This window comes from Jaculus jaculus, chromosome 7 (genome assembly GCF_020740685.1).
Source record: "Jaculus jaculus isolate mJacJac1 chromosome 7, mJacJac1.mat.Y.cur, whole genome shotgun sequence".
NCBI classification, from domain to species: domain Eukaryota; kingdom Metazoa; phylum Chordata; class Mammalia; order Rodentia; family Dipodidae; genus Jaculus; species Jaculus jaculus.
The window spans coordinates 27460116-27748473 of NC_059108.1; the positions used below are offsets into that span (position 1 = coordinate 27460116).

At 40.2% G+C, this 288358-nt stretch overlaps 2 protein-coding genes and 1 pseudogene across 6 annotated transcripts; 2 read left to right on the top strand and 1 right to left on the bottom strand.

Annotated features, from left to right (window-relative positions):
- The first annotated feature begins 24510 nt into the window (after positions 1 to 24510).
- On the top strand, positions 24511 to 110858 carry Sacs (sacsin molecular chaperone). 5 transcript variants are annotated; one of them, XM_045154589.1, is made up of 11 exons: positions 24511 to 24639; positions 35787 to 36267; positions 57812 to 57962; positions 62583 to 62670; positions 65439 to 65524; positions 68544 to 68655; positions 72785 to 72931; positions 75523 to 77014; positions 77870 to 77961; positions 94018 to 94044; positions 98034 to 110858. In XM_045154589.1, the coding sequence occupies exons 2-11, from the start codon at positions 36248 to 36250 to the stop codon at positions 109598 to 109600; spliced, it is 13782 nt and encodes a 4593-aa protein (XP_045010524.1). In that variant the 5' UTR covers positions 24511 to 24639; positions 35787 to 36247; the 3' UTR covers positions 109601 to 110858. The 5 variants fall into 5 exon arrangements, with proteins under 5 accessions (XP_045010524.1, XP_045010527.1, XP_045010525.1 ...); XM_045154592.1 differs by having other exon boundaries at positions 94023 to 94044; positions 98034 to 98222; XM_045154590.1 differs by lacking the exon at positions 94018 to 94044.
- A 4663-nt stretch (positions 110859 to 115521) lies between these two features.
- Sgcg (sarcoglycan gamma) lies at positions 115522 to 178780 on the bottom strand. Its single transcript, XM_004670540.2, has 8 exons — positions 178662 to 178780; positions 163869 to 164063; positions 148768 to 148869; positions 146513 to 146600; positions 133239 to 133358; positions 125998 to 126070; positions 118998 to 119121; positions 115522 to 116336 (listed from the first exon to the last, which is right to left on the bottom strand). The coding sequence occupies exons 2-8, from the start codon at positions 164061 to 164063 to the stop codon at positions 116163 to 116165; spliced, it is 876 nt and encodes a 291-aa protein (XP_004670597.2). The 5' UTR covers positions 178662 to 178780; the 3' UTR covers positions 115522 to 116162.
- Positions 178781 to 201063: 22283 nt separating this feature from the next.
- Positions 201064 to 238018, top strand: LOC101607985 (annotated as a pseudogene).
- The last annotated feature ends 50340 nt before the right edge of the window (positions 238019 to 288358 follow it).

Sequence of the window (288358 nt, forward strand, 5' to 3'; positions counted from 1 at the left end):
CTTGGCATGTTTTCCAGTTCCCGAGCTCTATGCTTAGAGCACACCATGTGTTTGCTTTCTGGGTCCCGAGCTAGCTTGAGAAGATGACTAGGTGCTGCGGTTTGGAATAAGTAATGACGTGAGCATTGGACATGAGCATAAGCTGTGACAGCAGGCCACAGAGGAAGTTAACTTCACAACCAGTGAACACAGCTCAGCCAGAGGGCGGGAAGGCTGGAGCGCAGCATCCATAGGGCCCGCAGAGCACAGGCCAATCCATCTTTTCTCTAGGGGAGAAAGACAGCAAGCTTTTAGAGACCAGCTACAAGGTGAGCTAGGAGCTTTACACACTTTAAAAACCTCTGTAATTAGCATCTTTATTTTCATGTAGTCACCAGAAAAGTGCATCTTGGAGAGATAAAGTAGGTGGTCTCAGGCCACACACTCAGTGCTAGAGTCATATTAAAAGCTACATCTGGGGCTGGAGAGATGGCTTAGCGGTTAAGCGCTTGCCTGTGAAGCCTAAGGACCCTGGTTCGAGGCTCGGTTCCCCAGGTCCCACGTTAGCCAGATGCACAAGGGGGCGCACGCGTCTGGAGTTCGTTTGCAGAGGCTGGAAGCCCTGGCGCACCCATTCTCTCTCTCTCCCTCTATCTGTCTTTCTCTCTGTGTCTGTCGCTCTCAAATAAATAAATAAATAAATAATTTTTTAAAAAAAGCTACATCTGCCCTCTATCACCACATCTATGGTCTCTTTATTTATATCATCTTGATCAATTTTTTTTGGTAAATGATATCTCATTAAGATTTAAGAAATATATTTTTCAAATCTCCAAATGTCGTGTCTGCTATGATCTAATCATCATGCTGTGGGTTGGTGATGAAGAATCAGTGGAAAAACGAGAGGGTGCTGGGGTTACCCACACAATCCTAAGGCTTGACTGTGAGCATGTTCCTTCACCTCCATATTCACCAACATCTTCTCCTTAAAATGGGGATGTACACAAAGTATTACACACACACACACACACACACACACACACACACACGTACCATAATGAGATCCATATTAACTAAAAACAATTAGAGTAGTATACAAGTTAAAATAAGCATTTTAGGATGTTACGCTGGACATAGCTAAATATTTGTTTCTTATTCCAAGGAAAATCTCAGTAGCCAAAATCACAACAAAGAATAGGAAACCTTTAGGTAGCCTTAGTAACCTGATAGTTCTCAATTTAGACTATACCTTGCCCCAAAAGTTATGAAAAATGTAAGGAAATACACAGAGCTCCAGGTGGGATTATTTTCATTAACTTCGTGGCTATGGGTGATAACTTAGAATGTAAGTATCGCAATCATTGCAATAAATATAATAGTACAAATTTGGGGTTATGCTTGCCTCCCAGAGTTAACACTTAAGATAGGGTCTTGCAAATAGGAAGTACCCAACAAAAGTTAGCTGTCACTAATACTTGATCTGATCTGTGAACACTGATTGTCTTGTAACTTGTAATGCTGCTCACCAGAAGATCATGGAAGTTTGCCAAAGCCATATCCTACTCAAAGCTCCAGAGGGATTTGAATGGGTATGAGGGTTCCTCTCTCCACGGAAATACATCTCTAGGTATGCTTATGAGGGGATTTCCAGAAAGGTTTAGCCCATCCTGAAGGTAGATGGCACTATGCCTGGACTGAATAAAAACGAGCAAAGCAAAAAGGAGAGCTGAACACCAGCATTCATCTTTTTCTTCCTGACTGGGGGTGTGACCTGCTGCCTCATGCTCCCCTGACCAGGACTTCCCGCCATGATGGAGTGTGCCCCAAGCTGTGAGATGGTCAAACCACTGAGTACCTTCATGGAAAAAAAAGGCCATAAGTTTTGCAAATTGAAAAAAAAATATTGTGGGGATCAGACCCAGAGCCTTGTGAATGCTACACCAATATTCTCTCATGGAGCTACATTTCCAGCCCTTCTCCTGAAGGTCTCACTGTGTAGCTCAGGTTGGCCTTTAACTGGAGTTCCTCTTATTTCAGCTTCCTGAATTCTGGGATTACAGTTATGTTATCGTATCCAGCTACATGTTTGATTTTGTGATTATGATTAACAGCAATAACAACCAAAATGACCTTAGAAAAAGCATAGTGAAAACTAGATATCAAGGCAAAGAAGTGACAGTGGGTGTTACTAGAAATTCATCATTATTTCCTCGCCATCCTCTGGAAGAGGCTTCCTCTCTCATCTGGTCAGAAAACATCACTACTGATAGTTTCACATGACTCATCTTATCCTTAGAGATGCAGCTAGTCTTTTCCATCAGAGAAAGTGCACTACTCTGTATCATTCTGACCTGAAATAGACCAAATTTTATGGGAAATAGAAAATAATGACCTGACTGGGTCAAAGCCAAAGCCTGGTCAGAGAATGAGATACTGTATGGAAATCACAGAAACAAGGGACTTGTATGGAGAATATATAAGGAGCTGTTATAGCTCAATAATTAGCAGACAAGTTTAAAGGGAGCAAGGGATCTAAGAAGAAATTTTATCAGTGAAGCTCTTCAGTCAGCAAACACATGAAAAGAGCTCAACATTATTACTTAGTGGAGAAATAGAATTTAAGAAATGAAGCAGCAAAAAAAAAAAAAAAAAGAAAAGAAAAAGAAAAAGAAAGAAATGAAGCAGTACTATACCAACCATATATGTAGTTAGCAAGTACTATCATGGACCCTTGTTCACTGCCCAGAGCGAGCAATGGTGCAGTTACACTGGCAAGCAGTTTGGCAGCTCTTCAACATGTTCAGTATAAATTATCAAATTACCGAACATTTCCATTCCTAAGTGTATACACAACACGAAATGAAGACTCTTGTGTGCAAGAAAGTGGATAGCAGCATTGTTCAAACAACCTAAAGGAGGAAAGAATCGAAATGTCCACTGGCTGGCAAAACAACCCACACTGAGGAATGTTCTTTACAGAATGTTCTTTAAAGCGCAATGAAGTTGGGAACCCCCAAAACAGTGTTGCTTGAACACACCACAGTGACTAATAAAATTAAATTCAAAAGTAATGAAGTCCTACATACAACACCATAGATGAACTTTAAACATAGCGTAAATGCTACATTAAAGAAGCTAGTTACAACACACACACACACACACACAGAGTGTGAGTTTATACTGTCCCGAATATCTTGAAATTCCCATTCGTACCTTCCTATCAGCTTTTCTTTCTTTCCTTCTCTCTTTTTTTCTTTCTTTCCTTCATTCATACCTTCCTTTCAGCTTATCTTTCTCTTTGTTGGACTGTATTAGATCTGCCACCTGGTCTTCTAGTTTAGATATTCTGTTCTCTCCTTTATCCATTCTACTGGTGAGACTTTCCACAGAGTTTTTTATTTTTATTTGTTGACTGTGTTTTTCAGTGCTAGAATTTCTGCCTGGTTTTTCTTCAGTATTTCTATTTTCCTACTCATGTCTTGTAATGACCTCTTTAGTTCATTAAGCTGGTTTCCTGTGTTCTCCTGGAATTCCTTCAGGAGTTTGTTTTCTTCTTTAATTCCTTTGTTTTCTTCTTTGATTCCTTGGTGCATAGATAAAATCATTTCTTGAAATCTTTGTCAGACATTTCATCTAAAACAGTCTTATTGGGGGTCATTTCTGATGAATTTATAATTTTTGCTGGGGTTGTATTGTCTTGATTCTTTGTGTTTCTTATATTATAATGTAGTGATTACTGCATTCTGAGTTTATTTGATCCTTGGGTTCTCTATTTATCTGTGGTGCTCTTAGACTTGGAAATCTAACTTTATGTACCTTCAGAGTAGGAATTTAAGGTGCTCAGGGTAGCTCTTATACTCAAATCCAACCAGAAGTAATATTAAGTGATGAGTTTGCCTGCTATTCAAGTATCTTAGTGGGCTGGGTGGAGTAATTTACTGGCAAAATTCTAAAATTCAACTGAGCAATATATATATTCAATAAAATCCAGCACAGAGTATGCAAATGTGGGGATTGAAACAGATAACCTTATAAAGCCAGAATCCCTAAGGGTGTGTGTTGCTCTACACCCTTAATCCTGTCTGCTGGGAGGTTGAAATTTCTATTCTGAAATGGGTTCCAGGTCAGCCTGGGTCTGAATCAGGACCCTGCCCCTAATAATGATGAAAGCAAAAGACAAAGGCTCTCTGAATCTGAAAGCATCAAAGGCAACAGCAGTCAACACCCAAATACAGCTTCATTGAAAATGGTAAAGCCAACCACAAATATGTAACCCATAACCTGCCCTGACATGGAAAGAGAGATTAGCACTTCCAGTGCAGGCCTATGTACCTGCTTTTATTTTTGTCAGTCGGCCTTGTTACTTTTTGGGATGGCTTCCCATCTCACCAGTGCTGAGTGCCCACCTCAGTGTTGTGCTGTGGGGCTGGTGTTCTGAGCAGCTGTGCTGGATGCCCTGCCTCTGGGGGCTGAATGTGTTCTCCAGAGGTTTGCAGGTTGACAGTTGGGAGCTGTACGGGAACTGCTCAGCTGGTCCCACCAGCATCCCTTTCAGCAGCCCCTTAGCTGATCTCCGCTGTCTCCCCTTCAGGTTTGATGAGGTTGGGAAATCCCCTGTTTAGTCTTTGCTCCTGCAGCTGGGCGCCAGGTGGACACTGTGGTGGGATTTCGGCCGGTTTCCTCCTTTCTTGTATATCTTGGGCTTTCCTTCTTCTCTGCTGTGGCCAATAAAAACCTATACACCTTCACTTTTTGGAAGAAAAGTGCATTTTACTGTGGTTTTGCTCAGATCCCTTTCTAAAAGCTGGTTTGGCATGACTCCTATGCAGCCATCTTATCTGGAAGTCTGTGTGAATTCATAGCCATGAAGAGAGAGCAAAACAGAGAACTCTACACAGAAAGTAGATTAGTGTTTTCTTACTTCCTGGAGTATTGGGAAATAAGGAATAATGTCTAAAGTATATGGAGATTTGTTTAAGGTGAGGGAGTAGTCTAAAATTGTGGCAATCATTGTGCATATCATTGGATATAATAAAAATTCAGGGCTGGGGAGGTGGCTCAGCAGTCAGAAGTGCTGCTTGCCTGCAAGCTTGCCAGCCCAAGTTGGAAGGCTAAGCCAGGAGAGTCTGGAAACTGGCAAGCTGCAGCAACAAGCAATAAGAGAGACTCTGTCTCTCAAAAGGAAAGTAGGAGAAATACCCTGAGGTTGTCCTCTAAACTCCACATGCATTCTGTGGCATGTACATACATGCAAATCATTATACATGCATACGTAAACATCTGTGTGTGTATTACATACACATAAACATATGTGCATACATAATGTAAATAATAAAAATTGAATAATGGTACAATTTAGTAGTTGCATATCTTAGGTAGAGAAATTATACAATATGAGAATTATTCTCAATAAAATTTCTTAAAAGAATGTATACCAGACGTGGTGCCATGTGCCTATAGTACTAGCTACTGGTGAGGGTGAGTTAGGAGACCCGCTTGAGTCTCAGAGTTCAATGCTAGACTGGGGACATAGTGACATGCTTTTGTCAAAACCAAAACTAAACAAACCAAAAAAAACCAAAACCAAAAACAAAGAAACAGCAGTAGCAGCAAGTACTTGATAAATTATAAAATATTATAATCTCATTTTGACCACCTACTTTCCAATTCCACATACTCTGAGGGATAAATGAATGACAAAGGATATATAAAATCCTCATAGACTACTCCATTACCATAAAAGTTTATAAATTTATCTGCTATTTTGAATATCCACAAGACCCAATATTGCAGCAGGATATTTCAAAATATCCAAGGAACTTATAAAGTGTCAATATAAAGTACATTTAGAAATATAGTCTGGCCTTCCAATGATCTAACTTTGCATTAAATGATTTTCAGAAAAATCTCAGACATGTCTTCCCTCAGGAAAAAAAAAATGCAAGAGGTGGAGCAAGCAAGACCTTTCAGCAGTTGTGTCCCAACAGAAATATGAATTCATGCAAGAAATGATAACTAGTAACAAGTGTTGGCATGAAAAGATGAATTGAAGCCAGGAAGGAAACAGTTACCGTTACCCAACACCAAGCAGTACAGAATGGAGATGTTCTTCACATGAGTGGGTCAGAGAGAATTACACTGTAATTCATAGACTTGGTGAAGTTAATAGAGCAATAAAGAACATCTGATGTCTCTCCCTCTGCATGCATGTTGACAGGACACACGGATCTCTTTATACATGTGTATACACGACACCACACATGCTACACAGACACATAGACACACACACACACACACACACACACACACACACACACATACACACACACCCCAAAAGTAAAGATAAGATGAGAGTATGGGTATACAAAGAGAGTGTCAGAGACAGAGAATGACAAGCAACAGCATAATACGGTAACTATCACTACATAGCATGTTCAAGGCCCCTGGTTCAATCCCTAGCACTGCAAAATAAATAAATATATATTTTTTGTTTTTTTGAGGTAGGGTCTCCCTCTAGTCCAGGCTGACCTGGAATTCACCATGTAGTCTCAGGGTGGCCTCGAACTCTTGGTGATCCTCCTACCTCTGCCTCCCGAGTGCTGGGATTAAAGGCGTGTGCCACCACACCAGGCTAATAAATAAACATTAAAAGTAAAAAAAAAATCCTTCTTTATACCCTGCCTAGAGAAGATAAAAATGATGTCTCTTTGATCATCAGAGTGTGTAGAAAATAGTATTTTATAAATCCATGAGGAAGTGTTAAAATAATTGTCATTTGCTTAGTAGCAGGTAGGATATGGATTGTAAAATTATTATATAATTATAAATATAGATATAATTATAAAATTTATAATTTTTTCATTAAAATGGAATACAGGATGCTAGGATGCTAGCCCAGTGTGTAAAGTGCTTGCCTATCCCCGGAACCTATGTGGTTAAGCACACCTGTGGCAGAGTGTTGGAGCAGGTGGATTCCTGGGTTCCTAGCTAGTAAGTCTAACCTATTTGGTGAGTTCTGGGACTGTGAGAGACCCTGTCTAAAATATAGTGAGTCAAATACAGGATATGAGAAATACATATAAATACTAAATTAAAAGCAGAATAGGGCTGGAGAGATGGCGTAGCAGTTAAGCGCTTGCTTGTGAAGCCTAAGGACCCCGGTTCGAGGCTCAATTCCCCAGGACCCACGTTAGCCAGATGCACAAGGGGGTGCACACGTCTGGAGTTCGTCTGCAGTGGCTGGAAGCCCTGGCGCGCCCATTCTCTCTCTCACTCTCTATCTGCCTCTTTCTCTCTCTGTCACTCTCAAATAAAAATAAATAAAAAATTTTTTAAAAAAAGTTGAAAAAAAAAGTCAGCAGAATAGAAAGTTGACTGGGAAAAGCTGCCTACTATGTTCCAGAACTGAACAGTAAACTGGACTTTAAACACTCCATATGGTTATGATACATAAGTTCAAACTATAACATTAAGCTTCCTAATTATCAAAGCTTCATAATCAAGATAATTTATCAATTGCATTCATAAGTTTTAATCAGATTCATAGGAGCTTTTAAAAAGTAATGAAGGGGCTGGAGAGATGGTTTAGCAGTTAAGGCTGCAAAGCCTAAGGACCCAGGTTTGATTCCCCAGTAACTACATAAAGCCAGATGCACAAGGTGGCGCATGTATCTGGAGTTCATTTGCAGTGGCTAGAGGCCTGGACACGCCCATTCTCTCTGTCTCTGTCTGTCTGTCTGCCCCTTTCTCTTAAATAAATACAATATTTTTTAAAGTAACAAATAAAGTTTTGTTTATCAAATTATAGCACTTCCAATGATAGTTGAATTTTCATTTATTTATGAGAGAGAGAGGAAGAGGCAGATAGAGAGAAGGGGCATGTCAGGACCTCTAACCATAGCAAATGAACTCAACACATATGCCACCTTGTGCATCAGGTTTATGTGCGTTCTGGGGAGTCGAACCTGGATCCTTGGCTTTTGCAGGCAAGGCCTTAACTGCTAAGCCGTCTCTCTAGTCTGATAGTTGAATTTTTATATTTGTAGATTTGAACTGTTTATCATCATCTACTTTGTAAACATTTCCTTAGTCGAGCTGGCTGAAATTGACTAGACTCATATAGTTCATTTTATAAAACAATAACATTTGTAAATTAAATTATAATTAAGGGAAAATTAGATTTCATATCTTGTAGCAATGAAATGAATATTAATTTTGAAAATGAAAATAATCTTTGAGTATTATTCTGGTGCATGAATGCCACTCTTAGTGTATTCAACAACCTTTCATTGTCACTGGACTCCCACAGGCAGAGTTTTTTTATGCCTCTGTGCCTTGTCCTCAGCACTTGGATGACACATCCAATTGTACACAGCGAGAGCTGACGCAGAGGGGTTGCTGAAGGGAGGCAAGGTTTGGCCTCCGCTGGCTGACCTGTCCTCTCCCATGGCTTCTCCTTCAAGCTTCACATGATTCTGCAGCTGCTGTGTGTCCTAGCACCAGCTCATGTTTTTGTTAGTGGCTCTTCTCCACATTCCAGGCACTCATTTACCATGAGGTTATGCCAACAGTAACCCAGTTGCCATTTGTGGAGGGATTCACTAATTATGTCACCCTGTGACCTGATACAGCTGCTCCTGGGCCATCAGAAGTCACCATCTCAGTGAAGCCATAACTTTTTTTTTTTTTAGTTTCAGAGGGAGTATTTTGGTCCATTTTCTATCCCTATAACCCATGAATGGAATAATATGTAGAAAATAAAGACATAGGGGCCCAGCGAGATGGCTCAGTTGTAAAAGTTATTTACATACAAGCATGAGAAGCCTCAAGTAGAATCGGTCACTAGGCGGAGGAAAATAAAAAAAAGATAGCATGTAATGCTCATAGTGTCCTTGTTTGTATTAGTTGCTGTTTTGGGCTAAACTTGAAGGCATTCCTGAGTTGGGAGACTATTTGCGGTTATTGCGGTGTGTTCAGCAAAATTATAATAGGCTTGGGAAGAAAGAAAGAGCCAGAGTCAGTGAGCAACTGAGGGTTCCTAGTCCTGCCAAATCCAGGATGATCCTAGTTCCTGACAGTGCATATAGAGTTGCAGTTGACAATGCATTCTATCATGAATGCTATTATCATGACTAATAGTGTGTGTGTGTGTGTGTGTGTGTGTGTGTGTGTGTGTGTTCACCCATACATGTGTGAGCACGTATGAATGTGTCTGTTTGTGAATGTGCACATGGAGGTGAGAGGGTGACCTTGGGTGTTGTTCCTCAGGCATTACACACCTGGTATCTTGGCTCTCAGGACTTTGGACTTATCAGATTGATCAACACCAACTTTCTTCTTTCTCCAGGTTGCCAGACAGATGATGGTGGGATTTCTTGGCTTCCAAAGTTGCATAAGCTCATTTCCCTAATTAATTTTTTCTCATTGTTTCTGTTTCCTGGAAAAATTCATCTAATATAGTAATCAAACAAAACATCTGGCTAATACTAAAATACCTTTTACATATGCTAGAACAGGAATATGTAGTTTAATTTTTATTTATTTATTTATTTATTTGAGAGCGACAGACACAGAGAGAAAGACAGATAGAGGGAGAGAGAGAGAATGGGCACGCCAGGGCTTCCAGCCTCTGCAAATGAACTCCAGACATGTGCGCCCCCTTGTGCATCTGGCTAACATGGGACCTGGGGAACTGAGCCTCGAACCGGGGTCCTTAGGCTTCACAGGCAAGCGCTTAACCGCTAAGCCATCTTTCCAGCCCAGGAATATGTAGTTTAGACAAACATTAAAAACCCCTGATGTAACCTGAAATACACCAAAGCTGACTCACGACCCTGCTATCCTTGGAAACTTAGGGGATGTTAGCATATAATGACTTCTAATTTACAGATAATGATTCAACTTAAGTCTCTGGCCATGTGGACTTCAGGTAAATGATTAATGTGGGTTTCAGGTAAGGGATTGAGGAACACAAGAGATACACCATTCTGTGATGGTGCACGCCTTTAATCCCAGAACTCAGGAGGCAGAGGTAGGAAGATTTCTGTGAGTTCAAGATCAACTTGGGCTAGAGTAAAATCATGCCTCAAATAAAGGAAAAGAATTTATAATACCATATGAGTCTTTCATTTCAATTTAAGAGTAGTGTTTTTGAGACAGTGAGGTTTGCTGCTCTGAATAATTTCTAATTCACTTCTGTGCTCAAAAAGCAGAGTATATACCTGTCAATTTTAGCATGCTTGGAGAAATTTTTTTTAAAAAAGGAAAACATAGATATCAAAGTGAAAAGTAATGACATAAAGATGAAACACCCTAAATTTCAGTGCCAAGGGTGGGATACTATGCAGTGAATTGCTGGTAAGGGAGGCCCCTGATGTCACCCCCAAATTACAAGCTATAGCCAAGGATCTTGGTTACCCACCAGAACCAGATGGCAAGACACTGCTGCTGAAAACACCACAGATTGGGCTGCAGGTCACCAAGAAATCAAGCTGGAGCTGAGTTAGTAGTCTCCTTTTTGTTGACTAGATGTTGTGATGTTAGAAAGAACTGTTCAGTCTGTTGTTGGATAAAAGTCATCAACAGACTTAACTAGCAGTGGACCCTGAAAGCTTTATTGCCAATACCCAGCCAAATATGCCAACTGGTGTGATGGTGGCACATCTGTTATGGGAGGAACCAACTGCCCTCGGATTGAACTTGAAGCCTACTCTAAGGGAGAGAAAACCCAATCAAAAGCTGGTGGGGGGCTGGAGAGATGGCTTAGTGGTTAAGCGTTTGCCTGTGAAGCCTAAGGACCCAGGTTCGAGGCTCGGTTCCCCAGGACCCACGTTAGCCAGATGCACAAGGGGGCGCACGCGTCTGGAGTTCGTTTTCAGAGGCTGGAAGCCCTGGCACGCCCATTCTCTCTCTCTCCCTCTATCTGTCTTTCCCTCTGTGTCTGTTGCTCTCAAATATATAAATAAAAAATTTAAAAAAAAAAGCTGGTGAGGTCATAAGCTTTAGAGGGGAAACCACTATTTTTGTCTGGATAAATGGATATATAGTGCCCACCAAACTGTTCTCTAAACACTTATATGTATGCCCATGTATCAATCCAAAACTCTCACTTTTGGTTACAGAGGCTTCTCTTTAGATAGCACGGACCTCTGGGGAGACTCAAAATTTATCAAAGTGCTGAGAAAAAATAATAGTCATGTGTGCAGCACCAAGTGAGACATCTCTTATCACACTCTCCAAGGTTCAGGGAGCACTGCTGAAGAGATGTCAGAAAGAATGTTAAGAGCCAAAAGAAGGGGAGGAGTGCTTTGCAATACTACCTTCTAGACACAAAGTAGCCATGGCATTCTCATGATCTCACAGTGGCTTACACTACCTACTCAAGACCTGTATATGAGGGAAAAGCGATGACTTCAAAATAGAAGAGAGACTACTTGTAAAGAAGAATGGATTCAGTGGAGGAAGGATTCTGGAGCAGGAGAAAGGGAGGGTGATGGGAGGAGATTATGATCATGGTATATTTTCTATCTGTATGGAGGTTATCAATAGAAAGTTGAAAAAAAAGAGAAATACCAAGTTCTATCTCTAGCACAGACATTGCTCCTCTTTTCTCCCTTGTTCCTCACCCTCTGCCTCCTCCCCACACCTCACAGCCGCTCATCTTTTCCCCAGCTTCACAGCTCCTCATCTTCCTCCAAAATTTCACAAAATGGCCAAGATTTGGCATTTACAAAGAAAGGAGTTTTCTTCAGCTCACAGTTTTGGAGGTTTGAAATCCAAGATTTGTTGGCAGTGTCTGATGAAGGCCTTGTGCTATATCAGATGTATAAAATGCCACCCCGTGGTGTGTGTCTGTCCCAGCAGTGAGCAGCTGGAGTGGAAGAGGAAGAGAGAGACAGGGTGGAGTCAGGGTTTTACAATGAGCTATTCCTGTAGGAATTAACCACCTGCTCATCAGCTAACCTGAGACCAGCGTTACTCCTTCCTAAGGATGGTTATGACCCAATCACATCCTTAAGGGCCCCACTACCTTTCAATGCCATCCATATTGGGGGCCAAGTCTCCAGCATGTTCACCTTTAAGAAACAAACAACATCCCAAACATGAAAGCCTGAAGATTGATTAATCAGGTTGATGAGACAGTTATATATTGAATGCTAGGCTATTAGACAATGCATAAACTTTTAATTAGGTCCATGGTGTGATGATACAGTTCTATCGTCACAAAATAACAAGTTGACAACAATTAAAATATTATCATTCTTAATATCTGACTACAGATGTTTTAACATAAATAGAATAAAAATGAATGTTTACTAGTTGAAATAAAAAAACCTCTAAACCAAACATAGTCCAGAAAAAAATAAAAGCAAAATTATCAAATATGTAAATAGTAATGATTAAAACACTATGAGTTGAGAGTGAATTCATTAAAGTTGTGCCCAGAGGTGCATGTGTCACCTTGTGTTCATTTTAACATTAAGAAATAAAAATGTGGGCTGGGGAGATGGATCAGTGGCTAAATGTGCTTGCTTGCAAAGCCTGCCAGTATGGCTGAATTCACCAGAACCCACATAAATCTGGGTGCAATATGTCTGTTGTTCTGCTGTGCCTCACAATGAGAGGAGAAGCCAGGAGAATCCAAAGCTCATTTGTTTGCAGTGGGATGAATACCCGACTCAAAGAAAGTGGAGCACAGATTCCTTGCGGTTGTCCTCTGGCCACATGCATGCTGTGACATGTGTGTGCACTTGTGCATGCATGCACACACACGTGCACGCACACACACACACACACACATATACACATACACACAAATAAAAACTAAAAATATAACTGAGTAAAGCACTTAGCTCAAAAAGGAAAAAGAAAAAGGGAAGCCAAGAAAAATAAAAGATAGTCACAGATATAATGTATAACATAGAAAAGAGATTCAATGAATAAAACAGCAAGGTTTTGAGAAGTGATGCAGATAAACTCCAATGAGCTAGAGCAGGAAAGCATCAATAATACAACTGTAAATAAGCCAAAGGAATAAATGACACTGGAAGATTAAAACTCTCTGTGACAAGAAGGCTCTGCCTCTTAATGGTTCCACAACATTCTAAAGTAGTGCCAGCATCTGAGGACCAACTTTTCAAACTATGAGCTTGTGGGGGACATCTCATGTTCAAACCCCTACGACAAAATGCGGTCCCTGCTCATTACAATGGATGAATTGGCCACAACCCTGTGATACAGTCACCTTCACATAGCCCATTTGGTCATTTGAGGTGAATTTCCAGAGATTTTGTATGTGATTATATATTCTGTTTCAATTCTAAGTACTGTATACTTAATGTAGCCTACTTCTCACTTAGTTTTTAAATATTTGTTTATTTGACAGAGAAAGAGGGAGAGCGAGAGAGAAAAAGAGAGAATGGGCATGCCAGAGCCTCCAGCCACTGCAACCGAACTCCAGATGTGTGTGCCTCCTTGTACATCTGAATAATGTGAGTCCTGGGGAATAGAACATGGGTCCTTTGGTTTTGCAGGCAAATGCCTTAATTGCTAAGCCATCCCTCCAGCACTCTACTTATCATTAATTAATTATGTTCTCATTTGTTTATTATGTTTTTGTGTTCTTTATTTGTTTCCTGTCAGGCTGCCTTAATGAAGTCATGGAGGATCCCATGCTCATTGGCTTAATGCTCTGCTGGCACATCTTGAAATTCTTAGTAATCTTGAACAAGGTGCTCAATGTTTTCATTTGACAATGGAGCCAGAAAATTGTGTAGCTCTGTCTGCTTTCCATTTTTATTTTGCTTATAATTTTATGACTATGTTATTCATCACTTATTCTATGTTTAGACATTTAAGTTGTATTAAGTATAGGTAACGTTGCAAGTATATGTCCATATAATGCTGGGTATGGTGTTGTCTCCCTGTAACCCTAGCACTTAGGTGGCTAGGGCAGGAAGATTGCCATATGCTCAAGAGAGCCTGGGCTACAGAGGGAATATCCTATGTGAAACACCCTGTCTAAAACTGAAAGAGGAAAAGGAGGGAAGAAAGGGATGAAGGAAGGGAGGGAAGGAAGTAAGCAGGAAGGCAGGGAAAAGATATTCTTGGAAAGCCTATACTTACTTCTTAGAAAACGTTCAGGGACCAGAAGCAGGTGTGTAACATAGTGAGATATTATGAAGTGGGCCGAGTCTTCTTCAGTGAGTCTTGGCAATACATTTTCTAGGTGTCCACCTGGGCCTAGAAGCTACTCTGTAGCCCAGACCTGGTCAGCTTTGAACTCATCAGACACCCTTGTATGTCCTAAATGCAGGGATTGTAGATGTGAATCACAACCTCCCAGCCCAATTCATTGTAGGATCTGTTCTTTCTAGAATGACATACGTCAAGACCAAATATACATCAAGATATTAAGAGATCTCAAATGAAAAATCTAACAATCCACCTCAATGCTTTACAAAAAGTAGCAAGAGGCCAAATAGATGGAAAAAAAATCAGGGCAGAAATTAAGAAACAGACATTAAAGAACAATATATACAATTAAACAAAAAGTTGGTTCTTTGAGAAAAATGATTTGCATTGATAAATCCTTAGCCAAACTAACAACTCCAAGAGGACATGATCAAATGCAGGAATAAATTCCAAGAGGCAATAAGAAAGTCAAACCAAGAAATGAAAATGGAACTCAATAATGAGGTGAAAATGCTAAAGAAAAACAGATTGGAAAACAAAAAATGAAATAAGTCATTCAAAAGGTTCCCAAGAAAACCTGACCAAAAGAATAGATCATGTACAGAACAGACTGTCAGGGTTCGATCAAGGATGAGACACACAAGCCGGGCATGGTGGCGCATGCCTTTAATCCCAGCACTCGGGAGGCAGAGGTAGGAGGATCGCCGTGAATTCAAGGCCACCCTGAGACTCCATAGTGAATTCCAGGTCAGCCTGGGCTAGAATGAGAACCTACCTCAAAAAACTAAGAAAAAAAAAAAAAAAAGATGAGACACACAAAATAGATCGGGAGAACAAAATCAATGACTAAACACATAAAATAAAGGGAGATTATTAAAACCTACAAGAGAGAAACAGCTTGTCACTCACACATGTAGGCCCATGAAAATTACATCTTATGTTTTCAGTGGAAACTCTAAAAGCCACAAGGTCTTGGAACAGAGTATTTAAAATTTAAAAAGATCATGGCTGCCAACCCAAACTACTATACACTATGGTGTTTTCAATGTAACCGTCCCCCATAGCAGTAGGTTTTTTGGCTGAATTTCCTACTTAGTGTTCAGCAGGCAGAGCCCTGCTAGAGGAGGCATGTCACTGGATCTTGAGTTCAGACCTTAGGTGTTCAGAGTCAGCTTGTGCTTGTTGGTACTGGCTGTTGTCTCTCTGCTGTACGCATGATGGATATATGATTAAGTGAGCCAGCTGCTTATGCCATGACAAAGCTTCCCCTGGAATCTATAAGCCTAAATTGGTAAGCCATTTCCTCCCACAGGCTGCTTCTGTTCAGGTGTTTGTCCCAGCAATGAAGAAAGTAACTGTAACAGAAAATTGCTACCAGAGGAGTGAGGTTGTTAATATAGAAACCCAGCTGTGTGGTTTTGGGTCTATTAAAACTAATTTGCAGTGGCAATGTGGAAGGAATTAAAACCTTGGCCTAAGAGATGCATTTCAGTGCTGTAAGGAGAGTTTGATGGACTATTCTGGTCAGAGTGGAAAGACATAAATTCAATAAGAAATATGGACTGCACAGGCTTGGCTTTTGAGGGGGGAGAAAGAGCATTGTCTGGACTGGGCTTAAAGCAATATGTGTCACAGGCTTGCCACATTCTGCCTGTGTCCTGATGACTTGTGCAGTGTTGTATTGCATGGAAATGGACTGGTGTAAGCAGAAGGATGTGATACAAATATAAAGTTTCAGGCTGGAGATGATGTCCATCCTGCTGCAATGGTTTGAAAAGTTACACAGTGTTATTGGACCAGCTGTCTTGCATTGGGATAGCAGGCAGAATGCTAATTCTTTTGAAAGTAGGAGGCTTGAATACTGAAGGAGTGTCCTGCTGGTCAAAGTTGGCATTATTTCCCCCCTGGCTTAACAAGGTTGTAGTTTACCCAGTACTATGTGAGGACACAAATGCAGCAAAGAGAAGGCCACTGGATTTGTAGTGTGGTTTTGCTTTATGGAAATGTCCATGGGCAATGTGAGGCAGGGTTGTTGGAAGTTCGTGTGTGGAGACTTGATGAAACCATGGTATGGATGAACCATGGGTTTCAGTGGAGACCCCAGGAGGTATCAGGACTGTAGGAAGGCTGCCAAAAAGAGCTTCCAGTTTGGGGTGGAGTTTTACCTAGGCCATGAGCATTTCAGCTGGACAGGTGGAATTGGAACTCCAGAGACCTTGTAAATGGTTACAGATGTTTCACTTGGAGCTACCGGATATGTTTTCCCTGATTATCTTATTTTTAAAAATTATTTATTTATTTATTTTGTGAAAAGAGAGAGAGAGAGAGAGACAAAGTATGGGTGTACCAGGGCCTGTTGCTACAGCAGATGAACTCCAGATACATGTGCTACTTTGTGCATCTGGCTTCATTTGGGTGTTGGGGAATTAAACTTGGATGAGCAGGCCTTGCAAGAAAGTACCTTTAATCTCTAACTCATCTCTCCAGCCTATGCCATGTTTATTTTAAATTTATTTATTTATTTATTTGAGAGCGACAGACACAGAGAGAAAGTCAGATAGAGGGAGAGAGAGAGAATGGGCGCGCCAGGGCTTCCAGCCTCTGAAAACGAACTCCAGACGCGTGCGCCCCCTTGTGCATCTGGCTAACGTGGGACCTGGGGAACTGAGCCTCGAACAGGGGTCCTTAGGCTTCACAGGCAAGCGCTTAACCGCTAAGCCATCTCTCCAGCCCCCATGTTTATTTTAGATCTTGCATTGGTTTTACCTTTTCTTGCAATGCCATCTTTTGTAGTGTGAATGCTTATGTGTTTACATTTATGTGTTTTTGATTTCACAGGCTCACAGTTAATACCTTGGACTATGAGGATGTTTGAACAATATTGGGGTTGGTAAAAATTATGGGGACTTAAAGTTGGGCTAAATGCATTGTATTTTGCATCATCAGTTTATGGGGGCCAGGGTGGAGTATGGTGGTTTGAATTAGGTGTCCCTCATAAACTCAGGTGTTCTGAATGATTGGTCCCCAGCTGGTGGAAATTTGGTAGAGGGACCCTTGCCTGGTGAAGGTATGTTGCTGGGCATAGGGTTAAGGACTTTATAGTCAGCTCTAATTAGCTAGCACTGAGCTCACTCTCCTGCTGCTGTTTATACCTGCTGTAGCAGCGGTAATATCCAGCCACTACTCATTCTGTATTTTCTCCTGACATCATGGAGTTTCCCCTTGAAACTATAAGCCAAAATAAAAAACTTTCCTTCCATCAGTGGCTTTTGGTTGGGTGCTTTGTCCTAGTGATGTGAAGGTAACTACAACATATACCCAGCAAAATTATCTCTTGTAATAGAAGATGAAAGAAAAACTTACTACAATAAAAGCTAGCTTCATGAATATATGAATATATAAACACTGTCAGCCCTACAATGATTATTTCACACTGAAGAGAAGAATAAACATACTCAAGAACCTACACAATAGAAAAAAAAAAACAAGAAACTATGTGAAAATAAATGAAGATCAAGAAAACACTAGCACCACCAAGTCTTCAGCTTGGCAGAAATTCATTCACACATTTCAATTATAATTCTGAATATCAATGGGCTCAACTCCAAGTCAAAAGAGACAAGTTAAAAGGCTGGATCAAAATACTAGATCTGTCCATTTGCTGTCTTCAAGAAAACCACCTTGCCATTAAAGATAGACATCCACTTTAGGTGAAAGAATTTACAAAGATATTCCAAGCAAAGAAAATAGGAAACAAGTAGACGAGGTTATACTATATGCAAAAATGGACTTTAAACCAAAAGCAATAAATAGAGATAAAGAAGGCCACTTTCATTCATCAATGAAACAATTCAACAAGAGAATTTTACAATCATAAACATATATATACCAAATGCAGAAGCACATTGCACATTAAATAAGAAATAAATCACAACACAAGAATAGTGGGTGACTTTAATACCCCACTATCACTGATAGACAGATCATCTAAGCAGAAAATAAGAGAGTTAAACAATACCATAGATCAAATAGACTTAATAGTCATATATACAACATTCCACCTAAACACTACAGGACAGCAGATCTTGGACACTTTTCTAAAATTGATCATATATTAGGACATAAAGCAAGTCTTCACAAATTTAGGCAAATTGGCATGGCTACTTGTATTACATTTGATCCCAACTCATTTAATAAATCTACAAATCAAAACTAGGAGAAGCAACAGAAAATAAACCAACTCTTTTAGCTTTAACAACATAGAATGAATGGGTTGTTGAATAAATCAAGAAGGAAATAAAAATATTCCCAGAACTGAGTGAGAATAAGAATACCATATACTAAAATTTATGGAACACAAAGAAAGCAGTCCCAAGAGGGAACTTTAGAGCTCTACATGCCTACATTATAAAAATAGAAAGATCTCAAATAAATAACTTAATGACCTATCTGAAGGCACTGGAAAGATAAGAAAATTTCAAACCCCAAAGTTTCAGATGGAGATAATGAAGATCAGGGCAGAAATCAATAAATTAGATAGGAAAAAATTTAACAATTAATAAAACAAAGAGCAGGCTCTTTGGTCCTTTAAAAAATAAATAAGATTAATAAATTGACCAAATTGTATTAAAAAGAGAGAGAAGATTGTAATCAACAAGATTAGAAATGTAAAAGGAGATATTACACAGATAGCAATGAAACTGGGAGAATCATAAGGACCTACTTCAAAAACTTACTTTCCACAAGATTGAAAAAATTTGGGATAAATTGATAAATTTCTTAACTCATACAGCCTAGCAAAACCTAACCCATAAGAGAGAAGTTACTTGAATTGAACTATGTGATTTAACATGAGTGAAGGAGAAATTAACAGTCTCCCAACCCAAAAATTTTAGGCCATATGGATTCATTGCCTGATTTTCAAACCTTTGTTTTATACAAGAACTAAAACCACTGCTTTTTTTTTTTTTTTTTTTTTTTTAAGGTAGGGTTTCACTCTAGTCTAGGCTGACCTGGAATTCACTATGTAGTCTCAGGGTGGCCTTGAACTCACAGTGATCCTCCTACCTCTGCCTCCCAAATTCTGGGATTAAAGGCATGTGCCACCATGCCCAGCAAACCACTGCTTTTTTATTTCACAATATTTTAAAGGAGCAAATGCTCCCTGACTCATTCTATGAAGCCAGCATTATACTAATTCTAAAACCAACAGAGATACAAGAAAATTGTACACCAACATCCCTGATGAACTTAGATGCAAAATTTCTCAATAAAATTCTTTCAAATAAGATCCAAGAGCACATAAAAAGTATCATGGACTTTGATCAAGTTGGTTTTAGCCCAGGGAATGCCAAGATGGCTCAACATAGGAAATTGATAAATATAATACATCACATAGATAGAGTTAAGGACAGAAATCAAATGATCATTTCAATAGATGCAGATAAGCCTTTGACAAAAGATAACATCCTATCATCATTAAAACACTGTGGAGACTAGAGATGGAGAGATCATATCTCAACATAATGAGGGCTATGTATAACAGACATAAGGCCTATATCATAGAAAATGGGGAAGAGCTTACAGCCTACTCACCAAGGTCTGAAAGAAGACAGCGGTATACACTCTCCCACTGCTATATAATATAGTACTTGTCATCTTAGCTCAAGCAATGAGACAAGAGAAAGAAATAAAAGGGATACAAACTGAAAAGGGAGCAGTCAAACTAACCTTATTCACAGATGCTATGATTCTATACTTTAGTGATGCCAAAGATTCCACTGAAAATCTCTTAAGCACACAAAAATCAGTAGCCTTCATATATACAAATTACAAACATATAGAGAAAGAAATATGAAAGCAGTCACATTTACAACAGACAAAAAGATTTAACTGTCTTGGAATACCCCTAACAAAGGAAGTGAAAGACCTCTATAATGAAAGCATTGAGGCACTGGAGAAAGCAACCGAGGAAGACACAAGACGATGGAAAGACCTCCCATGCTCATGGATCAGAAGAATTCACGTTATGAAAATGGCTCCTGCTACAGGGGTGTGTCACTGGAGGCGGATCTGAATTCCAGCCCAAAGGCATGCAGAAAGGTTTGAGCTGGGGTGGGGGTGGGGGAGAAGTCCCTGAATGCTCCTTTTTGGTGTTTCCGGGCTGCTGGTGGTTTTTCTGCTTGGATTTATGAATGGGAGCCAAATTCTTTTCCCATTAATGAAACTTACCTTGGACCTTAAACCTGAAATAAATCCCTTCCTCCCATAAAACTGTGTTTAGCTGGATGTTTTTCCCAGCATTGTCTACTGTCTACTATACCTCCCACCCCACTCTACAGAAACTGACTGGTGCACACGTGACCCCACAATGATTACTGGTAACCACACTGAGAAGGGCCTTCCATGGAATGGGGGCAGGGCAGAGGGGACATAAGAATAACCTGATAGGAATATGACCAATTTACATTATGTTCATATATTAAAGCTCATATATTAAAGTTCAATAAGTGAAAATTGAGAAAAAAATAGAATATAGGTGGAGGTCTCCGAATACCCAATCTCAAGTTATACTATTAAGGCAATAGTGATAAAGACAGCATGAAACTGGTATCAAAACAGATATATAGACCATTGGAACAGAACAGAGGAACCAAAAGTAAAGCCACATGCTTTGGCCACCTAATCTTTGACAAACAAGCCAAAAATATTCAGCGGAAAAAAAGACAGTTTATTTAACAAATGGTACTGGTGTAACTGGGTAGATACCTTTAGAAGAATAAAATTAGGCTCATATCTCTCTCCCTGTACAAATATCAATTCAAAGCAGATCAAATACCTCAGACTTGAACCTGAAACACAGCAAGTTCTAGAGGAAAAAAATAGGGAACAATTCCAAGAATATGGGCATATGCAAAAATCTTTCTGAACAGGACTCCAATAGCACAGGAAATAGCCCAGGAATCAACAAATGGGACTACATGAAATTAAGTTTCCATACAGTAAAGGAAACCATCAACCAAAGAATGGAGAGAATCTTTGCCACCTATACTTCAGAGAGGATACTAATAACCAGAGTTCAAAAAGAGTGATAAAAGTTAAACACCAGAGATGGGGAGATGGCTTAGTGGTTAAGGTGCTTGCCTGTGAAGCCTAGGTCCCAGTTTTGATTCCCCAGTACCCATGTAAGCCAGATGCACAAGGTGGTGCATGCATCTGGAATTCGTTTGCAGTGGCTAGAGGCCCTGGTACATCTATTCTCTCTATCTGTCTCTTTCTCAAATAAATAAATAAATAAAATATTAAAAAGTTAAACACCAAAAAATTAAATCTTCCAATCACCAAAATGGGCTAGTGAAATGAATGGACAGCTCACAAAAGAACAAACACTAATGGCCAATAAATACTTTAAAAAAAAGTTCGGGGCTGGAGAGATGGTTTAAATTGCCTGCCTGTGAAGCCTAAGGACTCATGTTCTACTCTCCAGGTCCCATGTAAACCAGACACACGATGATGCAAGAGTGCAAGGTTACACATGTGCACAAGGGGGCACATGTGTCTGGAGTACAATTGTAGTGGCTGAAGGCACTGGTGTACCAATTCTCTCTCTCCCTCTTGCTGGGCTGGGAAGATGGCTCAATGGCTGAAGGGACTTGCTTGCAAATCCTGCCCAAGTAGTTCCAATTCCCAAGCTACCCATGTAAGCCAGACATAAAAAGAGGCCCAAGCATCTGGGGTTCATTTGCAGCAGCAATAGACCTTGGTGCACCTACATGCGCATACACATATGTACAAATAAAGCTTTTTTTTTTTTTTTTTTTTTAAAAGCATGCTCAAATGAGAGTGCCAACTGTGGGGTCTCTGTATAACAGGCAGCACTTGTGAGGGTGGGCCCCGGTTGGCTAAGCCTTACACCCCTTCCTGTCTGCCCATAGAGGACAGTGGGAAGACACTTCTGATTGATTCAAGACAGCAAAGAGGCGGCTAGGCATGGGATAGGAGGAGCTGTCCCTAAACGAACTGTGCTAGTACAGGGTAAAGGACATCCAGGGACACCCTTTGGGGTAGGGCTCTTAAACCGTCCATGGCATATTCCACACATTCACCATGGAATAGTTAGTCTCTGGAACGTGCTTTGGTTTGAATATGTTCCCATGAAAGTCCATGTGAGTCTTAATTCCTCAATCCAGAGGCTTGGAAGGCAGGGCCCAGTGGGAGACAGTGAGTGTATCTGGGTGTGGGGCCCTCACGACTGTTCAGTCATTCTCTCTGTCCCAAATGGGCTCTCCTCTCCTAGAAGTAGAGCTAATGGGTGGGTACCTCAGGAGCCACCTCTAGTGCATTGGCCACTCTGCATGACTTCACATGAGCTGAGGCAGTGAAGAGCCCTCATTACTTGCTGCTACTACATGCCATTCTTCACAGCAAACATGATTCAAGTAAATCTTATTTTTTTACTATTCCTTTGTGCTGGGTATTCTGTTATAGAAAACTAAGACATAATTTCAATATACTCAGCTGTGTCACATTCAGAAAGATCCCAAACTCAACTTCAAATGTTTAAAGGAGAAATGGTCATTTTTTGCTAGTGATTTTCTCATATTTAGGGCACTGAAGATATCAGCCCTTGGCAGAACTTTCCATATCTAGTTCATAAAAGTCACTCAACACAGCAACATTTCAGCTTTTCTTTCCCTCTTTCATTCTTCTCCAATCTTTCACAGCCCTGCCATCTGTCTGGCATCCCTTAACATACCACATCCCAGCCCTCCTTCCTGGAACAAAACAAATGACTTTTGGGACTTACCCTCCTGGGAAGGCTGTGGAAGCAAGGAATCACATGTACTTAGAATCTCTGACTCACATGGCTTCTTGGACTTTTGGCAGAGATCAAGTATAGTATCTGACTCAATAGTTGCACATCTGATTGATGATAAATGAAATGGTACCATTAGTAGTGAAGCAGCCTGAGAGGAAGTGCCCAACACAGGTCCAAGATCCCATGGGCCACAGCACGGGTATCCTCATAGCACTTGGGCGAAAATCCTAGGAGGGTTCTTTCAGACACCATTTCTCTCTGGTAGAAACTTGTCCCTTCAATCTCAGGAAACAATATGTAGGTAGCTTCTCCTACCTATAGGTTTCACATCTGGGATTTCAACAGACTTGGGATTTCAACAAACCGAAATGTACAGGTTTATTATTTTTTCCCTTGTCCCCTAAACAGCCATTTATATAGCATTCACATGGCATTATATGTTATTACAAGTAATCCAGAGATGATTTAAGGTATACACGAAGTGGTACAATGGTTCTATATAATTCTTCCTACCTCTTTTTAGATAAGGGACTTGATCATTCGTGGATTCTCATCATCTCAAGGCTCCTGGAAACAACCTCCATGAATGAGGATTGACAGATGAGTCTCCAGGAATGAATTCATGATGTGAAAAAAAATTTTTTTTCATTGATTTGAATCTTCAGAGGCACCCTGGGCAGGGCCAGACTGCAGAGGCGGGAGAGCCTGTCCCCTAGGAGCTTGTTGAGTTGAAATACTGCTTTCCCCAACAGCAGGAGCTTCCAGTCTTCAGTAGCTCGGGATAAGCCAACATTCTGAACTCCTCGGAGATAGCAGGTCATTCCACTGGACACCACGGGGGAACAGTGTAGGCAGGGGCTTGGGGCAGACCTGTGCATAAAACCAGGCACTACTGAGAGTCTGCGCCTTCATTCCCAAGAAGCAGAATTCCAACAGATTTGCTGTTAGTGGAGACATTTCATTATTATATTGACATGAGCCATTAACACTTGGAACAAGTTAGAAGGCATTTTGTGAGCTGTAGCAAGCAGTGCGAACACAATGCTAATTTATTTTATCAAAATGCATGCTGATGTGTTATTTGAAGGGGCCAAAGGGGAGGCGAGTTGATGCGCGATTTTATGTAGTAGCCCAAACTGGCCTTGAACTCCTGATCCTCCACATCCCAAGTGCCACTTCACCTGGCTTATTAATTATTATTATTATTATTATTATTATCATCATCATCATCATCATCACAGTATAGGATATACAGATTTGACATTGGTCAGAATGCTTCATTTCCCATGAGATCAAGGACACCCATATTTGAGTCCAAAGCTCCCAGCCATTAACGCCAATCTTTTGCAGCAGTTCTATTTTAAACATGCCCTCCAAAAAAAAAGTTAATCGTGGCAAAACTAAGGGGGAAAAGGACTCCACTGTGACTTTTCATCACACTGAGCCACAAGACTGCGGCAGTATTACTGACACCTAAGGTAGATGATGGTCCTATCTCTTTAAGAGAGGGGGGCGCTGTTAGGTAGGGGAGCTGTGACTGCGGCATTCTCTCCGGGCCCAGCTCTGGCTGCGGTGGCCCCTCGCGCTGGGACCTGCTGATGGCTCCAGAGGCAGACAAAGGCTCACGACCGCGAGGCTGACCGCCACCCGTGAGTATCCCAGGGCCCGGAGGGATGGCAGACACGAGGGTAACCGGGGGGGGGGGTACACGGACAGAAGGAACTCGTGGCCCCCTCGGAGAGCCCGAGGTCGGTCCCTGCAGCTGCAGGCAGGAACCGTGGGCCTCTTTCCGCGGATGACGGCGGATGGAGCATCCCTGCGTGGGGGCCGCGGAGGTGCCCCAAGGAGGTGGTCCCCTGGGCGCACTGCTGCGGGTGGGGCGCGGGCCAGACCCAGCGCGTGGGACTGGAGGTTTTGTCATTTTAATTTCCACCTCGCATGCAGTGGGTGGTTGCCAAGGGTCCCAGGCTGTAATTCACAGTGGGGACCTGACTCAAACAAAGAAAAATTCTCTAAGCAGTTTATTGCTTAATCCGTAGCAGTTCTTATTTCAATCGCATGTCCTTAAATTAGCCCGTATCTTAGTAATATAATATTATAGTGTTTGAAAATCTTTTTGTTGAAAAACATTTTTTTTTCTGATTTTCTTATTAAATGATTATTAAATTCTTAGAAAGAGTATTCTAATTTTAACAAGAAATTTTTCCCTCTTTCCTTTTTATCTTTCTTAAACAAGGTTAATATTTCAGCGTGTTGCTTTTATTTTCAATGTATCAATGATCCGAGCTCTCATTTTGTAAGTTTGATGCTGCGTTTGAGTAAAAGATGCGATGATTGCCCGTTGGTTTCCACGGCTTTTCCAGGCATAAGCTGTCCTGATCACGCACTGATGGGGCTCTTTATTTCTGAACCAACCCAGGCAAAAGTGACTCAACTCACACTAGAGCTCACTTGGCCTCATGAAAAGCAAACCTTATATGGATTTTAAGCCACTCACATAACTAGATACGGACTGGGTTAACATAGGGTTTATGTCCTGAGTTTTTCTGAGGAACCCAGGTTAGCTTTTGTAATCTTGTGAGAAATCTCACTCTGGGAAGCTGTTTTCCTTTAGTTCTCTTTGGCCATCCCTTATCCCTTTATCCTTTCTTTACCTCCCTTAGCTTTTTGGCTGGCCATGTTTTCTCCTCTGCATACATTCATCCACACCAGATTTCTCTTTCTTTCTTTTTCCTTCCTTCCTCCTTCCTTCCTTTCTTTCTTCTTTCCTTGCTTTTTCAAGGTAGATTTTCACTCTAGCCCATGTTGACCTGGAATTCGCTATGTAGTCTCAGGATGGCCTTGAACTCATGGTGATCCTCCTATCTCTGCCTCCCAAGTGCTGGGATTAAAGGCATGCTCCACCATGCCTGGCTTTAAAAATACTTATATTTGAGAGAAAGAAAGAGGGAGGGAGGGAGAGAGAGAGAAAGAGAGAGTGAGAGAGGGAGGGAGAGAATGGGCATGATAGGGCCTCCAGGCACTGCAGAGGAACTCCAGACACATGTACCATTTTGTGCATCTGGCTTACATGGGTCCTGGGGAATCAAACCTAGGTCCTCTGGCTTTGCAGACAAGCACCTTAACCACTTAAGCATCTCTCCAGCCCTCATTTTCTTTTTTTAATTAAATAGAATCTTTGTATGGGTATATCATGTGTTGGTACCATCATTTCCCTCTTCCCTTCCCCACTCCACTGAAGGCCCTCCTTAGTGGAGTTGCTGGTATTCACCATGGAGTTGTGGGTTATCAGTTGTGAGAGCGGCAGACAGTTATGAGGGGTGGGCAAAGTCTCTGGATATTCCCTCTCATCCTGTGGCTCTTACATTCTTTCTGCCCCCCACCCCACAGAATTCCCTGAGCCCTGGTGGGAATGCTTTAAGTCTACTTTAGTGATGAGCTCTCAGCAGGTTCTGAATTTCTGCTTTGATGCATTTTGAGTATTCTCAGTGTCTGTCTCCATTACCCTGGTGCAGGTTGTCAGGCTCACCATGGAAGCAGCACTCTTGCTCATCTTGCCAATTCCTTGGTGGTTTCACCTGGGCCCTAACTGCTCTGCTAAATGTGGTTCATCTGCCAGTGACTCAGCTATCTTTTCTTGTCTTGTTGATAGATTTCAGTTGTCCCCAGTTCTCACTGCTTTCTGAAAAAAACAAAACAAAACAAAACAAAACAGATTCTCCAACAGAGAGTGAGATCAGGATAGGCTAAAAGGGATAATAATTTAGAGAGGTTTTGATGAATGTAGCCTCACTTTTGGCCAAAGATTAGTGGGGCTTCTCATTGAAGTCCATAATCTTGGTCTCCATAGGATTCTGACTCCATTCCCAGTTCCAGCTATGGGTTCCTTTCCACTGAGTGGACCTCTTAGCCACTGTTTAGCCACCTAGGCTGGGTGCCATGATTGCACAGGTGTGTACATCTTTCAGGCTTTCTGCTTTCATATGCACAACATTGCTGGCCATTTCCCCAAGAAGCTCATGTAGCAATTTTCAGCACTACATGCCAAACCAGGTTTTTAGTGTTCTCATCTTCCCCTCCTATTTGTTTCTTATGCTTGTGGTATTTCTTCACATAAGAAGAAAAACCCATGGCAGCTTTGTAAGAGCAAAGACAGTTTACATCAGGAGCACCTTGCTTGCTGCTGGATTTGTCCTCTGCAGCCTTGGGTTCCAGTGCCAGCTATGCTGAATCCTCAAGCTATAGCCATCAAGACGTCACTTACCTTCGGTGCCTTACTTTCTTTCCCAGGCAGTGGTATCCATTGACACATAATTGTGGTAGGGATGAGACTAGATGTGTGTCAAGGCATCAAGCATGAAACTTGGCACAGTGTAGCTGTTTAGTAAGCCTTTGACATGTTGCCATCATCCACTCATCTCTACCCATCTCCACGATAAGAAAAATAGTTTCACATACTAGTTCCCCAAAAGAATGAATTTTGAAATGAACTTTTGGCTGAATACATTGTCAGTACTATACAGATCCTTCCATCCATCTACGAACACACTCATATATGTATATACACACAGTTCTTGCTGTGAGCTAAATACTACCCATTCTTCTACCAATCTGTCCTCACACCTTTGGCTTACAAAAGCAGTGCTATAATTTCCTTGTTGCCACACTGTTATTCTCTGGAGAGTAGGAAGGACAACCCTCTATTGCACACCTCTCCATAAACACATCGGGTTGGCAGCAGCAATGACAGTATTGGCTGTGCCTGCCGTGAGTCCAAACGTGGACTGCTGAATGTGAGTGATGCACAGGTGGTGCCCCACTGCAGGTGAGCAGGGCTTTCTGTTCTGACCTTGGTAGCCAGGGCAGCAGTACACTCTTTAAAGATACTGTCAATCCTGTGACCATTTTAATTTGTGTTTTCTTTTCTCCTCACTCTTTCCTTAAGCTCTATGCTTCGTGTGCATTGTGTCAGACTTCAATGTCTAGGAGGCAGTCACAATGAAGCTGGAAAAAAACACTGGAGTGAAGACCAGGACTTGTGGCTTTCGCTCTGCTAGACTGAGAAAAAAGTCATTTAATTTCATTGCTAAGAAGTCTGTGAGAGAGAATCTTTAAATTTCCTTTGTGTTCTGTGCATGTGGTTCAGCGGTCTCTCTTGGGCTTATCCTCATTTCATGAGTTTGATATAAGTAAAATACTTTCACCTGTGTGTTCTCTTCTGATTCTCATAATAGGCTTATGAAACAGGCAGCCTCATTTTGTGGATTATAAAATGTAAGATGAAGAGAGAACAAAAGACCAACTAGTTATTTTAGGCTGAGTAGATGTAGCATTTCTTGCTAAAGAGCATTGAGTTCTCAAACTGCAGATGCTGAGCTCTGGTCCCTGTGCTTCCTGGTGCCTTTTCTCTTGTCACTTAGGACTTAGGGGAATAGGAAGCCCAAGAGGCCATTGTGATCACCAAGAACTATCTTTAGTTTACTTATAGCAGTGTACAGACATTTGTTTTAAATACTCTGGATTGTATCATGAGTCTGTTACCCGAGCCAGAAAATGAGGGCTTTATAGTGCCTGTGTTCCAAAATGGTAACATTTTAAAGTAAGTCAGGTATCTTAATATCATTATAGATGATCATTTAAATTCCATAAACATCTTTGTTTAATTAAAGTACTGAGACTGAGCAGTAGAAAGGAGCATATATTTGAATCTAATAGATATCCAGAATTTGTGCACATTTTTACATAGTAGGCTTAGCATTTCTCCTTGTTTTAACATGCTAATGCATTTAACCATTAAAAATTCTAATGAAAACTGGAGAGATGGCTCAAGGGTTAAAGGCACTTGCTTGTAAAGCCTAATGGCCCAGGTTTGATTCCCTAGTACCCATGTAAAGGCAGATGCATAAAGTAGTGAATGCATCTGGAATTCGTTAGCAGTTGCAAGAGGCCCAGATGCATTCATTCTCATTCTCATTTTCTCTCTCTCTGTCTCTCTTTCACTCTCCTTGCAAATAAATACATAAAAATATTTTTTAAAAAATCTAATGTGATTACAAGATAAAATACAGGAAATATTGCATGACATACACAAATATTAATATATCTATTGTTTGAAATTGAAACAACTAGATAGGTGTATTTATATTTGTAAATTTAATTGCTAAATCTAGTGATAGTGTATAAGGGGGTACTTAATGATGTATTAAACAATAGTTACTTTGCATTTAAAGTTATTAACTTGTCAGATCTTGAAGCTTAACACAAATCTCCACTAGTTTTATTTATTTTAACACTTTCTAGAATGGGGGATTGAACTCAGAGGCTTACACATGCTTGGCAAGTGCTCTACCACTGAGCTATATGTACACACCAGTTTTATGTACTAATGTTTTGTTTATCAAATGTTTATGCTGAGTGACCATCCTAGGAAAATTCTTATCTCAAAGAACATCATTGTGTTTGGCTTACGTTTATATTGCCCAGAGACCTTGCTAAGAATGAAAAAAAATATCCTCCAGATATAATGAATTTATTTGGAGTCAGACTCAGTTTTGAAAGCAGGCTCTTCCTCACAGTAATTCTGACAGTTAACCTCTGGGAACCTTAGTTTCCTCCTCTTGAAATGAAATTGAGAATTGATTGACAATTCCATCCTAGGGATCAAGTGTCAGGCACACCAGCCTCTGGCATAATGGGATGTGATAGGTCCCTCCAAAAAAAGTTAACTTTTATTTTTTTTTAAATATTTTTTATTTTTTTTATTTGAGAGCAACAGACACAGAGAGAAAGACAGATAGAGGGAGAGAGAGAGAATGGGCGCGCCAGGGCTTCCAGCCACTGCAAACGAACTCCAGATGCGTGCGCCCCCTTGTGCATCTGGCTAACGTGGGACCTGGGGAACCAAGCCTTGAACCGGGGTCCTTAGGCTTCACAGGCAAGTGCTTAACTGCTAAGCCATCTCTCCAGCCAAAGTTAACTTTTAAACAGATGGTGGAATATCTTTGTGCATTCAGAAAGATAGATTGTACCAGTCAGCGCCTGGCAAGCAGGGTGGATTTTAATCTATATTAATGTGATTTTTATCAGTTTTTCTGAGATGGGAGTCACATGCCATAGTTTGTGTACTATTACGCTTATGAACATTCTCATTTGAGAGAAAGGGTTGGGGTTCTCTGTCAGTGCAAGCTCCACTCTGACTCACACAGTTAGCTCTGCTGTTGGCTGAAAAGCTGACACAGGACCACGTTGATTCTGGATCTCCCATACACTCAGATGTGTTCATGACCTGAGCATTAAGTTTCATGCACATTTGGGCCATGTGTACATAAAGGGACTAAACTACTCACTGTTTATTGAATGCCTTCTGTACCCATGGTCCAAAACCTGACAGGAAGCATCAAAGAAGAAAAAGGCAGGCATGAGGAACTGCCAACACCAAAGGGATTTACAACACCAGAGGCTTCATGTAAATGTTTTCTAACTTGGAAAAGTCTTCATTGCCCTACTTGCTCCTTGAAAGGCTAAGTGCACAGACTCTGGGAATACCACTCACCTTTCAGCATCTCCTTGTGGGGCTGTGTAAATGTATTTTATATGAGCAGTCAATTATAGAGGTGTACATAGGAGGCCTCGTGGTGACCGTGACCTTTCCTATACCACACCTAGGTACCCAGCGCCATCCTTACCACATCTGCACTGCCCGTTCTGTCTTAGATTTTGGCCTGTTGTCTTATAGGGTGAATGCGTCTGACTTTTCAACATTGTAAAAATTCCACTTTAAGCCAATTTGGTCTTTGCTGACTCACGTTTCACTCTGACCTGAGAGGATGGGGGATTCCAGTGGAGACTTCCTGAGGGTTGGAAGTTTGTCTACATTTGGCTTCTTGTTTTCCGTGTTGAGGACTTTGCAGGATAAGTTTTTACCATGCACAGAGGATTCAGCTGTGTCTATTTGTCAGCAATGTAGGTTTTCAGTTTTCATCCACAGAATGAATGTGCACCTGCTCTCAGGAGACCGCCAGGCGCCAGCCTGCTCCGCCTGCTATAAATGGTTGACTGTTTCTAGGGCCATTGACGCTATTCTGATAGGCGAGCTGCAGAGGCTGCTCTGCCCTCAAACACTGCAGTACTGAGAAGGCCATAGGGAGCTTTGTTTGCCTCCCTCCCCATTCCACACCACCCGGGATGGGGGCTATGGTTAGTTTGTAGTCTCCAAATAAGGTGAAACTGAACAGTCACCTTACACTGACAGAAAGGACATCATACTGAAGAGGGTAAAGTAGTAGGGTGGTCCTGATTATAATGTTTCCCCATCCTCATGGAAAGGCTTTTCGTGTCATTTCCTTTGGTGACCGCCAGGGGTCCGCGGTTTAGTTCTTAGGAAGTTGGCTTTGCCCTCCTGCTTCAGCTCACTTTAGAACCCCTTCATCTTTGCCCACAGCCCCCTGCTTACCTTACTAAAGAACGACTTTGGGTTAAAGGAACACGATCAGTTGTTTTTCAGGATCGTAACTTGGGCTTGGATTCTCCTGGGTATTTGTCTCAAGCTGTGTCCCTCAAAGTCATGTCACATCAGTTAGTAAGCGGAGCTGGCATGTTTGTTGTCCTACTCCTCATGAGAGAACATACGCAGTGCCAAATCCTACTGTGGGTGAAGCCCGGGTTGCCAACATGGGACATTTTGCTGTGAAGAATAAGGTGTTACCACATGGGTGCCAGTAAGCCATAGACAACAGCTCCAGGTTTCAGGGCCAAATGAACAATTGATCACAGATGGTGATGAGGGTGTCAGCCCTGTCCCCTCCCAGCCATTGCATGGTATCCATTGTTTGAGCTTGAAGGGAGTAGGCACAAATGATCATGAACAAATTTCACATCATTTCACAGGTTACAAGACATTACATGAGTAAAAACAGTGACATACAATATTTGTAAACACCTCCACTTAATGAGGTATTTTAGATAGTATTTAATTTGGTCTTTATGCTGTTTGTGGATAGCACATAATCTTGTTTTATATATGTGGAAAGTTGGCATGAAGAGATGTGGGATTATCAAGGTGTGGCAACTGGAAGGTTCTAAGGTTACAATATATGACAGGTTGCAGAGCAGCAGCTTTGTTTTCCTCTGGGGAAAGTAGGGAGGACAGGAAATGGCATTTGAATACCTGTACCATGTCCCTTGGTATCTTCAGGGGCTGGCTTATAGTAGTCTCTTTAATTTTCAATTTCTGATGCATGTTACTTTTTATTCCCAACATTTTTTTCTAACCTCTGCTTTACCATGACCAGTTTTTTTTTTTTTTTTTTTTTTTGTCCAGCTTGTTATTTGTTTATTTTGGTTTTTCATGGTAGGGTCTTGCTCTAGACCAGGCTGACCTGGAATTCACTGTGTAGGCTGGCCTTGAACTCACATCGATCCTCCTACCTAGGCCTCTTGAATGCTGGGATTAAAGGTATGTGCAAACCACACCTGGAAGAGAAAGAGAGAGAGAGAACAAGAGGTGGGGGGGGGGAGGGAAGGAGAGAAAGAGAGATAATAGCGGAGATACTGGACAAGGTCACCACCATGTTTCAGCCTAGGTTTGTTAGAGCTCACTGTGTCATGGTGATTACCCCACCCTTATCATTCCGGAAGGTCATTTAACTGGGCAGATCAGGGTGATCAGGAGAGAGACTGAATCATGGTTTTAGTAGTACATGGGGCACAATCATCTTGTACAGTTACAGATGACACAAACAGGTGAGTTACTTGAGTTACTCAAAAGTTCATTTTTGGTAATGAACATGTCACTGCCCACAAAAAGGACAGTTTCAGTCCTCTGCCACAGGGCTCTGTACTGTTCTGCGACATTACCAAAACTACTATTGACTTCAAGCTCATCAGTATTTCAGATTATAGAATGTAATTTTTTGATGAACTAGAACGAGTGATTCAGCAAAAGTACATACTGCACGGATATGCGGAACTGCATGAAGCAGTGCTGTTTTCACTTACTGCAGAAGTTCCTGCAGAGGCAGAGCACCACTGTGAGGTCACCTGTGCAGGCCAGGGACGTGTGGGAAGGAGGTGGGGAGGGGGGCTGCTTCCAATGTAGTCCATTCCTGACTTCTCCTCAATCACATCTTCTACCATAGAGATTCCTTCAAGACCTTCGTCTATTGCCCTGCAATCCACACCTATTTTATGGTCATAGTTCACATGAGATTTATTTAACAAAAATGTTTTTACTTTAAATGTTATTTTAAATACATATTTGGGGCTTGCTGTAAGCTCAGTGGTAGTCTATAAATTTAGAATGCATGAGGGCATGGGTTAGATCCTTAATATACAGAGGAATAAGAGGAGATGGAGAAGCAGGAAGAGGAGACAAAGACATATTAGTTTGCTTGGTTAGTTTTGTTTTATGAGTTTTGGTTTTGCTATGTATTTCAGATTGGCTTCAAACTTACCATCTTCCTGTCTCAACCTCTTAGTGCTGGAATTATAGGAGTGTACTGTTATGTCCAGCCTGAGAAGACATGCTTGGATGGATTCCTATTCTCAGAATCATTGATAGGATTTACAACAAATATACTTGTCTGCAACGGAATTTTAGATATGTTAACAACAGAATTCCTATTCTGGTTCTCTTGATTTAGAGAGAAAGGAATTGATCCTAGTTCTCAACTTCATAATACTTGACCTCATTTACTCTAAAGATGCCAAATGGAAGAGTCTAATTTTAGAAAATCTATTATTATAAGCAAGGCTTCTATCCTCATGCAAGTGTAAACCCTTAACTTAAATTTCTAATTTTAAACTTGAATACAGACTTTCCCTAGTTCTTGACATGTAACAATTCAAGTGTCATGGTATTAGATTCTGTGAAAAATAATAGAATTTGGGATTTATTTGCTTAAATTAAATCTCAGAATGCCCAACTAATTTTTTAATTATAATCAATTTGCTGGAAAGTGTTTTCAGGGAAGAGTTTACTGTGAGTTTTGAGTTCTTTTCCTTGTTTTTACTAATCATCCAAGAATCTAAAATGACTTAATACAATTTAAATTATGAACCCTAATGTAGCCTAATGGTAGATCCACCTGTCTAGCATGCACAAGACCCTGATTTCTAGCCCCAGAACCAACAAAATGAGTAAATAAATAAGCCATTGGGTAGTAAAAACAGAAGATTAATTGTTTACAGCTCAGTCCATCATTTCCTTCTTGGTGACTTTAAACATTTACTTTCTTTTTAATTATTTATTTTTAAAATCTTGTTTATTTATTTATTTGAGAGCAATAGTCAGGGAGAGAAAGATATATATATATATAGAAACAATGTGCATACCAGGGCCTCCAGCCACTGCAAACGAACTCCAGATACATGTGCCACCTTATGCATCTGGTTTATGTGGGTACTGGGGAATCGAGCCTTAACCCAGGGTCCTTAGGCTTCATAGGCAAGCACTTAACCGCTAAGCCATCTGTCCAGCCCCAAGCATTTACTTTCTTTAAAAATTCTTTTTTGTATTTATTTATTTATTTATTTGAGAGAGAGAGAGAGAGAGAGAGAGAGAGAGAGAGAGAGAGAGAGAGAGAGGGAACAAGCGAGCAAGCGAGAGAGCAAGAGGGAGAGAGTGGTTGTGCTAGGGTCTCTATCCACTGCAAGTGAACTACAGATGCATGGGTCACTTTGTGTATCTGGCTTTATGTGGGTAGTGGACAATCAATCTGGATGTCAGGCTTTGCAAGCAAGTGCCTTTAACCACTGAGCAATATATCCACCCTCAACAAAGTTACTTTCCAATTTTCTTCAACATAGTATCAATTCTCTCTCTCTCTCTCTCTCTCTCTCTCTCTCTCTCTCTCTCTGTGTGTGTGTGTGTGTGTGTGTGAATGTGTATGTCTGTCTGTGTGAGCGTACATGTTCATTTGTATGCAGGTCCCTTTGTGGGCATACTTATGTACCTGGGTGTGCATATGGAGGCCAGAAGACAAGCTTGGGTATCATTCCTTAGGCACCATACCCCATTTTTAGGACAGGGCCTCTCATTGGCCTGGAACCTTCCAAGTATGCTATACTAGCTGGCTAGCAGGCCCCTTTCTCCACCTTCCCAGCATAGGGATTACTATATCTGGCTATTTTAAATTTGGGTTCTGGTGATCAAACTTGGGTTCTCAGGTTTACAAGGCAAGTAGTTTACCAACTAAGCTATCTCCCCAGCATTATATTAGTAATTTTACCTCTTTTCAAACAATAATTAAATGTATAAATGTCTAAGAAGCCTTGGAAATTATCAAGTATTTTATGATCGTGACATTTGCATGACCAAAAACCACACAACTCTCAGTGTCCTGCATCCCTCTGGTGTATCGCTTCTGAGAAAGCTTGCCACTTCTGCATCCTACTTCTCAAAAAGCTAGGCCTTTTACAGCTCTCTAACATGAGATATTACATGTGGAAAAGTGAATTTAAGTGTGTTTTTTCCTTAAACAACATGCACACTCATTGTGTGTGAGAGGAAACAGTATTTCCAGTTGGAAGAAGCCAGGGAAACAAAGCTCATGAGCTAAGCTGATAAGCAGATATGTTTATTTTTTCAAAGGCAGCCACGTCTAGTTACACACGTATGTGTTTGTTGGTGTGTTCCTCATCGGGGGAGGGGGGAGGGGCAGGCTAATTTGCAGGGCAACAGTTCAGCCGATGCTTTATAATTAGAAGGTCACTGACGCTGAGAACCTGGCTGCCTTTCTGGGCTTGAACTTGGAGTGCTGTCACTCTTTTCTTTACCCTTCCTTGTTCTTTCTTTCAGGAACCCCAAGGTAAAGCCAGGATGCCTACAGCTCCAGAGCTGGGAGAAGGTTCTCACCAACCAGCATTTTCCACCTGCTGAGATGAGGGTGGGAGACACCCAGTCCAAGTACCTCTACAGCATCTCCCTGCACCTCCAAAAAACACAAAAGATTCTTAGATGAAAATGAGTTAATTTTGCCTTAGGAAAAAGCCAAAAACTATTAAGCCATCAATATTGTTCCACTTTAAGACTTGTGTGGGTTGCTGGGTGAGAGCTTCATACTTATGGAACACAGACACAACACAATGCTTTCTGACATCAGATGATGAGTGGATATCGGGCGGAAGCTGGCTTTTCAAGGGCCAGGAAGAGCTGCTCTCAGAGTGCATGTTGAGAGGAAGCCTAAGCAGGAGACTGGAGCCGAAGGAAGAGAAAGACTTTCATGGTTTTCACGGACAAATATTCCAGAAGAAGTGATTATGGAGACCAAGGAGAATAGGTAAATTAGTTAACAACTTAAATGTTTTGTGTTGAGATTTTAAGAGTTGGGTTTTCCAAATTTGAAAAATCTTTTTTATCTGTTTCAATCATTAGGTTATAAGATGTGAAACCTTCCTTGGTCTTGATAGCACGAACATTTCAATTTTTGAATATGCTATTTGAATATGCCAGTCAAAATAGTATTTTGCTATATGCTGAGGACAAAAATAGCACATACAAATTTAATTAGTAATCAATACATAATTTTTCATGGCAATACTTTTATTATGTATTTCCTGATTTTTCAAATTTGGCTTTTCAAACTTGAAATACTGAAGAAAGAAAAAGACCATTTCTGTGCTACCTTTTGAAACACTATGCATTAGCTAGAAGAACTGTTACTTTCTCATGAGAAGATGCCTCTAGAATTATCAGAAGTAATTTTGGAACTGACATTTTTCCCCCCTCCTTCTCCTCCTCTCTCTCTCTTTTTCTCTGTCTCTGCTTCTAGACAGGGTCTTACTATACAGTCCATACTGGCCTCAAACTTCTGATTCTTCCATACAACCTTCCCAGGTGCTTTTAAGTAGATTAATGCATAAACATACTGAGACTGCCTTACAGTTCTGATTTTTATTAACAATCGACATATTTGATTATATTCTGTGCTTCCTAGTACTATGAGAAGTCATATGAAATTAATTAATTTTCTTATCTTTCCTGATGCTGAAGCATTAAACATAAGAGGAGTGTGCTTCCCATCATTGGTGTTGATTTGTAGTATTTCTGCAGAGTTGTTTTTACACCCTCACATACTTCTACAGAAGCACTTACTCTGCTTTCAGAAGTGTACATTTTTCAAGTGACATGTATTAAAACATTAAGGTGTGCTCATTTTAATTTACATACCAATTGGCTGATTTATTGTAATTTCATTCACACATTTGAGAGAAGTAATTATATATAATCATTGGTCCTGATACTAACTATAAATTACCAGTGATCAAGATTGAAGAAAAAAAAATCTAACAGATTCTGTTGTCTTTGTAGTCAATATCATAGGCAATAAAATCTATTTATAGCTAAAAGGGAAGTATGAATTAACCTTGAGTGTACATTTTTTTCTTTTTGCAGAGAATGCTATTACATAGGCTGTGAGGGTATTTTAGAATTCCCAGTTTACATAAAACTAAAATATCAGTGCTTGGATATAGCAACACACACATAAGAATGCTAGTGTGTGTGTACGTCAACATGTACACAACTATTTGCAATAGAGCAGAGAGATGGGCTTGACTTTGAATACTGACAGGGACAACAGGAGCAGATGTATAGCCAGTAAGCTGAGTAAGGGGTGAGTGGATGGAAAAGTGCTAAGAGGAAATATAAGAGGTAGGAAGAGTCTTGCTAAATGAAATTGACAGAATGATTAAAATAAGACATCAAGGGTAGATTTTCCCCCCTTGAATTTCATAGGATGTTTGCTAAAGTTGGCCTGGCAGACCAAAGACTGTAGTGTGGTTAATGAGAGTCTTTTAATCCCTCTGGAGTATCTTGCAGAGGGAGACAAATAACACATAAACAAACATACAAAGAAAAGAGACCTCATAGTTTTTATTTTAAAACCTTATACACATGAAGTAAACAAAACAATATAAAACTTACTGGAGGCTTATATAAAACAGGTGGCTCTTGTGTTTTCCTCACTTTTAATTTTTATTTGAATTGTTTTTGTCACAATAAGTTGGGTTATACCTGCTTACCAGAAAGGCCAACACTTTCCCACTGATATTTATGAATAACATTTTAACAATGAAATTTTCCCTGGTACCCAATGGCTTTGGAGGTAACTGAGTCCTTTGAGAGCCCCTGTTCAATTTCCAAAATTCAAATAGCTATTGGGAGTTGAGGGGCTTGTGTGGATGGAAGGTTCCCACTGGCTATACCTAGGGACCATGGAGGTAGGTGTTTGAATCAGAGGATTGGAAGGAGCTGAAGAAAAGTCCAAGGCAAGTGGTAAAAGGAGGATGATGGGGGCCACAGCTGGTCTAAGGAAGAAGTCTTAGAGGAGCCAGTCTGGTGATGTCATAGAATTCCTACATTATCCTTAGTAAACTCATGCTGCAAGAAAGAAATTTCAGTCAGTGCAGTAGTAGTGGAGCACATAGCCAGCATGGTGAAGGGGTGGGAGAGAATTCAGTCCACCAGGAAGTTCCTATATTCTTAAATGACAGTGCCTTGCATGCACAGAAGCCCAGGACACTAACCTAGCCTCTGTCTTATGCACTTAACCAGCCACTGTGTGCCTGGAACTCGAGGCCTTGTGTGGAACAGAATACCTCCATGCCCTTTATCTGTGGAGACCACTAGTTCAAGGGTTGGTTATGGCCCCACAGTGATTCTCTCATCAGTCAGCTAGGAAAGAAAGCAAAAGCTTCAAATTATGTGCATCTGGGATCCTGGGTGAGGGCTCTAGGAATCCAATGGGAATCCATGGTCTTAACAAGCCATGATTAAAGACATTTAAAGAGCACATTGTTTCTGACCCACGTCAAGTGGGTGATGAAGACTTTAGGATTGGGGTGACAGATATCCGAACTATGACAGTGGTGGGCGGGGCATAGAGTAAGCTCAACTCCCAACATGGTAAAGACACCTGGGCAGTTCTGGCTAGTGGCAAGGGTGAGGAGTCAGTGGATAGAAATCACTAAGGGAAAATAGAGTGCAGAGGGACTTTGTCTTGTTAAAGGACTTGCTAAAGGACTTACCTTGATTCCTGAGGCAGGCAGTCAGGGTGGTGGGTATCCAGTTCAAGCATTCTCCAAAAACTGATTGGGCAATTTCTGCCACAGTTGGCATAGACAGGATAAAAGAGGGCTTGCAAAGATGAAGCTCACTAGAAGAGGGGTCACAGAGGAGCTGTCTAGGTTTTGTCAAAAAGACAGAGTTTGTCTGGTTCAAGCAGAGTCATTCTCTGCAGCCGCTTCTACCTTCCTGAAGGCCTGCCCTATGACTCTGACTGTACATCTGACCGGGGGTCCCAGCAAGCTTGTTCTGCTAGGATTCTCTAAACAAACTCTGTCTTTGGAATCGTACCAATCAGCCAACATGAAATAAGCATTTGTTATGTGTTAGGGACTTGAAGAATATCCAGGAATGAAATTGACACAGATCCCAACCTTTGTGAATTCTGCATGTTAGCAGGGCAAGACAAGAATCAAGCAATAAATCTGACAATTAACTTATATGGCATGTGTGGTGATGGAGCATAAGGAAAAGTAGGCAAAGAGGAGGTGGGAGGCGTCCAGTGAGTCTCTGTGGAGCCCTGTGCCGCAGTTCTAAATAGAAGTCAGGGTAGGTTGCTGATTGGAGGAGGTGAAACCCAAGCAAATGGTGAAGGCAATGAGGGACTTTATCATCAGCTGTTAGGAGAAGAATGTTCCAGACAAAGACCCTCAGTGAGAGCTGACTGGCATGTTCTGATAACTAGGAGGCCAGCCTGGTAGAGGGAAGTGAATGAGGGCCATGATGTGGCTGAAGGGGTGGACAGGCCCTAGGTCTCTGTGATAGAGAGGGACCTGCTGCTGGTATTGAAGAGTACCGTGATCTGACTTACATTGTTAAGGTGCCCCTGTAGCTGAGTTGTTGGGGCAGAGACAGAAGTGGAGGAACCCATCATGGGATGTCACAACAATCTAGGCAGAGGTGGCAGTGGCTCTGGCTAGGCAGGTAGTAAGATGTGCTTACCTGAAAGCTCTGTGTTGGAACATGTGTCAGCCTCTCCAAAAAGAATGCGTTTTTTTCCCCTCTGGCAGCATCAGAATGTTGAATACATCTAAAATGAATGTCAACAACCTGGTTATTGTAGATATTCTAGTGCTTTTCCAGAAGCAACCACCCCAATTCTCCAATGCCAGCTGGGTGTCCTACACTTCCATTCAGTTCTGACACTACCCAGCATTATCACAAACCCCAGACATTAAGAGATGTATCCCATGAGGCTGCTTGTACTTCAGATGTCTCCTACAAATAGGCGGGGCCCCAAGACTAACTACACTTCTGCCTGACCAACTACCAATTGAACATGTCTAAGATTCTTCTCTAACTCCAAGTTCTCATCATTTGCTAGCATGACTCAGTCTTCAGGAAAACACTTTTCTTAGGATAAGAGTTTATTATAAAAATTGTGTTCAGGCACAGTGATCCAGAGGAAATGCACAGGATAAGGCATGGTGAGGTATGCCAGCACAGACCTTTGCTGCTCATCTGAGAAGCCACGCTCCCAAGCCCCTTGAGGCACTCTCCAACCTGCAAGTTCCTTAGCTTTATTGCCCACAGTTTCTGTGAAGTCTCATGATTACATAGACATGACAGATTAAGTCATTGGACATCAATGATTGGATTCAAACTTCAACTCTTCTCCTCTCCCTGAAGTTTGAGGGGGACCCTCAATCACATGGTTTGTTCCCAGAGTCATCTCTCAAGATGAACTCAGGCAAGGTCAAAGAGGCTCCTTCTTACAAATGGTATTCCTATTACTCAGGAAATTTTAATGACTTTAGGTGCTCGGGAGCAGAACCAAAGAAAAACACCAAATACACACACATAAACACCCCCCACATATTTATGATGAAAGTAACACAAATTCAGATGAAAGAGAAGCCTGTCTTAGGAGAACAGACAGACCCAGACTCCAAGGGTATGAAAGCAAATCTAGACAGAGAAGAGCAGGTGGGCAGTAGAGGGCCAAGAAAACTATCCAACCCAGCATGCCCAATGAAGCCCAGGCATAGAAACCATTCAGGCTGGAAGCCTGATTGAGTGGCAGTGCCCAGAAATAGAGGCAACAGGCCAAGTCAGGGCCGGCATCTTAGCTGACATCCTATACCTCCTTGGTTTCAGGAGTTTGTGAATATAAACTAGGACGATTAGTATTACATGCATGTGCTCTCCATAGCTCCAAACCTCTTGGGTGACAAGCCCCCAAACCTCATGTTTCATTCCTTTGTTTCATCTCTCTCTACCCCCACTTGTTTCTCTTATTTGTTTTAATTCTCCCTTGGCTATTTCTAGGTATGTCTGGGATAGGGACAGTTCACAGGGCTCGGGAACAAGTTTGCTCATGTTCTTTCCACTTGAGCCCCTTGATCAGGAAGCTGTGTCATACCTCTGCAGCTGGTGTCCTGGGCAAGATGTCATTCCCAGGACCCACTGGAGTCCTTAAGCCCAAAGCCACTATACTCTGTGTGTGGGGCAGTGGCTGGGGGCTTGGATGAAGTCAGTCCTACCCGCTATGCATATCATGTAACTTGATCATATCCACCTTGCTCCAGTATTCTCTCTTGTCCCCTTCCCATTGGTCCCCTTTTCCAGAACAGACCCCTTTATACTTTCATAGCTTTCACTTATATATTTTTAAATTCTACATCCCACAAATGAGAGAAAGTATGCAATATTTGTCTTTCAGGGTCTCTACCTTTATTTCCTGAACACCGTAGTTTCACATTTTGTTTTCCTAGGCTCAGAACCAGTCTGTTGCAGGTGGCCAGGAGAGAGGAATGTGGAACTTGTCCTGTCCCTGTGTCTTCTCTAGCGCTGTTCTTTTCTTTAGATATTATCATATCCACACAGAGAAAAACAAACTACCAATAAATATCTTTCTACTTCTTGTAAGAGAAAACACATTGTGTCATGGAAACAGCATAACCAAGCTAAATCTACTTGTTTTGAATTTCAGCTTAGCTATTTGCAGTGCTGTGGCTTTGAAACTGTGAACTTTTCCATATCATGAGAAAAAAATACCTACGATTATATTGGATGAGAGATCTTGAATAGAAATTTCTTAACATGTGATACCACACAAGATAAGTGCCAGAGATCCTACCCAGGGCAAGTGCCTAGTATCCTACCCAGGCTCAGTGCCTGATATCAGACATAGTATGAGTACCTAAGAAAAGGCAACTATAATAACTTGCCTCTATCCTCCAGACAACAGCATAGAGCTCAGCCACCAAAGGTACAGTGCTGCCTAATGGTGAGAGACTCTCACACTCAAAGCACTTGTTCATGTGCATGCTGTTAATGTGCACAAACACAAACAAGCAAGCAAACAAAAATAGCTTTTGCTGGGCGTGGTGGCACACACCTTTAATTCCAGCACTCAAGAGGCTGAGGTAAGAGTACCCCATGAGTTTGAGGCCACCCTGAAACTGTATAGTGAATTTCAGGTCAGCCTAAACTAAAACTAGAGTGAGACCCCACCTAGAGAAACCAAAACCAAACAAACAAAACAAAACAAAACAAAACAAAACAAAAAACAGCTCTCACTTCAGAGGTACTTATTCTGAAGCCAGATGTGAATGATCATGGCCCAGGAATGCAGATCTAGGTTATGCAAAATTCTATGTTACCATGTGGTAACAGCTTCAAGCAGTTTTTAGTCATAAATCAAAACACTTGTAGTATGTAGGCAGAAGCATTAGGCAAGCAGGTTAGCACTGCTGTAGGCCTCAGGCTATCTGATAACATTCTTAGTTTGGGGGTTGGTGGAAACCAGGGGCTCTGTTCATTCATCCCAAAGGGTTTACCCAACAGTCACAAGATGTTAGGTAACACATAGCAGTGGATAGTAAATGACTAATAAAGGATCTATGATAGCCCAGATACTTTGGCTCTTGACCTGCAACACTTCATCCTCTGTAACTCTCATCTGTTTTATTTGTTAGTTCCTTTCTATCTTAGCACTATTATTAGTAGTATTGCTGTTACATTTATTTACAAAATTTAGGAAACACTTTTTAACCAGTTCACGTGTGTACACATGCCCAGTGTGCAGAGGCCAGAGGAGAATTATGGGTGCCCTGCTGTATTGTTTATTCACGTTTTGGTCAGCAAACCATGGTGATTCTCCTGTCTTTGCCCTCAATAACTGGGGTTATACCCAACATTTTACACGGGTGTTGGGTAATCAAATTCAGGCAGTCTTGAGCACTCTGGCCCTTATACTTAAGCAGCAAGCACTCTTAACTGCTGAGCCATCTCCTTAGCTTGGAAACACTTTAAAATAAAAAGATAATTATATTTCAAACAAAACCCCATGGAGTTGTAACTGAAACACAGAAAACATGTATACTGTATCCTAAATAATATTAATTAATGTGGGAAAAACCTATTAAGAGTCCTGTGTTGTCTTAACACATTTAAATTAACTATGTGTTAAAGATTTAAACCTTACTATAACAGACACTTGGAATCTCTCTTTGCTTAAAAATAAAGAGATCTTTTTATTTTGGTCTACAAGATAATCAAAAGAAGAATTACAGCCTGAAGATTCTTTTCCCTAGTTTTAAGCCTCATTTTTACCTTTGTGGTAAGCATGCTAATCACTGAACAAGTATTTTACTTAAAATGCTTTTTCTTTTTTTATAGCTAAAAGTACAGAGATGAGCTATTGTCCCAAATACATTGTAAAAGAGAAATTATAGTTATAATGTCACAAAACACATTAGAGTCATTTAAAAACCTGTCATTTCCTGTTTTAAAAGATGTTCCTAAAATTCAATTAATTTTTTAAATAAACTAGATTCTCTAGAACTTCTACATTAGCATGAAAAAACCAGGTTAGAGACAATATTAAATGTTTGCCATCAAGGGAATTATAAAGCCATGTTGTCTTTAGTTAGATTTTCCCCTCCTATTCCCCCCTCCCCAATATTTATAAGTTAAATTTCACAATTACAAAACATAAAATCAACTAGAGTACCAAATGACAGTTTTCCTTCCAATATCTCACCTTTTCTTGAATTAGCTTTTGGGGGAATGCTAGAAGAAGGAGGCTGATTGCCAGCAAATTGCCAAATCAAGCAGTCAGAAACCCCCCCAAAACTAAATGATCAGAAACTAAAATGCTTTAAAGATCTGAAATCAAACAAAAATCAATTGTATGGTCAGAAACCAAAGTGATTTCAAAGCAGACAAATAAAATGGATATCATACCAAATGCTTTGAGAGCAAGCCCAAAAGGGTATCTAACAAATAGGATCTAAAACTAGCTCAGAATAAACCAATGGATTATTAACCAAATCAAGGGGAATCTGAGCTCCAGAAAAAGCTCACTAACATGTACCAGAGGAGACATCACCAAACAGATGGTCAGGCACAAGGAGCCCAGGCTGGTACCTGGCTCTGATCAAGATGAATACTCAGTGAAGGTGGCTTATCTATCCTCTTGGTATCACATTCAGGTACTATAACTGATAGTGGAAAAAAAAAAAAAAACCAAAACATTGCTGTCACTGCAAAGGGATTGTTTGTTTTGGAGCCAAGTATGATGACATGGCCCAGGAACACAAATATAATTACACCAAATTCTACATTCCACCAGGACAGTTTCATCGAGTTTTTATAGTCACAGATCAAAGAAAAATTATAAATCATAAATCAAAACAGTTTCCAAGTACATTGGTGGCAGCACCATGCAGGCAGGTTAGAGCAAAACAGAGGTGGGCAATAAATGACTATTAGAGTCTAAGATGTTCCAAGATACTTTGGCTCTTGACCTGCAACATTCCAACCTCCCCACAACCATTGAGGTTATAATCATTCAGCTTTGTGAAGCTTCTTTCTGGGAACTTTAGTTCACAGGTAATAATGGAAAGGTGCTGCCTGGCTAGATCCCAACAGAATGAACAGCTGGTACAAACTGTTTTACTTCCTCCCTCTTGGCAGGCTTTAAGCATCTTGAGCCATACTATAGGAAATGCACAATGGAAAGAGAAGGCCTGAATGGAACCCTGATGAATACCATTCATTATCTCCAGATAAAGAATCACCCAAAGGCAAAGGCTCAGGATGACTATGACTGTGGCTGGTTCTCAACAAATGCTAATGGAAATGAGTACCTGGCTGAGTGGGATCCCTCCAGCATCCCAGCCATGGGCTCCTGCATCCATGCTCCAGGTTCTAGCATCTCTTCCTTGGACTCCAGTTCCCTCCTTGCCCTTTCCTGTGCTCTGGCTCCCTGCAAATTCCTGCTCAGAGACAACATCCTTGGCATAGTATTTTCCTCTGGGTAGATAATAGAGACCTTCCCTACAAGTTGCATCATTGATTCAAACCATCATTCAACTTAGATGGACAGGACCCTCACAGAGAGACAGCTGTATATCAGCCAGAAGGAAATGATTAGGATGTCAGAGGGTCCCAGTCTCATGTTCTAAATGGCTGTTTATTTGTGTTTTTTTTTAATGTAAACTACTTATATTTATAACAATTACAGAGATGGCAAACAATCATATTTCTTTAGAGTTCTGTGTGAGTGGACTCTGAATAAGATACATGTCGGAACATGTGTTTGCATCCCCTATTTAAAAGCTTTGCCCTTGATGCTGTAAAGACTTTCATTTTAATCATCAGTGAGTAAATGGACATCCGTTTTCAGCTCATATCTAGCTATTATCATCAGTGAGATCTGTGCAGAGAAAAGCAACATAGCTTTGGGAGTGAGCAGCAATAGAGTTTTAGAGAATGAAGCTTCTACTCGATGGCAGTGATCATGAACAATCCAGTAACTTCAATTTTATGGAGTCATTCCCAATTTTCCTAAAAACCTCCAGTGACCTGTTTCTAATTGGCATTTTCTTTGTGTCTCACTAGTGAACTCCTGCCAACTGCTGTAGTTGTTCTGCAAGACAGAAATGCATGTAGCCATCCAATCTCCAGGAAGAGAGTACATGCACACTCTTAATAAAAGGCAGAGAAAAGAATTCTTCTTAAGTCCAAATGATTTGGTAGACATGGTTTCCATAATCTTTCCAAGTTACTGTGGTATTGGCTCTACACAAAAATAAAGTAATCCATAACCTCTTCCTTAAAAATTCCACTACAAATCCAGACAATTTGGATATGGCATAAATAATGCCTTTTTATTTTAACACGTCTGTAGCTAGAACTATAGGGGTGTTGTTCAGTGGTAGGGTGCTTGCCTACCATATGTGAGGCCCTAGGCAAAATAAGCACCTTATACACTAAAAAACCCACATAGTGTGTGTAAGCAGGAAATTTAACATAACAAAAATGTGCTCCTTTAGTATTTCATAAACAAACATACTTCCCAATGATTTCTGGAAGAAGTATGAAGTAAAAAATAAAAAAGTGGTCTGGGCTGGAGAGATTGCTTAGCAGTTTAAGGTGTTTGCCTGAGAAGCCTAAAGACCCAGGTTCATTTCCCCAGGACCCACATAAGCTAGAAGCACAAGGGGCAAATGCATCTGGAGTTCATTTGCATTGGTTGGAGGCCTTGGCCTACCTATTCTTTATCTGCCTCTCTCAATCTCATTCCCCCCTCAAATAAATAAGTAACAGTATTAAAACAAAATTATAGTCTGGGATCCTCCCTGCTACACTATTTCAAAACTCAGTAGAAAGAAATGCATTTTTAGATAAGTAGCTGAGCAAATATCTCCATTTTAATTCCTATTTTAGCTTATATATCTGATATATTTAGTGTGGTAGTTTTAATGGATGGCCCCCAATATATTAGGATGTTATTACAGTTTGTAATTTAGATCTGCAGCCACCTGGCTGGAGGAGGTATCAGTGTGGGCAGATCCTAGGGTCCAGAGCTAAGGTCTGGGGGTGGATTGGAATTCCAGTCTAAAGACATACAGAGTGCTTGAGTTCTGCCTGGAGTTCCTGAAATGTGCCTGCTTGTGCTGGTGATGGTGTTGGTTTCTCTCTCTGCCTGGACCTGTGAAGGCAGACCAGCTTCTTCTGCCATTAGGGAACTTACTCTGGGTTTGTAAACTTCAAATAAATTTCTTTCTTCTCATAACTGTGTCTGGTTTGTAGGTACATCCCAGAAACCTAAGGCTATCTGCTACATTTAATATAGGTTGATGAGTCTTTTTAAACAAAAAGTTTAAAATTTTAAATGAAATGTTCAAAAATCTATTTTTTTTTCAGTACTGAGACTGGGACCCTAGACTTTCAATTTGCTGGGCTCTGCCACTGAGTTATATCCCAGCCCCCAAAATATTTATGAGCACCCACATTATTCCACAAATCAGAAGTTCCTCAGCTTACATCATGTTATAGTTCACAGCCAAAGGAAGGGGTGCTAAAAATAGTGTATGAAATCACCTTTCAGCTATAAGATGTATCTACAACATAGATGAATTTAATTCTTAGTCTTGATTCTCATCCAAAAGTAATTCATTATGTATTTATATGCTTATACCCCAAAATCCGAGAAACACCAAATCTCAAACACTTCTGTTCCAAGCCCATGTAAGTTCGACACACTCAGTTTTTAGAAGTCTTTAGAAGTGTTTCCCAATATTTTCTCTAGGGCTTAACATTACCTCTGTCTAACCAGTCTAAGTATCACATTCTTTTTTTTTTTTTTTTTTTGGTTTTTCGAGGTAGGGTCTCACTCTGGTCCAGGCTGACCTGGAATTAACTCTGTCATCTCAGGGTGGCCTTGGACTCATGGCAATCCTCCTACCTCTGCCTCCCGAGTGCTGGGATTAAAGGCGTGCGCCACCACGCCCGGCAGTATCACATTCTTGAGCATGTACAACACTGCTATCCCTGAAGAGCATCCTAAGCAGAGTGTGATTCCAGTCTCATCTTTTTTCAAGAAAGACTTCTCCAGTTATGGGTCCAAACCAAGCCATATGAGAATAGATACCTTAATTAAAAACCCAGGCATTCAGGGAAGTTATATATTTAAAAAAAATTTTTTTTGTTACTTTTTATTTATTTGTTTGAGAGTGACAGACAGAGAAAGAGGCAGATAGAGAAAGAGAGGATGGGCGCATCATGGCCTCCAGCCACTGCAAACGAACTCCAGATGCGTGCGCCCCATTGTGCATCTGGCTAACGTGGGTCCTGGGGAATCGAGCCTTGAACCGGGGTCCTTAGGCTTCACAGGCAAGCGCTTAACCGCTAAGCCATCTCTCCAGCCCAGGGAACGGTTATATCTTATCCTGTATATGGTTTCAGGAGTTACAAGCTTTATGAATTACTCTCTGATCAGATATAAAATAGGAATAAAAATGTCCCATAGGATTTTAGTGGTTTGATAAGATTGTGCTTATGGAGTATGTAAAAGCAAATAAGATATTTTGGTGCATTCTAAGTGTTCAAGTTACCAGGTATTGTTATATTATTTTTGTTTTCATTGGGTCTTAATTTCAGTTCCTTGCCAACTCAACTGTCACTTAAAATAAACTGCAGTGTATGATTTCAGAGGCATTTAGACAAATAACCTTTCCACAATATGAACATCCTACACAGTAGTAGAATTAAAAGCCCCTGTTAAAACATACATATTCCTGAGAGAGGAGTCATCTGATGCCTTCTGTGTGCAGAAGTAAGCGTCAATTGAAGGACCTTGTCATGGTCACTGAGAGTGGCCAGTGCTGCTGGAAGTTCTCTGGTCTGACCATCCTGCCTCACAGTCCAAAGAAGTTGGAAGAAATGTCAGTTCTTATTATAAATGTGCATGTACACACACACACAGGAAAACATGAAAAAAATATTAGGGACACTTTTTAGAAGTATACATTGACTTTGAGTAGTGGTTATTGAGGAACTGAAGCATGGTGTAGAATGTAACATAGAAAGCTGACCTTTGCAGTGTGCTATGCCAAAAAAAAAAAAAATAGTGTCAAATGTTTCATTCCATGCACAAAGCAACCTGGATGACAGCTGCTATACTGAAATGCTATACATCCCTGGTGATGGCCCAGGCAGACATGTTTGAGCGGCACACCCAGCAGCTGTAATGACTTACCTAGGTTTGTTTATATCAGCACTTGTGTTTGTATAGAAACTCTATTTATAATTGCCTATTGTTTCATTCTCTGAGCACCTCACACACACAGGTCATGCTAGGATCACATTATTTTAGATTTCCAGTACCTGACAGAAAGCCAGCCCATGCAATATGCACTTTTCATGTTTAGTGAACTCTACAGAACTGGGGAGCAAGTGGAGGGAAGCACATAAGGAGGGGGAAAGTTGAGATGAAGAGAAATAAGATAATAAGCCCACTCTGCCTATTTGGACATTAGCCTTGACTGTTCAGATGACCAAGAAAAAAGGAAGGGGAAGGAAGAAACAAAGAGTGAGGAGAGAACACAGAGTCTGACATTTGGTAATTTTTGCGGTTTGTTGTCCTCAATGTAACAATGTGATCCTGAGCATACCGTGGTCCTTTGTCACAATACCAGTCAGTGACTCATGTTTGTATTCTGTGAATATGTGACTACCTTCCACATCAGTAATGGCCTCATTCTTCCTTACAATAACCTTGGCAGGAGAGCTACCAGCAAGTAGTCCTACACTTGAAAAGGTGAGCCTGGAAGTGTCCTGTCCATGCCTTCCTAGCTGCAGGCATGAAGGAGTCACACCCTCATTCACTATCATGCCAAAGAAATGCAGGAAGGGGAAAGGGAACAAGCCAAGAGGGATAATCAGGAGGCTAGAGGACAAGCAGGAGGAGAATTGATTAGGAGCACAGCAATATCTAGAAGACAAAGAGAAGACAAGCATCCATCATGGCGTCCTTTGTTCACACTCTCCTTTTGTGTTCAATGTCATCAGTTTGATGAGAGATTGTCTTAGAGGTTTAAGTCATGGTATCCCATATTGCACTCTGGGGGACTATCTTATGGCACACTAATTGTTGGCATACAATAGATTACTCCATTTCTGTATTTCCTACAACAACTGCAAAAGAAGATGTTTAGTCAGAATTCATCATAAATATAAGGATTCAGAAACATCACGTGGGCTGAATATTCCCCAAATGGCAGTACAGCTCAAGATGTGTCACTCCACCATATCTGAGGTCCTGAGTCACCATTTTCCTTTCTAATATAGCAAAGTCCCCTTAGATCATTCACTGTGCATATGCATGAATAGCCACAAGGCCCCTGGCTAGTTGGTTTGATTTTGGCAAAGCTGTTTCTGAATAACTTGGAATTTGGCATCTAAATAGCCATCTATCATTAAGATGGACATTAGAGCCAAAAGTCTTTGCAGTTCTGTTTTATGATGATGTTTATAGCACTCAGGGGAATTCAAAATGCCCTCTTTGGAAGTAGAAAAGGCAGGAATGCTAACTCAGAAGCATGACATCATTTCCTAAGGCCTAATGACACTAAAAATAAATGTGAACTGATGGTATCTACATGAACACAAAGACAAAGGAAGTTCAGTCTCTTGTCTGGCTTATTGGGGATAGACTGTGGCAACATGGGTGGGGAGGCAAAGTGAGGCTTGCTGCATGATGCCTCCTGAAGCATCATGTCTCCCCAGGAATTGAATTAGAAATTCAAAATGTGTGATTTTTTTGCATTGAATGCAATGAATCAGAAAGAGACACTGAGGGTTGTATGTGCAAAGTCCAGGTGAGAGAGCTGGAGGAGTTAGATGTTCTGGAGCACAGCATGGACAGGGAAGGAGAGAAAGACACTGAGGGAGCCAGGACATGAGAGTGAAAAGAACACAGATGTGAGAAGATGCCTTGGGGAGCAAGGACTATTCAGGCAGTAGACCAAGAGAATTGAAAGACAGCTAAGGAAGAACCACTGGGCTCCAGAAAAACCAGTGCAGCCACATTTGAATGTTTGGACCAAGAGGCATCCTCCATGGACAGCCTTTGCTTCCACCGCAGCTATGATTTTATTCAGTTTTTCAAATGTTTTTTTAATGTGTCATTTTAAAAGTGCAGAGTTTTAGAATATTGACAATATTGTGAAACTGTTATAGGCACAGTTCAAAGTCCAGATGACAGCTGCCAAGATTTCCAGGTTCTTGGGTCCCAGAACAAAGGTGTGCACCAGGGACGCATGGTGACGTAACAGAGGCAGGAACAGATTCTCCAGTGCATTGGGTTTACTGGTGTAGGACATGAGCAGCAGTCAGCCATGCTGACTGGGCACCTATGGTGCTATCAACTGACAGTATCTCTTTAAATTTCATGTATTGAGCCTTAACATTCTATGTGTGATCATATTAGGAGGTAAGGCGATTGGGATTGCTAGGTAAGGTTAGATGAGTCCACAGGGTGAGGCCCCATGATGGGAAACTGAAGAAAGCTTCCTTCACTGGGTTTCAGCCTTAGCACTTGCCTGTGTCTCTTCAGGACTATAAGGGATATGGGTAGTTGAAGTCATTGTCTATTAGTAGACAGAGGCAAGGTGGCATGTCAGGCTTTGTCCCAGAGTTGGGGAAGGAATAGACTTAAACGTGTCCACTTTTCTTTTGGGGAATACACAGCATCCTTATAGTTAGACTGTGAACAAAGAAACAAGCTAATGCATATGGTAGAGAGGATAATGCAATTTAAAAGAAATCTGGAAATAAGTGGGATTGCACTGAGGGTGTGACTTTTGTTTTTAGGGTGGTCAATAAGATATCCCAACTTTTATTTAAAAGGTGACACTTGGGGCTGGAGAGATGGCTTAGCGGTTAAGTGCTTGCCTGTGAAGCCTAAGGACCCCGGTTCGAGGCTTGGTTCCCCAGGTCCCACGTTAGCCAGATGCACAAGGGGGCGCACGCGTCTGGAGTTCGTTTGTAGTGGCTGGAAGCCCTGGCGCGCCCATTCTCTCTCTCTCCCTCTATCTATCTTTCTCTCTATGTCTGCCGCTCTCAAATAAATAAATAAAAAATGAACAAAAAAATTAAAAAGAAAAAAAAAGGTGGGCTGGAGAGATGGCTTAGCGGTTAAGCGCTTGCCTGTGAAGCCTAAGGACCCCGGTTCGAGGCTCGGTTCCCCAGGTCCGACGTTAGCCAGATGCACAAGGGGGCGCACGTGTCTGGAGTTCGTTTGCAGAGGCTGGAAGCCGTGGCGCGCCCATTCTCTCTCTCTCCCTCTACCTGTCTTTCTCTCTGTGTCTGTCACTCTCAGATAAATAAATAAAAAAATGAACGAAAAATATTAAAAAAAAAGGTGACACTTGGAGCCAGGCATGGTGGTGCATGCCTTTAATCCTAACACATGGGAGGCTGACGCAGGATTTCTGTAAGGTCGAGGCCATGCTGAGACTACATATTGAACTGGTACCAGTGTGAAACCCTACCTCAAAATCTCTCCCATCAAAAAAATGACACGTGGGTTCAGATCACAAGGAGGCAAGGGGCTGAGAAATACTGACTGGAAGAAAACCAAGCTAAGGAGGAAGAGAAAGTGCAAAGGTCCTGTGGTAGGGACGTGGTGTTTGTGTGCAAGCACTGCAGGTGCCAAGGCTGGTGTCTGCTGTAGACTGAGACAGGGGGATGGGGCAGAGGGTGCTGGAGTATACCCAGCCCGGGAAGGGGAGACCTTAGTTGAAGAGAGGATTGACCACTAAGATATGCAGGGTTGGGATACTGACTGGTACCCCGTGATGTTATCTCTAACATCACCTTACTCAAGACCCCAGCTGTCACCACCTGAAATTTCAGCATGCTTTTGCAAACACATTGGATTGCAAAATTATTTCACATGGAAACATGTGAAGAACTCAAAATTGTCAAAATGGCATTTATACCTGAATATTCATTCCAGAAAGTCCCGCAGAGAGAAGGGACATGTGATTGTTGCATGGGTGAAGCAGCTGAGGAGTGGGAGGCTGGGAGGCTGCAGAAGGCAGGCATTGGGAATGCCACAGGAATGCCAGTATAGAAAGAAACCTGGTGCAGAACCAGCCAGCCTGAGAGGAGAATGTCTTTGTGGCTCTTTCAAGGTCCGGTGACTGATGGAGAGCTGTCATAGGTTGCTCAGTAGACAAGCTAGAATGCCAGCGGAGATAGTGCATGGCTTTACACTAGCTGAGGTGAGATATTACTACTGGCACCCTACAGCACCTTGACCTGCCCTGATGTCATATGTCTGGGGTGCTGATGCTGTCTATGGCAGGGATTAGTGGGAACACAGGATCTCTATAAAATCTTAGGCTCCCACTGGAGAGAAAATGTGCTGTTTTTCTGACACTGAATTAATTTGCTTATGATTATCTCCAGCAGTGTCCATTTTCCAACTAAGGGCTTAACTTCATTATTCTTAATCCTTCTAGTTTTCTTTTCCCTTTCCTCACTTTCCCTTACCTCACTTTTCCATCCCCTTTCCTTCCCTCTCACCCCACTTGTCCTCATATTAAGTATCACTTTTCTCTCCCTTCCCATCTTCCTTTTCCCTCTTCCATTTCCCTCCCCTCTTTTCCTATCTCCATCCCTTGCTTCCCTCCCTTATTTAAACTTTCTCTTCCTACTTCTCCCCTCCCTTGGCTTCACTTTGTCCTTCTCACTTTTGTCCTGTTTTCCACCCTTCATCCTTTCCCTTTCACCATCCCTCCCTTTTTCCTCTTTCCTTCCCCCTCCCTTCCTTTCCCCTCCCTCCCTCTCCTTCCCCCTTTCTCCTCTGTTCTTCTCTCCCTGCCTTTCCCCTCCTTTTCTTTTCATTCTTTTCCCTCCCTCCTTCCACCTTCCTCTCTCTCTTTCCCACTCCCTCCCTTTCCTTTTTTCTCCTGTCTACTTTTTCTCCTCTTTCCTTCCCCTTTTCTGCCTTCTCAGTCACTCTCCTCATATTCCTACCCAGGTTTTCCCTCCTTCCAATTTCCTCCCCCTTTCCTCCCATTATCCTCGTTCCCTTTTGCTTCCTGTCCCCTCTCCTTCATGTCTTTCCAATTTTGTCTGTTTTCCTTCATTTTCTCTTCAGATCTTTCTTTTCCCCTCATTTTCCCTGCTTCTCTCCCTCTGACCTCCTTCATGTATTTTTCTTTCCTTCTCATGTCACTCTCTCCTTTTTCTTTTCCCTCCATTCCCTCCTTTCCTCACTTCCCCTACTTCTGTTTCCTCCATCCCCTTTCCTTCCCTCTATTCTCAATTTTTCCTACTTCATAATTTCCTTTTCCCCCCTTCCTCCCAATTTCACTTTCCTTCCTACCTTCCCTTCCTCTCTTATTTCCTTCCTTCTCATTTCCCCCATCCCTTTTCTGTTCTGTCATTTTTCTACTTTCCTCTGCCATTTACTTCCCTCTCTTCTTTCTCCCTCCCTCTCTCCCTGATTTCCCCCTCCTTCCCATTGTCATTCTCTTTCCTTCCTTTTCCCTCTCACCATTACTCCCTTACTTAATCCTTCTCACTTTCCCTTAATCCTCTTTCCATCCCTTTTTCTGTTCCTGCTTTTCTTAACTTTTCCTCCATCCTTGCCTCTTTCCCTTGTGTCTTCATGTTATTTCTTCTATTTTTCCTGTCAATCTCCTGCCTATCTCCTTCCCCTTTCATTCTCTGTCTCCTTCCTTTCCTTTCCTTTCCCTCCCAATTTCTCACTTCTTTACCTTCCTCCCCTCCCTCCAGATATCTTTTGCCACTTCCCTCCCTACTTTGCCCTCCCATTTCACTCCCTCCATCACTTTTCCTTTCTTATCATTTTCCATTTTCTCCCTTTCCCTCTTTTTCTGCCCTTCACTTGGTCCCTCATTCCCACTTTCTAGCCTGCAGCTTTCTTTCACATTGTATGTTATCTTCCTCTTACAATTTTCTCTCCTTCCCGTTCCCTCCCTTTCTCCTCCCTCCTTTCTTCTATCCCCTTCTCTCCTTCCCACTTTAACTCCCTCCTTTTCCCCTTGCTTTGCTAATTTTTCCTCCCACAATTTTCTTTTCATCCCACTTCCTTCCATCATTCCCTTTCCCTCCCTTCCTATTCCTTCCCCTTCCCTTCCTTTCTTTTGCTCCCACCTTCCCTCCATTCCTCCGTTTCCTTTTCCTCCTTTCTCTTCTTGCTCCCTTTCCCCTCTCCTTACCTTTTCCCCATACCATCCCTTCCCCTCCCTTCTCCTCTCCTTTCTTCTTCCTCGTTCATTTTCCGTCTCATTTCCTTTTCCCTCCCATTTCTCTTCCTCCCTTACTATTCTCTCCTTACTTTTTTCCTTTCTCCTTTCCCTCCCACATTCCTCCTCTCCAATTTTCTCTCCTTCTCACTTTCCTTCCCTCCCTCTTTCCCCCTCCTCTCTCACTTCTCCCTCCTTCCCATTTTACCTTCCTTTTCCCCCTTACTGTTCCTTCTCTTTCATCCTCTCTCCTTCAGTTTCTCCCCATTTACTCTGCCAATTTTTCCCATCCCTCTTTCCTCCCTTTCCTTTATCCATCTTTTGCTCCTTCATCCCTTATTTCTCCTAGCTAGCTCTGCCATCTCTCCAGAGTGCGAATTTCCCATGCTAATACTCTGAGATGCTTGGAAAGCTACTCTGTGCTCCAGAAGTTCAAGGCTGCTTCTGGCCAGCCTCCTTCCCAGCCAAATCTGCTTCTCTTGTGAGGCTTCTGTCTCAGGTCTTCCACTTCACCCCTGGATTCCATTGTCAACACATCCTGTTTGTCTGGTGTCTAAAGAGTAAAAGGAAGCCAGTAGCATCAAGGGCGTACTCTGAAGCATGAAGTCTTTGCAGAACATCAGAGGATTTCTCCTGGAGTCTGTGGGTGCTGACACTGTTGCAGAGGCTGGTGACTGAGCAGCATGCTTGGACCAGAGAAGGGATCACTTGATGGCCAAGAGCTCACTTTTTTTTTTTTTTTCAACTGGTTGATGTCCTAATGCACTTGTATAGATTTATCTAAATAGACAATCAAGTATTTGTCCATTGGGGTTTTCTGGCTTTATATAGGCTTACTCTTCCAAAAGGAAAGGGCAGGCTTGACATATCACTTTCCCCTTGACAGCAAGAAAGAGGGCTGGACAGCTGTCAGAGTATACTGTTGAGTTCTGATTGTATTTTGGGGAGAGGGGCAGAGAGGGAGAAGTGGTTATTTAACAAATACTAATTTCAGAATTAATCCTCAGTTTATTTGGTCACAATGTAGTTTTTAAATTGCTTTAATAGATATTGTATTTCTTTTCTCTCCCCTCCCTCTTTTTTTTCCTTTCTCTTTCCCCTCCCTGTTTCTACTCCTCTTCCCTTTCTTTTCTTTTTCTTTCCATTGTGTCCATGACTTGTGAGAAATAAGCTCAAGGCAGGGCCAGTTACTCACTAGCAATTCACTTTCCAACATCAAAGTAACTTGCTGGTGTGGTTTCATTGGCCAGTGTTCCTGTGTCCCAGGAGTTTGCAGTTGTGTAGGACTCCTGCCACTGACAGTGGCATAATGTACACGCTCTGTTAACAGGTCGCAGGATCCGTTTGTGTGTACTCTCATGTATTTACTGTTGCTACTGTCTTTCCTCCAGTAAACCGAATGGCTGAATTACTGCTGGAGAGATCGTTTGTTGGAGTCAGGATCTCTCACATGGTAGCCTAGGCTGACCTCAAACTCGTGGCAATCCCCCTGCTTCAGTTTCTCGAGTGCTGGGCGTGAGCGATCACATAAGGCTCATTGATCCTGCTTTTGGTCTTGAAAACGAAGCAGGAAACACCACCATGCAAGACGCTTGTGTTCTGAAACCTCCGTGTTTCCCTCTGATGCCTGAGGCCACAGTGTCTATTGGGCCGACGTTCCTGGAAGACTTAAGAGTTGGAGGAGGCATAGGCCTTAAATCAAATGTTTTGACGCACGCTGCCACTTCCAGCGTCTGAAAACCCCGGGCCTCGCCGGAGGGCGGTGCGGGAGGCCCAGCCCTCAGGGTTGGGGCTGATGGGCGGGCGCCCGAGCTCGGCGGGGAAGCGTCGCCGAAGGCAGGCGGCTCACGGTTCGGGTTGGGCTAGGCGTGGCCGGGCAGCGCCTCCGCGGTCACGTTCGTCGAGGCCTGGGAGGGGCGTGTCCCGGCGGGAGGAGGCAAGGCTCTTAGCTAGCCTGCGAGACTGGAGTAGTCGCAGTGCGAGGGGCGTGGCCTTGTCGGCGGGGGCGGCTTCCTCACCACCGGACGCGTTAGACTCCGAGCCGGGCTGAGGCGGGGCTGACCGCTCTTCAGAAGTCCGTCGGTCTCCTTCAGGCGGTACTCTGTTTGGAGAGGCGTTTCCTCGGCGACGGGGGCGGGGCGGATCCTTAGCCACCCTATAGGACGAGAGCCGGGCTGAGGCGGGGCTGACGTCCGTCGTACGCTGTTCTGAGGGGCGTTGCCGTGGCGACGGGGGCGGGGCGGATTCTTAGACATCCTATAGGACGAGAGCCGGGCTGAGGCGGGGCGGACGCCCGTCCTACGCTACTCGGAGGGGCGTGGCCTTTGCTCCGAACGGCTCTCCAGTTAACGGTCCCTGCGGCCGGCGCGTGCACGCAGGGTAGTGCCTGACCGGCCGAGTGGTCCAGGAGCGCGCGCCCGCCCGCCCGCCCGCCCGTCCGCGAGCCCCCGGCGTTTTGCTCCTCCTCCCAGGCGGCCGCTTCCTCCGGCTAGTCCACCTTGGCCCGGCTCGGCTCGGGCGGTGGCGCGGGCCTGCGCCATGCGGATCCCGCCCACCGGGCCCGCGCCGGGCCTCTGCGTGCGGCGAGGCTGGCCGTGAGCACGCGCGGGATCGAGTCCCGCGGCCCCGAGCCCTCGCCATGGGGGACAGGTACCCCGGGCCGGCCATGGGGCGCCGGCGGGAGGGCGCCGGGCGGGTGCGGGGCCTCGAGCCGCGCTGACGGTCGCTTTCCCCGTCTCGCAGGTGGGTCTGCGTGACCGTGCTCCCCGGCTGCGTGGGCTGCAGGACGGTGGCGGTGCCGGCATCCGCGACCGCGCGCGACCTCAAGGAGCGCATCTTCGCGGAGACCGGCTTCCCCGTGGAGGAGCAGCGGCTGTGGCGCGGCGACCGCGAGGTAGGCGGGGGCGCGCAGGGCGCGGGAGCGCGCGGACATCGCCGGCCTGCCCCGGGGACAGGTGCGCGCGGCAGGCCCCACGCCTGGACGCTCACCCAAAGCTTCCTTTGGAATGAGCGCCTGGCCGAGAGCGCGGGCAGTGTGGGCCGCAGCGCATGCATGCCTGCCCTCTGGTAAGCTTGCTTTATTCACAGTGCCTGTCAGCCTCACCGACACCTAGGCTCGCATCTTCACTTCCTGAAATGAACATAAGTTCTTTTGATGGACTTTATAACCTAAGGTTTTTTTTTTTATTTAGAGAAGTCATCATTGATATGATTTAATCATTACTCATATCTTTCTACTCATAAATAGAACTGGAATACTATCAAAATGTTTGATGCTGGGATTTTTACCCCCTTCCCCTCTGTGGTGTTGGCATCAAAACCAAGGGCTTTGCGCATGCTAGGCAAGTACTCCCCCGCTGCTCCATTATGAATCACAGAAATTTAGGGCTGCAAAGTTTTTTTTTTTTTAAAGACATAATTTAATCTCTATAAAGTGTTATTTTGAGGAGGAAACTTGAAACTTTTGAAGTGCTAATGCATGACTTGGTAGAACAAAGCTTTGGAAAATAGGAATACTTCACATTTTCAAGAAAACTAGAATTTTTACCCATCATTTATGGGTATATATGAAAACAGGAATACTTCACATTTTCATATAACCCGTAAGTGATGGGTAAAAATTGTAGTTTTCTTGAAGGAGAAGTTTCATTGAAGATACTTGATGAAAATTAATTTATTCTTTTGTGCCATAAAGAAAATCTTTTCTAACTTAAAAGAGCCAAATGGAATTAAATCAGAAGCCTTTGAGCAATGCACAATGGCATCTGTAGGGGTTTTCTCTACTGCCCTGTTCAGAACCCTTCAGTTTGTCCCAACTGTCTGTGTGCTGTCTGCTTTCCTGCTTGCTTAGGCTTATATGTTTAGTGAAGCTCCTCTTACATTCCCTTACAGATGGGCCAGTCATTATCAGTTTCCCCAAAGTGTTTGCTGGCATACAGACATCAACCTGCCTGGGGATTTGAGACAAAACTGAAAATGAGCGCACTCCATCATTGCTGTCTATCTGTGCCTACCTTGGTCCCTTAACCATTCCTTCCCCACAGGTCTGCCTTTCTTGTCCGTACTCACTTCTTTGGTTACTAACTCTAGTTCTGTTTTGTCTTTGTGTCTCCAAGATATACATACCTAAAAGTTCAGTTGTGGGTCTTGTTGAGAAGTGTTTTGCAGTTATCTGTGCAAAGCTTGGGTTTATGTTGGTGGAAGTGTAAGTAGTCTTAGAATTTGGGGTGGGAGGGACCCAGATCAGGCACTGTTCCTGATATGAGGTCCTGAGCACTTTAGGCTGTGAAAATGATAATGAAAGGACATATAGGACACTGTAAAAGACAGTGTTATGGCAGTTGGGTGCCAGATGGCTCTGAGGGCTGGAGGGTGGTTATAGAATAAGGCAAAAGGCCTTGTGAAGGATGTTCACAATCCTGGAGTGAGACCAGGAGAATAAGTTTCCTTGGCAGAGGCAAGTGAGGACAGAGGAACAATTTATGCTGGGAGAAATGTCATCAGTTTGCTTTTCTGTGTGGTTCTGCTAGTGGTAAGACACAGAAGCCGATAGGAAAATGCACAAAGCAGAGAAGTGGGTGACCTAGATCCTGCTTGCTGTCCTGCCCATGTGTATGTAACTGTGGCCTGATTGATGTGTTAGGCTTTGCTTTCCCTGTTGTAATATGAATGTGGTAAAACTACGTGTAGCTAACTCTAAGGTTAACAATGTTAAGAAAATTGAGTGCCTGATTGCAGATCTGAGAGTGAAGCTCAGAGAGGTCAGAGATGGAGATAGAGTTTTGGGAAGTAACTGCTGCTTGCCATCTTTCTCTTGTATTTGGCAAAATATCTGGGAATATTATTAGTGTTTATTGAGCTGGTATGTTTCAGACATTTTTCTAGGAGCTTTTCACCTAACATCTCATTTAATCCTTAGAAGAACCTTGTAAGTTTTTCCTCCTCTGTTTTGCAGATTAGTACAGCCAGGGTTCAGAACCATGAAGCATCAGATTGGGATTTGAACCTGCACTTTACTATTCTATACTATAGAGAGACTCACTGTCTACTGTGGAAAAAAGTTAGGTGCAAAGCTGTGTAAACAAAGAGGAAGGCCTTAAAAAAGCACATTTCAAAATCCAGGGTGAAGGTCGGGTAGAAAGGTAGTGGGCCCTGCTATGATTGGAAGAGGATACTTGTACTATCTCTGTGGAAGCCATCTTTCTAGAGTCTTCCTCCCCAATCCCATGATGTACAGAACTTTCCAGATTTGAGTTGTTGAGAATTATGAATATTTCAGGGTAGATGGGAAATGGAAGCCTTTGATAACTCCTGGTCACTTACAGGTTTTGGTTGGTATTGGACTTAGCAATAGGCACTTACGTAGCCCCCACTTGCTCACCTACTATCTCTCCCCTTTTTATGTCTCTGTCTTACTCTTTCTAGCCTAAAAGTTTGAAACTTATGTTTCCTTTTACCTCCCATTTCAAAAAACCGAACCTGTACATTATAGCTGTGCCACTTCCTGGCCTTTTGTTCTTTCCTAAATGTGTCCAGGCTTCCAGCTAGGACTGCTTAGCTCTTCTGACTTTTACCTTAGCACGCAAGCTGCTCAGGCTTCTGACTCAGCATCACTTGTGATGCTGATACTGAAGAAGGAAGAAGTGTTGGGAGATCACTGAGCAGTTACTATTATACTGTTTGCTTAAAAATTTGATTAGATGGGGAGGCAGAGGTAGGAATGACCACCTAAGATGACAGCATGCAAGGGAGAGCCTAGGCACAACAGGGTTCATATTTACTTTCATGCTGATTCGAGCATGTACTGTCCTTCTCCATCATTTTGTGTCTGATGTATTACCTTTTTTTGTTTGTGTACATGAACATGTGTACAACCGAAATAATACTCTGTTTAACTTCAGTTATTTATGAACTGATAAGATGTTTATTGTTTTGTATGTAATAAACTGAAGGTGCTTTTCACTCAGTATTTTATTAATATACATTTAAATTGTGTGTAGCTTAGCTAGTTAAGTTTTTATTGATGTATAATATTCTGCTATACAACTACGGTATTTGGGTTAGGTCTTTTTTTTTCCCCACTAGTGTCCCGCCATCAGGATTTTTATCCATCTTGCTTTAAGCACCTGTGTAAGTGATGGTCTAGTTTTCACAGGTTGATTCTAAGATTCAGCAGGCATGTGACATAAAGGTACTTTGTAACCAAGGATACTTAGACTATGGAGAGCAGAACAAGCATGGTATGTAGAGAGTAAGGACATCAGATAGGAGATGGATACAAAACCACTTTTGCCATTGGGAGTGGAGAACAGGTTAGATTGGAGAGATGGGGATGGGCATACTTGGTCCTAATAGTTAGCTACAGATGAGGTGTGGAGAGAGATGTTCTCCCTGTCTTACCACTGAGGTTGGCTATGTTGATAGTCACACTTAGTTGTGATGTGAGAGAAAGATGAGACGAAGCTAGAAGAAAACTGGTGGGCTTACCTTTTCCCAAGATATCATTGTGATAATGGCGATAGTTGGGGTGTGTAACAGTTTATATAATGAACAATGTCCTGCCCACCCATCCATGAAGGGTATGCTAGAAAGGTGGTCCTGTGAGTGAGCTTTGGAATCACGTTTGCAGACTATTGACCTTTACAAGGCCACTGCAGACACACCATATAGATAGCTAGAGGCACAGGGCCAACTGGCTTTTGCATCTTCACTTTGTTTCTCAGAAAGCTCTCTTATGTGGATTGTGGTCATCCATCTTGTCCCTGTCTTTACTAGAAACCAGAAGGCAAATATTGAGGCTTTTTTGATATAGCTTTATACCACATCTTTTTTTTTGGGGGGGGGTCAATATCTGTGGCAGCGTTTCACAGAGTATGACTAGGAACACTATCTTATAGGATAGCACTGAAAATAGATGAAAAAGTATGATGCTAAACTTTGGAAAGTGATATGAGTAATCCTTTCTGAGAAAGTTATCATATATTTTACATGTTAAGTACCCTAAGACACAAAATATTCCAACTAATTTAAAATCAGAATTTCTTTTGGCCTGTAATCTGTTTCATGGAGCTACCGTGAACAACAAATACACTTTGACAGTGTTGAGCAAAAGAGTGATTTTATTTATGTTAACTGTTTTGATTCATGCTGAAAATCTGAATTTGGATTGGGAGTTGTAGTTTAGTAGTAGAGTACTTGCTTAGCATGTATGAAGTTGGGCTCTGTCTTCATCACTGCAAAAAAAGAAAGTGAATTATGATACAGCAAAAATATATGTATTTTTATTTGCAGTTAAGGAAAAATCCTTAAGTCTTTTAAGTTTAAAGTTTTAAAAATTTTAAATAAAGGTTTTGACTAGCTTTCCATTCTCTGGAATAAATTCCTATCAGTGCATCATATTTCTTGATAGGAATGGTTAAAAAACATTACTTGAGCAACAAATACTTGGAGTAAAATTTTGACTTTGCAATATTAGAGATTATATTTCTTACTCATTTTCTGTTTTTCTTTTCAGTTATCTGACTGGATCAAGATTGGAGATCTGACTTCCAAAAATCATCATCTTTTTGTAAATCTTCAATCAAAAGGCTTAAAAGGGGGAGGTATAACATTGACTTTACTAGGAACATAGGCTGTGTTTTAGTTTAGGCCTGAAAAATTTATTTGAATGTATAAGCAAGAGGAGGAGGATAGTAGTTAGGAGCTGGGAGTCAGGAGAAATGAAGAAATAATAGTCTAAGAGTATACATTTTCTGTTACACAAAACAGATGAGATCTGGATATAGGATGTATGGTGTAGGGGCTTGCCAAGTGTGGGGAGTAGTGGTGCATTCCTGTAATCACAGCACTTGGGAAGTTGAGGCCAGCCTGGGATAACTACAAGACCATCTCTCAAAAAAAAAAAAAAAATTGTTAAGGTAGATTTTAAATGCTCTTCCACAAAAGAAAGAAATTAAAAAAAAAAAGCTGAAGGAGTATAGGAAAACTTTGGGAGATGATGGGTCAGTTAGTTATGGTAATGATGGTTTCACCTTTAAGTTCAGTGAGTGTAAAGTATCTGTAACTTTTTTTTTTTCATATCTGTATGTATATCCTTGTATGTGTGTGTGTGCGCATGTGGAGGCAAGAAGTCAACATTAGGTTTATTTATTGCTCTCAACTCTCAATTTTGAGACTGGGTTTCTCATTGAATCTGGTGCTCACTGATTCTGCTAGCCAGCATCTCCTGTGCTGGGATTAACAGGTGTGAGCCACTGCCACCCCAGTTTTTTACATAGTGTTGGGGATTTGAACTCATGCTTATGCAGCAAGCACCTTACTTGACTGAGCCATCTCCTTAGCCCTTATATTCTTTTGTGTGTTGGTTGTACTTCAGTGAAGTGGCTTTAAAAACGAAATGAAATGAAATGTGAGCATATAATGGGGAGTCAGAGGGAAGCAAGATGGGATGGAGCTAGTTGAGTGATGAGTGGCTGAGAAGTCTGGGGTCATGTTCAGGCTTTGTTTTGGTAAATAATTATAGCAAAATGATGCACATTTATATAGGTTGAACATACCTGATGCAGAGATCCAAAATATGCTATTGGCTTCTAGCATGATGCCCAAAATGGAAATGTCATGTGACAGACATGAAGATAAAACATTCACTAAAACTGAAATATAGAATTTACTTAAAGATATGTATGCAAGAAATATGAAAGATAAATGGATTTCATTTTTAGATGTGGATATCATACCTAAGATAACTTTGTTAAGTATATTTCAAAGTCTTTTCAGTTTTACACCCTTCTGGTTCCAGCAGTACTTCTGCCCCCTTGTTTCACTGGAATGGCATACTCAATATGTGGCAATGATTTTTTTTTTTTAAGTACAGACTACTTTTTATTTACATTGTAATGCTTGTAAAATTATCTGTCTCCGATGAATTCTTTCCTGCACTCCATTCTTACCCTTCTGTTACCTATTTGAATGTGACCTAGTGAATTGATGTAGAATAGGATAGGGAAGACTTGAAAGTATTTAATCTAGGGCTGAAGGAATGGCTTAGCAGTTAAGGCGTTTGCCTGCAAAACCAAAGGACCCAGTTCCATTCCCCAGGACCCACATTAGCCAGATGCACAAGGGGGCACACACGTCTGGAGTTCATTTGCAGTGGCTGGAGGCCCTGGCACGCCTATTCTCCCTCCCTCCCTCTCTCTCTCTTCATCTCCTCCCCACTTTCTCTGTCAAATAAATAAGTAAGTAAAAATAAACAAGACAAAACAAAAGTACTTAATCTAGATAGCCATTTAGACAGAGGACTGCTGAATTTCAAAGCATAAGGCTATTGATTATGTTTGAAAGTTTTAAGAATGCCACTATATCCCTGGCTTATTTATCAGCAAAACATCAGTTATTTAATTTCCTTTGGAAAATAGCAGTACTTTTTTTAAATAAAGTTTTCTTAGCCAAAGTGTTTATCTTTAAATAACCTTTTATAATAGTATGCATATATATTATTTTGTATATGTTTGTGTGTATGTTTATATGTGTGTGGGTGCCTGTGTATGTGTGTGGGCCTGCATGTGTGTGGTGTTCAGAAGTCAATCTTGGGTGTCTTCATTTGTGTTCCACCTTTTTTGAGACAGTCTCTCTCTCTCTAAACCCAGAGTTCATGAATTTAGCTAGACTAGCTAGCCAACAAATCCTAGGGATCCTCCTGTTTCTGTTTCCCCAGTGCTGGGATTACAGGGGTGTGTTACTATGCTTGGCTTCTATATGGGTGCTTACGGTCAATCTCAAGTCCTCATGTTGGTGTGCTAAGCACTTTATCATCTGATCATCTCCCCAGCCTTGTGATCCTGTATTTTTGAGAATTTCCTTGAAACCTAATTTGTAGTGAGTTAATTTTTTTTGAGTTTTGTAAAATTGAATCTGCTTTACTTTGTGCATGTCTCAGTGTGTGCACACACATATGTGCACACACGTGGTGACTAGAGATGATGTGGGTGTCTTCCCCAATTGTTCTCTACTTTAGTTTTTGAGACACAGTCTCTCCTTGAACCTGGAGTTCACTGCTCACCAGTTTGACTAGGTGACTTAACCAGTAAGCCCTAGGGATCCCATTTCCAACTTCCTAGTGCTAGGCTACATTCGTGTGTGTGTGTGTATGTAAGTATATATTTATGTTGCCTATATAAAATAGATCTGAACTCAGGTCTTCATGCTTGAGCCATCTCCTTAGTCCCCATACTTTGCAATAAGTTGTTTAACCAAGTATATTTTTATACCTGATTTTGTACCCCAGTTATAAAGTGAGACATATGGAACCAGATCACATATGAGTGAGGTAATTTTTTCTGTATCACTTAAAATGTATTCTGTGTTTTAGGTCGATTTGGTCAAACAACACCACCACTTGTGGATTTTCTCAAGGACATTTTACGACGATATCCAGAAGGAGGACAAATTCTTAAGGTTAGGGTATTTATGTTTATGTATGATGCACTTTTCATAAAAGACTAAAATGACTTAGTGTTTACAGTTTGTGTAGATTTTAATATATTTACATTTGTGTCAACACTGTGTATTTGAATGGAATAGATTTGAGAATACAGTTCATGTGAGTGGAGGTTGTTTTAGGACAGAGGAATGCACCAGCTGCTGTGTACTGTCCTTAGTGTTCTCCACTATGTGAGTGGTCACAAGAGATTTATTTTTGTGAGAAGGTTTATTTGGTAGGACAATTGCATATATCATATATGTGATAGGCACATTTTTTTTGAGACAGAGTATCACTGTATAATCCGGGGAGGCCTAGCTAGCTAGCATCATATTCCTGTCTTAGCCTCTGTGTCCTGGGTTATAATACCTTCTCTTAGTTTGAATATATTCATTAAGGACAAAACAAAAACTCATTAACCATAAAAGGAGGGGACAGAAATGATTTTTTACCAACATTAGGTTTTCTGTTTAAATAAGAAAGCTCCTCTGTGGTATAAAAGTACATCAATGCATGTTCTTTCTCATGAACTTTTAAAACAAATACATTATTTTCAGTATCTTAGCCCTCACTTTCTAATTTAGATAGTGAATTTTTAAAGATAATGTCAGGGTCTATTAACTCGGGTAGTAGTATATCCATGGTCAGATAGGTGTTGAATAATGGTTGTGTCTTTAATGACTGTCATACAAAGAGATATTGGAGCAGTTTCAGAATGACTTTCAGAATGGGAGGTAGTGGTTCACAAAAGGTTAAATAGAAAATTATTTTTATATTGATAAATTAGGAAATGGAGATGTAGAAAGTATGATTATGGGACTGTCATGGGAGTTGGCAGATGTGATCAGTGCAAATTTAGAATGAAGATTCCATTGTTTAGTATAGGAGTTGGTTCTCATGATTCAGAAGAGAGTGAGTAGATTTTTACTGGGAAAGGAGTCCCAGGTTCTTCAAAGGTCTATCAGATAGCTGATGATTGGTCCTATTAGTTTGTGTGGATTTTGCCTTGTTAGCTAGCTCAGTAGAATATTTGTTCCTTGGTTATTTTACTGCTTAGGTTTAGTGGGAAATTTAAGATTTGCCTTCACCTTGGCCTCCACTTTCTATGATGTTTGTTGAAACAGGTTCATATGTTTTAGTGACTTGCACAAGAGTAAGTACAAGTCTTAGGTTGTTGTTTCCCAGAATATATTTGCAAGTGATCCACTGCATATCCTATTTTTTGTACAACTTATGGTGATTGGTAGTTGAAATCTGGAACTTAATATTTTTTGTTTATTTTTCTAGTTTTCTCAACTCTTCTGCCTAAAATACACATAAGCAGCTATTTGAAGATAAACTCTAAACTCTAAAGTGCTGTCACTTTTTGCAAGTTACCTGCTTATCTACTTACTCCTTGTGTCTGTCCTTTATATTAATAGCCTAATATAAATAAGCATGTTTAAAACCCTGTGAGAAATGAGCACTTGTGTAAACCGGAGGAATTAGTAGGCGATAAGGAGACAGTTTCAGGTTATGGTTCACAAGTCCATGTTTGGGGTTGGATGAGTAGCTACTAGGCTACGACACTCCAGCTCTCTTTCACTTTTTAGTGCTAGGGCTTTCACATGCCAGACACGCACCATATTCATGAGCTATATACACCACCAGTGCCCATGCCAGGCCTTAGGATATATATATATGATGAACTGCAGCCTGGTCTCAGCCTAGCTTTTCAGTTCTTACTGTCACATTTCATGTGGATGTTGTATTAATTTGCTACTTTTCTGGAGGCTTTCCTGTTGGCATTGCTATAGTGTCAGTATAAGTTGTTTTTTTTTTTTAATGTAGTGATCCCATGGTTTTAGGGAGGTAAAAAGGTGCCTCTCCCTAAAAGCAGAGGTTCGTGAGTTTGGTAATACAGGGTGATTTATTGTATTTCTAACCACTTTGTTTTGGTCTAGGTCTGCTCATTCGGGAATTGATCATTTCTTGATTTTTCCATATTTTATTATTTTTTTTGTTTATTTTTACTTATTTGAGAGCAACAGAGAGAGCGAGAAAGAGGCAGAGAGAGAGAATGGGCGCGCTAGGGCCTCCAGCCACTGCAAACCGAACTCCAGACACGTGCGCCCCCTTGTGCATCTGGCTAACATGGGTTCTGGAGAATCGAGCCTCGAACCAGGGTCCCCAGGCTTTACAGGCAAGCGCTTAACCGCTAAGCCATCTCTCCAGCCCGATTTTTCCATATTTTAGATAAGATCTGGAGAATAAGTTTAGGGGTACTAACTCCAGGTTCTCTTGACGTTTTGATGATCATGGGTGTGACTTGAGGAGTTGAATTTTATTTCAGCTGGAGTTGACCAGCATATTTTGAGAAATGTCCAGAAATATTTGATGTAGTTAGGATTGGAAATTTTGTTGAGGTCTTTGCTCTTTTCTTTCTATATCACAGGTGTCTGGCCACCCAACCCCTTACTCAGCATCCACCAAATAAGCAACATTGCTCACTTTCTGAATGTACTGAGTCTCTCCTGACTACTATGACACTTTCTGCCTAAGGCAGAGGAAGGACATGTTCATATGTTAGCTTCTCAAGAATATAGCCTATTAAGGGTACATAGAGACTATTTGGTTTCAGTTCTAACAGCAGGTAAGTTTGGTAAGCAATGAGAATTGAAGATCTCTTTCAGAAGGTGCTGGTGCATATAATATTGTCATGGAAAACAGTATGTGAGGACCATGGAATTACAATTTTCTTTTGAACAAAAGCTTAGTTGTAAGTAGTTAAAGGGTTTTTACTTAGAGACTAAAGGATAGCAACATAAAGGATTAATTTCAGGTAGATGTTATTGGAGAAGGACTTTCTAACTTCTATATAACAGTTGCCAGAGCTTAAAGGTAATGATTTAAAATCATGGGCTTTCTTCACTTTTTTTCAGATGCTGAATGTATCAAAGATGGAAAGTAGATTACTATAGTAATACAATTATTTTTGGTATATTTCTTATTTAGGAATTAATTCAGAATGCAGAAGATGCTGGGGCCACAGAAGTTAAATTTTTATATGATGAAACTCAATATGGAACAGAGACACTTTGGTCAAAAGATATGGCACAATATCAGGGTAAGATTATATAAGAGCAAGTTATATGTTTGTCATTGATTTATAGTATATTTTACTTAATGAACAGTCTATCATTTGTATTTCTTTGCATGTTGGATTCAGATATTTTTCTTTGCTTTTGCTGATAAGATGTCTGGTATACTTAGAGAACGAAAAAGTCTCAGAAAAAATAACTAGCAATTTTGGGCTGGAGAGATGGCTTAGCGGTTCAGCGCTTGCCTGTGAAGCCTAAGGACCCTGGTTTGAGGCTCGATTCCCCAGGACCCACGTTAGCCAGATGCACAAGGGGGTGCACATGTCTGGAGTTCGTTTGCAGTGGCTGGAGGCCCTGGTGTGCTCATTCTCTCTCTCTCTCTCTCTGCCTCTTTCTCTCTCTGTCTGTCGCTCTCAAATAAATAAATAAAAATAACAACACAAAAACATTAAAAAAAACTAGCAATTTTATTATATGACCTCTTCTAGCTAATGAACTTGTATTCTACATTATTAAGAAGAGGAAGTATGCCCTTTCCCCATAAGTAACTTTTTTTTTTTTTCATTTGGAATGAAGTTGTAAGCGACTGTACTTTTGTTTATTACTTTTTGCTTAAAGGCTGCTCTTAGGCCAGGGGTGGGAACACAGTTAAATGGAAGATGGAACAAGAAAAAGCAAAGGAAATAAGAACCATAGCCAGCCGACTCTTGCCAGCTGCCTTGCTGTATGAGCCATATGTTGAAAAGAATGTATGTAAACAGTAGTGTGCAGCTCTGAAGTGGGTGGTATGATTGTGAATGGCAATATATGATGGACTCTACTGAGAAAAAGAAGTCTTAGCTAATTTTCCTAGATCAGTTTTCAGAGTTATTTAAGTTATATGGTTTTATTTTTAAAAAGTGTTTTGTGAGGGTAATCATTGTTATTGCTAATTAAACATAGCATTTATTATGACAGTTACAGGTGTTTTTAGACCAAATGTGTGATTTGAAAGTTACTCTTTGTTGTTTGAAAAGAGATGTGTACCATCTCATTGATAAGGCATTTATGCTTCTGTGTGGGGGCTTTCTGAAATTCATAGTGGCATATGTGACATAAAGATGGAAATTAAAGAACCTATCAGCATTTTGCCAGATGCCCTGAATTCTTGCTTTCAGTCTTCACTAAAAACACACTGAAGCAGGAATATTTAGCTTAGTTTTTGCATATTTAGAAATAGGCTCTTTATTTATTTATTTTTTTAAAATTTATTTATTTATTTATTTGAGAGCGACAGACACAGAGAGAAAGACAGACAGAGGAAGAGAGAGAGAATGGGCGCGCCAGGGCTTCCAGCCTCTGCAAACGAACTCCAGACGCGTGCGCCCCCTTGTGCATCTGGCTAACGTGGGACCTGGGGAACCGAGCCTCGAACCGGGGTCCTTAGGCTTCACAGGCAAGCGCTTAACCGCTAAGCCATCTCTCCAGCCTGAAATAGGCTCTTTAAAAGTGATTCCTAATCAGCCAATTTAAAATACAAGTGGGTGCATATAAACAGTGGTCAGTGGGCTGGGATGCTGCTCAGTGGGGAGAGTACTCATCTGCATGTACAGAGCCCTGGATTTGGTCCCAGTCCTTCATAAACTACGGTAGTACACATCTGAAATTCCAGCCCTCAGAGGGTGGAGGCAGGAGGCTCAGAAGTTCAAGGTCATCCTTGACTACATAGTAAGATCAAGGTCAATGTAGACTACATGAAGCCTCCTCTTTTAAAGTAAAATAGATGATAGTGATCTTTATCTGTGTTTAACAACACTTTTTGGGGCCATCTGTGCATTTGCATTTTGAGAGTACCTTTCTTTTTTTTATTGTCAAAGTACATGTGTTTACACTTAACTATTTAAAGGATATACATTTATTTATTTATTTATTTATTTATTTGTGAGAAGGGGGGAGGGAAAATATGGGTGTGCCAAGGCCTCTAGCCACTGCAAATGAGTTCCAGAGCATGTGCTACCATGTGCATCTGGCTTATATAGGGTCTGGGGAATCAAACCTGGGTCCTTAGGCTTCCAAGTCAAAGTGCCTTAACCTCTAAGTCATCTTTCCAGTCCTACATTTATTTTTTTATTTATTTGTTTTTTTGAGGTAGGGTCTCACTCTAGCCCAGGCTGACCTAGAATTCACTGTGGAGTCTCAAGGTGGCTTCGAACTCAGGGTGATCCTCCTACCTCTGCCTCCCGAGTGCTGGGATTAAAGGCATGCGCCACCACGCCCGGCTCAGTTCTACATTTATTATATGTAAAGAATGATGAGTTAATATAGTTGAGTATGCTTAAACCATGTTAGGGATTTTGAAGATAGGTTTCAAAATAGAGTCCAAAATACTTTTAAAATTTATTCATATGATTAATTATATTTATAATTTATATTTTTGAAGAAAGAAGCTATTTTGGGGCTGGAGAGATGGCTAGTGGTTAAAAATACTGTTTTGGAAACAGCAGTGTAAATTCTAGATCATTTGTTAAACATATGCTACTTTAATGACTTTAAAAAAATTATCTGAGCTGGAGAGATTGCTTAGTGGTTAAGCGCTTGCCTGTGAAGCCTAGGGACCCTGGTTCGAGGCTCAATTCCCCAGGACCCACATTAGCCAGATGCACTAGGGGGTGCACGCGTCTGGAGTACGTTTGCAGTGGCTGGAAGCCCAGGCATGCCCATTCTCTCTCTCTCTCGCTCTCCCCCCTCTTTCTCTGTCTGTCACTCTCAAATAAATAAATAATAAACAAAAAATAAAAAAATAATTAATTTCTAACAGGTAGGGTTGGGAAAGAGAGAGAGAGAGAGAGAGAGTGAGAACGAGCATACCAGGGTTTCTAGCCACTGCAAATGAATTCCAGATGCATGTGTCACTTTGCACGTCTGGCTTTATGTATGTATTGGGGGAATCAAATCCAGGTCGTTAGACTTTGTAGGTAAGGGCCTTAATTGCTGAGCCATCTCCCCAGCTTGACTTTTAAAAAATATTTTATTTATGTGAGGGAGAGCAAGAGAAACAGATAGATAGATAGATAGATAGATAGATAGATAGATAGGGGGAGAATGGGCATGCCAGGGCCTCTAGCCACTGCAAACAAACTCCAGATGCATGTGCCACCCTGTGCATCTGGCTAATGTGGGTACTGGGGATAATCAAACCTGGGCACTTAGGCTTCTCAAGCAAGCACCTTAACTGCTAAGCCATTTCTCCAGCCTCTGACTTCTTATATTATAAACTCAGTGCCTTGTATAAAAAACAAAATGAGGGCTAGAGAGATGGCTTAGCAGTTAAGGCGCTTGCCTGTGAAGCCTAAGGATCCAGGTTCAATTCTCCAGAACCCATGCTTCTGGAGTTCATTTGCAGTGGCAGGAGGTCCTGGTGCTCCCATTCTGTCCCTCTTCTCTATCTGCCTCTTTTTCTCTCTCTCAAATAAATAACAAACAAAATTAAAAAACAACAAAAAAAGTAACCAAAAAATGTAGCTCAACAAGTTGCTTATTAACATCATTAAAATATTCTTTCTCACTTTATAACATAATTTAGTAACAAAATTTCTGTAGATAATTGCCAGTTTCTTTAATACATTTTCATGTAATTCTGTGTATAAAGAGTGATTTAAGGCTTAGAAAGATTGCTTAATAGTTAAGGTGCTAAGGACCCATGTTCAACCCCCTAGGACCTATGTACACCAGATGGACAGGGTGGCACATGCATCTGGAGTTTGTTTGCAGTGGCTAGAGGCCCTGGTGCACCCATTCTCTCTCTCTCTGATAAGTAAATAAAAATAAAATATTTATAAAAGGTCACTTAAATATTCTGTCTAGAACAGTTTTCACAGAGCTTAGTGTGCTGTGAGTAATTTCCTTGTTTGCCCTGTGTTTTGGTGTTTAAGTCCCACATGCCCTTAATTTCTACTTTCTGGATTTTTGGCCAACAATATATATATTTCTTTGGCTTTTAGCTGTTACTATCAGTCTGTGTTTTATTTTCATTATGAAAAGAATGAGACTATAATGTACAATTACTGACTGCCTTTACTTCTTTCCATTTTCTCATCAAATAAGTGATTTTTGACATAGACTCAGTATTGTGGTAGACCTCTTGCTGACTATCTGCTGGTTCATTTTAACATCCAGGGTCAGCTCTGTATGTGTACAATAATGCGGTTTTCACCCCAGAAGACTGGCATGGCATTCAAGAAATAGCAAGAAGCAGGAAAAAGGATGACCCTTTGAAGGTTGGAAGATTTGGAATTGGTTTTAATTCTGTTTACCACATAACAGGTACAGTGTTGGTCTTTTCAATCTTGATAATAAAAAAATTGTTAGCTAGTATTCTGTAATTTGTTTGATTTGTCTCAGAAATGACACTATTTTAAGGCTATTTTCTCTCTATCCTTTTGTCTGTTGGAAGAAGTATGTCAACGAAATGTCATTGTTTTGTGAATTTTACATAATTGTCATGGTAAAGTCATGTTAAGTCATTTTAAAACACACTATACTTTTTAGTAAACTTACTCCTTTAGATTTTTTTTTGATGTGTTAGTATTAGAAGGTTGCAGATGAAAGTATATTTTATGGTAGTGCATAACTGAGAGAATGAAGATCTATGGAATGATTTTGGTTATCTCTGCATTTTTCTTTCTCATAAGCATATTGTTATGGACTTACTACTGTTTTAAAGATTGCTGTGAAATCATGATTTGAATATAGAAATAATAAATAGCTTCTTGTTCATAGACAAGAACTACTTGAATTTCTTAGTGTTGACATCTCTAGAAATAATATGACTCTTCTTTCAGAATCACATCCCTGAGTGCTTACTTTCAGTTATATGATAACTATTCTTTATAGATTTGGTCTTATGCTTGATGCCGTGTCTTGCAGAGAGAGAGAGAGGGATCGAGAAGGCAGGACCCTGGCTATAGTTAAGGCAAGCCACATAGTTCTCCTTGAACTGGGACATATGTCTAAGCTCAAAAGGGTGATGTCGTTCATATACACTTGAGTTGGGACTGCTCTGGGCAAGTAGAGAATAAAGTCAGCCTGATTATAGCTAAATTTTAGTAACCTACTGTATAAATGTTACTACTGATATATTATTTAATATTGAGCATGCTAAATAGTAAACTTAAATTATATACCAAATGTAACTGTTATACATAAATCTTAATATTCATGTATTTACCTATCTGAAGTTCATCTTCAGGGCTGCACACTCTGGTTTGTAAACATTGAGGTACAGTTGGAATTGTACAAGTGTGGATACTGTTATGCAGGAATGAACAGTGAAGCTAGAACAGATGGATTGCTCCACATCTGTATCTCACTGTGGTTTTGTTTCCTACTCAACAATGAACACATTGATGTGGGCCCAGTAACTGGAGAACTGTTCTCTAATCTGAGGATTTGAGAAGGTCGTAGATCATGCTGTCACAATATTAGAGTCTCTCTGACCTGATTTCAGTTACGAGTGTGTGATACTATATAATGGGAGTAGGGACAAATGTGCCCTAGATTGTCCTGCTAATGGATTTATCCAAGGTTTAGTGGACTAAAATTTTGCTCCTTAAAATACCCAAGAGTTTAGGACTTTTGACAGTTGAAACTGTAGTAGACAGCCACTGGTACTAAGGAGATGGATGATTTCCTGGGGTTACATTATATATGAAGAAGACTAGGGACTGTAGTCACTATGTAAGGCATAATATATTACATTACTCTTGGGAAGACCTCTGAGAGGCACTGGATTTACTTTCCTTGTTTCTATGAGCAAATACCTGAGAAGAAGCAATTTAAGGTAAGGAAGGTTGTCTTTGGTTTACAGTTTGAGGGGATGCAGTCCTCATAGTGGGGAAGAAAAGGTGGCAAAAACATGAAGCAGTTGGTCATATTCAATCCAGTCAGAAAGCAGAGAGAATGAGATGAATACTGGTGCTCAGCTGGCTTTCTCATTTTTATTCAGTCTAGGATCCTAGTCCTTGGACTGCTTGCTGTCATCTCCTGCAGTTAGGGGTGTACTTTCCCACTTCCATGAACTCAATCTAGAAACTTCCCAGACATATCCAGAGATTTGTCTCCTAGATCCCATCAAGTTGACAGTAAAAATGAACCATTACAGGATAAGGATTTCTTTTGATATGATTAAGTCTGACACATCTAGTTTTTCTACCAGTGTTGAAGTATCACTTTGATCTTTGGTTGAGAACAGGGAAAGCAATGGGTATCAGTTTAGGGACCATGCTGTACAATGAGGATCTTGAAGGACTGTAGTTAGGCTCAGTGTGGCTTACACTGGAGAGCTTGCTGAGTGATTTGATGGCTAGAATTACTTGCATTATATTTCTCTCCCCATAGTTTTTTTTATAGTTGACAATTTAAGTTGTGAGCCAAGGGTATACCTACCTGTCTGTTTAATTGGACTCTTGTGACATGGGTATCAACATCTTCTGTTGAATGATTTTTTTTTTTTTTTTTTTTTCCAGGTAGGGTCTTACTCTAGCCCAGGCTGACCTGGAATTCACTGAGTTCCAGGAATTCAGGATGGCCTTGAACTCATGGTGTTCCTCCTACCTCTGCCTCCCAAGTGCTGGGATTAAAGGCATGTACCACCATGCCCAGTTTGTTTAATGAATACTTGAAGACAGGTTTCATAAAAATCATGGAAGTTTCTATGCCTGGCACTTAACTAGATTGAATGAAAAGATAAATCATTATTTCTCACGTTCAAAGTATTAGGTTTGTTTTTTGAATTATGTGATGATTCATATTTTTCCTGTATTGTATTTTGATGGTAATTGTAGTTTTGTTAAAGCTGTAATTATAAGTTTGCATTAAACTTTTGAGTGGATCATAATTCATTTTTTTCTTTATAGATGTTCCTTGTATCTTTAGTGGTGATCAGATTGGAATGTTAGATCCACATCAAGCACTTTTTGGTCCTCATGAGTCAGGCCAATGTTGGAATCTCAAAGATGACAGCAAAGAAATCAGTGAGCTTTCTGACCAATTTGCACCCTTTATTGGTGTTTTTGGAAGCACCAAGGAGACATTTACAAATGGAAGTTTTCCAGGGACATTTTTCCGTTTTCCTCTTCGCTTGCAGCCTTCTCAGCTTAGTAGCAATCTCTACACCAAACAGAAGGTTCTTGAGTTGTTTGACTCTTTCAGGGCTGATGCAGACACTGTGCTGCTTTTCCTGAAGAGTGTGCAGGATGTCTCTTTACATATCCGAGAAGCAGATGGGACAGAGAAGTTGGTATTTAGAGTGACTGCGAGTGAGAATCAAGCCCTGAAACATGAACGGCCAAATTCTGTCAAGATTCTGGAAACAGCTATAAGTAACTATTGTGAGAAGATCCCAAGCAATAGCATCACCTGTGTAACATACAACATAAACATAGTTTTAGAGGATGACAGCACTAAGGATGCCCAGAAGACATCATGGTTGGTGTGTAACAGTGTGGGTGGGCGAGGAATTAGTAGTAAACTAGATTGTTTAGCTGATGAACTAAAATTTGTCCCTATCATTGGAATAGCCATGCCTTTATCAGGAAAAGATGAAGAAAAAGGAGCAATACCTGATTTCTCAGGAAAAGCATTTTGTTTTCTTCCTTTACCTCCTGGTGAGGAAAGCAGAACGGGTCTCCCAGTTCATATCAGTGGGTTCTTTGGCCTGACTGACAACCGCAGGAGCATAAAATGGAGGGAGCTGGACCAGTGGAGAGATCCTGCAGCCTTATGGAATGAGTTTCTTATAGTGAATGTTGTCCCCAAGGCTTATGCTACTCTGATTCTAGATTCAATAAAACGCCTGGAGACAGAAAAGAGCTCCGATTTCCCTTTGTCAGTTGATGTCATCTATAATCTCTGGCCAGAGGCCAGCAAAGTAAAGGTGCACTGGCAGCCAGTGTTGGGGCCTTTGTTTAATGAACTATTCCAGAATGCTGTGATTTACTCAATTAGCAGTGAGTGGGTCAAGCTGGAGCAGGTATACTTCTCAGAACTTAATGAAAGTTTGGAATACACAAAATCAGTGCTCAACTACCTCCAGAGCTCAGGGAAGCAGATTGCCAAGGTACCAGGAAATCTAGCTGCTGCTGTTCAGTTCAGTGTCACCACCACCTCCAGTGTGACACCTGTGAGGAAGGTGACACCTACCCTGGTGCGGCAGGTGCTGAGAAAGTGCGCACACCTGGGCAGTGCTGAAGAAAAGCTACACCTTCTAGAATTTGTGCTTTCCGACCAAGCCTACAGTGAACTTCTTGGGCTGGAGCTGCTGCCTTTACAAAATGGGAATTTCATCCCCTTCTCCTCATCTGTGTCAGATCAAGACGTTGTTTATATCACCTCAGAAGAGTACCCAAGGTAGAGCTCTTGCCTCAGTTGCTGGTTTACTTAGTGGTCCCTACCTTGCACACATTGAAAGTCTTCTTACTTCAAAATTCATCAGGTGTCTGTGTGGATGGTATGATTAGGAAAGCTTTTCATGAAATACTTCATTAAAAATATTAAAGAATACAGTTCATAGTTTAAAATGAAAAGACATTCTAGCATTATCATTTAAGAAATTGCCTACAAGCTGGGTATACTTCTATACTCCTGCATTCCTAGCTACGTGGAATGTCAAGTTGGAGGACTGTTTGAGCACAGGAATTCCAGGGCAGCATAGTAAGACCTGCTTCAAAAACACCAAAATAAAACAGAAAACTTGACTTACTCAGGTAGTTATTTTTCCATAACAGAATGCTAAAAATAGTGATTATAAAGTGCTAATATTAAATAGGTAAGATTAATCAATAATAAATTGATGAAATGTAAAATACTAAGTAACTCTTTTTCTTTTGTACTTTTGAATAGGGCATCACTGTATAGCTCAGGCTTCTGTGCAACTGTCAATCCTGCCACTTTAGCCTCTGGTAGTGGCCAACAAGAGTGCACTACCACAATGGGTTTTACTAAGCAACTTTTCAAGACTAAGAGTGTCTAGTGACATTTTGGAGTGTAAGATTGAGATGTTGTGAATATTGTTGAATTTATGTGATACAAGATGCTCTCTTATTTTAAAGCAAAGTCTAGACAATGTAGTTTGGTTTGATGCATACATTATAATTTATGAAAATAAAACTGCTAGTTTAGCAGGTTCAAAATTGTATGATGGATTTTTTTTTAATCCTTAGAATTGGGAGAAGATTATAACTGCTGTATACCTTTCACTTTTAGGTCCCTTTTCCCTGCTCTTGAAGCAAGATTTCTTTTGGAGAACTTAAAGCCTCATCTTCTAGCTGCTTTAAAAGAAGCTGCCCAAACCCGAGGTAGTATGGTTACTTAGTATTTAAAAAAAAAATCTCTCTGCAAAGATATAAACAGTTTTTAAAAGACTTCTACTAATAATTATCTGTTTTAGACCTATAAATCAACTTTTTTATGTAGTTCAATCTAATAGAATTATATAATATTTCAGTACTAGGTCTAGCATCTAAAAGAATTCAAAAATAGTGTTGTAATTAAGAACTTTTCCTGTCATGGTCTGATGGTAGCTATGTATAGAAGGCTTATCTTAACCTGCATAGTGCTTTATATTTTTCTAGTGCTCTATATTTCTTTTCTAATCTTCCTATCTTTGACTTAATCTTCCTGTTTTAGACTTGTAGTTTTTGTGATCGTATTAGAAAAATGTGATCAACTTCCAAGGAATGTGGACTGATAAATCAAATCCCAAGTGTTGTTAGGAAAGGGCATTCAGGGGACCAAAGAAAGTCACAGATGACATATTAGGAATTATTTTGGGAAACAATAATTTTGGGGGGAAAATCACCATAGTTCTGGTGTGATATTATCTTTGAACTTTTGTAACTATCTCTTCCTTTATAAAATCTGTTGTCTGGACCTTTGCAGAATTAAATATTCACAAATTTCTGGCTTATTTTCACTGGTGAGCATATTCATTCTGATGTGTCTTGTGTGGCATATGCTCTTTTCAGGAAAAGCTGTTAGTCATTATGCATTTCAATTCATTATACTATATATGAAAGGATTTGGAACTTGGCAGGCAAATGAAATTGGAGTTAAAATGAGACTAAAAGAAAATGAGTCTGTATGTATTGTTTGCCACAAACATGTTTGGCTGTAAGAGAGTCATGGCGAGACTGGTTTCCAGTATGTAGATACCCCATTTATTGTGAATTGTCTTCTTCAAACAATCTTTTCTGGTGGTCTGATCTTTGATTCATACCTCTGGCTCATTCCTCCCTTCTGTTTTCCTTTTCATAATTGTATTATATTTTTGCGTTTTTATTAAATAAAAAATCCTTAATTAAAAATCGTATATAATCCCCTCCCCTATCTATGATCTCTATCTTCCTCCAGTGAACCCCAAGTTTTTTTTTTATCATTTTCTCTTTTAAAAAAAATATTTGCTATCTATTAGAGAGAGGGGAGGAGGGAGGGAGGGAGGAAGAGAGAGAAAATAGGCACACCAGGGCCTCTACTGCAAACGAACTCAGATGCATGCATGACCTTATGCATCTGGCTTACATGGGTATTGCGGGAATAGAACCTGGGTCCTCAGGTTTCTCAGGCAAGTGCTTTAACCACTAAGACATCTTTCCAGCCCCTGATCGCACTTCTGTATGATTTTTATTTTTTGCTAACTCTCCATCATACATGACAGCCCACTGGTAGGCCCAATGTTATGAAGGCCTTGTGCAGATAGCCACTGTGAGGTCTTGAATACAATGACCACTTTATGTCTTAGAGGTACCATTCTAAAGCATCTCTCCCATGCTTAGGCTCTTTCATTCTTTCCACCTTCTTTTCTGCTATAGTCCCTTAGCCATTGAAGGTTGTGATAGACCTGTGATGTTAAGTGCTGAACACTCAACTGTCACTTCTCAGCACTTTGAGTCTCCTTAGCAGTTACTGTCACTTGAAAAGAGAGATTTCCTTAACCAAAAGTAAGAGTAGCACTAATATACATATATAAATATGAGCATTTAGAGGACAGTTTGGTGGGCATAACATATACATAGAGTCAAGCAGTAGTAACAACTACCCCCCCATTGGAGTCAACTTCACATTGTTGGCAGAGGACACCCAATCAAGAGCGACTTGTTGGAGGAAAGAGTTTATTTTGGCTTACCGATTCAAAGGGAAGCTCCATGATGGCAGGGGAAAATGTTGGCATGAGCAGAGGATGGGTATCACTTCCTGGCATCAGATGGACAACAGCAACAGGAGAGTGTGCCAAATATTGGCCAAGGGGAAGCTAGCTCTAACACCCATAAGCCTGCCCCCAACAATACATCACCTCCAGGATGCTCCAATTCCCAGATTGCCACCAGCTGGGGACCTAGCATTCAGAACACATAAGTTTATGGGAGACACCTGAATCAAACCACCACATTCTGACTCTGGTCCCTATAAACTGATAACCATCTATGATGTAAAATGCAGCGCATTCAGTCCAGCTTTAAAAGTCCCCATAGTTTTTATCAATCCCAATGATGTTCAAACATTCCCATAGTCTATAACTGAGCCATAATACTGAAAAAAGACCCATAGTGGCACAGAATAAACATTCACACTGCAAGGGATGGCACTGGACATAGCAAAGAAATACTCAGCCAATACAAGATTGAAAACAAACAGGGAAAACTCTGTAGCTCCAAGTCTCACAACTCTAGTGAGTGACAAGTTTACAAGTCCTATAAGTCTCACCAGTAATGAGTCTCTCATTGCTTTATGGGGGACATCCGAATTAAACCACTACACCCTGCTTCTAGGGTTTTTGATTTTCCCAGCCATAGGCTTTTGCTTAGATTTTCAGTATCAGACATGAAGTCCTTCCAGTGGAGCAGGTCTCAGATTGGATTAGCAACCGTTCCTCCCATAATAGAAATGCCACTGTTGCACTAGTGGGTGCATCGTGCCTGGGTGGCCACTTGTATAGCTTGCAGAGTCAGTTGCTTGTTAAGGTCGCTCATAACTTCTCCAGCAGGCTGCATAGCACTTTCTAAGACTATGGCAGCTAGTCAGTGGGTCAGCTAGTCAGCTTCCATATCATTTCTAGCTTTATTTCTTAGTGTCCTGCAATAAGTATGTGATATCTTCAGCACTAGGATCTTACCATCTAATTCTAGTGGGCATCCAAGAACCTTGGTAATTGTCTGTATTATTTTAGGGATCTCAGAGGCCTCGCTGAGTAATACCTCAATGGGAGGCATCCTAATCCTGGCAGTAAAATTTTTACGATAGCCTATGGCTTCTGGACATAGGATTCATACCCCATTAGGTTACTTCTGCCCAAATTACCACTTTTTAAAAACTTAAAAAATTTTTTTTTTTGAGGTAGGATCTCACTCTAGCTCAGGCTGATCTGGAATTCACTCTGTAGTCTCAGGGTGGCCTTGAACTCACTATAATCCTCCTACCTCTGCTTCCCTAGTGCTGGGATTAAAGGTGTGCACCATCATACCTGGCTCAAAAACTTAAGTATTTTTTTTTTTTTTTTGTTCACTTTATTTGAGAGTGACAGAGAGAGAAAGAGGCAGAGAGAGAGAATGGGGGCACCAGGGCTTCTAGCCACTGCAAACGAACTCCAGACACATGCACCCCTTTACGCTTCTAGGCATCAAATCGAGCCTTGAACTGGGGTCCTTAGGCTTCACAGGCAAGCGCTTAACCACTAAGCCATCTCCAGCCCTTAAGTATTTTTTAATTAACCAAGAAATAGGTTTCCACAGGGTTATTTATAACCTATTTAGTTTTGATTAACTCACTTACCACTTCCTCTTCCCCTCCATTCACCCCCTGATCCCCTTTAAACCATTCCACCCCTCGTAGTCCTCTCTTCTGTATAACATATCTACTGTATCTTCCCCTTAAGTCCTTCCCTCTCCTCCCTCCCTCATGTGTCCTTCCTACCTTCCTGGCTTCTACTATCGACTCTTCTCCAACTCACACACAAATCTAAAACTTTTTTTTTTTTTTTTCCTGGTTTTTCGAGGTAGGGTCTCACTCTGGCTCAGGCTGACCTGGAATTCACTATGTAGTCTCAGGGTGGCCTCGAACTCTAGGCGATCCTCCTACCTCTGCCTCCCGAGTGCTGGGATTAAAGGCGTGTGCCACCACGCCCGGCTAAAACTTTGACTCTAGGATCTACATATGAGGGAGAGTGTATGGCATTTGACTTTCTGAGCCTAGGTTACCTTACTTAATATAATCTTTTTCAGATCTATTTGTTTTCCTGAAAATTCGTAATTTCAGTTTTTAAAAATATTTTTTAATTTCATTTTTATTTATTTATTTGAGAGCGACAGAGAGAGAAAGAGGCAGATCGAGAGAGAGAATGGGTGCGCCAGGGCTACCAGCCACTGCAAACGAACTCCAGACCTGTGTGCCCCCTTGTGCATCTGGCTAACGTGGGTCCTGGGGAACTGAGCCTTGAACCTGGGTCCTTGGGCTTCTCAGGCAGCTCTTAACTGCTAAGTCATCTCCCCAGCCTATAATTTCAATTTTCTGTATTGGTGAATAAAACTCCATTGTGCATATGTACATCTTCATTCTGATAGATATCTAGGCTGGTTCCTTTCCATGGCTTTTGTGAAAAGAGCAACAGTAAATGTTGATGAGTACTTATCTCTGTGGCCAGGAATGGTATAGTGGAGTCATATGGTAGGTCTATTTTTAGCTGTCTCAAAAACCTCCACATTTCTTTCCATAATGGCTGTATCAGTTTATGTTCCCACCAACAATGCAGAAGGGTTCCGCTTTCCCCATACCCTCAAAAGCATGTGTTGTCATTTGACACCTTTTTTTTTAGTTTTTTTTTTTTTTTTCTCCCCCAGAGGCTGGATCTCACTCTAGCCCAGGCTGACTTGGAACACACTCTGTAGCTCCAGGATGGCCTCAAATTCACATTGATCTTCCTTCCTCAGGGTCTGAGTATTGGGATTGAGGCATGTGCTACCATGCTGGGCTTCATCTGACTTTTTGATATAGCCATTCTGACTGGAGAGAGATAGAAACTCAAAGTAGTTTTAATTTGCATTTAACTTGGCCATTTGTATCTCTTCTTTTGTGAATCTTTATTTAGTTCTATAGCCCATTTTAATTTGATTTTATTATTTAGTTGAGTTCTTTGTGTATTCTAAATATTAATCTTCTGTTAGATATATAGCTGGCAAAGATTTTCTCCCATTCTGTAGGTTGCCTTTTTGCTTGATTAACAGTATTCTTTGCTGTACAAATGTTTTTTTTGTTAGTGTTGTTTTGTTTTTAATTTCATGTGGTCCCATTGAATGATTAGTGGCCTTATTTCCAGAATGACTGGAGTTTTGTACAGAAAGTCCTAGCCTACTTTTCCCTCTGGCAGCCTCAGAGATTGAGGTCTACAATTAAGGTCTGTGATGCATTTGGAGTCAATTCTCATGCACGAAGAGAGATAAGAATCTAGTTTATTCCTCTCCAGATAGATATCTAGTTTGCCCAGTACCATTTATTTTTTTTTTAATTTTGAAATTTTTATTTATTTATTTGAGAACGACAGACAGAGAAAGGCAGATAGATAGAGAGAATGGGCGTGCCAGGGCCTCCAGCCACTGCAAATGAACTGCAGATGTGTGCACCCCCTTGTGCATCTTGCTAACATGGGTCCTGGGGAATCAAGCCTTGAACCCTGGTCCTTAGGCTTCACAGGCAAGTGCTTAACTGCTAAGCCATCTCTCCAGCCCCCAGTACCATTTCTTACAGGGACTGTTCTTTCCTAGTGAATATTTTTGGCATATTTATCAAAAATCAAATGGTTGTAGCTGTCTGGGTTTATGTCTGGATCTTCAATTCTCTTCCATTGATCTACATGTTTCATGTCAGTACCATGCTGTTTTGTTAATCTGGCATTACTCCAGCCTTATTTTTGTTGCACAGGGTTTCTTTGGCTATCTGAGTTTTTGTGTGCTTCTAAATAATTGTAGGATTGTTTGTTCTGTTTCAGTGAATAATGGCATTGGAATTTTGATAGGGATTGCATTAAATCTGTAAATTGCTTTTGGCAATGAAGGAGGAGAAGTAACTTTTTATAAACAGGCTCAGAGGCCCACAGAGAAAAAGGAGATGCCACCCAGCATGCCCCGGTAGGAGTAGGATCCACATCTGATCCAGTGTCAACTAACGTAGCTGCAAGCAACACTCCTCAGCTCGAACTTCCTGCTTCTTCCTCAGCTCAGCCAAGGACTGGCCCCTCCCAATCAGGTAGTTCCTTCTAAGTTAGCCCTTTGAGTCCACAAACCATTCATGTCTCTCCTTGCACACCTGAATCTGATATGACTCACTCTAATTGGATGTATGATCTATATAAGGGAGCATATAAGGGTAAGCTTTCTTTTCTTCCTGTGATTTTGTATGAACACCAGTGTGTCTAAGTCTGTTTCTCCCCCTCCCAGCCTGGTTGGAAAGTGGGGAGCACGTCTTTTCACCTGGGTATTTTCCTGATTGCCTTCTACATGTGTCTTGTTTTGGAGTGCTTTCTCACTTTGTTTCATGTATGATCTTTGTTTGATTTCTTTCACTATTTATTAATCCCATCTGCTGTTTTATGTGAAGGTGACATTTTGGGTCTTCTGTTTTGCCTTCCATGTGTGGGTGTGGGTGACTCCTCCAGAGCCCTCCTACCCCAAAGATTTCTCTGTGATGGAGTGTCTCTCCATCTCCCCTCTCCCTTTCCATCCAGGCATGGAGGAGAATTGTCCTCTGGCTTGAGTCTTTCAGCTAGACTCCTCCTTAGATCTAATTCCCTATATAGTAAATCTCATATTTCATAATTTCTCCCTAAAAAAACTTAATTATTCATAATTTACCATTCTTAGAGTTCACAGATCTGGAAGGGTGGGGAACTTGCCCAAGTCTCCAAATCCACATCAGTATGGTAGTTATTTTTTTTTTACAATATTTATTCTTCCAACCCATAAACATGGGTGTCTTTCATTTTCCTTTCTGTCTTGAGTGTTTTTTTTTTTTTTTGTTATTGACAACTTCCATAATTGTACACAATATCCCATGGTAGTTCCCTCCCTCCCCCCATTTTCCCCTTTGAAACTTCACTCTCCATCATATCCCCTCTCCCTCTCAATCAGTTTCTCTTTTATTTTTATGTCATGATCTTTTCTTCCTATTATGATGATCTTGTGTAGGTAGTGTCAGGCACTGTGAGGTCATGAATATCCAGTCCATTTTTTGTCTCAAGGAGCACATTGTAAGGAGTCCTACTCTTCCTTTAGCTCTTACATTCTTTCTGCCACCTCTTCCGCAATGGACTGTGAGTCATGGAAGGTGTGATTGAGATATTTCAGTGTTGAGCACTCCTCTATTACTTCTTCTTAGCACCAAGGTGCCTTCTGAGTCATCCCAAGGTCATTGCCATCTGAAAAGAGAAGGTTCTCTAACCAAAAGTGAGAGTAGCATTAATATATGGTTATGAACCTTAAGAGAAGTACTTACTGGGCAGTTTGGTGAGCATAGTGTATATATTTAGCCAGACAGCAGCAGATGTTACATGCCTAGGGCTCATGACTACTCCTGTTGTAGGTTTTCAGTATCAGGGATGTGTTCCCTTCCATGGAGCAAGCCTCTAGTCAAATTAGAGGGTGGTTGGTTGCCCCCATAACAGACTTGCCACTATTGCACCTGCTGGCTCATTTGGCCTGGCTGGCAAAATATAAGGTTTGCAGTGTCCACTGTTGGGTTTCTTCACTGGTGACCTCTCACTTCCATTGAACTGCATGCTGTGTGGCTTTTTCCAACTTTTTGTCAGCTGATCTACGTGAAGGAGGTTTTCAGCTCCAGCAGGATTTCTTAGGGGACCTTGTAGCCCAAGTATTATGAATCTTCAGCAATAGGGTCTTACCTTCTATTCCTGGTGAGAAACCAAAGGCCTTGGCAATGGCCTGCAATGTTTTGGAGGCATCAGGGACTTCCCTGGCCAACAACTCACTGGACAGCATCCCATCCCTGGCACTGAAAATTTTCTAGTAACAATCTATGGTTCCTGTGTGTTCCATTGTCTAAACAAGTAGGTTTCCATGTGACTTTTTTTTCCCTTTGTCTTTTCAAGGTAGGGTCTCACGCTAGCCCAGGCTGACCTGGAATTCACTATGGAGCCTCAGGGTAGCCTTGAACTCATGGTGATCCTCCTACCTCTGCCTCCTGAGTGCTGGGATTAAAGGCATGCACCACCATGCCCAGCCCATATGACTTACTTTTATCCTCTTAGATTTTGATTAGCCCTCCCTCTACCTTTCCTTTACTCAGTCTCTTCCCCTGACCTCACTTAGGTCTGTTTATCCCCATTACTCTGTTCTTCTACTTACATATATACAATATACAATATACAATATACAATAACATCCTATTAAGCCCCCCCTTTCTTTCCTATTCCCTTTATATATCCTTTCTAGCTTACTGGCCTCTGCTACTGAGTTTTCTTCCTACTCACACAGAAGTCCAATCATTTGTAGCTAGGATCCACATATGAGGGAGAACATGTGGCGCTTGGCTTTCTGGGCCTGGGTTACCTCACTTGGTATAATCCTTTCCAGATCCATCCATTTTCCTGCAAATTTTATAACTTCGTTTTTCTTTACCGCTGAGTAGAACGTCATTGTGTAAATGTGCCACATCTTCATTATCCACTCATTAGTTGAGGGACATCTAGGCTGGTTCTGTCTTGAGTGTTTTAACATTTTCATTTTAGAGGTCTTTCATTTCTTTAGTTATTTCACTTATTTTTGAGGAGATATATAAGTGGGTTTGTTTCCCTGGTTTCATCCTCAGCATGTTATCTTTGGTATGAAGAAAGGCCACTGATTTTTATGTGTTAATTTTGTGTCCTGCTACTTTGCTGAAAGGGTTTGTCAATTCTGTTTTCTGGTAGTGCTGGCTGTGGTGGCTCATTGCTTTAAACCCAGCAGTAGGGAGGCTGAGTAGGAAGATCACCATGAGTTTGAAGCCAGCCTGGGCAAGTGTGAGATCTTGCCTCAAAAACCAAACCAAACCAAACAACAACAAAAAGTTAAGTGTTTTTTGGTGTAGTTGTTATGTAATTATATAATATGTCATGGGCAAATAAAGATTATGTGACTCCTTTTTTCTTTTTTAAAAATATTTTATTTATTTATTTGACAGAGAAAGAGGGAGAGAGAGAGAATGGGTGCTGCAGGGCCTCTAGCCAGTGTAAATGAATTCTAGACATGTGCACCCCCTTGTGCATCTGGCTGATGTGGGTCTTAGGGAATTGAACCTGGGTCCTTTGGCTTTGCAGGCAAGTACCTTAGTCACTAAGCCATCTCTCCAGCCCCTTCTTTTCTTATTTATATCCCTTTTCTTTGTATCTTAATGTTGAAGCTAAGACTATGTTAAATAAGAATGGAGAAATTGTCTTGTTCCAGATTTTAGAGGCAATACTTCAAGTTTTCCCCTCTTCACTATAATGTTGGCTGTAGATTTGTCATATATAGCCTGTATTTTGTTAAGATATATTTTTTTTCACTTCTCATTATCTTAAGGACATTGATCTTTAAGGAATATTGAATTTGTCAAATACCTTTTCTGCATCTATTGAGATTACAATATGGATTTGTCCTTGAATCTACTAACATGGTATATTACATTACTGATTTGTGTATGTTGAACCATCCCTACATCTTTGGAATAAAATTCATGTGGTCAGAGTGAGTGATCTTTCTGATGTGTTCTTATTTTCTTTTTGCCAGTATTTTCTTAAGAAAGTTTACATCTATGCTCATGATGGAGATTGGTCTATAATTCTTTTTTTGTTGTGTCTTTTCCTGATCTTGGTATTAGGGTGATATTGGTTTCATACATGGAGTTTGTTAGTGTTCCTTCCTTTTCTCTTTTATGGAAAATCTTACAAAGTTTTGACGTTAGTTCTTTGAAGGTCTAGTAAAATTCATTAGTGTGTCTATCTGGTCCTGAAGAGTTTTTAATTGGGAGATTTTTTCTTATGATTTCTTTGATTTTACTTGTTATAGGTATGTTTAAATGGTTTATCTCATCTTGAAGTAATTTTGGTAGGTCAAATCTGTCATCCATCCATACACTTAAGAAACCAAAAAAATATACTGATAAAAGACCTAAATTTGCATGCCATTCCTACCAATATTTGGATTTTTTTGGTACATATATGTAATATGTGGTATGTGTGTGTGGTGTTTGCATGTATGTGTGCAAATGTGCATGTAGATGCATGTCCCTGTGCACACATGCAGAAGCTGGGGGATGTTCAATGTCCTCCTCTGTCTATCTCTCTACTTTTTTTTAAATTGATTTATTTGAGAATGATAGACACAGAGAAGGCAGATAGGGAGAGAGAGAGAATGGGCACGCCAGGGCCTCCAGCCACTGCAAACGAACTCCAGTTGTGTGTGCCCCCTTGTGCATCTGGCTAACGTTGTGGGTCCTGGGGAATCAAGCCTCGAACCAGGGTTCTTAGGCTTCACAGGCAAGTGCTTAATCACTAAGCCCTCTCTCCAGCCCATATTACTATTTTTTTTTTTTTTTTCGAGGTAAGGTCTCACTCTAGCCCAGGCTGACCTGGAATTCACTATGGAGTCTCAGGGTGGCCTTGAACTCACGGCGATCCTCCTACCTCTGCCTCCCGAGTGCTGGGATTAAAGGCGTGAGCCACCACGCCCGGCTCATACTACTATTTTTAACAAAGAACTGATAAAACGGACTTGGGAAGGATAAATTATGAATTTTTGAGTTTATTTGGTGAGAAATCATAATTTGTGAGTATTATTTAAGGGAAATTGATAGCTAGAGAAAGGGTTGAGCAGTTTTGCACTTGTGGAATATGGGGTGTAGAAGCCCTTTCAAATAACAGACCAGAGGATTAAGAAGTGAAGGACTCAGAGATCAAAGATAAATCTTACATATAATCAGAGTGACATAAATAGAAGGCATGAAGAAAAGTACCCAAGTCAAAGGATACATACTGTCTTCTTCCCAGCCAGGCTGATCCCAGCCAAGCTGGGAAAGAGAGACTGACTCAAGTGGATGCTCAGGCTAAGTCACAGGACAAAAGAAAGAGAAAGGGCCATTGGGTGACCTCCTTTGTATGGTTCACACATCGCCAAGATCTGATTGGTTTGTGGATTCAAGAGGTCTGAGCTGAAGAAGCAGGGAAGTTCCTGCTGGGCATGTCACTGGCAGCCATCTTGGAGAGACAGGATTAGACCCAAGTTTCAGTTTTACCAAGGTGGACAGAATGGCATCTCTTTGTGCCCTCTTTGGGCTTCTGTCTCTTAACTTCCTGAAGGAAGCTAGCTTTCTCCTATTTCTCCTTCACTAGGGCTGAATTTGTGTAGCTACTGTTACCAGTGAATTATATCTTCCCATGTTTTCTTATGAATCTTTCTTTTAGTTCTAAGAACTACTGTAAGACAGGTTTGGTGGAAATACATCCTTGTAGCCTTTTAGTTTATATCTTTTTCTTTTAAATTTTTTAAAAAATTATTTGCACATACACACACGCAGAATTTCTTTGTCTTTATTTCTAAGGGATAGCTTTATACTGTGTACAGTATTCATTTTTGGTAGTAACCCCTCTCATCACCTGGTACTATGAAAATTTCATGCCACTTTCAAGCTTGTAAGGTTTTTGCTAAGAAGCCTGCTATGAAGCAAATTTTAACTGCTTATACCTTGATTCTTCTGTCTTGCTTTTGGAGAGTCTTCTCAGAGCTTGATTATAGTATGTCTTAAGGTAGACTTAATTGAGTGAAATGTGACTGACCTTCCACTGCCTGAATATTTGTAAACTTCAGTGGGCTTAGAAAGCTAGTGTATTATCCCTTTAAATGAATTTTCTTTTGCTTTGTCATTCTCAAGAGAACCTTGGAAACGTGAATGTTTGCTTTTTTACTGCTGTCTCAAAGCTCCCTAAGAGTTCTTTAGTTCTTTGTTTTTTCTTCTTCCTTTTCTTTAATCCTACAGCTGTGTTTTCAGATAGCTTGTTTTCTGTCTGATTTTTTTCTGCTATTGATGCTTTTGTCTGGTTTTTAATTTTGCTTAATGTATTTTTCCGTTCAAATGAATAGCTTTAAGTTTGGGAAACCCTTCCTGAATAAATAGCTCTCATTTCTGTGTTAAGTTTCTCTGATTAATTTTTTTCTATTTTCTTGACGTCTGCCTCATTTTCACCATTAGGTGAGGTCATGGTCCTCAAAAGTTCTTTTAAATCTTTCCTTTTCTTTTTTTTCTCTGTAATTTTCTTCCTTGCTTCCTTCTTTGTTCCCTCTCCTCTCTTCTCCTCTCCCTTCTCTTCTCTTCCCTCCCTCCTTCTCCTCTTCTCTCCCTTCTCTCTTCCCTCCTTTGTTTTTCTTAATTTTTTTTAACTTATTTGTATGCAAAGATAGAGAAAATAGGTAGAGACAGATAGAATGGCCATGACAGGGTCTCTGGCTGCTGTAGATGAACTCCAGATGCATGCACCATTTTGTGCATCTGGCTTTATGTGGATATTGGGGAATCAAGCCCAGGTTGTTAGGCTTTACAAGCAAGTACCTTAACCATTGAGCCCTCTCTCCAGCTCTTGTTTCTTTTTCTTTCTTCCTCCCTTGTTTTTTCCCTCCTCTCCCCTTTTATCTCCCCTCTTATTGAAGATTAAGCCTATGGTCTCACGCATGATAGCCCCCACCTTTTTCTTTTTAAGACAGGGTTTTGTAAGTTGCCAAGGCTGCCCTTAAACTCTGTGGCTAAGGTAGGATTTGAACTTGCAGTCCCTCAGCCTTCTAAGTAGCTGTGATTGCAGTGTGTATTTCCATGCCTAGATGTAGAATGTTTTCGATGGTTTTTGGCACATGACCATCTGATCATTTAAGGATTAAGTACTTATTCCAGTCTTTGTAAAACAGCTTTGTCAGTATCTGCCTTTTAATAAACTCTAAGCAGGTTATTTCTTTGAACCTGTTGTTGCTTCACTGTTTCTGCATCAGATGGTATCCAAAGTCTGGGGTTCTTACTCGTCTGCTGTTGGTTTGGTGTCACTGTTTCAGACCTTTGTGGCAGTTCAAGTTGAGTTTTGCTTTAGGTCCACAGTTCAGAGTAAACGGAGGGAATACTTAGACTGGGTAGATAGTCCATTCTTACAAGCCTGCTGAGGTCAAGGTAGGCACAAATGTCTCATCTGTAGTCCCTGACCTGTGTTCAGGCCCTCTGGGATTCTACTTGTCGCTAAGCAGACACACCATGGAGAGCCCAGACTCTTATGCCATGCCTGCAGCCACTCATACTCCCACTCTGTGTCACATTGCAGGTCTGTAGTCCTAGAAACCTGTGCAACACTGTGGGAGGATGAAGGTCCACACTGGTAATAGGTTGCCTTTTGGCAAGGCAGCCTCATACCCCACTATTGCTTCTTTTGACATCTCTCTGTACCTTACTCCTGCCTTAAAAAGTCCAAGGTAAATGCCTTTCTTTTGTTCTTGGATCTAAGTATATAGTCCATTCAATTCATTCTATCATCATTATTATTTTTAATCCATTATATTATGCTGCCATACTCTTGCTATGCTAGACTATGAAGTCTTAGTGAGCAGTACAATCATTATTTTTGTATTCCTGGAATCTGAGCAAGTGCCTGGTTGACACATTTGCTTGGAATATTAGGGACAGGGCTAAAACGGTAAAAGGCATATCCTGTCTTTTGCCTGTGATTTAGGATCTCTTTTTTTCAAGGAGTTTCTCCTATTATGATGCTTGTTCTCCACATATGTGAGAAAGTAGATCCTATGTTGCATCTTTAATTGAGAAGCTCAAGGAAATTGAAGGGGTTAGATGACTTGCCTGAGTTGCAGGTTATAGAGGTGGAGCCACAGTTGTGCTCTTCTTTACGTAACCACCACTACTACCACCACCACCACCATTATTATCATTACCTTTGGTATTTCAAGGTAGGATCTTGTTCTAGTCCATGCTGACCTGGAATTTGCTATGTAGTCTCAGCTGGCCTTGAACTCACAGTGTTTCGCCTACCTCTGCCTCCCAAGTGCTGGGATTAAAGGTGTGTACCACCATGCCTGACTTACCTAATTATTTTGTTTACAGGTTTACTTTATTTGTCATTTAAGTTACATGAGTAAATAGTTGAATGTCAGAAACTCAGGGAGAGTAGACTAGCTAGAAAAGCATGTAAATGGGTATTGGTTGAAACAAATAGACAAAAAAAAAATTCAGTTAAATAAGATAAATACCTATTAGATGGATTGGCACCAAGATCCCATGTATATGTATCTTAATTTTCAGATTTATTTCTTAGACACAATCTATTTCATAACCCAGGAGTTTTCTATAAACATGTATTTCTGTTTATGTATATCCCAACATCACACTAAATGAAATTAATGCAGTGATGAATAAAACTGGAGAATGTCACAGCTTATTAAGGTCTTCCCCATAAACTTATGTGCTCTGAATGCTAGGTCCCCAGTTTTGGAATTGGAGTCTCCTAAAGGTGATATTTTTGGGTGCAGGCTTATGGGTCTTATAGACAGCTTCCTCTTGCCAGTGTTTGGTGCACGCTCCTGCTGCTGATGTTGGCCAGGAGGTGATATTCACCCTTTGCTCTTGCCATCATTTTCTCTTGCCATTATGGAGCTTCCCCTCAAGTGTATAGGACAAAATGAACCCTTTCCTTGCACAAGCTGCTCTCGAACTGTGCCAGCAGTGCAAAGCTGACCCAAGTAAATCAATAATGTCATTCATGTGATGGGCACTTTGACAAGTGCTGAGAATTGGAATGGGCCCTTGGTGGTGGGTGACAAGTCAAGGAGCGTGTGCTAGTCTCACACATATAGGGGGAGACTCCAGCCTTCCTGTGTAGAGGGCTATCATATTTTCAGTGTTTACTTTGACTCGCTTATCCCATTGTACACTGCTTATTGCAGAGGTGATGATATCTCATGTATGTGTATATACATCTTCAGAAAATGTAGCATTTTTAGATACTGCCTCAGGTATCTAGATAGCTATATTCCCCAAGACTTGTGCTGTGAAAATGTTGGGGTTGCCATACCCACAGCTACATGTTGGAGGAAGAGAGCTGTCTTTGGCGAATATCTTCCTTCCAAGCCTACTGTCAACCACATTCAGGCCACTGTCATCAGTCCTTGAAACACAGGCATAACCTGTAGTGTCACCTTATGTCCATTCTTGTTTACTTGTTAACATAACATTACGAAGATTCGTCTTTCTAAATCATTCTACCATCTTTTAACTGAAAATCTTTGAAGGCTTCCCCTTTTTCTTACATAAAGCCAAAATCCTTAACATTGGCCATGAAGTTTTTTATTACCTGTCCATGGTCTTTTCCTGGGTATTATAAACATTCTGGTACATGGAAAGGTAAAATAAATACTTGCTGTTGTCCATTTATTTCCTTCATTTAATGTTTCCCTATCTTTCTCATATTTAGAGAACATACTGTCTTCTTGTCTGCTTTCTTCATTTCACTCATGGTACTCATTCACGCAGTCCATGCATGCTTCTATAGTACTGAGATCAGCACAGCATCACACCTGTGTGCTGTGTAATTACTTGTAATCCTTTATCTAGTTCTGGCCTTCCCCATAGATCATACAAGGTCTGAGACCACACCCAGGCATTCATTTCTAGTACTTTGGCACTTAGTATTGACTGACCGCTAAGTGCTTCCTCATGAGGTAAATCTGATGGCAGTACCTGTCTTTGCTGTCAGGTAGAGCATAAGGCACCGAATGCACAAACATCCCATATAGGTGTAACAGTATATTTGAGTTACCTTGGGCAGAGGAGAGTTAGTTAGTTGTCCATGGGGGACAGTCTTAGAAATTTTTGATTATTGATGGTTACAATAAGCAAACAGTATGATTATTTGATAAATTCTACCTTTTTCTATCAAAAACTCAGAATTAATTGTACATTTACTTTGCATAGATAATCAAAAGTTTATGAAATTATATTTCTTCGCTTTCTCCATTATTACTTGGACTCTCTGAATATTATGGGATGACAGTGTGTGTAAAAGGCTTACCAAATGGCTTTGTGGACAAAATGTAATTAATGCATATAAGGATGCATCATCCTGCTTTGCTTTCATTCTGAGCAAAATGTTATTTAATTTAGATTTAGTTTGCATTAGAATACAACATTAAACCTTAAATATACATTCTGCTATGTTTGGAGTTTAGTTTTTGGCTTTTACATAATGATCTGTAAAGAGTTTGCAACAACACTAAGATGCAGAATGATTTCTGTAGCGAGGATGTGAATTTTTGAAAATTCTGGACTTTCTAAGAATGAATTTAATTATATTCTAGCACAGCAACTTCTCTGGGGATATTCAGGTAGGATTACTGACTGCTGTGTTCATTTGAAGCCTGATTTTTCTGTTATTTGTTTGTTGAATCCTGTTCTTCTTTTTTTTTTTTTAACCTAAGTAGCTAGAAATTATGTCAGTTTTTGTTTCTGGTGGTAATAACTATTAAAGGAGAGAGGAAACTACTAATGTAACCCTTTGCTACTATAAATACTAAAACTATTTAAATGACTTGAAAGCCTTTATTTCATGTAACATTTAATCTCAAACAAAAGAAACATGCAGAGTTGCATTTTATGTTGTGGTTAAACCGGAAAGCATGACAGTGCACCTCTGTCCACAAATAACCTGATGAGAAAGGAAGGAAAGGAGTGAATTATGGTTTTGGTGAGTAGGGTTAAAGGCTTTATGGTGATTAGGAGTGAGTTTGAAGCCAGTTTGGGTAACTTAGCAAGAACCCCTCCTAACACAAAAAGTTTAAAGAGGACTGGAATATAGCTCAGTGATGAATGCTTGCTTAGTGTATTTAAGAGATGCTGGGCTCAAGGCTAGTGCCACAGGAAACAAACAAACCAGCCCCCAAAGACCAGAAGTCATTATGGTCAGTCCACAGTGAGTCAAGGTGGTATACAGGGAAGCAGTTGGGTCTCTAGGCTTGTTCTTGGGCCATGGCATTTTAGAGTGGGATGCTTCCAAAGGCCCCAGGGCCTGCAGTACCCACTGCTAGACTCCAGTGCTGGCTCAAGTATTTGCTGCCATGCAATAGACTGCCTTGTCTACTGTTTTATTTCTATTGCTTTTTCCTTTTTCTCTACTGTTGTTTCCTATAGTGCATCATTTAAGTGGACTACTACTATTTCACATATATTTATTACAAAGATTTGAATTGCTGTGTACATTAGAATATTATTAAAATTCACCATAGATCAGAGCTACCTTTGCCACTATATGTACCCCAGAAGCATAAAGATCTGCCATTGTAGTTGGAGCCTTAAATCAGCATTGTGCCCACTAGGGTGAGACACTGGTAAAATGTAGTGAACTCCCAGTTAATTAAAACTTTCAGGTGAATAAGAATATGGCTCATCATGTAAAGCACTTGCTCCTCAAGGCTGCGGACCTGAGTTTGAACCTCAGATCGCACACAGGAAGCTGTAAAGCTATTGTGGGCTTCTGTAATCCCAGCACGCTTGGAGTGAATGGGAGGCATACAGGAGAATTTTCAAGAGGCGTAGAAAACTTACAGACTAGCTAGCCTGGTTAGTTAATGCAGCAGTGATAATAGCAAAAGCAAAAACAGGAGGAGGGAACAGGGGAGGGAGCAAGGGAAAGAGGAACATCCTGTTTCAGATGAGGTGGAAGGGGAGTACCAGTACTTGAAAGTTGTTCTCTGACTTCCACACATGTGCTGTGGCATGGGTGTGTGCCTTCCCCTCTATATACACATCACACATATACACAGTTTAGGAATGAGACTTCTTAACTAAGTAAAACTTTAAGTAAACTGGTATTTCCTACCATGCTGTATTTATTCTCAAGGTTAGCACTGAACATAAACATAAAAATAACCCAAAACAATTAAAAAAGCACAGTCTCTAAACAGAGATTCATTGTCTTAAGTTTGTTTTCACCATAAAAGGGGATCCTTCCAAGTTATAATATGATTATACCTGGTAATAGTTTAGATAACATTTTTTCTGTTCCTAGGAATAATTTCACCATGATAGTTAACCTCTTGACATTAATGATAATTTATAAGGCCACAAACCCACAAGTCATTTATTAAAATGCCTAAAAATTATTTTGCTCATCCAAATAGAGGTACTTCAGTTGCTTGCTAACACAGGCCATGGAGTCTTTCTTATGTTAACATTTATTCTGTAGGGTTAAAAGCTAAACGTCTTTAACATAAAGTAGATAGAACTGGGGACTTCAAATTGAATCAGGTTAATGTATATTTTCTCTCTCCTTTACTTTCTGTTATGTGTTCTTTTTATTTGAGCATGACTGGTGTTAGTTGCATGCTACATGTGTGTGTATGTGTGTTGGCATTTTATTAATAATCAGATAATTTTCCTTAAGGTGAGTGTGTTTTAAAAAAAATTGTCAAATTCAATGCAAGGATGTTGGGCAGCGTTACCTAAGAAGGCATGTCATTTGGCAATTGACATAGAACATAGAATGATTACATACTTAATTTTTAGTTTTCTGAGTGTTCTGTATTTTAATTTCTAACTTGTTTGTTTGTCTCTTTTGCATTGGATCCTTGCTTTGCTTATAACTTGGATATTATGTTCATTAAGTTAATCCATTATTTTAAAAAAATAGTGTTATTTATTTGCAAGGGATGAGAGAATGGGCACTCCAGGACTCCCTTCCACTGCAAACCAACTCCAGATGCATGCACCACTTTGTGCATCTGACTGTGTGTAGGTACTGGGGAATTGAACCTGGGCTGGCAAGCTTTACAAACAAGCACCTATAGCCTCTGAACCATTTTCCCAGCCCTCATTAAATATTTTTAAGGGTAGTATTATATAATTATATCTTAATTGGGTCAATAACCCAAAGAAATTGAATTTATCATTCTGACAAAAATCTTTAAATTTTTGAAATATTACTACTTGAATTATATTGTCACATGATGTAGAAGTTATCTTCTGATGTGTAAGCCTTTGAAGGGATATTCTTCCTTGGGTAAAAATAATGATATATACAAGTTCCAAGGGCCTGAGATATGCTCCTTGTAACCTTGTTTTCCAGAGTTGCTTTTAGGGATCTAGAAGCCATATGACCATAAGGAAATAAAATAAATTGTTAGTTTCTACAGAATTGATTTTGAGATCCTTTTCCCTATATGTGCAAATACATACCTATTATAAATATTACACATATTCTAAGACACAAAATGAACTTAGAAAGAAATGTTAATTAATAAGTCCATGATAAAAATAAGTAATCTGTTCCTTCTAAATATATATATTATGAATACACACCCACACACACACACACACATACATGCACACACATACATACGTCTCTTAGCTTACAAACATCTAGAAGTAGAATTGTTCTGGTGGGAGAAAACTGCTGCCTTTATGCAATATCCTATATACTCACAATGCCCATACAGCATTTCTATAAAATCAAAGGACTCTGCCAAGCATATTTTAATAAACAGTAAGTAGATGGAATAATAATAAGTAGCTGCTACTGTATTTTGTGCATAAAATGTCTACACTTAGAATGTCAATTCCATTTCTTTTTCTAGATGAGTTCAAGTCCCACAAAGATTAATTATTACCCAATTACAACATCTGAATAGAGGTTAAAAGGAAACTATGTGAGATCCTTCATTTCAGAGAGCTTCTGAGAAGACTCAGCTTCTATGCTTTAACTTTGTATCCTCTGTCCTTCCCACTTAGCCCCACAGGTCTTGGAAACACAAAATAATCACAGAAGATATTTGAGTTTGCTTATCAGTATTTACCCTTAAATGAAAAATAATTTACGTGCCGGGCGTGGTGGCGCATGCCTTTAATCCCAGCACTCGGGAGGCAGAGGTAGGAGGATTGCCATGAGTTCAAGGCCACCCTGAGATGACAGAGTTAATTCCAGGTCAGCCTGGACCAGAGTGAGACCCTACCTCGAAAAACCAAAAAAAAAAAAAAAAAAAAAAAAATAATAATAATTTACGTAAACCTGTCTGTATTTTTTTGGTACTTTTATTTTTTGACAAATGAACTAGACATTGTTTTTCATGTTGAATATATTTGTAGAACACTGTAAGATACTTTTGAATATACTTTTAAAGCATTTTATATATTTGCTTCAAATAAGCACTTTGCAAAGAGAAGAATGGATTTTTGTATAGATTATCATTATTTAAAATTTAGTCCAGTTATGCTAAATTTTTTCATTTATCTAAAGCTACTTTCTATACCAATCTTATCTGTGAAAATAGAAGCCTTTTTTAGTAGAATTTGTATTGATAACATTTCTATGTGTAATTTACAGGAAGACCATGTACTCAGCTGCAGCTTCTAAATCCAGAGCGATTTGCACGCCTTATTAAAGAAGTAATGAATATATTCTGGCCTGGCAGAGAGTTGGTTGTTCAGTGGTATCCATTCAGTGAAGACAGACATCACCCATCTGTTGCATGGCTTAAAATGGTTTGGAAGAATCTCTATATACATTTTTCAGAGGATTTGACTTTATTTGACGAGATGCCACTTATCCCAAGAACGGTACTAGATGAAGGTCAAACATGTGTTGAACTCATTAGACTCAGGACCCCATCAGTAGTCATTTTAGATGATGAAACTGAAGCACAGCTTCCAGAATTTTTATCAGATGTTGTACAAAAACTTGGGGGCATTGTCCTGAAAAAATTAGATACCTCTATACAACATCCACTTACTAAAAAATATATTCATTCACCACTACCAAGTGCTGTTTTGCAGATAATGGAGAAGATACCACTGCAGAAATTGTGTAACCAGATAGCTTCATTACTTCCGACACACAAAGATGCATTGAGAAAGTTCTTGGCTAGTTTAACTGATATCAGTGAAAAAGAGAAAAGAATAATTCAAGAATTACCAATATTCAAAAGAATTAACCACTCATCCGAGCAAGGGATTTCCTCTTATACAAAACTGAAAGGCTGTAAGGTCTTGGATCATACTGCTAAGCTACCAAAAGATCTACGACTGTCTATTGCAGTAATAGATAGTAATGATGAAGCTACCATTCGCTTGGCAAACATGTTGAAAATTGAGAAATTAAAGACCACTAACTGTTTAAAGCTTATTTTAAATGATACTGAAAATGCATTTTATACACATGAGGAGATAAAACACCTTATGTTATGGATCCTTGAGAACCTATCCTCTCTTAAAAATGAGAATCCAAATGTACTTGATTGGTTAATGCCATTAAAATTCATTCAGATTTCACAGGAACAAGTAGTTTCAGCCAGTGAACTCTTTGATCCTGATGTAGAAGTGCTAAAGGATCTCTTTTATGATGAAGAAATCTGTTTCCCACCTGCTGTTTTTACCTCACCAGATATCCTTCATGCTTTGAGACAGATTGGTTTAAAAAATGAAGCCAGCCTCAAAGAGAAAGATGTTGTGCAAGTTGCAAAAAAAATTGAAGCTTTACAGCAGGTCAGTTCTTGTCCAGATCAGGATGTTCTGAAGAAAGCCAAAACCCTCTTAATGGTTTTGAATAAAAATCAGACACTCTTGCAGTCTTCTGAGGGAAAGATGACATTGAAGAAAATAAAATGGGTTCCAGCCTGCAAGGAAAGGCCTCCAAATTATCCAGGTTCCTTGGTCTGGAAAGGGGATCTCTGTAATTTTTGTGCACCTCCAGATATGTGTGATGCGGCCCATGCAATTCTAGTGGGCTCATCACTTCCTCTTGTTGAAAGTGTTAATGTAAACTTGGAGAAGGTTCTAGGTATCTTCACAAAGCCTAGCATTAGTGCTGTCTTAAAGCACTTTAAAACGGTTGTTGACTGGTACACTTCAAAAACCTTTAGTGATGAAGACTATTATCAGTTCCAACATATTTTGCTTGAAATTTATGGGTTCATGCATGATCACTTGAATGAAGGGAAAGATTCTTTTAAGGCCTTGAAATTCCCATGGGTTTGGACTGGCAGGAAATTTTGTCCTCTTGCCCAGGCTGTGATAAAACCAATTCATGATCTGGACCTTCAGCCTTATTTACATAATGTGCCTAAAACCATGGCAAAATTTCACCAGCTGTTTAAGGTCTGTGGTTCTATAGAGGAGTTGACTTCAGAACATATTTCCATGGTAATTCAGAAGATCTATCTCAAAAGTGACCAAGATCTTAGTGAACAAGAAAGCAAACAAAACCTTCATCTTATGTTGAATATTATCAGATGGCTGTATAGCAATCAAATTCCAGCAAGCCTCAATACACCAGTTCCTATACATCATAGCAAAAATCCTTCCAAACTTGTAATGAAGCCAATTCATGAATGCTGTTATTGTGACATCAAAGTTGATGACCTCAATGACTTACTTGAAGATTCTGTGGAACCAATCATTTTGGTGCATGAGGACATACCAATGAAAACTGCTGAGTGGCTGAAAGTTCCATGCCTTAGCACAAGACTAATTAATCCTGAAAACATGGGGTTTGAGCAGTCAGGACAAAGAGAACCACTTACTGTAAGGATTAAAAACATTTTGGAAGAATATCCTTCTGTGTCAGATATTTTTAAAGAGTTACTTCAGAATGCTGATGATGCAAATGCGACAGAATGCAGTTTCATGATTGATATGAGAAGAAATATGGACATAAGAGAGAATCTCCTAGATCCGGGGATGGCAGCTTGCCATGGGCCTGCTTTGTGGTCATTCAACAATTCTGAATTTTCTGACTCAGATTTTGTAAACATAACCAGGTTAGGAGAATCTTTAAAGAGGGGAGAGGTTGACAAAGTTGGAAAATTTGGTCTTGGATTTAATTCAGTGTACCATATCACCGACATTCCCATCATTATGAGCCGAGAATTCATGATAATGTTTGATCCAAACATAAACCATATCAGCAAACACATTAAAGACAAATCTAATCCTGGGATCAAAATTAATTGGAGTAAACAGCAGAAAAGACTTAGGAAATTTCCAAATCAATTCAAACCATTTATAGATGTATTTGGCTGTCAGTTACCTTTGTCTGTAGAAGCCCCTTATAGCTATAATGGAACGCTCTTCCGCCTGTCCTTTAGAACTCAACAGGAAGCTAAAGTAAGTGAAATCAGCAATACCTGTTACAACACTGCAGATATCTACTCCCTTGTGGATGAATTTAGTCTCTGTGGACACAGGCTTATCCTTTTCACTCAGAGTGTAAACTCAATGTTTTTGAAGTACTTAAAAATTGAGGAAAACAATCCTAGCTTAGCACAAGATACAATAATAATTAAGAAAAACTCCTGCTCCTCCAAGGCATTGAGTGCACCTGTTGTGAGTGTTTTAAAAGAAGCTGCTAAGCTCATGAAGACTTGTGGCGGCAGCAGCAGTGGCGGCACTAAGAAGCTTCCCACTGATGCACCAAAGTCATCATGCATTCTTCAGATCACAGTTGAAGAATTTCACCATGTGTTCAGGAGGATTGCTGATTTACAGTCACCACTCTTCAGAGGCCCAGATGATGACCCAGCTGCTCTCTTTGAAATGGCTAAGGCAAAGAAGCCGTCTGATGAGTTGCCACAAAAAACTGTAGATTGTACCACATGGCTTTTATGTACCTGCATGGATACAGGAGAGGCTCTCAAGTTTTCCTTGAATGAAAGTGGAAGAAGACTTGGGCTGGTTCCTTGTGGGGCAGTAGGGGTTCTACTGCATGAGACCCAGGACCAGAAGTGGACTGTAAAGCCACATATTGGAGAGGTGTTTTGCTACTTACCTCTACGAATAAAAACAGGGTTGCCAGTTCACATCAATGGCTGCTTTGCTGTTACTTCAAATAGAAAAGAGATCTGGAAGACAGATACAAAAGGACGGTGGAATACCACATTCATGAGGCATGTTATTGTGAAAGCTTACTTACAAGCACTTGGTGTCTTACGGGATCTAGCCACTGGTGGGGAGCTAACTGATTATACTTACTGTGCCATATGGCCCGATCCTGATTTAGTTCACGATGACTTCTCTGTGATTTGTCAAGGGTTTTATGAAGACATAGCTCATGGAAAGGGGAAGGACTTGACTAGAGTCTTCTCTGATGGATCTACTTGGGTTTCCATGAAGAATGTGAGATTCCTAGATGACTCTATACTTAAAAGGAGAGATGTGGGACCAGCAGCCTTCCAAATATTTCTAAAGTACCTCAAGAAGACTGGCTCCAAAAACCTTTGTGCTGTTGAACTTCCTTCTTCAGTAAAACTAGGATTTGAAGAAGCTGGTTGCAAACAGATACTGCTTGAAAATACATTTTCAGAGAAGCAATTTTTTTCAGAAGTGTTTTTTCCTAATATTCAAGAAATTGAAGCAGAACTTAGAGATCCTTTAATGAATTTTGTTCTGAATGAAAAAATTGATGAATTTTCGGGAATCCTTCGGGTCACTCCGTGCATCCCCTGTTCCTTGGAGGGGCATCCTTTGGTTTTACCATCAAGATTGATCCATCCAGAAGGACGAGTTGCAAAGTTATTTGATACTAAAGATGGGCGATTCCCTTATGGTTCTACTCATGATTACCTCAATCCCATTATTTTGATTAAACTAGTTCAGTTGGGCATGGCAAAAGATGATATTTTATGGGATGACATGCTAGAACGTGCAGAGTCAGTAGCTGAGATTAATAAAAGTGATCATGTTGCTGCTTGTCTAAGAAGTAGTATCCTATTAAGTCTTATTGATGAGAAACTGAAAATCAGGGATCCTAGAGCAAAGGATTTTGCTGCAAAATATCAGACAATTCCTTTCCTTCCATTTCTAACAAAGCCAGCAGGTTTTTCTTTGGATTGGAAAGGAAACAGTTTTAAGCCTGAAACCATGTTTGCAGCAACTGACCTCTATACAGCTGAACATCAAGATATAGTCTGTCTTTTGCAACCAATTCTCAATGAAAATTCCCATTCTTTCAGAGGCTGTGGTTCAGTGTCATTGGCTGTTAAAGAGTTTTTGGGATTACTAAAGAAGCCAACAGTTGATTTGGTTATTAACCAGCTGAAACAAGTTGCAAAATCAGTTGATGATGGGATTACGTTATACCAGGAAAATATTACCAATGCTTGCTACAAATACCTCCATGAAGCAATGACACAAAATGAAACGGTTAAGACAATAATTACTGAAAAGCTAAAACCTTTCAGCTTCATTCTAGTTGAGAATGCTTATGTTGCTTCAGAAAAAGTGTCTTTTCATTTGAATTTTGAAGCAGCACCATACCTTTATCAGTTACCTAACAAATATAAAAATAATTTCCGTGAACTTTTTGAAAGTGTGGGTGTGAGGCAGTCATTTACAGTAGAAGATTTTGCTCTTGTTTTGGAATGTATTGATCAAGAAAGAGGAAAAAAACAAGTAACAGAAGAGAATTTTCAGCTTTGTAGACGAATCATCAGTGAAGGAATATGGAGTCTCATTAGAGAAAAGAGACAAGAATTTTGTGAGAAAAATTATGGCAAAATATTACTGCCAGATACTAACCTTGTGCTTCTTCCTGCTAAATCATTGTGCTACAATGATTGTCCCTGGATAAAAGTAAAAGACACCACTGTCAAGTATTGCCATGCTGACATACCCCGGGAAGTGGCTGTCAAACTAGGGGCAATTCCAAAGAGACATAAAGCCTTAGAAAGGTATGCATCTAACATCTGTTTTACAACACTTGGCACAGAATTTGGACAGAAAGAAAAATTGACCAGCAGAATTAAGAGCATCCTTAATGCCTACCCTTCAGAAAAGGAAATGCTGAAAGAGCTTCTTCAAAATGCTGATGATGCTAAGGCCACAGAAATCTGTTTTGTTTTTGATCCTAGACAGCATCCAGTAGATAGAATATTTGATGACAAGTGGGCCCCATTGCAAGGCCCAGCACTGTGTGTGTACAATAACCAGCCTTTTACAGAAGATGATGTTAGAGGAATTCAGAATCTTGGAAAAGGTACCAAAGAAGGAAATCCTTGTAAAACTGGACAGTATGGAATAGGATTCAACTCTGTGTATCATATAACAGATTGCCCTTCTTTCATTTCTGGCAACGACATCCTGTGCATTTTTGATCCTCATGCCAGATATGCACCAGGAGCTACTTCAGTTAGTCCTGGACGCATGTTTAGAGATTTGGATGCTGATTTTAGGACCCAGTTCTCAGATGTTCTTGATCTTTACTTAGGAAGCCACTTTAAACTGGACAATTGTACCATGTTTAGATTTCCTCTTCGTGATGCAGAAATGGCGAAAGTTTCAGAAATTTCCTCAGTTCCATCATCAGACAGAATGGTTCAGAATCTTTTGGACAAATTGCGTTCAGATGGGGCAGAACTTTTAATGTTTCTCAATCACATGGAAAAAATTTCAATTTGTGAAATTGATAAGGCTACAGGAGCTCTAAATGTGCTATATTCAGTTAAGGGAAAGATTACAGATGGAGATAGATTGAAAAGGAAGCAGTTCCATGCATCTGTAATTGACAGTGTTACCAAAAAGAGACAGCTCAAAGACATACCGGTTCAGCAGATAACCTATACTATGGATACTGAGGATTCGGAAGGAAATCTGACTACATGGCTAATTTGCAATAGATCAGGATTTTCAAGTATGGACAAAGTGTCCAAGAGTGTGATATCAGCTCACAAGAACCAAGACATTACTCTCTTCCCACGTGGTGGTGTAGCTGCCTGTATTACTCACAACTATAAGAAACCCCACAGGGCCTTTTGTTTTCTGCCTCTCTCTCTGGAAACAGGGTTGCCATTTCATGTGAATGGCCACTTTGCACTAGATTCAGCCAGAAGAAACTTGTGGCGTGATGATAATGGAGTTGGTGTTCGAAGTGACTGGAATAATAGTTTAATGACAGCATTAATAGCTCCTGCATATGTTGAATTACTAATCCAGTTAAAGAAGCGGTATTTCCCTGGTTCTGACCCAACATTATCAGTTTTACAGAACACACCTATTCACATTGTAAAGGACACTTTAAAGAAGTTTCTGTCTTTTTTTCCAGTTAACAGGCTCGATCTACAGCCAGATTTATATTGCTTAGTAAAAGCACTTTACAGTTGCATTCATGAAGACATGAAACGTCTTTTACCTGTTGTTCGGTCTCCAAATATTGATGGCTCTGATTTGCACTCTGCAGTCATAATTACTTGGATCAATATGTCTACTTCAGATAAAACTAGACCATTTTTTGACAATTTGCTCCAGGATGAACTACAACACCTTAAAAATGCGGATTATAATATCACAACCAGAAAAACAGTTGCAGAGAATGTCTACAGACTGAAACACCTGCTTTTAGAAATTGGTTTCAACTTGGTTTATAACTGTGATGAAACTGCCAATCTTTACCATTGTCTTATAGATGCAGATATTCCTGTTAGCTATGTGACTCCTGCTGATGTTAGGTTGTTTCTAATGACTTTCTCCTCTCCTGATACTAATTGCCATATTGGGAAGCTGCCTTGTCGTCTTCAGCAGACAAACCTAAAACTTTTTCATAGTTTAAAGCTTTTAGTTGATTACTGTTTTAAAGATGCTGAAGAAAGTGAGATTGAAGTTGAGGGACTGCCCCTTCTCATTACACTAGATAGTGTTTTGCAGACTTTTGATGCAAAACGACCCAAGTTTCTGACAACATACCATGAATTAATTCCATCCCGAAAAGACATGTTTATGAATACTTTATACTTGAAATATAGTAATATTTTATTGAACTGTAAGGTTGCCAAAGTGTTTGACATTTCCAGTTTTGCTGACTTGCTTTCCTCTGTGTTGCCTCGTGAATATAAGACCAAAAACTGTACAAAGTGGAAAGACAATTTTGCAAGTGAATCTTGGCTTAAGAATGCATGGCATTTTATCAGTGAATCTGTAAGTGTGAAAGAAGATCAAGATGATCCAAAGCCATCATTTTCTGTAATTGTTGATACCCTCAAAGACTGGGCATTGCTTCCAGGAACAAAATTCACAGTCTCAGCCAGTCAGCTTGTGGTTCCTGAAGGGGATGTGCTGCTTCCCCTGAGCCTTATGCACATTGCAGTTTTCCCAAATGCCCAGACTGATAAAGTATTTCATGCTCTTATGAAAGCTGGCTGTATTCAGCTTGCTTTGAACAAAATCTGCTCTAAAGACAGTACATTTGTCCCCCTGTTGTCATGTCATACAGCAAACATTGAGAGCCCTACAAGCATTTTGAAGGCTGTACATTATATGGTCCAAACCTCAACATTTAGAACGGAAAAACTAGTAGAAAGTGACTTTGAAGCACTTTTAATGTATTTCAACTGCAACTTGAGTCATTTAATGTCCCAAGATGACATAAAAATTTTAAAGTCTCTTCCATGCTACAAATCTATCAGCGGTCGCTACATGAGCATTGTGAAATTTGGAACATGCTATGTACTTACCAAAAGTATCCCTTCAGCCGAAGTGGAAAAGTGGACCCAATCATCATCATCTGCATTTCTTGAAGAAAAAGTCCATTTGAAAGAACTGTATGAAGTGCTTGGCTGTGTGCCTGTAGATGATCTTGAAGTATATTTGAAACACCTCCTACCTAAAGTTGAAAATCTCTCTTATGATGCAAAATTAGAGCATTTGATATACCTGAAGAATAGATTGTCAAGTATTGAGGAGTCATCAGAGATTAAGGAACAACTTTTTGAAAAACTAGAAAGTTTATTGATTATTCATGATGCCAACAGCCGTCTAAAGCAAGCCAAACATTTCTACGATAGAACTGTTAGAGTTTTTGAAGTTATGCTTCCAGAAAAATTGTTTATTCCTAAGGATTTCTTTAGAAAGCTGGAACAACTAATAAAACCTAAAAATCAAGTTGCATTTATGACATCCTGGGTAGAGTTCTTGAGAAATATTGGCCTAAAGTACGTACTTTCCCAGCAGCAGCTCTTACAGTTTGCAAAGGAAATTAGTGTGAGAGCTAATACAGAAAAGTGGTCTAAAGAAACACTGCAAAATACAGTTGATATCCTTCTCCACCACATATTCCAAGAGCGAACAGATCTGTTATCTGGAAATTTTTTGAAGGAGCTGTCCTTAATACCATTCTTGTGTCCTGAGAGGGCTCCTGCTGAATACATCCGGTTTCATCCTCAGTACCAGGAGGTGAATGGAACACTTCCTCTTATAAAGTTCAATGGGGCACAGGTGAATCCAAAGTTCAAGCAGTGTGATGTGCTCCAACTGCTGTGGACATCCTGCCCTATTCTTCCAGAGAAAGCTACACCTTTGAGTATCAAAGAACAAGAAGGCAGTGAACTTGGTTCACAAGAACAACTTGAGCAAGTGTTAAGTATGCTTGGTGTTAACCTGGACCCCCCTCTTGATAAGGTCATTAACAATTGCAGAAACATATGTAACATAACAACTTTGGATGAAGAAATGGTAAAAACTAGAGCAAAGGTCTTAAGGAGCATATATGAATTTCTCAGTGCAGAAAAACGTGAGTTCCGTTTTCAGCTGCGAGGTGTTGCTTTTGTGATGGTAGAAGATGGTTGGAAACTTCTAAAGCCTGAGGAAGTAGTGATAAACTTGGAATATGAATCTGATTTTAAGCCTTATTTGTACAAGCTGCCTTTAGAGCTTGGCACATTTCATCAGTTGTTTAAACACTTGGGAACCGAAGATATTATTTCAACTAAGCAGTATGTTGAAGTGTTGAGCCGCATATTCAAAAATTCTGATGGAAAGCAGTTGGATCCTAATGAAATGCGCACAGTCAAGAGGGTAGTTTCTGGTCTGTTCAAAAGTCTACAAAATGACTCAGTCAAGGTGAGGAGCGATCTTGAGAATGCAAGGGACCTTGTACTCTACCTTCCGAGCCAGGATGGTAGGTTGGTAAAATCAAGTATCTTAGTGTTTGATGATGCTCCACACTATAAAAGCAGAATCCAGGGCAATATTGGTGTGCAAATGCTAGTTGACCTTAGCCAGTGCTACTTAGGGAAAGACCACGGGTTTCACACTAAATTGATCATGCTCTTTCCTCAAAAACTTCGCCCTCGTCTACTGAGCAGTATACTGGAAGAGCAACTTGATGAAGAGACCCCCAAAGTGTGTCAGTTTGGAGCATTGTGCTCTCTTCAGGGAAGACTGCAGCTTCTCCTGTCTTCAGAGCAGTTCATCACAGGGCTCATTAGGATCATGAAACATGAAAATGACAATGCATTCCTGGCCAATGAAGAAAAGGCTGTAAGACTTTGCAAAGCCCTCAGAGAAGGGTTGAAAGTGTCTTGTTTTGAAAAGCTTCAGACAACATTAAGAGTTAAGGGTTTTAATCCCATTCCTCACAGCAGAAGTGAAACTTTTGCTTTTCTAAAGCGATTTGGCAATGCAGTCATCCTGCTCTACATCCAGCATTCAGACAGTAAAGACATTAACTTCCTGCTAGCCTTAGCAATGACACTTAAATCAGCAACTGACAATTTGATTTCTGATACTTCGTATTTAATTGCTATGTTAGGATGTAATGATATTTACAGGATCAGTGAGAAACTTGACAGTTTAGGGGTAAAATATGACTCCTCAGAGCCCTCAAAACTGGAACTTCCAATGCCTGGCACACCAATACCTGCTGAGATTCATTATACTCTGCTTATGGATCCAATGAATGTTTTTTATCCTGGAGAATACGTTGGATACCTTGTGGATGCTGAAGGTGGTGATATCTATGGGTCATACCAGCCAACATACACGTATGCAATTATTGTTCAAGAAGTTGAAAGAGAAGATGCTGATAGCACTAATTTTCTAGGAAAAATATATCAGATTGATATTGGTTATAGTGAATATAAGATAGTTAGTTCTCTTGATCTGTATAAGTTTTCAAGGCCCGATGAAAGCTCCCAAAGCAGAGATAGTGCTCCTTCTACACCAACCAGCCCCACAGAACTCCTTACGCCTGGTCTGAGAAGTATTCCTCCTCTTTTCTCTGGCAGAGAGAACCACAAGACTTCCTCCTCCAAACATCATTCCCCCAAAAAGCTTAAGGTCAATTCATTACCGGAAATCTTAAAAGAAGTGACGTCAGTGGTAGAGCAAGCTTGGAAGCTTCCAGAATCAGAACGAAAAAAGATTATTAGACGATTATACTTGAAATGGCATCCAGATAAAAATCCAGAGAATCATGACATTGCTAATGAAGTTTTCAAACATTTGCAGAATGAAATCAACAGATTGGAGAAACAGGCTTTTCTAGATCAAAATGCAGACAGAGCCTCAAGGCGAACCTTTTCCACCTCAGCATCTCGCTTCCAGTCAGACAAGTACTCATTTCAGAGATTTTATACTTCATGGAATCAGGAAGCCACAAGCCACAAATCGGAAAGGCAGCAGCAGAGTAAAGAGAAATGCCCACCTTCTGCTGGACAAACCTACTCCCAGAGGTTCTTTGTTCCTCCTACCTTCAAGTCTGTGGGCAACCCAGTGGAGGCCCGGAGGTGGTTAAGACAAGCCAGAGCAAACTTCTCAGCTGCCAGGAATGACCTTCACAAAAATGCCAATGAATGGGTATGCTTTAAGTGCTACCTTTCCACCAAGTTAGCTTTGATTGCAGCTGACTATGCTGTCAGGGGAAAGTCTGATAAAGATGTGAAGCCAACTGCACTTGCACAAAAGATAGAGGAGTATAGTCATCACCTGGAAGGACTGACAAATGATGTTCATACATTGGAAGCTTATGGCGTAGACAGCTTGAAAACAAGATACCCTGATTTGCTTCCTTTCCCACAGGTCCCCAATGACAGGTTTACTTCTGAGGTTGCTATGAGGGTGATGGAATGTACTGCTTGTATCATAATAAAACTTGAAAATTTTATACAACAAAAATGTGAAAGTATTTAAAGAAAAGAGTGATCTTAAATGTGTTATAGCACAAATAAGATTTGCTGTCCTCCATTAAGCTTCATTGCCTGTTACCTGGAAATTGTGAAGCACATACAAACTGTTCTGGAAGCAGTTTAGAGTTGTGTGAAAGCTAAGGAAAACAACTGAATTGAAAAAATTATTTTGTAAATAGTTGTAAGCTGCAAGATTGTTAGGTGTGTTTGAACAATTTGGATGGCACATTATTGAACTGCACTTTATATAACCAAAGCTTAGCAATTTGTTAGATAAATCTGTACATGTCTGTGGTTAGGAGGAAGTTAATTTTATGTTTGTAAACATATTTTTGAAGGACCTAATGAAACACTGGACATACTGGTTTGAACATAAAAAGGGAATCAGATTTGGGAGTTATTTTTTTTTAAGTGGCTACTTTTGGATGCATTGTTATCAGCTGGATCTGATTATGAATTTGTTGCAATTTCACTTCTTGAATAGTGCATTTAAAATGGTACAGTATTTTAATCCTGATTATTACTTGACTGAGAGTATAAAGATAATTAGAGTGCACTGGGTGCACTTTACATCATTATTTTAATTTTTTACACCTTCAGTTTACAGCCTTCTTGTTTTATGAGAAGATTTAACTTATGAAAAACTCAAAAATAGTAGCAGGTCCCATGATCAGATGTTAATATTATTTTAGACAACTGCTTACCAACAATGGCATTTATCAGTAGAACATTGCCTTTGCTTGAGTGTACATATTTTTCACAAATGTCATTTGTATGGTATGGCTGAACAAGATGTAATCTTTTGTTGTTTAAAGGTGCTATAATTATAAAAAAAACTTTTTCAATATAGCACTTAGTGGGGATTTTAAAACATTTGACTTTGAAAACAGTAAAAGTTACTGAAATCATTGGTGATATCGAGTAGCTTATAAAAGAGGAATTTTGAAGTTGTATTTTCCCTGTGAGAGGTTTAGAACTGACATTTTTCATTATGGTCGAGAGTCCAACCATACTTATGTAACATATTTCTTTTGCATAATGTCAAAGAAAGGAAATGTTTATATAAGTGTATTGGCTGTAAATGATGCTAAATATATTTTATGCAATTAAGGGCTTACGTACAGAACATATTAAAACTTTTTTACTTTTATTGGTAATAAGGAATGTTTGCACCTCTGCAGTTGTTTTGCTTCTGGATGTGAAACCATGTAATTATTTCTGCTGTTACATTAAGTGCCATAATTTTAATAAAATAAAATGTATATATGCAGACATTTTAACTAGTATTTCTTGAGAAACCATAGTTCATTGAAAACGTACCTTATCTGCCATAGGATTTTGCCTTTCATACTAGTTTCAAGCTCAGCAATAATTATTCAATTTAACAAAATCATGCATATATCACTATTACTTATTACATCTTTAATTGCATTCATTATATCTTCTGCTTTTTTTAGGTGGCATATAAAGATTTGCATTTTACTCATTTTATTGATTCTTGTCTCATAATCTTAATTTTTCCTTTTTTAAAAAATCTTGTGTGTATATATATGTGTGTGTGTGTGTGTGTGTGTGTGTGTGTGTGTGTGTGTGTGTTATGCATATGTGTGTATGCATGTTTGAAGGTTAGAGGTCTCTGTCCAGGGGTCTTTCTTTAATCTCTTTTTAGTCTTTTTTTTTGGTGTATATATGTACAGTGTGTATGGATGTGTTCATGTTTATGAGTGCAGGTGTGTGTATGCCATGGTGTACATGTGGAGGTCAGAGTACAACTTTTGCATGTCCGTCTTCTCCTTCCACTTCATTTGAGGCAGAGTCTCTTGTTCACTACTTCATTTGCCAAGTAGCTTCTGGCAGATTCTCTGTCTTCCTTCTTACCATAGGCATGCAGGAATTACAGATAATTGCCACAGTGCTTGCTTTTATGTGGGTTCTAGTATCTGAACTCAAGGACTCACATTTGTGCAGTGAGTGTTTTATCCACTGAGCCATCTTCTTAGCTCACAGGAAGTTTTGATGTGTGTGCATATGTACATTTCCTGGAAGACTTGCCTTGGAGGTTTTGATGCTACAATCTCAAGTTTATCTTTCCTGGTTAATGGAATCTAAAGTGCATGGTGTATAGAGGTTTCTTAGGTGCTCATTTATTCAGCTAGTTAACAGATCTGTTGTATGTGTCTTCTTAAGTCTTTGTATCACCACTGGCATCCGTACTTTGCCCGTGACCTCTCTTTACTAAAGCCTTACAGTGCACATGCATTATGAGAACAGAGGCAATCTGTAAATGTCCAGTGATCTGTGTTATGCCACCTGGACTTTCAGACATTTGTTAGCATGGGCAGAAGGGTAAATAATGACCAAATAGCTGAATGAATACAGCTGGACAATAGGCATGTGATATATTAAGAAATCACATATTTTTAAAATCCAGATTTCGCAGTCATCCCTGTGAAAAAGAGGCCGTATACATAAGAGTTGAGTTTGCCTTCAACTGCTTAGGAAGCATTGTGTTTTCATTTTGCAATTTCATATTTTTTTGTATCCTAGCATCTTAGAAACTAGGGAGCTACTTTGTCAAATGAGCACCTTATCTAATTGTCTTTAGAAGTTTGCTTTTCCTCTTCCTCCTGAATCAGAGGGTGAACTCCCCATCTAGTACGAAGAGTTCTATATAGAAAGTTGCGGAGTGGCTGGTTTCATCCTTTCTTGAGGTATTCAGGATTCATAGAAAAAATAAGCAACTTGACATCACTTTTTATGACAGAATGTTTCTAAGTAGTGATTGGCCTCCACAGAAAGCTAGGGGTATGTCCCATTTCATGTTTATCATCTTACATAATTCATTAAGATCAAGTTGGCTTTATTCCAGAGAGATGGAAATAATTCAGCATACACAAAGCAGCAGATGTGATACATCCCACAAATATGCTCAAGAACAGAAAGTATATTATCATTTTGATTGATGAAAAAAGGCTTTTAAAAACATCATACACAATTTATAACATTGAGTAAGGAATTGTTTAGAAAATGGAAAAGTAGTTGCCTTTTGTTTTCTCTAGTTGCACTTTACTACTGATAAACTAGAGCCCCAAGATTAATTCAAACTTGTTGTTGTGTTTGTCATATTAAAGCTCAGGTTTGAATCTAGTTGTAAATACTCAGAAAGGTATTGGACAAAGTCTGATATCCCTTCATAGTAAAAGTCTTAAAGAAACTAGGAAGAGAACATATCTGAACATAATAAAAATTTATTTAATAAGCCTATGACCAACTTTATAATGAATGGGGGGCAAAAACCTTAGTATTTCCACTAAAATTAAGAGTAAGACTATCCACTTCCTCCATTCCTATTCTATGTGGTGCTAGAAGTCTTAGCAAGAGTGATAACACAGGAAAAGTAAATGTAAGGTATACAAATAAGAAGCCATAGTGTATTTATTTTCAGGTGATATTATATATAGTAGATCCTAAAAACACTAGAAAATTCTTAGAACTGATAAATGCTTTGAGCAAAGTGGCAGGGTACAAAATTAACATAAAGCAATCTGTAACCTTCCTATATACCAGTAACATATGCTGAGGGAGAAATTGGAAATAATTGCAGTCTCATGTAAATCATTGGAATAAATGTAGCCAAGGGAAGTCAAATACTTATATTATAAAAACTTTAGTAAATACTCAAAAGAGAAATTGAAGAAGACGGTAGAAGATGGAAAGACATCCCATGTTCATGGATTTGGAAGATCAGTATTGTGAAAGCAGCTATCTTACCAAAAGTAATCTACAGATTCAATGCAAGTCTCATCAAAATTCTGATGCCATGCATCACTGAAATAGAAAAAAAAAATCTCAAAATTGATAAACACCAAAAAATCTAAGCTAACAAAAACACTCCTGAAAGGAGTTTCAATGATAGGAATTTTCATCATGCCTGGTGTTTTAAGTTTTACTTAAAAAGTCACAGTGACAAAACATAATACAGGCACAAAAAGACAGGGGTCAATGAAACAAAATAAAAGATCTAGACATATACCCTTTATAGCCACCTGATGTCACAAACATGCCAAAAATACTGGAAAAAAAAAAGCCTCTAACCAGTTGCGCTGGGAAAACTGGATACCCACATGCAGAAGGATAGATCTTCATCTCTCTCGCACAAAAATCAACTCCAAACAGATCAAAGATTGTAACATAAGACCTGAAACTCCAAAACTGCTAGAAGAAAATGTAGGAAAATAACATTTTAAGATAATAGGCATAGGCAAAGACTTTCTGAATAAGATTCTAGTACCTCAGAAAACAAGGTTAAGATGGCCTCATGAGCCCCAAAAAAACTGTACAGGAAAGGAGTTAACTGAGTAAAAAAGTACTTTAGGAAATGAAAGTCCTTGCTAGCTATACATCCAACAGAAGATTGATGTCTAGAATATAAAAAGAACTCAAAACAACCCAATCAAATCTCAAAAGATGAACTACAAATTGCCAAAAAATGTTTTTAAAAAGTGTTCAACATCATTAGCCTTCAGGGGAATGCAAATTAAAACTGCGATTCCATTTCCCTCCAGTCAGAGTGGCAGTCACTAAGAAAACAAATGACAACAAATACTAGTGAGGGCATGGGGCTTTTCTTGTTTCCCTAATTGACTGTTGGTGGGAGGATAAATTGGTGTAACCACTATGGAAATCAGTGTGGAGGGCCCTCAGAAAACTTAAAATAGAATTACCATATGAGCCAGCTGTCCACTCTTGGGCATATACCCAAAGGATCCTATACCCATGCAGAGATACTTGTACATCCTTGTTCATTGCTGCTTTGCACACAATTACTAGGAAATGGAATCAGCCAAGATATTCAACAATAGATGAATGGCTAATGAAAATGTAGTTCAAATACACAATGAAATGCTAGTTAGGCATAAAGAAAAATGAAATTGGGAAATTTGCAGGGAAATGTACAGAACTGTAAAGTAAAATTGAAGTAACCCAGGCTCAGAAACACCAATACTACATGATCTCCCATGCATATCACAGTGTTGAAGCTTTGTATGTGTGTGTTTATGTGAGAGTGAGTGTGTGTAGACAAACTAGGCCAGTGGGAGAAGGAACAAAAAATCCAGAGAGAAGGATAGGGCAACTAACCAGTCCCATGTGATATGAAAGTGAAAGAGAATACTGGGTGTGGTAGGGTGTAAATGGGGCACAGGGGCATGGAGATGGGGGAGAATAGGAAGTAGTTCAACCAAAACTAAGTACTTGTAAAGAAAAATGTTGCTCTCATTTCTATCAGCTTCTGCAATTACCTGACACTGCACCTTGCACTCACTGATTCTGGCACATGTAGCTGCCAGCCTGTTGTCTGAAGCATGGAAGGAAATGTGGCCCACAGGCAGGAATCCCATTATTTCTTGGCCAGTGACAAAGTTTGTGGGCTTCAGTTTCTCCATTTGTCAAATCAGCATCATCCATTGACACAGTGGGCATAAAAGCACACCAGTTTTTCTAAGTGAAAATGACTATACAGATATAGGGTTATAGTTTAGGTTCATTTCCATAGTTACTTGGAACCTTGTGTTTTGCAACTGGCTGGTCTAAATCCTTGTCACAAATAATTTGAGAAAAAAATACCTACCCCAAGGGATTATTAAAAGGATTAAAGTGGGCTGGAGAGATGGTTTAGCACTTAAGCACTTGCCTGTGAAGCCTAAGGACCCTGGTTCGAGGCTTGATTCCCCAGGACCCACATTAGCCAGATGCACAAGGGGGCACATGCATCTGGAGTTCGTTTGCAGTGGCTGGAGGCCCTGGCATACCAATTCTCTCTCTCTCTCTCTCTCCCTGCTTCTTTCTCTGTCTTGTCACTTTCAAATAAATAAATAAAAATAAACAATTTTTTTAAAGGATTAAAGAAAGACTGAAACTCTGAAGTCTGACAAAAAGGATGGTAGATTTTTATTGCTCATTGACTATGTTACATAGAAAGCATGACTGATCTTGTGTAATTTCTTCCCTTGACTACACAGTGACAATCAGATCAGTCTCAAATGCCCGTAAAAACCTGAAGATTTTCTAGTGACACACGACACACTGCATTCAACTGAAGAGGGCACTTGAGTTTCATGTAAAGAAAGCATGATACAGACTTTGGGGATATTTTAGGGTTGACCAACTCTCCTCTTGTGAGGAGATAGATGTCTGCTGTTGAATATTATAAATTGCTTCTATACAGCAGTTCAAGGGTCCTCATTGACTTTGTGAGAGATGGGAAGCAAGGCTAAGAAGAGAAGAGTTTTAGCTGTTCTGATGAAAATGCAGTGGAATAGATATATTATTTTGACATTTCTTTGATTTTTCCTTCTGACATCCACTTATCATTTTGAGATCAGGTAGCTTGGGCCATTTTCATTAGCATGTTGTCCTTGCTGAGACCTTGGGAAGTGCATTTTCTTCCCCATCCACCAGGTATCCTCTCACTGTTGCAGAGTGTCCATTTGACCCTCTGTGTGAAGGCTGAGGCCATACCTCTTGGCTCACAGAGACGAGGCAGCTGTTCTGCAAAGGAGCGGTGGTCAGAGACAGATGTGGCTATGTTCCTGGCATGTGGTGTCCTCACCAGCCACAGACAGGTACAGCTTTCCATCAGGACACACACAGATTTCATAGAGTCCCTGAGAACTGCCAGAGGGGTCCCAGGTCCCCTGCTCCAACTTGGGCAAACGCACGGTTCCAGCATCAAGCACAAGCTGTTTGGAAGGAAGTAAGAGACATGAGATGTCAAAGAAACAGCCTAACCAACAGGAAACTCCTATCTTTAAAATGTTCCAGGGAAAGTAGTTTCTTCACCAAGACAATGAGCTAGACACCTGACTGTTCTTAAGTCCTGTTAAGATGGCTCATCTTAAAATTGAGTCCCATTTGGCATGGAGGCAGGGGCTGTGACCCCTCCTTCAGCTCGGAGAGGGAGCACTTTCTTTTCCTTGTGCCAGTAGTCCAGCTAGGAAAATGGACCCATTGTTCTTTATGGATTCAGTCAGTTGGACGGCTTCTCAGTTCTGTGATGCTTCACCCCCAAAAATGCCTTTTGTAATTTATTTGACAAAACTAATTAAAATCTTTAACCACTCACACTAATATTGTAATCCACAGTGACTTTATTTTATATTGTCTCTTGTGGAGACATTCAATCCACAGAAATATATTCATCTTCATAATTTAAACTGTGAATATTGAAATATCTGTTTATCTAGGAGAGGTAATTAACTCCATCTTATTAGCTGTCTACCTTTCCTGAACTTTTTAAAATTGTTTGAAACCCTACTATCTAGTAGATGTTGAAAGCAGTAGACACAAACAAAAGCCAATTCACAAGCAATGAAATCGACGGATTTTCCAGACAATTATAATCAGTCAAACTTGAATGTAAGCAAATAGCCATTGGTGGAGGCATGGAAACCTTTTCACTGAGGAAGTAAGAGTCGACACCCTGAGCAGGGTATCCTTCCCATACTGAGTGCCCACTTGTTAGATGTAGTATTGTGGCAAGCATAATTTTTTCCTTGACAAGCAAATCACATCTCCCTTCAATTCCTGTACTGTCCACCCATGACTTCCCCACTACTAATGAATGGGTGTCTGCTCCCTGCCACATGCAACAGGGGAGAGGCAGATACAGTACTGGCTACAAGATGGAAGGGGCCTGTCCTGGGGGGACCTAGCATATAGTCAGAGGAGAGGAAATTGAGTAGGGACTGTCCTGGGTCTGGGTTCTTTGGGTACTTGCTTTTCCCTGGAGGGCTATTAAATCGTTTGCTTCTGCCAGCTTCTTTCCTGTGTTTTCAGTTGTTGCTTTTCCTGTCCCTGGCAGCTCACACCGCTGCCCTGCTCAGCTTCACTTGCCTTCATGGAACTATATTCAGCCAGAGTCCAGACAGCTACCTCTTTCAGCCAGCTCCTAGTCAGGAGGAATGGCAACTGGAATAACTGATCCCACTGTGTACAGTTTGCAACATTCTGTGTAAGCATTAATGAAATACAATTATTTTATACTTAAGATCAGTTGAAGGGTTTTTTTTTTTTTTTCAGTGTGTGGCGACAAATTGAATTGGTAGTGAGATTCCAAAATTCTTGATTTTCACCTCTGCCTTTATCTGCTTATGACATTATAGCATTGTAAGCTCATAATTTACAGCTGGTAGAAGACTTTGATGTCCCACCTGCAGGCTGTCTTTGAGTGAGACTCTGTCCACACACCTTGGGGTGGCCTCTAATAACCTTCTACAGGTCATTACCATGCATCTCAACTACACTACATTTTCCTATTCATGTTAAACAAATTCATTTCAAAATATTACATCAGTGTCTTAAGACCTCATGGCATAGTTAATCAAATATTTTCACTGTTTGTCCAATAAGGAGATACGCCTAGAGGGTTAATGAACTTTCCAGAATCCATATAGGAAACCAGAGGACTGACCTCACACTGGGGAACCAGGCTTCCGGATTGACAGCCCCTGCACTGTGCTTTAGGAGCAGGGTCTGGACACTGTCCCCAGGATGGGAAGGCAGGAAGAATGTCAACAATGCATTTCACTTCAGTGGCTTACACTGACCGAATGCTCCCAGGCAATGGGGGCATAAAGGAATACAGCACACGCCATACACTGCAAATTGATGGAGCTGTTTAAAAGAGAAGTTGTGGGCCGGTACCTTATTTGAACAAATGACGGGTATGAAAATGCCTCAGATAGGCTAGAGAAGGCAGAGTTGTGGTCTGTGTACTGTGGTGCTCTATGCTTATGCTCAACCCTTCCCTTGTGGAACTTTTGGAACATTATTGACACACCTGCTTTCCCAACTGACCACAGCTGAGCTTTCTCCTGTTTTAAACAAACTAGGTTCCAACAATGGGCATGGTGTAGCTGCCTTACTGGACTGCAGTCCCAGAATGTGAGGCTCACTGTTGACCTTTAAAAATTGTTCTATTTTCTCTTTATTTTCATTTACACTTAAGTCCATGCAAGCGAGCCCGTTGCTTTGGGCAATAAAGAGGACAGTTGTCCCTTACAGGTGACTCCGGTGGTAGCCATGCTGAGAGAACCTGAGTCACTAGGAAATGGCAAAATTGATATTCTCTGCAAGCTGTGGAAGTTGGCACTTTTTTCACAGCTGAACTCAGCAAGTGAGCTGGTGACACAAACATCAGTCTGAGAAAACTGTCTCCATCGACCACAGAGTGATTCAAACCTTCTCAGCCTTCCTTCGATGCTACATATATTTCTGCTCTACGCCTTTAATTGTGTCTCATTATGGACCACCAGAAATCAGTGATTGAGCCTGTCATGGACGCAGTACTTGGAGCAGCACTGGGACACACAGTGGAAGCTTGACTGATAGATGGAACTCACCATTCCGTCACTGCTCTGCAAGAGAATGTCCATTTGAGAAAGTCCTTCGATTTTCCCAGCCTGAGCTTTAATGTGAACCCCTCTTGGGGCATCCATACTTAGACTTCGTGTAGGGGATTCTAACCTGAAATGAGAAAAAACTATTACTAACAAGTCACCCTTGAACAGGCATCGTGGCACTTTCCTGCAGCCCCAGCTGTTTGGGAGGCCAAAGAGGCAGGATAGTTCTAGTTGAGTTCTATGTCAGCCTAGGCAACCAATGAGGGGAAAAAAAAGTCAATGGCTTAGCATGTAAGATGTATTAACAAGGGATGTAGAATCTTCAAGAATCTTGAAGTCACTCACAAGTGCTAACATATTTTGAATTATTGACCAATAAAACAGAAACAAAAGGTAAAGAAGTAAGTATCCTTCCAATGATAATCTTTGAAATTAGTATCCTCTGAAAACAGGTAAACTCAATAGATGGCAGTGCTCCTTGCAGAGTACACAGATGGCATGGATGAGCACCCAGCATGTCATGCCACAGGGAACATGCCATTTGTGAACAACTAAAGTTATTACAGTAGTTAATGCACAGACTTACTTAGGAAAAAGAAAGCTATAAGGACAAATACTTGGCCTAGGTTTTACTTTCTTTCAAAAATCTTTTTGTTTTTGTTTTTGTTTTTTTTTCAGTAAGGGTCTCACTCTAGCCCAGGCTGACCTGGAATTCACTATGTAGTCTCAGGGTGGCCACAAACTCATGGCGATCCTCCTACCTCTGCCTCCTGAGTGGCTGGATTAAAGGCATGCGCCACCACACCCATCTCAAAAATCTTTTTTTTTTTTTTTAAATATTTTGGCTTATTTTTATTTATTTGAGAGTGACAGAGAAACAGGCAGAGAGAGAGAGTGGGCACGCCAGGGTTTCCAGCCACTGCAGATGAATTCCAGACGCATGTGCCCCCTTGTGCATCTGGCTAATGTGGGTCCTGGGGAATCGAGCCTTGAACCAGGGTCCTTAGGTTTCACATGCAAGCGCTTAACCACTAAGCCATCTCTCCAGCCCTCAAAAATCTTTTTAAATTTAGAAAGGTCCCAGTGCTGGGTGGGGGGCATATTTCTTTTGGGAACACTGTTTCAGTTACCTTCTCTTTGCTGGCATAAAACATCTGACCAAAGCAGCTGATGGGAGGAAAGTTTTTGATTTTGGCTTATAGTCTTGAGGGGAAGCTCAGTGATGGCAGAGAAAGCATGGCATGAGCAGAAATTAGACATCACCTCTGCCTCAGCAGGTGGAAACATTCCCAGGGGAATGAGCTGAGCTAATGGGCAAGCTAGGGCCAATAAACTCTCAAGATCCACCTCTAACAACACACCTCCTCTGGAAAGGCTCTGCCTCCCAAGTTGCCATCAGCTGGTGAGCAAGCTTTAACATACAAGTTTATGGGGGACACCTGATTAAAATCACCTCCAACACCGAACTGACAGGGTCATCAGACAGAATGGATATTGAGAAGGCCTTGCCTGATCAGAGTTTTCTGTGGTTGCACCAAATGCAGGAAAAGAACCAGGAATACATGGGCCATAAAGAAATTTCTTTATGTGCTTCTTCTTGGAAAAGGATGAATTCTACCAGATGGCACAGTGCAATCACCTGCAAGTGTTTTCAGCTGTTCAGCTTGAAAAGTTAATTTTACTGAAATGTCTACAGATCCATCAGAGAGAAGTGAGTAAAAGATGTGCAACTCAGGAATCTCTCCTGCTACAGGGTAGCATGGATAGGTGCAGAATTAGAGAGTATGGCAGGGTGTGGTGGTGCATGTCTTTAATCCCAGCACTTGGGAGGCAGAGGTAGGAGGATCTCCATGAGTTCGAGGCCACCCTGAGACTACACAGTGAATTCCATGTCAGCCTGGGCTAGATTGAGACCCTACCTTGAAAAACCAAAACAAACAAACAAACAACAACAACAATAACAACAACAGAATTAGGGAGTATAGGTGGCTTAAGAAGCAGCAAATTTGCATTTTAGATTGATATTTACTTGTTGGTCTCTTTTTTTTTTTCAGTGCCAGGAATCAAACCCAGGACATCATGAATGCTAAGCAAACTCTTTACAACTGAGCTACACTGTGACCTTTGGTAGTCTCTGCTGTGTGATGCAGTTCTCTGAGAAAAACCAGCCATTGCCATCTTTATCAGAAGAGTTGGCACTGCTCATGAAAGAGTTGATATTGGAGTTGACGTTGCTTTGCATAGAAGAAGGGTGCGTAGGGTCATCAGGCCCTCATCCTGAGGTCTCTGTGCCTGTTGTATGCTATGATGCATGAGGCCTTGTGGCTTCAAGGGGAGATGACGTATATAGAGAGGGTGGAAGACTAAGAGAGGGAGAGGGCAATCAAAGCAGCTCTGGGGAGGTTGTCATACATGCTAGGAGGAGACATATTGATGCTATGACTGCTCTGTGGTATCCATGCTCCTGTAACTAATGCTTTCCTGTGTTCCACAAGAAAGCCCGGTAAACTCATCAAGTTAAACTCTGGTGGAATCCAACCATCATCTGTGATGGAGGCCCTGCCTGGGCAAACAAGAACCTTCTCCCCAGAATGAAGTTCACAGTACAGACTTTATTTCCCAGTGGATGGTATGTTTAAAATTTATTATTTATTTACAAATATAGAAAGTGAAGAGAAAGAAGGAGAGAGAGAGAATTGGCATTCTAGGCCCTCTTGCTACTGAAAACAAATTTGAGATTCATGTGCTACTTTGTCTGTTTTGTTTTGTTTTTGTTTTTCGAGGTAGGGTCTCCCTGTAATTCACCATGTAGCCTCAGGGTGGCCTTGAACTAACAGCAATCCTCTTACCTCTACCTCTGCCTCCCAAGTGCTGGGATTAAAGGTGTGCACCATCATGCCTGGCTTGTGAGTCTGGTTTTATGTGGGTACTAAGGAATTGAACCTGGGTCATTAGGCTTTGCAAGCAAGCCTTTAATAGTTAAGCCATCTCTCTAGCCTGATGAGTATGTTTAATGGGTAATATTTTTTTTCTAGGTTTATTCTCAATACTTTATTATTGTATCTTAATTGTACAAAACAACAAATTTCATGATGACATTTATGTGAATATATGATATTTGGACATAATCACCTCTCATTACCCTTTTTTACCTCTTCAATTAATATTTGTGATATAAGACAAAGTTTCATTTTAATACATATACCTGAGCATGAACAATTTGACTGCTACACATTTTAAAATCTTGCCTTGAATATGATAAAACACTTCAAAGAAATTTATGAAGTGTCTCGATTAGATCAGGTCTGGCTTTGTTTCTGGGGAACACTTTGGTGAGTCCACTTATGCTTGTGCCAGCTGTCCATCCTCCCAGCTGATAGTAGGTAGTGTGAGCTCTGCTATGATCTGTGTTGGTCCTGCCTGATGTGTGATCTGGAAAGTCACAGCAAGGATGAATTTGTTTATAAGATCAGTTACTAAATGCAGGTAACCCCCAAATACTAAACTAATTATGATAAAGAGAAAAAGTTTGCCAAAGCACCAGACAAGGGAAACCCTGAACAGACAGCAGTGGATGGGAGTTGGAGTGTTGGAGTGCAAGGATGTACAGGACTTAGAGCTGTATGTAGTTCAGGCTCTGTAGGAGTTGTGGCCAAGCTTGAAATACAGTCTGGAATGGCATGGCCCTCTGGGGAAGTCCATGCACTTAATGCTTTAAACACGGAACACAATTTCAACAGACATTACAAATTTTCAAATGTATTTTTGGAATGTGAGATGGAGGCCAGGGAGATGGCACAGTAGATAGAGCACACAAGCTACAGCATTGCAGTTCTGATCTTTGGCACTCATATAAATGCCAGGCGACACTAGGAATTTTACAGAGGAAATGGAGGAATGAGTAGGATTGCTGTTCTCACTGCTGGCCAGACAATCTTCTCCAGGGAGATGGCAGCAGGCACAGGGGACACTCAAAACTCATCAAAGCAGCAAACAAGAGGCGGTTAAAAGCTCAACCATCAAAGGAAATTTCTATCACACCTTCCAAGGTTCAGGGAACATTGCAAAATAGCGGTGGAAAGAATCTAAGATGGCTGGAGAGATAGCTTAGCAGTTAAGGTGCTTGCCTGTGAAGCCTAAGAACCCATGTCCGATTTGCTAGATCCCATGTAAGCCAGATGCACCAAGGCGAGGCAAGCCCAAGGTCACATATGCTCACCAGGTGGCGCAAGCTTCTGGATTTTGAGTTTAGTGACTGAGGCCCTGGAACACCAATTCTCTCTCTCCACCTATCTCTCTCTCTAAAATAAAAAAATAAAAATAGAAAAAGAGTGTAAGAGTAATAGGGTGGAGTAGGCATACTTTGGGGCACTGTCTACCCAACATGAAGTGACTGGTGCATTTGTGACCCCACTGCTGTCACTTACACTCCCCACAAGACCTGAACTATCCTGGTCCTCCAACAGTTCAACATAAAGAGCAGAGGAGGACAAAAGGAAGGAGACAACAAAACAGAGGAAGTACTGTTTTGGAAGAGGAGGGTCCTCAGTGGATGAAGTTTAGGGAAGAGGGGACAAGAAAAGGATATAGGTATGGAGCATGATCAAATTACTATGTGTTCCGATATTAAAGGTCTTAGTTAGGGGCTGGAGAGATGGCTTAGTGGTTTAAGGCCCTTGCCTGCAAAGCCAAAGGACTCAGGCTTGATTCCCCAGGACCTATGTAAGCCAAATGCACAAGGTGGTGCATGCATCTGGAGTTTGTTTGCAGTGGCTGGAGGCCCTGGCACACTCATTCTCTCTCTTTCTCTGCCTCTTTCCTCTCTCTCTCCCTCCCTCTCTCAAATAAACAAATATAAAAATACATACTACTAAAAATGAGTGGCAGTAAAAAACGTTGCAAATATTTCAACAGTCCTTGCTATTTTCTTTTACTTTATTTAGAGGCTACTCAATGAATTTAATTTTATATGTTTTTGCTTTTATTTATTCATTAGAGACAGAGCACCGAGAGAGGAGAAGAGAGAGAAGGAGAAGGAGAGAGAGGGGCTGCAAGCTAACTCCAGACACATGTAGCACCATGTGCATCTGGCTTACATTGGAACTGGAGAATTGAACCTGGGTCCTTAGGCTTTGCTGCCAAGTACCTTACCTGCTAATCCATCTTTCCAGCCTGAATTTAGTTTTCAAACCATGATTATTGTTTAGGTGTTTTTTCTAGTTAAATCTAAACCTAATTGATTTTTACTGGTGATATCTGATGGAACTGATCTTATCAGCTCCAGCCCTAGAGTTAGCCATCTCCCAAGAAGTCTGGCTTCCTTTTGTTAGAGAATGATAATGAAAACCTAGTTCTGGATAACACTTATTTTAATTACTTGATGTCTCATTTCTGTTAATTTTCATTTTATTATTTTCAAAATTTGGCATATGCTACATATCTTGAGCAATTTACTTGTGTTTTTTTTTTATATTGTTTTGTGGTTTTCAGAGACTTTGATGCCATTTTAAATGTTAATTTTCCAGCTTGTTGCTTATGTAGCATGAAGTATGGGTTTTGTACTTCTGTGTTGTCCAGGCAAATGTTTATAGCTCATAAATTCTTGTGGGTGGCTTTTTCAACTCTTGACCTCTGATAGCAATCTTGTCCATAATATGTCTGAAGTGCTTGCTTTTGTGAAAGGAAGGACTTGGGAGATATTTCTGTGTGACTGTGAGGTTCCTCATTATTACAGGAACCTTACAAACTCTTAAGTTAATTCCAGCATTTGCTAGTGTTTGCAGCATAAGTAAATGTTTCCATATCTGCCAGTTTTACTTACCTAACGAAGACATGCATATTGCTGAATGCATGATAAATGTTATTTTCACCAACTTATAAAATGACATCACATTCCTGTGTGCTTGCAGAGGACTACAATTTCTCTTCTTTGTGATATCTCCTAAGCTTATTTGGGATATCTTATGTTCATTCTTTTATGCCTCAGTTAAAAGCCATGCTTTCATCAGATCCATTAATTATATTGATCTCATTGGTGTATTTCTTTTCTGAATAAGGTCAAAAACCATGCATTTTATAACATGTAACTAGCACTTATAAATTCTGATGAAAAACTTCACTGTTTTTGCTGATTTTTTTTTTTTTTTTTTTTTTTTTTTTTCCGAGGTAGGGTCTCACTCTGGCCCAGGATGACCTGGAATTCACTATGCAGTCTCAGGGTGGCCTCGAACTCATGCCGATACTCCTACTTCTGCCTTCCAAGTGCTGGGATTAAAGGCGTGCGCTACCATGACCAGCTTGAATTTTTTTTTTTTTTTTGAGGTTGCGTACAGGTTTCATTCTAAAGTATCAGAACCAATAGTGCTGAGTGATAAATTAATCTGCCTTTTGTAACCGAATACTCAAGCTTTTCATTACAATGTTTCAGTATAATTTCCTGGAAGACAACATCCAGGATTTCAGAGGTAATCTCTTCTAGACAAGGAGGCACGCCAAGGTGATCAGCTTCTACTCAAGCACAATACTGGTGGTCACACTACTGTTGCTCAGCCTTGTCCAGATTATTGAGTATTTACCACATCATCAATTTTCATGCAGTTTTATGTTTTATGTAAATTTTATGTAGTTTGGATCCCATTAGCTTCTCTTGCCCCTCTTCTGCTCACTGAATTTCTTCCCACCTAGTCCTACATCTGCCTTGGTGTGTGTGTGTGTGTGTATGTTTGGTAACCCACTGTGCTTAATTAGGAATGTTTGCATCAGCATGGGTGAGGGGCTGCTTACCAGGCCATGGATAACTTACCAATGGCCTTGACACTGAAGGAAATGTCCCTACCCCTGCAACTATTAGCTTGCCAGTAGCTCCTTGAGGTGGGTGGCGCTTCATTGGCCTCTGCCCCACCCATGATTGAGTGTTGATGACCCAGCCTTGTGAGTTCATGAGTGTCATGGCCATGTCATCTTCAAGACATAATAAATAGCATGCGACAAAAATTCTTACCTAAGGTCTTGAAATGGATCTGCTCTGACAAGAGGTGTCTCCACTGAGTGTTCAAAAAGAGCCCCTTCTGGCCCTAAACAGAAATCCAAAGATGTATTAGGAACAAAAGTACAAGTGACATATCACAAGAACTAAGACCACTCAGGGAAGTGACATCACATAAGTACTCATCCACCTGTAGAAGTAAGCATCCCTAATCTGAAAGTCCAAACATGCCAAATCTGAAATTTTTGGCAGATTAGTGGGGCATCACAGAGGAAAATTCCAGCAGTGACCTTATGTCATGGGACACAATCAAAACAAAACCTCATGAAAGATATTGGATAAAATTATCTTCAGGCTACATGGATATGAAACAACTCTCATCTTTTAACTAGGATTCCATCCCTAAAGTGTCATATTATGCATATGCAGGCACTCTAAAATCCAAAATGTCCAAAACTTCAAGTACTTCTGGTCTCAAGCATTTTGAATAAGGGACTCTAAGCCTGTAGGGTTTTTTTTTTTTTCTTTTCTGAATCTGTGGCCAGATGTTTAGATTTCAGAAAAATAAGAAAAAAAAAAAAGGCACAAGTGCTTCTCTGCCTTTTTAATGCTACCAAGATATCCTGTCAGTATGATATGATTTTTTTTCTAAGCAATTATACTTTCAGTAAGGGCAAGTTGACTAATTAGGTGGTGGTGGTGGTGGTGGTGGTGGTGTGTGTGTGTGTGTGTGTGTATGCAGTGTGTTATCTCTTGTGTTTTAAAGCCTCATCAGAATTTCTTTTTAATTATAAGCATCTAAAATAGACCTTGAATTTCTGGGACTAGCATGTTCCCTAACAGTAAACCCTTCGACTGAGAACTTAATACCATGTGAAGTCCTCTGTCAGTTGAGTTGCAGGGGTGCAAAGGTGACATGATGTGTGTCATATCCTAAGCTATTAGTGGAATTTGAGCTAAAAGCCCACATTTTAAATCCGTATGCTCTAGGGCTTTTTTTTTTCATATTTATTTACTTGAGAGAGAGGGAGAAGAAGAGGGAGAGAGAGAGAAGAGGAGAAAGAGAGAGAGAGAATGGTCACACAAGGGCCTTTAGTCACTGCAAATGAACTCGAGATACATGTACCACCTTGGGCATCTGGCTTACATGGATACTGGGGAATTGAACCTGGGTCCTTATGCTTTGCAAGCAAGTACCTTAACTGCTAAGCCATCTCTCCAGCCCCCCTGTAGAGCTTTTTTTTTACATGAACAAAAAGCAATACATAATAGAAAGCAGTGTGTCACAGCAATCTGCAGATCCATTATTCTGGGGCCATTGACAGAGTAGGATAACTTTAAGGTAGCAGTGAAGACTAGACAGCCCCATATAGCTGTTAGTGTGACCCTCACGATAACACACATCTGTGACATACACAGTCTGCGTACCAGGATGTCAAGCAGAATGGCCCAGAGGCAGGAAATGTGATGACTGCATAGCAATGGCTTCTCTAGAAACATAGAAAATCCAACAGGGGAACAAATACTCATTGTAATGTCATATTTACAATATTTTCTTACCTTGGATTTTATGGACATGTGCACAGATTAAGCAGCATTGCATTGTCTCTGTACACCCACCATGATTTAGAGTGGGTGGCACTTGCCTTAATATCCCTCCTTTGTAACCCTGTCTAGGCTCCACTCTTCCCAAAGTCCCACCTCTCCCATATGCTCCACACCTCCCTAGGTCCCACCTCTGTCTTAGATTCTGCCCTTGCCTAGGGTCCACTTCTCCTTAGGCCTTACCCCTGTTTAGGCCCTGCCCATGGCTTAGACTCCACCCCTATTTAGGTCCTACCCATGGTTTAGGCTTCGCCCCTGTTTAGGTCCTACCCATGGATTAGGTCCCACCCCTGCTTAGGCATGGTCTGCCTTTGTCCTGAGAGAGAAAAAGGGACAAAGGTAGACACTAGACATATGTTACAACCAAGCCCACCTCTAGTCCTGCATTGGCAATTCTTATTTGAAGGCAGTTTCAATTGTTTTTCCTTAAGAGCTAAATGAATGCCAAGAACACTAGTTAGTAACTCAATAATTAGTTTTCACATACATTCCAATTATTTTCTACTATGACCATAATAAGTGATAGTATGTTGTTAATGTGATTATCATAATGTAGTTAGTTATAGGCAGACATAAAATCTGCAACATGATATACTTTATTTTGAAATGAAAAGAGCTATTTCTCTACTGTTGAAATTGTAAATGCCCATATGATATAACCTTGACTATATCATTACCATTAAGCTTATAATCCTTAGAACCTATTCACATATAAGATGGATTTTCCTGAATGATTTTATAAAATTATTTTTAAAATATTTTATTTTTATTTATTTATTTGACAGAGAAACAGGGGGAGAGGGAAAGAGATAGAGAATGGGTACACCAGAGCCTCCACCCACTGCAAACAAACTCCAGATACATGCACCCTTTGTGCATCTGGCTAAAGTGGGTCCTAGGGAATAGAACCTGGGTCCTTTGGCTTGCAGGCAAATGCCTACTAAGCCATCCATCCAGCCCTATAAATTTATTTTTAAGGACAAATGATCTTCAATGTGGCTATATTCCTTTTATGTTGGTACAATTAAATATTCCTAACCCAAAATATAAAAATATAAAAAGCTTAGTATCTATTTCTTTTGAACAATGAAACAATTGATTTGAGGTCATGCAATCTAAATTTTATGGTTTATAGTGGTGTAGAAAGTCCAGTATAAAATATTATCAGATAAGCCAGGCGATAAGACTATATTACATCTTGGTTTAGAATAATCCACTGCATCTATACCATTGACTTCTTCCTGAAGGCCACCATTGTGGATTGCCTACATTACAGTTTGCATTCTCCTGACATGTCATTATGCTTTATTTCTTGCCTCTAAACAATGAATTCTTTCTCATAATGATTAGATATATCTTAAAATGTATGATTGCTTATTGTGAGTTTTTCTGGGAAGTTTATTTCTATTTGTGCCAGAGGGAGAGAGACAGTAACACACCAAAAAGAAAAATAGTAGTTCTACCCAGGTGTAACTTGGTGAACCATTGAGTTTGTTAAAGTTACTACTAGGAGCATGGGTGGGGGGTTGTTTAAACGAGCATGGGCAACTCACTAGTAGTATACTATTAGCATCATAACCACTAGTATAAGAACTATTATTATACCCCTAGTATCACAGTAGAGTATGAGCAGTAGTTATATGACTGAGGAATATCTTTCCTCCGAACTCTTAACCACTTAAATATCCTGAGTGGAGGAATTGCAATTCTTTTTAACATTTTATTTCTGCATTTATTAGAGAGAGAGAGAGAGAGGCAGAGAGAAAGAGGAAATGGGCATGCCAGGGCCTGTAGCCACTGCAAATGAACTCCACATGCATGTGCCTCCTTGTGCATTTGGCTTACGTGGGTCCTGGGGAATCGAACCAGAGTCCTTAGGCTTTGCAGGCAAATGCCTTAACTTCTAAGTCATTTCCCCAGCCCTTACAATCCTTTTTAATAGGTCCAATCTTGTGATGGTTTCATGTGGGCCATATCATAGCTACTCTAATTTCAAGATGTCATGTTGGAGGATAGAGCTCCACAGCTTGAACCAAGGAGTGTGATATTCCATACCATCCACTATCTCAGCATTTTATTGAACATAAATCCTTATAATGACCCACAAGTCCCCACATGATCAATTCTTTCTCCTTCCTATTATGTTAAGCTTGAGACAAAACTCAAAAAGATTACTAGATAACAATGAAAAATTGTTATGATCTAGAAAAATTGAAACAGCAAGCTATCAATGTAAGTGTGGATATTATAAACCTCTATTTAAAATCAAACAGACATAGTTCATGAAAATAAAGTTCATTCAAGTAAATGTCAATTACAAGAGAAGTGCAAATGACCAAAGATGAGGAATTTATACACTGGAAGAGTAACCAGAAGGGCTGTGTGCCTAGATCCCATCAAGGTTCTCACACTGTTGTTTACAGAGAAAGTTACTGTGGAGTGGCATGAGGCAATCAGAGGTGGATGCCAGTGTACCTGCAAGTGGGAAAGCCTGGAGTAATGTGTGACCTCCACCTGGATCCACCCCTCTCCAAGCTTCTCATGTGAGATAATAGATGTCCCTATGGTTTAAGTCACTTTAAGTAGGTCACTTTAAGTAGATCATTTCAGCATAAAGACTGCTGCCCATGGCACAGGGCTCATCACCTGTTATAGACTTTCTAGATGTAGGTTTTTTACATCTTTTTATGGGGCCTGGACAAAAATTATAATGGAAAATTGTCTTGAAAATTAGTTTGTGAAAATATTCATTCATATTTGTGTCTAACAAAATTTAACAATTATAATAACCATGAGATGATGGGAAACAAAGAATAAAGCAATTTAATCTTGGTGAAAAATTTTCTTAGTTGCAATGGCATGATGGTTACACTGAGCTTTCTATCCCTTTGTTACAAATTAGGACAAGCTTAGCTGTACAAAACTGTGCCCGTTTTTCAGCTCATAGTTCCACAGGGTTCAAATCCTAGCCATTGTTATAGTTAGGTTTAAACTCAGGGTCTCTCAGGTGTCAGCTAGAAAACGGTCTGGAACAGAGCCACTTAGCTTTCTCAGGGAGTTGGAAGAATTCAGTTTCTTGAATTTATAGGACTGAGGCCCTATTTTCTTGGAGGCCGTGGACTTCTCTCAGCCTCTGGAAACTGATACACGATGTGTCACTGAGTCCCTTCCATCTTCACGAGTGACATAGCAGAAAATCCATCTTGATACCATTCACTCAACATTTAACCTTGTCAATAAAACCATAGGAACAGCCACATGAAGGGTATCACCAGCTACCCCAAGGAGGGGCGGGGAGTGAGGTTAAAATGAGATATTAAAATTGTTGTTCTTTGCAGTGCCTGTCAGGTCATCCTTTTCTTTGATCTATACTACTTCAGTGGCTGCCAGGACTAACTGTCTTGGTCTTTTTTTGTGTGTGTGTGTTCGTGGCTTTGCCACTGATCCCAAAATTTGTACACCATCTTTGACTTCTTGAAACCTTGCATCTTTGTAAGACTCGCAATTTAAGTTCATGACTCATTTATGTTTGCTTTGTTAAATGCTGCATGATGTCCTATCGTTAGTGAGAGACCACTGGATACTGACATTTATAGGATAAAGCATTTAGTGGTAAAATGAACAAGTCATTTTCCTACTCTGTTAAGCAGCTGAGATTATAATTCAATCTGGTTATTTATTTATTTATTTTTTTTTTTTTTTGAGATAGGGTCATATGTAGCCCATGATGGCTTCAAACTAATTATGTAGCTGAAGATGGCCTTGAACTTCTGATCCTCCTGCCTAGATGCCACTATGCCCAGTTTATGCCATGCTGGGAATTGAACCATTGGCTTTGTTCATTCTAGGCAAGCACTCTGCCGACTGTGCTTTATCTTGTTTGATTTTTAGAACATTACCTATTGTTGTCTTTAATAATTATTCATATTTCTCCATGCTGTACACTGCACAGAAAGATAAACCTTGTTTGTTTTTCCTGACACATTCTCTCCCCTTCTTTCTCAGATCAGTTTAAATGTCTAATCCTTGAAGAATTCTCTGACCCATCTGGCCCCTCTTCCAGTGACACTTGGCAGAGTGAACCCTCTTTTTCAGGCTGCTATTGATTCCTTTGCCCAGATATGCTTCACTGTCTTGATCAGATGTTATCCAACAGGTTAATTTGCATTTCCGTTCCCCAAGCCAAAGCTTAAGAACCATGAGCAATGTGTTTCATTTTGCATTTTTAGTATTTAGCTTAATTACTGAGACACAGTAAATACTAAATAAATATTAACAAATTCCAGAGAAATAGTATAGATTTAGGGTAGACCAAAGATTTTCAATTGTGGAATGACTTTACTTCCCATTTCCCCTACCAGGGGGAAATTTTGGCAACAAATAGAAATATTTTTGATTATCACAATATCACAGTAGCAATGTGATGCCACTGGCATCTAGTAGGTAGAAGCTGGGATACTGCTGAACACCCTGTATAGCATGGGTGAACCCACACCAAAACACTGCCCACCTCTGACAGAGGATGCAACCATATGGTGCTATTCTAGGAAAAGATCCACATTCAAAATTAAAAATACTGAACTTGTGTTGCTTCTCTACCATTGTGAAGTCAAATTTGAATTGAGCCATCATAAGTCACACTATTTTCTATTGTGGACCAGTGGATTTCTGATGACAAAGGCACTTGGTCTTTTATTTATTTATTAAGTAATAATCAATTTCTCTCTCTCTCTCTCTCTCTCTCTCTCTCACTGTGTGTGTGTGTGTGTTTATGTGTAGACAGGGTCTCACTATATAACCCAGGCTGGCCTGGAGCTTGTGATCTTTCTGTCTGTTTCCTGAGAGCCAGGACTGCATACATGTGCTAACCATGCCTGACTTCAGTTCTTTTTAAAATAGATTTCCTAGTATCTTTTATTTCAGTGAGAATATCAGGGGCACTTACTACCTTAGAGTATGCTGCAACACAGTTGTTATGATGTGTTTGAAAATTTTCTATAAAATTTTGTATCTAGGTCGAGTCTTACTTCCTGGGCAGGAAAACATTTTGTTTTCATTTGAGAATGTTGATAATATTGCATGAAATAATACTGCTATTGATTTTCAGAATAGTATAGAAAAATTCTGGAAATGATTTAACAACTGTCTATGATTTCTAGTCTGAAGAGAAGTACAGCAATTCAATTTATAATATGTTATGTTCTGAAATGCGTTTCATAAAATCTCTTCTTTTCATCCAGAAAGTGAGTCATGTGAGAACTTAATTTCACCTTTAACTCAAAAAGAGAAAGAATATAGAAGCATGGGGGATTCAAGTACCTGGTTTAGTGGGAATAAAAGGAACATAAAAATAGGTACATGAACTGTACAGGTGATAAAGGAACACATGATAATCCTTTATGCTATGCCAGTTGGAAAGAAATAAGAGAAACTAGTATAGCAAAAGAGAAGGGTGGGCAAAGGGCTGTGGGGAAGGCTTCATTTCTCCTAGGAGATTATACAAAAAGAATGTCAAAGGAAATAGTGAGAAGAAAAGTCCACAAAGTCACTGCTTTTCCTTATTTTCAGAAAGAGTTCAGAGGAAAGTCATCAAAAGCAGAAGTCGGATGTGCCCTCCTTGTGATATTGTTACGCTCAAGGTCATGACATACCAGTTACCCGCAGTTTGTCTGTACCAACCACGACTCCCTGTTCCTCAGCAGTGAACAGTGGCTTGTCAGTTTTGGAACTGATCTGAAACCTCTGGTTCTGGACTTCTACCATCTGGGGACCTGAAAGATAATTAGAAGAGCTTACTATAAAATACTTCCTATGAATAGTCTAGGAATCCTTATTCTTACAATTGCTATGTTACCTAGCACTAAATTTCTAAACATGTGGGATCTGTTACCAGTAGTTTCATTGACTCTATGATTAAGCTCTATAAATTTTTGCCTAAAGGTAGAACTAAAATTCATTTTTCAAATGCATATTAATCTGTATCAAATACATGTCTGAGTATATATTTAAAAGTTAATCATTTCATATATTTTAAACTTTTTTCTACTTATATATGATATATTAAATTTGTTCTATTTATAATTAAGTTTGTATTCTTTTGTTATTGACAAGCTAAGGATTTTGCATTATGAAATGTGAGACTCGATATAGACCAACAAGAGATCTCCAAGTTCACTGAGAAGGTAAATCATACCCTGACTGTTCTCTGCCATTAGTCTAGAGGAGGCCTCACCTCCTTTTCTGGAGAAAACAGGAGTGTATGGAAGAACACCTCTGGTTTTGCCCAAGACGTCTTGTATTCTTCATGTCCTTTTTCTTTCAATTTCATTTTCACCTCCAACCTCAATCCCTCACCAGAACACTGGATCCATGGCCTTCCAAATCATTCTGTGCCAGGATTAGGAGACAATGTGTCCATGGGAGACATATGACATCATGTTCAGTTTCTTGCCCTGCTATTAGACTCAACATATCCATCATGCTGTCTCCATCTTTCTTTGTGTTCCAAGATTCTAGGCCATTCAGCATCATAAATTAATCTTAGAACACAAATTTTATTTCTTCTTAGGAATCTAGGTGTTACAGAGTTGGGCATGGTGGCATATGCCAGTAATCCCAGCACTTGGGTGGCAGAGGGAACAGGGGTTCAAAGCCATCCTCAGCAACATAGTGAGTTCAAGGCCAGCCTGGACTACATGGGCTCCTCTCTTAAATAGCAACAACAGAATTTGAAAGTTTCCCCAGCTATTTTATATTTTTGAGAACATGGGTTAAATCTGTGTGTGTGTCTATGCATGCCCCTGTGTTCCTCACAGTAGTTGGACATTAGGTAGAAGTAAAGCCTTTGATGTATATATTAGTCAGTTTTGAACATGATCACTAGAGTATTCTTACATAATTTAATTAATCCATACTTTAAAACCACCTAATGAGTTTTCATTTAAAATTTTTTAAAATTTATTTATTTATTTATTTGAGAGCGACAGACCCAGAGAGAAAGACAGATAGAGGGTGAGAGAGCGAATGGGTGTTCCAGGGCTTCCAGCCTCTGCAAACGAACTCCAGATGCATGTGCCCCCTTGAGCATCTGGCTAATGTGGGACCTGGGGAACCGAGCCTCGAACCGGGGTCCTTAAACTTCACAGGCAAGCGCTTAACCGCTATGCCATCTCTCCAGCCCGAGTTTTCATTTTAAAACAGATACTTTTTTTTGGTGAGAGAAGTAGTTTTGAATTTTTAACAGTAAGTTTCTCATTGCTGGGGCAAAATATCCAACTGGAAGCAGCTTTATGGAAAGAAAGGCTAATTTTGGCTTACAGTCTTAATGGGGCACAGAGCATGGCAGAGCATGAATCTGGCTCACATCTTCACATATCAGAGGGGAGGAGCAAGCAACCTTGAGCAGGCTGTGAACACCAAGTAGGAAGGACTAATAAACCTCAAGGCTTGCCCCAAGTGACCCATCTTCTCCAGCAAGGTTTCATCTCTAAAGGTTCCACCACTTTCCAAAATTGCCACCAGATGGGAACTAAGTATATAAAGTACATGAGGGATATTTCATTCAAACTACCACAGAATTAAAGCTTAATTTTCTCTATCTTGTTTTAGTTAAGAAACACTATTTTTATTTTGTGATAATTTTTTTTTTTTGAGATAGGGTTTCACTTTAGTCTAGGCTGACCTGGAACTCATTATATAGTCTCAGGGTGGCCTCGAACTCATGGCGATCCTCCTACCTCTGCCTCTCAAGTGCTGGCATTAAAGGCATGTGCCACTCCATGTGGCATCACATACATTTTTATTGAAAGAAAATGTAATAAAAGTGAGTCTTTTCTACTGGACACAAATTTGCTGCAAGGTCTTATTACAAGATTCTGTGATACTAATTGAGCCAATGTAACTGAGTGAGAAGAAGCTGAGCACTCATGGGAGTTCATGGTCTAACAGAGAAGGGAGCATGGAAGCCTCATTCAGGACGATCTGCAAAGTGCTACATATATACTCCAACCACACTTGAGGCAAGCCCAACAGGAGTCTAAGGTCAATCTCAAGGTCAGTGGTAGCCTCCAGAAGAATTCATGTTTGACCTGATCTTCAAAACAGAGATCGCATTTCCCTGATAGAGAAGAGGCACTGTAGGTATCAGGCATGAATAAAACACGGGTATGCAGATGATTTAAAATCTATTTCCACTTCATTAAAAATATAGATATTGAATAAAGTTAAATGGCTTTTATTTCAGAAGAAACTGCTTTCTTCATGGGATAGAAAGCTCATAATTACTGAGCATATAATTTTTTTGTTTTGTTTTGTTGACACAGAGTCTCACTGTGGTGGTTTGATTCAGGTGTTCCCACATAAACGTAGGTGTTCTGAAGGCAGTGTATTGCTGGGGGCAGACTTATGGGTGTTATAGCCAGTGTCCCCTTGCCAGTGTTTGGCACACTTTCCTGTTGCTATGCTCCACCTCAGGTTGCCAGGGGGTGATGTTCACGTTCTGCTCATGTTGTCATTTTCCCTGCCATCGTGGAGCTTTCCCTTGAGCCTGTAAGCCAAAATAAACCTCTTTTTCCCATAAGCTGCTCTTGGTTGGGTGATTTCTACCAGCAATGCCAATCTGACTACAACAGTAAAGTGGGGGCAAAGAGTGGGATTGCTGCAAGTCACCTGACTGTGTGGCTTTGGCCTTTTGGGGCTGATTTTCAAGAGGAATGTGGAAGGATTTGAACCTTGGCCTAAGAGACGCCTTGCAGTGCTGTAAGTATAGCTTGATGGACTATTGTGGTCAGAGTTGAAGGACCTGAATGCAGTTAAGAACTATGGACTGTGAAGTTTGACTCAAAAGGGTGAGAAAGAGCTTTGCTTGGACTGGGCTAGAGGCAAGTTGTGTGAAAAGCTTGCTGTTATACCCATGTCCTGAGAAGTTGTGCAGTGTTGCATTGGGTAGAAATGGACTGGTGTGAGCAGAGAGATATGGCACAGAAAAAATGAAATCTCTGGGCCTAAACTGCTGCCCAATCACCTGCAAATTGTTTGAGAGATTACAATCACTGAGATTGGGCCAGCTGACCTGCACCAGGGCAACAGGAAGAATGTAGACTCTTTTGAAGGGGTCTAAGTGCTCAAAGAGTATCCTGTTCTTCAAAGTCTAATTTATTCCCCCTGGATTAACAAATTGGCACCCTACTTGGTATTGTGGAGTATAGGAAATGCAGGAGTATAAGAAAATGCAGTTGAGTTTGCAATGCAGTCTTGTACTTTGGAAATGGCCACGGGCAGTGTGAAGCAGGTTTGCTGGATGCCTGCATGGTGACTGGATAGAGCCATAAGGATGGACAGTGAGTTGCAGTGAAGACCCAGTGGAGATGCTAGGACCATGAGATGGCTGCAAGGAAAGCTGCCAGCCCGGATGAAGTTTTCCAGGACTGTGAATAGCCTAGCTGGAGGGGTGGAATTGGAACTCTAGAGACTTGATGCTGGTTAGAATTATTGGACTTGGAGACTTGTTACAGGCTAGAGTTGTTGGACTTGGGAGTTACAAAGTGTGATGTTTGCCCTGTTTAAATCTTGAATTGGTTGGATGTTTCTTTACTATGCCCAATGCCATCTTTTGCAGTGTGAATGTTTATTCTGTGCCATTGTAGGCTTTGTGAAGTTATATTTTGGTATTATGCCTCAGTTAAAAGAACTTGGATTATGGGGATGTATGAACATCATTGGGATTGATAAAAAATATGGGAACTTTTAAAGTTGGACTGAATGCATTACATTTTACATCATGGATGGTTATCAGTTTACGGAAGCCAGGAGTGTAATGTGGTGGTTTGATTCAGGTGTCCCCCATAAAATTAGGTTTTCTGAATGATAGGTTGCCAGCGTATGGAGATTTGGGAATTAATGCCTCCTGGAGGCAGTGTATTGTTGGGGTGGGCTTATGAGTGTTATAGCCAGTGTCCCCTTGCCAGTGTTTGGCACACTCTCCTATTGCTATTGTCCACCTCATGTTGGCCAGGGAGTGATGTCCACCCTCTGCTCATGTCTTTGTTTTCCCTGCCATCATGGAACTTCCTCCTTGAGCCTGTAAGCCAAAATAAACCTATTTTTTTTTTGAGGTAGGGTCTCACTCTAGCCCAGGCTGACCTGGAATTCATGTCTCAAGCTGGCTTCAAACTCATGGCAATCTTCCTATCTCTGCGTCCTGAGTGCTGGGATTAAAGGCATGTGCCACTACGCCTGGCCCAAAATAGACCTCATTTTTTCCCATAAGCTGCTCTTGGTTGGGTGATTTCTACCAGCAATGCAAACTTGAGTACAATACTCAGTATGTATCTCAAACTGGCCTTGAACTTGATATGTTGTGCAGGATAGTCTGGAACTCATGATCCTCCAGTCTCAGCTTCCTAAATGATGGGATTATAGATGGTTACCATAATATGCTGCCATAATCAATATTTTAACTTTTATTAATGTTGTACTTGTTCTTATAACTTTCTTGGACCTTGCAGCAGAGAAATTATGAGAAATAACATTTAGCTTTGAGGTAGGAGTAGACTAGAAGTTCCCCTAGAGAAGTCCCACTCAGGGAACCAATCAAAATAATATAGATCTTTTCCTGTAAGATCCATAAATTAACTTATTTAGCCATGTGTGATCTCTGAAGGCAAGCAGGAAAGAGTTTCTATGAATAAGTACAGATTCACATGCCCAACAAAACAAAATGGGAATCACTATTGCACAAAGCTCCCTGCACAGACACACACACACACACACACACACACACACACACACACACACACACACACACACATTTATAGGCTCAGAAGATTAAGCAGAGGATGTATGAATAACCAGCCAATATCTCCCAACCTTCACTCCTCAATACACCAACACTGGGAGCACTGAGACTACTGCTGAAAGCCCAGGGCTCCCACTCAACCCTCCCCCACACAGCCCCAAGTTCAGAGTGCACTACAGAGGACTCTGACTCCTTAACTCAGAGTGGGTGGACTAGAAACTTATTCTAAGTTCTCTGTCTCCATTGAGGCAACACATACCACAGATCCTGAATGAATCCCAAAGGAACACACACACACACACACACACACACAGAGAGAGAGAGAGAGAGAGAGAGAGAGAGACTCAAATGAAATAAGGAGACCAATAGAAGATTTGAATGAGTTGTTAAGTCAAGAGGTAGAAATACTGAATAAGAAAACCTGAAATACTCAAAATGAAAATCATGATAAATCAAATAAAAACCTCTGTGAAAAACCTCATCAGTACTATGGGTCAAGCATAGGACAAAACAAACTTGAAGGCAAGGTGGAAGATGGGAAAATTAAAACAAGAAAATAATTTTACAATAATATATAATTGGAACTTTCAAGATGTTTTGGACACTATGAAAAGATTAAATCTAAGAATTATGGGTATAGATTTGACCATTTTCTTCAAATTTCACTGTGTCATTTTTTTCTTACTGCTGTGTAGAAGTCCATTGTGTAGATATACCACATCTTAGTCATCCATTCTTCTAGTGATGGACATCTGGGTTGATTCCAGCACTTAGCTATTACGAACTGAGCCACTATAAACATGGTTGAGCAAATCTCTTTGGACTAAGGCTTGAAGCTTTTAGGGTACATGCCCAGTAAGGGAATAACTGGGTCTGTTGGTAACTCTATAGTCAGATTTTTAAGGAGTCTCCATATTGCTTTGCAAAGTGGTTGTACCATCTTGCATTCCCACCAACAGTTGATGAGGGTTCTTATTTTTCTACATCCTCACCAGCAGAAGAATTTCAGTCTAAATGCACAGTAAAATATTCAAGAAAATCATAGGTTGTAGTTATTTTTTTATTGTTGAGACAAAGCACTTAACCCAAACCAGCTGATGGGAGGAGGGGTTTTATTTTGCCTTTCTTGAGGCAAAGCTTCATGATGGCAGGGAGAAGCATAGCATAGGCAGAAGCTACTCACCATGCCTGCCACAGCAAGTCAAAAACAGCAGCAGAATAAGCCAAGTTCTGGCAAGGGGGAGCTGGCTGTGACACACCAAAGCATGTTTCCAGGAACAAATTTCATCCAGCAAGGATCCTCTTTCCAAATTGCTACTATCTGGGGACCAAGCTTTCAGGACTAATGAGTTTATGGAGGACATCTGATTGAAACCACCATATCCACCTCTAACCCCCATAAATTGATGACCACCCAAGATGCAAAATGTAATGCATTCAATCCAACTTTAAACACCTCTATAGTTTTCATCAGTCCAGACACTGATCAAACATTCCCACAGTCCAAGATCTCTTAATTGTGATCCTGTAAAAGCAAAAGCACTTAATGGCACAGAGTAAGCATCCACACTACAAAATATGGCATTGGGCATAGCACAGTAAAAAATGAACCAATGTAAGATCTAAAACAAACAGGACAATTACCAAATCCTATAGGTCCAAATTCCAATATCTGTAACTAGTGACAGAGTCTCTGGGGTTCCAATGCCACCCTTCTACCTGAATTTCCACAGTCCAGAAAAAACTCCATTGCAAGCTGGCAGCTTTCTTTGGTGGATTTCCCATAGTTCTGGCATTTTCAAAATTATGGGGTCTTCACTGCAACTCCTATGGCTTATCCTCATGGTTTCACTGGGTCTCCATGCAGGGACTCCAACTCTGCCTCACATTGCCCACTGGCCAGCTCCAGAAAGGCAACCACATTGCAAATGCAATGGCCGTCTTTCCTGTTGTTATATGTTGATGGACAAGGTACCCAACCAAAAGCAGCTGATGGGAAGAAGCTTTTGATTTTGATTTAGACTTAAGGGGATGCTCTATGATGAAAGAGAGCATGACATAAGAAGAGGCTAAACATTACCTCTGCCATAGAAGATAGAAAACAGCAGCAGGAGAGTAAGTCAATTTCTAGCAAGAGGGAGCTGCCTATAACACCCCTAAGCCTGCCCCCAAGAGCATACCTCCTCCTCCATGGCTTCACCTCCAAGACTGCCACCATCTGGGGACCAAGCATTCAGAACATAACAAGAGTTTATGACGGACATCTGTTTAAAACCACTACATCATATAAGAAAGCTTACCAAAATTAGGGAAGACATGCCAGTCAAGATATTGAAGGTGTTTAGATTGCCAGTCAAAACTGGAAAGGTGCATCTACTCATCATGTTGTAATTAAACTACTCAATCTACAGAACAATAAAAGGATATTTGAAGGTAGCAAAACAGAAGCACCAAGTCACTTATAAAGGTGAGCCTATTTAGAAGAACAACATATTTTTTCATTAAAACTGTTAAAATCCAAGTGAGTTTAGATGGTGTATTTCAAATTCTGAAAGACAATGGCCATCTACTGTAAAAAGGAAAACTATCTGATATAATAGAAGGAGAAAGGACAACTTTTCATGTAAAAACAGGCTAATCCAGCTCTACAGAAGATACTTGAAGGAAGCCTTCAGATTGACGAGAAAAAAATCCACATTAATGAGGCTACAGAAAAGAATAAGTCATACATGAATGATAAATAAGCAAGAGAGGAATAGAAAAACACCAAAAGACTGCAAAATCAGAAAGAATTACAGGAACTAACACACACTGTTTAATTTTATTATTATTATTATTTGTTTTTTTTGAGGTAGAGTTTATCTCTGGCCCAGACTGACCTAGAGTTTGCTATGTTGTCTCAAAGTGTCCTTGAACTCACGGCAATCCTCCTATTTCTGCCTGGAATTAAAGGTGTGCCATCGCTCCCTGCTATTATTATTTTTTATTTATTCATTTGCAAGGAGAGAGAGAGACAAAGAGAGAGAGAGAGAGAGAGAGAGAGAGAGAGAGAGAGAGAGAGAGGGAGAGGCAAAAAGAGAGAGAGAGAGAGGGAGGGAAAATGAGAGAATGGGTACACCAAGCCTCTAGCCACTGCAAATAAACTCCAGATGCATGCACCAGTTTGTGCATCTGGTTTTATGTAGGTACTTGGGAATTAAACTTGGGCCCTTAGACTTTGCAGGCAAGCACATTAACTGTTAAGCCATTCCTCCAGCCTAACACACACCTTTTAATAATAAACAAATAAATTTTGGGCCTAATTCTCCAATCAAAAGACACAGAGTAGCAGAATGGCTTAAAAGGCAGGATGCTTTTACATGTTGCCCCCAAGAAACACATCTCACTATAAAAGACAAATGACACCTATACTTAAAAAATGAAAAATGTTATTTAAATCAAATAGAGCTAGGAAACAAGCAAGTGTTGCTATTCTAATATATAACAAGATAGACTTAAAACTAAAACTAGTCATAAGAAATACAAGTCACTGTATGCTGACTAAGGGAATAATCTACCAAGAAGATAATACAATTCTCAACCTGCTTGCATGAAACACATAAAAACAAGTAGATGTAAACTCATAGACTAACCCCAGCATAGAGATAGTGTGTAATTTCAATGACCCGCTCTCACCAATTAACAGGTCATCTCAACAAAAACTGAACAGAAGCATCTGGACTTATTAAATAACATTATTGATCAATTGGTCAATTCATCAATTTAATAAATATAGAAAGTTCTATGTAAACATGGCATCATACATATTCTCCTCAGAAGCCCATGGAATTTTCTCTAAAATAGATTATATATTAGGATACAAAGTGCATCTTAACAAATATAACAAAAAGTGGAGTAATTCTTTGTAGTCTATCAGATCACAGTGGAATCAAATAAATAACAATCAAGGAAAGTATAGAACACACACAAAAACTCTTGGAAATTCAACCACATACTGTTGAATGATGAATGGGTCTTTGAAGAAATCAAGGGAAAAATATAGAAATTGAGTAATAATTAAAGCACAATACACTGAAACCTATATGATACAAGGAAAATGGAAGGAAGCTTTTAGTTGTAAGGGCCTACACTAAGAAATAAAAAAGATATACAAATTAAAATAGCACTTAGGCACCACTTCTCATCTCTCAGAGTGGAAAAATGTCAAAAGAAATGGACTTATTCTGATGGTGAGATTTTAAAGAAACAATGTAGGAAGCTACATGGCTGGTAGAGAAAATCCACAATTTTTACAATCTTTTAGAGGGAATTTTGGAAAACCTTGAAACTACTATATATAATAACAATTTTATTCCTAGAACTCTACCTTAAAGATGCACAGCCAACAAAACCAAATACATATGTAATGGATATCCCTTTTTAGAAATATATTTAATAAAAAATTAAAAACAACTTGTGTACGTATACATATATGTATATATATGCACACACACACACACACACACACACACACGTGTTGTTGAATAAATTTTGTAATCTTTTCAATGGAGTACTACGTAGCTATAAAATTCCTCCAGAATTACTTTTTTTTTTTTTGAGTCTTGGTATGTAGTGCATGGTTATTTTTGAATTTTAGATTCTCCTGTAATTATCCTGGAGGAAGTGAAGATGTTCTAAAGAGATGCTTGTACCCCTCTCTTTGGTTATTGGACTGTTCAGACAAAGAACTGCAAGAGACTGGATTTGCTCCAGGAGCCTCATGCTAGAAGGACAAGCTGAAGTCTGGTGCCTGCCAGAGGAGGAATTTGTTTCCCAGCAAGAGATTTCACACAGTGCTGACAACTTGTCAGACCATCTTGCAAAAGAGACTAAGAGACTAGGCAACGATGCATCAAGGTTGAATGGGAACACACCTTGACAAGGATTGCTTTGGCTTTCTTTAACCTAAACCTCATATCAGGACACTGAAAATGGATGTAATTACTTTATCTAAATGGGGTTAATTATGTTATTTCTCATGAATTCTATCTTAATGTCCAAGTTGACTGAATTTATCTATTCCAGGAAATGAGAGACTAAAAGGATTATGACTTTCAGAAGTCATGTATTGAAAACAAATAAGCTTAGTGAGGTTTCCTAGATCAAGACACAGGCTTTTTAACTTAATGAAAATTGCCAATTTAAACACTGGGGCAAGAGACACTTAGCTTAAAACTGAAGATATGAAGTTAACCATTTAGATAAGAGTGAGTTCAATGGAAAAATTTCAGAACAATGATGGGAGAGGCTAGCAGAAACATAGCTACTGTTGTGGTTTGATTATAAAATGTCCCCTATAGGCTCATGTGTTCCATGTTGATGGTTCAGGAAAAGGAATCTTGCTGGAGGAAATGGGTCACTAAGGGTAGGCCTTGAGGTTTTTAACCCCGTCCAACTTCCAGTCTGCCTTCTGTTTTCTGAGTGTGCTGAACTGTGACCATCTGCTTCATACTACTTCTGCCATGCCTTTCCCATCATGATGGACTATATTCCCCTGAAATTGTAAACTGAATTAACCTCTTTTTATCCTTAAGTTTCTCTTGGTCTGGTGTTTGTTCACAGCCATGAGAAAGTACCTAATCCAGCTGCTGAGAAGAGCAAGCTTGAGTTATTCCTGGCTGAATTTTCTATCTGCTAGCTATGTGCTCTTGAGAAGATTTACCTTTCAGAACACCCATTTTCCCACCTATGAATGAGGAACATGTTTCTTCTGAACTCCTTGGCATGATACAAGAAAATCCATATTCAGCAAAAACATCAGCAAGCAAAATGAGCGTGCTAGTTATGTTTTATAACTCTAGAAAGATTTTTTGCATTTAAAACTTCTTATGAATAATTAAATTTTATTTTTCAAAAACTTCATTTATTTATTTGTTGGGGTGGGGGAAAGAATATGCCAAGACCCCTTACTGCTACAAATGAATTCCAGATGTATTTACTACTTTGTGTACCTGGCTTTATATAGGTACTGGGGAATTGAACCCAGACCATCATTCAGGCTTCCAAACAAGCACTTAACTACTGAGCCATGTTTCCAGCCATAATTACATTTTATTTATGCACTATTACCTGATAATATTTAGAAAGCAGTAACAGGCATTCAACAAATATTCATTGAATAATTGAGAAAAAATTTTTAAAAAGCACATCAAACACAGATCCAGTAGGCAGTTAAGGATTTTAAGACATAATGGTAAAAAAAAAATCACTTGGCTGTATAACTAGTCAAGAAAATAGAATTAAACTTAGCCAACCACCAAGAATGTGCTGGATATATCCAGGCTCATCTTTAGATCCATTGAGAATTCCATTGAACTGAATAACTAAACAAAACTTCCAGGTGAAAGGGAAATACAATTCATTACTCAGAATAAGTTATAAACATTAAACCAGTGTATAAATTACAGAGTGTCTGTCCATTATAATAAAAGGAATCATCTGGCCAATATATGGCTATAGTTTCCAATACAACATTGTTCTTTTTTTGTAAAAACATTCTAGTAAAGAGAGCTGCAATGAAATCTACTTGTTTGTGTTGGTTTTACACCAGTTATCTATTTCTCCTAATTCTAGGGGCCATATCATATTTTGTAGGTTCAGCAAACTGCAATGTAGGTGGTGTGGGGCCCAGCTTTAATAAAGTGATGAAGTGTGGGGCATGAAAAAGTTTGGCAACAATAAAAGATTTCTGAATGTGCAATGACAAGAATGTATTCAATACCAAGCACACAATGAATCCAAAGGATTTCAGACAACATTCCTTGGCCATGCACTGTGTAAAGTACACGTTGTATTCAGAAATGAGGTCACATGATACACATGGATGAGCTTTGCCAGAAACACCTCAGCTTCATTATGTGTTTTATTTGAATTAATATTTCATCATTGAAGGTTCAGAAATACTGCTGCCAATTTTTCACAGCCTCCCGCATTCAGTTAAGTGACCCCAGAAGGTTTTGGGCCCCACAGTTTAAGAAGCTGGGGTATAGAGAATTATATGCCTTCCTTTTACTAGCAGAAATGCTGTAATATTATATCTTTTTTCTACAGTTGTTTCACAGTTATTTCTGGAGGACTGGCTCCAGGAACCCTCTCCTGATACCAAATCCATGGGTATGAAAATCCCTTATACAAAATGGTGTAAGATGTTCATAGAACCTATGAACATCCTCCTGCATGCCTGAAAACATTTTCAGATAGCTAATAGTATCTAATAACTGCTATATAAGTAGCTGCTATACCGTATTGTCTAAAGAGTAATGACAAGGAAATAAAGTGTATGCATTCATTTCAGGGCAGATGTTGTTGTATCTGAGGATGAGGAATGGAACCCACAGATGCAGAGGGATGAGTGATTGTACTTTCATGGGAATCCATGGGAATTCCATGAGACTTCTCTTTCAGGGACCCTCACTCTTTGGCTCAAGTTTGGTTAATGGATGATATAGTCTGTTGAAGCAGATAAGTTGGATGAATTTGAAATTTTTGGAATTTAGAATTTGCTTAATTGAAGAACTAACTGGATGATATTAACCAATAAAGCAAAGCAATGAGAACAATAGAGGCCCTACGAGCTCCATAGAAAGATGTGATGCAATCACACGGCTATGAGGAAATGATGGGGAAGACTCACTGGAGAGGATAAGAGCACATGGGAAGGGAAGGAGGGAGGGAGGGACAGAGAGGAAGGAGGAAGAGGATAGGAGAGAAGAGAAGGGAGAAAGAGGCATGGAAGGTGGGATATACATGCTTTGGCCTCTAAGCCACTGTTATCTTCACTTCAGTTGATTTGGTTTTTGTGTCATTAACCACAAAATATGTGTTGCGCGCGCGTGTGTGCACGCACACACACACACACACACACACACACAAATATTCTACTTTTTGCGTGAACATGAATAGTCCTTTATTTTCTAGAAACAAAATGGTTCAGATTACCCCTCATCCTGTGGCACTAAGTAGTATCTATAGTCATCATGACACAAAAGTTAGAAAACCAATATTTAATGATTATAAGAAAGTTTTGAATGCTTTGGAAACACTAGCCATCGACCTTCTGCATGCAAAGTGCTGTGAGATCATTGGACTCACCCACTTTCAGCCTGCCTGTGACCTCCCCTTCTGAGTTGCGAGCATTGACTGTCACGTTATGAGCTGACTGTAAGAGCAAAGATGAGTCCTGGAAAGGGGTTTACAAAATTAGCAAAAAAAAAAAAAATCTTTGTGTTATTATATAATTTACATTTATATATAAAGTTTCTATGTAACCACAGATTTTAAGATCTTACATTTGTGGCTAAAACTTTTAAAGACTTCAGAGTGTATAGATGTCCTACTTTTTTTATAAAATATAATTATCCTTTGGATTTATGATGTGATGATTGTGAAGGGCACTTCTGTATAACATAGGGCTGCTTGCACTAATACACATAACTTCAAAGGTGTGTGGTTGGCTATAGATGTGGGTGGATTTATGTTTCACACAGAGGAACTGAGTAACTTCCAGAAGGCCAAAACTATGTAACTTCAGAAAAGAAAATGTTTCAAGATTTTTTTGCAACCCTAGATTGTGAGAAATTCTATATCTCATTTCTAAAAACAGGTAAGTCTATTACCATCTTCTATTTTGGCCAATGACGTGACCTTAGTGCTTATATTTGTGTGGTGAGAAAATAAGGAACTTGGGTAAGTTAACATAGCAATTATTTTAGCATGGACTCTCTCATTTCCAATATTTTTCTGTGTTGTGAGAGAGAATGTGGGTGCATGCATGCCATGGTGCATGTGTGGTGGCCACAGGATCACCTTTAGGGTAGTCCTTGCCTTTCAGCTTGTTTGAGGGAGGTAGTGCCTTTTTCTCTGGATTTCCCTCTTTTATTGTTGCTCTTTGCTGCACATACCAGAAGCTTTTGGGAAATGCTCTTGTCTCAGGTCATGTGGCTGGGACTAGACTATAGAAGGCCACCATGGCTTTTGGCTTGCACATATATATTTGAAACAGAGAGAGCGAGAAAGGAGTGTGGTGGGGGAAACCAGGGCATCTTGCCACCACAAACACGTGCATCATTTTGTGCATATGGCTTTATACGTATACTAGGGAATTTAACTTAGGGCAGTGGGCTTTGCAACAAAGTGCTTTTAATCACTGAGCCATCTCCTCAAACTCAGGTACTCTGGCTTAAGTGGCGAATACTTTCTCCACTGAGCCAAGCCATCTCCCCAGCCCTGACATAGGAGAACTTGTTGAGTGGCTTCATCTCCTTGATAAAAGGAGTTTCTATTTCTTTTTTTGTTTTGTTTTGTTTTTGTGTTTTTTTTTTTTTTTTGAGGTAGGGTCTCACTCTGGTCCAGGCTGACCTGGAATTAACTCTGTAGTCTCAGGGTGGCCTTGAACTCACGGTGATCCTCCTACCTCTACCTCTGCCTCCCAATGGGATTAAAGGCGTGTGCCACCACGCCCAGCTCGAGTTTCTATTTCTTGATAATAAGTCTTTCCTACCTTTCTAGTCCCCCTCAGCAGCCAGGAGATATGGAATTATCTATTCACATTCAGAAATACCAAAGGAAAACGAAGAGTATACTTTTCAAATAACTCCTAAGTTATATGAAATTTCAAATTTGGGGGTGAGACTAAATACCATTTATTAGTAATTTAGGAAAATTGTGTACTATATAGGAAAAACAGAACACATTACCAAAATTGTTTGATTTCATTTTCATTCTGTTCTAGACTGTCTTTTCTTATCTTTGCTCCATCAAGGCAAGTGGAGAAACTCCTGATTTGCTTTTAAAGTTACATAATTATTTCTGGGAGATTGGTGCTGGATCCAAGATTTTTTTTGTTGTTGTTGAGGTAGGGTCTTGCTCTACCTCCGGCAGACCTGGAATTCACTATGTCATCTCAGGCTGGCCTCAAACTCACGGCGATCCTCCTACCTCTGCCTCCCAAGTGCTGGGAGTAAAGGTGTGCAACACCTTGCCCAGCTTCCTCCAATAATTTTAAATGCCCTGAAACAAATCTTCCTGTTTCTTGAGCTGATGAAAGGATGTTTAAATTGTTTTGGATAAAGATTTTTCATTTCTAAAATAGATTTTAAATTCTAAATTCTAAATTATAGAGGCCACTAAATTCAGATCTGAAGCACATAAGAATGTAATCTTTCTAGAACTGATCTTATAAATAAGTTTCACTACCTAGTAGCCACACTTTACTTAAAAAGACACCATGAATGTGTGGACATGTCACTTCTCTAAAAAGTTCCTTTGAAAAACAGAACTATTGTGCATAACTATTATTTAATTTTTCAGAAAGCACACATAACTTAGATCATTCATAATTTTCTTACCATTCTGGAGCGTATTTCTTTGACATATAGTGGAAATAAAAATTCTGATTCCCCATCCAGGTGAAGTCCATCTTTTGTAACATGTAACTGACCCATTCCTGTCTGTTAAGAAGAAATAATAGAGTTTTTTCTATTTTTTTATTTTTCGTTTCTCATATTGACTTAAATTACACATCTGCCTATAAAATTCTTTATACCTTTTGTACTTCTCCTAAGTAACATATTTTTGTTTGTTTAATATGTATATATTTTTATTGACAACTTCTATACTTACAGACAACAAACCATGGTATTTTCCTCCCCTCCCTTGCTTTCCCCTTCATAACTCAGCTCTCTATCATATCCCCTCCCTCTCTCCATTAGTTGCTCTTTTAATTTGATGTCATCATCTCTTTCTCTTATTATGAGGGTCTTGTGTAGGTATAGCTAGGGACTGAAAGATCATGGATATAGAGTCCAATTTCTGTCCAGAAAGTTGTATGTAAAGAGTGGTACCCTTCCTTTGGCTCTTACATACTTTCCGCCACCTCTTCTGCAATCTAAATGACGTATTGTTTATACTCAATATTCAATTGAAAAAAATTCTTGTGTAAATACAAAGATTAATTAGATGATGCATATTATATTTAAGGAATTATTTTATAACACTCATCCAAGGCTCCATCACCATATAGAAGAAAATAAAGTATTTTTAATAAAGCTATAATAAAATCAATTTTGGTGAGGTCCACAGCATACATATATAGATCAGTATAACCATAAACACAATTAGAACCTATCATTCCCTAAGACACTGTAAACATTTTTGTGAGGCTGTAATGTAGAATTTGAGTACACTACTTCGTGATGAAATAAATGTTCATTAGAAACTCACTTCAGGAGGAGGAAAATTGTCCAAGGGGCTGTACTCTCAGTCTCTAGTCACAAAGGGATACCAAATCAAGGACAAAGCTTAGGAGGTCACAATGACTGCCACGCTATCACATCTCATGGGAATTTTCAGCTTTCTCCTCTATAGCCACACTTTCAACCCTTTTACCTTTGTTTTCTACCTGCAGCCTTTGATGGCTGATGTCCTCAAGTTCAATCCTAGGCTCTTTCCTGTGTTTATTCTATCACTCCTCTAACCATGCCAGTGATGACAATGTAGATGCAACTCCAAGTGTCCATCCGTGAATGAGGGGGAGAGCAAAATGTGGCTGTGTACTCAATGAGTATTTTTCAGAAAGAAATTCTGACACATGTTACAATGTGGGTGAATGCTGAGGACGTGAAGCCAAGTGAAACCAATGTTTCACAAAAGACAAGCGCTGTAGGGCCCTGGGCCTGTGCAGGCCCTAGAGGAGGACCATGCACAGACAGTGGTATTTGGGATGAACAGGGGATGGCTACTGTGTGGTTTTGTGGGATATAGATTGTTCAGTTGGAGGATGGTAAGTGCAGTTGGTCTGATGCCCGCATTTGAGAGGTACCCCAAACTTTATGGCTCATCACATTGGTGACCACTGACAAGTGAGGTCTTCCTGTTAATTACTTTTCCCTCAGCTCATTGTACCAATGTCTATATAGTGTGTGCTGAGGTCTGTATCTCACAAATATGGTGGCGGTTTTTGCCTATGTGACACAGTATAGCAGGTATTTTCATACTATCTTGGAAAAGAAATGACAAACACTTTTGGCCACGGTGTTTTGTAACTTTATGCCAGTCTTAGAGTGACTATTTAATTAATAGAAACATAGTTGTCCCTTGTTGTTCATAGTACATTCATCCTAGGCACCCTCATGGGTACCGAAATCCATGAGTGAAGCACTGTTTATAAAAGGCCATTGTATTTGCACAGGAGCTATCCACACATCTTCCTGTGTACACAGTCATCCCTGAATTGCTAGTACTACCTAATACAATGTGCATACTATGAAAATAATTATTATTCTGTATGGCAGGCAGTATAGAAAAAATGTTAAGATTACAAGTTAAGTACTGATGCAATCTTGTTATCATTGTTTTTTTCTTTTAAATCTTCAGTTGATTAAATCCATAAGTGGAGAACTTGCTCACAAGGGTTTTTCATGTGTGTGTGCTGGCCTGGACACAGTTCTGGGAAAAATCAGAACTCTTAACCCATCTTATTCCTAAGCTACTATTCCTCCCACAATATTTTTAAAGTAGCTTGTTGTTATTTATTTATTTTATTTTATTAATATTTTAAGTTCTTTATGATTTATTTATTTTTATTTATTTGTTACAGACACAAAGAGAAAGTGAGAATGGGCATACCAGGATCTCTGGCCACTGCAAATGAACTCCAGATCCATGCGCCACACCATGTGCATCTTACTTACATGTAAGCTGGAGAGACAAACCTGGGTCCTTAGGCTTCGCAGGCATGAGCCTTAACTGTTAAGCCATCTCTCCAGACCTATTTATTTTATTTTAAAAAATGTTTTAGTTAGGCATGTTGGAGCACACCTTTTAATCCCACCACTTGGGAGGCAGAGGTAGGAGGATTGCCATCAACTCAACGCCACCCTGGGACTACATAGTGAATACAGGTTAGACTGGGATAGAAGGAGACCTGACCTTGAAAAACAACAACAAAAAATATTTATTTGAGAAAGAGAAAGAGGGAAGGAGAGAGAAAGAGAGAGAGAATATGAGTGGGCATGCCAGGGCCTCTAGACGCTGCAAATGAACTCCAGATGCATGTACCACCTTGTGCACCTGGCTTACATAGGTACTGGGAAATCAAACCTAGGTCCTTAGGCTTCACAGGCAAGAACCTTAACTGTCAAGCCATCTCTCCAGCCCTGCTTTTTTTTTTTTTTTTTTTTTTTTTTAAAGAGAACCTGAAGTCAATGATATTGGGCTGATGTATAATTTTAAGATATCCTCATAATTTGTGAATAAAAACAAATAGGCAAAGAGATGATGACCTCAGTGTGTACTGTTGGTGGGAAAGAGATGATGAATGAATTATCATGTGACATATATTAATTTTGTTGTTCTTATGTTCCATGTGACAGGATATGAGCTGGAGGCTTATGAGGCTATGCATGCTTTTTTTGCCTTCTCATTGCTATGACAATAGTTAAGTCACCCAGAGAACAAAGTATGATATGAGGGAAAATTGAAGGCATAGTTCTAGGATAAAAATAAATCTACAATGCTATTTGTGTCTTTAGACACAAGTAATAATAGGGTATGCCTCACTGATGCCAGTGATAATGAAGTTCCTTGATACTAACAATGCCTCTTATGTTTATCTTTCTCTTCCAAACCCCATCTTCATAATGTATTGTCTTCTTAAAAAGCGAATATCATTAAGCTAGATACCTTCCTACTTCTGTAACCTCTGCTTCAAACCCAATGTATGTAGAATAACACATAAATCAAAAATTCCAATTTGGGTTGTAGAGTAGAATGCACTGATAGAATATAACACCTTTTAGAAAGATATAAGTAATTTGAAAAAAAAAGTCAAAGTACTCTTTAAAAGTGCCAGTGTCACAGTTTTAAAAATCATAGTTTCAGGCTGAGGTAGGGATCTACAGCATCCATGTCAGTCCAATGGCATCTGATGACAAGAAGGTACAGGTGGGCTGCAGGCTGCTCCTGACCCCAGGCCCATCACTGGCACCAGTATAGTCCTTGAAAGAGTCCTCTGACCAATGGCCATCACCCAGTTTCGATCTGTGCAGTGAATAATGAAGAACTCAGAGGCTGCGGGCAGAGCTCAGTGTCAGAGCACCCACTCCCAATGCTCACAACCCTGGGTTCCAGCCCCAGCATGAAGAAGGAGGAAGAGGAGGAGGAGGTGAAAGAATCACTTCTTGGTCTTGGTGCTAGCTCATACCTCAGTGTCTTCCCTTCTTACATGTTGCTTTATGTAGGTGCAGACTATCTCCTTGGACATCTGTCACCATCAGTTCCTGTAGTTATAGGAACTCTTTTGTATCTTTCACTATCAATTTCATTGGATGCCTGACCCCAACTGAAGACACAACTGTCACAAAGCATGTGGCAGGTAGCAACATTAGAGGCATAGGCACCTTTAATATTTCTACCTGCCACATGCTCTGTGACAACATAGTTGAAGGAATAAAATCCCATTACTTTCACTATCTTCTATTGCTGGAGCAAACCACAGTCCCACCCACATTCAAGAGGACTCAGCCTAGTAGGTGGAAATCCTGAACACTTCTCAGTTCTACCAGGTAGGGGTTTTAAAATAAAAATTACACACACACACACACACACACACACACACACACACACGCACTTGATTGCAAAACCTGATGGCCTGTGTTTGATTCCCCAGTACCCATGTAGAGCTAGACTTGAGTGGCACATGCATCTGGTGTTCATTTGCAAAGGCAGGAAGTCCTGGTGTGCCCATCCTCTCTCTCTCTTTCCCTCTCTTTCTTTTTCTCTCTCTCAAATAAATAATTTTTTTTAAAAGATGTGCAACAATACAATTGTTGTTGTGGTGATCATCCAATGTGGTCCACATTCCTATGAAGTTTTATACTACATTTTTGCATAAAGAGCAATGAGTCTGGGCCCAGAAAAGCAAGATGGGAATATTTGGTTAAAATCCACAAGTGTAGTATATTTGACATAAAATCATCAAAATTTACCAGAGGAAAAGGACTTCTGAACAGAGAAGAAGAAATGAGCACTGAGGTGAACACTGGGCTCAACTTTTCACACTGAGTTCATAGAAAAACTTTAAAAAATATATGTAGAATATGTGTGTATTGTCATGTGTTGATGTTTGATATATGCACATGTGTGTGCATATGTGTGCACTTCATGTGTGTGTGGTAGCAGGTCAGAGAAGAATGCTGGGTGTCCTTACTACTTATCTGTGTATTTCCTTCAGTAGGGGTCTCCTTCAACCCGAAGCTGTGATTCCCAGAGGTTCCCAGCAAGTCTCTATATCTGTGCTCCCCCACCTCACCCAGGTGCTATAGGCTTAGATGGCTGTGATTTTTCCTTCTTCTATTGTTTTATTTCTTTATTTTTATTTTGGAGAGTGAGAGAGAGAGACAGAGAGAAGGAATTGGTGCACCAGGGCCTCAGCCACTGCAATTGAACTCCAGATACTTGGGCCATCTAGTGGGCATATGCCACTACATGCCTCACCTTTGTGCATCTGGCTTTTGTGTGATCTGAAGAGTCGAACATGGGTTCTTAGGCTTTGCAGGCACCTGCCTTAACCACTAAGCCACCTTCTGAGCCAGGCTGTGCTTTTTATGTGAGTTCTAAGGAGTCAAACTTGGCAGTCTCTGGCCTGAGAATGGTAAGCACTTTTAATTGATGAGCCACCTCTCTTGCCTGGTATAAACAGTTTTGTTTTTCAGATTATGAAACTTGAGGTTTTTGCTACATTCACTTCAAGGATGAAGGCCAATCTCATCAATCAGGCTGTGGACATTTCAGAACATGCCATCACTCTGTAAAGTTTAGTGGAAGGTCTCAGAGGAACCCTCTCAAAAGACTAAATTATATCATGTGGAATTCAGTGTCCTTAAATAGATGAGGAAGAGGCTTGGGCTTGACACACGGTGAAGAAATAGGACTGAGTTAGCACTCCCACTGAGGCGATCTTGTGCAGAGCATGCTGAGGTGTTAACCAGGCTCCATTACAAGATGAGGTCTATGTATATTCCTGACTCATCAGCACTGCTATTCAGGAGAATGGTCTTTTGATAAAATAAGGAATTTCTTGGGTGAAAACTACTTCCACAGGGTTCAGATGAGGACAGGGGTTCCTTGTGCAGTCTCTAAAGCTGGGAAAGCTGAGTTAATTTTTGCAGGACATGATGTCGGACTTGTTTCACATTTAGGTGCTTTGGTTGAGCAAGCAACAACAGTTAAAAACAAGGATAGCAGATATCAGAAAAATATTGGATGGCATCAATGTCTCTGAAGAAGGAAGAGGTCATTTGGCTGGTGAGCAAGGGTTCAGTTACTCAGCTTCCAAAACAAGATCCTGGATTGTAAGGACAATTCATGATACAATAAAAGATTTCATTTACAAAAAAAAAAAAAAAAAAAAAAAAGGAGAGGGTGCTGAAAAGATTGCTCAGTGGTTCAATGTACTCGCTTTCAAAGTCTGATGACCTGGATTTGATTCCCCAGTGCCCATGTAAAGCCTGATGCACGCAGTAACACATGTAATCTGGAGTTTGTTTGCACTGACAAGAGGCCTTGGTATACTCATACTCTCCTTCACTCTCTCTGCCTCTTTCTTTCTGTCTCTATCTTAAATACATAAATAAAAAAATATTAAAATATTTTTAAAAAAGATTCTGGGGCTCACAATATGGTTCAATAGTTAAAGGTGCTTTCTTGCAAAGCCTGACAGTCTGGAATTGATTCCCTAGTACCCAAGTCAAGGCAGATGCACAAAATGGCACATGTATCTGGAATTTGATTCTCTCCCTCTTTACTTGCAAATAAATAAAAATTGTAAGTCAAACAAGCAAACAAACAAAAATAGACTTTGATGATGCTTCAGAGATGGCTCAGTGGTTAAATGCATTTTTTTGAAAAGCCTGACAGTCCAGGTTCAACTCCCTATCCACATAAAGCTGGATGGCCATTTAGTTGCAATGGCAAGAGATTTTGGTGCACAAATACATATGCACAAACATTAAATATTTCATACAATATTAATTATTAAATATTAAATTATAGATGGTGATCTTAGAAAATGTCACATAAATGTGACATTATTTTCTGGTTCTAGGTATTTATCCCAAAGCCACTTACGTGCTCTTCATGCTGGGTAAGCACTTCACACAGAGCTATGAACTAGGTTCCCATATCGAAAGTAGTGTGTATGTGTGTGTGTGTGTGTGTGTGTGTGTGTGTGTGTGTGTCTTCTTGAGACAGAATCTTATGTCGAGAAGTTGGCTGTGAACTCATTATATTGCCAAGGTTGGTCTAAAACTCCTGATCTTCTTGCCTCTACCTTCCAGGTGCTAGGACTAAGGGCATGTGCCCACACTTCCTAATTGAAAAGTGATATGTTGAACCCCCTCCATGATGGCTCATTATACATTTGAGAGTCTGTCATCTGTTGCATACCTGCATTCTTTTCTGAGTTATTAAAATCTCTCCAAATGGTAATATAACCACAGGATGAAACAAAAGTCATTAAGATGTCATTTAGTACCATTTTCCCAAGCTTCCTAAAAACAATTACCAATTGCTTAGTGACAGGCATTTATCTAAGGAAATTAGGCAGGCTAGAAAGCCTTCCTCCCCTGCACATGCAGGAGTCTTAATCTCACAACTGGTGGCAGCAGATCTCTAACTGTTAGCTTCTAAAAGGAGTTAGTTTCAAGTCTTTGTAAGGATAAATCCATTTGGAATTCTCCTTAAAAGGGCAAGGTTACCTATTATCACAGTAAATGAAAACAAACAAAACTGGCCCACAAAGTATGTTATAGAACTATAAACTTAATTATTTAGTTTTCTTTGATTATTTCTATTTCTTTTCCAAATAAGAGTGCTCCCCAAATTTAATTTTCAAGGCTAACATAGTTAATTCAGAGTCATTAATCTTATTTTGCAGCAGTTATGTTTATTAACTGGATTAAAATAATATATGCATAAGCAAATCTCATTAACTATAAATTGTTTTTAAAAATTCTATGGCATTAAAAATCAAAGATAGCTTGTTTTAGGTTATAAATGGATACTACCCTATGCCCATGAGTACTATAATTAATATGCATAATTGTTTTATGGGAAGAAAATAGAATACAAAATAACATCATGTCATATTATTGCCCTGATTTTGTGAATTATGAAAGATTTAATTTTATTTTTTATGTTTTTATTTTTTGGTTTTCCAGGGTAGGGTCTCACTCTAGCTCAGGCTGACCTGGAATACACTATGTCTTCTCACGGTTGCCTCGAACTCACAGCGATCCTCTTACCTCTGCCTCCCGAGTGCTAGGATTAAAGGCGTGTGCCACCACACCCGGCTGAAAGATTTATTTTAAGAGAGATCCGAAGTAAAACAAAAAAACTCCCAAGCTGAGAGAGGTCCTGAACAAGAAAATCTACATGGCCCCTTGGATCCGGTCTTATAACTTTAGAGATATAAATTAGGCATCCAGTTGTGATGAGCCTCATTGCCAAGTTCGATGTACAAGGAGGACCTTGAATGGTTGGTGGGCCAGGGAGAAGAGTTCAGAACTTAGAAAGAGCCCACTTGCCAACAGGAGTAGGGACAGGAAAATGAAAAAATAGGTTTTAAAAGGAAAAAGGAGCAGGAAGCAGACTGGAGTTCCTTCTAGCCTTGCCAGGGCAGGTGGGCCTGTATGTTCTCTTGGGCCCATTTCCCTAAACTGACTACCTACAGATGAAAGCTACTTTTCTCCTAATTACTGTGATTACTCCCTTGCAAGATCTGACTGCTGCTAGGGAAATGGATATTGCCTTGAGTTTTGCAGGAGAGGAGCTGCTGCGAATGGAATGGGCCTCACACATGGATGACAAGGTCTCTACACAGAGCTACATACAATCCCCTGCCATGTGTTGATTTAACGTCCATTCTCCTAATTGGCTTATTTCTTATAATGTCTGCCATGGAATCCTCCAGAAACTTGGTGCTTGGCACAAAGTCATTATAATTTCTAAGGTATTTATATTCCACAGAACATCTATTATGGGCATTATGTCCACTTATTTTACATGAAGCTTTAATTCTAAGAATGGAGCTGAATCTGTTAGATGCTATATGTTGGGCCATTGGTATCCCAGATAAAACTGGGCTTGCCCCCAGTAGAGTTCAGGCTTGTTTCCAACCAATGCTGTGCTCACGTCGCCTATACTGTTGTCTTCTTCATGTGCCAATGTTATGTTTTTATTTATGACTGTCTTGGCATTACTGATTTCTTTTTAAAGACTCATGATCTCATTGTGTAGAGTAGGCTGGCTTTGGCCTTGAATTTTCTATCTTCATGCCCTCTGTCTGCTGAATTCTTGGATTATAGGCTTATACCATCATCATGCCTAGAAATATTTGTAGCTATGAACTATTTATTGTGGCACTGGGGACAAACAGGACCTTGATCCCCTCACCCCCAGCCTGGCCCTTCCTTGCTGAAAACCTTAGATTTTTTTTCCTATGGTGAAATCTTAAAGCATGATGAGAGGAAGAAAGTAGGTCAAATGATTAAACATATCACTGCTATAGTGATAGCAGAAAAGGGCATGATAGACTTTACTACTTTGGAAAACTACAGTTTTCCCTCTATCCTGACATCCACTGTGTGGATGACAGACAAGCTATCATACTGAATTTAGGTAAAGAATTATATGATAGTTGGTATATGTTCAAGATTTTACAGCTCTCTGCACATGGTCAGTGATCATTTCATAGTGAAGTAGTGCAGAAGGTTATTATATGGTCACAATACTTCCTGAGCACAAGAAGGGATATTCACTTATACATAGTTAAAATTGAAAAAGAAAACAATTTCCATTCCTTTGCTTAAATACACAGAAGGATGGATCATATGGTAATATAATTTTTTTTTATTTTGAGGTAGGGTCTCACTCTGGCTGATCTGAAATTCACTATGTAGTCTCAGGGTGGCCTTGTACTCACAGTGATCCTTCTACCTCTGCCTCCCAAGTGCTGGAATTAAAGGCAAGCACTACCATGACCAGCTAATATCACCTTTTTGAAGGTCTATTTTAATATTATTTATTTATTTATTTATTTGAGAGAGAGAGAATGGGTGCACTAGGGCCTTTAGCCACTGCAAATAAACTCCACATGCATGTGCCCCCTTGTGCATCTGGTTAATGTGGATCCTGGGATATTGCATCTGGGTCCTTTGGCTTTGCAGGTAAATGCATTAACTGCTAAACCATCCCTCCAGCCCGTAATATAACTTTGTTTTTTTTTTTTTTTTTTTTTGGTTTTTCGAGATAGGGTCTCACTCTAGCCCTGTCTGTCCTGGAATTCACTATGTAGTCTCAAGCTAGCCTCAAACTCACAGCAATTCCCCCCTACCTCTGCATCCAGGGTGCTGGGATTAAAGGTGTGTGCCACCATGCCTGGCTTCCATAATATAACTTTTATTTACTGAAGGGTCTGCCATACCACTTTCCACAGTGGCTACACCATCATGCCCACCCATCAACAGTATATCAGGATTCCAATTACTCCATATCTCTGCCAGGATCTGTTCTTTTGTTTTTCTGATAATAGTTGTCCTGAAAGTTTGGGAAGTGACATTTCCTGTGGTTTGAATTTATATTTCTCCAATACAGTGGTGACTCCCTTCACTGTGATGACTTCACTGTGGAGTACTCACTCTATTGTGATTACCTTACTCTTGGTTTACTGTTGCTCCTTTACACTGCAGAATCTGAGTTTGCATTAGTCCCTGTCTATTTTTAATTTTGTTTTCTGTATTTTGGAGATGATACATAAATCGTTGCCAAACCTGGTATCAGGCAGCTTTTGTCTGCAAATATTTTCATCCCTCAAGAGTTTGTCAGTTTCATGTGTTAAGATTGAGTCTTTAATCTATTTCATTATGATTTCTATATGTTGCATAAGGCAAGGTTTCAATTTCATTCTTTCATATTTGAATGTTGAGTTTCCCCTATATTATTGGTTAAAGGGACTATCATTTCTCCCTTACTGTGTCCTCTTGTCAAGTCTCAGTTTGATCACGTTGCCTGAATTTATTACTGGGGTCTATATGATGTTTCATTAGCCTAGTGTCTCTGTTCTAGGTCAGTGTCATATTTAGTTTGTTAGCTTTGTAACATATTTGGAAAGCCGAAACTGTGATGCCTTTAGCTAGACTGATATGACTGGAAGAATTTGTCAGTTGTGTTTTCTGTTTACATAAAACTTCCATTGAGATTCTGAAAGCTATTCCATTGACTCTGTGGATCACTTTGGGTAATATGAAAAATTCAACCATATTAATTTAAAAATTTAAGATAAGGGTTTGCTGCTTAGCCCAGGATTACCTCAAACTCCTAATTATTCTGCCCCAGTCTCTCAGTACTAAAATTACAAGTGTTTGCTAATACCTTGGGTCTCAAGAATATTAAGTCTTTCTAGGTCTTCCTGACATAAACAGAAACATTAGAGCTAAGCTGTAACACAGATCAAATGGACATAATACACACATAAAGAACATTCCATCCAGACAGTGCAAAATACACATTATTTTTAGCAGCTAACGGATATTTCTCTAAAATAGATCATAGATTTGGGCAAAAGTAAATTTCAACAAATACAGAAAAACTTAAATAACTTATTTTATTTTATCTGGCCACACTAGAATAGAGTTAGAAATAAACAGCATGAAAAACTATAGAAAATTCACAAATTCATGGAGACTAAACAACATGCCATTGAATGATGAATGACTCATTTAAGAAATCAAAAAGGAAATCTAAAAATTCCTAGAGTCAAGTAAAAATGGAAACACAACAATAAACCAAAACCTATGGAAACTAATGAAACAATCCTAGGAAGGAAGTTTATAGCTACAAGTGCCTGATTAAAAAAATCAGACAGATATTAAATGTCTTAAAAAATAAGAAAAACCAATCCCCAAAGTAGTACATGGGAAGACATAATGAAGATAAAGGAATAAATTAATAAAATAGAATGAAAAATACAAAGAATCAATGAAACAAAGAGTTCATTCTTTGAAAAGACAAATAAAAATCCTCAAACTAGCCAAAAGAGCTAAATTAATAAAGTTAAGAATTATAAGGGAGACATTACAACAGATACCAGTGAAATTTGGAAAAATTTAAGGATATACTTTAAAAACTTGTATTCCAGTAAGTTGGAAAATCCAAAATAAACACATGAATTTCTAGGTACATATTATCTACCAAAGCTAAACCAAGATGAGGTAAATAATTTAAATAGATCTATACCAAGAAATGAGACTGAAAGAGTAATTACAAAAAAATCTTCCAACTAAAAAATGTCCAGGCTCAGACAGGTTCACTAAGGAATTCTACAGACCTGAAAAGAAGAACTAACACCAATGCTCTCAAACTATTCCATAAAATAGCAAAGGAATAAAGACTTTCAAAATCTTTTTACAAAACTATTATTACTCTGATACCAAAATCAGATAAACACATTAATAATGAAAAACAAAAGTATCAATATTCCTGATATAGATGCAAAAATTTCTCCAGAATATACTTGCAAACTAAATTTAGGAAAACATCAAAAATATTATTCATCATAATCAAGTTGGCTTCATTTCAGAGATGCAGGGATAGCCCAACATATGCTAATCAATAAATGTAATTCATAAAATAAAGAGACTCAAGGACAAAAATTACATGATCATTTCAATAGACATAGAAAAGGCCTTTGATAAAATTCAATGTCCCTAGGAATGGAGGGGACATGACTCAACATAATAAAGGCTATATATGACAAACCTGTAAGCAACATACTATTTAGCTTTCAGCAGCTATGAATCCCTGCACAAGATTCCATCATGGAGGGGGTCCCTTCATGAGGATTTATAAGTTGTTGTTAGTGGGAAGGAACTTATAAGGCTGTACTTCTCCCTGAGGATTTATAGACAGTTAATGGTTGCTGGGGAAGAGAGAAAATTTCTTCAGTGATAGAGCCACTAGTAAGTTGCCTGTGTGCCTGCATATAACTCCACAGCCACAGTTCTTAAGTAACCCTGAGCAAACTCATTGGCTCAAAATAAAAAAATGGAAGTAGAGGAAGGCTATTTGTGAAAAGAGGATTAGTAGTAAATAGAAGTGGGAGAAGGACATGTAGTAAGGGGGGGGGCAGAATATGATCAAAATGCATTATATACTTGCATGAAAATGTCATAAAACCCATTATTATGTATAATTAGTACATATGCAAATACAAATTTAGAAAATAATATTGTCTCTCAACTCATGAACATGAGCCATCTTCCCATTTGTGTCTCATTTCTCTCACTTGTGTTTGTGGTTTTCAGTCAATGAGTCTTTGATCTCCTTTTTTTTTTTGTAAACTCGGTATCTTATTCTTTGGGGTGCTATAGAAAATGGGATATTTGTTTCTTACTTTCATTTTCAGGCACTTTGTCCTTTATTCAAATGAATATAAATTAGGAACTAGAGGAGGTATCCACCCTTTCATGTTCATCTTTGTACTATTTATGGTGATTTGAATGTAAAATGTCCCCGATAGCCTCAGATATTCATTATTAAGCCACCTTCACAGTCCCCAGCTGCTGGGGCTTTTGGGAGGTGGAGCCTTGCTGGAGGTAATGCACCACTGCAGGAGGGCATTGGGATATTTAAAAATTATTTAATTTATTTACTTGAGAGAGGAAAAGAGAGAGAGAGAGAGAGAGAGAGAGAGAGAGAGAGAGAGAGAGAGAGAGAGAGAGAGAGGAAATGAATGTGCATGCCAGGGCCCCCAGCCACTTCAATCAAACTGCAGACACATGTGCCACCTTGTACATCCAGCTTTATGTGCATTCTGGGGAATCAAACCTGTGTCTTTTGGTTTTGCAGGCAAGTGCCTTAACTACTAAGTCATCTCTCCAGGCTGGGATTTTATTTTAATTTTGGAGTCCAGGGTGTACAGTGCTAACTTTTTCAACTGATTCCTCCATGCTTTGGATATGAGGGGCAGAAAGCTTCTTTCTCCATCATAATGAAGCTTCCCCTCAACACTGTAAGCTGAAACAGACCCTTTTCCCCCCCATAAACTGCTTCTGTTTGGGTGTTTTGTCTCAGTAATGAGAAGATAACTGCCTCACTGTTCTAAGTAGCAAAGACAGGGAATCAAGCTACTTGCCCAGGAGGATGGATGGATCAAGAAAGTGTGTCTACACATATGGTAAAATGCTGTTCAACCTGAAAAATAAACTCTACAGTGTGGTACGGCATGGACGAACTTGAGCATACGATGCAGGTGAAATAAGCCAGAAATAGATCACAATTGGCATGAATGTCACATGTATAGAGCATCTCTAAACAGTCAGGGTCAGATATCCAGGGACCTGAATAGTCATTACCAGGGACTAGGGAAATGGCAAATGGAGTATGATTAATAAGTGGGAACAGAATTTTAGGCAAGATGAATGAATCCTACAGATCTACTGAACCAAACTAACCCATTAATGATGTATTTTACACTTAAAATTCTCACTTTTGAACCTGTGAGTGTCAAAGGTCAGCAGTGAAACAGTCTGTACACTCATCAATTAGCAACAAGCTCCTAACGTAAGGAAAATGCCTCAGGCAGCAATTGTTGCTCCCAGAGAGTGCAGGCTCCAGGCAACTGACCTGTCAGAGCTCCTCTACAATGGTGAGGTGGATCTGTGGCCCATCTAACCTTCAACTAAGTAGCCCTAAAAATTGCCTCAAACTCCATAATATATGAGACTAGACACAAGACTATTTCACAGCAGTGTACTTTGCAGAACTAATGCCCACCCATGTTTAAGAGAATGCACAATTTCATTCAGTCAAGATAAAGTCTGGTCTTACTCAGACTTTGCAGAATGGCTTCTTCAAGGTCAAAGTTTAGAGCTTTCCTAGTACTAAATTTTCTCTCTTATCTCCTATACAATGGAGGCCTCCCAATAGGTGATGCTGGCCCTCTGTTAGATGTCATACCCTCAACCCTCCAAAACTGTGAGCTGAATAAACCTTTTCCTACTTTTTAAAAAAGTGGATACTTGCTTCAGGTACTTAATTATGATAAATACAAAACAGACGAATACATTTGTCCGAGTGTAAAAACATTTGTGAATTATTGGCATTAGGAAAACAGATGATATAATTCTGTAAATTGCCGAATCAAATAACCATAAGGTGTCTTGACTTGATCAACCTCAAATCCACCTTACAGAGATAATACTTAACAAAAGATAACACAGTAGAGACAAACGAAATTAATGTACTATAGTTCACACGATAGGTATGTTAACTATACATCTTACTACCAAAACTCCTAAAGCAGATAGGAAGAAACACACGTGTATGGCATCAAAGGAAACTTCTCTCAGCATGCAGTGAACACAGCATGCTTGGGGGAGAAAAATCTACTTACTGGAGAAAACCACATCACTTTAAGAATCCAAATAGTGAGGGCCAAATTCACAACAAGGATGGCGAGCAAGAGAAGGACAAACAAGTAGAGGCAGCGCTTCCTCCAGCCATAGATGCCGATCTTGTAGACGTTCTGGCTCTCAGGCCTCTCCACGAGGGTGCCCTCCGTCACTGTGGTGTACTGTTCACGTACCATCTTCCACAGGCAGTGAGCAGGCAGAGAGAAGGGAGAGGTATTGTGAGTTTAGATTTTTGTTTTAATTTCAGCTATAAATTTCTAAAGGTAATGATTCAGGTTTGCTGGTACAGGTCCGTAACCCCAGCCCTGGAGGCAGTAGGATCAAGAGTTCAAGGTCATCCTTGGCTACATAGTGAATTTCCAGGCCAGCTCAGCTAGCCAGCTTGCCTCAGGGATTCCGTCTCTGCCTCCTACACACTGGCATTTATGTGGGCTCTGAGGGTCCTGGGATCCAAGGGTGTAGAGCAAACAATAAATGGACTGTATCATCTCCCCAACCCTGTCTCTTGTTCACAGGAATCTAGCCTGCTGTGCATACATTTGAAACTGGAATACTCTCTTGTATATATATATTCCTAACCCAGATTCACCTTGAATTCAAGACTCCAGTATCCATCTGGGAGAGGGGCCTTAGACATTGGAAACCTCTTCTTGTAACATTTTCCCATGTTGCTAATGTTTGCTTCATTCAAGCTGCTCAAGCTAAAAATTCTTGGAATCTGTCTTTCTTCCTTTCTTTGTCTACATTCTATCCATTAACAAGCCTTGTCAGGACTGCTTTCGGTGCAGAGTTGGACCGTGTCTACCACCATCCCTCACTGCTTATATTAACAGCCACCTACCTCACTGTTCTTAGCTTTTATCCCTAAATTGTCTACAATCTCCAATACGGAGACTGGCAATTGCCTATTACAACACAATCACAGATTGTGGGGATCAGGCCCTGGAGGATCCTCTTCCCTGCACCGTACGTGGGCACATACAACATGACCTTGGGATTGGGTCCAGTGTTCAAGTTCCAGCACTCAGAATGTCCTTAAGAATCTTCATACCCTCACCACATGGGCACATGTGATCAACATTGGGCCTGGGGCTTGTGCTGAGGTTCACAACCCAGGTTCCTTTTGGTAATCCTCCCACACACACCACAGGGGCTACCAGCGGTCTCTCATTTGGGTGGAGATTCAAGTGTGAGTTCAAGCATAACTACAATCAAATTGAGACTTCCTCACCTGCAACATGATCAGATCCCACATCTGCATACAACCTCCTACGGCTTCCAATCTCAAAGTAAACCCCGAGTCCCCATTGCCACTGACATAGCTTCTCCTGGCTTTGTCCCCTAGCACCTGTCCCTGACCCCTGTTGCTCCAGCTATATTGGTCTTAGCTTTGGATGGTAACTGCATGGTGCCTCTTTACCTCCCTTCAATCTCTCCTCCGAGGGCCCCCTCTGCTTATCCTGCAGCAATAACGCCTCCCAGAGCACCACTCAGAGCTCACAGTTTCTGTTTAATTTTTCCTCTATGTAGGTATGTCTATATATATGTCCTCTGCAGGACATACTGTGTATTTTATCTATTTATTTGTATTGTAAATGTTCCCCTCACTGCATATGTGCCTGGAAAAGTGGAGATTCCAGCTGTTTGGCTACTCTATTGTACCCCAGAAACTCAGCAATAATTGCCATGTTGAATGTACGTGCTCAATGCATGCACTAAATTGACTACGTTAAGTGGACAAACATCCAGTTAAGTTTATTTAAATACAAATTGGACAGAAAACTATAAAATAAGCGAAGGTTACACCTGAATGTTCTTGCTTTTATAATGAGTGAGTGGAAATGTACTGGCAGGGTGGGGTTCGTAGATGATGAGCAGGTGTGGAGAGAAGACTCAGCAGGTTCTGCTGCACACTCGTGCTCCTTCCAGAGGAGAGGGAGCTGGGCATGCACTATGCATGGCTTATGGTCCCCCCATCTGTGCACCTTTCTTGCTCACAGCCTGAGTGGGAGGCTGGGCCCCACTTCGTGGTTCTGATCCACAGACTGCATGCTGCCCTTCTCACTCTGTAACACAGGCAGGCGTCATCCTCTGGCCTCTGTCTCCAGAGTTCTTGCATTACTGGTGTGCGCCATCATACCCAGCTTTATTTCTTATTACCAACATGTTTTATGATCACCCCTTGTATGTTGTCGGTTAAGGTGTAACCTGCTAACTGTACAGCATTAAACCAACTGTACAGCATTAAAGAGGCCTTGCTGTGGAAAGCATGAGTTTAAATGTGTAGGTGGTATATTCAATTTAAATAGTTTCCCACAAAGCTGACTTTGTTCGCATTGCATACTAAATTGAATGCTTGTTGGAAAAGAACCTCTCAAATTCAGCTGTCTTTCCCCAAATATTCATATTCTAATTAGTACTGGACAGAACACCAGTAACCTAATACCTTCAGGTCATGCAAAAGCAAAATTCATGTTGGCAAGAGATGGAATCAACTTGAACAATCTGAAGCACTGTGTGATCTACTTATAACCCTGTTCAAATGAAGCAAATATTCCAGAACATGATACCTGTATTCTATAATATAAAAAGAACTCTGAATTTTAATATATATTGAATAAAATTCAATACTATAAACTCTACTTTAAAAAAATACTTTGTTAGCATTAAAAATTATACTTCTTCCCCTCTTAACCATCCTTCAAAGTATATTGATACTATGCTTATTATTGGTGTTAAATGCATCACTAAACTATAAATATCCACATATTAATAGCTAGTAATGGTATAATTCACAGCCTTTTTATTATTTAAACCAAAATGACCTTAGTGATAGGTATTCTGTCTTCTGAATTCTTTCATTCTTATGATGGCAAATAATTATGTGGATTGAGTCACTACATACATACTAGTAAGCATGTCCTGATGTGCCTACTGGGTATGAGCTGCTCTCAGGAATAGGACACACAAAGATGATTGACATTTGGGTCATGCTTGAAAGGATTTAGTCACAAGTAGCCTTGTTATAAATAACATGTGTGACATGGAGCCGGTGAATGTGTGAATGCTCTCTCTCTCTCTCTCTCTCTCTCTCACACACACACACACACAAACACACACACACATACCGAAAGGGCATAAATCCTTCTCTCTTCTTTATAGTACCATTGAATTTTGACTCTTTTTCTTTTTGAGGTAGGGTATCACTGTAGCCCAGGCTGACTAGCAATGCACTATGTAGTTCCAGGCTGGTCTCAAACACACAACAATTGTCCTACTTCTGCCTCCTGAGTGCTGGGATTAAAGACATGGCCACCATGCCCTGCTTGACTTTTAACATAAAGTGTAATTCTGGCATTTTAAAAAAGTTCCTGAGGAAATACCCCAAACCAATAGGACAATGCCCTTTAAACATCTAATAAAACTAAGTTCACTGAAATGAGAGAGTGACTAAAAGAAAAAAAAATGTGCAATCCCACTGTTCTACAAATTGTCAGCTTACAAAACTGGTTTTGTTCTGCCACTCCAGATGAAGGCTCATATTAACATGGTATAATATTTACAAAAGCAGGCACTCCACACATTCTGTCCTTTTCTCAGTGTTTCATCCTATCCTGCTTCTTATTAAGGATGTTTAAAAACCAGAGGCTTTTACAGCGTCATTATATGATACATGAGTAAGGGATTCTATCAGCACGGAGAGACTGAGCTGGTGGAAACCACATGGGAACAGCACTAGACAAGAGGTAGTCAGCTCAACACGTACATGTTACAGGCCACAATGAAGGCTTTAGCACATGACATCTTCCTCTCAACCAGATCCAGGTGTTACTTGGTACCACCTTTGTTCCAGTTCTTTGCATGGGCAGTACTGAACCTCAGTCTCTGATTTACGGCAAGTATGTCAAAAAAGAAAACTTAGTAGCTGGCTGCAGTGAATGCTGAGCCAATGGTGGCAGAGTGCTGTACTGAGCAATTGCTGGAAGCCCAGACGCAACACTGTCCACTCCTGAGTCAGGCGGTAGTTGGGGACCTACTGTTTCCTTCTGTCATAAGATAGTGGGAGCCTGTTATTTTCTTCTGTTTCAGATAATAATAGGTGTCTGCTGTTTTCTTGTGAGTCATTCATGGTGGGTGGTCATTTTTTTCTGAGTCATACACTAGTGGATACATATTGCTTCCTTCTGTTATTACAAGGAAGCTACTTTTCTGGTGAATAATATACAAAGATTATCTGAAAATGAGAATCTGAGCCTTATAGTTAAATGGCAGTCAAAGGCTTGACATTTCCAGTATTTTATATTTTAATGCAAGACAGATACTTACTGTCTTCTTTTGCAACACATCATAGTGGACACTTACTCTACTCCTCTGTAACATGTTGTGGTGGGTTCCTAATATTTTCATTTATATTATAGTATAGTGGGCCTACTCTGTCATTTTTCTGTATCATATTATAGTGAGTCTCCACTATTTCCTTCTATATATTATTACTGTCCATTTCTATCAGATTATAGCAGGAACCTCCTGCTTTCTTGTTTTTCCTTCCACCTCAAACCCAAGTGGCTGTGGTTTTGCTATCAGTAATGAAAGCCAGTATCACAGCTGTGTGAATGGTATAGGCTGATCACCACCATTACCCACCACTTGTAAAGAACATGCCAGAGAAGAAACAGAACTGAAGAAAGAGGAAGAGTGTGAAAGTAAAAGGGAAATGTTACCAACATCGCTTGATATCTTGAGATATCAAGTTTTGTCTTTGAGTGTCTTTGACTTGAATCTGTCATTTGCACCACAAACAATACTGAATGATACAGATATGAAGAGAGGTAAAAACTGCAAAGTATTCTATGCTCAATCATAGAGTGAAGAAAAACTTTGCTGACTTGATAAATAATGTCTTTGAACACTGCATTTTAAGGCTCAAGATCAAATAAGGTTCTAGTTTCACAAGATGAACAGGTTGGATCTGGGAGGAATATTAACATCTGAAAAGCAATGCTTCTGCCTTTTCTTTTCAACCCTACGGTCTTAGTCTTAGGCATTTCTCTTACAGAAAGCTGACTGAACTTTAAAGTCAAGCCTACGTAGCTCTGTGGTGAAAATCTCTAATGCCCAATTCTATCCACAGATCTATGCAAGTGGGAAACTAGGCTTCTCCTCACAGCTGCTGATTCCTACTGCCTACCCGTGAGATGTGTGCTGACATCAGGGAGAAGGTTCCTGCACCTGAGAGTTGTCTGTAGCCCTGTGTTTCTTCCTGGTACCTGGACACTGGACTCCTGGCTGCTTCTCTTCACCCTTTCCCACTGTTAGCTGATGTCCTGTTCTCAAACTCTATCCCAGTCTGAGGTCTTAATAGAGCACTGGGGAACATTGTAGAGATTTATTTGGGGACTCACCATCTCTTAACATTATAGCAGATTAAAGCCACAGTATGATCTGGCTTCGACTGGTCTCTTTGTCCTTAAGATATGCACTTCTTTAATATAAATGCCAAATCAAAGGCTATTTCATTTTTTTTTCGATGTAACAGGTAGCCTTTTGGAAATAGTATATGAAAATTTCCAGTTTTATTCATGGATATGTGTTTTAATAACCATACAGTGCTTGCACATAGCTCAGAAAATGCCTCTCAAGATGTGGAATATTCAATTAGATGTCATCTTCTGATAACTCTATCAACTGAATGATAATCCGATGCTTTCCACTTGTTCAGCTGCTCAGGAATTTTTTTGGTGGTTGTTGTTTGTTTTTAACACATGGGGGTTTCACCAGGTGGCTGGTCTCAGATTAAGAAGACATGGCTAGGACTGGTAAGTCACACTTGTGTATCTGTGAGCTGTTTCTAGAGAGGACTGACACGTTGGACAATGACTCGGGGGACGACCAGCTCTCAATGTGGGCAACACCTTTTACAGGTGGCTGGATGAAGGGAACTTGGACAAAGGCAGCCTGTGTGCCTTCTTCCCAGGTGAGTGTGCCTGTCACTGCTGAGCAGCACTCCACTGATACCTGACTCCAACTTCTTTGCCCTTTCAACATGCACTCAAGGCCAGTGACTCTCCAGGGAGCTTCCAGGCTTCTGTTCTGGGTTGGGACTGCTGATATATCCAGAAGCTACCTGGTTCTCTGTATCTCCAGCATGAAGACAGGACTGTTGGGCTACCAGTCCTTTACTAAGCAAGCCAACCTAATAAATCCCTTTTTATAGCATGTATATATGTTCTGTTGGGTCTGTTTTTCCAAAGCACCTACCTAACACAATTCGTGTAATGGCTCCTGATATCCTGAGGGATATGATTATTTTCTCTTAAGCCTTTTAATTGTATAACAGAAGCTTAAAGTAGGATTCCCAGGCCTCTTAAGTTCCACCTTCCTATATCTGCTAGCTACCTTTCTTGAAAAAAGATGAATTATAAAACTGTCTGCTCAACATTTAACATCATAACAACTACATCTTTCTTAAAGGTATCATACCTTGACCTGTAATTCTTTTCAAACCCATTTTATCTTCACTGGACACATAACAGTAGAAACCAATTTAGTTTAACCTTATAATTCCTGCACACTTGTGTATCCTACATGTGTGCAGACCTGTATGTCCTTTAAATTTGTCACCACAGTCTCACACAGGAACACAATGTTCCTAGAATAATACTTAGCACAGAGAAGGCATTATACTTGCTATTACCTAGCCTGAAACTCTTGGTCATTGAATCTATATCCTCATAATGTTTCAAAGATTATATATTTACAGAATATGATTACACTATTCCTTGACAAAGTTCTGGAAATTATTACTTCAGATATTCCATCCCATGAAAAACAACTATGTAATGTCATGAATATAATTAGCCAAGGATATATGGGCAGAAATCTCTTGGATAAGACTCCCAAAGCCTAGACAACAGTCATAAGTAGATAAATTGGACTACATCAAGTTAAAGAGCTTATGAACAGTAAAAGAAACAGTTAACAGAATGAAGACACTGTCTATAAACTTGAAAAATATTGGCAAACTATTTATGTGAAGGAGATAATAATCACAATATATAGGTGACTAAACAACCCAATAGCAAGAAAGCAAATCAATAAATAATCTGACTTAAAAATTGGTACAAGACCTAAATGGGCACCTTTCAAAATAAGACATAGAAATGGGGCTGGAGAGATTGCTTAGTGGTTAAGGTGCATGCCTGCAAAGCCTAAGGACCCTGGTTCAATTCTCCAGGTCCCACGTTAGCCAGATGCACAAGGGGGTGCCTGCATCTAGAGCTCATTTGCAGTGGCTGGAGGCCCTGGCATGCCCATTCTCCCTCGCTAACTTTCTCTCTCTCTTTCTGTCCCTCCCTCTCTCTGTCTAAAATAAATAAAAATTTTATAAAGACATAGAAATGGTCATCAAGTGTGTAAAAATCTCAGCATAACTTATTACCACAAAAATGCAAATCAGGTGCTGGAGGGGTGGCTTACTGGTTAAGGAGTTTGCCTGCAAAGCCAAAGGACTGAAGTTCAATTCCCCAGGACCCATGTAAGCCAGATGCACAAGGTGCCACATGTGTCTGAAGTTCATTTACAGTGGCTGGAGGCCCTGGTATGCCCATTCTCTCTCTCTCTGACTCTCTCAAAACAATACAAAATACTTTAAAAGTTAAAAAAAATTCAAATCAGAGCTATGATGAGGCACCTCATATCTACTAGAATGGCCATTATTAAAAGACAAAAAGATCAAAATGTTATTGAAAGTATAGAATGATTGGAGTTCTGACATTCTATTGATGGGAATGTAAATTAGTACAAACACCAAGGAAAAAGTATAGGGTTTGTTCAAAAAATTAGAAGTAGAACTTTCATGTGATCCAGTAATGACCATATGGGGTACATATCCAAAGGAATTGATAACCTGTATGCTGAAGAGAGGAGAGAGTAAGGAAGGAGAGGCTGTGTCATTCACAATAGTAAGAAACAGATCCACAGGAGATGTGTACTTACCAATGAATGGATAAAGAAAATGCACTGTGCACACACACAATGGAATGCTTTTTTAGCCATAAAAGGACTGAATCCTACCATAGAATTTGAGATGGTTATATTAAGTAAGAGAAGCCAGGCACAGAAAGACAAGTGTTGAATGATTTTACTCATAAGTGGCACGTAAAAACATAGGTTTCACAAGAGCTCATAGTGGAAAAGTTGTTGCCAGAGGCTGGGGAGAGTCAAGGGTGGGGAGGGCTATGGAGAAGTTGGTCAACGGATGTGCATACACAACTACAGTTAAGACAGGAGAAACTGGATTTGTGCTCTATTTCATGGTAGGCTAAATACAATACCACAGCTCATTGTCTACTTGAAGACAGGAGAAATAAGGTCTAATTGTCTATCTCATAGTAGGGTAAATACAATGTGACAGTTCATTGTTCCCTTAACTAGATCTGCATCCACCAAGGGAGACACACCTTTGGATGTGACTTACAGTGCATTTGCAGGGACATTCAACTGAAGAGCAATATACAGTCTGAAGTTAGGTGACATTACCCCATGGACCATGCTTCAAAACCACATACAAATGGGAAAAAAGGAGGAAGCTAGATAAGCACTAGCATATCCCCCTTTCATCCTCTCTCTCTCTCTCTCTCTCTCTCTCTCTCTCTCTCTCTCTCTCTCTCTCTCCCCTCACCTCTCTCTTTCTTTTTACTGCCTGAATGCTGGTGCAGCTGCCTCTTCTCCTGTACCTTGCCTTATCTGCCATGATGGATTCTGTCCCCTCAAACCATGAGCCATGACAAAGCCTTCCTTTCAAAAGTCAGATGTTTGTCACAGCAAGCAGAAGAGTATTGTATAGAGTTAACAAAAATGCACTGCATACTTCAAAATAGCTATAAGCAAGTGTTATTACCACAAAGAAATAATAAATATTTAAATTGATAGTAGGTTGATTTCCTTGATTTGATACAGACACACATTCAAGCATTACACTGTAGCTTGTAACTACAATATTCATTTTTGTTAATCAAAATAAGACTTGCAAATATCTATGTGCTAGCTATTAAATAGATGGTTTACCAATTTTTGTATTTTAATTGTATACTCCTACTACAATATTCCAAACAGAGGGTTAAACTAAAATTAGTCTCACCATCAATCTCTCCTATTAAAACTTACTCTCAAAATAGTCATTAGCAGAGTAGGATTTAACCAAATTAGCCATCAAAGTAATGGTCTTCAGTTTGTCAGATAATCACCAAAATAAGAAGTTCAGTGTAAAGAAAAATTAGCTATCCAGTGACATATTCCTTTGCATATAGCCATTACACAGGTGGAGGTGGTGTTGGTGCAGGGCAGGGCTGTGGGGCAGGAGTAGGGGACCTCAGTTCCTCTGATAGTTCTAACATTCCTCCTTCCTTCTGAGGCTAGACAAACTACTCTTAGGAAAGTTTTCTTCTCTTTCCTGGTCCCAATCTTAAGCAACACCCCCTCCCAATTTTCATCTCTGTTTCCTTATTATTACCCACATCTTTGAGATCAAGATATTTCCCTACTCTGTTCAACCCCAGTATGAAGAAAGAAAAATGATTTTTTAAAAAGTTTGTATTTATTTGCAAGCAGAGAGAGATAGGGAGGAGAGAGAGAGAATAGGTGCATGAAGGCCTCTGCAAACAAACTCTAGATGCATGCACCACCTTGTGCATCTGGATTTACATGGGCTCTGGAGAACCAAACTCAGGTCGTTAAGCTTTGCAGGCAAGCACCTTAGTCGCTAAACCATCTCTCCAGCTCAGAAAAAAAAAAAAAAAAAAGATTTTGTAAACAATTCAGAACAACTAAAGTCACAAAACCATTAATGATTATTATGGTCCACAATATGTGCCATTCTTCCCTCCTTGCTGCATCTTCCCTGTGATCGCCAGTTGAGCACAGCTGCATAGCCACTACGATTGTTTTCTTACTGCCCCCAGGATCCACTGGAACTCTAAGGAGAACTTTGCTTGGCTGTGAATATGCCTGGCTTTCTCATGATGGGCTTCCTTGGTGGCCAGTGACACTGAATACAAGAAGTGGCCCATACCTTAATGCAGGATGTCTCTGAAGGGTCAAACTGGCTCCAGAGAGCACCAGCAGCCAGGCTTGTGGTGTCATCTGGGCCTTCTGTGACACTGTGTCACAGTTCAACTTCTTTATCTGTTCACCTGGCCTCCCACTCTCTCATAGTTCCCCTTTCTAGGAACATTCAGTGAACTTCCCTTGCAAGGCCCAGTTCCTCTTGTATCTTGGAGAAGTGGGTCTGAGGTAGTAGGCTGGTGGCCAGAACTAGTCATGAATCTTCAGTAGTGTCTTGGCATTGGCTCACCTGTCAGTGACTGGCAATGAGTACTGCATTTCTGGCCATCAGTGGACACAATTAAGCGATGGGAGGAGACCTGTGGAAGGAAGTTACAACTAGTGGTGCAATGTAGAAGGTATTTGTGGTTCTTGAGGGAGCAGCATACGTGAGCATAATGGACTCATAGCCTCTGCTGAACTCCATTCAGAACTAGAGAACAATGATGGGAAAATGAGGTGGTTCAAGGTGAAGTGTGAAGTTTCAAGGCCTCTGCCAGCATATGAAGAGACAGATTGTCAACTCCTGCAACTAAGGGCAGAACAAGTTGGGTATGTGTCCTTGTTTTTCCTGAGATTGAAGAATTGACAAACAGATGAATTTTAAGTTCAGGCCAGTCTTCCTGTCAAGGTCAAGGCCCCTACAAGGCAGATGTGGAGCCCTGAGAGTAGAATAAACTATCTGGGACAAAGCACTTGAAAAGCCACACACTCCTGATTTTCTGAAGCACATGTGAGTCTGGCAACCTTTTTGTTCCCCACCACTGTGAATGTGACAACATGCCCACACTGACCTTCCAGACCATCCAGCCAGGAACTAATATAAAGTCACAGCATGGCTAAATAAGCAAGTTCTGGGCCAGATAAGAATCAAAAGGACCACTTTAAAAGGATGAGGATAACCTGACATTGTGTGTTAATAGTGCTGGCAGGGGCTGGACTTACTTGGGTGTGATGGGGGCTGGACAAAGAAAGCCAAATGCAAAGTTGACACAAGAACATTGTCTGATGACAGAGAATTTCACAGCACAGCAGAGATAGGAAAAGCTGGCATGGCCATGTCATGTGGCGAAGGCAACAGGCTGACTGCCCCACCATTCTTACCATCCACTGAACGTCCCTAGAAGTTGCTGGTCTGATTGACACAGGGCATTTAAAGTTGCTGTTCAGATCCCCACCTTCAGATTGCTGGGAGGAGGTGAGGGTGCTTGCACAGGTGACCTATGAAGGAATATTCTTGAAAGGAATGTGTTCCAGGGATGGAAGCAGGCTAGGGCAGGAGAGGGAGCAATGCAAAGACATGGTCTGAGGCCAAGGACGAATCTCGAGAGAAATGTGGAAACACATTAATGTACCGACCCCAAGAAGGGGGCCAGAGTGTACTGAAGGACCACCTATCCTCTACAGACAAATGGTACTTAAGTTTGATAGTATTTACAAAACATTGTTTGAAATAGCATGGAAATTACACATGAAAGCTGAATAAAAGGGAAGAAAACAGCTCGTCTCTATTTTTATCAAGTCTTTTGATTTTCATACTGAAGCTGAAATTATCAGCCAAGCAAACTGTTTGTTCTTCAGACACAAACATCCCCTCCAACCAAACCAAGCCGTTACCACCAACAACCAAAGACTCATTCTCAATATCCCTCATCCCTAAAAATAGCATGTAAATAAATCCTAACTCTGAACACAACCACACTAAAATTAAGAGCACATTTCAAGAAAAGAAAGTTACTTGTATCCATCAACCAGGTTGAGCTCCTCTTTAGTTGTACCATTTTGTGTGAAAGATTTAAGCAAAAAGGAATTCATAACCATAATTAAGGTTCTTATCAAATGTGTATAGGCAATTTTCTGATTTCCTTAATAGTCTACTAAGAAAGTTTCCAGCTTGATATGGTGGTTCATACCTATAATCCCAGCACTGGGGTGGTTGAGTCAGGAGGATTGCTATGAGTTCAAGGATAGCCTGGACTTCATAGTGAGTCCTAGGCTATCTCAGATGACAGTGTTTGACCATGTTACAAATTTAAAACATAATATGTTTGGAAGGTGGATTAGTCTAAAGAATTTATTGTGAAAGCATGAGGACCTGAGTTCAGATCCCAGCACCCACATGAATACTAGGGGTTGAGGGACATGCCTTTAATCCCAGGGCTGGGTTTGCTGGCTAGCTAGACTACCTGACTAGGTGAGCTCTGGGTTCAGTAAGAGACACTGACTCAAAAATAAGATTGAGTGTGATTGAGGAAGACACTCAAAATCAACCTCTGGTGTCCATACAAACAAATGCACACACACATGTACCCACATGTACATGAACATGCATATGTACAAACACAGGCCACACATGCACTCATACATGCATCTGAACATGAATATATATAAGCGTACACCACACACATGTAAAAAAAATCCCGAGGATTCTCCTTAATGAAAGGGCAGTTTTCACGGGAAATCTGAACAGTCATTGGATTTCCTTTTCTTCCACTATCCCCTTATAAGGACCACAGGCTGTGCAAGACGGACGGGAGGTCTTCTGTCATATCCTGGAATGCAGAGGCCTCAGCATGGGGAAAACAGCCTCTACTGGAGCAGAAATGGCTCCTGCCTGTAATCTGCCATGTGGGGCTTATTCACAGTGTTGTGTAGAGGTTAGGACCAGCAGGCTGGAGACAGCCACTGATGTAGGGCAGGTAGCCTGCCCTTCCCTGCAGTGGGACATGGTGACAGGTAATGGTTCTGCTTGTTACTGAAGGTGAGGACAGAAGTTACTGTTCACTAAAGGTCAGACAGTCTCAGAGTGCCTCCAAAGATTTCATGCTCTCCCCTTTGCAAACAGAAAGGCTGCGGTGTATAGAAATGAAATAGTCCACAGGAGGTCATGGGACCTATGAGCTTGGCACATCCTCAACTTTGTATCACTCCCACTGCGCCATAGCATACTATTCCAACAAGGAAATCTGGGAATCTAAAGAATAGAGCTAATATAAGGGTGAAGCTGGCTGTAAGGTGCCCATTACTTCTTCCTCTACTGTCCGTAATCCAGTCTCCATGGCAACAAGGTGCTCCTATAGAAGATGAATGGACCCATGGGTCTCTCATGTTGCACAAAGCCTTTGGACACCAGCCAGCCCTCAACTCCCTAGCCTCCTGTTTCCTACTGAAGGCATACCGAACATCTTGAAGTGCTGATGTTTTAAGGGATTTTAAGAGAAGTTGGGTGATCTTTTGAAAGTCACAAATTGCCAAATACTCTGTACCAGTTTCTGCATAAAATTATCTACAGTATAGCACATTAAGTGAAAATGAGTCTGTATGGGCAGGGAGGTGAAGCCTCCAGTTCTCATGGGAAGAGTCTGTGATAGGTTCAGAGAAGGATATATCGTCAGAGGGGAGAAGAGGAGCGAAGGAAAGAAAGAAGGCAGGTTCTAAAGGAATAGTACAATTGGTATTTAATTTCCATGTCTCATTTAAAAACATTTAGCTTAGTGACCAGAACATATCCATCTAGTAAGTAAGTGAGTATGTATGTATTCATCTATCTCTATCTATCCATTTTTATTTTTTGTGGTCTTGGGAATTGAATTTAGGGTTACATATATGCTAGGCAAGTGTTATTCCATATATTACATCCCCAGTCCCAGAAAGTCCATTTTTACAGGACAAATGAAAAGTGTTATTTTCAATACGTTAAGTGCAATCTTAGTCCAGATCATTTGGACTTGTCAGTTACAGATCTAACTATACTGAGAGACTACTTTCACTTTGAAGGAAAATCTCTAGTAATTCTAAACCTTGCAAAGTTAGCCCCACTTGAACCATGAGTTCTGAAATTCCTGGTGTGCTTCCTTATGCCCATCTGTAAAATGTTTCAAGACAAGAAGCCAAGAGTAAGCCCAGTCCATTTTGTGACTCATTTTGCCCTAGTGAGTTCCTCCATCCTGTTGTGAATCTTCAGCCAGTCACGTTGTAGCTTCCTGGTCTTTACTTATTCCTTAAACAAAAAACAGCAGTTCCACTTGCCACATAGGAACTTAGAAACAAACACAAGGACCCTCCAGCCTGAGCTAGCAAAAAAAGCTAGCTTTTTGCTCTACCCAGTGTGCTTACTTTTTCATGTGTGTTTTGAGTACCATGCTATTTTCCCCAGACTTTGAGAGCAAAACATTGTTCCGTAAGAATAGTTAGGAAACCAGGTTGACATATGCTCTCATGATGTGTATTTTTAAATTATTTGACCTTTGTTCACTTTAATTTTAGTCTATATCTTAGTGTCTTTAACAAAACTGTAAAATCTACAGCAAATACAATTCTTACAGAAAAGTTTAAGAGCAGAATTAGAATAAGGAGATCTTAAAGACTATACTTTGCTTACTTTAACCTCAGCATATGATTTTATGCCCCCCAAATATAGTTACACTGCCTTAATGCCTTGATGGTGAACCAACTGAAATATGATTATGCTAAACAGACATGGGATATTGAATAGTCATAATAACTGAACTCATTTTAATAATTAAAATAAGAATAAGATAATCAATTTGATAAACATTGTTTTATGCTTATTAACTATTGTGCTATCTATGAAGAAAAAAATCAAGAGACTGTTTTGGTTTTTATGTTATACATTCATTATACAAAAATCCAAGTGAAAATAGATTACTTACCTTAGAAATTTGCAAACCACACTGGTGAATTACCTATAACTGGGCTGAGCTCTGGCGAAGGTAGACTATTTCAAACTTTCCCATTAGTTCTAGGATGAGAAGGAGCCTCAGACTTGTCAGCTGTGTCCCGAAGAAAAGGCCCTCAGTCACGTGCTTGGCCTTGTCTCAGGTTTCACCCCTCCTATTAACAGCAGGCATGTCTAATTTTACTCCGTGACATAAACAGCTCAGACCACACTTAAAATTGTTTGAGAGCCAATTCCAGCCTACATTCTTGGTGTGTGCCAACACAGAGTGAAGGAAAACAGAATCCCAAATCATCCTTACAAAGCCAACATTCCAACATAAAACCTTAAGTCATGATTGTTTTAAGAAATTGTAACTTTCTAAAATCAATTTTACCTTGAATGAGGAATAGGAAACTTTTGACACTAGTTTCTGATAGCATGTGATGTTGATAAAACCTCTTGGTGAGTCACTTGCAAGTAGCATGCAATAGTTAGACTTGTGTTGCCCCTATACTATTCTACCCAAAGAAATTGCAAATTATCAAAAATGTTAAGATTATGACAGACTTCTTTTCTATTAAGATAATATGTATGTTTAATGAATTAAGTGAATATAACCACATAATTTTAACTGTCTTTCTTTAAAAGTTGTCATTCAATTTTATAACATATAAAGAAAATATGTCAAACTTCTGAATAATCTTAATCTTTTATTTTACATTATTTTTATGTTGGATCATTGGCAGCATTTATTGAAACTGATTAATTAAATATTTTGAAATTCATGATTTAGCATTAAATCTTGAATATAAAGAGAAATACGACAATAATGAACATGCTTAATTTTTATTTCATTTTCTTCTCAAGAGATTGTTCTCTCTTCTATCTTTTAATACTGTAACTTCTTTTGAAATGTGATGCTTCTATCACATCAACAGCTGTAGGCCTTAAGTTAAAGACAGACACAATTGCAACAACATAGTTTTGTGCATTTATGAGACATTTAAAACTCTCTCATGAACTCTGCACAGTATTGCATTTTCCATGACAATTCAGTTAGACTTAAAATCACAGCAATTATGGCAATCAATTCTTCTGTTTTAAATAACAAATCACATGTCCCAGGCTCCATGGCTAAGACATCTATAGAAAAGACCAGAAGGTCTCTTGGCTTTCCATAGCCATTCTGTACTTGGGTGCTCTACTCTCAGGGCCTCTACATGTGTCTTCCATACTCTGGGAGGCTCCAGTCCAGAGCTCACCCTCACATGACCTCCATGCTCTGGGAGGCTCCAGTCCAGAGTTCATCCTCACTCTGTCTTGCCCTAGTTTTGTTCTGTGCTGAAGCCTCTCCTGATCCCTGTCCTTCAAGTCACTATAGATAACCCTGTTGGTGGCTTCATAGTGTGAGGTTGGAATAGAAAGATCCCTTTCAGAACTAGTGAAAATAGAGAATTTCTGGCAGTGTGTTACATGGGGCATGTAGGTTCTTAAACTCATCACATCTTTAAAAGAAATTTGGAAATAAATTGATAAAGGAAGGTGGATTTATTTACAGTTTGACCAAACTGCAGGAGCTGGGAGTGGGAATGGGGGAGAGATCTCATGTCCTTTTCACAGTGCTGGCGGTGTTCCTACAGTGAATACACAGCCATGAGACAAAGGTTTGAATATATGTCATTTTAGCTGTAAGATAGGCTAATTGGTTTCTTTCTGGGGGGAAAGTGACCAGGCTGTTTCTGGGGCAGTTTTTTTTTTTTGTTTGTTTGTTTAAATTTAATCTAGGCAGAAGAGAATGGGATTTGAATGGCCCTCCATTATTAAAGATAAAATAATTGGGTTTCTGAGATACAGGATTCCCACTCATTTGGGGCCTATGAGAATTCTCTATAACTCTATTCCTACGACAAGTAGATATTTTGCTTCTTCTCTTTGGGAGTTGGATAGTTTCTAGATGAAGACTTCCATATGCCTGTGAAATACATACTTTTTCACATGATAAACGTGAGTCTGATAGACAATGGGGCGCAAGGGCGCTCACTGCCCCAGGCAGCTCCTACGGCTGTTCCGGCGATGCTGTCAGTTTGGGGCTTTTTATTTTTATTTACTCATGTATTTAGTCTTTCATTAATGTATGGATTTCTTTATTTGTCTTGGTGTGTATGATGTGTATGTACCAGTGTGTGTGTGTTCACATGTGTGTGTAAGTGTGCATTGCCATGCTGCACGTGTGGAGGTCTGAAGATAAGTTTGGGTGTCAGTCCTTATCTTCCATCGTATTTGAGGCAAGGTGTCTTGGTGTTTCCCATGTCGCACTTTACCAGGCTAGCTGGCTCATAAGCTTGTGGGCAGCTGTCCTGTCTCTCCCTCTCTTCTTGCCCTGACGTTTGTTGGGATTATAGACAGGAGTGCTATACATCCAGCCAAGTAGGAGGGTTCTGGGGGTCTTCACTCCAGTACTCATGCTTGCAGGGCAAAAGCTCTCCCCACCACCCCAGTCACCTCTCCGGCTCCTTTCTCTCTCTCTCTGTCTTTTTTTTTGACATGAAGTAGGAGGTAAGGCTGTCTGCTGGGGGAATGTGAGGGTAGGAGAAAGCCCCACGTCTGAACCAGTCGAAGAGTAAAAAGCAAATACGTGAAGAACTAGGATACAAACTCCCTAGGAAATGTGCCAGACCAGCAAAAGTTGGACACAGATACTCCTCCACTGAGGATAGGCCACATCCCATTAACCTCTCGCGAGCTGAGAATACTGCAGCCTGAAATGCATTTAATCTACCAAACCTACTGACTGCCAGAGTTGGAGTTTAGTATCAGAGACAGTGTACAGTGTCTGTTGTTCCCCTCACAATCCCCAGGCTGGCCGGCTGCCCTGTACAACATCTCCAGAAAGAATTGGAGTTCATGTCCTTACATGGAAAAAAAAAGTCCCAAATTCAAAATTCTAAGTATAGTTTCTATTGATGGTAGGATGACTGTGTACCTCTGTAAAGTGAAGGAATTCCAGATGTAACTGCCACTGCAAGTTGAGGAATATGATGACTTTTATTAGATTCTTATTATTGACAGATTTGGAATAGAGAAGGCTCTGAGACAACTTTCTTAAAGCATTGAGGTTCTGAGCAGGAGGGGAAGGGACAGAAGGGGACCGAATTGATAAGGAAAGAGAACAGGTAGAACAGAACCCCAATTGGAAGGGAGGGAGGGAGAGCGAGCGAGCGAGAGCAAGAGCAAGAGAGCACATTGGGTGGGGGAGGAAAGAGGGGATTGTACCTAAACGTAGGGCCAGGGTTTTTAAGCTCTTTGGGAGAAAGGAAGGAAAGAAGGAGAAGATTTTTCAATGCACTGACTGGATGTGGGCAGGGAGCCTGGATGGGCCCTCTGAGGAACTCTTTGGGGGAAGTGAGACCTTTGAAGTCTCAACTACCATAACAGGAGGCAGTTCCAGAGCCTCTGGCCTAGCTAGAGCCTGGCTGGATGGGAGCTGTGAGAGAGGGAAGTAAGAGGAGGAATTCTGAGGTTCGTGAAGAGTTATTTGTTAGTGATAAGTGTTAAAGACTCTCAAAATCTCACATCAATTATTTGCCTCTTCAATTAAAGTAGCAACAACTAGAAGCAAAATGAAGTGATGAAATGGTCCCACACATAGCTGGAGTTGGGTCTGGTGATGCACATTTATTTATCCCACTGCTCAGGAAGCTGAGGCAGGAGCATCTTTCAGGTTTGGAGGTAGCTTGGACTACACAGTGAGTCCTAGGCTGGCCTTAGCTACATAGTGAGAACTTGTCTCCAGGAAGCAGGAAACAGAAAGTTGTTCATCTACGTACAATTCTGGCTGATTTTCACACAGGTTCCCTAGTTTTCTAATTCAGTGGGATTTTTTTTTCTTTTAGCAGTCTCATGTATCCAGCACTGGCCTCTTAATATATTCACTATGCAGCAGTGGAAGACCTTGAACTTCTGATCCTTTTGCTTCCACTTCCCAAGTGCTGGGATTCAGGTGTGTAGCGCCATGCAAGTATGTGGTGCTGGGAATCAGACTCAGGCCTTTGTGCATGCTGTGTAAGCTCTCACCTGACTGAGCTAAATCCCCAGTCCAGATTTGGAGTCCACCCAGAATTACCATATCAGTAAAAAATTAGACTACTAAATGTATATATTTTGTGTTTTTCATGTATTTGGGAAAGTGCAGGAATTAAGACTTAGTATAAAGGGTTAATACAGTGTTGTCAGGGAGACAGGAAAAACCCACATATAATAACTAAGGATTCATTGGGATTCTGGCAAAATAAGAGGCATAAGAAAGACTAAAAGGAAAAGAAAACTAAGATTTCAGAAACAGAAAGAGAATCCTTTCTGACATTTCAGAGTATCATGACTGACCCACTGGGAGAATCATGGTATTCTGAACGTCATTCTGTGAGCATGTGGCTTTGTAACAATTACAGGGAACAGATGTCGGAACTCTATTATGTGTTGACTTCCTGGGCAGAGTTTTCATTTAGGACAGTAGACGGAAGTGTGGCACGTGCATCTAAGAATCTCAGGCAATACATTAAGGATAATTATCTAGAAGAATATGCACATGTTGTGGAGGAAACTGGTGGGGAAGGTTCATAATATGAAAAGGTAAACACCTGTTTCTGCCCACCCACCTCCACTTCCCCTTGTCTGAGGGCACTACTTAGACTTTCTGTTTCATAGTTTTAACCTGTAGAAGGCCTCTTATTACTGTAAGTTGGGATCCTAATTTTCGACATAATCTGTCTGCTTAGTTCATGATCACTATCACCCAGCAGTTGTCATCTCATTTTAGAGATGCTGGGATTCCCCATGCAGCCCAGACTGACTTGCTGCTGGGCGCTTTCCCACTCCTGTTAGCCTCTCTGCTCCTGACCTCTCATCCTACCTGCTTAAAAGTTTAGAGACTTTGGTCTTCTCAAAAGATCTTTTATAAGGGTTGGGGAGCTGGCTCATCGTTAAAGGTACTCTCTTGAAAGCCTGCTGCTGGCCCGAGTTCAATTCCTTAGCACCCACATAAAGCCTGACACAAAGTGGCCCATGCATCTAGAATCCTCATGCACCCATGACAGTGGGAGCTGGAGCATGGAGGATCCAGAAGCTCATGAGCCAGCATGTTTTAAAGAAGCTGGAAAGAGGATGTACTCGCAGCCTAAGGTTGTCCTCGGACCTCCGCAAGTGTGCACTGGCATGTGCACACCCACACATACACACCTAAAATATGCATTCTTATATTCGCACAGACATATATCCAAAAGTCTTTTTTAGCATGAATGAGTCTACTTGAGAACAAGAGGTACCATGGTAACACGAGTGCTGTGCCTTGAGGTTAGAAGAGTGATGACAAAATAGCGATGTTAGAACCACCGAGAAAAGAGAACGGTAATGAGGATATCAGGAAGATGAGAAAAAGTAATAAAGTGGCCTTGGACCCTCCATGTCTTATAAGCATGGAGATCTCAGTCACCACTTGCTAATTCAGTATGTTTTTGTCAGTCCTCTCACATCTCTACAAACTTCTTTTTCTTAGATGATGGCATTGCCACCTGTCATATGGCACATATGTTTTAATTTAAGTCATCTCAGCTAATATGTCTATTTTTCCTCAATTTTCAAATGATCACAAATTACAAAAAACAACTGGAAAGAGACAATTGCAATTAAAGGGGAAAAAACCTGAGGACTATTGGTCTCAGTACATCATATATATGATCCAGTTCAGAGCCTTATAGCACATGAATTAATGCTATGTAATATCCTGTGATAACCTCAGTAATAAGAAGGAAGCCATGCAACTCTACAGACTTCTCCACATGGCACATAAGTCCACATTTTGCTAATACTTATAAAGGAGTTATTGTCATTGATAATAGGAGATAAAAAAAAAAAATGTCAGCTTGCCCTTACAATGAACATGGTGGTTCAAGACCATTTTTAAGTACTCTCTAATCCACTGTTTCCTTACATTCATTAACTTCACTTCTTATAATGATAATTAATTATTTTAAAAGGGCTCAATTCCTGTCAGGACTCATTATAGCCATTCACTATTTTTGTGCCAGTGACTGAGACGACGATGTACGTTCTTCTCTGCCTGCCTTAACTTTGGTAGTGCTTTATGACTGGGTTTGTTGGTAGCCATAAAAATGAGTTCAAACTGGCAAAGCTAAGAGATGGGATTTCACTGATAGCTATGTTTGAGACCATGGTTCAAGGCCTGCCTGTGCCAGACCAAACACCTGACAAGAAGATACTTAAATAAGGAAGGGTTTATTTTAGCTTATAGTTCAAGGTTGCAGTCCATCATGGAATGGAGGCATGGAGGCAAAAGCATGAAGCAGAGCTCATCACATTGTGTCCCTAGTCAGAAAGCAAAACATGGTGAATGCTGGTGCTCAGCTATTCAGCATCCTTTCTCCTTTGTCATCGGTTCAGGACCGCAGCCTAGGCAATTGCAGATTTGTTTTTATGGTGATTGCAAGTCATGTCAATTGACAACCAGAGGTTAACTATCACAAGAGGCAAATGCCACCAAGAACAGGAAAAAGTACTGAGTGGTAAAGAGAGCAGTGAGCAGACATGCACCTGGCTCACCATTAACAGTTCCCCACACGGAGCTGTGAATTACAGGAATCCCTCTCCCCACTGTGGCTCCTAGGAATGGGAACTGAGCTCAGGGCTATTAAGTTCCCTAGGGTGGCCAGAGATGAGAAGAGTAAAAGATTATTTGGTCAGTTAAAGAAAGAATAGAACAGGTATAAATTGAAAAAAAATTATAAACATGAATTATTCAAGAGACCCTATGGGAAATACTGGCTTTATCACATACCACATCTCACCTACACTCTAAAAACTATAGAAAAACCATTACTTTTATGTCACCAAGTTATAATTTACCACAGAGTATATCCTAATTTCAGAACTATTAAAATGCAAGGAAAATGGTTGAAAATTGGTGAGATATGATAACACAATAGAATATATATTAATATTCTATTTAGATGATGCCCATCATTGATTGTCCACCATATGAATAAATTGTTTTGGTTGTTGATTTTTAAATGTTTGATTTTGTTTTTTTTGGGGGGATAGGTGTAAAATACAGTTATTGTTTGAGGCAGAAAAAAAAATATATATGTTTTTCGAGGTAGGTTCTCACTCCAGGCTGACCTGGAATGCACTATGTAGTCTCAGATGGCCTTGAACTCACGGCAACCCTCCTACCTCTGCCTCCCTAGTGCTGGGATTAAAGGCATGCACCACCATGCCTGGCGAAAAGTGATATATTTTGAGGCAACTGTTTTTAAAGTGTTCACTACTGTACCTAGAGATAACATTAATGAATTAGTGACCAGCTCTCTCCCTAATACTTTTACACAGGGATACTGAGTTGTCCTGCATTGTGAGTCACCTATGTGGAAATGCCACTAGGACCATGCTGGGGCTCCTCCTGGTGGCCCAATAAGCACCTATGAGGTTTCCCTAGGAGGGTGCTGAGGCACTACCATAAACATACAGAAATCTCTGCCTTCAGAGAGCGCTTCTTCTAGGTGGGATGAAACAAACAATACATATAAAATATTTCATATTTAAAAATGAAACGATAGCTCACACTGCTTTCTCTCTGCTACTGATATGATGTGAGTTGTCATGCTGTCTCCACCGTGACAAAGCTTCTCCTCAAACATGTAAGCCTGAAATAAATCACCTCCTCTCATTAGCTGCTTCTGGTCAGAGAGAATGGACCTGCTATAGGCCTGTCTGCTATTCCCACTAGAAGTTTTGTTACTTTGTTTTGATGTGTTTCCCTAGGTGGTCCAGTCATCAGCCAGGGTTGATAGCAGCTCCTCGAAAACACTGAAGTCTATTATAAGTGGACGTAACTGGGCTGGAGAGATGGCTTTGTGGTTAAGGTACTTGCTTGTGAAGCCTAAGGACCCAGGTTTGACTCCCCAGTACCCACACAATCTAGATGCACAAGATGGCACATCTGTCTGGAGTTTGTTTGCATTGGCTAGAGGCCCTGGATGTGGTAAAAAAGCCAAAAAGATTATCAGGGAATAGCGTTCATTTTTCTTATTGACACTCTTATCTTGATTATAACTTTCTGCTTCAATCTCTCTCTCTCCCTATGATAAGCTGGTTTAGAAGATTTGTACCAGGCAGGGATATGTTATGGTGTGACTGGACTTTTCTTCATGACCTAAATTTATGTTTGTCTAGTTTCTGCTTCTCAGTGGGTGTTTTCTTTCTTCTCATGACATAAGTACCACCCTGTGCCTGTTACAGAGTTGTGTGGACACATGGCTTCTCTGTGGGGCTCCTCATTTGCCCCCTCCATCCCAGTATCCTGCAGTCAGCCCATGAACCTCGTCTTCTGCGTCATAAATAGCGCTCATACACTCTGCAGTGGGAGGGAGGGCCCTCTGAAGGTGCCCTCTGCTCTGAGAATCTGCAGCTCCAAGCTCCTCTGGCTTTTCTTCTGCCTGCTCACTCTCCGCTCCTTTGACAACTTCCCACCAACGGTATAGTTTTGGGTTTAAACTCTCTTCTAATTTTGTCAAAGAGAGATTTAAATATGTTTCTCCCTGTTGCTTTTGAAGTCAATGTGTGAGTGACTTCTTAGTGCATTGTCATGGTGGAAGGTTGTCCTCATGCTGGAACACAAGGCTGAATGCTCACTATTTATGAAAACTACCCATAGCAACCATGTGTGCCCTGTTCTGGATTCTTCCTCCTGAAAGAATGTTGGTCTTTGTGTTGGTTTGAATTTAAAATGTCCCCCATAGCCTCATGTGTTTTTAATAGCTTGTCCCCATCTGGTGGCAATTTGGAAAAGTTGCAGAGCCTTGCTGAAGGAAGTGAGTCATCGGGGGTGGACCTTGAGGTTTAGTAGTCCAGCCCACTGGGTGTTCAGAGCTAGCTCACTCTAACTATTCCTTTCCGCTGCTGTGATAAGATAGGATGTCCGGCATGCCGATTCTGCGATGCTTTCCCCACTATGATGAAACTTCTTCTTTTTTTAAAGTTTTTTTTTTTTGGTTCATTTTTATTATTTATTTATTTGAGAGTGAGTGAGTGAGGAAGGGAGGGAGGGAGAGAGGGAGAGAGAGAGAGAGAGAGAGAGACAGACAGACAGACAGACAGAGAGGGAGAGAATGGGCATGCCAGGGCTTCCAGCCGCTGCAAACCAACTCTAGAGGCATGCACCCCCTTGTGCATCTGGCTAACGTGGGTCCTGGGGAATCGAGCCTTGCACTGGGGTCCTTAGGCTTCACAGGCAAGCGCTTAACTGCTAAGCCATCTCTCCAGCCCTGAAACTTCTTCTTGAAACTGTAAGTAGAGACAAATCCTTCCTTCCCATAGCTGCCTCTGGTTGGGTATGTTATCCCAGCAACAAGAAGGTGACTGCCACAAACTTAAATAGCTGAGACTGGGTGGTCTACACACAGTCATTTTATTTCTCATGGCTCTGGAAGATCTGAAAGATTAAGGTGTCAGCATGGTTAGGTTCTTGGTTACAGAAAGCTGCTGCTAATTGTGTCATCAGATACAGCAAGAGAGAACAGGAAAGAATCTTATTTATTAGGGTTCTGTCTTCCTGACCTAAGTACTGTCCAAAGTTTTGCCCAACAATGCAATATAGATGGGTGGAATCAGGTTTTAATGAAAGTGGGCATAAACATTCATCTCATTGCACAGACATAATGAATTGAGCCCAGTGAAGGGAACAGAACATAGAATTGAGGGTGAAAATAAAAGTGACCATTTGTAATCTCAGCCCAAGTCAGACTGTTAGGATTTCTGACTCCTTACAGATCTCAGCTGCTTCCAATGGCTGATGATGCAAGATACGATGGCTGTCTTTTACTATGGCAACATTCTCTCTAGTTCCCCTCTGTTCCTAGGAGCATGACTAAAGGCTTAGTCACTTTTGCCAGTTGCTTTCAACCCAGTACAATGGAGTATTTTCTTTAAGTTCCAAAAGTGAGACTTTCTTTGGGGGAGGGGATATTTGAAAGAAATACATATATTTAAATATCACATCTAAGCTGTACCATGTAAGCATGTCACTCCTTGCTGGCTCTGAATAGTGCAGGTGAAAATTCCTGTTGGGGCCCGTGGAGGAAGTCAATGTATCTGCAGGCAGCCATTCCCTCAACTTGCTTTACTGACTCTGAGGGTAGAAAGAATCTTCTCTCTCTAGGACCATGCAAAATTCTTTTCTACCAAGACTGCTACTGTGACCTTATCTCATTTGGCTTATTCAGGAAAGTTCTGATTCTCTGGGCCAGTGCTGAGCATATCACTTTTTGACATACCTTGGTATTAGGGACTGAAACACAGAGTTGATACTATGAATAATGGCTTCATGAAACAGGAGCATGAACATCATGACTTGGCTGCATTTGGCCAGGTAGTTTCAAAATATCCACAGAACATACGAGGTTATAATTCATTTCTGAGAAAACATATCCAGGCTTGGATGTAAACTTCTAGAACACCACCAATTATTGGGTTGTAAGCTGTGCAGCAGGAAGAAAATAATTCCAAGAGTTCTTTGTGCTATGTCATAAGTATAGAAAGCCCACTTTTATTGAAAAGAATGTTTTTAGAAAGTGAAGTCATTCTATGCATTTAAAAATTTACTGTTCTTCCCTGGCTATTGCTTTGTTTTTTTCTTACTCCTAGTACTTGTATCTTGAATGTTTGGCACAGGAGATATCAAGCACTTGTTAGTTACCAAATAACTGGCTCAAGAGAATGCTGCAAGATTCTCTTTGTTTATACTCTCAACTTTTCAAAAAAAAAATTGTCATTCTTGGTCATTTATTTTAACATTATAATAATAAAATAAGTTGATCAGTGGTTTAAAATTAAAGTGCATCAAAACAGTCCTCAAATAAAACAGACTTCAGAAGGCCATTGCTCGGCTGATATCCATAGAGCACCCTTAATCCAGAAATCCGTAATGCTTTAAAATCCAAAATTTGGCGCCATAACTCTGTTGTCCTGGCACACGTAGTACAGGCAGCAGTTTATATCTTGAATGTCCCCAGAGGCTCAGTGTTACAAGCTTGGTCTGTAGCTTGACACTATGGGAGGTGGTAGACCCTACTGAGATGGAGACTGCAAGGGGAATTTAGGTCTTTGGGAACATGCCCTTGAAGGAGATTTGGGGGTCTGAGTCCCTTCCTCTCTCTTGGCTTCTCAGCCACCGCAAAGGGAGAAGCTTCCTCTTTGGGCTACTTTTTGTAAAGGCAGTGTGGTTTATAAGCATAGCTTACACAGCTTAGGGCCCTGTCAGCTGCAGAGAGGAAAGCAACTTATAAACATCATATCAATTTCTGAGTCAGATATCGGGAAATGAGAAGAGAAGGTCAAAAGATGACAGAACAGGGCTAATTCTTTTTGCCAAATGTTCAGAGGATGATGGGATCTTTCTCTTGTAGCACATGACTTTTCAAAAAGTAATACTTATATATGTGTATTCCAATGTACACTTCATGACAAGGCTTACTATTTCTCTGTAGTATATTATTCCTATTTGTATAGGCCAGGGTTTGGAAAAGCATGGCCTTGGGTGAAAAAAAATCTTGTGGCCTTTTAGGATAGGCAGAATGTTAATTGGGACACAGTTATGCTCATTCCTTTAAGCGCCATCATAAAATGGCTATAGTAGTATGGCACAATTTTGGACTTGTGAAGCCTAAAATATTTGCTATCTGGCTCTCCAAAGTTTGCCAACCCATGGGAAATAAATTGTGCTGGGAAATTTACAACTCATGTTTTAGTCAGATCTCACTATATAAAAATTAATTCATTATTTCTATTACTGCTAATAAAAGGGGGGATTTTTGATCACTATATTCTTACATCTCTTACACACTCTCTATAAATCATAAAATTAACTGGTACTTATTGAGATCTATGTTGATGGCAAATTCATGTAAGGCTCTGAATTTTATATCATAAGAAAAACGAAATGGCTAAGACTCACTTAATGTATTAGTTTTAATCAACCAATTTCTCAGACCCTAATCTAAGGTTATGAAGTAATGACATAACTGACCTGATTTGATGTCCATCCTCACCTTATTTTCTAACTAATATTTAGAAGAGATGTTAAGAAGAAAAAAAAAATTCCATGTAACAAAGTTGCCAGGCCAAGAATAGTCAACTAAAATAAATAAGCCAACTAAAATAATCTGTAGGTTATATAATCAACATATATAACCAAGAATTACATTCTTTTAACAATCATTCAATATTATTTAATATATCATTTAACATTGTTAAGGCTAATTTTAAAATCCCAGAAACATGGTTATAATTTTATTTATTTAAAATTTGGAGCTCAGACTATGTTATATAACTGGAGTTTTACTTTCATAATAATAATAAAAAAAAACACTACATGTGGGAGTTGGAGAGAAGGCTTTGTGGTTAAGGTGCTTGCCTACAAAGCCTACTGACCTGAATTCAATTCCCCAGTACCCATGTAAAGCCAGATGTGCAAAATGGCACATATATCTGGAGTTTGTTTGCTGTGACTGGAAGCTCTTGTGTGACCATTCTGTCTCTCTTGTCTATCTCTCTCTGTTTGCAAATAAATAAATACAAATTTAAAAACTACCTAAGGGGCTGGACACATGGCTTAGTGGCTGAAGATGCTTGCTTACAGAGCCTGACAGCCTAGGTTTGATTCCCCAGTATCCATATAAAGCCAGATATACAAAGGGGCACATATATGTAGAGTTGATTAACAGTGGCAAGGGGCCTTGGCGTGTCCATACTGTCTCTTTCTCTCTCTCTCTCTATCCTTGCAAATAAATAATAAAAATAAAATTACATGAAAACTGTTCCCCCTAAATTATGAAATGTCTTTAAAATATAATGAACTAGGGAAATGTTAAAGAAAACTACTTTATTCCAAAAGGCAGCAATTGTGCACCACATGTAATATTTCAAAAATATACTGTCAAATTTGTGGAAAAGAATGGAAAATTCTAAAGGGCTAGAATAATGATGGAAATCAAAGCCAGAGTCAACTGGGAGGTGTTGCCTTCCTGGGACAGGCAGATTATTTTGCCCCCCCCCCATGGGTCTGGAGGCTGGTACTGAGTCATAATGCACAATAATGACAGGGCAACCAGCCTCTGACTGGTTTAAGGCCAGACCTCTACCACTCAAGAAAGACCCAAGATAAGGTTCCTTGTCTCCCAGGCTGTGGATGATTTCCCAACTCAGAACAAGTTATCTCTAAGCATGACACCTTAAATTTCAAGGACATTCATAAGACATTAGCAGGAAGACCTTGCTAACCTCCAGTCCTTCTGACTCCCATTCTTCTTTCTCCTACTAAGTGAGACATAGACCTTTTCCTCTTGTCAGAACCTTAGAAACTGTAACCCTTTTTTTTTTCCCAAAAGAAAGCAATAAAATCTAGAAAGGTCACCATCCCTTTTTCTTTCTCCCCTGAAGAACCTCATTCCAGAGGGTCCTGTCTTATGCCCAGGAGAAGGAAAAGAATATTATATGGAGAGGCTCAGAAGGATGTGAGCAGAAAGGCCTGGCTTCCTATTAGGAGGAACAGGAGCAAGATAGCTGTTTATAGGTAGTCAGCCAGGGTCAGAGGCCCAAGGAGAACATGGGTGTCACCTTGCCTGCTCTGGCAGGACTTGAACCCACATCTGTCCAGTCTCATTCAAGATGGCTTCAAGCAGCAACTCACCAGTGATACCAGTTTCTTCTTCAAATTTTCCTGGGCCTAGTACACTTGGATGTGCTGGCTTTTCCTGATACAGTCTCTTGAGTCCACCAAACAATCAGTTCTCTCCCTAACACATCTGAGTCTGATGGGGAGACGCATCCTAATTGTATGTTTGGTTCATATAAGGGAGCCTAACCACGTGTGTAATCCCTTCTTTGTCCTTTCACATTCTCCTTGGTTCCTGAATCTCCCGATTCTTGCTTTAATATGTTCCTGAGGAGGGGAGAAGTTCTTTTCTGCTAGGGTGTCTTTCTGTCTGCTTTCCATCTGCAGTATGCCTTGTTCTGTGGGCTTTCTTTCCTACTCATGTGTATAAAACTGTCTTGGCCTGCTCTTCATTCTGGTCTTTGCATCCTGGCACCTGTTGGTGAACTCTCCCCACTTCCCTGAGGAATTTCTTTTCTGCTGGGTGGTTTTTGGTTCACTTTCCACATGTGTCCTGCTCTGGGGCTGTCTTGCCTAACTATACATGTGTATCCCTCTTTCTTGGTTCCCTCTATCTTCTGGATCTGTCTAACCACAAGTGAGGAAGTCTCTCCCCTTTCTGACATAGCTAGAGGCAGGGGTGGGATTTCTGTTTGTTCATGTGCTTTTCTGTCTTATTTGTGGATGCTTTTTTCTTTTGCCACATGTATCATCTTTCTTTAATCTCTGAGTCCTTCACTCTCTCTTAATCCTCTCTGATCTTTATGTGAAGTGGATCTCGTGGTTTGGGCTCTCATGCTTCGCTTTCAGCACACATGTTTGTGTGTGTGTGTGTGTGTGTGTGTGTGTGTGTGTGTGTGTGTATGTCTCCAGACTTTTCCCTAAGTGAGAAACTTTCTCCATCTCCTCTCCCCCTTTCTAGCCTGGCTGAGAACGGGAAGAACCTCCTTTTAACCCTCCTCTTGGACCCTAATTCTCCCTAAAATAAACCTCATAATTACTAAGTTACCCTTCTTGGAGCCTGTGTTTTTCACTTCTTTACTAACATGGATAAGAATCTAAAAGTTGGGGTCCATAAGCCTGGGATCTTTATTGAACTTAGTCCCTCCCTGGACCCCAAATCCTGCATCCTAATCTACCAGAACACACCTTCTGTACCAATCCCATTTCCACATGGCTGTCCATGTTCACAAAACTGAAGAATTAAAGACAGAATGTTCCCCATGTCATCCTTTCTGAAAGCTGCTGTATCACATACAATGTTGCTTACATAAACGTGCCACACTTTTCTCCTGTTAATCTGTCTTTGTCTATGAAGTGTTGGTTGTGACTCTTATCATGGGCAAGGAGAATCATCAGATCTCTGTTTCTACAACTGAAAGGTGAACACTTACCTATTTAGTAATACTGGAAACAACTTTTTACAATACATGTATTTCAAAAGAACAAAGTAAATTAGAAAACTTGTTGTAAATGTATGAATGTACAGCAAAAGCCTTTTTACTCATATTCATATCTTAATGGATATAACGTAACTGTAGAGGACAAGCTCGGTGGATATGTGAAAGTGGCAAAAATGTGACCTATCATTTACACAGCATTAATATTTGATGTGATGTAAGTCAGTCATCAGACATCAGAATCATGGAGATAATGTATCTCTAATAATCTCAATTTATTATAAACTCAATCTATTATATAGCCTCATTTTAAAAAACTGAATGAAGCAGAAGTCTCAGATAATATGTTAGAAGAAGAAGAGTGGATCCTAAAAGGGTTTAATTCTACCTTTTCCAGAGACAAATTATGTGAAGTTTGTTTGTTTGTTTCTTTGTTTCAGTAAGTGAGTAAGTTGTTCTCAAAGCATTACTATTGTGTATTGAATGACAAGTTATTCTGTAATAGGCATTAAAATATTCCAGTTTACTCAGGGATATACGTAACAGATTTTGTTTTTAATGCTGCTGTGGATTAGTGGACAGAGTCATCAAACTTTTCTCAATGCCAGCATCTTCCAAATAGTTGGAAAGTACTATTCTACATTTCAAATATTTATTATCTCCTTTTTGTACTTACTTGGAAATTAGAAGCCTTATAGCTATATAAATATGCTCCAGACTAATCTTTAAATACTTTTTAAAAAATTATTTATTTATTTGAGAGCGACAGACACAGAGAGAAAGACAGATAGAGGGAGAGAGAGAGAATGGGCGCGCCAGGGCCTCCAGCCTCTGCAAACGAACCCCAGACGCGTGCGCCCCCTTGTGCATCTGGCTAAAGTGGGACCTGGGGAACCGAGCCTCAAACCGGGGTCCTTAGGCTTCACAGGCAAGCGCTTAACCGCTAAGCCATCTCTCCAGCCCTTTAAATACTTTTAATCCAATTTTACCATATATATATTTTTTAGCAAACCACATCTTGGTCTATAAATTGTACAAAAAATTCTACAATTCATTTACTTTGCTTTGAAGTATAAAAATACTATGGTCTAATGGTAAACTTTAGTACCATAGCCTCTAGAAGTATGTGAATACTTTTTTAAAAAAATAAAATTTGAAAAGTTAAAAAAAAAAAGGAAAGGTGAACAGCTGGAAGAAAAGCAAAATGACAAGCTTACATCAGCCCAAATCATGTGCCATTGTTAGGTGAGCTTGTCCAAATTTATACCAACTATGAACATTGCTTTAGGAACCATACAATCCCCTGGGCTCCAGCAGAAAAGAACAAAAAAATGACTGTGGCTGTTTCCCATGTACAAAGATCTCTCAGTGCACTGAGGTCGCTAAGAATGCTATAAACATAGGCTGGGAAGATTGCTCTGTGGCTAAAGGTGCTTGTTTACAAAGCCTGAGAGCCCAGGTTACTTCCCCAGTCGGCCATGTGAACCAGATGCAGAAAGTGACTTGAGCATCTGGTGTTTGCTTGCCGCAGCTAGAGCTTTGGTGCTGCCTCTACGCCCAATCCCACATGTGCAACTTAAATGAAAAATTTAAAAAAGAGCTCTGTAAACTGCAGAAATCACATATCCTGATGTCGAACAATGTGATCAGTAGCCCACAAATAAATGGAAGATACAATTAAGAAGGCCAAACACTCACCTAGTGAGAACTAGAGAGATGGCTGGGGAGCAATCTTTTAAAAAAAGTAGTGGCTTTACCTTTTCCAGTTAAGTAGTCAGCTTTTCAGTGGAAGAAGCACATGAAGTCTACTCTAATTTGGGTCTAGAAAGTTCCCCAAAGTCCATGTGTGAAGGACTTGGATCCAACCCTGTAGGACTACTGGATGTGGTGGAACCTTTGAGTGGTGAGTCTTGGGTTATTAAGTGTTGTTGTTACCATTGCATTGCTGAGATAAAACACCAACCAAAAGGAGCGGATGGGAGGCAAGTTTTCAGTTTTAGCTTACAGTCTCTAGCAGAGGCTTCATAATGGCAGGGAAAACATGGCATGAGCAGAGACTGGACATCACTTCTGCCACAGCTGGTGGAAAACAGCAGCAGAAGGGTGAGCCCTCCCCTGGCAAGGGGAAGGTGTATAACACCCCTAAACTGGCCACCAGTGACATACTCCAGAAAGGTCCCACCTCCCAAATTGCTGTTAGCCAAGTTTATGGGGGACATTTGATTCAAACCATCCTTAGGGATGTGTCTTGGAGGAAGATTGTGGGAACCTTGGTCTTTGGCTCTTTTTTTGCCTGTTTCCTGGCCTCCCAGAAGTGAGCAGCTTGCTCTCCATGAGCTACTACCATGAGGTGCTGCCTTACTATGGCCCAAAATAAATGGTGCTGAGCAACCATGGACTGTAACAATTTTTTCCCACCCAGAAGTTGATTATCTCAGCAATTTTGTCATAGGAGTGGAATGCTAACTCACTTAGAGAATTGGGCCTCATATTTTAGTTTTTAAAGAAACACAGCCTATATAGAACCTGGGTGTGAGGTAGATGGAATGGTCAAATAAAGGGTCTAAAAATCTTTATTTTGCTATTTCCATAGGGTCATTTATATTATACAGCATTTCCTACTCACCTGCTTCAATATTTGGAAACTGGAATAGAAATAAAAAAGAAAGATAAAAAGGAGAGCAAGGCAAAAATGAGATAGGAACATACGATAACATGTGAGAGATGACAGAATTGTGACCTTTTTACTCTAAGTGTAATAAAATTCGAATCTTTCATAAACCGGAAGTTCAGATAGACTAAAAGCACCACCCTATAGCCTAACATATCAACTCCTTCTGACAAAAATGCTATATTCATGAGATATTATTTATAACATCCTGTATTTGTCAAGTTTACTAAAACTGTCAAAGGAAACTATTGAATCAGAGGATGAAGATGTAGAGGAAGGCTCCTGTGAGTTCGTAAGGGCTGTAAGGCTCTTGGAGCCCATTCATTATCCTAGGTCACTAACACTCGTCATGGGAGATAATCTGCACTTGTTGGATGAAAATTTTTCTTCCACTTTGTGTCATAGCAGCATAGACGGTACTCAACTAACTTGGCAAATTGAACCTTGTCCGGTGTAGCCTACTTCTGCACGACCTGGGGTGCTGAGCCCCGGGGTGTGGGCAGATGGGATAAACAACTTCAGCCATAGTACCTGGCTTCAAGTAAAGCCGGGGCGATGCCATTTAGAAAACGACTTTCTTTCTGGGAGATGCAGCGGAGCAGAAACGAAATCACGAAACCATCGTAAGCGAGAAGCAAATCAGATGGAAGGTAACTTGTTGAACATTTACGGAGAATCGTTTTGGATTAAAGAAGTTTATAAAGAAACCAAGTCAAGAGTCTTAAAGGAGAAAGGTATAGAGGAAGAGACCAGTGTGGCTACATTGGTGAAGGGAGCTCAGCCTGGCAGGAGAAGAAGGAAGGGAAAGAACACAGCAGTTCTTTCTGTACCAGGGATGGTCACATCTTCAATGTCTGCCTGCCGCGTCCCTTCTGAACGCAGAGGCATCTCAGCTCTCACAGTCTTAGAATGTCATGCGATCATTCAGTGACCCCCATGGCTGTTCTTCATGAAAACATGACTTTTTTTCTTCGAGGTAGGGGCTTGTTCTAGCCCATGCTGACCCGGAATTCTGGAATTCACTTTGTAGTCTCAGGTTGGCCTTGAACTCACAGTGTTCCTCCTACCTCTGCTTCTGGAGTGCTGGAATTAAAGGCATGTGCCATCACACCTGGCCAAACATGATGTTTATACAGCTACAATCTCTTTGGCTAGGGTAGGCCTTTGCCCCCAGTTCAATGTGAGTATAATTAATGTGTTCATAGTTTTTATTTTGCCACATTACTTATTACTATATAGATAAAATTTCTGAAAAAGTGTTTAGAATATTGAGTAAAGTCCATTAGATAAAAATAATGAGTATATGTTCATAAATTAATACCTTGTCACGCTACTTTTCCAATGTGTCTTGTATTATTGTGTCATTCAATGACTCACTGCTGTGTAGTTACATCTCCATATGATGCAATGGCTTAGTGTTTTGTTTACACAGAGACCATGCCTATTCACATATTTTGGTTTAACTGGGGTAAGCTCAGCACCGAACAAAAACCTGAGCCTTCTCCTGAAAAGGAGTCGAAATTAAGTATTAATTGAAATTCCTTCCAGATTAGCTATTAGGTTTTTTTTTTTTTTTTTTGGCTTGGAGATCTATAAGTATCACTAGATTTATAGAGGGCTGTGACCTTAAAGTAGTTAAGCATCAAGTCACCGTCTCATTTTTCCTGCTTCCACCTATTCCAGCAAAATACTTCCCACATATGTCACAAAATGATACGATGGCATACAAGTTAGAATAGAGTTATTTCATTTTCTATGATAGTTACGTTGTGTTCAGAAATGTATATGCAGATGTACGTCAACCTAGGGACACCAGACAGACAACATGACTTGTACCACTGACAACATATGCCCTGCTTGGTTTTCTTCAGGTGAATTTAACTACAGGAGTACCATTTCAAACATTTTTAAGACATCATCATTACCTGTTTTTAGATCATTAACTATTTAGGTTATTGTTACTATTATGTCCATATAAATCACTTTCTAACAGCAAAACTCCAGAAAAAGAAATTAAATTATGTTCACCTCTTTTTCTGTAATTAATTTAATCACTGCCATTGTGCTTACCTACAGCATAGGGCAGGGCCTCTTAAAGTCTTAAATGCCTAATATTTAAATGATAGTCTGGCAAATAAAGAACTCCCAAGATAACAAAATGATGCTGATTAAAATATAGCCCAGTATATATGCACAAATGTAAATGTATACTTGAACTGAGTGGTTTTAAATATTCTTTTAAGTGCTATAATTATTAAAGTACCTCTTTATGAATGAGCTGAGTTTGGTCAGTCATTTTCTCTGAGAGGTGTTTTAACAGTTTTGTATAACCAAACCAATTATCAAATGTGAGCATTTGCTTATTTCTGCTGTAGTCTGCTGTGAGTTCTGATCATTTTATTCAAAGGATCATTTATCACTCTGTTTTTATTGAGATTAGAATTTATCTCATAAGCTACCATGGCTAACCAGGACACGTTCTCTGCATGTAGAAACCCAGTCTAAGGACCACGTAGGTGCTAATGATTAGTGTGTATCAGCCTCCAAGTATTGTGTCTAATGATTCTGCAACACAACATTAAAGGTGAAAAGAGTGGGTCTTATGGAAATCAAAATACTTGAAACACAACTTTTGGATAATTTTCAAAGTCGACTGTAAGATATTTTCACCCATGAGGAAGGCATGCCTCTTTGCTGACCTTATTTTCCGGAAGTGCTTGACAAGAAACAAATTTCTATTACCAGACACTGAACCTTTTTGGTAAACAATCCCTTCACCAGGACTCAAGGTACTCAAGGCACGAGTACGTTTCTTTTGAATAGTATTGTGCTTCACAGATTGGGATTGCATTGACTTTATTTTGCACTAATTTTTATTCCACTAGGACATGCAGTAGTGACTTAAAGGTGAGTAACTTCCCAAGAGAGCCTGCAAATATTTGAAGGCCAACCGGTACTACTTCTACAGGTAACCAGCATGACAAGATGGGGCTTACCAAGTTTATGTACCAATGAGAAGACACTAGCCACCAGGGCTTTGAGGACTCCGGATATCCACAACAAACCTTCTAGAACTTTGCACTTCGTGCTGACGCTCGGCATGCTCGGTGTTATGGATGGCCTTGGGAAGGTTTTTTTTTTTAGCAAAATCACTTCACAGAGAACAAAATCACTCTCCCTGTCTCAAAACACGCACACCCGCCCCCCGCCACCATGGAGTTATTTAAGTCTTGTTTTAGAGTGCAGGAGTTCCAGGCAAAGCAAGACCAACGTCCAAACTTCCGGGCACAACTGTCCCAGGCCCTTGCTGTGTGGGGCGGAGGTGCACAGAACAGGAGGGAGAAGACGCGACCCTCCCCTCGGGGTGGGCTCGGGTCAGGATCGCAGTGGGTGGAAGTGGGGGTCATGGCCGGTGGAAGTCTTGGAGAGGGCGGCTGGGGCGCGGATAGGGGATCCTTACCTCGGAGGAGACTTTAGTTTTGCGGAGACGGGAGCTCGGGGGATTTGGGGCTCGCAAGGCCAGCGGTGGGTGGCGGCTGTTCTCTAGCTGCTGCAGTTCTTGGGGGTCCAGAGAGCCATCAGTCGGCGCTTCCCTGTATTCCAGACGGGACGAGATCCCGGCTTCTTCCGGGGCAGTGCGGGCCTGGGCTCTGTCCTCTGTCCGCAGCGACAGGCGGCCACAACTGCTCCCTGGACCTCGGGCGATCTGGTACCCCGGCTCCGGCCGCTGCGCCAGGGCGGGCGGGGGACACGGGCGCCCCGGGTCGCGCAGGGCGGATGCGCAGCGCTGGAGCGCCCAGCCCTGGCAAGCCCGGGTCAGACCCTCGGGCTGGGACTCATCGTCCCTTCCTCTGTGGTCCCTGCGCCCCTCCCAAATCCCGGCACTACAGACCCCTCTCGAGGTCTCCCTGAACCCGCGCACCCGCCCCCCCCCAAAGCCGCCGGTACCTGCGGAGTCCCTCCTGACCCCTACCCTGCACCGCACCTGAGTCCCTCCACATCCATCACCGTAAGTGGCCCCTGCAGATGTCCCCAGCGTCCCTTTCGCGACTGCCCCTTCCATCCGTGTCACCTTAGTCCCTCCATTTCAATCACCGCCGTCCCCTGCAGACGTCCCCAGCTCCCCCCATTCCCCGCCGCTCTAGGCGTCCAGGGGGTCCTCCACGTCCATCGCCTCTCGCTGCCTTCCAGCGCTCCATCGTCCCCGCACGCCCCTGGCGGCGCGGGCGCGTGGACCCATGCAGGGCACTCTCGCTGGGTGCCTCGCTGGACTTCTCGGCTCTGCCGGCTGGACACTGGACCTTCCACCCCCTGTCGCTTGGGTCCCGCGTCTGCCCAAAGCTTGCAGCACGAACCGGCGCCGTCTCCCATCTTCCCACCACCGGACAGGTGCTAAAAGATTGATCACAGGAGTCAGCGCCTTCCTGCCTTCTGGCGTCTTTGGGAGCCACGGTGCAGGAGCGCGTCCACTTACGGGGCTCTGCGTGTCCCTCACCATGGTGGGTATAGGACCCCAGACCCCCTCCAAGCCAGCGACACCACGGTGCATTTATGCTTGTTCCCAGGCAAGGTCCGGTCTTGCCGCCAGGGGGCGCCCCCGGACATGAGAACCCGCTGTGGCAACAGTCCGGCTGTAGCCGAGCTCAGAGGTGCTCCGCAGGGCTCACCTGCTCAGCGGTCTCTCTCCTTTACTCTGCTTTCCTCAAGGCAGGGAGGAATGAACTCAGCTGAGATTAGGACACAAAGACTGCCCCCCACCCACGGTTCCCCTAGAAGTGCTTGCGCATTCATCTGTTAATCCGCTGACTGGTGCAAGGAAGGGCACCACGGAGCAGCAACTGTTAGCTCTGTGAACACTGTGGGAAGAATGTGTCCCAGAGGCAGATTATAACATGCTTATTAAAGCGTCATGCTACCGTGCTCTATGATCTTCTAAAAGGAAAAAACAAGCTGGGTGTGGTGACTCATGACTATAACCCCAGCTCTTCATAGGCCTACTCACTTCCAGATCAGGGCTAGAGTGGGACATTGCCTCAAAACAACAGCAGCAGCAGCAGCAACAAAACACTATGTTTGCAATTAACTGGAAACAAAGTTGCTCATGGTATTTAAACTTTTCTTAGATAATAAAGTAGAAAAATCTATAGTTTATAGCTTGCAATGTTTAGATCATATTTTTATTATATTACAATATTTTATAGAAAAGATAAGAAAAGAAAAGAAAAAATATTTTATTTAGGGATGGAGAAATGGCTTAGCACTTACGTCACTTCTTGCAATGCTTAAAGACACAGATTCTATTCCCCAGTACTCACTTAAGCCAGATGCACAGGGTGGCATGTGCATCTGGTGTTTGTTTGCAGTGGGTAGATGACCTGGCACACCCGTTCTGTCTCTCTCCTGATGAATGAATAAATAAAATATTAAAAATATTTTATATTAAATATAATTAGAAATATTAAAATATTTTTAATATTAAAATATTTTATTTATTTTGCAAATGAAAGAGAGAGAGAGAAAGCATGTGTGCATATGGATGTACCATGGCTTCTTATCACTGCAAATGAACTCCAGATACATGTACCACTTTAGGCATATGACTTTGCGTGACTATGGGGGAATTGGACCTAGAGTGGCAGGCATTGCAAGTGATGCCTGTAACCACTTAGCCATTTCTTCAGCTCTGGATCATATTTTTAATGCCACCCTTTTGTTGTTGCTGTTGTTAGGTGGAAAGCCAGTCAGTTTCCTGGAAAAGTTCACTGGACTGCTTTACTAACTAACATATATATATTCTTCAAAAATAGTGTTCATAAAATATTGTTCATACTAAGGATGAGAACTAGCTGTAGAGTATTACTGTGGATGTATCAACTTTCCACATTTCACAGGTAACGTGACAAGAGTTGTGAGTTATTTTTTCTAAAATATGTACACTAACTCACAATGCAGTTTATATATTCCTGTGAAGGAATCTACAAGTTATTAATGCAGACCAAAATGAACCTGGTGTTGGAGCCTGAGTTGTTCTTTTATTGGCCTAGACAGAAATAACTAGCAAGATCTGTTCCATGGTGGGCGACAGCACTGGGATCTAGCGCTCTGGCTTGGCTTACGGCTTCCCAGGCAGAGCAGCTGGACATAGTGTATGGAGGACCAGGTGAATGCACACGATGTAAACCCCCCCCCAGACTGTTTGGACAGAGAACCCACCATGCCAGAAGAAAGGATTCTAATCAACCAGTGCTGCATGTGTATTTGTAACTGATTTGCATTGATGAGTATATTGTGTATATGTATGTTATTAAGTATTGTTAATATTGAGAAACCAAGAGGGAGATTTCAAAGGGAAAGACAGGGCAAGCATTGGAATGGTAATGCAGAGGCCTGGGCAGTCCCTCTCCACAATGAAACATCTGTAACTGGTGAAAGCTATTAAAAAAAAAAAAAAAAAAAACAACACTTAAGAGTATCTGGCAATCATCCAAGGGGGCACAGCGAATGGGAGTTTTTTATTCATAACAGTACTCAAAGTCTTGGTAAGAGCAGTGAGTTTGTGACATTTGCACTGGGGTCTACTCTCTGCCCATGCCTCAGTTCAGTATGACGGAAGCTGTACTCTGAGTGGGTGTGGCCAAGATGACGCCTATTGCTCCATCCACTAACAACTAGAATTCTTATTTTTCTCAGGTGTGCCAGATTACCAGTATGCCCATCCCCAGTCCTCCAAACTGTGTGCATAACCTCTATAAAAGGCAAATGTGGGACTGAAGAGATGGCTTAATGGTTAAAACGCTTCCCTGCAAAGTCTAAAGACCTGGGTTCAGGTTCCCAGTCTCCACATAAAGCCAGATACACAAGGTGACATATGTGTCTGGAGTTCATTTGCAGTGACTAGTGGCCCTAGTGTGCCATTCTCTCTCCCCCACCAAAGTAATTAAATAAATAAATAAAGTAGAAAAGGCAAATGTGGCTGAGAGAACTGGGGATTTAAAAAAAAATTTTATTTATTTATTTGAGAGCGACAGACACAGAGAGAAAGACAGATAGAGGGGGAGAGAGAGAATGGGCTCGCCAGGGCTTCCAGCCACTGCAAACGAACTCCAGATGCGTGCGCCCCCTTGTGCATCTGGCTAACGTGGGACCTGGGGAACCGAGCCTTGAACCGGGGTCCTTAGGCTTCACAGGCAAGCGCTTAACCGCTAAGCCATCTCTCCAGCCCAGAACTGGGGATTTGCCCTGAGCCCACTACCACTGCACGAGGGAAATTCTAGCCCAAATATAGCAGGCTAAGAATCCTGGGCTACTACCCCCACCACACACACCTTACCTAAGGCAAAAAATGTTGTATCTACAGTGGAAAGGGCTGAAAATACCAGGACGTCTGCCCTGTTGAAACAGGAGTGTAGCTCAGAAAGAGGCAGCCTGCTTCTCTTAGGACACTGGGGAGGTAGCCTGCAAGAATCTGGGGAACCTCATGTCACTCTCAAAGGACTGGGGGGTCTTAGTGTCAAGCAGCTAAGGGGAGGCTGGTAGTTTCTGGATAGGGACATATAAAGGGTATATTATCTAGAAATTTAATAGAGAAAACCAGGGAAGCAGGCATGAAACGCAGTCCTGCTGAGGTTTGGAGAAAGCCCGAAGGGATAGCCTCAAAGATGAATAAAAGAGGCTGGGTGGTGATTGGATCTGACCATCGAAGAGTTTATGCCTCAGTGGCCAAAGATAACAGAGCAATCAGCTAGCCATTAGTGGCAGATGAGAGCTGGGTGTGTGCTACTTATAAAGGTAGACCAGCCAGAAGTCCAACAGCGTGATCAGAAAGAGTCAAGGAGAACACAGGCAGCCCATGGTCATCAGAGGAGCCGCTGTTCAGGAAGATGGTGCTCATGCTCCAGGCTGCACCGTGGCCTATACACATCTTAGGCCATTGGGAGGAGGAGACAGACTTCTTAGACTGAGCCCCCAGCAAATCAGTAAGTAAATAAACCAAGAAACAAATAGGCTTGGGTGTTCCTCAGTTGCCTACTTTGTCTTGCATGTACAAGGCCCTGAGTTCAGTCCCCTGATCCTCATAAAGCCAGGCATTGTGGGAAATAGCTGTAATCCCACCAGTTGGGAATACAAGGTCAGCCTGGCTACATGAAAGCCTGTTTTAAGAACCAGTCAAGCAAGCAAACTACAGTTAGAAACCCGGGAATCCAGAGTTGCTATGATATGTTCATACTGCCCATTTGCAGCAAAATTATAAAATAAGGAAATAAATAATGAAAATGTAAATACAGTAAAGTGTGATCCATATACAGGGACAGAGAATGAAGCTGTAATCGCTTTGGAATGTGGACTGAGTGCTTGAAGACTTTAAAGCCACTACTTTGACTGTTTAAAAAAATTAAAGACAATCCTACAGGAAGTTATGACAATGTCACATCAAATAGAGAATGACAATAGAAAAGATCAAAAGGAATCAAATGAAAATTCTGGAACTTGAAAGTATAAAACCCAAAGTGAAGAAGGTGGTAGCTTGACTTAATGTACCCCAGCAGACTCAGGAGTTTTATTAAAGCTTGTAACTTGGCTTTCCAGCTGCAGGGCTGGAAGAGGTGTCACTGGGGCAAAACCTGGAGTGCAGAGCAAAGGTGTGTTAGGGGAGGGTCTTGTTACTAGCTTAGAGGGATGCAGAGTGCTGTGCTGTGTCTGGGCCCATGCTGCTGGCTGCTTGGTTGTGTCTCTGTCTGCTTGGATCTGTTGACAGGGGGCAAGCTTCTTCAGCCATCAATGAAACTTCCCCTGGATCTGCAAGCTTCAAATAAATCCCTTCCTCCCATAAACTGTGTCTGGTTTGGAGGTTCATTCCAGCTGTGTGGAGCTGACTACAGCAAAGAATTTACTAGAGATGCTCAATAATATCCTTGGACTGATGGGAAAAAAAAGTACAAATGAATGTAAAGATAGATTGATAAATAGTATTTGATAGAAAAAGAACAGTGAGAAGGAACTGGGATGTAGCTCAGTGGTAGAGTGCTTATCTATCACGTGAGAGGCCCTGGTTTGATTACATGCACTGAAACATAGAAAGACAGAGGAGGAAAGGGAGGGAGGGAGAGAGAAATAATGGCAAGGATGAACAAAGCCTCAGGGAAATGTAAGGCACTATTAAGCATATAAGCCTATTCCTAGCAGGAGTGGAGGAAGCTGAAAGCAAAAATAACTTAGGTTAATGGCTAAAATCTCCCCATGTTTGATGAAAACCATTTAACTGTCCACAAAGCTTAATGTGCTCTAAGTAAGATTAGCACAGACTCACACCCAGACACATCATAGTCACAACCCTGAAAGACATACACAAAGAAAATCTTGAAGGCAGCAAAAGAAAAAAATAGTCGCCCCATACCAGGGACTCCAATAAGATTTATATCTTCTCCTCAGAAGCTCTTGGGTGTAGAAGACACCAGTATACACATGAAAGGTACAGAAAGGGGCAACCAAAGCTTTGCTTACCAAGAATCTTATATTCAGCAAAATTAATTTTCAGAAATGTAAGATTTTTCACAATAAACAAAAAATGAGTACACCTGCCTTTGAAGACATGCTAATGGTAGATACCCAGGGTTAAAGATATAATTAAAAAACACCACCACCACCAGTACATTAATTGTATGGGCAGCTTAAATTATTTATTATTATTATTATTATTATCATTATTTGAGGTAGGGTCTCACTCTATCTCAGGCTGACCTGGAATTCACTATGTAGCCTCAAGGTGGCCTTGAACTCATGGCAATTGCCTTACCTCTGCCTCCCAAGTGCTGGGATTAAAGGTGTGCACCACCATTCCTGGCCTACTTTTATTTATTTATTTTCACTTTTGTCACTTTGATACATGTATTTAATGTACTTTATTCCCCCTGATTCCTGTCTTCTGCGCCCCCCTGCATTAAAACCTTCGTTCTTCCAATCTTACTTTCATGACTTTTTTTGATTCATTGAGTTAAATTAAAGTTGCTTGCATAACTATGGGTGGAAGGTGATTTACTTGGAACGGGCAATTTAGACAACACCATCGATGAACCAGACTTCCTTTTCCCAAGAACAATTAGTTGCCATTAGCTGCTCTGGGAGGTGTGGGATCTCATGTTTTCCCATTTATGATGAATAATGGATTGACAGGCTCATTCTTGTATAGGAAACTGCAGCTTCTATGAATTCATGAGTGTAGCAGCCACGTCTGCATCTAGGCGACTGCATTTCACAGGCCTTCTCTCCATTCTTATGTCCTAACATTCTTTCTGATCACCCTTTTGAGGTTCCCTGAGCTTGAGAGGAGGTGGTTTACATGGTCTGTTTAAGGCTGAGTGCAGAGTAGTCCCTAATTTTTGGGCAATTTTGCCAGCCATGTATCTCTGCATTAACCTCTACTCATTGTAATAAGAAACTGCTGTCATCCAGGCAGCAAGAAGCACTAATCTATGGGAACAAATATACTTATTTAGAAGGAAGTTTGGTGTGCTGTCTATTTAGCATAACCATAGTAGTAGGCTCCCTATTAGGTTTTGTCCCTAGCTATAGGATTTTGGCCAGGTTTGCTGAACAAAGCATGAATTCTTTCCTGTGGGGCAGGCCTTAAATCCAATCAGAAATTGGTTGGTTACTCCTGTCACATTCATGCCTCTATTGTACCACTGGGCATATCTTACATGGCAGATTGTGAAATACACAGGGTCCACATATGAGGATTTTTAAAGGAAATACAGTAGTGTATTTCTTCCTTTTCTACATGGGTGATTTGAAATTTAATTGCATAGAACAATGCTCATGTAATTATATCATTGAGAATATAATAAATAGAAATGTAATACTTGCACAAAAGAGACTGCTGCGGTATAAGTCCTTTGTAGTTAGTGGAAACAGAATATGTAAAACCCTATGGGATATAGCTAAAACAGCATTTAGAAGAAAATTTTAGGCTGCAAATCCATATATTGAAAAATGTCTCAAAACTATAATCTAAATTTTCATGCTAACAAATTGGAAACATTTATAAACTTACCACTTGGGAGGCTTAAGCAGAAACAACTTAAGTTTGATGTCAGCCAGAGCTACAGAGTAAGGCACTGCTTAGATTATTTGTTTATGTTTTTAAGAAAGCAAACCAATCATAAAGTAGGTAAAGCACATTAAAAATATAGTATAAAACAGAAATATAAGTTGTAAGTACAAAAATAATCAAGAAAATTAGCAAAGCAAAAATTGATTCACTGATAAAATCACATTGAGAAAGCATTAGGCAGAACACTTCCTCCCCCAATAATAATTAAAAAAAACAAAGACAAAAATATTTTACTTACTAAAATCAGGAATGAAAAAGAACATTAACAACCTTAAAGATATGAATGATTTCTGAGCCTTGTAACTATGCTTTGTATGATTTTTCCAGGCCTATTTTCTGGCAAAATCTCGCAATTTCATTTTGCCTTAGTGTTGAGTAAATTCCATTGTGTACATATACCTTATCTTCATCATCCATTTATCAGTTGATAAAAGTGTGTAATGGCCACTTGTATTTCTTCCTTTGAGAACTCTCTACCCCATATTTTGATTGGGTTGTGTGATTTTTTTTATTGTGTATTTTCTTGTGTTTTTAAAATAGATTCTAGATATTAGACCTTTGTCAGAGGTTTAGCAGGTAAAGATTTTCTCCCATTCTGTGGGATGTCTATTGACTCTGTTGATTATTTGCTTGGCTGTACAGTAGCTTTTCAGTTTCTTGAGGTCCCAGTGGTTGAGTGTTGATCTAATTTCCTGGACTACTGGGGTCTTGTTCAGGAAGTCTTTCCTGATGCCTTCATTGTGGAATGTTCTCCCTGCTTTTTCTTCTAGTTGTTTTAGAATTTCAAGTCATGTTGAGGTCTTTAATTCATTTGGAGTTGACTTTTGTACAGGTAGAAAGAAGTGGGTCTAATTTTATTCTTCTACAGGTGGTTATCCAATTTTCCCAGTACCATTTTCTCCAATGGGCACTTTTGGTCCTTTTGTCAAAGATCAGGTAGCTCTAGTTGCTTGAATTTAGAGATGGGTCTTCTATCATTTTCCATTGATTTGTGTGTCTGTTTTGTGTTAATACCATCTGTTTTAGATATGATAGCTTTGTAGTATATCTTTATTTTGGTTATTTTTATTTATTTATTTGAGAGTGACAGGCAGAGGAGAAAGAAGCAGATATATAGAGAGAATGGGTGAGCCAGGGCCTCCAGCCACTGCAAACGAACTTCAGGCACACACCCCCTTGTGGACCTGGCCAACGTCGGTCCTGGGGAATCAAGCCTTGAACTGGGGTCCTTAGGCTTCACAGGCAAGCATTTAACCACTAAGCCACCTCTCCAGCCCTTTGTAGTATATCTTGAAATCAGGTATGGTGATACCTCCAGATGTATTTCTTTTGTTGAGGGTATTTTTGGCTATCTGTGGCCTTTTGTTCTTCCATATGAATTTTGAGACTAATTTTTATTCTGTGAGGAGTGTTGATGGAATTTTTATTGGAATGGCATTGGATATGTGTAATGCTTTTGGTAGGATGCCTATTTTCACAATATTAATTCTTCTATTCCATGAGCATAGGAGGTCTTTGCATCTGCCTGGGCCCACTTCAATTTCTTCCTTTGGTATTTTTATGTTTTCTTTGTAGAGGTCATTCACCTATACAAAGTTAGTGATATTACAAGCTATTTAAATTTTGGTGGCTACTGAAAGTAGAATAACATAACTTTTCTCATTCTCCATATGTTTATCTTTAGCATATAGGAAGACTAATAATTTTGTGTATTGATTTTATATTCTGCCACTTCATTGAAAATAATTTATCATCTTTAGGAATTTGTTGGTGGAGCCTTTTGGGTCACTTATATATAAAATCATGTCATCTGCAAATAGGGGTAGTTTGAATCCTTCCTTACCAATTTACATTCCTTTGATTTGTTTCTCTTGTCTTATTGACTGAGCTAAAACTTCTAATATTATGTGAAAAAGCAATGGTGAGAGTGGGCTCATCTGTCTTGCTGCATATTGTATTGGGAATGCTTTTTTTTTTTTTTCTCCATTTAGTGTGATCTGGGCCTTGGGTATATTATAAATGGCCCTTGGTTGAGATATGGTCCCTCTATCCATAGCTTCTCCAGTGTTTTGGTCATGAAAGGGTGTTGTGTTTTGACAAAGGCCTTTTATGCATTTATTGAAATAATCAAGTGATTCTTATGCTTAACTTTATTAATGTGGTGAATCACTTATCCATTTCTGTATGTTGAGCCTTCCTTCCATCCCAGGGATGAATCCTACTTGACCAAGGTGGGTGATTCTTTTGATGTGTTCATGAGTTTGGTTTGCAAAAATCTTATTGAGAATTTTTGCATCTAAGTTTATTAGGGATATTGGTCTATAATTTTTTATTTTTGTGGTGTCTTTGTGTGGTTTAGGTATTAGAATAATGCTGGCTTCATAGGAGTCTCCACCCACCAGAGACTGACTAATGCATTCATGACCCATGGTGGATACCTATAACCCCAAAGACGAGGCCCCTCAGTGGAACAGGGGCAGGACTTACAGAATATAAGTTATAACCCAATAGGGAAATGACCAATATGCTCTACTTTCATATGACAAATTCCTCAATGAATAAACCAACTTTTTATGGAAACACATTTTGTTGCTCAAATGAGTGAATTTCTATTTATTAAAAAGGAAAAGAGAGCTGGAGAGAAGGCTTAGCAGTTAGGACACTTGCTTGTGAAGCCTAAGGACTCAGATTTTATTCCCCATTATCCATGTAAGCCAGATGCACCAGGTGGCACATGCGTCTGGAGTTCATTTGCAGTGGCTAGAGGCCTTGGTATGCCCATTCTTTCTCTCTCTTCCTTTCTTTCTTTTTTTTTTTGGTTTTTCGAGGTAGGGTCTCACTCTAGCTCAGGCTAACCTGGAATTCACTATGGAGTCTCAGGGTGACCTTGAACTCATGGTGATCCTTCTACCTCTGCCTCCCGAGTGCTGGGATTAAAGGCGTGCGCCACCACGCCCGGCTCTCTCTCTTTCTTTAATAAACAAATACTAAAATATTAAAGAGATAGGAGCAATTGCATAATTAAAATGAGATAAGATATCTTAGAAAAAGTAGAAAAACTCACACAATGACTCAAACTACTGCAACTGACTGAAGAAGTAGAAAGCCTGTATTGATGCACAATAAATAAGGATGCTGAGTTAGTGTACTAGTCCCTTTTCATTACTATATCATATGGTGAGTCACATGCATGTGTGCATGAGTGTTTGTATGTGTATGTGTGTGTGCACATGTGTGTGTGTGTGTGTGTGTGTGTGTGTGTGTGTACTTGGTCTCAATCTGTTCTTATAAGAAACCTTATCACCTGCAGAAGCCTCCAACTTCAAACACTGTATTTGGCTAAGTTTCTGAACACTTTACCCTGGGTATTAGATTTAAATGAACCATTGGAGGGCACTCAGCCCATCCCCAAGCCATAGCAATAACCAACTGAACACCGCTCCAGAAAGAAAGGGCCATATTCATATCATATCACTAGTGAACTCTCACAAATATTTAAAGTAGAATCGAAAGCCATTTTCAAAATATAGAAGAGAGAGCCAGGCATGGGGCTCATGCCTTTAATCCCAGCACTTGGGAGGCAGAGGTTGAAGGATTGCTGTGAGTTTGAGGCCAGCCTGGGACCACAGAGTGAGTTACAGGTCAGCCTGTATTAGAGTGAGGCTCTGCCTTGAAAATCTCTCGCCCGCCCCCTCTCTCTCTCTCCATATATATATACAATCTTACTCTGCAGGGCCAGCATTTACTCAAACAATTTACAGAATGAAACTGTAAACCTTGCATATATGGACATAAGAATCCTCAAAAATTACTAGCAAACCACATCTGGAAGTAGATAAAAAGTATTGCATATGATTAAATGGGGGATTTCCCAAAATGCAAATTCAATTTACCATCTGAGATCACTCATTGTTAACAGAGCATAGTAAAAGAACAGACTGAAAGGACATGTTCAACATGGTGCAAACAGAACAGCCACTGGGGAAAGTGAAACGTCCTCTCTTCATAAGAATACTCAACAAATCAGGAATAGAATGGAATTCTCCACTTGATACAAAGTATCTGTGAAAAGCCCACAGTTAATTCTATGTTGCTGAGAGACAGAATGATTTCTTCCAAAGATAAAGAAAAGGACAAATATGTGGGCTCTAACCACTTCTAGACAAAATTCACTGGAAGGGTTTGGAAGGCAACAGGACAAAGAAAGAAAAAGCTTCCTCTTACAGAGGAAGCAATAAAACATCTACTTGTAGTCAGCACGATGCTGTATATAGAACATTCTATGAAACCTATTAAGCTTCTTAGAAACAGTAACTGGGAGCTGGGCAGGTAGTTCATTTGGTAAACTGCTTCCCTTGCAAGCATGAGGATGTGAGTTGGATCATTGGTACTCATGTAAAATGACTGCCATGGCAATGCATTAGTATACTACATATAAGTATTCTAAAAATTCACAAAATAATTTTTCAGTATGAAACATTTTGAAAACAGAGACATGAAAACTCATTTCAACCCCCAATACAATGCTGCTAGCATTTTTGAAGTTTCAAGCTAGTTGATTTTCTCCATAGTTTTTTTTTTTAAAGTTTCTCCATAGTTTTAACATTAATATGTATACCCATTCAATTATTGAGAATAATTGAAAAAAGGAGATGTTCTTGGTTTCATATTAACTGTAGGAATGCCCATGTAGCACCCACCTGTTCATTTAAAGTGAATCTATACAGCCAGCAGTTCATAACAGAATGCAATCCCACTAGTCTTGAATACATATGGGAAAGAAATGGGAATTACTAAGGTCTAGGCAACAGTCCCATCACTCACTGTAACTACAAGAAAAAAAATCACAATTTTAGATTATCTCACCAATGGCATTTGTTAACAACAAAGAAGAGAGAAAACGTCTATGACTTACAGATCAGAGTGAAAACCCTGCTTAATTGAACCAGAGTCCCACATGTTACATTGTAGTCTAATAAACGCAGCCAGTGTTCATTATCCTTATTTTGTCTTTGAATATTTTTATTTTTCTATTGCCACACCAACTAAACTCTATGGCATTGTTTACATATTCTCATTTGTGGTTTATTAGTTTACATATCGAGGTAGACATCTCTAAATCTGTACTGATGATGATATAAAGTATTCTTTCTTAGGTGACTGAATAGTTTTTTAAAATTTATTCATAAATTTCTTAAAGTTGTACCCAGTGAGACTATGGAGTGATAACATTGTTCATCTTAAGTGTTTGATTGATTTTTGGGAATGTTTTTATCTGAAGACCCTTTTTAAAAATAATTTTGAACCAATTCAAACACTTTAAGTATGTAAATCCATAAAAAAGAGAAAAAGGAGTACATATTATGCCTTTCTGGTGTCTAGTTTCAGCATCAGTCATGACTACTAAAGCTTTTCTTGGACGACTCTGTTATGTCTTAAAGCTTACTCATGATTACATGACTTTATTCAGAATGTCTGTATTCAATTACAGTGCAGAGCATCAGGCTGCCTTTCACTTAAAATGAAAAGATGCGGGCTGGAGAGATGGCGTAGCGGTTAAGCGCTTGCCTGTGAAGCCTAAGGACCCCGGTTCGAGGCTCAGTTCCCCAGGTCCCACATTAGCCAGATGCACAAGGGGGCACACGCGTCTGGAGTTCGTTTGCAGAGGCTGGAAGCCCTGGCGCGCCCATTCTCTCTCTCTCCCTCTATCTGTCTTTCTCTCTGTGTCTGTCGCTCTCAAATAAATAAATAAAATTAAAAAAAAAATGAAAAGATGCAAGTGAATTCAGAGAGAGTTTTAGTTTTACTTCTGACAATGAAGTTTTCCCTTGGTATCTAAGAGGTGTTGGTTATAGGACCTCCCTAGGATATCAACACAGCATAGCATTTGTGTATAGCCTATGCATAGTCTCCTACTAGGTATGGTTATACCTAGTTTATGTATAATACCCAATATAGTGCAAATTCTATGTGAATAGTGTCACATTGTTCAGTGACTAGTGACAAGACAAAGTATTACATCTGTTTGGTGCACGCACACTGTTTTCTGGAGTACGCTTGATTTACTGTGGGTTAAGTACAAGGATAAGGACCCTGAATACATGGAAGGAAGTGATAATTGAATTCTTGACTTTGATTCATTTATTTTCAAGAATTTTATAAAATAGATAAATAAGAGTATGCCTTAGTCCAATTTGGTGATGTGACATGCAATTGTTTGAATGTAAAATGTCCTGCATAGCCTCATGTGTTTGTGACTAAGCTTCATATTTAATTCCACCTGGTCAAGCCCTTGGGAGGTAGAACCCTGTTGGAGGAGTATGTTGTTGGAGCAGACCTTGAAGTTGATTAGTCTAGCCCCACTGGGTGCTCTTAGCAAGCTGACTTTTATTCCTCCCTCCCTGTTGACATGGGAGGAAATGAGCCAGCCTCCTGCTCCGGTCATGCTTTACCTGCTTTGATGAAACTTTCTCCAAAAACTGTAAGCTGAAATAAACCTTCTCCTTCTATAAGTGGCTTCTGGCTGGGTGTTTTGTCCCAGAAACAGGAAAGTAACTGGGATAGACTCTTCATGATGGCCTGTATGGTAGATTTTGAACTGAGACTAGTTTGCAAGTGAAGCTGAAAGACTCACCTGACCTGTTGTTGGTTTTCAGCCTCTAGCAGAAGGGCTCTTGCTTTCCAGATGCCTGGAACATCCTGTGCGACCTTCTTGATCTGTACAAATCCCACCTAATGCAGAAGACAATAAATATACCTCAAATGGAAGCTTGTAATGCCATTAGGAAAAAGCCTTATTTAATAATTTCTAATAAGTGTAATGACTATTATGTCATTGAAAGTTTAAATAGCAAATATTTATTTGCAATGTATATTCACAGATAACCTATTATAATTTAATATATTCTAATCCTGATCAGGTTTATAGAGCTGTTACAGAAATGTTTAATTATGTTTATAATAGCTTGTACCTGAGCACTTTACATACTGGAAATCATCTTATAGTGAGCTTTGAGTTCTGAAAATAACAAAAATTTTACATGGGTTACTTTAAAGAAATTGTCCTAGCAAACTTCATCCCTTGGTGTGCATCAGATTATCATTTCTTCAGAGATTTCAGTTATATTCAAACACGATCCAGCTGTCTGTGAAAAACAGCTTCAGGGCAAAGAGGCCATGCACTGGGCTTCTGTAGAATTATTGCTACATAAGAAATTAATTTCCTGACAGATGAGTAACAGGGGAAAATACAACATTCAGAGAGACAGGAGAGAGATTGTTCTGAACAGAGAAGCTGTGGTGCTGTGTGGAGGGGAAACAGGCCTGAGAAAGAAAGGGCAGATCAGGCTGAGTGACCAGGGAAATAAGCTCCAGGTTCAAGGTTGTTGCCCTTTGGCTTCATAACCAGAACTCAGTGTAGACAAACACCTCCCGTACCTTCTTGCATTATTATTTAGTGGTAGAATTTGAACGACTACCTCTAAAACTTTAAATCTTCTAGTTCTTTTCTATTATTTTTCTACCAGAAACTTTATTGTTTTAATTGAAAAGTTTCTACCTTCTTTTTTTTTTTTTTTTCCAAGGTATGATTTCACTCTAGTCCAGGCTGACATGGAATTCACTATGTAGTTTGCCTAGAACTCATGGCAATCCTCCACCTCTGTCTCCTGAGTGCTTGGATTAGAGGAGTAGGCCACCATACCTGGCTATTTCTACCATTTTTTAATGAAATTTTAACTTTATAATGGCATGGTTAGTTCTAATATTTAGTTATAATTAATAATCTTTAATCCAGAGGATGGATTCAGTAATATATTTTTAATCTACAAATTAGCTTTTGAGTCAAATCCCATTGCAATTGCCATTTTCATCTTTCATGGTTTAATTAACTAAGAAGATTTTAATATATGTTAGTGTAGCCACATTTCTAAAAATTAACCTTCACGATGTGTTGAGAATTAAATAATCACTATCAAGTTGCTGCAAAATTAATCCCTACCACATTAATATAACTACATCAAGTACATAAAGTAGCAGAGCTTACTGAGTTTAAAGTGCTTAGAATGTTTAGTTATGAAATCCATAATGCTGACCTCTTAGCTTTGGCCCACTCTCCCACCCAAGCATTCATTTTTATATAATTAAGAGCTGTCAAAGGTTGCCTTCATAACAACAGATTTTATTTGCTTCACTGAACTTAATGAAATTCATGTGCATAACTGAATTTCACAGTTATATTTAAACTGGGTACCTGAAGTTCTTATTTCTAAGGGTGTCTAATAATTTTAAAATATGAAAGCTATTGAAAAAGTCAAAGTGCTGGAGCCTTAAACCACAGATTAAAAGACATAAAAGGAGATGACTAGGATGTTAGAGAATTTCAATGTTTTTAGTCAACTCCTTCCAGTTTTGTGGTTGACTCATTCAGTCTTTGAGAGAATGTACATTCCTTTGGAAATGTGTCAGGTTGTTAGAAAAGTTTTTCTCAAAACCCACATTTTTGTTTTGGGAACTTACAGCCCCAAGGAAACATATTTAGCCTACCTCGTGGTTGTTTCCTCCAGCAAGCACTGAATTACAGAGACACCCCAATGTTTGGGCTGCCTGAGGAAGAAATAGGTGAATGTAGTCTTTATACCTCTTCCCAGTCTCCTCTCCCTCTTCCCCATTTCCTCTTCTCCCCTCTACTCCTCTAAATTTTCCTCTATTTCGATGATTAAATACTCTCCTCTCTCTTTGTGAAATGGATGTCTCCATTTTCTGAAGCACTTTAGACCCTCCAGATCTAGCCAGCATCTAGGCTCAGGCCCAGAGAAAATGTTAGAATTGCCCTCTACAGACATATTAATGCTTGGGTGACCAAAGGACTCCATGTTAGTACCAATTTACCTTACTAAGAGCTAAAAACTGTTAGAATAATATTCGTTCCTTTTATAGTTATGCCACAGAACACATTTCTCCCTCTATTCCCTATCCTCCTTTGTCCTATTTATCTGCTTTTCTTTTCTTTTATTTTATTATTTTATTTGTTTATTTACAACTTCCATAATTGTAAACAATAACCCATGGTAGTTCCCTCCCTTCCCCCACTTTCCCCTTTGAAACTCCACTCTCTAGCATATCCCCTCCCCTTCTCAACCAGTCTCTTTTATTTTGATGTCATGATCTTTTATTCCTATTATGATGGTCTTATGTAGGTAGTGTCAGGCACTGTGAGGTCATGGATATCCAGGTCATTTTGTGTCTCAAGGAGCACATTATAAGGAGTCCTACTCTTCCTTTGGCTCTTACATTCTTTTTGCCACCTCTTCTGCGATGGACCCTGAGCCATGGAAGGTGTGATTGAGATATTTCAGTGTTGAACACTCCTCTGTCACTTCATCTCAGCACCATAGTGCCTTCTGAGTCATCCCAAGGTCACTACCATCTGCAAAGAGAAGATTCTCTAGCCAAAAGTGAGGGTAGCATTAATATATGGGTATGAACATTAAGAAAAGTGCTTACTGGGCAGTTTGGTGAGCATAGTTTATGGTTTTATCCAGACAGCAGCAGACGTTACACTCCTAGGGTTCATGACTACCCCATTGTAGGTTTTCAGTATCAGGGATGTATTCCCTCCCATGGAGCAGGCCTCCAGTCAAATTAGAGGGCTGTTGGTTTTCCCCATAATAGACGTGCCACTATTGAACCCATTGGCTCATTTGGCCTGGCTGGTCAAATATAAGGCTTGCAGCAGTGTCCACTGTTGAGTATCTTCTCTGGTGATTTCTCTCTCTCCCATTGAACTGCATGCCATGTGGCTTTTTCCAGCTTTCTGTCAGCTGGTCTACATGGAGAAGGTTTTCAGCTCAGCTCCATCAAGGTTTCCCAGTGACCTTGCAGCAGGCGTATTTGGAGTCTTCAGCAATAGGGTCTTACCATCTATTCCTGGTAGGAAACCAAGGGTCTCGGAAATGGCCTGTAATGTTTTGGGGGCATCAGGGGCCTCCCTGGCCAACAACTCACTGGAAGGTATCCCATCCCTGGCACTGAAATTTTATAGTAACAATACATTGCTCCTGTGTGTTTCATTGTCCAAAAAAGTCGGTTTCCATATGACTTATTTATATCCTCTTAGATTTTGATTAGCCCTCCCTCCACCTTTCCTTTACTCAATCTCTTCCTCTGAACTCACTTAGGCCTTTTCACCCCCATTAATCTGTTCTACTTACTTATATACAATTCCATCTTATTAGGTTCCCCCTCCCTCCCTTTCTATTCCCTTTCCACATGCTAGCCAGCATTTATTTAATTTGTTTTCATGATGGTAGCCATTCTGATAGAAGTGAGATGGAATCTCAAAGTAGTTTGCATTTGTGTTTCCCTGATGGCTAAGGATGTAGAACAATTTTTTAGATGTGTATATGTAATCTTTATTTCTTCTTTTGAGAATTCCCAACTTAGTTTCATAGCCCATTTTTAATTGGGTTGTTTGATTTTTTATTATTTAGTTTTTTGAGTTCTTTGTATATCCTGGATATTAATTCTCTGTCACATGTCACGTATCTGGCAAAGATTTTCTCCCATTCAGTAAGTTGCTTTTTGCTCTATTCACAGTGCCCTTTGCTGTACAAAAGCTTTGTAATTTAATGAGGATCCAGTGATTGATTAGTGGTTTTATATCCTGAGCAACTGGGGTTATATTCACAAGGTCATTGCCTATGCCAATAGGTTGAATGGCTTCCCCTACTTTTTCCCCTAGCAGCTTCAGAGTTTTGGGTCTGATATTAAAGTCTTTGATCCATTTGGACTTAATTCTTGTACAATGAAAGAGATAAGGATCTATTTTGATCCTTCTACAGATACATAACCAGTTTTTACAGCACCAGTTTTGGCATTTTTGTCAAAGATCAGGTGGCTGGAGCTGCTCTGACTTACACCTCGGTCCTCTGCTCTGTTCCATTGATCTACATGTTTATTTTTTGCCAGTAGCAAGCTGTTTTTGTTACTATGACTCTGTAATATAGGTTAAAATCAGGTATGATGATACCACAAGTCTTATTTTTTGGCTCAAAATTGTTTTAGAGATTTGACATTTTTTTTGTGCTTCCAAGTGAATTTAAGGATTTTTTTCTATTTCTATGAAGTATGTCATTGGAATTTTGATGACGATTGCATTAAATGTGTAGATTGCTTTTGGTAAGATTGACATTTTTACAATATTGATTCTACCAATCCAAGAATATGGACTGTCTTTCCATTTCCTAGTGTCTTCTGCAATTTCGACCTTGAGTGTCTTAAAGTTTTCATTGCAGAGATCGTTCACTTCCTTGGTTAGGCTTATTCCAAAGTACTTTATTATGATTTTTTGATACAATTGTGAATAGGAGTGATTCCCTGATTTCATCCTCAGCATGTTTGTTATTAGCATATAGGAAGGCTACTGATTTCTGTGTGTTTATTTTGTATCTTGCTACATTGCTATGTTTATCAGCTCTAACAGTTTGCTTTGCTGTAGAGTCTTTAGGGTCCTTTATGTATAGAACCATATCATCTGCAAACAATGATAATTTGATATCTTCCTTTCCAATTTGTATCCGTTTTATATGTGTCTCTTGCCTTATTGCTATAGCTAAGACTTCCAGTACTATAGTAAATAAAAGTGAGGACAGTGGACATCCTTGTCTTGTTCCTGATTTTAGTGGAAAAGCTTCAAGTTTTTCTCCATTTAGTATTATGTTAGCTGTAGGTTTCTCATAAATAGACTTTATTATGTTGAGATATGTTCTTTTTAAAATATTTTATTTTTATTTACTTATTTGAGAGAGGGAGAGGGAGAGAGAAAGAGAGAAAGTGAGAATGGGCACACTAGGGCTTCCAGCCGCTGCAAACGAAAAACAGATGCATGTGCCACTTTATGCATTTGGCTTACATGGGTCCTGGGGAATTGAACTGTGGTCCTTTGGCTTTGCAGGCAAGTAACATAATTGCTAAGCCATGTATCCAGCCCTGAGATATGTTCTTTTTATTCCCAGTTTCTGTAGGAATTTTGTCATGAAGAGATATTAGATTTTGTCAAATGCTTTTGACGGCATCCTAATGAGATGATCATGTGATTTCTGTCCTTCAGTCCATTTATATAATGTATTACATTTATTGATTTGTGTATGTTGAATCATCCCTTCATTTCTGGGATAAAACTACTTGGACAGGGTGAATCATCTTTCTGATATAATCTTGTATTCTGTTTGCCAATATTTTGTTAAGAATTTTTGCATCTATGTTCATGAGGGAGATTGGTCTGTAATTTTCTGTTTTTGTTCTGTGTTTGGTTTTGATATAAAGGTGATGCTGGCTCTGCAGAAGGAGTTTGGAAAAACTCCTTCCTTTTCTATTTTATGGAAAAGTTTGAGAAGCATTGATGTTAGTTCTTCTATGAAGTTCTGGTAAAATTCACTAGTGAATCTATCTGAGCCTGGACTTTTTTTAGTTGGGAGATTTTCAATAACTACTTGAACTCTGTACTTATTATTGGTCTATTTTAGTGGTTAATTTCATCTTGATGTAATTTTGGTAGGTCATATAAATCAAGAAAACCATTAATTTCTTTCAGATTTTCAAACTTAGTCGAGTATATGTTCTTAAAGTATGTCCCTATGACTTTCTGAATTTCTTTGGCATCTGTTGTAATAGTACCTTTTTCACCTCTAATTTTATTAATTTGTGCCTCTTCTCTCTTTCTTTTGGTCAAATTTGCTAAGGGTTTATAAATCTTATTTATCCTTTGAAAGAACCAACTCTTTGTTTCATTGATTGTTTGGTGTTTTAAAAAAATTCATTATTTTCTGCCTTAATCTTTATTTCTTCCTGTCTACTGATTTTTGGTTTTCCTTGTTCTTTTTCCAAGGCCGTAAGGTGAATCATTAAGTTTGAATGGATACATCATGTGTTGGTACCATCTTTTCTCTCTTCCCTGCCCCCATTCCTCAGGGGCCCCTCTTCAGTAGGGTTGCTGGTATTCCCCATGGGATTGTGGGTTATGGGTTTGGGAGCAGTGGTCAGTTATTGAGGTGGGAGAGGCAATGCCTCTGGGTATGATATCCCAATCTGTGGCTTTTACAATCTTTCTACCCTCACTTCAGCAAAATTTCATAAGCCTTGGTGGATGTGTTTTAAGTACTTCAGTGATGAGCTCTTAGGAGCCTCTGGATCTCTGCTTTGGTAGGTGTTGAGTATCCTCAGCATCTGTCTCCTTCACCCAGGCACTGACTGTCAGGCTCACCATGGAAGTAGCACTTTTGCTTAGCTCTCCAATTTCTCTGTGTTTTCACCTAGATCTTGGCTGAGATGTGAGTGGTGGTTTATCTCCTCAGTCTCACTACCTTCTGAAAAAGAAAAACAGATTCTTCATTAGAGAGTAAAGCCAGCATAAATTGGATAAGCATTATTAATTTGAAAGATTTTGATGGATGTAGCCCTTCTTTTAGCCAAAGATTACTGGGAGCTTGACACTGAAGAGCATAAACTTTGTCTCCATAGGATTTTAACCTCATTCCCTGTTCCAGGTATAGGTGCCTTTCCACTGAATGGATTTCTTAGCCAATCAGAAATCCACTGGTTACCCACCAAGGCCATGTTTCATCATCTCACTGGTGTGCTCTTCTTGTCAGGCTGGTTGCTTTCAAGTAGCTTAGACCCACTGCTTATTCACTTCATTTATTGGTCACTTTCCACCAGTAGATTATGTAGTGCTTCATAGCAGTAGATGGGCTGTCTGGGGACTGGATGTCTTCCAGATTCTTGCCAGGACTCTCCGTGTCCTGTGTCAGAAGCACATAGTGTCTTCAGCAATAGGGTCTTACTTTTTACCTCAGGTGAGTAATCAAGTGCTTTGTGAGAAGCCTGTCTGCCTTTGGGACCTTGTGGGTCTCTGATAAACAGGGCAATGTAGGTAGCACTGATTTCTGGTACTGGGAGTTACCGTTCAGAGCCAATGTATTTTTTCAGAGTCAAAAAATTTTTAAGGTTAGGTTTCATCCAGCGCCCTTCTTTTCAGATGCTCCCCTTATATTCTTATTGAGAGTTTATCTTTTAGTCTACCTTCAAGGAGAAAGTTTTCTATTGTACCAGTTCATTTCAGGTTTAGTTTTGTGTTTATTTTTTCTCCAGCCTCCTCTTTCCCTCCCCTCCACATCCTTCCATTCCCATTGTCTGGGCCCCAAGTTGCCTATCCATAAGTCAGCAACTCAAGCTGATCCAGGTTAGGAACCACAGGTAAGTAAGAACACACATCATTTGTCTTTCTGTGACTCTGTGTGTTTGCTCAGTATGATCTGTTCCAAGTATACCCATTTTCCTACAAATTTTATTGTATCATTTTTTTATTGCTGCTGAGTATAATTTTATTGTGTATATGTACCACCACTTCATTACCCATTCATCCAGTGACAGACACCTGGGTTGATTCCATTTCTTAGCTATTATGATTTGAGCAGCTATAAACATTGTTGAGCAAATATCTCTATAGTGAAGCATTGAGCATTTAGGGTAAATGCCCAGTAAGGGAATAATTGGGTCTGTTGGTAGTTCTATATTCATCTTTTCCAGGAGTCTCAATTATGATTTCCATAATGGTTGTAAAAGTTTTCATTCCCATGGATTTTGAAGTTTTTTGTGCCTACTCTGAGTTTGGTTATTGTGATCTGCTTCCTGTAGGCATTTGAGTTTGAGTATTTGTTTCTTCTTTGTAGAGAATTTACTGAAATACTCTTTGTAGGTTTGGATTTGTGTTCTTATAATTGTAAAGCTGAGTTTTGTCATGGAAAGTTTTTCTTTCACCATCTATTATGAGGGATACTTTTGCTGGGTAGAGTAGTTTTGGTTGGAAGCCATAGGTTCTTAGACTTTGCAGTGTTTCATTCCAGGCCCTTTTAGCTTTCAGGGGTTTCCATTGAGAAGTCTGGAGTAATTCAATGGGGTTACCTTTAAAAGTGGTAAATTCTCTATAAAAAAAAGTAAGGGTTACCTCATTTGTCTGGTGCTAACTTACTCTCCGTTGGAGAATCTGCTTCTATTTTTCAGATAGATGTAGATCCTAAGAAGAGAGCCACCCCATCATACCTCAAAAGGGCGCCAGCTGAAACTAAGAACAACTGGTGAAACCAGCAAGGGTGCTGTTTTCTTGGTGAACCGGGTACCAGCACAAGGGTGAAGGAGACCAACATAGAGAAAAATCAACTCCTACCAAATCAGAGATCCAGAGACCCAGATGCCCCCAACACCTTATCACTGAAGCACACCAAAAATGAACCCAGCATGGCTCAGGGAAATTTTGCAGAAGAGGGGGTGGAAAGAATGTCAGAGCCACATGCTGTGTCATGATATACAGAGACATTTATCCTATTCATAACTGTGGGCTAACTCCAGAATGCATGACCCATATACCTCAAGAAGGAGGAGCCAAGGGGAGGGGGTAGGTCACGGATGAGCCTAATAATGGTACCAAACTGACTGACTGTATTCACTGAGTAGAAAACTAATTAATAAAAAAGATGTTATTCAATAAGTGTATAAACTAAAAATAAATCAGAAATCATAGGAATAATTTTGCATTTTCAAAAGTCAATGTGTTTGAGGTTTATTTGTATTATTATCAATTCTCTGTATACTCAATAAAATAGCAAAACTTAAAAAAAGGTTTGCATTCCCACCAACAGAGAATGAAGGTTCCTCTTTCCTCATATTCTCACCAGCATTTGTTGCTGTTTGATTTTTAAATGATTGCCATCCTTACCGTAGTGAGGTGGAGTCTCATAGTTCTTTTTTTTTTTTATTTTCTTATTTTAGAGAAAGATAAATTGGCAGAGAGAAGGATGTAAAGGAAGAGAAAAAGAGAATGGACACTCCAAGGCATCTAGCTGCTGCAACAAGCTCCAGATGCATTCACCACCTCATGCAACTGGCTTACATGGGTCCTGGGGAATTGAACCTGGGTCCTTTGGCTTTGCAGGCAAGTACCTTAACTGCTAAGCCATCTCTCCAGCCTTCATAGTTCTTTTAATTTGTATTTTCCTGATAGTTAAGGATGTTGAGCATTTTCTTAAGTGTATGTTAGTCATTTGTATTTCTTCCTCTGAGGACTCCCTATTCAGTTCTCTACCCCATTTTTTGAGTGGGTTGTTTGATTTTTCATTGCCTAATTTTTTTGAGTTCTCTGTAAATTCTAGATATTAGGCCTCTATCAGTGGGTTAGCTGGAAAAAATTTTCTCCCCTTCTGTAGATAATCTATTGGCTTTGCTTATGGTATGTCTGTCTGTGCAAAAGCTATTTTGCTTCATGAAATTCCATTGGTTGAGTGATAGTTTAATTTTCTGGGCTACTGGGGTATTATTCAGGAAGTCCTCCACTCCTATATTTTGGAGAGTTTCTTCTATTTTTTCTTCCAGCAGTTGAAGAGTTTCAGGTCTTATGTGGAGGTCTTTAATCCATTTGGAATTGATTTTTGTATATGGTGAGATGAGTGGATCTAGTTTTGTTTTTCTACATGTGGTTATCCAATTTTGTGAGCACCATTTGTTGAAGATGCTGTCTTTTCTGCAGTCTACAGTATTGGCACCTTTGTCAAAGATCAAGTAGCTGGAGTTACTTCACCTTAGTGATAGGTATTCATTTCTGTCCCATTGGTATATATGTCTGTTTTTATGCCAGTACCATGCTGTTTTTGTTGCTATGTCTTTTTTGTATAGCTTTAGATTGCATATAATGATACCTCCAGAGGTCTTTATTTTTCTGAGGATATGTTTGGATATGAACTCTACCTATCCAGGCGCATGGGAAGTCTCTTCATATACTCAAGTCCCTCTCAATTACTTTCTTGAGTATTTTTTAAAGATTTTATTTATTTATTTACTTATGAGAAAGAGAGAGACAGAGAGAGAGAGAGAGAGAGAAAGAGAGAGAGAATGGGTGCTCCAGGGCCTCTAGCCACTGCAAACTCCAGATGCATGCACCACCATGTGCACCTGATTTACTTGGGACCTGGAGAATTGAACCTGGGTCCTTAAGCTTCACAGGCAAGTGCTTTAGTCACTAAATCCATCTCTCCAGGCTTTCTAGAGTATTTTTATATTTTCACTGTATGGGTTTTTCACATCCTTGGTAAGTGTTATTCCAAAGTATTTGATTTTTTTTGTGGCTATTGAAAGTGGGACAGCCTTGCTTTTTTTTTTTTTTTTCTGTTTCTGTATATTTGTCCTTTTCACATAGAAAGGCTACTGATTTTTGTGTGTTGATTTTGTATCCTGTCACATTGTGAAGAAATAAATCACCTTTAAAAGTTTTGAGTTGCAGACTTTCAGGCCACTTATGTATAGGATTATGTTATCTGCAAATAGGGCTAATTTGAGTTCTCCCTTCCTAATCTCTATCCTGTTTATTTCTTTCTCCTCCCTTATTGATTAGGCCAGGAATTCTATTATTATTATTATTATTATTATTATTATTATTATTATTATTGAAGAGCAGTGGTGAGAGTGGGCACCTCTGTCTTGTTCTTGATCTCAAAGGGAATTCCTTGAGTCTTTCTTCACTAAGTATTAATTTGAGCCTTAAGTGTTTTATATATAGCTTTTAGTATGTTGATATATAAACCCTCTATGCCTAGTCTCTCCAGCATTTTGATCATGAATTGATGTACTTTGTCAAAGGCCTTCATGGCATTTATTGAAATGATCATATGGTTCTTGTGATTAAGTTTATTTATGTGATGTATTATGTTGACTGATTTCCATATGTTGAACAATCTCTTCATTGCTGTGATGAATCCTGCTTGATTAACGAGGATAATGCTTTTGATATATTATTGAATTTTTGAAGCTTATGTACAGGATCTTTGCATTTAATTTCATCAGGAATATAAGTCTATAGTTTTCTTTTCTTGTTATATCTCTGTCTGGTTTTGGTATTAGGGGAATGTTAGCTTCATAAAAAGGAGTTGGGGAACATTCCCTGTTCTCTGTTGTGTTTTTATACATCATGTCCATCTCCTTTCAGGTCAAGGTCTTATTTTCTTGATGCTTCCTGGAATTCATTCTTGCATTTGATCATGTCTTCATTAAGCTTAATCAGCTGGTTATTGATGTCCTCTATTTGTTGACTCACCTTCAATTCATTTATCTCTTTTGAGACCTATCTGGTTTTCTTCAATTAAGGTAATCCTAGTGACAAAAGCTGTGTGCTTTAAAAGACAGTTCTGCTCAATTTAATTTATGCAATTGTTGGTTTTTTGATGCTTTGCTTCTAATTCAGCAATTCATTTGCTTAGAGTCACATAGCTTGTTGCATTTTTATTTGGGGGTTCAATTTCTGTTGTTTTCTACGTTTTTATTGGTGGCTTCTTGTGGGGCTAGACATCCTTGGTGGAGATCTCTTAGTTTTCTGACTTTTATTTTTTACATTGTGGTCTACCCCATCTTGGGGCAAAAGTCTTATTTTATTAAAGAGGAAGCAAGTATTTTTCCTTGTAGGATCTTTAGTGAGTGTTCTGTTTTAAATGTGAACTAGATTGGAGTAGGATGGGGTCATAACTGCAGTTGTGCAGATTGTGGGTGTTGCCAGCGTACCAAGGGTACCTGGGGCACAGGCAGCTCAGGCCTGGTCACTCCACTTGCATGCACTCTTCAGCACAGGGTTACGGGGATTTGGGGAACCAGGTATGGGGGAACCAGAAGTTGGAGAGCCAGGAAGCTGGGGAACCAGGAGCAAAAGGCCAGCTCCCACATCCTCTGGCTCAGGGAAACAGGGAGTTGGAGATCCAGGGGTCTGTCAGTCTGGAAGTCAGAACAAAGGGTTTGCTTCTGCAGCATTCACTCAGGGTCCAGACTGGCCCAAGCCACCAGCAGGGGTACCAGAGCCAGTGAACTGAGGGGTGGGGAGCAAACCAGCAGCTCTGGCCTAAGCACTCCCGGCGCACCCTCTAACACCGGGAGTGTGTAGCACCAGGGGCCAGTCAATCAGGAAGCAGGAGCAAGAGGCCTGCTTCTGCAGCACACACACAGGGTCCAGGCTGCCCCTGTGCAGGATCTAGGCCATTCCTGCTTTTATTTCTTTATTTTTTTGTGTTATCGCTTTATACTGATGGTTCACAGTTTACCAGATATGTGTTGACACATGCTAAGTCCTAACTTCCTATTGTTTGCCTCCTTCCTCTTTCCCTCCTTCCTTTCCTTTTGGTTTCCTGAGACAAGGTATCCCAATGTACCCAGGACTACAAATTTTTGATTCTCCTGCATTATCTATCCCAGTGCTGGAACTAACAATGCCCACTATGGTGCTTTGCTTTGTTTTCATATTTTCAATGACTAAAAATATTATGTATTTGCTTCATCTGTAATTTCAACCCTGTTAGTTCACTTCACATATAACAGGAATTCTGAGTTATGCATTGGTTTCTAATGTTTGAGTGGCACACAGGCAAGGTAGTATTGCATCAACCACAAAGGCTGGGCCACTAGATCTTGCACCTCTGAGCTCTGCTTCCCAGCAAGGAGCCTGAGCCTTGTTCTCAGGGTTTGGCTTCATCATGCTTGGGCATTAATTGAATTATAAACCAGGGCTGGGGAAGTGGTTCTTGCTTGCAAAGCAGATTGAACTGTGCTCAATTTCCCAGTACCCACATAAAGCCAGATCCACAAAGTGGAATATGCATCTGGAGTGACCAGAGACCCTGGTACGCTCATTCTCTCTCCCTCCCTCTCTCTCTCTCTCTCTCTCTCTCTCTCTCTCTCTCTCTTTGCCCCTGTTTCTCTCTTTTCTTTCTTTCTGTAAAAAATCCTTATAATGGGCTGGAGAAATGGCTTAGTGGTTAAGCGCTTGCCTATGAAGCCTAAGGACCCTGGTTCGAGGCTCCATTCACCAGGACCCATGTTAGCTAGATGCGCAAGGGGGCGCATGCGTCTGGAGTTCGTTTGCAGTGGCTGAATGCTCTGGTGTGCCCATTCTCTCCCTCTCTCTATCTGCCTCTTTTTCTCTCTCTGTGACTGTTGCCCTCAAATAAATAAATAAATAAAAATAAACAAAAAATTTTAAAAACCTTATAAAAATACTTTATGGAAGTTTGCATTTTCTGGACTGGGTCATTAACCCATATAAGAGCCTCAAAAACATATTCTAAAGTGCTTGCATAAGCACAATGTCAGATTCTCTAGTTTGCAGTGACTTCATATCACTGTGTCAGATTCTCTTTCAGATATCTTAGCACTATGAAGTCACTTCTGAAAGATGTATTAAATGATTTGGAGCCTTTGAATTGTCTAGAAATTTAGAAAAGCATATGGGCTAGCACATTAGAACAACACATAGTTGTTCAAAAATATTATCTGGATGTATAAAAACACATCAAGTTTTCTCAGAACTGTCACCAAACAGAAGAATGCAAAAAGCTGTCACTCCTGTTTAAGTCTTTATGTATAAAATCTACCAGATTTACATATTTATAAATGCATAATATAAATTAACTTGGATTAAGAATCATTTTCTTGATTATGGAGTTTCAAGTTCTGACTTTTTGAAATATGCCATGAAATTGCAATATCCATAACATTTTCAAAATGTATTATAATTTTGTATTGTAATCATGGTCTAAAGGTTCATTAACTTGAATGTTAAGATAAAGTGGTGTTGCTCAAATTCCCACTTTGTGTTTTTGAAGTTTTGTCCTTTTAAAGTAAAAAGTTAAAGTACTTTGGAATAACCTATAATGGAATAGTTGGGTAATTTTTGATGGATAAAGTCAGATGTACAATTTTATCTCTTATTTCATTGGCTTCCACTTTATCAGTAAAAAATTTCTTCCACATAGTTTCATGTGGCAGAAATCAAGCAAAAGAAAACAAAAAACAAAAAAACACCAACACACACACACAAAGGTACCTTCCACTACAGGTCAAAACAATACTCTGTGAGGCACAGTCTCACCACTGTAGCTCAGCCTAATGTGTAACTCACTGGGTAGCCCAGGGTGGCCTGTAACTCACTTTTTAGGCCAGGATGGCCTCTAACTCATGGTGATCCTTCTACCTCAGTCTCCCAGGTGCTGATACTAAAGGTGTGCACCACTATCCCTGGAAAACTCCTTCTGATGAGCAGGATTTTATGTTTTGTTTGTTTGCTGGTTTAGAATATGCTTAGGAGTTCATGTACTAAGAATAAGTAAAATGGGATGCTCAGGTTTGTTGAGTCTGTTACAGACTATATTGGGTTTGGATGTATACTGAATGAGCCATCATTTGTGCTGTTCCTGAGATGTGCCTTGAACCAGCTTCAGGATTCCTCAACTTGATCAAGGTAGGAAGCTAAAAGCCACTGTTCACATCATCATCTTATACTTTACATTTGGTATGAGTACTGAAAGATGGGCCAGCGCAGGCAGCGGGCTCTCAGGTGTGCTCCTGACAGTGCAGCTCACTGGTCACTCTGACGCTGACTCTTCTGTTTGGGGAAGAGGGACATGCTCCTCTTTTCCAGTTTTGCCCACTACACTTACTTTTTTCATTAAAAATTTATTTATTTATTCCATTAAGTAGAAACTTTGTATGGATATAGCATATGTTGGTACCACCATGTTCCTCCTCCCTGCCCCACTCCACTGAGGGCTCTCCTTAGTGGGATTGCTGCTATTCACCATGGGGTTGTGGGTTATCAGTTATGAGAGCAGCAGTCAGTCATTGTGGGAGGAGGGGAAATGCCTCTGGATCTTTCCTTCAACCCTGTGGCTCTTACAGTCTTTCTGCCCCCTCTTTCATGAAACTCCCCGAGCCTTGGTGGGTGTATGTCAAGTCTACTTTAGTGTTAAGCTCTCAGCAGCTTCTGGATTTCTGCCTTGGTACATTTTGAGGATCCTCAGTGTCTGTCCCCATCTCCCTGATGCAGGTTGTCAGGCTCATCATGGGACCAGCACTCTTGCTCACCTCTCCAAGTCCTCTGTGGTTTCACCTGAGCCCTGGCTGATGTGGAAGGGGTGGTTCATCTTCTGCCAGGGAGTTAACTTTATCTTCTTGTCTTGTAGATAGATTTTGGCTGTCCTCGATTCTCACTGTCAGATTCGCCAATGGAAAGCAAGATCAGCATAGGTTTAAGGGGATGAGCATTGTTAATTTTAGAGAGTGTTGATGGGTGTAGCCTCTCTTTTGGCCAAAAACTACTGGGAGCTTCTCATTGGAGTCCCTCTTTACTGCTTTTGGGAGTGAAAACTTGCATAACCACTGTAGAAATTAATATAGAGACTCCTGAAAAAGATGAAAATAGAGCTGCCAACTGACCTAGCCATTGCTCTACAGGACACCTACCCTAAAGCCTCCACTCTTCACTGAAGAGATATTTGCTCAACCATGTTTTTAGCTGCTCAATTCACAATAGCTAATAGCTGGAGTCAACCCAGATGCTCATCGTTTGATGAATGGATAATGAAGATGTGGCACATTTACACAATGGAATTCTACTCAGCAGCAAGGAAAATAATGGAAAATTTACAGACTGGGAACAGATCATAGTAAGCGAACACACACGGACACAGAAAGACAAATACCACATGTTCTCCCTCATCTGTGGTTCCTAACTTGGAACTGCTTGAGTTGCAAGTATACCCAGCAGGCAACTTGAGGAATAGATAATAGGGATAGATGGGTTTGTGATGAGGGGAATGAGAGGATGGGAGGATATTACACAAAACTAAATCCATAATGAATTGCTGCCATAGAAACTTTACTCCTGTCTAGTAGACTAAAAGATATAACCCTCAATAGGAATATGGCAGGAGGGATTTCTGGTATGAAAGGCCTTGGAAAGTGTGGGATGAAGCCTAACCTGAAACATTTGGCTCTGGCTTGTAGCTCCCATGACCAGAAATTGGTCATTGAACAACTGTTGGTTGGAAAGACCTATGGGGTTCTCAAAAAAAAAAAAAAAAGACAGACTTATGTTAAAGCATTTGATTACTTGCCTGAGATAAAAGGTAAGACACTATTGATGAAGACACCACATACTGCCAACACAGACCATAGAGAGATCTGACTGGAAGGAAGCCAGATCACAGATGTTTAGTCCTTATAGTTCTGGAAAGCATTACATGATCTGCTGGGGGAAGATGGCCAACAACATTGTGAGCAATCAGGGGACACTGCTATATAATAAAAGCAACCAGCCTGACAAGATGTAAAAACCTGTGTAATAGTTGCACCCAGCCTAAGTGGGTAACCAATGGCTTTCTGATTAGTTAACAGATCCACTCAGTGGAAAGGAACACATAGCTGGAACTGAGAATCAAGTCAGAATCCTGTGGAGACCACTACACTTTTATTGGCTCTGTTTTATTTATTTATTTTAAAGATTTTATTTTTATTTATTTATTCATTTATTTATTTATTTATTTATTTATTTATTTATTTATTTGAGACAGACAGAGAGAGAGAGAGAGAGAGAGAGAGAGAGAGAGGGAGAGAGAGAGAGAGAATGGTCACACCAAGGCCTCTAGTTACTGCAAATGAACTCCAGATGCATGTGCCACCATGTGCATTTGGCTTATGTGGGACCTGGAGAGTTGAACCTGGGTCCTTAAGGTTTCACAGGCATGTACCTTAACTGCTAAACCATCTCTCCAGCCCTATTGGCTGTTTTAAATTGCAAAGTGCCTGCTGAGAAGTTAATTCAAATGAATCATTATGTAGGGTAGGAAAGTTGAGAAAACGGCTGGATAGATGGCTCAGTGGGTAAAGGCATTTGCTTGTAAGGCCTGAGGACCCTAGCTCAATTCCCCAGTACCAAGGAAAAGCCAGATACTCAAAGTAGCGCATATGGCTGGAGTTTGTTTGCAGTGATAGGAGGCCCTGGCATTCCCATATGTGAATTCTTTCTTTCTGCTCCTTCTCTAATAAATAAATAAGTAAATAATATTTTTTAATAAAGAAAAGCTGAGCATAGCATGAATTTAACTTTCTAACTGTAGCCATGGCTTCTTTTTTTTTTTTTTTTAAAAAACTCTTTTATTATTAATTTTCATACTTGTCATAATGTGTTTTGAATATAATCTCCTTTCCTTGTCCTCCTTCGACTTAAGCCCTTTGACTTTCCAACTAGCATTCACCACTCTGCTTCATGATTGTAGGATTACTGTGACCAGCTATGCAGCATTCTCCCACTGCCATGAACTATATTATCTTTACGTGGGAGCCAAAGTAAACCTCCCTTAAGCTGCTTCTTGTCAAGTACTTTGTCACAGCATTGAGAAAAGTTAACTACTGTTGCCTAAGGTTTGATGTATAATTATTGCATTTGATCATTCAAGTAATGATAGTTTTTTTTTAGTTATAATGTCTTCCTAAACTCATTAAAAACTTGGAAATATGTACGTTACTCAAGAGAATATTTCAACTTCTTAATTTGAGTTATTCTTGTAAGGTTTTGCTATTGTAACATTAAGTTTATTGTATTTAAATTAAATATAGAGAGGTGAATAACATATCTTCAATATTTTTAGACATTTGGTTTTGGCTACTTTATAGTCAATTTTTGTAAATGTTTTATTTTGTTTAAAAAATGCTTGGAGGCTAGGGCTAGAGAGATGGCTTAGCAGGTACCAAAGGTACCAGGTTTGATCCCCATAGCCCATGTAAACCAGATGCACAAAGTGGCACATGCATCTGGAGTTTGCTTGCAGTGGAAAGGCCCTGGAATGCCCATTCTCTCTTTCTCTTCTCTCTCTCTCAAATAAATAAATAAGTAAATAAATAAAAATAAAACTCTACACTTTAAAAAGTATGCTTGGTTTTAGGGCTCTCCATATAAAGCTATTGTATCCACATTATAATTGTTTTGTTAAGATATATATCCTTACCAGTTTCTTATTTGTCTATTTCTAATAAAATTTACTGAATTATATTCCTCCAAATTTCTTTTCTTTCATTGGTAAGTTTTAATAGGGTAAAGATTGGTGTATTTTTGGTACATTTTACCTCAAAAGTTCTTTTAAATCAATTTCCTAAAATCTGATGACATTTCTGTCTTAAATTTTATATTATCTGAAATTTATTTTCACACAGGGGTTCTACTGTTGTTTTTGGTAGTACTTGCTTGGCAAATAGTTCAACCTTTACAACTTTTCATCCATTTCTCTCAGTATGCTACAAGCTGTCTTTGTAAGCCTCAAGCAGATTTTAGAAATTAAGATTTGATTTTTATTGATGAATTGAGCCTAATTTTTCTTGGCTTCATGTTTGCTGCCTTACTTTGTGCTTTCCTTTCACATTAGTATTTCTTGTTTTATGTTGGAATGTGTGTTTCTTTTGTGTATAAAACATATCTGTTTCTATTATTTTTGTAGTTACTTTTGAATTTCAAAATGCACATTGGATGGAATTAAAAGAAATGAGGAAATATCTACTATTTGTCTCCCAAAGTTGTTGTTAGTCAGAAGTCTTTCAAAATTGTAAACAATCAATAATTTTTGTTTTCAATATTTCCTTTGTGTTCCATTCATATTGTCTCTCAGGTGGCTTCTGTGCATAATAAATTGTTTGTGTATTTGATTTATCTGAAACATCAGTCCTTGGCCTTCATGCTCGAACAATACTTTACCAGCCTTAATGTACTTAGCTGGGTATTGTTTTTCATCAATATTTTGGCAGTATTATTTGTTTTGCCATATTCTGATGAGGAATATGATTTCAAATTGAAATTTCTTTTAGATAATCTGTGTTTCCTTTTGAAACTTTGTTTTTAATCTTTTGTTATATGTTTTGCTCTATTATAATCTAAGGTAGTATCTTTCTGTTTGTTAGCTTGGGTCTAGTCATCTTCCTTAATTATCTTCACTGGAAATTGAATTATTCCAAAAGACTCTTTTATTCATTGTTATTTCAAATGGTCTCACTTTTTAAACAACTTTCTCTTCCAGAATTAGTAGAAATTATGTGAATTTTTCTTTCCCTTCACTAAGTGCTTCATTTTGAAAAATTTTCTCATCTCTGTGATTGAGTTTACTACTTTTAAATCTACATTCTACTATTTGAATTCATCATTATTATTATTATTTCTTGGTTAGGATGGTTAGTATTTCTATTTGAAGCCCACTTAAGTGTTTCCTGATCCAACTTTTTACATTATATTTTAATCTACTTACTACTGTTAATATTTTGCTATTCTCTTTAGATTGGCTTATTTCTCCACATCTGGGGTTAGTACTCCTGTTTGTTTATACTTGGCAGTTGTTTTTATTTATTTTCCAACTATTTAATGGTGATCAATTATTTCCTTCGGGGATTTGTAACTTTCTTATTTACTTGTTTAAGAGATATGTTTAAATTTTTATGAACTTTATAAACCTGTGGCTTTCCTTAATAACTGTTTTACAAAATTTGTAAGACAAACATTTTAAATGATATATCCTTACATAATTGTGTGTTTCAATTAGTGTAGAATAATGAAATGAAAAATTAAACTGAAAATATTCTTAACATCTGTACTTATCTAAAATATTGACTTTAATAGAGAAAAAAAACACATGTAATATTTTAAAAAGATAATTATTGTATTCTGGAGATTAGAAACACAGCTTCTTACTAATAGGAAATAGAAACTATTATAATAATCAAATTGATGGAAACATTTTCCCTTTTCCACATGAATTCTGCAACAGAAGGGAACAGTTTACTTTCCAACTTGCTTCTGGTTGCAATGGGTAAAGTCATTTACAAGCAGGCTTGTAAAGACCACATGGTGTGGCGTTCCTGCTTTAAATTTCTGAAACTTAACCTTAGTTATTCTTCCTAACTCTTCATTTGTTTTAGCATCATACCATTAATAAACCATTAATAAAATTAATATTTATTAATAAAATAATAATATTTATTAATAAAATTAATAAATTAATAAAATGGTTTATGTCCTTATTATTTTGATTTTGAGAAATTCTGTCTGCACTCTACTCTGGTTGTTATCTCTGTAACAAATACATGTTTTAGAGATGATTTCTGGTGGCTATTTCCTTTTCACTCTGTTAATAGCGAACTCCAATAGACAAAGGATGTTGATTTTAAGGAACTGAATTTCTGGTATGGTTAGTGCAATTTGGTTCTGTTTAAAAAATATTGGATTATCCTAAAGAAGTCTCTTTAAGATTATTGTTGTTGTTGTTTTTTCTAGGTAGGGTCTCACTCTAACCCAGGTTGACCTTGAATTCACTATGTAGTCTCAGGGTGGCCTTGAACTCACAGTGATCCATCTACCTGTGCCTCCTGAGTGCTGGGATTAAAGGAATGCATCACCATGCCTGGTTGGAGAGCTTATATTTTTATTTATTTATTTATTTGACAGAGAAAGAAGGAGGGAGGGAGGGAGGAGGAGAGAGAGAGAGAGAAAGAATGGGCATGCCAGGGCCTCCACCCACTGCAAATGAACTCCAGATACATGTGTCCTTGTGCATTTGGCTAACATGGGTCCTGGGGAATCAAACCTGGGTCTATTGGCTTCGCAGGCAAATGCCTTAACCACGAAGCCATTCCTCCAGCCCCGGCTGGAGAGCTTTTATTGGTAGTATATTGACATGTATAGTCTGTCTATGATTGATTTTTACATGCAGTGTAAGGTACAGAACTGGACATACTATCTGGGTAAATAATTTATCTACACCCACTTTGTGTACAGGAAATGCATCCTCCACTACAAGACATAACTATCCTTATCACACTAAACAGCCATCTAAGTGCAAGTCCATTTCAGGGCATTCCACCCCATTTCATTGGTCTACTTTAATTAGGACAAGTTAATCATAACTTCTAGTATCTGGAACTATTAGTCCTCCCATTTTGTTGTTCTCTGAGGTTTCCTTTTCTATATGCACACATGTATATACATACCCTCTGATGAGAATTTAGGATTAGATTACATGTATTGTTTACTTTGGGAAAAGCTGATGTTTTAAATAATCTTCTATGGGAACATGTCATTGTGCTGGCCCTATCACACAATGGGTCAGGGCTTGAGCATAAAACTCAATAACTCAGCATTACCCCAACTATGAAGGAGGACTTTAAAAACCCTAGCCAACTGATTACCACACGAAACACTTATTCTTGTATTCAGCATCATTAGCTTGTGTTTTGATGTTAATATTTTTTTATTTTATTTTTTCAAGGTAGGATCTCGCTTTAGCCTATTCTGACCTAGAATTCACTATGTAGTCTCAGGGTGGCCTCAAACTCAAGGAGATTCTCCAATCTCTGCCTTAGCTTGAGTTTTCAACAAGAAGGATGAGGTTCATTTAGGTCAAAGATAAACACATCCCTCTCCTCAGTATTTAACAATTGGAACTGACTGCTTGGAACCTGACCCAGGGACTTGTGATGCCATATATAAACAATTATAGCTGAATGACCCACTTGCTTCATCCCAAGAGACCAGTCACAGGAAGGAGAGTGAGTTATGAAATTTATTCCTAAGAAGATAGTGAGCTCCTCATAGATCATATATTCAAATAAACTTTACAAAATGACCAGAGATAAGAACAAACAACTTCTGTTAAATGTTACAAAAGGATTTCATGCCCTCTTAGGAAGCTATCCCCACTTCTCAGAATTTACCCCCTGTGTTCCTGTTCTCCCGTATAGCATGCATTCATTTTTTAAAATAAACATTTATCTATTTTCAAGGAGAGAGACAGAGAGATAGAGAATGGACACACTGGGGTCTCTAGCTGCTGCAAATGAACTCCAGATGCATACAGCACTTTGTGCATCTGGCTTTACATGGGTACTGGCGAATGGAACCAACGTTATTAGGCCTTGTAGGCAAGTGCCTTAACTGCTGAGCTATCTCTCCAGCCCTCTAGCATGTATTCTTTATTAAAGCTTTTGTGTATGTCCAAGCAACTTGTGGTCTAAGCTACTCAGCAGCAAATAATCTGATGTGATGCTCACACAAGTGCAAAAGTGGTGCACAGCCATGGTGGGAAACCAACTGCTCTTGATTTGGTTAATTGATCTGCTCAGTGGAACAGAATCCATAGCTAGAGCTGGGAATCAAGTGTGAACTGGATCCAAAATGAGCCCACTCTCCATTATTGAACTCCCACCAATCGTGGGCTACACGAGGACCTACACCTATTAAATTCTCTCTAAAAAAACCAAAGGTTATCCCATTTATCTGGTGCTAACTTCACTCTCCATTGGAGAATTTTCCTCTCTTTTTCAGCTGGAAGCAGATTCTAAGAACAGAATTAGCCCATCACGCCTCAAAAAGGCCACAGGTGAAACTAAGATTATTTGGGGAAATGAGCAAGAGTGCTGCTTCCTTGGTGAACCTGGTACCAGCACAAGGGTGAAGGAGATAGACACAGAAAATACTCAACTCGTTGGGCGTGGTGGCACACGCCTTTAATCCCAGCACTCGGGAGGCAGAGGTAGGAGGATCACTGTGAGTTCAAGGCCACCCTGAGACTACATAGTGAATTCCAGGTCAGCCTGGGCTAGAGTGAGACCTACCTTGAAAAACCAAAAAAAAAAAAAAAGAAAAGAAAAGAAAATACTCAACTCCTATCAGACCAGATGTCCAGAGATGCAGAAGCTCCCAAGATCTCATCCCTGAAGCAGACCTAAAATGAACCCAACGTGGCCCAGGGAAATCTGCATTAGAGGGGGTGGAAAGAAGGTTAGAGCCACATGTTGGGTCATTATGCACAGAGACATTGCCTCTTACCCATACCTGATCGCTACCCCCACAATGCATGACCCAAGTTCCCCAAGGAGGGTCCCTGCAGAGAGGGGAGGATAGGGAGGAGGCTAAGGATGGATGGTACCAACATGGCTGTATACACACTGTGTACATAACTAATTAAGAAAAAAAAAACTTTTGTATCAAGTGGCCCCAGCGTCCTCTGCAGGGGTGAGTGGATCCAGACGCCAAGCGAGGCCAAGGCCCACAGCGCCGGTCCTTACGACTCCTGGGACAAGGATGTGTACTCCGAGCCCCCGAGCCACATGCGGGCCCCTTGCCACAGACGTCGCTGCCCAATCCCACTACCTACGTGACAAAAGCCTTCGAACTCCTCGTGGGCCCGCCCGTGACCCGAGTGAGAGTTTACAGAGCGACAGCTTGCTAAGAATGGCTCTAACTAGTACCATCGGCAGCATCACCGCGGGCCAGACGTCACAGAGTGCAAGGAGGATGTCATCCTGCGCATCTGCGAGGCCGAGTTGCAATGGAGAGGGGACTCCAAAGTTGACCAGCATATTGTCAGGGGAAGGAGAGAACTGCAGGCAGAACTGGGCCAAGGAGCTGGAGCAATTCACCAAGTGGGCCAAAGCCTACCAAGACCGCCATCGTGACCTAGGAGCCCATTGTTGTTCCAGAAAGTGTCTGGCCAAGCAGAAGGAGAGAATGATGGCAGAGAGAAGGGCTGCTAAGGAGGCTGCCGCCGCCTGAGGGATCCACTAACATACTTGTTGCATTGCTGAAATAAAGTGGTGTACCTTACTTGTGAAAAAAGAAACACACACACACACACACACACACATAATAATAATAATAATAATAATAATAATAATAATAATAACACACGTTTTTGTATCAGTTCTGGTCTGGTAAGTACTTTTACAATTGTCCTTTGGGCTCATTGTTCCCAGCATGGCAGTTAGTGAACCTGTCTTGTGTTACACTGTTGAGACATGACAGAGTCCATATTTGCTTCATTTCAGTGGTGGTGGTCCTCTAATTCTCTTTTGACTCAGTATATATTTTTCTGTGTCCATATTTCCTCCAAACTGATTCCTAGGGAACCCAAAGGCCATGATTCTCTTTATATATTATTTACTTTGAAATAGGATGTAGATGAAGACAGCTTAGTCTAAAGGTATTATTCCCAGAGTCTTGACAAGTACATGTAGTTGAACTAATTCAAACATCCATTTAGACACGGAACATTACCATAACCCCCAGAAAGCTCCCCTGTGTCTGTACTTCTCATGGACAGCCAGCCACTCTTCTGAGTTTTCTAGTAGAGAAGAGTTTCCTGATTCAGAACTTACAGTGAATGGAATACCAGTGTCTGTTGTTTTGAATAAGACTTGTTTTACCAGACATAATGCATTTGAGATTATTTCATTCGTTAAGTGTATTAGTAGTTTGGGTTTTTTATGTAAACATACCCTTTGTTTTTCCATAACTGTTGATAGACATGGGCTGTTTTCATTTGGGGGCTCTTAAAAATGAAGGCATGGTGAACATTTTTGTAAGAATCCTTTCACAGCTGTGCTTAGCAATACAACAGCCAAATAAGAACAAAGGGAGGTGTGGTTTTACAAGTATCCTAACTTTTCTAACCCAGTGACATCTCTTCTTTTTGATCCTGCTTCCCATGTGCAAGAGCTCATCTTCATAGAGTTCAGCAATATCAGTCTTTTTAAATTTTAGCATTTTCATGGGTGTACAGCTGATCAAATTCTAGTTTAATTCACATTTAGCTGATGAATAATAATGCTCAGCAATCTTTCATGTGTTCCTTGGCCCTTCATTTGCTACTGGTCATCAGAACCTGCTATTGTGTAACAGCAATTTGAGCCACCTTGGAATGACATGTTTGAGAAATAACTGCATCAGTGCTGCACATGCAAGATTTCTCCTTGTCATTACTCCCAGCTACTACTTACTAGGATTTACATTGCTTTGGTAACTGTTGGAAGTTAAAGGCCAATATAGAGGTAGGTTTTTCTGAGCTCTGTTTTTCTGTTCCATTGATCTACATGCCAATCCTTAATAGCAGTCCATGACACATTTATTTACTATGGCTATAGAATGAGTGAAATCACACAGTGGAAGTCTTTTTACAGACTAGTTTTAATGTATTAGACTTCTACACACTATTAGTACATAATGTACTAGATTTATGCATACTATTTCTCCATCCACTATTGTATTTTCTACATACTATTTTTCAGTGGCAGGCGGGGATGTGGGAACCAGAGGAATGCTTCTCAGTGCCACCTGCAGCAGCCTCAGGAGATATTTTGATGGACTTCCACACAAGTGAAACCAGGATTCCTGACTTTGACACAGAGAACCATCTCAGGGTGAGTGGTGAGCAGGTTTCAAGCAATGCTGGAGTTTAGCAGGAAGTGATTGTTACACAGATTTAAGCCTGATGGAAAGCTCATTGCTGGGGATGTTATAGGCTCTAGAGGGGAATTTATTACTATTATACAGACAGGTTGTCAAGCTTCCTTCTAATTCATTCCTACTTATTAGTGCTGCTTTCAGTCTCCATTAGAGAAGTTTCTTTTTGCAGTGGGCAGCAGTTAATGCAGACGTGTATATTAGACCAAAGTGCTAAGAATAAGCAACTGTTGAGTAACCAGCCTTAAATGGGCAATTTGTATTACCCCCTTCAGAACTGAGGGAACATCATGGAAAAGGGAGCAAAAGGAATGTAAGGGCATAAGGATGGGGAGGAGTGTTGTGAAACATGGACACGATGTGACATTGAACATATGAGCTCATAGCAGCTGTAGTTAATCTGCACAAAATTGGGCCCATCAATATGCTGTCATTGATGGGATGGAGCTCATGAGGCCTGAACCCTTCCCAAGGAACTACTGGAAGTTAATGGTTCCTGAGGGTAGGGGAGTCATGTTTTTTGGTGGAACAGCCTCTAGTAAGTTTCCCACACTAATGGGAAATACTTATGTAAGCTACCCTAATGAAACTCAACATATTAAAAGAAAGAAAGAAAGAAAGAAATATTATTGAATTTTTTTTAAATGTTTTTTTTTTTAATTTTTATTTATTTATTTTATTTGAGAGCGACAGACACAGACAGAAAGACAGATAGAGGGAGAGAGAGAGAGAATGGGCGCGCCAGGGCTTCCAGCCTCTGCAAACGAACTCCAGATGCGTGCGCCCCCTTGTGCATCTGGCTAACGTGGGACCTGGGGAACCGAGCCTCGAACCGGGGTCCATAGGCTTCACAGGCAAGCGCTTAACCGCTAAGCCATCTCTCCAGCCCATATTATTGAATTTTTAAAGTAATAAATAAAGTATTCCTTCCCTCTGTTAAAAGAATCCTCCCATCACACCCCAACAAGGCCTAAACTGAAACAAGAGTAATTGGGGAAGTGAGCAAGAGTGCTGTTTTCTTGGTGAACCTGGTACTAGCACAAGGGTAAAGGAGATAGACACAGAGAACACTAAACTCCTACTAAACCAGATATCCAGAGACACAGAGGCTCCCACGACCTCATCACTGACGTAGACCTAAAATGAACCCATTATGGCTCAGGGAAATTTGTGGAAGAGGGAGCGCATAGATTGTTAGAGCTACACGTTGGGTCATTATGCACAGACATTGCCTCTTACCCATAACTGATGGCTACCCCCACAATGCACAACCCATATTCCCCAAGGAGGAGGGTCCTTGCAGAGGTGGAAGGTCAGGGAGGAGGCTAAAAATGGATGGTACCAACATGACTGTATATACACTATGTACATAACTAATTAAAAAACTGGGAAAAATTCAATACAATAGTAATAAAATATCAGAAATTGGAATTTGGCAAAATGATTATACCTTGAATGACAAAGAACCATAAATCCAAGAAAAGTCAAAGATAAACTTAATAAAGGCTAACCCAAACAAATATTACTTCTTTTAAGCTCATGGTTATTCAGTATTGTTGAGTTATAGCTGAGAGACTGCAAATTCATAAGTACATGGAAATTTCTTCTACAACAGGACAATACAAATCAGGGAGGAAATCTGTCTTTGCTAGGCAAAGACAAGCTAAAATAGATTTAAACTATGTATTATAATAAATTCCAAATAGGCTATGACCCAACTGTACATACCACAATTTGAAATATTTGGAAGAAAACAAAAGAATAATTTTCATGGTTTTTGGATCAGCACAGATGTCCTTAAATGAGACACAGCTTATAAATTGCAATGGAAATAATCTAGGCTACATTAACACTAAAAATTTCCATAAGTCAAAAGATATAATAAAATGTGTCAAAGCTAGTCACGTGCTGGGAAATATTATTTGTAATAGATAAATTATAAAAAAATATTTGAGATATAGATGTATAATTTAAAATAATTACAAAAAGTCAATGGTTCAAAAAATGGGCCCAGTAGGTTGTGCTTATATCAATGACAACTGCCACAATGGCTCCTCCTGAAGCAGTTGTTTCAAGAAGGTCTCCTTTTTGAAGGTGAACCCTTATTTTTTCCTCCCCTTGAACCAAAGCTGATTTTATATATTGTTTCTTCCCATGAAATGTAGCATAAATGCTGGTGAATAGACAAGCAACAGAAAACGAAATCTGACAGGATCATAATGTAAAAACATGCTCAACCTCATGGATAATCAAGGAAGTGAAAATGAGATGTCCAGGGAGGCCATGCCACACTCATCAAATAGACCTACTTATAAAATCTGACAATATCTGTTCATAGAGAAGGTGTCATATGCTCTGGGATAATGAACCTTGGCACACCTACAAGAGAGAATATTTTTTCAATATCTAGACAAAATAAAGGTCACCCTGTTCTGTGCATATACCCTAGACTAATTTCCCCAAAGTCCTGTGAATACTTCCCTTAGAATATTTAGCTTGACACTGTTTATCAAAGTAAAAACTTGGTAATCAGCTGAATATCATTCAGAAGGAAAAAGTTTCTGGACCTTTTGTAAAATTGGAGAAAAGCAATTTATGGAATTGTAAGTTACATTGATTAGATGCTTTTTCAAATTTGGGGTGTAGTTCTAAGCTGTCTTGACATATTACTTCTTTTTAACCTTCAGAATGCCATCCTGAGGATTATGATCACCAGGACCATGGATGTCATCCCTGTTTTATAGATATGTGAGGTATCTTTTCCTCAGATGTGAGTAATATGGATAGTAAACAGAAGAACTGATTTTAATTCAGGAACCCATACTCTTAAAAACTATTATACTATTTTTTTTGGAGAACTTGCTGATGACCTTTGATACCTTCTGCAGAGGAATGTTACCTGACAACCTTTTCTGCAGAGGTAATTATATATGAGCTTGCATGCATGTTGGTCCCTTTCTGGTCATGGTTTGTGTGAAACTTCTGGGATTAAGGTTGTTTTCAATTGGATAAGTGTGAGAAAATGCAGGCTGGAGAATACTACCTCAGTTGAGAAGATAAGCACCTTGTTATGGAAAATTCTTCAGGTTTGTATACTAGCTTAATATATTCAACAAAAGATGTATGGCTGGGGAGATGGCTTTAGCAGTTAAGGCGCTTGCCTGCAAAGCCGAGGGACTCATATTCGACTCTACAGGTCCCATGACAGCCAGATGCACAGGGTGATGCAAGCAAGCAAGCTCATGCATGAGCACAAGATGGTGCTCATGTCTAGAGTTCGATTTCAGTGGCTGGAGGCCCTGGTATGCCAATTCTCTCTGTTTGTCTCTGTCTCTTTTTCTCCGATTAAAAACATTAACAGAAAAGATGTAGATTTTGTTAAAGGAATAGTATATACTTGTGTGTGACAATACACAATAGACTCAATACTAATAACACTATTGATACACAGTCTCACATAGAGGGTTTAGTGAAATTGTATGTTTGTAAAATGCTTGGTTTGTGGCAGGTGCTCAATAAATGTTTTTTTTTTTTTTCCTGAAATGTAAAGTTTTTGTCTGTAGTACTATTTTTTTTTTTATGCTACCACCTCCATGAACCATGGTCTTTTATAGAAAAAGCCCTTGAGGTCTGAATTTATGGATTTAAATGTGCTGATTTCAGCATGTTTTAACTATGCATGAAAGAAACAAGAAATAATAATGGATTTTGACGAGCTGTGCAAAGTCAGCAGGCAGAAAGATGTCAGAGAACCATACATGTTTATTAGTAAGTAGGAGAAAGTGCAGGTAACTTATTGGTTGAGATCAAATTGGGTTTTGAAATAGTTATTGTAGGTATCAGCACTGTACCCTTGAAAATAGCCAGGGATTTTTGTCCGCTTGATGGAACAGCATTTGTTCTGTTCAAGTGAGAGAGGCCAGCCCTGAACAAAACAAAGCACACCAAAATGGAAGAGGTTCCTTGGAAGAGGACAAAAGAAACTGATGGGAAGGGATTATGACCAAATTTCATTATGTTCATTTATGAAAATTGTCAATAAATATGCTAAAAAGGAAATTACCACAGAATAATACTCTACGGAGAACTTTAAAACAAACAGGCAATAACAAAGCTAAAATTAAAAGCTTCAGCCATTAGGAAGCCCAGCGACAGAGAGTAATGTGTAAGATATGTGCTCTGGCAAAATTGGGAGAGGCAGTAATAACAGGAAAGAGGGTTGTTAGGTGCAAGTCAGGGCCAGAAGTTGGGATGGTGAATGAGGTAGGGATGTTTTCCAGAGAAGGAGTCTGTATGTAAAGATTGAAGAATGTATATAAGCAAGAGGAAAGCTATTCTGAAAAGAAAGCATAGCAGTTACAGGAGATTTCTTGTAACAGCAAAAGAGTCCATTTGCTTGAGCCTACTGACAGGAGAGTATGTTTTCTTCGTACACCATTTTTGCTGGCCACCAGCAGGGCCACATGCTTATTCTAAGAGTGAGAAGAGCCATCAATGTTTGAAATGAATGGTGCTTTCCCCCAATTGATATGCTGAAGGAAGCTCAAGCTTGGAGATGGAGACTTTGAAGATGAGGAGACATGAGGTTGTAACTAACTGTAGGGCCTACTACAGTTTGACTGCGTCAAGTCCACGTGTTGAGAGGCGAGACACATGAGAGGTGATGGGTCCACAGGAACAGATTGTTGCTGCTTTGAGTGGGAGGATTCGTCATCATGGCAGATCTTCCAGAATCTCCCAGGCCTTTGCTGAGTACTGGCCCCTTGACTTTCCATCCCATGTCCTTCCACGTTCTTCATATCATCTCTAGATGACTCAGAATTCCTGACGTAAATGTTCTGCATGTACCTGATTGCTGGGCTGTTAAAGGATTAATAAGAAAAAAGTACATGCTCAGAACATGCTCAGTTGTAATTATTATTTATTTAAAACATATTGCTTTTAGTTATTTATTTGAGAGAGAGAGAAACAGAGAGAGTGTTCCAGGGCCTCCAACATCTGCAAAAAGACTCCAGACACATGTGCCCCCTTGTGCATCTGGCTTACATGGGTAATGGGGAATCAAACCTGGGCCCTTAGGCTTCAGAGGCAAGTGCCTTAACTGCTTAGCCATCTCTCCAGCCCGCAGTTCTTGAAAGGTTGTAATCTCTCATTTAATTGCAGCCAAATGGGTAGTAGTTTCAGCTCAAAAATTTTATTTTTGTGCCATATCCCACTGCACACACCATTCTGTTTCTATGCATTGCAACCTTGCACAAGTTCTTAGGACATGGGCATAACAGCAAACCTCCCACACAAACTGGTTATAGTCCAGTCAAACCAAAGCTCTTTCTTACCTTCATAAGCCAAACCTCATAGTCCATAGTTCTTACTGCATTCAGGACTGAGTTTGACCAGAAAAGCTCAATAAACTCTACTTAGAGCACTGCAAAGGCATCTCTTAGGGCAAGGTTTCAAATCCTTCCTCATTCCTCTTGAAAATCAGCTCCAAAAGGCCAAAGCCACACAGTCGGGTGTCTAGCAGCAATGCCACTCTCAATACCAACTACATTGTTGCAGTCAGGTTTGCGTTGCTGGTAGAAATCACCCAACCAAGAGCAGCTTGTGGGAAAAAAGAGGTTTATTTTGGCTTACAGGCCTGAGGAGGAAGCTCCATGATGACAGGGAAAAATGCTGGCCTGAGTGGAGGGTGGACATCACCTCCTGACCAACATCAGATAGACAACAGGAACAGGAGGGTGTGCCAAACACTGGCAAGGGGAAACTGGTCATAACACCCATAAGCCCGCCCCCAACAATACACTCCCTCCAGGAGGCATTCATTCCCAAATCTCCATCAGTGGGAACCCAGCATTCAGAACACCTAAGTTCGTGGCAGACACCTGAATCAAACCACTGCAGTGCTGTAGGTAGGAAAGACTGATGAGCAAAATAGAGTTCCCAAAGCCAGGTGACTGGCAATCAACTTAAAGTGAACAGCTGTGCTTAGTTAACAATGTAGTTGTGGGTTTGCTGTGGTGGCTTTTAATGGTTGCAGATGGGCCATTAGCAGTCCAGCTGTCGACAAATTCTAAAAGTGTACATTATCCGTGGACTGGTCTCTTTTTGCCTCTGTTTTGGGGGATTCCCTAAAGTAGTGTAATGCTTCTTTGAAATACTGTTATGATTTTTTTCTTTGTTGTTATTCTTAGATATTCCATATCCTACAACAAATCTTACTATTTATGGCACCAAAAGGTTATTGTATGATGATACTTAATTCCTTCCTGCCCCACTACAGAGGCTGGTTACAAATACCAGGTACCCACCATGTCTGTACTTTCACAAAACTTAGCTATAAAGTCAGAGGCTCCCAAAACCCCTTTCCAAATCCAGTAGCTTCCATAGAGCATGAGAACCTTTGCTAAGCTGCTTAGCCTCTAGCTTGTGGTGTAGATCCTGACACAGGACACAGATGGGCATCTGGGTGAGTCAGGGGATGGCATGTCCCAAGCAAAGGAATTTCTCTTATGAGTTTGGGAGTGTTCACCAATTCAGAAATTTTCTGAACCTGGTTGACTAGGGGAGTTTTTTGGAGGTTTTATTAGCTGAGCCTGACTGGGTGACTATTGTCCTTCAGTCTCTACTCCTTCCTCCCACAGGAGGCTGAGTCTTGGTACTAAAAGTCAAAACCATCCATTCCCAACCTAAGCCTTCTGATTAATTGTCCCAACCTTGCAATTGCCGAGGGTACCCTGTACCAGTCACCTCATCCAAGTAACAAAAACACTCTTCCCACTCTTGTGCAAGGGTTTTAAGAGGTGTGCACTAATTGAGCTGGGGCAGTGGCTCAATGGGTAATATGCTTGCTGAGCAAGCATGAGGATATAACTTTGGATCTCTCGAACCCCATTTAAAATTCTGGGTGTCATGGCACTGGCCTATAATCCCAGTGCTGGGCAGGCAGAGAGAGAGAATCCAGGGGCTCAATGGCTAGCAATTATGTTTTTTAAAAAAATATTTTATTTATTTATTTGAGAGAGAGAAAGAGGGGAGGGAGAGAGAGAAAGAGAGTGGATATGCCAGGGCCTCCAGCCACTGCATACAGACTCCAGATGCAGGCACCACTTTGTGTCTCCAGCTTTATGTGAGTACTGGGGAATTGAACCTGGGTTCTTTAGCTTTGCAGACATACACCTTCACTGCTAAGCTATCTCTCCAGTCTAATGGCTAAGTATTCTAATGGCCTCAGTGAACTCTAGGTGGAGCATGATTAAGGAAGACAGCCAATGTCGTCCTCTGGTCTCCACACACACACATATGCATCTGCACACACACATGTGCCCCAAAACACACACATCTAAGAGGTGTGTGCTAGGCAAAAAAGAACAAAGACCACAGTTATTCATTGCTTATTGTGTCACTAGCACATATCCCACCTCGGTGTATTGCCTGCTGCGTTATGCTGACTTTCTGCCACTACAGCAAGTATGTGGGATAATACTCTTATAAGAAGAAAAGTTATTTTGGTTCCCAGTATTAGCAGCTGCCATCCGTGGTTGGTTGGTCTTATGTCTTTGGGCCTGAGGCAAAACAGAAGCATCATGGCAGGATTGTGTGGAGGGGCAAAACTAATCATTACATGGTGCAGGACACAAAATAGAAAGGGAGGAAAGGTCTGGGACTCCACTTTTCTACTCTAGAGCATACCCTCAATGACCCGAGGACTTCTCTCTAGGCCCCACATCTTAAAGGTTACACCAGTAGTGCCCCACTGGGGTCTAAACCATAACACAGTGGCCCTTTGGGGAATATTCCACATGGAAACTAATGCACCTTTACCCCTTACCTTTGACCCAAAGTTCTGTCAAGAATCAGATTCGGCAACTTATCACTGGTGCTCCACCACATACTGATTGTAAGCACTTCTGGTCAGTGAATGAATGCAGGATGAGTAAATGTATGATGAGCCATTTAAAATCTGTCACATACTTAGAATGTGGTTGCTCTTTACTTTAAAATTCTGAGGCGTATTGCCCTGCTTTATCTGTGGCCTCATGAGCATCTGGCTTAACTTAAATGTTGAGAGCATTTTTCTGTGGTCACCCCGTGTTCCTGTGCCTGTGTTATGTTTTTTGGAAATTCTTTTTTGTCATAATTCCAATGGACAGGAGGAGGTTGTCAATTTTCCCTGAATTTGTATTATGTGTTTTATAAGACCAGATGTGCCCAGGTAGTTTAAACAATATATGTTCTGCTACCAAATGTGCCTCTGTCAAATCACTATTTCAAGGTAATAAACACATTGCATGTCACTTTCATTAACATTGATCTTTAGGTAATTCATCTTCATTAATTTGTGATTTTTTTCCTTGAAAATGGCCAAAATATTTTGGCCAAGAAATTCAGCTCCAAGCCTGGTGTAGAATTACACATCTGGTAACTCTTTTGAAGGCAGTCCTCATTCATCCTGCAATATAATAATGTCTTTTTCTTTGGATCACTATAATTATATAATATTAATGATTGTGATACTCATTCACATACATTTTTGAAAAATACATAATGAAAATTAATATGATACTCTCACACTAGTAAAATTTTAATGTATTTTTGCACCATCATTTTCTATGCCTTAAAATTACCATTACTAAAGTTTTCTATCAGGATTTTATTAGTCAAATGATCAATGATATTCTGGGGAATGTTAAAAGTAATTTATTAAGCTTAAAGTAATTCTGCGAGTAAATTACATTTTCATTTTCCATGGAAAAATGGGTTGAAAACATAGCTTATAAGCCAATATTTCAGTTATAAAGATTCATCAAAATTTTTGAGAAAGAAAACATCATGATCAAGCATGTAATTCCAAGAAGATAGACACAACAGCTGTTAATAGGGTAGGTTAGAAGGGTGTGAGAGGGCAGGAAGCCAGGTACTCACCTGTGGTAATTTGAATATATGGCCCCCAATATATTCAGTGTTTTGTTAGCTTGTAGTTTGGATCTGCAGCCACCTGGCTAGATGCAGTGTCACTGGGTGATGATGGGTTTGAGATTTCAATGTAAAGATATGCAAAGTATGTCTAGCTGGAGTTCCTAAAGGATGCTCTGCTGTGTGGCTTTTGGCTTTTAGCTTTCTCTCTCTGTCATTCTCTCTTTTTTACCTGGTCCTTTAACTTTTTTTGTTGTGGTGGTTGTTCATTTTCTATTTATTTGAGAGCAACAGACAGAGAGAGAAAGGGAGAGAGAAAGAGAGAGAGAAAGGGAGAGATTGGTCACACCAGGGCCTCCAGCCACTGCAAATGAACTCCAGATGCATGTGCCCCCTTGTGCATCTGGATAATGTGGGTCATGGGGAATACAGTCTTGAACTGGTGTCCTTAGGCTTCACAGGCAAGCGCTTAACTGCTAAGTCATTTCTCCAGCCCTTGCTTGGTCCTTTAAGAGGGGCCAACTTTTTCTGCCATTATAGAACATCCCCTGGATCTGTAAGCTTCAAGAAATCCCTTCCTCCATAACTGTGCCTGGTCTGAAAGTTCATCTCAGTGAACCTGAAGCTGTCTGCTACATCACCTGTACTTGAATTGCCCTATGAAGGGATTGACAGTTTAGGAGAGTGTGATGGTGTGTATTGATTATCAACTTGGCAAGAACTAGACATAGATTAGGTTAGCCTCGTGTATGTCTGTCGAGCATTATCTTGATTGGATTAATTAAAGTGAGAAGACTCAAATGGGCTAAGGTTCTGGATTGTATAAAAAGAAAGTCTGAAGAGATGGCATTTCCTGGACAAGGATGAGGGCCTGAGAGGACTTGTGATTGCTGAGTTAGATTTCTCAGAATCCATGTAAATAGCTGGGAGTAGACATCCACATCTGTAACCCAGTCTTGTAAGGAGCAGCGATCAGAGAATAGCTGGAGCCTATGATGCTTTACACATCTGAAATCAGTCAAGAGACTCTGTCTCAAAGAAACATGAAGGAAGGGGACACTCAGTGTTCTCCTCTGCCCTCCATGTGTGCACAGCAGGCACCGTAACTGCACACTCACATGCACATATACCACATTTACAGAGAGAGGGAGGGAGAGAGAGAGAGAGAGAGAGAGAGAGAGAGAGAGAGAGAGAGGGAGATGGCTGCGCAGCAGCACTCATCCTCACTGTGCTGAATGTGGCCAGTTGCTTCAAGCTCCTGTCTCAGTGCCTTGTTCCCCACGATGGAGTAACCTAGAACTGTGGGCTGAAATAACCCCTTCCTCGCTTTTACTGATTTTTGTTAGGAATTTGTTCCAGCAAGGAGAAGTTGACAAATAGAGAAAAGATGTTTACAATGGAAGTGAAAAGCATGTTTTGATTAGAGAGAAGTGGACAGAACTTTATAGTTTATTAGAAATGGAAGGTAAAATAAAATAAGAGATCTGATCTATCTCAAGAACTTAAAAAATAGGAAAGACTGAAGTTTTCCAGTATCTGATTGTTCTCTACACATTTTTTCAGTCTACCCACCTCACAATCTGGCCCATTTCAATCCACCACCACTGCACTTACATTTCCTCCTTTCTGCTCCTCCATATTCTTCAGCAGCTTATTATAAGAAAGAGTGGTCTGCTTTTTTCATTTTGTAATTCATAATATTTCATTCCTAAGTACTCCTTGAGCCAGGAGCAATGTTGGTTGTTGTAAACAAAGGCTTCCACACTGGGACTTTGAAAAGATGTTTGTGAATGAATAAGCTTTGGAAAAGACAACAGTTCAATTCCTCCTCTGGCCTACCCCAGGCATCCAGAAATCAGCTACATACCAGTGATGTGAACAGAGAGAAGTTCACCCTGCCGAGGCTGGTGGAGCCAGGCAGTGCTGCCATTTGTAAGTTCTTAGACTGTGGGCAAGTTAGCTAACCTTTCCAGGCTTCTAAGCTTGTTAAAAGCTCTACAACCTATGCATGATGCCCCAACTTGTGACTCTAACAATCTTTCCACCCCCTCTTCCACAAAACTTTCTGTTCAATGGAGATTTAAAAAAAATCCATCTGTCCTTAAAAACAGGCTTCACTTTGCAATGCAATATGTTACATTTTTCGAAACTGTTGTGCCAGGGATGAAAATGTAAGTTGATTTGGGTACACAAGTGGCCCCTGAACAATAATAAAACAACAGCAATTTTAGAAGGATGTAATCATCCAAATTTGTTGACATTGGAAAGAAAAACCAGAGAGAATTCATTTTTTATCCTGACACCAAGGGGCCACATGTAAAAACCTTCCTGAGGAGGAGGGCAAACATGTTTTGTCTGTGGCGCTTCGTGTCACCAAATTTGAATGTAATAGAGAGACATTGGGATAAACTCAAGCAGTTGCCATGAAAAATCTATGATCTGGAAACAGCTCCCCACCAAAATGAAAGAATAGATTCACATTATTCCAAGGAGATTTCTTCTCTTACTAAAATGTCACACTGGGCAGCTTGCCTTTGAAGCAGAACTTCTGGGTTTAGAAGCTTTCATTTTTTTTTTTTTTTTTTTTTTTTTTTTTTTTACCAAGGACAGTGTAAACACCTGAAGCCTATACCATTTGAAATTACACATATTCATAACAGTAACTTTAAATCTTTAAGAGGTACTTCTAGTTCTAAGGAGATTCATACAGAAAGATTATCCCATACTTGTAGATGTAGTTTTCATAGAACATTTAGGAAACAAAGCAGGGAAGTCCACCACAGTTCTCATGAGTTGTCGTGGAGTTTGCTGTATTTCCTCCTGCTTCTGCATATGCAATGATGAGATGAAACACAGATATGTAAGAAAAACAAGGATGTTTCTCCGTGTCATGTAAAGTAGATGCAAAGTAGCATTGTTCAATGACATTGGTCATGGGCAATGAGCCAGATTCTTTATAATACCTTAATTAATCCCTGGTACTAAATTCATTTCTTCAAGTTAATTGAGTATAGCTTTACAGATGACATTTCAGCTTCTTGATGCTTCCCAGGGAGGGAAAAGCCTGGAGCCAGCTTCTGAGTTATCAGGCATCTATGATTTTGTTTGTTTGTTTATTATTTTTCTCCCTGGTAGGGTCCAGCTCCTGTAAGGTCTCCAACAAAGTTATTTATATTATATTTTGGGCCAAGCTACTGCTGGCTGTACACTGCCTACAAAGAAAAAAAAATTTTTTAGTTTTTCAAGATAGGGTTTCACTATGGTCCAGGCTGACTTGGAATTCACTATGTAGTTTCAGAGTGGCCTCGAACTCAGGGCAATCCTCCTTCCTCTGCCTCCCAAGTGTTGGGATTAAAGGTGTAAACCACCATGCCTGGATAGAAGGAAAATCCTAATCTCTCAGGGCCTTGGCAGTCTGACACAACCTGTCCTACATTGTCTAGATCTACTAAAAATGGATCCACTTCTTATTTTTGTTTATTTTTATTTGAGAGTGACAGACAGAAAGAGAAAGAGGGAGAGAGAGAGAGAAAGAGAAAGAGAGGAAGAGAATGGGAGTGCTAGGGCTTCCAACCACTGCAAACAAACTCCAGATATGTGCGCCCCCTTGTGCATCTGGCGAATGTGGGTCCTGGGGAGTTGAGCCTCGAACTGGGGTCTTTAGGCTTCACAGGCAAGCGCTTAACTGCTAAGCCATCTCTCCAGTCCTGGATCTACTTCTTATGTCAAGGTTCTAGACTCCTGAATATGTTTTCTTTGCTTGCAAAATATGTTCTCTGGTGATCCAACTTCAAGGTCATGTCTCGGTGAAGGCTTCTGTTCTCTTTCAGACAGGGCTAGTATCTTACCTTGTCATGTCTGCATGGCTCTGGCTTGCTTCCACGGTAGCAGGTCACATTTTGATGATCACAATGACTCAGCACTACACAGTGGGGGCAGAAACCACATTTTACTCAGGCCTTGATTTCCAATTACCTTGTATAGAATTGACATATCACACATGGTGACACTCTTTAATTAACTACAACTTGAAATTGCAAGTTTTCAGATTTTAGGTTTTTGTTTTTAGGATTTAACAAACTTTCACAATAATAATAATATCACAAGGCTTTACATGTGTTCGGTCATTTAGTGCTCAATATAATGTATTGAGCAACATACCAATATTTCTCCTAGTTAATAAGTGCTATCAATACTATAACTATAGGTTACTTTGCAAACACCTTTCAAATGGCACATCAAACTATTTTTCTTTACCAAGTAAGTGTTTCTCTAAATTACCCGTACCTACATCTATGTATGTACATCTAGATATTTATGTATCTATGTATGTATCACTCTACACATGCATACATGTACACAGATAATTACAATCTTACATTTGTAATTATTAAGCAAGTTATTTCTTCTAGTCAATCTTATTAATCTTAGTTCCCTTTTACCTACTTAAACATGATGTTCAGTTTTTTTTTGTGAACATACTTTTATCTATTTAATTATCAAATGAGAATAATGTATATAATTCATTCATTTGCAAACGTTAGTTGAAGAACTACTGTATATTAGACTCTATGATACATAATTGAGTAACTATATTCATTATTATCCTAAACCTTTAGGTTTGGAACAGACTTTAGAGAAGGCAGCTGATCTTTGATAGTATGCCCCAGCATGAAAGCCATGCTCTTTCCTTCAATCATGGTCAGGTCCTTCATTTGGACACCAGGGTAACTGTATGCTACAGTGAGTCTTCTGTATTTTGTGCATGTGTTTATTTTTTACTTAATGTCATTTCATAGACCTAGGGCCATATTCGGTTTGAGGAGTGCAAATGCATTGTTAGCACATGTAGCAGTTACCCTCTCATTGCTGGGACAAAACACCCAATGGGAAGTGGTCCATGAGAGGAAAGGATCCACCTTGCTCTTGGTCTGTAGAGGAGGTCCCATCACAGTGAGAAAAGCATCACACAGTAGACAGCTGAGCATCACATCATGTCACAGAAGCAGGGTAAGGAAGTAGTGTAAGAGAATTGGCCCTGAACATCCAATGGCCTGGACTAATAAACCTCACGTTCTGTCCCCAATGACACACCTTCTCTAGCAAGTCTCCACCTCCTAATTGAGGTCCAATTGAGAATCAACCATTCAAAATGCATGAGGCTATTGGGGACATTTTATTCAAACCACGACAGCATCCAAAAAAGCACACCGAAAATGAGTCAGTCATTAGCTTTCTACTTTACTCTTACCATGGGTTTAGTCTTGAAATCTGATGTACCAGAAGTAAAATATATGCTTAGCTTAGAGAGATTTTGAGAATGCTGGCTCAAGGCAGCTACACTGGGGAGAACAAATGAAACCATCTTTCAAAGTGGAACATTAATTTAATCCTACATATGACAATTTATAATCTATAATAGTTATTAAATTGTAATGCTTCTCATATCTAATATCTGGTTGGCCAAAATTGTTTGAAATGTAAGCTTGTACAACTTTCAGTTGAATTTTATCAATACTTTCTGTATATATTATATTGTCTGCCTGTGAAACCTGTCCTATTGTGACCTCTTCCTCTATCTTCCCCTTTCCAAGGCACAAATCTTGGATTTTTCTCTTCCCTAAATCTCAATTCTCTTAGTGTCATGCAACTTTTAAAGTATTTTCTATCAAGATGTAGTTGACATGGAGTAAATACTCAAGTGCAGCAAAGGTGTCTGGGACACCTGCCCAGTAGTGTGGAGATTGTAGCCTGAATTTTCTATCCCTGGAAGGTTTCCCAGATTAAAACATAAACTCTTGGGTGGGTGTGGTGGCGCAGGCCTTTAATCCCAGCACTTGGGAGGCAGAGGTAGGAATTTCACCGTGAGTTGGAGGCCATCCTGAGAGGACATAGTGAATTCCAGGTTAGCCTAGGGCTAGAGTGAGACCCTACCTCAGAAAAACAATAACAAACAAACAACAACAACAAAAAAAAACATAAACTCTTACCACTTGTGGGAGGCTTCAAGAATTCCTGGGCTCTTATTGCAGAATGGTGGGATGTTTTTTTCTGTGAGAAGTTTTGTGGCAGTAAGGAAGGGCATCCTTGGGAAAGAGATTTCTCACCAGGCCATCTCTGTTGTAGGTTGCCTTAGGTCTGCTGTAGGATGGAAAGGCATGGGTGTGACCTCTGAGGGACTTCCTCCAAGACTGACCAAGGCTAGTGAGAATAACACAGCACACCACTTGTGAGGGGGAAAGCCATCTACAGATGGGTTGTAGCCATGGATGCCTGGGGTAACTGGGGTTGGGGGGCAGATCCATTTTACTCATCCAGAAGTGCCACTTTCCTTTGCTCACAAAAGCCCAAGAACCTTTTGTTGTTTTCTAAAGAGTTCAGAATTCAGGTAGGTCAGAAGTAAACAGAACAGCCCTATGCTGTCTGGCATTTGAGCATAGGCAGAAAACCAGGAAGTTGGAGGATGGCTCTGGAGAGAAGGGGCTTGTCTCAAGGAGCTTCTGAGTGGGAAACGGGCTTCTATTAACCCCTTCCAAGATTCTGGCTAGCTGACCATTTCTTTTCTTTCCTAGCCACCACTGGTCACACCACTGATGGTGTAAATGACAATAACCACTGAATTGGTCTCTTAGTTAGGTAATTCAGTTGTGGGACATGGTCTATGGGAACTGGAGAATTTCCTCTTACAACATATACCATGTATTTGGGGCTCTTCCTGCCTTTCATCTTTTCTTTTTGAAATATGATCTATAGGCACTTGCATATTATCTCTTAGCAATACATTCCAGATAGACTCCATGGCAAGGCCATCAGTGAGTGTGGCTATGCTGGCCTCAAGACAAGGACATCCTATTAGTGACTTGTGTATAGCACAGTAGATGGTCACTCATCCACCTTAGGATCTATGCTCTGTTTATGTTTGTATTGAGAAAAAAAAATCATCTGGTACCTGAAAGTAATTACTCTCCAACTAACTTCCATTAGGAATGTGGCAATTTAAAGAAGAGAAAGGTGAGACATTTACAGTGAACTCTTTCTCCATATCTTGTGCAAATTGTGATGGAGAGAGTTAGTTGGGCCCCAGAGAATATATTCTTCATTCTAAAATATTTTTGACCAAAGACTACTGTTGCAGTCACATTGCTGGCAGAAATCACACAATCAAGAGTAGCTTGTGGGAAAAATAGGTATATTTTGGCTTACAGGCTCAAGGGGGAAGCTCCATGATGGCAGGGAAAATGATGGCATGCTCAGAGGGTGGACATCACCCCCTGGCCAACATAAGGTAGACAACAGGAACAGGAGAGTGTACCAAACACTGGCAAGGGGAAACTGGTTGTAATACTCATAAGCCCTCCCCAACAATACAGTACCTCCAGGAGGCGTTAGTATCCAAATTTCCATCAGTGGGAACCTAGAATTCAGTACACCTTAGTTTATGGGGGACACCTGAATCAAACCACCACAACTACCAAAACTGTTTCTACATTTATACAGAAACAATACCTGCATGTGTGATACCTAATTTTATGCACCTATAAACATCATCTGCAGTACTTGTAGCATTCCCTTTAATAATCTCTAATGACAGACTCAGAATGGTGAAGCAGGTTTCCATAGCTAACTAGAAACAAATTGGGTTACAGGTCATATTACATTGTGATGTGTCTAGGTTTGCTACCAAATGTGGTGCAACAGGAGACAAATAAGTCACTTTTTTATTCTCAAATGCTTACACTTTCAAGCTGTCTTCCTTTGTATAAACAAGAAGAACTTGGTAAATTCTACCTTGCATAGAGAGATTGTAACAGTAGGTCATGTAGTTAAAAATTTTTTGCTGGGAGTGATGGTGTAGGTCTGGAATCCCAGTACAAGGGAAATTGAGGCAGTAGAATTGTTTTGAATTTTAGGCCAGCTTGGGCTAGAATGAGATGTGTTAAAAATCTATAGTTGATGAATTCTTTTTTTTTAATATGAATGTTTTATTTATTTTTTCTCAATTTTTATTAACATTTTCCATGATTATAAAAAATATCCCATAGTAATACCCTCCCTCCCCCCACTTTCCCCTTTGAAGTTCCATTCTCCATCGTATCCCCACCCCATATCAATCAGTCTCTCTTTTATTTTGTTTTTTTAATTTTTAATTTTTTTTGGTTTTTCGAGGTAGGGTCTCACTCTGGTCCAGGCTGACCTGGAATTAACTATGTAGTCTCAGGGTGGCCTTGAACTCTTGGCAATCATCCTACCTCTGCCTCCCGAGGGCTGGGATTAAAGGTGTGAGCCACCACACCCGGCTCTCTCTTTTATTTTGATGTCATGATCTTTTCCTCCTTTTATGATGGTCTTGTGTAGGTATTGTCAGGCACTATGAGGTCATGGATATCCAGGCCATTTTATGTCTGGAGGGAGCACATTGTAAGGAGACCCACCCTTCCTTTGGCTCTTACATTCTTTCTGCCACCTCTTCCACATTAGACCCTGAGCCTTGGAAGGTGTGATCGAGATGTTACTCAGTATTCCAGTCACTTCTTTCCAGCACTATGATATCTTCTGAGTCATTCCAAGGTCATTTCCATCTTCAAAGAGAAGATTCTCTACCCAAAGTGAGAGTAGTGTTAATATAAGGGTATAAATATTAAGAGAAACGCTTACTGGGCAGTTTGATAAGTATAGTATATACATTTTTCCAGACATCAGCAGATGTTACAACCCTAGGGCGCATGACTACCCCTGTTTTAAGTTTTCAGTATCAGGGATGTGTTACCCCATGGAGTGGGCCTCCAGTCCAATTGGAGGGCAGTTGGTTTCCACCATGACAGACCTGCCACTATAGAATCCATTGGCTCATTTGGCCTGGCTGGCCAATTATAAGGCTTGCAGTGTTCACTGTTGAGTATCTTCTCTGGTGGTATCTCTTTCTCCCAGTGAACTACATGTAGAATGGCTTCTTCCAGCTTTCTGTCAGCTGGTCTACATGGAGGAGGTTTTCAGCTCAGTTCCAGCAGGATTTCTCAGTGGCCTTGTAGCCCAAGTATGTGGAGTCTTCAGCAATAGGGTCTTACCATCTATTCCTGGTGGGAAACCAAGGGCTTTGGCAATGGCCTATAATGTTTTGGGGGCATCAGGGACCTCCCTGGCCAACAACTCACTGGAGGTATCTCATCCCTGGCAATGAAAATTTTCTAACAGCAATCTATGGCTCCTGAGTGTTCCATTGTCCGAAACTGGGGGATTACATGTGATTTAGTTGCATCCTCTTAGATTTGATTAGCTCTCCCTCCACCTTTCCTTTACTCAATCTCTTCCCCTTACCTCACTTTGGGCCTTTTCACCCCTGTTAATCTATTCTTCTACTAACATATATATAATACCAACCTATTAAGTACCCTCCTCCCTTCCTTTCTGTTCCCTTTATATCTCCTTTTTAACTTACTGGCCTCTGCTACTGAGTTTTTTCTTTCAACTTTGTATATTCCAAACCATTTTGTGGGCAAAATTTATGAATTTATTTGATTTTGTTCTTGCTGTTCTTTCTGTTGAGATACCATCACATTTTATAATAAACCAAATGCAGCTATAGGAGAAAATAGAAAATGCTAGGCATTTTCCCATTCCATATCTTGTAGTTTGAATGGATGGCACCAATATATTTAGGAGTTTATTAAAGCTTCTTGGATTTCCAGCTGCTTGGCTAGAAAAGGTCCTGTGGACAGATCCTAGGGTCCAGCCTTATGGTAGGTTTGGGAGTGGATCTGAATTCCAGCCTAAGATAAGCAGAGTTCTTGAGTTCTGCTTGAGGTTTCTGGAGTGTACTTGCTTGTGATGGGTGGTGGTTGCTTTTTTCTCTGTGTGGATCTGTGTAAAGGGGGCCAGTTTCTTCTGCCATGTGGAACTTCCCCTAGATCTATAAGCTTCAAATAAAACCCATTCCTCCCATAAACTGTGTCTGGTTTGGAGGTTCATCCCAGCAATGTGAAGCTGACTGTGAAAGAATTAATAGAAAGAGTGGGGTGTTATTGCATGATGAATCTGACCATGTGGATTTTGTTCTTTTGGAACTCTTGATTTTTGTGGGATGGGCATAGACTTTGTACTTGCAAGTGAAGACACCTTCCAGAGCAGTAGACCAAGTTTTATGGGTTATTCTGTTGAGAGTTTGAAAATGCTAAGTACAGAGAGAATTGCATTTGGAGGCTGTGCTTATGAACTTTCCAAGGGGGAGGAAAGACTGTAGAAAACTTTACTGGAACTGGGTACAAAGGTTGGCTACATTATGCTGCCCATGCCCAGAGAGTTTGATCATGGTTAAATTTGTAATTGATTGATGTACTTGGTTAAAAATATGGAACTGAGTTGGGTGTGGTGTCAAATGCCTTTAATCCCAAGACTTAGAAGGTAGAGGTAGGAAGATCACTGTGAGATCACCCTGAGACAATATAGTTAATTCCAGGTCAGCCTGGTCTAGGGTGAGACCTTGAAAAACCATAAAAGAATATAAAACTGAGAAATTTAAGAGTTAAAGTTGGAAAAATTCTAGCAAGTTTAAAATTATTGCACCGAGACTGGTTGCTGAAGCTGCTATTTTTAAGGAGATATTACCATGATCAAGATGGCTCAACTGCTTTACATTGAAAAATGGAAAGGATGCCTGAGGAGGGACTGAATGGTAGAAATGCAAATTCTTTTGAAAGGAGTTGAATGAAAGGAAGGAACCTGCTCTTCAAGGTTACATTTTTTTCACTGAATTAACAACATGACTGTGTCCTGCACACCTGCTATTGGTTTCAGAAGCATGAAAAATGCATGGAATGGGTCATGAAGTGCACATGGTTCCAGGAGCCGCTGCTGAGATGTTGCATGAGGCAGGGTGTGATGACCCTGATAGGCCAGTGGAGCAGTTGGGTGAAGATGAACTGTGGTTTTCATGGAGACCTGAAGATATTTGGGATATACCAGTACTATTCAAGGCCTACCATGGAGCACTATTGGCTTGGGAAGAAATATTTCCTTAGCCAATCAGCCCAGCTGGAGGGGTGGAATTGGAAAATCCAGAGACTGTCAGCCATTGTTTATGACATCAGACTTGAACTGCAGATGTTTCATGTTTACTTGATAGTTATTGAGTTTGTATTGGTCAGTGTCTCCTTGTTAGTTGCACATTACAGCAGATAGATATGTTTATATATTGAAAGTATATAACATGTTTTCATTTTACTGGACTCATGGTTAAGAGACAATTTTAAATCTCAGATGAAACTTGGAACTTTGGAACAATCTTAAAGTTGGTAAAAATCTATGGGACCTTTGTAGTTGGGATAAAAGCAATATACAATGTGAGATGGTTATTGCTCTCTTCGGGACCAAGGGCAAAATATTGTAGTCGTGTGGATATCCCTCAATAGATTTAAGAGTTTTATTATACTTTTTTATATTTCTAGCTGCCTGGCTAGAAGAGGTTCTATGGGCAGATACTATACCCAGCCCTAAGGTGTTGTAGCAGACAGCTTTAGGTTCACTGAGATGAACTTCCAGACCAGATACAGATATGAAGGAAGGGATTTATTGAAGATTACTGATCCAGGGAAAGTTCCATAATAGCAGAAAGAAGTTTGCCCCTCTTAAAGGAGCAAGGAGAGAGAGAGAGAGAGAGAGAGAGAGAGAGAGAGAGAGAGAGAGAGAGAGAGGTCACAAGCCAAAAACTACATCACACAGCACACTTCAGAAACTCCTGCTAGGCACATTTTACATATCTTTAGATTGGAATCTTGAACCTACCACCACATCAAGGGCTAGATCCTAAGACCCACTCAGTGACACTGCTTCCAGCCAAGTGGCTGCGGGTCTAAACTAAAAGCTAGTAAAACATTGAATATATTAGGGGCTGTCTATTCAAACTACCACAGGTGTGGTTGGGGGTGGATCTGAATTCCAGCCTATGGTGGTTTGATTCAGTTGTCCCCCACAAACTTAGTTCTGAATGTTAGATTCCCAGTTGATGGAGATTTGGGAATTAACACCTCATGGGGGCAGTGTATTGTTCCGGGGCAGGCTTATGGGTATTATAGCCAGTTTCTCCTTGCCAGTGTTTGGCACACTCTCCTGTTCCTGTTGTCTACCCGATATTGGCCAGAAGGTAATATCCACCTTCTACTCATTCCATCATTTTCCTCTGCCATCATGAAGCTTCCCCATTGGGCCTGTAAGCCAAAATAAACCCTTTTTTTCAGACAAGCTGCCCTTGACCAGGTGATTTCTGCCAGCAATGCAAACCTGATTGCAACAATAAATTTGGAGTGGTGTCATTTGATGCTAGACACCTTACTGTGTGGCTTTGGCCTTTTGGAGATTATTTTCAAGAGGAATGTGGAAGGATTTGAAACCTTGGCCTCAAAGAAGGCTTGAAGTGCTGTAGGTATAGCCTGATGGACTATTCTGGAGAGAGTTGAAAGACCTGAATGCAGTAAGAACTATGGACTGTGAAGTTTGGCATTTGAGAGTGAGAAAGAGCTTTGCCTGGACTGGGATAGAAGCAGTTTGTATGAGAGGCTTGCTGTTATGCCTGTGTCCTGAGAACTTGTGCAGAGTTGCTTTGTATAGAAATGGACTGGTGTTAGCAGAGGCTTATGGCATGAAAATGAAATCTTTGGGCTGAAACTTCTGCCTGTTCACCTGAAGTTATATGAGAGATTATAACCTTTGAGATTGGGCCAGTTGATCTGCATTATTGGGACAACAGGAAGAATACAGACTCTTTTGAAGGGACCTGAATGCACAAGGAGTGTCCTGTTCTTCAAATTCTGCTTTATTCTCCCAAGGATAAACAAATTCACACCCCACCTGGTATTACAGAGTATAAGAAATGCAGGAAAGAGAGGATCATTAAATTTGCAACACAGTCTTGTGTTTTGGAAATGTCTATGGGCAGTGTGAAGCAGGTTTGAAGGATTGCCTATATAGAGACCTAATGGGGCCATGAGGATGGTCTTTGGGTTGCAGTGGAGACCCAGTGGAGATGCTGGGACCATGAGATGGCTGCTAAGCAGAGCTGCTGGCCCTGGATGAAGTTTTCCAGGACTGTGAGTAGCCTAGCTAGAGGAGCAGAGTTGGAACTCCAGAGACTTGTTACTGGTTAGAGTTATTGGACTTGGAGACTTGTCACTGACTAGAGTTGTTTGACTGGAAGCTACAGTTTGATGTGTGTCCAGTTTAAATCATGTATTGGTTGAATCTTCCTTTGTTATGCCCAATTCCATCTTTTGCAGTGTGAATGTTTATTCTGTGCCATTATGTTTTTTTTTGGGGGGGGGGTATTATGGCTTAGGTAAAAGATCTTGGACTATGGGAGTGTTTGACCATCATTAGGATTGATGGGGACCTTTAAAGTTGGACGGAATGCATTGCATTTTTTTTTTTACCATGCATGGTTATTAATTTATGTGGGATAAGGATAGAATGTGGTGGTTTGATCCAGATGTCCCACATAAACTTAGGCATTCTGAATGCTAGGTTCCTAGCTGATGGAGATTTGGGAATTAACACCTCCTGGAAGAATGCATTGTTGGGGGTGGGCTTATGGGTATTATAGCCAGTTTCCACATGTCAGTATTTGGCACACTCTCCTGTTCCTTTTGTCCATCCGATGTTGACCAGGAGGTGATGTCCAACCTCTGCTCATGCCATTGTTTTCCCCTGCTTTCATGGAGCTTCCCCTCATGTCTGTAAGCCAAAATAACCCCCTTTTTTTCTCCACAAGCTGCTGTTTGTTGGGTGATTTCTACCAGCAATGTGAACCTGACTGCAGCACAGCCTAACACAAGCAACATGGTTGAGCTCTGTCTGCTGTTCCTGCAGTATTCTTGCTTGTGGTGGGTGGTGGTTGCTTTTCTCTGTGTCAATCTTCATCAAGGGGGCCAGCTTCTTCTGCCATTATTGAACTTCCCCTGGATCTGTAAGCTTCAAATAAATCCTGTTCCTCCCATAAATTATGTCTGGTTTGGAGGTTCATCTCAGCAATGTGAATATGACTGCAATACCATATATTAACCAGTCAACTCAGACAAGTTGAAATTTGAAGGCACATTTAGACTTTAGATGGACTAGTATTATGGTTTGAATGTGAAGTGTCCCCCATAGGCTCATGTGTTTGAACACTTCCCAATCTGGGAGTGTTGCTTGGGGAGTTTGTGGGAACTTTCATAAGTGGAGCTTTGCTGGAGGGAGTAAGTTGCTAGGAGAAGGCCTTTTAGGTTGCAGTCCAGCCCCCATTCTTGCCTTAGCTCTGTTTCTTTTTCCCAGAGTGCCATGATATGAGTAAGCCATTCTACCTGCTTCCACCACTGTGGCTGGTACCACCCTCTGCCATGCCTTCATCTCCATGAGGGACCATACCCTCTCGAACTGTGATCCCAAATAAGTCCTTCCTCCTGTAAGTGGCTTCTTATCAGGTAATTAGTCATAGCAATGAGAAAAGTAATTAGCACAACTAGAAGAAATGCTTACATAGTTCCCCATACTGGAAGGCCCACAAAGTCTAACTTAAACATGATACCATAAACAAATGATTCACCATGATATGATTATTTGCCTCTGGGTCTAAAAATTTAAGAATTTAAAAAAAATATTCCTGAAACAAGAATATCTTCAGAAGGATAATAAGCTACTTGAATTTTATGGTCTATACTTTTCTACAATTTGCAGAGCTGCTGTGTTCAGAAGGATATTGTCAATTTATTTGAAATTGGTTTAGTCCATACCTTCTGTCCTCCTGAGTTCTCTCAGTTGATGCTTCAAGATGAAGGGGATTTTGAAAATTGAAAAATAGAGCTATTTTCTCAGTTGAGTTCTTTTCATCCAAAGTCATTTGGTTAGCTGCTGGAGAGTGGGATGAATGCCAATGACACTGTCTTGGGTTAAGATCTGCTCATGTAAGTAGGTTTTCACCTTTCCACTTAATAATACAAAATGTTACCTTATGATTGCATCATAAATAGGGGCTTAGATAGTTTTGTTTAATTATATTATTTATGGTAACAAATTGACTTCTCTTCCATGCCATTAAATTTCCTCCTCTTTATTCAGGAATAAATTTGAAACCTTGTATTACATCTGTGTTTCTTCTGCTGAATTGTGAATCCCTGAGCACAAGGATAGCATTATGTTTCTATATCTCTACCATCCAGCACAGAGCATCACATGAAATTGCCACTCAATTTAGTCACTGAATTAATGAGATAGTATAAGAGTATACCAACATACTTAATGATCTATTTTTCCTTCTGAATATTTTACCATGACAATTCAGTATTTCTAGCTACTGAAAACAAACAAAAAAAAATCAAGCAAGGAAAAAAATATTGGAATCAAACTGAGCATGGTGGTTCATGCCTTATAATTTCAGCACTTGGGAGGCTGAGATAGGATGATCACCATGAATTTGAGATAAGCCTCAGTTAGAATGAGGTTCTACCTCAAAAATATTTTGGAATCATCCTTGTGTCTGTACTCTTTTCATACCTCAAATCTTGCTATTTTTTTTTTCTCTCAAATGTACTCTAGGATTCTGCCCCTTCTCTTTGTTGTTTTGTAATTGGAAAGCTCCTTATCCCCTTTCACTGGGATTATCAAAACTGCTGCTTAACTTTATGTCTGTTTTCAGCTCCCTTTGGTTAGCTCACAACATGGAAGCCCGTATGACCCTTTAAAACTTTAACTCAGACTGTACCATTTCCATATGATCCTCAAGTCATACCAAAGGCTCCCCATAACACAGAGAGTGAAAACATTTTATTAAGATTCCAAGGCCCTGTGAACCTCATACCCTGCCATCACTCCAAGATGTTGTTAGCTGGCATCATATCATCTCACACCCTGTCCAGCTTCCTCACCCTGGATCTGCCACCACCACACTGAGTTTGCTGACCACTATTGTGGAATGTAAACTGTCCCCACAGCCATAGGTCTTTGTGATTACACTTCCTTCTTAGTCCCTAGATAGAGTCTTTGGGAGGTAGAACCTTGCTATGGGTAGACCTTAGGGTTAGTCTAGTTCTACTGTGTGTTCACAGCCAGCTTGCTCAGACTGCTCTCTCTCTCTCTCTCTCTCCCTCTCCCTCTCCCTCTCTCCCTCTCTCTCTCTCTCTCTCTCTCTCGCTGCTGATATATGCTATAAGCCAACTGCCATCCTTTTTCTACCAAGATGAAATTTCCCATTGAAACTATAGACCTGAAAAAAACTCTTCCACCTCATAAACTACTTCTTACCGGGTGTTTTGTCCCAGAAGAATATACTGCTACAAGTACTGTCCTTCTTACCTTAAGGGTCTTTATACCTTCAGTGGTCCTTTTGCCTTTAAAACCTTCCCTCCTGGGCTATGGAGATGGCTAAGTTGCTTAGACGTTTACCTGCAAAGACTGACAACTGGGGTTCATTGGTGGCACATCCTGGAATCTAGCCCTAAGGTGGTTTTGGGGGTGGATGTGGGCTTCAGCCCAAAGGTGTGGAGAGAGCAGTTTTGAGCTCTGGAAGCTTGTGCTTGCTTGTGGTGCTGGATGCTCGTGGTTTCCCTCAGCTTGGATCTATGAAACGGAGCCAGCTTCTTCCACCATTGTTGGAACTTCCCCTAGATCTGTGAGTGTAAATAAATCCCTTCCTCACATAAAGTGTATCATCTAGTTGTATGTTCATCCAAGAATCATGGAGCTGAATATATCTCCATGTGCCTAAGTCATGGAGAAATGCTTCAAGGAAATCTGCCTGTGTGGCAAACTGTTAATGCTGTGTTAGCAACTCTGGAAGTCAAGCTAGAACAGGGAGGATGGGTGCTGAGGGTAAAAGAGCTGGTCATGTGGCAAGAGCAATGAGAATGCAAGAGATGTGAGGCAGATTAGGCTAATGGTATGGTAATGGGAGGAGAAGTCACAGATTCCTAGGCTGTTCTAATGGGGAAATTGTGGCAGAGTTTGCATAATAAGTTATTTGTGGCATGGGTCTGGGAAAGAAAAATGTACAGGGCTGGAGAGATGGCTCAGCAGTTAAAGAGTTTGCCTGCAAAGCCTAATGACTAGGGTTCAAATCTCCAATATCCATGTAAAGCCACATGCAGAGTGGCACATGCATCTGGAGTTCGTTTGCAGTGGCTGGAGTTCCTGGCATGCCCATTGCCTCTGTCTGTCTCTCTATCTCTCTCTGTGTGTTCCCAAATAAGTAAAAAGTATTTTTAAAATGTATAATACAGAATGCCTAATGGCACCTGTTTCTTTAGATCTTTGTTTCAACAGGAATTAGAGGGTTGTTGTCAGGTCTTCATTACAAAGTCCTTACTATGGTGGTTGCTTTTGGTGGCCAACTTGATTCAATGAAGACGTCTAGGATTGGTGAGTGCACCTGTGTGTCTGTGGGAGCATTTTCAGAGAGGGTACAGTAATGACCTGTGACTAATGGACTGATGGCCATTGTTGAACTACCCAATCTGTTGAGATCAGGCAGCTCCCTGCCCTACATTACTCCATGTTGTGTTAAACAGTGGTTTTTCACTCTGTGAATTGCCCTGAGAGACTCTATTTTACAACAGCTTTTGGCTTCATTTTCAGGGTAGGGGGTTGACTCTGCACTGAGTGGACAGGTAAGCCACACCATCTGTCTGGCACTATCCATGAGACACAGACGGACAGATCATTTCTTTCTAAAAGTAAAAAGGGGGTCTCCCTATAACTTTATTAAAATGCATTTGGACTACGGAAGCACATGGTTATACTAAAATCCTAGCAGGAAAAGCAGACATGAGATCTAACTAGAAACACCATGACAGGAGGGAAGGAATTGGAAAAAGAGGCATCAAGATTAACATACGAAAGAACAAGTTGGCAGAGGACAGAAACCCTCCCTTACCTGGGCTTCATGCAAAGACAGAGCATGTGGAAAAGGTAATGAGACTCCTGGCTCAGGGCTTTTGAATGGCTTTTGCCCAGCTTACTAACCCACTTCTATATCATGAGTGCCCTTCTCTGTCTTAATAAACCATCTCTGTTTCTAAAACTTTACCATGTGTCCCTGGTACAATTCCTTGTCCTGGAACACAAGAACCTGGAAACCTTACTGGGTATCCCCTGGGCATCTATTTGTTTCTATACCAATCTTCATAGTGGTCTGACTCACTTAGTTACATGGCATTGGCCACTCGAAGACAAGCCAGTTTCTCTAGTACTCACTGTTGTAGTCAGCTCCATGTTGCTGGAATGAACATCCACACAGACACAGTGTATGGAAGGAATAAGTTTATTTCAGGCTTACAGATCCAGGGGAAGTTTCACCAATGGCAGAAGAAGCTGGCTCCCTTTCATAGATACAAGCAGAGAGACAACATCAATAGCCAACACTATCTACAAGCACGAACTGCCAGGGCTCAAATTGCTCTGCACACACCTTTGGACAGAAATCAAGTTTCAGCCCTAAACACACCATAGGGGTAGATTCTGAGATATGCACCTAGTGACATGCCCTCCAATAGCAGGAATCTGCCTGATATGGGCTAAAGTTGCAAACTCAATTTGAATAAAACACCTTAGTCTATGGGGCCATAATACTTTTATATTAGCACAGTCAAACTGCCACAGTGGGATGAACACTGAGTTCTTGTGATTAATATAGACATTCAACTTTAGGGTTCATTTGATTTTTTTTTCAAGGTAGGGTATTGCTCTAGCCCAGGTTGACCTGGAATTCACTGTTTCAGGATGGCCTCAAATTCATACCGATTCTCTTACCTCTGCCTCCCAAGTACTGGAATTAAAGGCATGCACCACTACCACACTTGGCAACTTTAGGGTTTGTAAAGATTAGCTTCCCTAGCAGACTTATCTTGTTTTATATTTATATAGTATTTCTACTTTTCTTAATATTTTCAGTGATACAAAAATCCCTTTCTTGTGACATTGTAATTCTAGTAGAAAAACCCTTTATACATATCTAAATCTACTGTCCCTCAGAATATCAGAATACCTATATCCATGTCCTCATGTTATAGGTGTCTTCCAGCAGGAATTTATTTCACAGTAAGACACAAAAAGGAAGAATTTTTTCATGTTCATAGCAACTATGGTTATTAAGGTAGTTGTTGTGGGGACATAGTGCCCTCTGGTTAGTTAAGGGAAAGTTCGGGTGTGAAGGTTAAGTGAGATGAGACAAGGAGATCACCATCTATTGCACTTTGCTACATAGAATTGCAGATGGCCTCCACAAGTGGCTAAGGAGAGGCTAGACTGGAGTGGGCTAGAGTGAATGAATGGTAAGAAGATGATATATTGACTTTAGACAGATCTTCTGGGACTTTAAAATAGGAAAGAGTAGAAACAACATAATAACTAAAGGTCAGCAAGGAACCAAGGAAAGCATTCTTCAGAAGTGAGAGATAAGAAAGGGCCATGTAGACAGCTGGGAATGTTCTAGTAAGAATGGAGAGAGAATCTGAGTACTACATGCATCTCTTGAGAAAGGGAAGGAACAGAAAGACTGAGTTTTGATAGAATCATGAAAACTTCTTTCTCAGTCCCAGGTTGCCAGACAGAACCTAGGGAACAGGTTAAAGGTAGAACAAAGTATTTCTGGTAGGTTGGTTTCTTTTTCCTCTGTGTAGAAAAAGTGGACTTTTGAAGTGTAGGAAGGAATACACTTGCCTGTGAGAGTCTTTCCAGAAGCAGGTGACTTCCCTGGGCCTCATTTTTCCATCATTTTTACCACTAATATTTATTGCCACCATTGTAATCTATGTAAAAAACAAAAAATCTCACTCATTTCCTAGCATGTTAGCTTCTGGCTCCTCCTCCTACCTCTTCCTGTGGTAGATCCCTTTACCTCTATCACCATGGATATCACACTTAAGTGTAGGCTAGGGCTAGATAATGAGTGTGAACTTTGGTAGGTATGGTACAGGTACATGATGAGATGTGAAGAAATCAGATTATGGCACCATAGCTAGGACTAGGCTGACACACAGCCATAAACATTTTAGAGACTCTTAAAATAGTGTGTGAATAAAAAATGCAAACAAACTGCAGAAAGCTACAGCGGAGAGACTGAGCTGTTTTATTATTAGTTGAAACCTATTAAGTAAGCCACGTAAAATATTCAACATTTGTTGCAGGCTATGATGGCTGTGTATTGAATTTTGTTGAGTCTATAGACGTGGAAACAAACTTGCAGTCTGGAAAGTTCCTCACTAAATGAGAGTGTATATCATAAGCAATTTGAGTCAAGCAAAGATTTATCTGTTGCTTTTTACTGAGAAGGTCTTTGTTTCCAGCAGCATGAAATGGAGATGTCAGAGCTGTGGTGGCAATTTCTCTGCATGACTGAGATTTCTCTGTTCGAGTTTCTTGAATATAGCGTAGTCAAAGCAGCTGTCCTGCTTTGGTTACAGTGTGAGCAAATACTGCCCTATAGTCTCAGACCAAATTTCCTTTACCATTGAAGGAAGCTGCTTTTGCAATGTGAAAAGAATGCACTCATACACTTGACAATATTACTTTTTACTTCTCAAAGAATGTTCAAAGTTCTAAATATAAGAGTGAGAGATCTCAAAAAAGTATTGGTACACTTCTGTGCTTATTCATGTATGTGTGTGTGTGTGTGTGCGCGCGCGCACACACACACACACACACACACACACACACACACACACACACACACGGAGTCCAGAGGACAAACTTAGGTTAGTTCTCTTCAGGTGCTGTCTACCTATTTTTTTTTTTTTTTCCTGAGAAAGGGCCTCTCATTGGTCTTATGGTCACCACATAACCTGCACTGGCTGGCCAGCAAGCCCTGGAGATCCTCCTGTTTCTACCTCCCCAGTGCTGGGATTACAAGGGTGTGCCACCATGCCCAGCATTCTTACGTAGGTTTCAGGGATTTCATTAATGTTCTCGTGCTTAAAAAGACTATCTTTTTACCAATTGTGCATCTTCTTATCCCTCCATGTTTATTCTTACAAGAAACTACGTTTCAATTGCAATTTTCTTGAATATTTACTTCATATTCTCATCTGAGACATGACTTTGCATATCACAAGACTACAAGGCATAGGACTGAATTTTTTTTTAATCATCAAAGTTAAAATAAAAAGATTATATACACAAACTTACACATAGAGGCATTAGCTTTGTAGGGCCATATAGGATATATAGGGAGTATTAAACTGTTTACTAATGTACACTAAAATTTTAAAACTGTGTTTAAAGCAAAACATGGAATCTAAAATTTGAAAGACTTAATTAACACCATTTTGCAAGTAGGTCATTTCTGACTTCTTTCTTCTCCCTGCATGGGCAAAACCCTACCCAGTCTTGTACTACCTAGTACAGGATTCATTTCAGAATACTTGATCTGAAGTTCACAACAGTGTCCATAATACCAAAGATCAATGCATATTACCCAAGCCCTGTGGACTTCACAGGGCAAATGACATCTTTGAGTAGAAATGATTTCAGTCCACGGCCACCTCCACCACTGCCAGGCTCTGGGGAGGCTCGCTTCACCATCAGCACTCAAGGGAGCTTCCTGCTCCCTGTCCTTTCAGCATGCTTGCATCTTTACACAGTGGACCATGCTCACTGTATGTTCTCCGTCTTTTTTTTGGGGGGGTTATTTATATTTATTTATTTGAGAGTGACAGATGGAGAGAAAGAAGGAGAGAGAGAGAGAGAGAGAGAAAATGGGCACACTAGGGCCTCCAGCCACTGCAAATGAACTCCAGATGCATGCACCCCCTTGTGCATCTGGATAACGTGGGTCCTGGGGAACCGAACCTCAAACCAGGGTTTTTAAGCTTCACAGGCAAGCACTTAACCACTAAGCCCTCTCTCGAGCCCTATCTTCTCCATCTTTATAGCCTCTGCTAGCTTAGTGTTTATTTATGCTCTGTCTCCTGGTTCTTCTGTTTCTTCTTTAGCTTTCAGATACCACAACAACACTTCCTCTGTTTCTTACAAAGTGAGAGTCTACGGGGCTTCTCCCTTCTTCATACTCCTGATCCTTGACCTCATGAATCCACTGAAATTTTCCCCAGTGAGGACCTCCTAGGTGTTATGATGGACACTTTTCAGTTCTTATCAGATATTGGGTGAAACCATTCAAAATGATTTTTTTTTTTTTAGTTGTCAGAAGGTTACCAGATTAAAGAGGAAGTGTTTCAAATCTTCCTCTGAGAAGCAGCCATGAACAGGTTTGAGATTTCCTTCATTAGCAGCAAGCTGTGGCACAGGTTACAAGTTGGAAAAACATTTTCAAGCTGGAGAGATAGTACAGTGGTTAAAGGCATTTACTTACAAACCTGATGGCCGAATTTTGACCCTCCCCAATGCCATGGTGCACATGTCTGCAATCTCTGCACACTACAGAAGTGGGAGGTGGATCCAGGAGAACCCAGAACCTCCACAGTCTCAGTGACAACAAAGGTGGGGGGCTGTATCTCAAAAAATGGTTAAAGGAGAGGTGAAACACTCTGAGGTATCTGCTTACTTCCACATGTGCCCACATCTCTCTCTGGTTCTTGATTTTCTCTTCTTCTTCTTCTCCTTCTCCTTCTCCTTCTCCTTCTCCTTCTCCTTCTTCTTCTTCTTCTTCCTCCTCTTCCTCTTCCTCTTCCTCTTCCTCTTCCTCTTCCTCCTCCTCCTCCTCCTCCTCCTCCTCTTCTTCTTCTCCTTCTTCTTTGAGTTGAAGGCTTGGTCTCAAACTCAAAATCCTCCTGCCTGAGCTGCCTACATGCTGGCGTTATAGGTGTGTGCCACCACACCCAATATCCTACTACCTTTTGGGTCTTTTTCCTTCTTAAAACAAGTAACAGGAGATTAATATACATGCAGTCTGTTTTTCATCTTAGAACATGAAAAACAATCACCTGTGTTAGTCATTTTGCTTCTGCAGCAAGCATGATAAAATTTCATCAAGTAATCTCTCCATTTTCCAAGGAAGACAGTTTGCATGGGACTCATGGTTTGTAGTTGGGAAAGCTCTCTAAGTTCCTTTTTTATGTGGATGTGATATGAATACCCCCAAAGCTGCTGGGAAGCACTACAGAGAATGGTGGGTCAAGCCAGACTCCAGGCTCTGGAGCCAGATGTCTGAGAGGTGGTCCCCTTATACCACTCCTACACAAGAAGGGAAGCCATGGCCGCATCTGTTCCTTACCTCTTGGGTCTTCAGTTTGCTAATCTGTGAAATGGAGATGATAGTTGTGGATTATCTGTGACCAAAGGTAATTAACCCATAAACTTATGAGAAAAGGGCTTGGTTTATAATAAGTAGTCAAGCAAATTTCGCATTCATTATCAGATTAAAACCATACTGGTGGGACTGTAGAGATGGGTTAGTAGGTATATGCTCATCCATGCAAATATGAGAGTCTGAGAGGGCCTGATGTTTCCTAAGTTTGATTCCCCAACACATGTTTAAGTAGCTGGTCAAGGCAATACACGTATCTAACTCCAATGTGTGGAGCAGAGATCAGAGAATTATGAAGACTCATGAAAACACCAAGAATCAGGGAGAGACTCCATCTCAAGGAAGTATGCAGATGAGTGATGGAGAAGGGTCACTGGACTCTATCCCCTGGCCTCCATATGTGTGCATTGAGGGCCCATATCTGAACACTCACCACACTACATACACATATGCACACATAAACCAAAAAAAAAAAATGGCAATAACACACAGTCAGAGTAAAGTAGCGCTGGTTTAATATCAGCATTATCCCTGGGATGACTTTAATCTTAATTGTAAATGCCAGCTCTCACTGTTGGAAAGAAGTCAAGAGGAGTAGAGATTAGAAAGGACATTGGGTGGGACCACTGGACAGGACTACTACTCAGTGGAGACTGAGGTTTTCTTTCATCCTAAATGCTTGTGACCATAAGTGTTTCAAGATTTGTTTGGATTTTGGAATATTTGCATGCACATACTGAGATAGTTGGAGTGGGAATCCAAGTCTAAACAAAAACTTATTTTATTTTATTTTTTAAAAAATATTTAAATCAGTTTTATTTATTTGAGAGTGACAGATAGAGAAAGAGGGAGGGAGGGATGGAGGGAGGGAGGGAGAGAGAGAGAGAGAGAGAGAGAGAGAGAGAGAGAGAGAGAGAGAGAGAGAGAGAGAATGGGCATGCCAGGGCCTCCAGCCCCTGCAAACGAACTACAGACACATGCGCCCCCTTGTGCATCTGGCTAACGTGGGTCCTGGGAAATCAAGCCTTGAACTGGGGCCCTTAGGCTTCATAGGGAAATGCTTAACTGTTAAGCCATCTCTCCAGCCCAACAAAAACTTTATTGATGGTTTGCACACATCTGCATAGTCTGCTGAGATCCTATCACTATCATTCCTGTGATGAAACTTTTGTTGATCTGTTACCTGAGACCAGTGTGGAATTTTCTACTAGTCTCTAGGGTCATGTCAATACTCAATAGTTTTGGATTTTAGAAATTTTGGGGATAGGGATTCTCAACTTCTACAATAATTGACAGGTTATACCTTCCCTTTGATTATATGTAGGTGATTTTAGAAGTAGAAATAGAAATAGAAGTTTTTGCTAACATCATTGGTCTTCAAATTAAGAAATTCCAACTAGTCTTAAAAATAAAAATTCAAGTAGGAACTTTTGCAACATCTTTTGGAGGCTTCTCATGTTGTATAGCTTGCCTGCTGACATTTAGAAAAGCAAATTCATTGCTGATTTTTGAAGGGCGAGAATGTCCCTTTTTTTTTTTTTCTTCCTAGAAGTGGGGTTATGGGTAGCTCTGGTCAAAAGTCCACATTTCTATATGTTGCACCAAGTTGTTAGCTTTCTCTCATGCTAGTCACTGCTTTTCCTGGAACCTGGAAGGTCCTAGCTCTGACTCCTTTCTCTCAGCTACAGAACAAGAGGCTTCTACCGGATGATCTCACGGGTCCTTTGCATTGCTGTCAGTGTCTGTCAGACTGGGTGTGACATCATCAGACAGACATAGCTTCACGTTACTCCCTTAGCTTGTGTGGCTAGGAGGGTGCAAAAGAAATCATGGCTTTTCAGCTTCATTCTGGGCAGACAGTGACTTTGTCTCTCTAACATGAATTGACAACGCTCCTAACACTGTCACAGTCATGGAACACTGAGTGCTTGGGAGTGCAAAGAGAAAACTAACACTGCAGAGGAGACTTGTGGCTGCAGAGGGTTGGACTACTTACTACCTGTGACTGGCTTCCCTGCGAGAAGATGATCCAGTGCAAATCTAATCCAGATTGCCACTGAAATCTGAACTGGGGGAAAGCTCTCATCATTGCTAGGAACTAGGTGCAGGATCAACCACACTAAAATTATTTTAATTAGAGAATGGAATCAGCCAAATGATCTGCAACCTCTCAGTCAAGGATCCCGAGAGAATTCTGAGAATCCCCTTGTGCACCAGTGACGAGGCAGAAGTACACCCATCTGAAAGGAACAGTGACACTCTCTAAAATAACTGACTGGAAGGAACATGGGTAATTTAGAAGATGGGACTAGAACATTACATACAAACAACTTCTGGGAAAGTGAAAACAGAACTCCAATGAACAAGAAAATATATGATTGTGAATGTTTGTACTATTTAGTAGGAAAATGTGAAAAAAAAGTTTTCATGTAGTCTTACTGATTTTAATAGCACTCTTTCTTACTCAGAACTAACTTCCTTAATTCATTCTCTTCTCCCCACTCTCCCATGCCCACTCCTTTATTCCCTTCTTTTCTTCTTGTCTTTTTGTTTGTTTTAAATTGTGAGACTCACTATAATAGCCCAGACTGGCCTCAAGTTTCTATTACTCCAACCTCCTCTTCCTGGGTGCTGGGATTCAGGGCAATGGGCCACAATGCTTTGCTCAGAACACCCTTTGTGAAATATCCTTCCATTTGGAAGCAGTGTGTTGCCCTCCCTTTGTTTCCACTTTGTGTCCACCAAGCCCCTGGGGGAGCTGCATGGCCATTTTCCTCCATGACTTGTGGATGCTGGTACCACCCAAAATGTAACCTGAGCTCCAACCCTACTATACCTTCCACATTCATTTCATCTTGAGGCTTGCACTCTTTTGATATGCTACTGCACCCACCACTACATTCCCAGGTGCCATTCTGAGATAAAAATTCAAATATTAATTTCTGTCAGCCTCACTTTTGCTATCTTATCCCAGTGTTCATCATGTCTTCTTTGAAGTACCCCAGAATCATCCTTTGACATCTACCACATCACTATACCAGTCCTCCACTGTTGAACAGTCAGTGGCAGTTTCTGAAATATGCGTCTTTTGAGTTCTATAATGTGCCACGTTGAATGTAACAACCTGATTATTTTTAATTTTTTAATGTTTATGGCATGTTTCTTCCTCTTCTACTAACTACCTTTCTGTTTTAACACACTAATACTTTTACTTTAATACTTTTCCAAATATTAAATCTATCAACTCTCTAAAGCATATGCTACACTTTTTCTTATTTTATATATTATTCTTCCTGAATTACTATTTCCAAGGCCAGTCACTACTGCTGATACTGTGTACATACATTCATCATGAACCTCATTTTTTTATATAATTTTTATTTATTTATTTATTTATTTATTTGAGAGTGACAGACAGAGGGAGAAAGACAGATAGAGGGAGAGAGAGAGAATGGGTGCGCCACGGCTTCCAGCCTCTGCAAACAAACTCCAGATGCGTGTCCCCCTTGTGCATCTGGCTAACGTGGGACCTGGGGAACCGAGCCTCAAACTGGGGTCCTTAGGCTTCACAGGCAAGCGCTTAACCACTAAGCCATCTCTCCAGCCCAACTTCATTTTTTTTACACTGTGTGTGTGTGTGTGTGTATCCACATGTATGTATGTGGAAGTCAGGGGTCTTTCCTGATTGCTCTATACCTGATTTAGTGAGATGGAATCTCTCACTTGACCCCAGAGCTCACAATGTGGTTAGTCTAGTTAGGCAGTTTGCTCTGGATTCTCCTGTGTCCACCTCATAAGCACTGGAATTACAGACAGACAGGCATTTCTATTGGCTTTAGGGGTCTGAATTCAGGTCTTCATGCTTCCACCACAAACACTTTACCCATTGAGCATCTCTCCAGCCCTAGACAGTTTTCAATTATAGTAATTGTATAAGATAATGAGTTTCATTATGATATTTTCATTCATATATGTAATGGGCTTTGTAGAAGATTTTTAAAACTAGGGGACTGTACTTTATGGGTGTTGCAATCCGGTTCACATTGCTGGTAGAAATCACTCAACCAAGAGCAGCTTCTGGGAAACAGAGATTTATTTTGGCTTACAGGCTCAAGGGGAAGATCCACGATGACAGAGGAAAATGATGGCATGAGCAGAGGGTGGACATCACCTCCTGGCCAACATAAGGTGGACCACAGCAACAGGAGGGTGTGCCAAACATTGGCAAGGGGAAACTGGCTATAACACCCATAAGTCTGCCCCCAACAATACACTCCCTTCAAGAGGCATTAATTCCCAAATCTCCATCAGCTGGGAACCTACCATAAAGAACACCTAAGTTTATGGGGGAAACCTGAATCAAACCACCGCAATGGGTAAAGTAAATTGTTAAAGTATGAACTGAGGGATATGGAAGATAATCATAGGCATTCTGAAAGGAAAGAATAACAAAATGCCAGAATCTTAAACAGCCTCATTGTTTTCTTATTTTGGACTTTTCTGTCTCCAATTTTTTTTAAGAGTGGAACAATTTGCTTACTCTTATTTTTCAGAACAAGCAATGGCAAGTCTTGATACTTCAGACCACAGGGCTTATGTGGGTGAGCTCCGGCACCCGAGATCAGAGCGGTGAGCACATTCAGCATTTGGCAAATGTCTGCTGTGTGGCAGGTGCCTAGACTATGAGGGGAAGAAGTACCAGGCTCACCCTCACACGGCTTTGTGTGGTGAGGAAGGTAATGCACACATCACACACTGTGCAGCACAGGGCAGTGCTATGAATGACGCAGAGTAAGAGGCTGGGCTGATTCATCTTAAAGCAGGGATGTGAATAGGAAGCCTCCTGTCACTAGAGCTACATCTCACGAATCTCACTCGTCTTAGAATGAGATCTCAGGTGAGAAGAGGTTGGCTCCTACAGAATTGCTGACAGTGTTTCACGATTATCTTCTCCAAAGAGGTGCTGTTGTGGCCCACTATGCAAGCAATGTGTGACCCAGTGTAACTGTATACATTTTCAAATTGTGAAGAAATGAATGAGAAACTCAATACTGTTCATAAACATGATGTTCTCTTGGGTGGAGATACCTGTGCTGTGAATGCTTTTTTTTTTTTTTTACAGATTAGACAATTTTTTGTGCAAATTTATTTTTGTATCTTTGGCTTGTTATGGATTTATGTAAAAATACTGTGTCCATATTATGATAAACCCATATAATTTAGTTTGATGGCTACCATTTTCCTTCACTTAATATAGTTTTGTTTGAGAATTCGGGAGGACCCTAGCCCTTCTTTTTTTTTAAATTTCTTGTTGTTTATTTTTATTTATTTATTTGAGAGCAACAGACAGAGAGAGAAAGAGGGAGGGAGAGAGAGAGAGAGAGGTAGAGGGAGAGAGAATGGGTATGCTAGGACCTCCAGCCACTGCAAACAAATTCCAGATGCATGTGCCACCTTGGGCATCTGGCTTACGTGGGTCCTGGGGAATTGAGCTTCGAACCAGGGTCCTTAGGTTTCACAGGCAAGCGCTTAGCCACTCAGCCATCTCTCCAATCCCCCTTCTTAATTTATGCAGGCAATTGTGTAAATTATGTTTAAGTTATACATTTTGTCAACTGTTATGACCAGATATACAATGAAAATGTAATTCTCAGTTTTGGTAACATTTTGGTATTTTTTCCATTTCTTATGAACTCTTTCTAAAAGAATTTATGAAAACATATTTTCCCTGTTGATCCAGTGCTTAACAATATTTATTGTGATTGTCTGTATTGCTATTGTGGTGATTTGTGAAGTGACCCTAACCCCAGTTGGTGGTGTTGTTTGGGAAAGTTGGGTGACCTTTGGGAGCTGGAACACTTCTGGAGGAAGTATGTCACTGAAGTTGGGCCTTAAGTAGTTACAGTTCAGCTCTACTCACTCTGTCTACTTCCTTCTTGCTGATGTAATGGTGTGATGCTGGCTGTCTGCTGTTGCCATGTTTCCTCATAATGAGCTCTAAACTCTGGAACTGTAAGACAAAATAAACTTTTTCCTTCCTTATGCTGTTTCTGGTCAGGTATTTTGTCTTAGCATCAAGAAAGTTACTGATACAACTATCTATTCATTCACTAAGCTCTTACTAGAAAGTTCTTTCATGGTTATATAAAGAACAGAGAACATAAATCTACTGAAAGAATCTTTTTGAATCTTTTTATAAGAGTAAATTACTCCAGTTGGGATTACACTCTATTTTAAATGATTAATCGTCAAGTAATAAATAAGGGAAACAGACTCTTATAAATTTCAAATACAGGAACAAAGGCAAGATGTCTTTCATAACATGGCATGTCTATATGTTGTGCAGTTAGTAAGTAGAGAAACTGAGTTGATTTTATTTATATACATGCTTATATCTGTATATAAAGAGTTTGCTACAAGAAGTCTAGGAGTAACCCATTTTTATAAAATTCTGCCATTTGAAACAATGTGAATGAAACAGAAGGTTATTTTATAGTCAGCGAAAGAAAGTAGTCATAAAGAGACATGATCCACATGACCTCACACTCACATGTACATTATAAAAATGTTGACCTGGAAATTATGACTAGAATGGTGATAATCAGAGGCTGGGAAAGTAGAGGAAGATAACTAATGAGTACTAAGTTAAAAGACAGCAGTGAGACTGGTGTGCTAATGTACAGTAGAGTCATAATACATAATAATTATGAACTGTATTATTTCCAAAAAGAAGAAATTTGAATGCTTCCACCATGCAGAAATAATGTTTGAGAAGGTATATTTAACCAGATCTGTATCTCATCAGACTGCTTACTTAAAATGGGGTAGTTCCATTTCTGTAAATCATAGTTCATAAATTTTTATGAAAATAAAAGAAAATCTAAATGGTCCTAGAGACAAAACACTTCTTCACCTTTCTTTCATTTCCATGAGTTAAGCCTGGGGGTACTTTAGGATGTTCCCTATGTATGCTGGTTGTGCTTACAAGTACATGCAAACACCATGTTATTGCAATTTGCAATTCTTACCTTTATGCCCTTCTATTGTTCTGCTAATATTTATTTTTACCACTTAACAGAAGTTTTAAATATTGCACTTGTAATTATTTTGTTCTCGTTAGTAGTCTTCTACATAAAAATGTCAACAGGTCTGTCTTTGTGGTATGCATTGTACTCACTAATGATGAGTTGGACTATGGATTTCACAGTACAGTATTTCTTTATCATTTTGTCTATTGAATGGTTCTGAAATGGTCCTAGGATATACCATGAACATAAAGATAGGTGTGAAGTAGGTGTGAGCCAAGGGCTTTTGGGCCGTCATTACTTCCCTGTGGAAATGTTAGTGTTTGTTGGGTCAGGAGAGATGAGGATCCATATCTCAACTTGAGGAAATGACACATTGTTATAGACAGGCAGTGCATCATTCTTTTCTGAGCAAAACATCAAAAAGATGCTTCATTTGTATTTATAGATATTTGATAGGATTGTCATAATGATGCACTTTTGCAGAATGTAATTATAGAATTGCATCCTTAAGAATAAATAAAATTTGTAAGCTTCACTGAATAATCAATATGTATTTGGATATTTTTAAGGAATACAAAGAAAACTCTATTCCAAACACTTTTTGTGTGTTTGTTTGTTTTTGAGGTGGGGTCTCACTCTAGCCCAGACTGACTTGTGATTCACTGTGTAGTCTCAGGGTGGCCTCAAAGCCATAGTTATCCTCCTGCCTCTGCCTCCCGAGTGTTGAGATTAAAGGCGTGTGCCACCATGCCTGACTTCGAATCTTTTTATAAGAGTAAATTACTCCATTTGGGATGAAATTTTAGCCATTGTAAGAGCTACAGAGACTTAGCAATTGTTTGGTAATAAGGCTACATAGGAAGGATGCACAGCAGGAAGAACTAATGTCCCCTGAAGCTCATAAAAGCCTCCTGAGAAAGAGACTAGAATCAGATCTTAAGGAGAGAGGGGAAAGAACAGGATGGCTTGGATTTTGTAGACAGGGGAGGGCTTATCAACTTGCTATTGATGACACGTGGCCCTTGAACTTATTTAATCTTCTCTCAGAGCCTCAGGTTCTTCCTTCAAAAACTACAACCATAATAAAACCCATTTCCTGGAATGTTTCAGATCAGTTAGTGTCTTATATGGAGTGCTTTTAGCCTGGCACCTTACATTTGATAAGTTTTCACTAAAGATTAGGTTTGAGGAGCAGAAACTGAAATGTTATAGGCAGGAAATGGCATGATTAGATTTATATACTATTAGTGAACACTTTTTTCTTTAGTGTATGAGTGGGTTTGGGGAGGAGCAAAAGTATGTTTGGTGAAATCACAAAGAAGGACATTCCATTAACCCAGAGAAGAGGTGGCAATAGTGTATGCAAGATCAGAAGCAATAGGCAGCAACGTGGACAAGTGGGAAACCCTGGGCCCTGCTTACCTCACAGAAATGCCGACTCAGCAGTGGTTCTGGGACAGGTTCCACAGTGAGAATTAATGTCCTAACTGTCCTAATTGAAAGGCTCTTGTATGCTTGGAGAATGCCATGGCAAACTCATGGAAGCCAGTAAGAGGACTCATCATGCAATGCTGTGCCATCATGTCTCAGGGGCCTGGTCTGCCAGCTCCCCCTTGCCAGAGCTTAGCTCACTCTCTTGCTGCTTTCTGCCAGCTGTGTGGCAAGGAGTGATGCCCAGCCCCTCCTCTTATCATACTTTCCCTGCTGTAATGGAACTTGAGACTGTAAGCCAAAATAAACTCTTTCCTCCCACCTGCTGGTTTTTGCCAGGTGTTTGGTCCCAGCAATGAGAAGGTAACACTCCCCTTTGCTCAGCATAGAGTAAGGAGATGAAAACTCAGATGTCCACATGGACAGGGAATGAGTGCATCTCTGTAGCCTTCCTCCCGTAGCTTTACCTAAAGAAGTGCCTTCTCAGGCAGTTCTCGCATAGTCTAGCCAAGTGTTGGGGAATGGACTCACGGTGTAGAAGATAGATGCTATCAATTTTTGCCCACCACAGCTCAGCAGCAACAAACGTACAAGACACAAATACACCAAGACCACAGCTGCTGGAGAGGAAACCATCTGGTAGACTCCAGGGACCTCTTGTCAGGGTGATTAGTGACAGTCTTCTCTTGCAGGAGGCCATTCTTTGAAGTCTGGGGGAGGTTCTTGCTTTGGAGTGGAAACAATCAATAGAAAGACTCAAAGAAAATGAAGAATCAGGCAGAGTTTCCAAATAAGAGAATAATATAATTTTCCAGAAACTAACCCTAATAAAATATAGTTGAATGATTAACTAACTGGTCACATCTCATAAAGATGTTAACTATTGCCAAGAGAATAATGAATGAACAAAGTGAGAATTTCAACAAGGAGATACAAGACATAAGAATATTAAAAAGTCTTAATTTAAAATTTAAAATAACGCCAAGTAGTTTTTTTGGCCATAATAAAATGCAGTGAGAAATGAGTAGCAGAAGTGAACCTTGAAAAATGCACCAGAATGGGAAAATTGAACAATATGCTCCTCATTAACAACTGGGTCGAATAAAAATTAGAAGAGGGCTTATGAGATATTTCAGTGGTTAAAGGCACTTGCTTGCAAAGTCTGGTGACCTGGGTTTGATTCACCAGTACCCACATACTGTCAGATGCACAAAAGGGTGTATGTGTCTGGAGTTTGTCTGCAGTGGCATGAGACCCTGGAGTGCCCATGCTCATCCTCTCTCTCTCTCTCTGTCTGCCACTTTCTCTCTGTCTCTTAAATAAATTAAAAAAGTTTAAAGTTTAGAAGAGAACACACTAAAATATATCGGAACATATGAAAACTGAGCACAACATATCACAACTTATGGGATACCACAAAGGTAGCACTGGTAGGAGAGCTCAGAAACAATGGGAGCTGCATTTGTGAGGAAGTGATACCTCAGATAAGCAACTTTACACCTCTCGGAGTTAGGAACATAATAAAACAAACTAATCTCAGTAGAAGAACAAAAAATATAATAATGGTCTGAGTAAAAAGAAAATAGAGACTAGAAAAAATAGAAAATATCGATGAAATTTGAGTTGCCTTTTGAAATTACAAACAGGTATCTATCTGACTAAAATTAGAAATGAGGGCTGGAGAGATGGCTTAGCGGTTAAGCGCTTGCCTGTGAAGCCTAAGGACCCCGGTTCGAGGCTCGGTTCCCCAGGTCCCATGTTAGCCAGATGCACGAGGGGGTGCACGCATCTGGAGTTAGTTTGCAGAGGCTGGAAGCCCTGGCGCGTCCATTCTCTCTCTTTCCCTCTATCTGTCTTTCTCTCTGTGTCTGTCGCTCTCAAATAAATAAATAAATAAAATAAAATAAAAAAAAAAGAAATGAAAGAGGACCAATTCAAGGTGATGCATGAAAGTAGGAAGGCAGGAAAGAATTGTAGAAGAGTACTAGGAATGACTATATGCCAACAAATAGGAAGACAGAATAAATGGGTAACACCTGGAAATGGTTAGCTTATTAAATCATGAAAAACTGAAAGTCTGAGTAGACCAGTACCAAGTAGAGAGCTTGAATCAATAATCATAAAACCTCCCAATTATGAAAAGGTCAGGACCAGATGACTTGGCTGGTGAATTCTATCAAGCACTTAAATGGGAATGAATGCCAATTCATTGCCAATTATCCCCAAAAGGTAAAGAAGAGGAAATTTCTACTCTTGTTTTATGGGAAAAATGTTAGCTTGATACCAAATGAAGCAATATTCCTAATGAATATAGACACAAAGTCTTTTTTTAAATATTTTTTTGTTCATTATTTATTTATTTATTTGAGTGTGACAGACACAGGGAGAAAGGCAGATAGAGGGAGAGAGAGAGGATGGGCGCACCAGGGCTTCCAGCCACTGCAAACGAACTCCAGATGCGTGCGCCCCCTTGTGCATCTGGCTAACGTGGGACCTGGGGAACCAAGCCTCAAACCGGGGTCCTTAGGCTTCACAGGCAAGCACTTAACTGCTAAGCCATCTCTCCAGCCCTAGACACAAAGTCTTTAAGGAAGTACTAATGAACTAAATAACAGCATAATAAAATGATCACACATTATGTCCAAGTACAACTTATTCCTGGGATGCATGGATACTTCAACATATGAAAATAAATTAATTTGATGTACCACTTTAATAAAATAAAGGTTAAAAATCACATAATCTGCCGGGCATGGTGGTGCACGCCTTTAATCCCAGCACTTGGGAGGCAGAGGTAGGAGGATCGCCGTGAGTTTGAGGCCACCCTGAGACACCATAGTGAATTCCAGGTCAGCCTGGGCTAGAGTGAGACCCTACCTCGAAAAACAAAAACAAAAACAAAACAAAAAAATCACATAATCTCAAAATATGTAGAAATATTGTTTGACAACATTCAATACCCTTTGATGATTAATACCTCCTAGTAAACTAGGAACACAAGGAAATTATCATGACATTAGAAGAACCTAAATGGATTTAAATATTTTCTTCTAAAAGTAAGAACAATACAAAAGTGCTTACTCTTCCAAGCTTTACTCAGTATTGTACCGAGAATCCTCAACAAAGCAATTAGGTCAAAAAAATTACAAACATTCAAATTGGAATGAAAAGATATAAAACTGCCTGTATTCACAGATACAATTTTATATATAGAAAACACTAGTAATATCGCAAATCACATATGCACACACAAAACATTGTCTAATTTAAACCAGCTTTGGTATTCCTGGAAAACCCAGCTGGTTTGTGCAATATTTTCAAATGTACGTACCATGAGTTCACCATAATTTTGAAGAAACATACAGATGAATTTATGGAAATAATTAAGATAATGAGATTAAGTTAAAATATGTTCTTCATAAAAGCTACTGATACTGAATTAGAGATTAAAATTATTAAGAAGCTGATTTGTGTGAATACCTACCAAGTGGGTTTGTTACACTCATGGTTGAAGGCAGATAATTAATATAAGGGACTTCAAAAAAATACTTCATAAAAACTGTTTATTTTAGAAAGTGATTTATTACTTAATATTTTAATTATGTTGAAACATATAAGGTTTCCTAATAGATTTATTCTAAAGGGTCACCAAATAGTATAAGCCAATTTATTGGTCAAACTATAAATATTTAAAGATTGTTTTGGCTGTGTCTTGAGGTAGGATCTTACTAAGTGGGACAGGATGAACTGAAAGTTTTGATCCTCCTGCCTCAGCTTCCCAAGTGCTTGCAGGTACCACCATGGCCAGCTTTGGGTTACCTTTCAAACATGTATTGTAAATGTGTGTCCCATCATGGATGGTCAATGAAAGACCATGCTGTTGACAGGTGTAACTCTTCACCTAAGTGAAGAGATGTTTCCACCTGTGGGCAGAAGTCTAGTTCCACTCATGGTTCTTATTTTCCCCAAATATTTACACTAGTGTGACAGAAACTGGCACTTAATGAGCAAATCTTCTGTTTCACTACAGAGAAACGGGACTACACTTAAGGGTGTTATAGCCTTGCTCATAAGAGATAGGGTTTTGGCTCTTGTAATGTGGTTTGATGAGCTTGTGTGACGGAGGTCTGTCAGTTGACTGTAAGTCAAATGTGATCCATAGGCCTCCTATATTTGCTCCTTAATCCCATTTTCTGCTATTGTTGAGGAGCCTGAAGATAGTCCTAGGCATGGATTTCTAGATCCTGTGTGACAGGTGGCAGATTCACTCCCTGGAGGAGTCAGTATGTATGAATTTGATATATAGCATTAATAAAATAAAGGAAAAATCGCATAATCATCTCAAAAGATGATTAAATTAAATGTCTCTCATAAACTCCTATGTTCTGAATGTTTGGTCCGCAACTGATGGCAATTTTGAAGGTGGAGCCATGCAGTAGGAGGTGTGTTCTAGGGGCAGGCATAGGGTTACTATAGCCACCTCCCCCTTGCTGTCATGGAGCTTCCCTTTGAGACTTAAACCACAATACAAACTTTCCTTCCCTCAGCTGCTTTTGGTTGGGTGCGTCATCCCAGCACCATGAAAGTAATTGCAACAGAGTGGGTTCTAACAGGGAAACAAGCAGCCGTGCTTGAGGAAGAGAAATATATCACAAGTGCAACTCACCAGAATTTTGAGGATCATGATAGAATTTAGCATTAACTCAGGTGATATGGACTTGAGAAGTTGATATGGGGTACCTCTGTAGCTGTAGATATTATCATTAAAGCAAATGACTGCAAGCAGTTCCCATTTTTGCCTTCCCTAAATGGAAACTTTCCTGTCCCCACGTTGTTGAACTTCCAGTTTTCCCTGGGTAGACTGCCTGCCTTGAATCCACAGAGACCAATTTTATTACTGTTTTTATTTGGATTGTCATAAAAGTTTCAGGGTTTCTGGTCACTTAATTTCCATTTTTTAGCCTCCCTTTCTCTACATTTCTCTTGTTTCTACCTCCCTTTTTAAATAAACATTTCAACTTTGCTGTGAAATTTTAGTTCATCCTCAGAAAAATCTTCAATATCTTTAAACCTGTCTTGAAAATATTTTCATTAGGGCTGGAGAGATGGCTTAGTGGTTAAGCGCTTGCCTGTGAAGCGTAAGGACCCCGGTTTGAGGCTCGATTCCCCAGGACCCATGTTAGCCAGATGCACAAGGGGCGCACGTGTCTGGAGTTTGTTTGCAGTGGCTGGAAGCCCTGGTGTGCCCGTTCTCTCTCTCTCTCTCCCTCCCTCCCTCTTTGTCTCTCTGTTGCTCTCAAATCAATCAATAAATCAATAAAAACTTAAAAAATATTTTCATTAATCTTTTGTTCTTACAAGGAGCTATTTCTTTCATAAGGACAGCCCACCATGGTGAGTTTTCTCCTCCCACAGCCTCTGGATGATTGTGCCTGGTCACAGGATAAAAGTCTGTTGAGAAGCATTTCCCTGCATCCCTAAAACTGCCATCATGTTTGAGTTCCACAGAATGAGATTACACTGTATGCTAATCTGTCTAATGTCCTGTTCCAGTTGTATAGTTAAAATTATTCAGCTCTCATAAAATGGCCTGGGAGTTATCTTCACAGCCTGAGATTATTCTTATAGTATTAATTAGCATTAGTTATTCCCTAGGTAAACTTCCCTGCTGAAGCCATCTAGGCCACTTCAATATCATTATGACCTCTGCTCAGGCATATTGCAGGATCTGTGAATAAAGGGCACTTACTTACAGAAAATAGAATCTGCTGTTGCCCCATCTTTGCTACTAGAAAATGAGCCCACAACTAATGAGCTTATATCACTTTCTTCTTCTTATACTATTTCTATTTATTTGGTACTCACTGTGTGCCATGCAATCTCCTAAAATGCTTCCTGGAACTATTTGTCTTCATCCACTTAACAAGGCTCCAAGAGACTCTGGTTTGTTGATGAGAAACCCAAGGAACCAAGAGGGCAAATAATTCTGAGGGTCACAAGAGAGCATGAAGAGGCCACGGGTCCATCTGAGGTGGTCTGGCCTCAGAACATTTTGCCCTCACCCTTAGGCTAGTGCACTGCTGGGCTTTAGAACACTTGTCTGTTGCTATTTGGTCAGCTTGGTCCCTGTGCTTTTTTTTTTTTTTTTTTTTTTTTGTGACTCATCCTTTTCAGTGCCTTTAGAGATAAGTTTTGCTTGATTAATGCTTTTCCCAAATTCTGTATTTCAATATATGCTACTATTATTCTCATTTATTTTTGAATAGTCTTTAATTATAATTCTGAGGCTTTCTTTACCCCATGCTGTTTGGGAGAGTGACTTACCATTCCCAAGAGGAAAGTTTCTTTCAGGCTAGACTTTGGTTGTTTACAGTCTTGCTTCTTGACACTGCAAGTAGAACTTGAGTTGTATAGTTTCTGCCTTGGGAATTTTATGTAGAATTTTGTTGTAAACTAACATCTGGCTAATTATTGCAAATGTTCCATGGTGTCTGAAAAGAATGTGCTTTTTCAATTTGTTGAATACATAATTCTATATATATGCCAAGCTAAGCTTAAGACTTTTGATATTCAAATTTCTTACATTTTTTTCTACTTAACTTGACACTTTCTGAGATTTTCTTCCTTTTCTTTCTTTTGTTTTCAGTTTCTCCTTGTAGTTGTGGAAATATTTTATGTAACCCAATGATAAGTTGTGCATTCCTAACTTTAAAAAAAAACTTTTAAACAAATTTCTCACAAAAGTTACCCATCTAAAGCATTTATCCCCACAGCATAAATACTTGCGGCTTGTATTTATCTTCAACATGTTCATTTTCTAAGTTGATTTAGCTTTGTAGCATTTGCTTGATATACATTTATCTCTTTATTTTCACATTCTTTTGGCCTGGATACCAGCTTCTGGAAGGCTGTGTGTTATGCCCATGTATCAATCCAGCCATTCTGGAATCCCTCCATGGTCAGCAGAGACTGGAGGCTAATGACATGTGGAGAGGATGCACTTGCTCTTGTCAGCTAATTAGTGGTGTATATTCATATATTCATGGATGCTCATCTGCTGTCTCAGCCTTTGTTTTCAGTGGGGATTGTCCCTCAACATAGGGTTCTCCCAATATCTATTTGAGCACAAATCACTTAGAATCTTCCTTGGGCTCCTGTAGAAAGGAGCGGCATCCATTTGCTCTTCCTCTAGGACCTCGTCACTGCACTTTCTTCCTCTTCTCCTCAGTATTTTTCCATCATGCCTGCATTCTATTTCAGCACCTAGCACATTTCAAATATGGGCAGGCGAATCTGTATACGTTCATTCCTCATATCTCAGGGTTCACTGGGCTCCTTGCTTCCCTCTGCTCCTGGTTGGCAGGTCAGGGCTCATGATGCCACTTTCCTATCTCTTTCACCTTAAAGGGATATCAGTAGACACTACTAGAGTAGTCAGGAATGGTAACAGAAATTATTATTGTGCCTCCCCTCTTCCCCATCAGTGGTGAATGTGTTCTAAGATTCCCCAGGGGAGGCCTGAAACAGGAAGAAGCACTGAATTCTATTTAGACTATTTTTTTTTTTCATATATTCACGTCTACAAAGAAGTTTAACTTATAATCTAGGTACAAGGAGACATTTACAATGAAATTTAACAATAAACTAGGACAATAATGACACTATACTGTACTAAACCATGTGAATGTGGCATTTCTCATTCAACATATCAATTGTACTTTATTGTAAGTTTTGACTGGTTGATAGTAGATAACTGAAGCTGCAGAAAATGTTTTACTACATGAGAGTGGACTGCTTGCTGTAGCAGGAGCACACCACCATGGTAGTGGATATTACTGTGTAATAGCAGCTGCTCTAGATGGACTTTGTATGTAGTAATATTTTGGGCCTTATGTAGCAGGGAAAGTGTCTGACTTGTCATTGATCACTGGTAACGGATATCAGATTTGAATTACAGATGTTTCATGTTTGCTTGATGGTTATTGAGTTTGTATTGGTCTAGTCTCTTTTTGTTGTGTTTTATAGTAGTTGGAAATGTTTACTCTCTGCCTTTATATGTTGAAAGTA

Excerpts from the sequence above, each read along its gene's own strand:
- Sacs (XM_045154589.1), top strand. The coding sequence starts at position 36,248 with ATGGAGACCAAGGAGAATAG. Across the intron at positions 65,525-68,543 it reads AAGGAGGACAAATTCTTAAG|GAATTAATTCAGAATGCAGA; the intron begins GTTAGGGTATTT and ends TTTCTTATTTAG. Across the intron at positions 72,932-75,522 it reads TTCTGTTTACCACATAACAG|ATGTTCCTTGTATCTTTAGT; the intron begins GTACAGTGTTGG and ends TTTTCTTTATAG.
- Sgcg (XM_004670540.2), bottom strand. The coding sequence starts at position 164,063 with ATGGTACGTGAACAGTACACCACAGTGACGGAGGGCACCCTCGTGGAG. Across the intron at positions 126,071-133,238 it reads AGACAAACTGCGGGTAACTG|GGCCAGAAGGGGCTCTTTTT; the intron begins GTATGTCATGAC and ends ATTTCTGTTTAG. Across the intron at positions 116,337-118,997 it reads TGCAGAGCAGTGACGGAATG|CTTGTGCTTGATGCTGGAAC; the intron begins GTGAGTTCCATC and ends CCTTCCAAACAG.